The 236292-nt window shown below is 44.2% G+C and overlaps 1 protein-coding gene across 1 annotated transcript; it reads right to left on the bottom strand.

The window, feature by feature from the left end:
* Positions 1-21565: 21565 nt before the first annotated feature.
* On the bottom strand, positions 21566-229612 carry nup155 (nucleoporin 155). Its single transcript, XM_060834039.1, has 36 exons — positions 229563-229612; positions 228869-229011; positions 213616-213753; positions 212081-212177; positions 205257-205327; positions 204760-204852; positions 201458-201624; positions 182089-182194; positions 163901-163974; positions 161713-161804; positions 154202-154299; positions 151502-151654; positions 142022-142122; positions 132399-132569; positions 131073-131183; positions 126931-127025; positions 125521-125606; positions 113858-113920; positions 113217-113376; positions 98943-99009; positions 89872-89987; positions 89080-89177; positions 82255-82388; positions 62873-63064; positions 61792-61930; positions 61466-61601; positions 53739-53892; positions 46447-46551; positions 40432-40586; positions 34908-35037; positions 29274-29387; positions 23628-23748; positions 23432-23542; positions 23002-23138; positions 22264-22370; positions 21566-22149 (listed from the first exon to the last, which is right to left on the bottom strand). Exons 2-36 carry the CDS (start codon positions 229008-229010, stop codon positions 22011-22013), a joined length of 4173 nt encoding a protein of 1390 aa, XP_060690022.1. The 5' UTR covers position 229011; positions 229563-229612; the 3' UTR covers positions 21566-22010.
* Between the last annotated feature and the right edge of the window lie 6680 nt (positions 229613-236292).

Genomic DNA, 236292 nt, shown 5'->3' with positions numbered 1-236292 from the left:
CATGTCCACACCAATTAATAAACACCAAACTATATTAATCCCATTTACCTGAACTTCATCCATATCCTACTCATTTCATACAGTGCAGAAAAGGCCCTTCAAATCTGCACCAACAATAACTACCACTAAAAGTTTGTTCATCCTAATTTCCTTCACTTGGCCCACGTCCTTGAATGTTATGATATTTCAATTACTCATCCACATATTTTTAAAGACTGTAAAGTTGCCAGCCTCCACTAGCTTCCCAGGCAGTGCTTTCCCGCTATCCCCCACCAGCTGAGTGAAAATGTTTTCTCCCTAAATCCCCTCGCCTTTACCCTAAACTTCTGTCCTCTTGTGATTCACCCTTCAACTAAGTTGACCTACTGCTCTCTAGTCACCCTGTCCATACCTCTCATAATCTTTCACACCTCAGGCATGTCCCCTTTAGTCTTCTCTACTCTACAGAAAACAATCCAAGTTTATCTAGCCTCTCCTTTCAGCTCAGTTTTTCCATTCCATGCAATATCCTGGTCAACCTCCTTTGATCCTCCTCTATGCTATCACAGCCTTTCGGTAGTGAGGTGACCAGAACTGCACACAGCACTCCAGTTGTAGCCTGACCAATGCTCTGGACAACTCTAACATTATCTCCTTGCTCTATACTCTATGCCATGACTGATGAAAGCAAGTGACCCATATGCCACTGTAACACGTGTTCTGCTGACTTCAGGGGTCTGTGATAATTACCCAAGGTCCCTCTGTTCCTCTAACCTACCCAGTATCCTACCATTCATCTTGTTTCTTCTTCCAAAGTGCAGCATCTTGCACTTATCCGGATTAACTACTATCTGCCACTGGTCTGCCCAGCTGACAAACCCATCTACATCTTCCTGTAACCTACTACCATCTTCTTCGCTATTAACCACACTATTGGTGTTGTCTGCAAATTTGCTGAACATTACTCCCACTTTTTTTTCTATATCCTTCTGGTACACCACTGGATACAAGTCTCTGGTCACTCAAACAACCTTCGTGTCCTATTGCTAAGCCATTTCTGATGCATCTCACCTCAATTCCGTGTACTTTAACCTTAATCAGTCTCCAATGTGGGAACTTGTCAAAAGCTTTGATAAAATTCATACAAAATAGATCAACTAACTTCCCTCATCCACACAATTGGTTACATTTTCAAAAAAATTCTAACAAATTTGTTCGGCATGACCTCTCTCTAACAAAGTCATTGCTAATTATCCCTAATTAACACACTTTTCCAAGTGGGTATTAATTCACTCCTTCAGAATTTTCTCCACCAGTTTCTCAACCACTAACTCACTGATCTGTAATTTCCTGGTTCATCTCTACCACCCCTCTTAAAAAGTGAAACCACATTAGCCACTTTCCAGCCCTCTGATACTTCCCCCATGATTAGAGAATTAAAACTTTGTGTCAGCGTCCCTGCAATTTCCTGCCTCGCCTCCGACAGCAGCTTGGGATGCAATTCATCTGAGCTGGAGATCTGTCTGTTTTAAAGCCCCACACAGCCTCCAATACCTTCCCATTTCCAATCCCAAATCATGCAAGTTCCTCACAGTCCCCCTTTCCTGAATTAGAGACGTATCCATTCAACACCCTTCCAGTATCCTGAGGTTGTCCCATTGGCCCCTAATAAGCCCAATTCTTCCCCTCGATAACCTCTTCCCTTTAAAGATTCTCCCTAATCCTGTTCACAAGTCCTTTTTCATGCCAGCATTTTGCTCTTCTAATTGATTTCTTAAGTTCCCTCCTGAACTTTCTGTATTCTTCTCAAGCCGCAGCTGAATTGTTCTCTTTGGACTTGCTAAAATCTCTACTCCTCTTCTTTATCTAGTCCTGAATTGTCCTAGAGATCCAAGGTTCTCTAAATTTATTGCTTCTACATTTCCCTCTAAAGGCTACATGTTGGACCTGTGCTCTCCCCAGTTCCTTTTTGAGTGTCCCCCCCAACATTGCTCTGCTTTGGATGTTCATTCAAGAAGCTTACCCTTAGGTTAACTGTGACCAGATCATGCTTTATTTTAGTACTGTGTTATGGTTGCTAATGCTAAAATATTTCCCCATTGCAACAGTGAACACATGTCTGGCTTCTTTCTCCAGAACCAGAGATACTTCTGTGCTGTCCCTTGTTGGGCCTTCTACATATTGATACAAAATGTTCCTCTGGAGACATTTCAAGAAATCTGCCCCCCTAAACCCTTAACACTACGCCTACCCCAATTTATGTTGGGAAAGTTGAAATCCCCGAGTATAATTGCCTGATTATGATTCTCTCACACTCCTGTGAACTGTCTACATACTTGCTCCTCTATTTCCCACTGACTCTTTGGGGGTCTATAATATACTTCTAGTAAAGTTGCTGCCCCATTAATGTTCCTATGTTCTATCCACAAGGCCTTGTTTGAGGACCCTTCCAAGATATCATTAATTCATTAGTCTTACCTATTACACTCCTAGAATTAAAGACCATCCAGCCTTACCTTACTCTCTCAACACTCTACATAGCTGAACTCACTTCCTTTGCTGGAGCATGATGTGTCTGTTTTGTCAATATTCTGTGTCCCCTCCCTCTCCCATCAACATTATCAAGTCGACTTGTACAATGTTGCTCCCAAAGTGGTTCAGGTACAGACTGTCCTATTTTTTGCATGCCCTATCTTCCCCAAAAATGGTCCCAGAGATTCCAGGAATCTAAAACCGATTCTTGAGCTACGCATTCACTTGTCCTATTTTCTTATTTATAAACTTGCTAGCATATGACATTGGGAGTAATCCAGAGATTACTATCATTGAGGTCCTGCTTTTTAATCTACCAGCTGGCTCCCTGAATTCTTGATAATAGACCTAATTTCTCACTTTGCCCATATTATTGGTACCAACATTTACTATGACCTCTAACTCATCACCCTCCCATTTCAGGATCCCCTGCAACTGTTCAGTGACATCCCTGACCCTGGCACCAGGTAAGTAACACAACATTCTGGAGTCACATCCTCGGCCGTGTCTCCCCTTCTGCTCCCCTGACTGAAGTATCCTAGATTATTGTTGCTCTTCTTTTCTTTTCTAGCCCTGTAGTTAAGCTGCTTGTGGTGCCAGAAGTTTGGCTCTGACTGCATTCCTCTGAGGTACCAGCTTCCCAAATGGAATACTGGTTAATGAATAGGACCCCAGGGGACTCCTGTATACCTGCCTGTTCTTTCCGGACTGTCTGGTGGTCCCCCATTCCTTTCTTTCCTCTGGTTCCTTGATCTGCTGTATGACCACCTCTCTAAACATACTATCCCCATAACGCTCAGCTTTGTGGGTGTGCCAAAATTTCCAACTGCTGTTTAAGCTCCGAGTCCTGGAGAGTGGTGACACTATTCAACAATATTCACTGTATTTTGTAACAAAATATATGACAATAAATAAATTAATCAAATCAATCACAATCTGGTGGAGACAATTTTTCTCAAATCCCCTTTAAAGCACATTCTTCTCATTTTAATCTTATGCCTTCTGGTCTTAGACATGTCTGCCATGGGAAGAAGATTCTCATGGTCTATGCCTCTTATAATTTTGTGTAGTCCAATCATATTTCCTCTCACAGCTGTCCAGTCTGTCCTCATAACGAAGAATTTTCATCCCAGGCAGCATTCTGGTGAATCTCCTCTGTACCCTCTCCAGTGCCATTATGTCTGTCTGACAGTGTAGCCACCAGATCTGCAACTAACATTCCATCTATGCCCTAATCAATGTTTATAAAGTTACAAAACTTCCCTGATCCTCAATATTATGCCCCTGCTAATGAAGACAACTATTCCGTATGCCTCCTTCACCACCCTACCACACAGTTACACCTTGGGAGATTCCAGGAAAGGTGTTACAGAACTTGATAATAGGACAAACTTAAAGGCTTTGTATTGAATTGCACAAACCATTCAGAATTAGATGATTTGCACCATCCTTTCAGATAAGGTTAATCTTGTAGCCATTATAGACATATGGTAACATGAGATCAAAATGTGGAACTTAACATTCGGGGAAATTTCACTTTTCGGAGGGTTGGGATGGATGAAAAGGCATTGCGGTAGCATTATTGATAAGAAATTAAGTGAGGACAGTTGTGAGCGACAATCTACGCTCAGATGAAATAGAGTCCATTTGAGCTGAGGTGAAAAACTTTAAAGGAGAAATGACATTGGTAGCAGAGTACAGACCAACAGTCTGCGAAAGGCTATAAATTAACAAAATATAGGGTCATTTCAGAAGAATAGAGCAATAATTGTGGGTGACATGAATCTTCATGTTGATTGGGTTAATCAAATTTGAAAGGGGGTAGCTAGAACAGAAAATTGGTGGAGTGTGCTCAGGATAGTTTCCTAGAGAAACATAACATAGAGCCAAGCAGGGGGCAGGCGAAGTTGGACTTGGTAATGAGTAATGAATAAACTCAGAGTAAAAGATGCCTTAGGAAGTAGTGATCATAACGTAAGAGAATTTAATATTCAGTTTGAGAGTGAGGAACTTTGGTCAGCAACATCTGTGTTTAATTTAAATGGAGTTACAATGGAATGAAGATAGAGTGAGCTGAAGTGAACTGGGTGGACACGTGAGCAGGAATGACAGTAAGCAAGTGTGTAGATAATTCATGACTCTCAGGAAAAATCTATCGGAGTACGGAGGGAAGATTCTAAGGGAGGGATAAACCAACCATAGCTAACCAAGAAAATTATGGAGGGTATTAAGTTGAAAGAAAACACATATAAAGAAGTAAAAGTCACAATAACTCCAAAGACTGGGATACATTCAGAATCCGACAAAGGAGTGCTAAAAGGATAACAAAGTCAGAGAAAATAACCACAAGGGCAAAGTAGTAAGCAGTATAAACACAGGAAATAAGAGCTTCTTTAAATATAGAGAGGGCAAAGTGAATGTAGGCCCTTTTAATAAAAAATGAATCTGGGGAGATTGTTGGGGAAACAAAGAAATGGTAAAGGAGTTAAATAGATATTTTATATCTGTCTTTCTAGTGGAAGATATTTCAAAATCCCATAATGCGAAAGAATATGGGGAAGGAATTAAGTGCCATCATTAAAGAAGCACTAAAAGGCAAACTAATGGGGGCAAAGGGTGAATAGGTTCCCTGGATCTGATGGCTCACAACCTAGGATCCTAAGAGAAGTAATCTACAGCGATAGTGTATGAATTGATCAAAGTGGCAAATGTGTTGCTGGTCAAAGCACAGCAGGTTAGGCAGCATCTCAGGAATAGAGAATTCTCTATTCCTGAGATGCTGCCTAACCTGCTGTGCTTTGACCAGCAACACATTTGCAGCTGTGATCTCCAGCATCTGCAGACCTCATTTTTTACTCGAAGAATTGATCAAAGTGACCAATTTTACATAAGCTCTTGGTGCAGGTTCACAGTTCCTTGAAAGTAGAGTCCCAGGTAGACAGGACAGTGAAGAAGGCATTTGGTATGCTTGCCTGTATTGGTCAATGAATCGAGTACAGGAGTTAGGAGGTCAGGTTGCAGCTGTACAAAGACTTTGGTTAGACCACTGTTAGAATATTGTGTGCAATTCTGGTCTCCTTTCTAATAGGTAAGGTGACGCACTTTAGAAAAAAGTAACAAGAAAAGGAGTACTCAATGAATGATAGGACACCATCAGAGGAACAGAGAGATCTTGGGGAGCTTGTCCACGGATACCTGAAGATGACTGGACAGGTTAACAGGGTAGTTAAGAAGGCATATGGGATGTGTTATGATATTGAAGGTGTGCACTGTACCTTTGAGAGCTATTCTGAACTGAGAGATTATAAGCACCTGGCAGTCCCAGGTTGTACTGGAAAGTTGAAAATATGTAATATTTGGCTGTGAAATGGATATCTGAGTTTTGGTTGCTGTTTTGAGAACAATCTGAATTTAACCAGTTTAAATTATGCCCCAGGGATACTAAACCCCAAATGAGTTTGAATTTATTGATTTGTCAACATTGAACCAATGAGATAATCCGATGTTGGGGGTATAAAACACAGACTGTTTGAAAATTGATTAGAGAGAGCAACTGCCACAGAGACAGATAAGCCTGGGGATCTAACATCTTGTTCTCTAAGAAATGAGGAAACACTCTCTATCAAAGAAGCCTTCTCCTATGAAACGTATTTTGCTGTGAAAAGAAAGACGATGACCCAGGGAGATCTTCAGCCAGAAGACAGACAGACACAAAAGATAATAGCGGCTGTGTGGTTTTGAAATTCATGTGGTGTAATGTTAATGTGCCTTGTTGGAACAGCATGTTGTTATACAGTTGGAGGCAGATAATAAGCAGTTAGAGAAAAGGGGACTTAGAATTGTGAATAGTTGTTTAATGTTCATTTTTAGAGTTAAAAAATAAATTGATGTGATTTTCTTTAAACAGTGGAATTTGTGAGTTCTCTGTCACTCATACTTTAACAGATTACAAGGTGAGGTGAGCTTTTCTGGGTGTTCGGTTTAATTAACAGAGGGGTTCACCACCGTGTCATAACAATCTGGGGGCCTCAGGTCTGAGATTTGTGTCAGTAAGGAGGTTGTTGATAATGTTGTAAGCTTCCTCTAATTTGTTCCGTTTCACGATATCAAAGGTGTCATCCATATGGTGGACCCACAGTTTGGGTTGGATCATGGGGCGGGTTTTTTGTTCGAGTCTCTCTACTCACCTCACCTTCAATGCAAGACCAAAAAGCAAATCAATGGGACACCCAAAGGGATCACCAATATCAGGATTCTTAGCAGAAGCAGTAATGCAGAGCCCTTCCCACGATCCAACCCAAGCTATGCAGATGACAATTTGTCATCACAAAATGAAATTACAGGAAATCTGCAATATCTTTAACAACATCCTTGCTGACATAAATTTCACCAAAGAGAAAGAGAATAACAACAGATTCCCATTCCTAGATGTTATAGTAGAACGAACAGTTAATGGAGAACTGCAGACCGGGGTCTACAGGAAAGCAACACACACACAGCAGATACTCAACTACAGGAGCAATCATCCCAACACCCACGAACAGAGCTGCATCAGGACATTATTTAAATGGGCCCAACACACTGCAGTACCCAGGAACTACAAGCAGCAGAAGGAAAATACCTATACTGCATATTCAAGAACGAATTAGTCAGGAAAGTCAATTTAACAGGATGGAAATGAAGAGAGAATATAGTGATGTACACAAATATGTTAAACATTGCCACATTTAGATGAAAAAGATGTTGAAGCCTTCTTTATTTTATTTGAAAAATTGGCTAGGCAGATGGAGTGGTCAGAAAACTTTTAGTAATGCTTGTTCGGGCTAAGCTGGTAGGCAGAGCTAGTGAAGTATTTGCAGTGCTGTCAGATGAGGGGGGAGCAGAGATTATGCAGATGTCAAACAGGCTATTTTGAGTGTCTATGAATTGGTACCAGAAGTGTATAGACAACGGTTCAGAAACATAAAGAAGGAATCAGGTCAGACTCGCGTTGAGTTCAAAAGAATTAAACATATTAATTTTGATAGATTTGAGTGCCTTAAAAATAGATAACACCTGTGAGGCTCTGAGAGATTATTCTGCTGAAGGAGTTTAAAAACTCCCAGAGATGATAAGAATTCGTGTGGATGAACAGAAAGCTCAAAAATTGAGAATGCAGCAGAGATGGCAGATGAATATTTATTGGTGCGTAAGGTGAAATTTAATGACTGACAGGAATTTAATCTTGTGAGGGATAGAAATTGGGAGAAAGAGAGGTCCTACACTTCAAACAAAGTGTAGGGCGCACTGGTAATAATTTACCACAGGTGGAAAAAGCAGACCAAGAGGCTGAAAAAGAGGTAAAAGGCCCCCGGTGTTTTCATTGTGGTAATGTGGGGACATGAAGTGCTAGTCATTGAAGAAAGGCGATGTGGGAAAAGAAGTTAAGCCAGTGGGATTAATGGAAGTAGTCAAGGACTTAACCGAAGACTTAACAAACAATCCAGGTCTTTTTCAACATATAATTTCTGTTACGTCACACTGTAAACTTTTGCTATAAATTCTGTGCCTTACAATTGTGTACTCCACAACCACCTGATGAAGGAGCAGCACTCCGAAAGCTAGTGCTTCCAAAAAAAATCTGTTGGACTATAACCTAGTGTTGTATATTTTATAACTTTACACCCCAGTCCAACACTGGCGTCTCCAAATGCAGGAGACTGCACAGCATAGGCAGGGGCTGGATGTTAAATTAGTGCCCCCCCCTCTAATAAAGACTTAACCTCTCTGGATAAAGTTTACTCAGGAAGAACAGGGAGAGAAGGGAAAAAAGTTACAGTTTTGAGAGATACGGGAGCTATTCAGTCTCTAATAGTAAGAGATGAATGTATTTGCAATCTTTCTGACATGTTACCTGAGAGACTGGTAATTTGTGGAATAGATGGACAAAAATTTAGCGTTTCCCTGTGTAACATCAGGTTGGAGAGCTAAATCAAAACTGGTGAACCAACAGTGGGAGTGATTGACAGTTTTTGGATTAGTGGTGCTGGAAGAGCACAGCAGTTCAGGCAGCATCCGAGGAGCAGCAAAATCGACGTTTCGGGCAAAAGACCTTCATCAGGAATAAAGATGAAGGGCTTTTGCCCGAAACGTCGATTTTACTGCTCCTCGGATGCTGCCTGAACTGCTGTGCTCTTCCAGCACCACTAATCCAAAATCTGGTTTCCAGCATCTGCAGCCATTGTTTTTACCTGAGTGACTGACAGTGTCAGTTCCAGGAATACAGATTGTTTTTGGGAACGATTTAGCGAGATCCAAGGTGGAAGTGATACCCCATTGTTGTAGAGAAGCCAAAGGAAGACCAGGGAATTGAGGAGTTCAAAGAAAAATACCCTGGGAATTTTCCAGACAGTGTTGTAACAAGATCCCACTGTTGTATGACACAGCAAGAAGCAAAAACTAAACAGAAAGATGAAGGAATTGAGGTTTAGTTAGCTGACACCCTGTTTGATGTAATGGTTTAGGAAAACCCTGAACAAGTGGAGGGTCAAGGCTAATGGACTTATAACAGAAAGGTGAGACTATATACATAGTCAGAAAACGATTCAGAATGCATCCCTGAGGGACTCACAGATGGTGTGTTGCATCCCAAGTGTCAGGGTTTGTGATGTCTCTGATCTTGTTTCCGGGATCATTGAGGGGGAGGGGGAACAACCCCAAGTTGTGATCCACATAGTCACCAATGACATAGATAGGAAAAGAGATGGGGATTTAAGGCAGAAATTCAGGGAGCTAGGAAGGATGCTTAGAGCTAGAACAGTTGTTATCTCTGGTTTGTTGCCCGCGCCTCAGGCTAGTGAGGTGAGGGATAGGGAGAGAGGGGAGTTGAACACATGGCTCCAGGGATGGTGCAGGAGGAAGGGGTTTGGATTCCGGGATAATTGGGGCTCTTTGTGAGGTAGGTAGGATCTCTACAAACAGGACGGTTTTCACTTGAATCAGAGGGGTACCGGGGCGGGATTTGCTAATGCTCGTCAGGTGGGTTTAAACTAATTCAGTGGGGGGGAGATGGGAACCTAAATTGTGGATCAAGTATACAGGAGGTTGAGAGGAGTGAGGTCAGAACTAAGGTTTCAAGGTTGCAAGATGGCACCGGCAAGCAAGAAGTTGGTTTGAAGTGTGTCTACTTCAATGCCAGGAGCATCCAGAATAATGTAAGTGAACTTGCAGCATGGGTTGGTACCTGGGACTTCGATGTTGTGGCCATTTCGGAGGCATGGATAGAACAGGGACAGGAATGGCTGTTGCAGGTTCCAGGATTTAGATATTTCAGTAAGAGAAGATGATAAAAGAGGGGGATTTCACATCAGAGAGCGGCGGGAGCTGGGCAGAAATGAAGGCAGAGCGCAAAGCCGGTCGGGAAGGTAAGTGATTGTTATTTGAGTGGGTGTGTTCTAGACCCCAGGTCCTACAAAGTAGGGCCTCCCTCCCTCCCTCCTCCTCTAACCTAAATTAAAAGTCCACAGACTTGCCCCAAAAAGAGGGTCCAAGGAAGTTCCTGTGGATTGAAGATTGGGGCTTTAGCTCAGGAGTCTTTGACAAGGAGGTTGAGTGAAGTGATTACTCCACAGTTGACGAGGGTGAAGACATGACTGCCCAGCTGGTTCAGTGTGCTACGTGCTTGATGTGGGAGGTCAATGACTCTGGTGTGTCTGGCTCGTATAAGTGTGGAAAGCGTGTGCACGTTCAGCTACTGACAGAGCACATTGCAGCACTGATGAAAGAACTTGAGGACCTGAGGCTCATCCGAGAGAACGAGATCTTACTGCACACGACCTTCAGCGAGGTTATTACACTGACCATACCAGAAGGGAGCAGAAGAGAGCAGACGATGAGGAAGGCAGAGAGGAGACAGGTGCAAGAGACCCGGGAGAAGTACCTGTCAGGAACAAGTTGAATCTTTTGGAAACAGTAGAGACAGATGACACTGCCAGTCTGCGAGGCGGCCAGGTCTGTCAATCAAAAGTTGGCGTGGAGGCAGAGCGGAAGAGTCAGACATCGCACACAGCCGTGGTAATAGGGGTCTCCATAGTGAGAGGAACTGACCGGGGCTTTTGTGGCAGCAGACGGGACCTAAGGATGGTGTGTTGCCTTCCTGGTGCCAGGGTTAAAGACATCACACAAAGTGCAGGAAATCCTCAAGGACGCAGGTGAAGAGCCAGAGGTGGTGGTACATGTCGGCATAAATGATGTTGGGAAGAAGAGGAGGAACATACTACAGCGGGACTTCTGAGAACTAGGAAGAAGGCTGAAAAGTAGGACGTCCATGTTGGTTATCTCCGGTTTGCTTCCAGTTCCTAGGGCTGGTGAGGCCAGAAACAGGGAGATAATGGACTTGAACGTGTGGCTGGGAACTGGTGCAGGAAGCAAGGATTTAAATTCTTGGATCACAGGGATATGTTTTGTGGTAAGCATAAATTCTACAAGAGAGACGGTTTGCTCCTTAATAGGTTAGGGACCAGTATTCTGGCAGGCAGGTTTGCTACTGCAACACAGCTGCATTTAATCTAAGTAGCGGGGGGAGGGGACAAACTGGATGTTTAAGAAGGAAATTGGAGGGAAAGTTAGAACAAGGGAAGTCAAGAAAGACAACTGTATCAATGAGGCAGAAAACTCAGAAAGGGATCATGCCGTAAGGTTGAGGGAAATAGGAGTTGATGGGAAGGGTGAGGGCAGTAACAAATTAAAAGTACTATACATGAATGCACGAAGCATTAGAAATAAGATGGATGAGCTTGAGGCTCTTTTGGAAATTGGCAGATACGATATTGTGGGGATAACTGAGATGTGGCTTCAAGTGGACAGGGCCTGGGAAATGAATATTCAAGGCTACACGTGCTATCATAAGGACAGACTGACAGGCAGAGGGGGTGGAGTGGCCATGTTGGTAAGGGATGATATTCAGTCCCTTGCACGGGGGGACCTAGAATCAGGGGATGTAGAGTCAGTGTGGATAGAGCTGCAAAATACTAAGGGTAAAAAGACCCTCTTGAGAGGTTATCTACAGGCATCCAGACTACTGTTTGGGGGTCGGATGTAAGTTGAATCAGGAGCTGAAATTGGCCTGTCGCAAAGATGTTACTCCAGTTGTTATGGAGGATTTCAACATGCAGGTAGACTGGGAGAATCAGGATGGTATTGGACCTCAAGAAAGAGACTTTGTGGAGTGCCTCAGAGATGGATTCTTAGAGCAGCTGGTGCTGGAGCCGACCAGGGAGAAGGCAATTCTGGAACTGGTATTGTGCAACGAACCAGAATTGGTCAGGGACCTTGAAGTGAAGGAGCCATTGGGAAGTAGTGATCATAAAACAATAAACTTCAATCTGCAATTTGAGAGGGAGAGGGTCCAATCGGAAGTGACAATTTTTCAGTTGAATAAAGGGAACTATGGAGCTATGAGGGTGGAGCTGGCCAAAGTTCAATGGTGCAATACCTTAGCAGGGATGACCATGGTGGAATAATGGCGGATATCTCTGTGTATAATGCAGAAGTTGCAGGATCAGTTCATTCCTAAAAGGAAGAAAGATCCTAGGAGGAGGCATGGGTGGCTGTGGCTGACGAAGGAAATTAAGAAACATATAAAGCTAAAAGAGAAAAAGTATAACATAGCAAAGATAAGTAGGAAAACGGAGGACTGGGAAGCTTTTAAAGAACAACAGAGGATTACTAAGAAGGAAATACGCAGAGAAAAAATGAGGTCCAAATAATATAAAGGAGGAGTAAAAGTATTTTTTAGGTATGTGAAAGGCAAAAAAATGGTTAAGACTAAAATTACGGGGAACAAAGAAATGGCAGAAAAATTGAATTGGTACTTCAGGTCTGTGTTCACTGGGAAAGACACAAGCAATCTCCCTGAGGTAACAGTGGCTGAAGACCTGAACTTTTGGGAATTTATATTTGCCAGGAATTCGAGTTGGAGAGACTGTCAGGTCTGAAGGTTGATAAGTTCCCTTGGCCTGATGGTCTACATCCCAGGGTATTGAAGGAAGTTGCTCGAGAAATCGTGGATGCGTTGGTGATTATTTTCCAGAGTTCGATAGATTTGGGATCAGTTCCTGTGGATTGGAGGGTGGCTAATGTTGTACCACTTTTTAAGAAAGGAGCGAGAGAGAAAGCAGGAAATTATAGACCAGTTAGTCTGGCCTCAGTGGTGGGAAAGATGCTGGAGTCTATTATAAAGGATGAAATTACGACACATCTGGATAGTAGTAACAGGATAGGACAGAGTCAGCATGAATTTATGAAGGGGAAATCGTGCTTGACTAATCTTCTGGAATTTTTTGAGGATGTAACTCTGAAGATGGACGAGGGAGATCCAGTAGATGTAGTGTACCTGGACGTTCAGAAAGCTTTTGATAAAGTCCCACATAGGAGGTTAGTGAGCAAACTTAGGGTGCATGGTATTGGGGGCAAAGTATTAACTTGGATTGAAAGTTGGCTGGCTGATAGGAAACAAAGAGTACTGATAAACAGCTCCATTTCGGAATGGCAGGCAGTGACCAGTGGGGTACCGCAGGGATCATTACTGGGACCGCAGCTTTTTACAATATATCTTAATGATATAGAAGATGGTATTAGTAATAACATTAGCAAATTTGCTGATGATACAAAGCTGGGTGGCAGGGTGAAATGTGAGGAGGATGTTAGGAGATTACAGGGTGACCTGGATAGGTTAGGTGAGTGGTCAGATGCATGGCAGATGCAGTTTAATGTGGATAAATGTATGGTTATCCACTTCGGTGGCAAGAACAGGAAGGCAGATTACTACCTCAATGGAATCAATTTAGGTAAAGGGGCAGTACAGAGAGATCTGGGTGTTCTTGTACACAAGTTAATGAAGGCAAGCATGCAGGTACAGCAGGTAGTGAAGAAGGCTAATAGCATGCTGGCCTTCATAACAAGAAGGATTGAGTATGGAAGCAAAGAGGTTCCTCTGCAGCTGTACAGGGCCCTGGTAAGACCACACCTGGAGTACTGTGTGCAGTTCTGGTCTCCAAATTTGAGGAAAGACATTCTGGCTATTGAGGGAGTGCAGCGTAGGTTCATGAGGTCAATTCCTGGAATGGCGGGATTACCTTACACTGAAAGACTGGAGCGACTGGGCTTGTATACCCTTGAGTTTAGAAGACTGAGAGGGGATCTGATTGAGACATATAAGATTGTTAAAGGATTGACACTCTGGAGGCAGGAAACATGTTTCCCCTGATGGGTGAGTGCCGAACCAGAGGACACAGCTTAAAAGTATGGGGTAGTCCATTTAGGACAGAGATGAGGAGAAACATAGAACATAGAACATAGAAAAATACAGCGCAGTACAGGCCCTTCGGCCCTCGATGTTGTGCCGATCCAAGCCCACCTAGCCCACTTTCCTCCATATGCCTATCCAATGCCCGTTTAAATGCCCATAAAGAGGGAGAGTCCACCACTGTTACTGGCAGAGCATTCCATGAACTCACGACTCGCTGAGTAAAGAATCTACCGCTAACATCTGTCCTATACCTACCACCCCTTAATTTAAAGCTATGCCCCCTCGTAATATCTGACTCCATACGTGGAAAAAGGTTCTCATGGTCAACCCTACCTAAACCCCTAATCATCTTGTACACCTCTATCAAGTCACCCCTAAACCTTCTTTTCTCCAATGAAAACAACCCCAAGTGCCTCAGCCTTTCCTCATACGATCTTCCTACCATGCCAGGCAACATCCTGGTAAACCTCCTCTGCACCCGTTCCGGTGCCTCCACATCCTTCCTATAGTATGGTGACCAAAACTGCACACAATACTCCAGATGCGGCCGCACCAGAGTCTTATACAACTGCAACATGACCTCCGGACTCTGGAACTCAATTCCTCTACCAATAAAAGCCAGTACACCATATGCCTTCTTCACAGCACTATTTACCTGGGTGGCAACTTTCAGAGATCTGTGTACATGGACACCAAGATCCCTCTGCTCATCCACACTACCGAGTATCCGACCATTAGCCCAGTACTCCATCTTCTTGTTACTCTTATCAAACTGAATCACTTCACACTTAGTGACATTGAACTCCATTTGCCACCTTTCTGCCCAGCTCATCTATAACCTGCCACATCCTTCCTCACTGTCAACAACTCCACCGACTTTCGTATCATCCGCAAACTTGCTCACCCAACCTTCTAGCCCCTCCTCCAGGTCATTTATAAAAATGACAAACAGCAATGGTCCCAAAACAGATCCTTGCGGAACACCGCTGGTAACTGCACTCCAAGATGAACTTTTACCATCAACTACTACTCTGTCTTCTTCCAGCCAGCCAATTCCTAATCCAAACCTCCAACTCACCCTCAGTGCCATACCTCCATATGTTTTGCAGTAGCCTACCATGGGGAACCTTATCAAACGCCTTACTAAAATCCATATACACCACATCTACCGCTTTACCCTTGTCCACCTCCTTACCCTCGTCCACCTCCTTAGACACCTTCTCAAAGAATTCAATAAGGTTTGTGAGGCACAACCGGCCCTTCACAAAACCATGCTGACTATCCTTGATCACATTATTCCTATCCAGATGTTCATAAATCCTATCCCTTACAATTCTCTCTCAGACTTTGCCCACAACAGAGGTAAGACTCACCGGCCTATAATTACTAGGGTTATCCCTACTCCCCTTCTTGAACAAGGGAACCACATTTGCTATCCTCCAGTCTTCTGGCACTATTCCTGTAGACAACGAGGACATAAAAATCAAGGCCAATGGCTCTGCAATCTCCTCCCTTGCTTCCCAGAGAATCCTAGGATAAATGCCATTAGGCCCAGGGGACTTATCTATTTTCACCCTTTCCAGAATTTCCAACATCTCTTCCCTACATATCTCAAAGCCATCCATTCTAATTAATTGTGACTCAATATTCAGGGATGTAGAGGAAAGGATAGCAAAGGTGATTCTTGATAGGAGTGAGAGTAACAGGATAGTTGTGATGGGGCACTTTAACTTCCCAAATATTGACTGGGAATACTATAGTTTGAGTAATTTAGATGGGTCAGTTTTTATCCAATGTGTGCAGGAATGCTCCCTGACAGTAAGTAGATAGTCCAACAAGGGGCAAGGCCACTTGGATTTGGTAAAAGGTAATGAATCAGGCATGGTGTTAGATTTGGAGGTAGGTGAGCACTTTGGTGATAGGGACCATAATTTGATTATGTTTACTTTAGTGATGGAAAAGGCGAGAGTTAAAGCTGGGGGAAAGGAAATTATGATGCGATTAGGCAAGATTTAGGATGCATAGGATGGGGAAGGAAACTGCAGGGGTTGGGCACAATTGAAATCTGGAGCTTATTCAAGGAACAGCTACTGCAGGTCCATAATAAGTATATAACTGTCAGGCAGGGAGGAAGTGATCGAGTGAGGGACCGTGGTTTACTAAGGAAGTTGAATCTCGTCAAGAGGGAGAAGACTAGGATGATGATGTCAGCTTGTACAAGAGGGCATAACTACAAATTGAGGGGTGATAGATTTAAGACAGATGTCAGAGGCAGGTTCTTTACTCAGAGAGTGGTAAGGGCGTAGAATGCCCTACCTGCTAATGTAGTTAACTCAGCCACATTAGGGAGATTTAAACAATCCTTAGTTAAGCACATGGATGATTTTGGGATAGTGTAGGGGGACGAGAATTCACAAGTTCACAGATTGGCGCAATATCGAGGGCCGAAGGACCTGTTCTATGCTGTATTATTCCATGTTCTAAGGCAGCTTATGTTAGGATCAGACGTGAAGGCTCAGTTAGGGCACTTGAGAGTTACATGTTAGCCATGAAAGACTTAAAGAGAGAGGAGAACCTTATCAAATACCTTACTGAAATCCATATCAGTAAGGGGACATGAGAAGTCGCTGGCAGATAGGATCAAGGAAAACCCTAAGGCTTTCTACAGGTACATCAGGAATAAAAGAATGACTAGAGTAAGACTAGGACAGTAGTAGGAAGTTGTGTGTGGAATCAGACGACATAGGGGAAGAGCTAAATGAATATTTTTCATCAGTATTCACACTGGAAAGAGAGATGTCACGGAGTACACTGAGATACAAGCTACTATACTAGATGGGATTGAGGTTCATAAGGAGGAGGTGTTAACAATTCTGGAAAGTGTGAAAATAGATAAACCCCTAGGCTGGATGAAATTTATCCTCGGATTCTCTGGGAAGCCAGGGAGGAGATTGCAGAGCCTTTGGCTTTGATCTTTATGTTGTCATTGTCTACAGGACTAGTGCCAGAAGATTGAAGGATAGCAAATGCTGTTCCCTTGTTCAATAAGGAAAGTAGAGAAAACGCTGGTAATTATAGACCAGTGAACCTTACTTCAGTGTGGGTAAAGTGTTGGAAAAGGTTATAAGAGATAGGATTTATAATCAGCTAGAGGGGAATAAGTTGATTAGGGATAGTCAACATTGGTTTGTGAAGGGTAAGTCGAACCTCACAAACCTTATTGAGTTCTTTGAGAAGGTGACAAAACAGGTGGATGAGGGTAAAGCAGTTGGCGTGGTGTATATGGATTTCAGTAAGGCATTTGATATGGTTCTCCAAGGTAGGCTCTTGCATAAAATACAGAAGCAAGGGATTGAAGGTGATTTAGCGGTTTGGACCAGAAATTGGCCAGGTGAAAGAAGACAGAGGGTGGTGGTTGATGGGAAATGTTCATCCTGTAGTTCAGTTACTAACAGTGAACAGCAAGGATCTGTCTTGGGACCACTGCTGTATGTAATTTTTATGAATGATCTGGATGAGAGCGGAGAAGGATGGGTTAGTAAATTTGTGGATAATGCCAAAGGATGTTGTGGGTTACAGAGGGACATAGATGAGCTGCAGAGTCAGGCTGAGAGGTGGCGAAACTCTGGTGCGGCCGCACTTGGAGTATTGCATACAGTTCTGGTCACCGCATTATAGGAAGGATGTGGAAACTTTGGAAAGGATTCAGAGGAGATTTACTAGGATGTTGCCTGGTATGGAGAGAAAGTCTTACGAGGAAAGTCTGAGGGACTTGAGGCTCTTTTTGTTGGAGAGAAGGTTGAGAGGTGATGTAATTGAGAAATATAAGATAATCAAAGGGTTAGATAGGGTGGACAGTGAGAGCTTTTTTCCTTGGATAGTGAGAGCTTTTTTCCTTGGATAGTGATGGCTAGCACGAGGGGACATAGCTTTAAATTGAGGGGTGATATAGGACAGATGTCAGAGGTAGTTTCTTTACGCAGATAGTAGTAGGGCGTTGAACGCTCTGCCTGCAACAGTAGTAGAATTGCCAACTTTAAGGGCATTTAAATAGTCATTGGATAAACATCTGGATGAAAATGGAATAGTGTAGGATGGATAGGCTTCAGATTGGTTCCACAGGTCGGCGCAACATTGAGAAGTGAAGGGCCTTTACTGAGCTGTAACATTCTATGTTCAATGAAATAGAGACAGGGAACTGGAGAAGCAGGTGTTAGTCACTGCCCTGTCATGTGAGGAATCAAATCCAGATGTCATGGAGTTTGATGTGCCTCAAAATATGTTAAACAATGATGAAGTCCTTGAAGAGTGGGATAGGTTCGTGAGTTGTCTCAGAAGCAAAGAACAGAGTTAAAAGGTTTGTGGCAACCGTAGGAGGACATAAGCAGGAATAAGATGGGGAGGGCTAATACTATTGTGCATGAGGTGGAAGTAGGGAATGCTGCTCTAATAAAACATCACCCCTACAGGCTTAATCTTCTCAGAGCCACGCAGGTCCAGAAGGAAGTGGATGCGAGATTCAATGAAGACATCATCAAACCAAGTCAGATCACATTAGTTCCCAAGCTTAACAGGACTCAACGATTTTGTGTTGATTATCAGAAGGTCAACGCCATACAAGATCAGACTCATACCAATATTGGAGGACTGTATAGATAAAGTTGGACAAGCCACTTATCTCACCAAGTTGGACTTACTGCATGGTTATTGGCAGGTACCTTTACCAGAGAAAGCGAAAGTTTCTGCATTTGTAACCCCAAATGGAATAGGTCAATTCAAAGTGATGCCCTTTGGAATGTAGAATGCACCAGCCACATTCCAAAGATGCATGAACAGAGTTGTGACCGAATTAACAAACTGTGCAGTTTATCTGGATGATGTAGTGATCTTCAGCAAGTCATAGAAAGATCATATGATACAATTCAGCACTTTGAACGATTAAGAGAAGCAATACTGGTAACAAACTTAAAGAAAACAGAATTCTCAAAGTCAGAGGTGGTGTTCTTGGGACAGAACATTGAGCATGGAAGGTTGACGCCAAGGAATGTGAAGACAAAGGCCAATAAGGAATTTGCACGACCAACCTGAAAGAAAGAGGTGCTTCTATGTTTGGGACTAAGCGGATTCTACCAGACATTTGTTCCAAACTTCAGCAGTGTGGTGACATCGCTAACAGATTTACTAAATGAACAACATTAACTTTTAGTGGACAGAATAATGCGAGGAACCATTTGCAAACTTAGAAGCAGTATTAACCACCACACCAGGTTTAGCTGCACCTAATTTTGTGAAATCCTTCAAAGTTGCAAACGATGGAGTTGGTGCTGTACAGTTCCAGGAAGATGATGATGGATTTGAACAGCCAATTGGCTACTTTTCAAAGAAACTCAACACCTATCAGAGAAAATACTCTACCATCAAAAAAGAATTATTGATTTGGTACCGGCCTTACAATATTTTAATGTTTATATGACGAACAATGTTTTGGAGACAGTTGAGTACACTGAACATAATTCTCTTACATTTTTGGAAAGATTTAAAGACAAAAATATGAGACTATTCATTGAAATCTTATGTTACAGAATTTTAATTTACAAATCATACATGTTGCGGGTCGTAAAAATGTGACAGCAGATATATTATCATGTGTTTAAGGAAAAAGTGTAGATAAGATTTGACAGATTTCAATGTTATATGTGTGCAGAAACTAATATGAAAAGTATAATTTAGATTAATAATCTATTATTTCATCTTAATGGGATTAAGAATTAGAATTAAAAAAGCAATATTTTTATTAAGGATGGTTCTTTTCTTCTCAAGGAGGAAAATGGTATGAAGTTGAAGGAGTATACTGTACCTTTAAGAGAGAGCGAATGCTGTTCTGAATTGACAGCTTACATGCACCTGTACATATGACTAGATGGCAGTTCCAGAGTGTACAGGAAAATTGAAAATATGTAACTATTGGCTGTGAAATGGATATCAGAGTTTTGGTTGCTGCTTTAATTAAATTCAAATTGTTGTCAATAAGTTTAAATTATGCCCCAGGATACTAAAACCCAATCGAGTTTGAATTTATTGTTTGCCAACATCGAACCAATGAGGTCATCTGATGTTCAGGGGGATATAAAATGCGGACCATTTGAAAATTGGTCAGAGAGAGCAACAGCCATCAAGACAGATAAGCCTGGGGATCTAACATCTTGCTCTCCAAGAAATTAGGAAACACTCTCTATTAATGGTATCTTGCAGTAAGAAGAAAGACGAGGAGCCAGGGAATTCAGCAGCCTGAAGAGTGAAGTCACAGAAGACAAGAACGGCTGTGTGGTTTTGAAATTAAGGTGATGTAATTTTAGTAAGTGTCTTATTGTAACAGCATATTGTTATAGAGTTGGAGGCAGATAATAAGCAGTTCAGAGAAAGGGGGGCTTTGAGTTGTTAATAGTTGTTTAATGTTCACTTTTAGAGTTAAAAAGTAAATTGATGTGATTTTATTTAAGTAGTGGAATTTGTGAATTAGATTAGATTAGACTTACAGTGTGGAAACAGGCCCTTCGGCCCAACAAGTCCACACCGACCCGCAACCCACCCATACCCCTACATTTACCCCTTACCTAACACTACGGGCAATTTAGCATGGCCAATTCACCTGACCTGCACATCTTTGGACTGTGGGAGGAAACCGGAGCACCCGGAGGAAACCCACGCAGACACGGGGAGAACATGCAAACTCCACACAGTCTGTCGCCTGAGTCGGGAATTGAACCCAGGTCTCAGGCGCTGTGAGGCAGCAGTGCTAACCACTGTGCCACCGTGCCGCCCATCTCTGACACTAATATTTTAGCAGATTACAAGGCAAGTTTAGCTTTTCTGGATGTTTAGTTCAACTAACAGAGGGGTTAACCTTAACAGATGCTTATCTTTATCTGTTAAGGCACAGGTTAGAAGAGCAGAGAGATTATGTTGGTGCTCTCCAGCAATCTGGCTAGGCCACAGCTGGATAACTGTGCACGGTTATAGTCAGCACATTGTAGGGAGGATGTGACCGGACTGGTGCTTTGGGAGGTGAGGGGTTGGTGTAGAAGGCTGCCTGAGTTGGAGTATTTTAACTACAAGAAAGGCTGGATCAGCTCAGATTGTTTACTTTGAAGCAGAGAAGGTTGAAGGGTTGAGACCTGGGTGTGATAGTGTGAATAGAGAGCAACTGTTCCCCTCAGTTGAAGTGCCAAGATCAAGAGGACAAGTGCAATGTAGGAGGTTTAGAGGGGATTTGAGGAAATACTTTGCCAGCCAGACTGATACACACTGCCTGGGAGGATAGTTGAGGCGAGAAACCTCACCACCTTTAAAAAGTACTTGGATAAGCCCTTGAAATATCATAATATTCAAGGCTGTGGGCCTAGTGTGGGAATGCGTGACTAGTGTAGATTGTCGTGGATTTTTGGCAGTACAGACTGATGGGCATTTTTGTTCTATAAGATTATATGACAGGTTCACAGTATAGGTACAGCAAGAGGTTGATACAGAATAATACTCCCTCTAAACTGTATGTAGGACAGGACATTGATACAGCAGAACAGGATTGTGCTCCCATATTTCTGTAAAATGAAGTTTGTTTTACCTTGGTGGTAAACCTATTGGCAACAAAGTCCTATCCTGCAGCATGTAAGCGTGCAAGAGAGCAGTTGTCTAAATATGTGTCTGACTGAGAGAGATTGAATCAGTGCCCTTGATTAAAACCAAACAATGTCAAACCCACTCCTGAAATAATCCAATTATACCTTTATTCAGTTTCTCATCTGCAAAGTACTTTACATTAAAATAATGAAATAATTTGTGTATCAAATACATAAAAACAAGTGTATTGAAAAGGACATTCTCCCTGGTGCAGTATCTTAAATGCAACAAGGTTGGTTTTATGTAACAAGGTGAATTTCTTCTTTGCAAGGAATTCTCAATAATAGCCCTGAAACAGGAGGGCTCATTAAGTCCCTGTAATTAAGCTGTGTTATTCCAGATAAACTGCTCAATATCAGAGTCCAGCTGACTGTGATCAACATGTTCAGACTGAACACTTCAACTTCTAGAAGGGAAACAGAAATTAATTTGAAGGCAAAACACGTATTAGATGACAGTGAGGACCTAAGGAATAAGCACAGCAAACTGAAATATAATTGTATGGGGACATATGTATGTATGTGAAGGGAAAGGATCAATGGAGGCGGTCCAGTTTAGCCTGCAATGATTTGAAATTTCCAATTGTTGCCTGTAAGGTACTGGTTGGGCTCATAGACTGAAGTTCAACAAGGAACCGGCCGACTGCATCCAAGCAACTATTGGTGAATTGCCGTCTGTAACAAAAGAAGACTTTGTAAGATCCAGTTGTCATACTCAGAGTAAACTTCTCAACATTTATGTAACACTCTAAAATACTCTGCATTTCACAAGAGAGGAATAAAACTCACCTCTCATGGGCTGGAACTTTATTGGGTTCCTGCACATAGGCACTGAGAAGGACATGAATGCACTCGAGCAAATGAAGAGGCTTTTTGACCCGCTGCCAGTAAGGATCCTAAACAGACAGCATACGAGAAAGTCAGGAATAGCAACTGCAACCACAGCCTCTCAAAACCGTGACCTGCAGCACTGAAAATAGGCACATGCACATTGACAACTACAAATGTAAACACACAAGCTAACGTCATATGAAACACAACCACTCACTCGTAAATACTTCCAACAGGGGTTAACCAAAAATATCGACATACATTTGACTCCCAGGGACACTGCTGATATGGGGGTGGTGGCACGGTGGTCATGTCATAGAATTCGTAATGCAGAAGGCTAACATTCTAGTGACATAGATTCAAATTCCAGTGGTCTCACTGTCAACAAAACAGCTGATATTCTGTCGTTAACAATGACTGTCAACCCCCGTCACATTCTTATCTACAAACAATAAGGGACCCTTTGGTATGTCACTAGACATTGGCTTCCAGTCACACAAACAGCCCTCTACCACCACCCTCTGCCTTCTGTCATCCTGAGCTGACCTGGCCTACATGTGTCTTCAGGCTCACAGCAATGTTGGTTAACTCTTAACTGCCCTCTGGATGATTAAGATGGACAGTAGATGCTGTTTTAGTCAGCAAAGCCCACCTCCTAATGAATAAATAGAAAATTATTCTCCAATTCAGCCTTACCCGTGTTTTGAAGAGCTGATTATACACCTGAAGCAGTCTGGGTAAAGTTATTCCAATCTCTTGCATGGTGAAGGTGACAAAACCAGTGTCCCAGTTGAGCACGCAGGACTGCTGTTCCAGGTACTGAACCAAAAACTCTAGAAAAGGAATGAGAGCAACCATGCATAATCCACCAACTCCAGTTCACTCCAGACACTTTCTTCAATTCTCCAGCTCCAAAAGTAGCTTCCCATCCCTGCCATGGCTTGTTATAGGATTCCAGCTATTTAATACGTGTCCATGCATGAGATTGGAAGCGGAGAGAGTCAGGGTTGGAGAAGAGATGGGGTTAGGAGACTGTCCTTAGAGAAACAATATCTCTATCAGAGACAAAGGATCTCCATCTGTACTGTGACAAATATAGTGCCTCCATTTAATAACACATACATACCCAATGGAAAATAGCGAGGAGTCCCTGCATAAAGTTTCCCCAAAGACACAAGCTTCATACTCAGGGTTTGCATCCGATCCATGCAACTCATCAATCTGCTGTCAGCCAATTCTGAAACATCAGGAACAGAAAGAATCAGAGGAACAGAAAAGAAAGATGGAAAGGCTGGAGATTTGAGCTTTCCCACAACACTCACCTTTCTCAATTATTTCTTGCCAAAGGGTTTGCACAAGGATGGTGTCTGAGTGACCTGCACAATGGATGATAGCCAGCTTACACTCCGAGAGACGGAAATGGTCAGCAAACTCTCCATACAACTGAGAAAAGCAGAGGAGAGAATCAACACAATGTTATCATACAGGACTGAGGAAAGGTATTTGTCTGGCTGTGAAAGAACTTCCCTTTGTCCTATTCTTCATTCTGCCCTTTCATAGAGTAAAAAACACCTGGGGAGTCCAGGCTGGTGGATATGTATATGGACTGGCGATAGGTGGGCAAAGGTAAGAGGTGATTGTGATAGGCCGGTGTCAAGTGTGAAGTGAATGGTGGGACAGGTACATCAGGTCAACAGAGCACTGCTGAGTCAGAGAGGTTGGATCTGGGATGGGGTAGTGGGGAGAGAAGATTTGGAAACTGGTGAATTCAACGTTCGGGCCATGTGGTTGTTGACTCCCGGGGCGGAAAATGAGGGGGAAGGTAGCTGAGCATGAGATAGGAATATGAAAGTGGGGGAGAAGGTGAGAGATCAGAGGAGGGTGGAGAAGATAGGAAGCAAGGAAGATGGACAAGTAGGACAGCTCAAGAAGGCGGTGCTGAGTTACAATGTTGGATCTAGACAAGGTAGAGGGAGTTAAAATGTTCGGCCACAGGGCAGTGTGTTTGTTTAGTGCGTGTCCCCCAGAGATGTTCTCTGAAATGATCCTCAATTTGGCATCCTGTCTCCCCAATGTAGAGACCACATCGGGTGCAATGGGTACAATCTCAGATGGCGACAAAACAGATTTTAGACGGGAGATGGAAGACCTGGAAAAATGGTGCACTGAGAACAACCTAGCTCTCAATGCCGGCAAAACCAAGGAACTCAATATTGACTTTCGGTGGGATGTTACTCAGCCCCCTCCCCCCCACACACACACACATTAACAGCACAGAGGTGGAAGGAGTGGAAAGTGTCAAGCTCCTGGGAATGGTCATCCACAACAAGCTTTTTTGGACTCACGTGGACGCACTGGTTACAAAGGTCCAACGTCTCTTCTTCCTCAGGGAGCTGAGGAAATTTGCCATGACGGCGAATACCCTTGTCAACTTTTATAGGTGCACCATCGAGAGCATTCTGTCTGGATGTATCACTACCTGGTATGGCAACTGTACCATTCAGGATCAGAGACGGTTACAGAGAGTGGGGAACTCGGCTCGGACAATCGCAAAGGCCAAACTCCCATCTATGGAATCCATCTATCAGGCCCGCTGTCAAGGAAAGGCCGCCAGCATTCTCAAAGATCCATCCCACCCTGGCAATGTTTCTCTATAACCTCTATTATCGGGGAGAAGGTACAGAAACCTTAACAAATGCACAAGCCGGTTTCAAAACAGTTTCTACCCGACTGTTGTTAGAATACGGAGTGCACTCAACAAGCTCTAACATTCGCCTGTACCTGTGTTTTTGCTTTTGCTGCTGTTTACCTATTATTTACTATCTGTGCTACTTTGTTATCTGCCTGTACTGCTCGTAAGACAAAGCTTTTCACTCTGCCTCGGTACACGTGACAATAAATTCAATTCAAGTACAGGTAAATCTCTGTCGGATGTGGAGGATTCTTTGGGGCGTTGGACGGAGGTGAGGGGCTGGTGTGGGAGCAGGTTTTGCACTTGTGGCTGTGTTTTACAGGTGTTGCTCTTTTACCTGTTACCCACATCCCCAAGCATCAAGAAATTGACAGATTCAGGCACTTATTGTTCCTACTTAATTGCCCTCAAGGAGGACGTGATATATCCCTATCGTGAAGCAGTGCAATCCATCTGACCCAGATGCTCCAACAACACTCAGAAACAGAGCTGAGACAAATGGGTGACAGGGACTAGACAAATGGGGACAGAGTTTAGATTAGATTACTTATGGTGTGGAAACAGGCCCTTCGGCCCAACAAGTCCACACTGACCCGCCGAAGCGCAACCCACCCATACCCCTACATTTACCCCCTACCCAACACTATGGGCAATTTAGCATGGCCAATTCACCTGACCCGCACATCTTTGGACTGTGGGAGGAAACTGGAGCACCTGGAGGGTACTCACGCAGACACGGGGAGAACGTGCAAACTCGACACAGTCAGTGCCTGAGGCGGGAATTGAACCCAGGTCTCTGTTGCTGTGAGGCAGCAGTGCTAACCACTGTGCCACCGTGCCGCCCCGTTGAGAAAGGGTATCAGACAGAATGCTGTTAAGACATTTGATGACTGAGATTGTTTAAATAAACACAAGATTAACTTGCTTACCCAAGTCCTCCTGCGGTCTATGTAGTCAGAAATAACATGCTACCAGCTCACCATGACCTTCTCAAAGGGAACTAGGGATGGCCCATACATCAAAACCCACATTCCATGAATGAATAAAAAAAACTGTCCTTGACATCAATGTTGTTACTATCGTTGAATTCCCCATATCAACACCCTGTGGGTTTCCATAACTCAAAATCTTAAATGCCACAGCCTCAGAAATACTACGGCTACAACAGCAGGTTAGATGCTAAAAGGTAACACCTCCCAAATTCCCAAAGTTCAAAAGTATGATGGAATACTCCCCACATACCTAGATGGGCCTGGTTAGAACAATACTCAAAAAACTTAACCCTAACCAGGGAGCTGAGCTGATTGTTGTGAGGGTGATATCAGGGAGCCGAGCCGATTGTTGTGAGGGTGATACCAGGGAGCCGAGCCGATTGTTGTGAGGGTGTTACCAGGGAGCCGAGCCGATTGTTGTGAGGGTGTTACCAGGGAGCCGAGCCGATTGTTGTGAGGGTGTTACCAGGGAGCCGAGCCGATTGTTGTGAGCGTGATACCAGGGAGCTGAGCTGATTGTTGTGAGGGTGATACCAGGGAGCTGAGCTGATTGTTGTGAGGGTGATACCAGGGAGCCGAGCCGATTGTAGTGAGGGTGATACCAGGGAGCTGAGCTGATTGTTGTGAGCGTGATACCAGGGAGCTGAGCTGATTGTTGTGAGGGTGTTACCAGGGAGCTGAGCTGATTGTTGTGAGGGCGTTACCAGGGAGCCGAGCTGATTGTAGTGAGGGTGATACCAGGGAGCTGAGCCGATTGTTGTGAGGGTGTTACCAGGGAGCTGAGCCGATTGTTGTGAGGGTGATACCAGGGAGCTGAGCTGATTGTTGTGAGGGCGTTACCAGGGAGCCGAGCTGATTGTTGTGAGGGTGATACCAGGGAGCCGAGCCGATTGTTGTGAGCGTGATACCAGGGAGCTGAGCTGCTTGTTGTGAGGGTGTTACCAGGGAGCTGAGCTGATTGTTGTGAGGGTGTTACCAGGGAGCTGAGCTGATTGTTGTGAGGGCGTTACCAGTCAGTCACTTTCCCATCATGTTCACATTTACAAGATGCAGTGCAGAAGGCCCTTAGGCAGCACCTTCAAAACATATGATCATTTCTATTCAGAAGGACAAGAGCAGTAAATACATGACACCATGAGAGCAAGTTCCCTCTAAGCCAATCATCATCCTGATTTGGAAATTTAACCATTCCTGCACCGTCGATTAGTCAAAATCCTGGAACTGCCTCCCTTGTTTCACTGTGGGTCGACTGACAGCTCATGAATTGCAGTGATTCAAGGCAGCACTCACCATCACCTTCTCAAGGGCAACTAGGGACAGGCAATTACTGCTGGCCCAGCATTACCCAAAGCAATAGGTCCATGGCAGATGCCATCTGCCAAGAATATCTGGATAACGACACCTATGTCAGACTCTTATTTATTGACTTTAGCTCAACCTTCAACATGATGATTCCAACCAAACTCATCTCCATACTCCGAGAATCTGATCCCCCTCTGCAATTGGATTCTCAATATCTAGACACAGACTGCAATCAGTGAGAATAAGTGACAGCCAGCACATTCTCCACAATAACCCTCAACACCAGTGTCCCAGAAGGCTACCTACTCAGCCCCTTACTATACTCCTTATACATTCACAACTGTATTGCCAAATTCTGCTCCAACTCCATTTACATGTTTGCTGATGACATCACCTTAGTGGGTCAAGTCTCAAATAATGAGACAGAGAACAGGAGGAAGACAGCTCAGTGGCATGGTATAAGCAATCTTGCCCTCTATGTTTGCAAAATAAAGAAGCTGGTCATTGACTTCAGGAAGTGGATGGAGGACACACCCCTGACTGTATCAACGCTGAGGTGGAGGAGCTTGAGAGTTTCAAGTTCGTAGGAATAAATATCACCTACAACCTATCCTGGTCCATCCATGTCAATAGTACAGTCAAACAAGCACACCAACATCTTTATTTTGACAGAAGGCGAAGAAAATTTGGCATGTCCACAATAACGCTTACAAGTTTTATATGTGCACAATAGAGAGCATCTTAACCAGATGCACCACAGCTTGGTAGGCCACTGCTCTGGCCTGCAAGACATTAGAGTTGTGAACGCAGCCCAGTCCATCACAAAAACCAGCCTTCCTGCCACTGACTCCGCCCACACTTCCTGCTGCCTCAGGAAAGAAGCCATCATCATCAAAGACCACTCCTTCCCCAGTTATAGTGTTTTCTACTGGACAGAAGACACAAAGATTTGAAAAGACAGACTAACAGACTCAAGAACAGCATCTTTCCTGCTGTTAGAAAACTTATGAACAGATTCTCATGTACTAGAGTTGATCTTTCTCTGCCAGTTCTCTGTCACTGTAACATCATATTTTATACTCTGTTCTATTACCCTCATGTACTGATGTAAGGCATGATTTGTCGGGTTAGCATGCAAAACAATACTTGTCACTGTATCTTGTGACATGCACATCCCATGAATGAACAAAATCAGATTTAGGATATTCTTCTTTCTATGTCTCCATATGATAACAGGAAACATCCAGGATGAACTACCCTGTGATAAACACAAGCAAGACAATGTACACAGTTATGAGAAGAAGGCAGCTGTTCAGCCCCATGAGTGGTGACAGAATCAGTCCAACTCAGCATGGATTCACGATAGGGATATATCACCTCCTTCTTGACGGCAATTAAGTAGGAACAAAAAGTGCCTGAATCTGTCAATTTCTTGACGCTTTGGGTAACAGGTAAATGAGCAACACCTGTAAAACACAGCCACAAGTGCAAAACCTGCTCCCACAACACCCCCTCACCTCCGTCCAAGGCCCCAAAGTGGAACAAACTGTCAGACAAAGTGGTAGTTGTAGGTACAGTTACAACACTTAAAAGACATTTGGACAGGTAAAAAAAAAAGGGTTTACAGGTATTCGGGCCAAATGCAGGCAACTGGAACTAGTTTAGTTTGGAAACTTGGTCATCATGGATGAGTTTCCGTGTTGTATGACTCTACTCATAGGAACCAGTGACAAGGGATAGATCTCCTTCTGATACTCCCAGACAACAGTGACGGGGAATATATGTCTCTGCTGCACACAAAGGAAGCACTGGCGTTGCAGTTGTAAAACTCACTTGTCAGCCATGCAACAGTTTAAAGTTATATGAATTCCATTGAGAATTTGAAATAGATTCTGAATCTTGGACAAGGCAGTGCAACTGGTCTGTGATTTGGTGCTCCCTAGAGTAATCTTATCCTATCAGAGGTAGACTCATGCGCTTACCTTGGTGATATCCATGAGCTCCACATCAAGTTGCGAGATTGCTTCCTGCACAGAAGGATGTTGAGAATAATTGCGTGTTAAAGTGTCCTGAATCTGCAGCTGGATCCTGGCTACCTGTTGTGGGTGAAGGATAGAGGGATAGTTAGTCGGGAACATTTTTACAAAAGCAAAATTCTTCAGTATGCAATAAATCTGAATTAAGATCAGAAAATGCTGGAAATAGTCAGCAGATGAGGCAGCACTATGGAGAGAAAACTGTTACAACTTTAGGTTGATTACCTTTTGTCGAAACCATTATCAGTGTAGCGGGGGCAAACCTTCTGCTGACCTACAAAGCATAAGTCAGGCAAGTGATTGTTTACTCCCCACCTGCTTGGATGTGTGCAGCTCAAAAAACTTGATACCATTCAGAACAAAGACGTGTTTGAAGAGATCTGGAGGTACTGGTTTTTGGAATGCTAAAAGGGGAAGGAAAGTTTCATTGGCACCACATGTACAAACATCTACTCCCTCCCCCATTGATGTTCAATGGCAACAGTATTCTGTACAAGGTGCACTGCAGAAACTTGCAAAGGATCCTTAGACAGCACTTTACAAATCCACGACCACTTCCATGTAGGACAAGGGAAAAGAAACATGGGAATGTCAGCATCTACAAGTTCGCCTGCAAGCCACTCACCATCTCGACTAGGAAATATATAATGCTGTTCCTTCACTGTCACTGGGTCAAAATCCTGGAATTCTCTCCCTAACAGCATTGGAGGTCAACCCACAGCATATGGACTGCAGCAGTTTAAAGGTGGCTGCTCATAATCACCTCATCAAAGGTAACTACAGGAATAGTGCCAGAAGACTGGAGGATAGCAAATGTGATTCCCCTGTTCAAGAAGGGGAGTAGAGACAATCCAGGTAATTATAGACCAGTGAGCCTTACTTCAGTTGTTGGTAAAGTGTTGGAAAAGGTTATAAGAGATAGGATTTATAATCATCTAGAAAAGAATAATTTGATTAGGCAAAGTCAGCATGGTTTTGTGAAGGGTAGGTCGTGCCTCACAAACCTTACTGAGTTCTTTGAGAAGGTGACCAAACAGGTAGATGAGAGTAAACCGGTTGAAGTGGTGTATATGGATTTCAGCAAGGCGTTCGATAAGGTTCCCCACAGTGGGCTATTGTACAAAATGCGGAGGAATGGGATTGTGGGAGATATAGCAGTTTGGATCAGTAATTGGCTTGCTGAAAGAAGTCAGTGGGTGGTGGTTGATGGGAAATGTTCATCCTGGAGTCCAGTTACCAGTGGTGTACCGCAAGGGTCGGTGTTGGGTCCACTGCTGTTCGTCATTTTTATAAATGACCCTGGATGAGGGCCTAGAAGGGTGGGTTAGTAAATTTGCAGACGACACTAATGTCGGTGGAGTTGTGGATAGTGACGAAGGATGTTGTAGGTTACAGAGAGACATAGATAAGCTGCAGAGCTGGACTGAGAGGTGGCAAATGGAGTTTAATGCGGACAAGTGTGAGATGATTCACTTTGTTCAGAGTAGCTGGAATGCAAAGTACTAGGCTTATGGTAAGATTCTTGGTAGTGTAGATAAGCAGAGAGATCTTGGTGTCCAGGTACACAGATCCTTGAAAGTTGACACCAGGTTGACAGGGTTGTTAAGAAGGCATACAGTGTTTTGGCCTTTATTAATAGAGGGATCGGGTTCCAGAACCATGAGGTTGTGCTGCAGCTGTACAAAACTCTGGTGCGGCCGCACTTGGAGTATTGCGTACAGTTCTGGTCACCGCATTATAAGAAGGATGTGGAAGCTTTGGAAAAGGTGCAGAGGAGATTTACTAGGATGTTGCCTGGTATGGAGGGAAGGTCTTATGAGGAAAGACTGAGGGACTTGAGGCTGTTTTCATTGTATAGAAGAAGGTCGAGAGGTGAATTAATATAGACATATAAGATAATCAGAGGGTTAGATAGGGTGGACAGGGAGACCCTTTTTCCAAGTATGGTGATGGCGAGCATGAGGGGGCATAGCATTAAATTGAGGGGTGATAGATATAGGACAGATGTCAGGTAGTTTCTTTACTCAGAGGGTAATAGGGGTGGGGAACACACTGCCTGCTATGGTAGTAGACTCACCAACTTTAAGTATATTTAAGTCGTCATTGGACAAGCATATGGATGTACATGGAATAGTGTAGATTAGATGGGCTTCAGATCGGTTTGGCAGGTCGGCACAACATCGAGGGCCGAAGGGCCTGTACTGCGCTGTAATGTTCTATGTTACTATGGGCAGGCAATAAATGCTGGCTCAGCCATTTATACCCTTGTCCCACAAATAAATTTAAAAACAAACTTGAGATGGAACAGAGTTCAAGCAAGCAGAGTAGGAAAAACTGAAGAACAAAAGAGAAGAAATGGTATCATTTGGAAGGCAGACGTGTTTTAAACGACCCCCTTTTAATATTCTGAAAAACATCACCTCCAGATCTCTTCAAACACCTCAGCAACTCTCTTCTCTTCCTGTTGATCTCAAATATTACTTGCAGAGAAAAATGACTTCATCCTTAATGAAATAAAATGAAGAATTGTGTATGTTGGAGATCTGAAACAAAAATAGAAACTGCTGGTGAAACTCAGAACTCTGGTATCAGAACTCTAAAAATGAGTCAGTGGACTCAAAATGTTAACTCTGCTTTCTTCTAACAGCTACTGCCAGACCTGCTGAGTTTTTGCAGCAATTTCTGGTTTTGTTCCTCATCCTTACTGATGTGCCAGCTGTATCCTTAACAGTTTCGGAAACAAGTCTTGTCTTCACATTGAGAACGCCCTCTAATATGTTGTGTTGCACTAATTCAAACTGGGACAGAATTCGAACAGATGTCGCAACTCAAGAATGAGGTGCTGAGAGCCATCAACAGCAGAATATACTCCATAACAATCTGATCCTCACAGCCCAGCATATCCCTCGATCAGCCATTATCATCAAGTCAGGGGATCAACCCTGGTTCAATGGAGAGTGCAGGAGGGCATGCCAGGAGCAGCACCAGGCATACCTGAAAATGAGGTGGTATCCTGGTGAAGACGCCAAACATCATTAGTAGCAAGTGATAAACGTGTTAAGCAATCCCACAAACAATGGATCAGATCCAAACACTGCAGTCCATGCCACATCGAGTTACAAATGGTGGTCAATTAAACAACTCACTGGAGGAGGAGGGTCCAAAGACATTCCCATTAGAAGTGATGATACATTCCTGCACTTCAGTGCAAAAGATAAGGCCAAATCTTTCGCAGCAATCTTCAATCAAAACCAAGTGGATGGTTCACCTTGGCCTACTCCGTGGTCCCCACCATCCCAGATGCCAGTCTTCAGCCTGTTCAATTCACTCCACACATTACCAAGAAACGTTCAGAAGTACTGGACACTGCAAAGGCTACAGAACCCTGACAACATTCTGGTAATAGCGCTGAAGACTTATGCTCCAGAATTTGTTGCGCTCCTAGTCAAGCTGTTCCAGTGCACAGTCACAACACTGGCTACTACCAAATTGGAAAACTCCCCAGCCTGTGTCCTCTATACCAGAAACAGAACAAACCCAACCCAGATAATTACTGCCCCATCAGTCTAATACTGATCATCAGTAAACTGTTGGAGAGTGCCATCAGCAGTGCTATCAAGTAGCACTTGCTCAGAAATAACCTGCTCCCAGTTTGGGTTCCACCAAGGCTACTCACCTCCAGACCTCATTAGAGCCTTCATTCAAACATGGACAAATATTAGAGGTGAGATGAAAGCGACAGCCACTGACATGGAGGCCACATTCAACTCAATGTGGCGAAAAGCCTTAGGAAAACTGGGGCCAATGGGAATCAGGGAGCAAACCCTCCACTAGTTGGAGTCATATCTGTCACATAGGAAGAGAGATCTGGTTGTTGGATGTCAGTCATGTCTGCTCCAGGACATCGCACCAGATATTGCACATATATGAAACAGATGGAACTTCAACATGTGTTTTTTGGCTTAAAGGTAGGGATGGTAGGGTAGTGTTCCCAAGTTTACTTGATGCCACATTCAATCAAATGCAGTCTTCATGTCAATTGCTATTTGAACTGAGGCCACTATGCCAGAAGAACTCCAAATTCTTCAGGATAATATCCATGGCCTAAATATCTTCAGCTGCTTCAATGGCCTTCCCTCCATGATAAAGTCAGAAGTGGGGATGTTCACCAATGATTGCATGACGTTCAGCACCTTTTACAACTCCACAGATAGTGAAGTGGTCTACACACAAGTGCAACAAGATCTGGACAATATCCAGACACACTTGGCAAGTAATATTTGTGCCACATAAATGGCAGGTAATGACCATCTTCAATAAAATATGACATAGCAACATGATATCTAACAGTGTTACTATTACTGAATCCCCACTACCAATATCCTGGGTGTTACTATTGACCAGAAACTGAACTGGACTTGTCACATAAACACTGTGACCACATGGGCAGGTCAGATGCTAAGAATAGTGTAGCAAGTAACTCACCTTCTGACTCCCACCACATCTACAGGGAACATGGACTGTAACAGTTCAAGAAGGCCTCTCACAACCACCTTCTCAAGGGTAACTGGAGGCAGGCAATAAATGCTTGCCAGTCAGCAAAGTCTATATTCCACAACTGATTTAAAAGAAACCATCAATGCAAGTTTACTTGTTTGAATGTAGTGTGCTGAATTTACTGTTTACAATGCAGTTCTCTCTACCTGAGAGAGACTAAACACAAACTTGTTGACCATTTTGTAGAACCATTTTTGTTCAGTGTCAAGGTGGCTCTTACTTTCCAGTCACCTGTTGTTATTTCAATTCTCAACTCCCTGTGATCCGTTGTTAGCCTCCTGCAATCATAGTGGGCTCAAGAAACACTGCCTCAGATTGTGACCTGCAAGGTTCAGTAACAGAAAATATTGCAAACACTCAGCAGGACAAGCAGGATCTGTGGAGACAGAAACAAATCCGACCTTTTCAGATCAATTACTTTTCTTAAAACTTTTCAGATCAACAGTCAAATATTAACTCTGCTTTTCTCCACTGATGCTGACAGTCCTGCTGATTTTTCAAGTATGTTTTGTTTTTATTTCAGAGTCATCTGTATTTTGTCTTTGCTTTGGATTTAAATTTCAAATCCAAACATCTCCAGTTTTTTTTTGAGGGACAGTTGTTAATGATGCCACTCTCTTCCTCTAGGCCCATCTTTCATTTCTTCATTTCTCTCCATGACCTTCTCTTTTCCCTTGCACTAATGTTCTGTCATTTAATCACTCCTGCCTTTCACAGACCCTTCTCACATGTTTTATTTTGTTTCCAATTGCTCCCACTTTGCTTGTTTCTGAAATTGTCATGTGGCTAACTTTTTCCGGTTATGATCAAAGATCACAGCCTGAAATGTTAATTCTCTCTCTCTCCACTGATGCTGCCAGACCTGCTGGGTTTCATACAACAGCAAAACTTAGTTGTGAAGAGGTTTCAGGTGTCCTCAGGTCCTGAAGGACTCAAGCTAAACCTAATTTCTCCATTTGTTGGACACATTTCAGAAAGATTTCCCAGCAGCATACCCTTGTCTTCTTTTACTGAGTGACTTACCTCCATTTTCTCCTCGAGCTCGTGTAAAAACTCGCCATCAGCAGCCTGTGACGATGTTGCAGTGGAGCTTTTTGCACTGAGAATGGCCCGGGATATGTACTCAATCCTTTGCTGTAGTGAGATCTCGGTGCTGATTTAAGGGGGGAAAGAAATCATTACCATCGAAGTTCTGAATAACCCGTAAAGTACACACTACTGAACAAACTGGAAAGTCTTAGCATTGTGATTGGTCAATTCCCTGAAGAAACCTCAAGCAAAGCTGTTCTAATGGAGCTATAATACTGGCATCAATGTGTCAAATTGCACAACAATATCCTGCTCGAGTTAGGTGAGAAATCCTATCGTACCCTACCAGATGCCATCCATCAGTCAGTAATGGAAGTGAGACAAAAGACATAGGAGCAGAAATTAGGCCATTTAACTCAGCGAATCTGCTCCGCCATTCAATCATGGCTGATAAGTTTCTCAACCCCATTCTTCTGCTTTCTCCATCACCCTTGATCCCCTTGACAATCAAGAACTTATACATGTCAGTCTTAAATATACTAAATGACCTGGCCTCCACAGCCTTCTGCGGCAATGAATTCTATAGATTCACCACTCTCTGGCTGAAGAAGTTTCTCCATATCTACGCTCTAAAAGGTCTTCCCTTTACTCTAAGGCTGTGCCCTCTGGTCCTAATCTCTCCTACCAATGGAATCATCTTCCCAACATTCACTCTGTCTAGGCCATTCAGTATTCTACATGTTTCAATTAGATTCCCCCCTCATCTTTCTAAGCTCCATTGAGTATAGACCCAGCTTCCTCAAACATTCCTTAGATGTTAAGCTTTTCATTCCTAAGACCATTCTTACAAACCTCCTCTGAACAAATTTCAGGGTCAGTACATCCTTCCTGAGATATGGGGTCCAAAACTGTGCACAATACTCCAAATGTGGTCTGACCAGAACCTTATAGAGCCCCAGAAATACATCCCTGCTTTTAGATTCAAGTCCTCTCAAGATAAATGCCATCATTGCATTTGCCTTCCTAACTACTGACTCAAACTGCAAGGTTACCTTGAGAGAATCCTGGACTAGAATTCCCAAGTCTCTTTGCACTTCAGACTTCTGAATTTTCTCCTCATTTAGAAAATAGTCTATGCTCCTATTTTTCCTATCAAAGTGCATGACCTCACACTTTCCCATCTGCCACTTTACCCACTTTCTGAAACTGTCTAAATCCATCTGCAAAGGGACTGCAGATACTGGATTAGAATCAAGATTAGAGTGGTGCTGGAAAAGCACAGCAGGTCAGGCAGCATCAGAGGAGCAGGAAAATAGACGTTTTGTCTATGATGAAGGGCCTTTGCGTCGATTTTCCTGCTTCTCTGATGCTGTCTGACCTGCTGTGCTTTTCCAGCACCACTTTAATTTTGACTCAAATCCTTCTGCAGCCTCCCCAATACTATCTGCTCCTCCACCTATCTTTAGAACATAGAACATAGAAAAATACAGTGCAGTACAGGCCCTTCGGCCCTCGATGTTGCGCCGATCCAAGCCCACCTAACCTACACTAGCCCACTTTCCTCCATATGCCTATCCAATGCCCATAAAGAGGTAGAGTCCACAACTGTTACTGGCAGGGCATTCCATGAACTCACGACTCGCTGAGTAAAGAATCTACCCCTAACATCAGTCCTATACCTACCACCCCTTAATTTAAAGCCTGCAAATGTAGGCAGAATGCCCTCAGTTCCTTCACCTAGATCATGAATGTATAAAGTGGAAAGTGCAGTGCCAACACTGACCCTTGTGAAACACCACTTGTCACTAGCTGCCATCCTGAGAAGGACCCTTTCATTGCCACTCTGCTTTCTGAGAGACAGCCAAGCTTCTATCCATTTGTCAAATGAGGCACTTAGCAATTTTGTAGTCATTTTGGGGCGACAGTGGCATGGTAGTGAGATTGCTAGACAAGTAACCCAGAAATCCAGGCTAATTTTCAAATTCCTTCCCCCACCAAAGCGCAAATCTGGAATTGAAAGCCCTCGATCTCAGTAATAGTGAGTGTTCTAAAAACGCATCTGGCTCAGAAACATCCTTTAGGAAAGGAAATCTGTTGTCCTCACCTACACATGATTTTAAATGCATAGCAAGGTGGTTGACTCTGAACTGCACTCGTGAAATCATTTAATAATCCACTCATTTTAAGGGCAATCAGAAACTGGAAACAAATGTTGACCATATCGGCGATGCCCAAATCTAATGAGAGGTGGCGTCTTCCAGCGCCACTTACTGCCTGATTTGATTTGGTTCTGAAGAGTCATGGGTCTCGAATGCTAAGTTTATTTCTTTCTCCACAGATACTGCCAGGTCTGCTGAGTTTCTCCAGCATTTCAGCTTGCAGGAGATGTGATGTGGGTGACTGCTCTTCACATCAAAAGTAGCATTTGATCAGGTATTGCACCAAAGAGTTCTACCAAAATGGTAATGAATTGGAACCAGGGGAAAGCTCTTTGCTGTTTAGAATCATACCTGGCTCAAACAAAGATGGTTGCAGTTATTGGAAGTCATCTCAGCTCTCGGACACCTCTGCAGGAGATCCACAGGGTAATGTCCCATCCCCAACTATCTACAGCTGATCACCAATGACATTCCTCCATCATAGAATCAGAAATGGCGATGTTCGCTGATGATTGCACAATATTCAGTGCCATTCATGACTGCTCAGATTCTGAAGCAGACCATGTCTAAACACAGCAAGAACTGGACAACATATAGGCTTGGGCTGATAAGCAGTAAGTCGCATCTGAGCCATAAAAATGTCAGGCAAAGAGATGATCTAAGCATGAAGCTTTGACAGTTAATGGTGTTGCCATCACTGAATCCTTCCACTATCAACATTCTGGAGGTTACTGCTGACCAGAAACTGAACTGGACTAGCCATCTAACTGGAGCAGGAGCAGTTCAGAGGCAAGGAACCTGGCAACAAATAACTCATATCCTGCCTCCTCAGATTAAAGGCACAAGTCAGGAGTGTGTTGGAATACTCCGCACTTGCCTGGATGAGTGGAGCTTTAACAACACTTAAGGATATTAAGGATATTTAAGCGATTCTTGGATAAGCACATGGATGACAGTAAAATGAAGGGTAAGTAGGTTAGTTTGATAAAAGGTCAACACAATGTCGAGAGCCGAAGGGCCTGTACTGTTCTGTGTTCTGATACTTAGATCCTGTGCAAACAAACTGGCGAAGGTATTCACTGACATCTTCAACCTCTCCCTCCTACAAGCGAAATCACCACCTGCATCATCCCGGTATCAAAGAAAGCACATGCAATCTGCCTTAATGACTACTGCCCAGGGGCTCTGACCTCCATAATCATGAAGTGCTTTGAGAGGCTGGTCATGGCCCACATAAGCACTAGTTTCCCAGCCTGCCTTGAACTGACATAATAGGTCATTAGCCCAGCCCATCCACGTCAGGATCATAATCATTGACTACAGCTCTGCCTTCAATACCACAATCGCTTCCAGACCAATCACAAAACTGAGACCCAGGTCTCTGCTATGACCTCTGCAACTGGAACCTCAGCTTCCTGACCCACAAACCGCAACCAGTGAAGATAGGCAACTGTACCCCCTCCACAATAACTGGCAACACTGAAGCGCCCCAAGGATGCCTCTCAGCCCCTTTTGTACTCCCTGTACATCCACGACATGGTAACAGCGAACACTGCCCAGACAAGTCAACTTTCCATCCATTGACTCCATCTACACTTCTTGTTGCCACAGAAAGGCAGACAACACCATCAAAGATCCCTCCCACAGTTTAAAATCTCTTCTAACCTAAAGGACTGTGTTTAAAAGCAGGGAGCTTATGTTACAGCTGCACAGGGTGCTGGTGAGGCCACACCTGGAGAAAGTGAGGACTGCAGATGCTAGAGATCAGAGTCAAAGAGTGGAGCTGGAAAAGCACAGTGGGTCAGGCAACATCTGAGGAGCAGGAGAGTCGACGTTTCGAGCATAAACCGTTGATCAGGAACAAGGCTTTTGGGCTAGGGGTGCTGAGAGAAAAATGGGAGGAGGGTGGAGCTGGGGGGGGAAGGTAGCTGGAATGTGATAGGTAGATGAAGTAGGGGTGAAGGTGATAAGTCGGAGAAGAGGGTGGAACGGATAGATGGGAAGGCAGATGGACTGGTAGGACAGCTCAAGAGGACAATGCTGAGTTGGAAAGCTGGATCTGGGATAAGGTGGGGGGAGGGGAAATGAGGAAACTGGTGAAATGCACATTGATCTCGTGTGCCTGGAGAGTCGAATGCAGAAGATGAGGTGTTCTTCCTCCAGGCATCGGGTGGTCAGGGTTTGATGGTGAAGAGGACCCAGGACCTGCATGTTCTTGGTGGAATGGGAGGGGGAGTTAAGGTGTTCAGCCATGGGGTGGTGGGGTTTTACTACTACTCTACTACAAACCCACTGACTCTCAATGCTACCTGAATACACCTCATCCCACCTTAACTCCTGTAAAAACGCTATGTTATGATCTGCCTGTACTGCATATAAAATGAATCGTTTCACTGTAGTGAGGTATATGAGACAATAATATATTAAACCCTAATAACACTGTCGGTCTACCTACAGCACACAAACTGCTTTGGTTCAAGGTGGCAGTTCACCACCAACTACTCAAAGGCAACTAGGGATATGCTTGAAATTCTGGCCCAGCCAGTGAGTGAATAGAAAAGAATACCACCATCTTCTCAATCTGTTGCACCTCCAAAACTCCAAGTTATCTTGGCCCAAATGTTTCTTTCTCAAAGTTTCCCAATGCTGAATTTAAACTCACTGGCTTAAAATTTGCTGGGATGATCTTTACATGCTTTTGAACAAGGATGTAACATTTACAATTCTCCAATCTATTAACACTACAAATGGAAAACTTATAGTCAGTGCTTTCATAATTTCCATGATTAGTTGAAGCCAATATAAATTTATGAAGAGAAATCATGTTTGACAAACCCAGTAGATCTGTTTTGAGGATGATGTCAGCATTGTTGCTGAGGGGGAACCAGTCAATGTAATGTATTTGGATTTTAGAGTCTGTGTTACCATAATCTGAGGATTGGTTAAGAAGTGAAAAACAGGGAGCAGGAACAGTTCATCATTCTCAAGATGGCTGGCTGCAACCAGGGGGCATAACAAAAGGATCGGTGTTTGGACCTTAGCCATTCACATTCTATTTGAATAATGTGGATACAGAGACCAACTGAAATGTACCTAAGATTTTAGATCAAACAAAACTTAGCAGGAATGAGAATTTTGAGGATTTCAAACATGTAACAGGTCTTAACCACAGTGGTAGCACAGTATGCCATCTTGACAAAATGCCCAATCAGTCAAATACTTGTCAAAGGCTGTTACAATTACTTTGCCTCCTCCTATCACTCACCTTTAGGAGGCATCGACTCTGTAGACTTACAATCGGTGAACCTTACCCTGAACACACATGGTTCAATGGAGGATAAGTATCCTTTGCTCCCTACCTGTGCATGTCTGCAAGGCGAGCTAGAATTCTTGCAGCATTGCTGAAATTGCGGTTCTTCTCATAATATCTCCAAAGCAAGTCCATGTAACGAACTTTGTTCTGATCTTGCTTTGCCATTCGGACCAAATATGGCTCAAGAAATGGAGAATTAACCTGCAACAAAACACTGACTGTATTAAGTCCTCACTTATGTTGAGATTCAGTTCTTGAAAAACACAAATTTAGGTGAAGCAATTTTAAATGAATCATAGGTTGCCACAGAAATCACCTGCTAAAGTTGATTTTAACTTTATACACCCAGTCCAACACTGGTATCTCCAAATCAAAATTGGACCCGACAGTGTCAAGTTTTAATGTCATTTAGCAATAATCCAGTGAACCAGGAAAATGTTCAGAGAACAAGCTCAAATCCCATCATAGCAGCAGTGCAATACAAACTAAAGTAATAAATTTGTTATATAAATTCTTGAATGGTGATCACAAAATCTTTTGATTGGAGTAAAAATGCGTTGAATTCACAATTGTTCTTTAAGAAAGGAAATCTGCCTACATGTTACCCTGGGAACACAACAATGGGGTTGACTTTTAACTGCTCTCTGAAATGGCCCAATCACCCAGGACATTTGGGGATTGGCAACAAATACCCATATCTCATAAAAGAATAAAGAATGCTCCTCACACCCAGAAATTACTGGCAAAGATTAACCCCTCTCCCAAATTACAAACAGATTCCTAAACATACAACCCCAGATCTCAGACACAGAGTGAAGGTAACTGGAACAAGAAGCATGGTTACATGAACAAACTTTACTGTAAACACAGGAACTGACTATGATCTTGAAACTACTGGCATTGTTTGAGGATATAACTAGTACAGTTGATGAGGGGGAACCAGTAAATGTGGTTTACTTGGGCTTTAATAAGGCTTTTGATAAGATCCACAATAAGCGGTTAGTATGTAAAACTGAAGTGCATGAGACTGGGGATAATGTAACAACATGGATAGGGAAGACAGTCAAGATGACAGTGGTGTTGGAAAAGCACGGCAGGCCAGGCAGCATCCGAGGAGCAGGAAAATCAATGTTTCGGGCAAAAGTCCTTCATCAGAATGAGGCTGATGAAGGGCTTTTTACCTGAAACACCGATTTTTCCTGTTCCTCGGATGCTGCCTGGCCTGCTATACTTTTCCAGCACCATTCTCATCTTCAGCATCTGCAGTACCCACTTTTGCCCTGGATAGAGAACAGACAGGCAAACAAGCAGCAAAGAATGAGACTAAGTGGATCTTTTTCACAGTGGCAGACAGGGACTAGTGGGTACTGTAGGGATTGGTGCTAGGTCTCCAGGTATTCATGATATATATTAATGATTTAGGTGAGAGAATTAAGTGATTTTGCTAAATGTGCACATGGCACAAAACTGGGCAGGTGAGCCCATGTGTGTCGGGGTGGGAGGGAAGTGAGGTGTACTGTGAGGAGGATGCAGACATGTTTCAGAGTGATTTGAACAAACTCAGAGGGAAAATACATGGCAGATGAAATGTGACATCAGTGATTGGAAAATTACTGGCAAAGATTCTGAAGGAAGGATAGACAAAAACTCTTGGAAAAGCAGGGAGAGTCAGCATGGATTTGTGAGAGGGAGATCCATAACTTAAACGAATTTTTGGAAAAGGTGAGTAGTTAATGTGGTTTACATAGACTTCAATAAGGCCTTTAAATGTCCCACTCAGAAATCTGGTTCAAAAGGTAGGAGCTCATAGGATCCAAGGCAAGCTGGCAAACTAGATCTAAAACTAGCTTGCAAAAAGGAGACCAAGGGTGATGAGGTAAGGTTGTTTCTGTGATTGGAAGCCTGTGACATGCAGCATACCACAGGGATCAGTGCTGGGACCTTTTCTGTTTGTTATGCACATGAATAATGTAGAGGGTGTAATTAGGAAATTTGCAGATGACACAAAAAAGGAATGCTGCTAATCATGAGGAGGAAGGTCTTATGCTATAATTGGATATTGATCAGCTGATAAATTAGGCAGTTAGAATTTAATCCTGACAAATGCAAGATGAAGAGTTTTGGGAGGTCTTATAAGATAAGGATATAAACAATGAATGATAGGTGTCCACAGAATACTGAGGAACTAGTTCATAAACCTCAGGTGTCAGCACATTCCTGATGAAGAGCTTATGCCCGTAACGTCAACTCTGCTGCTCCTCGGATGCTGCCTGAGCTGCTGTGCTTTTCCAGCACCACACTCTTCGACTCTGATCTCCAGCATCTGCAGTCTTCACTTTCTCATGTCAGCACAGGTAGACAGGTTGGTGAAGAAGATATACGGGATGCTTGCTTTCACCAGCCAGGAGTTCTTATTACAACTTTAGGAAACATTGATTAGGCCACAGGTAGAATACTGCGTGCCGTTCTGCTGGCTACACTACCTTAAGGATGTGAGTGCACTGGGAAGGATGAAGAGATTCACCACGGTGATGCATGGAAGTAAAAGTCTCCGTTATGAGGAGAGGGTGGATAGGCTGGGCTTGGTTTCCTTGGACTAATGGAGGATCTGAATGAGATATACAAGATTATGAGACACAGACAGATTGTGAGAATCTTTTTCCCAATGCAGATGTGTCTAAGACCAGAGGGCATAAGCTTACGGTGAAGAGCAAGAAGGTTATAGATATAGGGAATGTGCTGCCTGAGAGGGTGATGGAGGCAGTATTCTCACATTTAACCAGCATCTGGGTGAGAACTTAAAATACTGGGGCATAGTAGGCTATGGACTAAGTGCAGACAAATGAGATTTGTGTAGCGTAGATATTGGGGAGACTATGGCTTAGTGGAAATATGATTGGACTTTTAATCCAGAGAGGTAAAAAAATGAGGTCTGCAGATGCTGGAGATCACAGCTGAAAATGTGTTGCTGGTTAAAGCACAGCAGGTTAGGCAGCATCCAAGGAATAGGAAATTCGACGGTTCGGGCATAAGCCCTTCATTCCTGATGAAGGGCTTATGCCCGAAACGTCGAATTTCCTATTCCTTGGATGCTGCCTAACCTGCTGTGCTTTAACCAGCAACACATTTTCAGCTTTAATCCAGAGACCCAGACAATGTTCTGGGGACCTGAGTTTCAATCCCACTATGGCAGATGGTGGAATTTGAATTCAAGAGATGACATGAATCTATTGGCAAATGCGGGAATAACCCACCTGTCTCACAAATGTCCTTTAGAGAAGGAAACTGCCATACCTACCTGGTCTGGCCTACGTGTGGCTCCAGACCCACAGCAATGAGGAAACTCAACTGCTCTCTGGGCGTTTAAGGATGAGCAATAAATACTGCCTAGCCAGCGAAAGCTTCATCCAATGAATGAATTTAGAAAATGGTGGGCCAAAGGGCCTGGTTCTATGCTGTATGATTGTCCAAACTATAATGTGAATATAAGATGAAGTAGAAGGATAAATATGAGGTTATCCATTTTCAACCAAAAACAGGAAGACAGATGAATATCTATCTAAATAGCTATACATTTAGAGAGACGAATATGCAATGAGACCTGGGTGTCTTTGTACACCAGTCACTGAAGGTAAGCATGTAGGTGATGTAGGCCTTCAAGAAGGTAAATAATATGCTGATCTCCATAGTGAGGGCATTTGAGTACAGGAGCAGGCATGTCTTACTGTAATTGTACAGGGCTTTGGTGAGATCAGACACAGAATACTGTATGTGCAGTTTTGATCTCATTACCTGAAGAAGAATGTTCTGGTGGTGCAGCAGAAGTTGTCCAGACTGATATATTGGATGGGTGGACTGATGTATGAGACAGTCAGTAAGGATTATATTCAAGTTCAGAAGAATAAGGAGGGATCTCATGGAAGCCTATAAAATTCTAACTGGACCAGACAGGGTAAACGCAGGAAGGACGTTCCAGGTGGCCGGGGAGTCCAGAACCAGGGGTCACTGTTTAATGATATGGAGTAGGTCATTTAGGGTTGCAATGCGGAGAAATTTCTTCACCCAGAGAGTGGTGAGCCTGCGGAATGCTTTGCACAGAAAGCGGTTGAGGTCAAAACACAGAACATTTTCAAGGCATTACATACAGTTCTTCAGGATAAAGGGATCAAAGGTCATTGAGAGAAAATGAGAACAGGGTCCTAGGTTGGATGATCTACCATGATCATATGAAATGGTTGAGCAGGCTTGAAGGGCTGAATGGCCTTTTCCTGCTCCTGTTTTCCAAAGTTCAATGAGTTAGACTATATCTTGCCTCCTTAAATGATAGTATTAAAAAAGACCAGAAGATACTGTTAGATAATGAAGGTAGAGTGGTAGATTTGATCTATATGGACTTTGGTAAGGCGTTCAAAAAGGTTCCCCATGGGAGACTGATTAGCAAGGTTAGAGCTCATGGAATACAGGGAGACCTAACCATTTGGATATAGAACTGGCTCAAAGGTAGAAGACAGAGGGTGGTGGTGGTGGTAGAGGGCTGTTTTTCAGACTGGAGGCCTGTGACCAGTGGAGTGCCACAAGGATCGGTGCTGTGTCCACTACATTTCATCATTTATATAAATGATTTCAATGTCAGCATTAGAGGTACAGTTAGTAAGTTTGCTGATGACACCAAAATTGGAGGTATAGTGGACAACGAACCAGGTTACCTCAGATTACAACAGGATCTTGACCAGATGGGCCAATGGGCTGAGAAGTGGCAGATGGAGTTTAATTCAGATAAATGCGAAGTGCTGCATTTTGGGAAAGCAAATCTTAGCAGGTATTATACACTTAATGACAAGGTCCTCAGGAGTGTTGCTGAACAAAGAGACCTTGGAGTACAGGTTCATAGCTCCTTGAAAGTGGAGTCGCAGGTAGATAGGATAGTGAAGAAGGCGTTTGGTATGCTTTCCTTTATTGGTCAGAGTACTGAGTACAGGAGTTGGGAGGTCATGTTGCGGTTGTACAGGACATTGATTAGGCCACTGTTGCAATACTGTGTGCAATTCTGGTCTCCTTCCTATTGGAAAGATGTTGTGAAACTTGAAAGGGTTCAGAAAAGATTTACAAGGATTTTGCCAGGGCTGGAGGATTTGAGCTATAGGGAGAGGTGAACAGGTTGGGCTGTTTTCCCTGGAGCACTGGTGGCTGAGGGGTGACCTTATAGAGGTTTACAAAATTATGAGGGGCATGGATAGGATAAATAAACAAGGTCTTTTCCCTGGGGTTGGGAAGCCCAGAATTAGAGGGCATAGGTCTAGGGTGAGAGGGGAAAGATATAAAAGAGACCTAAGGGGCAACCTTTTCACACAGAGGGTGGTATGTGTATGGAATGAGCTGCCCGAGGAAGTGGTGGAGGCTGGTACAATTGCAACATTTAAGAGGCATTTGGATGGGTATATGAATAGGAAGGGTTTGGAGGGATATGGGCTGGGTGCTGGCAGGTGGGACTAGATTGGGTTGGGATATCTGGTCAACACGGACGGGTTGGCCCAAGGGTCTGTTTCCATGCTGTACATCTCTATGACTATTTTGTGAAAAACTCCAAACGTAACACAAGATATTCTTATTTCTTCACACTGGAAATTGTTATGATATGAAATTTACTGTCTGAATGGGTGACGGGAGCAGAATCAACACTAATGGTGAAAAACAAGTTGAATAATTACTTGTTATTATTCCACAGAACACAGAGGAAGGCTCACCAGACCCAAAATGTTAACTCTGATTTCTCTTCATAGATGTTGTCAGACCTGCTGAGCTTTTCCAGCAATTTCTGTTCCTTGTTTCTGATGGTGACATAATGATGGCTCCATGGACAGTTCAGAATTTGATGGAGAGAAACAAGGTCAAGTGTAGCACAAAGAGCAGCCATGGTCAGTTAAGTTAGTTAGTATTTCTGACCAGGCATATAAGGAGCCGACATGGTCATGAACTTGGATCAAGTGATCATTTCGTTACACTTTGGATCTGGACTACAGTTACCAGCTCACTCGCACTTTGCCTCAGTTGCTTGACTTACCTCCAGCAGCTTGTCCATCAGGTCAGCCTGGATCAGCCAATTAAATAAAGCGATGTTGAACAGTTCGTCTGTTGACCTCTGAGCAAGCTTCAACATTTGCTCAAACTGTGACAAAGTGAGGAATCAAAACAATATCTTAATACCACACACAGATATCCATACACCCGTATACCAAAACACACTAAAACCAACTACCATCACTACTGAATACCAATTTGTGTACACATAACCTACAAATCAGACACCAAAGTGGAATGCACACAATACACCACATACACATGCGCTTTTAATTAGATATTCATATAAACAGACATTTCAGCTCAGAAGACTGCCTATGAAAGTGTGAGACAACTAAACAGAAAGGTGCTCAGATTAGGGATTTTACAAGCTGGGATAGATAATGTCTGCTGCAGCCACAAACTCAAAGCCCAAAGGATGTGCAACCTAATCAATATCAGGTTTGTGAGAGAAGAATTTTAAAAATGTAATAAATTATGTTGGGTGGTCCATGTTATAACAAACAACATGGGCAGGAACAGGGTGGAGGCCCTGCTGAGGAAATATCACCAGTTCGGAATTCAAGTAAAAAGCATGATCTGAGAATTACAGCCTGAACAATGTGTGAACTGTCACAGAGAAACAAATCACATTGAATCAACATGTGGCTAAAGGACTGGTAATAGAAAGAAGAGTTTAGCAACATAGGAACAGACCACTGAGACCCTCCAGTCTGTACCACTGCACAAGAGATCATGACTAATGTGCAATCTTATTCCAAATGTCTGTTTGGGTTCTGCTGTTTGACGTGCAACTCGTAAAGCAGACACGGTATGTAATGTACAGAACCATGTGATTGTACAACCAGTAAATCTGATTGAATACTTTACAGTCTGGCAAACATTAATGACAACTACATAACTCACTGGAGGAGTCTCTGTAAATAACCCCATCCTCAGTGATCAGTGCAAAAGATAAGGCTCAAGCATTTTCAGCCAGAAACATTGACTGCACCCCCACAGGCTTCCAGCATCTCAGATGCCAGCCACAGAATTTCAGAGGTATGAAGATGAAGGAGGAGGCCATGTGCCCCATTGTGTCTGTTCTGGCTCTTGAAATGAGCATCTTGACTTAATGACAATTCTCCCTTTACCTTCCACGTTGATTCTGTTCAAATAATCCTCTTGAATGTTTCAAATGAATCTGCCATCCTTCCAAGCAATACATTTCAAACTCTATTTATGGAGTAAAAATGTTCTTTCTCTTCACATTTCCTTCTTTTTCAAATCTGTGCCCTCTTCATCTTAATAATTTTTAAAATTATTCTCCCAATTTACTCCATCAGCCTGCACCATTTTGAAAAATCACAAACTCTCAAATCTATCCTCATAAGTGGAGTTTCTCATTCCAGGAATGATTCTTGAAAATCAGAACAGCAATATATTTCCAACTCAGGATGGTGAGTGGCTTGGAGTGATGCTTGCAGATGGTGGCAGCTCTATGTATCTGCTGCCCTTGTCCTTCTAAATGGAAGTGGCGCGGCTTTGGAAGGTGCTGAAGGAGCCTTGGAGAATTTCTGCAGTGCATCTTATAGAAAGTACACAGAACTACAATTGAGTGTTGGTGGTGGAGTGACTGAATGATTCTTGATCGGGTGCTTGTAATCAGGCTGTGTTGGACTGGATGGTGTCATGCTATACCCATCCATACAAGGGCAGACTATTCTATTATACCATTGACTTGAGCCTTGTAGATGATGGACAAGCTTTGGGAATCAAGAGGTGATGAACTCACTGCAGTATTCATAGTTTAAAGTCTGGTTGAAGATTTGTAGCTCGGGTGTCCGTTGTTGTGGTTCTGTTCGCCGAGCTGGAAGTTTTTGCTGCAAACGTTTCGTTCCCTGGCTAGGGAACATCATCAGTGCTATTGGAGCCTCCTGTGAAGCGCTGCTTTGATGTTTCTTCCGGTATTTATAGTGGTTTGTTCTTGCCGCTTCCGGGTGTCAGTTTCAGCTGTAGTAGTTTGTATGTGGGGTCCAGGTCGATGTGTCTGTTGATGGATCTTCTTGCCGTTTCCGGGTGTCAGTTTCAGCTGTAGTGGTTTGTATATGGGGTCCAGGTCTACGTGTCTGTTAATGGAGTTTGTGGATGAATGCCATGCCTCTAGGAATTCCCTGGCTGTTCTCTGTCTGGCTTGTCCTATGATGGTAGTGTTTTCCCAGTCAAATTCATGTTCCTGGTTGTCTGAGTGTATGGCTACTAGGGATAGCTGGTCGTGTCGTTTTGTGGCTAGCTGATGTTCACGGATGCGGATTGTTAGCTGTCTTCCTGTTTGTCCTATATAGTGTTTTGTGCAGTCCTTGCATGGTATTTTGTAAACTACGTTAGTTTGGCTCGTGCTGGCTATTGGGTCCTTTGTTCTAGTGAGTTGTCTGAGTGTGGAAGTTGGCTTGTGTGCTGTTATGAGTCCTAAGGGTCGCAGTAGTCTGGCTGTCAGTTCTGAGACGCTCCTGACATATGGTAGTGTGGCTAGTCCTTTTGGTTGTGGCATGTCCTCGTTCCGTGGTCTATCTCTTAGGCATCTGGTGATAAAGTTGCGTGGGTATCCGTTTTTGGCGAATACCTTGTATAGGTGTTCCTCTTCCTCGTTTCGCAGTTCTGGTGTACTGCAGTGTGTTGTGGCTCTTTTGAATAGTGTCCTGATGCAGCTTCGTTTGTGTGTGTTGGGGTGGTTACTTTCATAGTTTAGGACTTGGTCTGTGTGTGTTGGTTTCCTGTGTACCCTTGTGGTGAATTCTCCGTTGGGTGTTCTCTCTACTAACACGTCTAGGAATGGGAGTTGGCTATCCTTTTCCTCTTCTGAGGTTAGAAATAGGAAAGGTGAGGTCACCCTGTTAGGTGTTTTCTACAGGCCTCCTAATAGTCCTAGAGAAGTAGAGGATAATATTGCGAGGATGATTCAGGAAAAGAGTGAAGGTAGCAGGGTGGTTGTTATGGGGGACTTTAACTTCCCAGATATTGACTGGGAGAGCTATAGCTCGAGTTCATTAGATGGGTCGGTGTTTGTACAATGCGTGCAGGAGGGTTTCCTGACACAATATGTCGACAGGCCAACAAGAGGGGAGGCTATATTGGATTTGGTTCTAGGTAATGAACCAGGCCAGGTGTTAGACTTGGAGGTAGGTGAGCACTTTGGGGACAGTGACCACAACTCGGTGACTTTTACTTTAGTGATGGAGAGGGATAATCGTGTGTCGCAGGGCAAGAGCTATAGCTGGGGGCAGGGAAATTATGATGCAGTGAGGCATGACTTAGGATGTGTGGATTGGAAAAACAGGCTTCAAGAGAAGAACACTAATGAGATGTGGGGAGTGTTCAAGGAGCAGCTACTGCGTGTCCTCGATAGGTATGTACCAGTCAGGCATGGTGTAAAGGGCCTTGTGAGGCAGCCGTGGTTTAGTAAGGAATTGGAGTCCCTTGTGAAAGGGAAGAAGGCGGCATATGTAAAGATGAGGCGTGAAGGTTCAGTAGAGGCGATTGAGAGTTATAAGGTAGCCAGGAAGGAGCTAAAGAGGGAGCTAAGAGAAGAGAGAAGGGGACATGAAAAGTCTTTAGCTGGTAGGATTAGGGAAAACCCAAAGGCTTTCTATAGGTATGTCAAGAATAAAAGGATGACTAGGGTAGGTATCGGTCCAGTCAAGGATAGTAGTGGGAAGTTGTGCGTGGAGGCGGAGGAGATTGGAGAGACATTAAATCAGTACTTTTCATCAGTATTCACTCAGGAACAGGACACTGTTGCTGATGTGAATATGGAATCACAAATAATTAGAATGGATGCCCTGGAAATATGCAGGGAAGAGGTTTTGGGAATATTGGAAAGGATGAATATAGATAAGTCTCCTGGGCCTGATGGCATTTACCCCAGGATCCTATGGGAAGCTAGGGAGGAGATAGCAGAGCCATTGGCCTGGATTTTTATGTCGTCGTTGTCAACAGGAATAGTACCAGAGGACTGGAGGATAGCGAATGTGGTCCCATTGTTCAAGAAAAGGAGTAGGGATAGCCCTAGCAACTATAGGCCAGTGAGTCTGACTTCAGTGGTGGGCAAAGTCTTAGAGAGAATGGTAAGGGATAAGATTTATGAACATCTGGGTAGGAATAACGTGATCAGGGATAGCCAGCATGGTTTTGTGAAGGGCAGGTCGTGCCTCACAAACCTTATTGAGTTCTTTGAGAAGGTGACCAAGGAAGTGGATGAGGGTAAAGCAGTAGATGTTGTGTATATGGATTTTAGTAAGGCGTTCGATAAGGTTCCCCATGGTAGGCTAATGCTAAAACTTCGGAGGTATGGCATTGAGGATACATTAGAGGTTTGGATTAGGAATTGGCTGGCTGGAAGGAGACAGAGGGTAGTAGTTGATGGATTATGTTCATCTTGGAGCGCAGTTACTAGCGGTGTACCACAAGGATCTGTTTTGGGACCATTGCTTTTTGTTATCTTTATAAATGATCTAGAGGAAGGACTTGAAAGCTGGGTAAGCAAGTTTGCGGATGACACAAAAGTCGGTGGAGTTGTGGATAGTGAGGAAGGAAGTGGTAGGTTACAGCGGGATATAGATAAGTTGCAGAGCTGGGCGGAAATGTGGCAAATGGAATTCAATGTAGCTAAGTGCGAAGTCGTTCACTTTGGTAGGAATAACAAGATGATGGATTACTGGGCTAATGGTAGGCTACTTGGTAGTGTGGATGAGAAGAGGGATCTTGGTGTCTATGTACACAGATCTCTGAAAGTTGCCACCCAGGTAAATAGTGCTGTGAGGAAGGCATATGGTGTACTGGGCTTTATTGGCAGAGGAATTGAGTTCCGGAGTCCTGAGGTCATGTTGCAGTTGTATAAGACTCTGGTGCGGCCTCATCTGGAGTATTGTGTGCAGTTTTGGTCGCCATACTATAGGAAGGATGTGGAAGCTTTAGAACGAGTGCAGAGGAGGTTTACCAGGATGTTGCCTGGAATGGTAGGAAAATCTTATGAGGAAAGGCTGAGGCACTTGGGGCTGTTCTCATTGGAGAAGAGGTTTAGGGGAGATCTGATAGAAGTGTATAAGATGATTAGGGGTTTAGATAGGGTAGATACTAAGAACCTTTTACCGCTAATGGAGTCAGGTGTTACTAGGGGACATAGCTTTAAATTAAGGGGTGGTAGGTATAGGACCGATGTTAGGGGTAGATTCTTCACACAGCGGGTTGTGAGTTCATGGAATGCCCTGCCCGTATCAGTGGTGAACTCTCCTTCTTTATGGTCATTTAAGCGGGCATTGGATAGGCATTTGGAAGTTATTGGGCTAGTATAGGTTAGGTAGGATTCGGTCGGCGCAACATCGAGGGCCGAAGGGCCTGTACTGCGCTGTATCCTTCTATGTTCTATGTTCTTCTCTCGTGAATCGTATTCCTGTGAGTGTGGCGTTGATGATTCGGTGTGTTTTTTCTATTTTCCTAGACGTGTTAGTAGAGAGAACACCCAACGGAGAATTCACCACAAGGGTACACAGGAAAGCCAGACTACTGCAACCCTTAGGACTCATAACAGCACACAAGCCAACTTCCACACTCAGACAACAACTCACTAGAACAAAGGACCCAATAGCCAGCACGAGCCAAACTAACGTAGTTTACAAAATACCATGCAAGGACTGCACAAAACACTATATAGGACAAACAGGAAGACAGCTAACAATCCGCATCCATGAACATCAGCTAGCCACAAAACGACACGACCAGCTATCCCTAGTAGCCATACACTCAGACAACCAGGAACATGAATTTGACTGGGAAAACACTACCATCATAGGACAAGCCAGACAGAGAACAGCCAGGGAATTCCTAGAGGCATGGCATTCATCCACAAACTCCATTAACAGACACGTAGACCTGGACCCCATATACAAACCACTACAGCTGAAACTGACACCCGGAAACGGCAAGAAGATCCATCAACAGACACATCAACCTGGACCCCACATACAAACTACTACAGCTGAAACTGACACCCGGAAGCGGCAAGAACAAACCACTATAAATACCGGAAGAAACATCAAAGCAGCGCTTCACAGGAGGCTCCAATAGCACTGATGATGTTCCCTAGCCAGGGAACGAAACGTTTGCAGCAAAAACTTCCAGCTCGGCGAACAGAACCACAACAGTATTCATAGTCTCTGACCCCCTCTTGTAGCCACCATGTTTATATGGTGAGTCTAGCTGAGTGTTTGATCAATCGTAATTGCCACTATCTTAATAGTGGGGGATTCAGTGATGGGAACACCATCAAATGTCAAGGAACTGTGATAAGATTAGATTAGATTACTTACAGTGTGGAAACAGGCTCTTCGGCCCAACAAGTCCACACCGACCCACTGAAGCGCAATCCACCCAGACCCATTCCCCTACATTTACCCCTTCATGGCGAATTCACCTAGCCTGCACATTTTTGGATTGTGGGAGGAAACCGGAGCACCCGGAGGAAATCCACGCAGACACAGGGAGAATGTGCAAACTCCACACAGACAGTCACCTGAGGTGGGAATTGAACCCAGGTCTCTGGTGCTGTGAGGCAGCAGTGCTAACTACTATGCCACCGTGCCACCCATGGAAATGGTCATGGCCTGGCAATTGTGTGGTGTGAGCATTACTTGACACTTGTCAACACAAACCGAGATGTTATCCATATCTTGCTGCATTTGAACATAAACAGCTTCAGTATCTAAGAATTTTCAAATGGTGATGGACAATGTGCAATCATTGGTGAACATCCCCATTTATGATCTTATGACTGATGCAAGATCATTTAGACCAAAGACACTACCCTGAGGAACTCTGGCAGAGATGCCCTGAAGCTGAGATGACTGACGCCCAACAACTACAACCATCTTATTATACACCAGATATAACGCCAACCAGCAATTCATTTGCCACCTTAAAACAATTGATTCCAGTCTTGCTTGGGCACCTTAATACCATACTCAGTCATAAACACCCTTGATGTCAAGGGCTGCCATTCTCACCTCCGCTCTGGAAGTCAACTCTTTTGCCCATTTTTGAACCAAGTTTGTAAATGAGGACAAGAGCTAAGTGGCCTTAATGGAACCCAAACTATGCATCAGTGAACAAAACCATTTGTTTCTCAATTACATAGCTGATGCAATTATATGCATAACACATACATTGTACATATTCATACAGCTCATATAAATCCTAGTTCAATTGACAAGAGAAATGCACACACAATACCCAGATACTAACATGCTGTGTTGCCTCTTCATTACTCAACATGTTGGGGTCAGATGACAGGACTGGAGGACCTGGGAGCTTGGGGACACTGGGAGACTGTGGAGCAGCTTTACTCTGGTTCACCAGTTCTTGCAGTGTGTCCGAGATACATTTATAACAGTTCAGCCTGTAAAACACAACACAACTCAGGTTTAGCTATTAGGTAAAGAATGAATTCAGCAGGGTTTGAGTTTGGGGTCAAGCAGATCAGAGTAAGGTTTCCAAGAAAAGGAAAGAGACATCATATTTAGAGTGAAACATGGTTTGGGGATGAAGGGGTTGTTACATAGAAAATTATGGAAAAAGCAGAAAGGTAGGGAAGGACTCAGCAGAGGCTATTACAGTTTCCAGAACAAGTAATAGGATAGAGAGTCTAGAAACAGTCAAGAATCTAACTTTGGGCACAACAGATCAGGGGACAACTATGAGAAAGGAGCAGTCAACGCAGGACTGAGGCAGTTGTACTCAGATACACGCAGTGATGAAAGGAAGTAATTAAGCTTGAGGCACAGATTGAAAAGTAATGGGAATGATGTTGTGAGCATCATAGAGATATTGCTGTAAGGAGATCAAGGCTGCAAACTAAATATCCAAGGATACGAGTCTTATCAAAAGACAGGCAGGTGGTTGCCTTGTGAGTAAGAAATGAAATTAAATCGATAGCAAGCAGTGATATGGGGTCAGAAGGCGTAGAAAGTGTGCGCGCATAGATTTGAAAAACTGCAAAGGAACCTGATGGGTATTATGTACAGGCCTTCCGAGCAGTAGTCACAGTCATACAGCAAGGAAACAGACCCTTCGGTCTAATTAGTCCATACCGAACATGCTCCCGAACTAAACTAGTCCCATCTGCCTGCCTTTGGCCCACGTTCCTTCAAACCTTTCCATTTCATACACTTACCCAAGTGCCTTTTAAACATCGAGCTGTATGCGCATCCACCATTTTCTCTGGCAGTTCATTCCATACACTAAACACTCTAAAATGTTGGCCCTCAGGTCCTTCTCAACTCTTTCTCCTCTCAGCTTAAAAGTATGCCCATGAGCTTTGAACTCCCCTCCTAAGGGAAAAGACCTTCGTTGTTCATCCATCTGTACCTCTCATGATTTTTATAAATGTCTCTCAGATCATTCCACAACCTCATACATTCCAGTCATGGGGAGGCAATGGACTAGTGGTATTACCGCTGGACTGTAAACGCAAAGACCCAGGTAAAGTTCTGGGGACCCAGGTGGTGGAATTTGAATTCAATAAATATCTGGAATTAAGAGTCTAATTATGACCACAAATCCATTGTCGATTGTCAGGAAAAACCCATCTGATTCACAAACATCCTTCAGGGAAGGAAAGTGCCATCTTCTTCTGGTCTGTTCTGCATGTGACACCAGATCCACAGCAATGTGGTTGACTCTGAACTGCCCTCTGGATAATAAGGGATGGACAATAGATGCTTGGCTAGCCAGAGACGCCCTCATCCCATGAATGACAAAAGAAATAAAAAGTCCCACCCTATATTTATAAATCAAACCCTCCATTCTCAGCAACATGCTGGTAACTCTTTTATAAATCCTCTCCAATTTAATAATATTCTTCTGATAGCAGAGTGACCAGAATCGCACACAGTGCTGGGTAAGAGCCCTCATTAACATCCGTACATCCTCAATGTGACAACTCAACTCCTGTACTCAAAAGGTCTGAGCAATGAAGGGAAGTGTGTTAAGTGCCTTCTTAACCACTCTGTCTACCTCTGACAAACTTCAAAAGTTTTATGTAGCTGAACCCCTTTGTCTCTCTGTTCTACAACACTATCCAGGGCCCTACCATTCACTGTGTAACTCCTGCCCTTGTCTGTTTTACCAAAATGTATAACCTCGCATTTATCCAAATTAAATGCCATCTGCCACTTCTCAGCCCATTGACCCAATTGATCAAGATTACTTTGCAATCTTAGATAACCTTTTGCACTCTTCACCAGACTACCAATTTTGGTGTCATTCGCAAACTTACTAACGATGTCTCCTACATTCTCACCCAAATCATTTATTTAAATGACAAACAATGGTGGATGTGGGCAAGAAAATAAATCAGGAGATAGGAAAGTCATGTAAGGAAGGTACAGGTAGACAAGCCTTTATCTGAAATTCCAAACTCCAAAAAGCTCTGAAATTTGAACTGTTTTCTCATTGTTTGTTTGGCATACAAACAGTTAACCCAAGTCGACACCCACTCGATGCGTGTCACTCAGACGTGATGTACGTCTGAGTGCGTGTGGGGGCATGGCCCAGCACTGGTAGGCCTGGATTCTCTCTCCTGGCCTGTTTTAGTTTGTAAGTCTGTCCTCTGGTAAGATGTTTTAAAATTTCACTGTCAAACTGTCACTTATTCTGAAATTTGAAAAAATTCTGAATTCTAAAAAAAAGCTGGTCCCGATAATTTCGGATAAAGCATTGTCTACCTGTACTAATACGATAATCATGGGGGACTTCAATATGCAGGTGGACTGGGAAAATCTGACTGGCAGTGGATCCCAAGAGAAAGAATTTGTGGAATTTTATGAGATGGCTTTTTTGGAGCAAATTGTGGAACAGACAATTCTGGATTTAGTGACATTTAATGAGGGAGACTTGGTTAGTAAGCTTAAGGGAAAAGAATCCCAAGTGGGCAGTGACTGTAACATGACAGAACTCACCCTGCAGTTTGAGTGGGAGAAGCTGGAATCGGCTGTAACGGTATTGCAATGGAGTAAAAGGTAACTACAAAAACATGAGGGAGGAACTGGTCAGAGCTGGTTGTAACGGGAGCCTTGCAGGGAAGACAGTGGAGCAGCAATGGCAGGTGTTTCTGGGGGTAATTCGGGAAGCATAGCAGAAACTCATCCCAAGGAAGAAGAAACACATGGAGGGGAGGATGAGGCAACTACGACTGACAAGGGAAGTTAGCGACAGCATAAAAGCAAAAGAAAAAGCATAGGAAAGACTGGGAATCCTTTAAAAACTAGCAGAGGGTAATGAAACATACATTGGGGGCAGGAAGTGGAGCGGTTGACTGTGAGGAAGAAAAATGAAGTAGGAGGTTCAGTTAACTAGTAATATATAAAAAGACTGCAGATATACCAAGGGTAAGATAGAGGCAAGACTGCATATTAGACCAGCGAGAAATGAAACGAATGAAGTAGTAATGGTGGGAGAACTGAATTGTAGTTTGCATCAGTCTTCACAGTAAAAGACCCTGGCAGCATACCAGAACTTCGAGAACGTCAGGGGCAGAGGTTAGTGTGGTGGCCATCACTGAGGGAAGGTGTTGGAGCAGTTGAAAGGTTTGAAGACAGATTCATCACCTGGGTTGGACTGATTACACCCCAGAGTTCTGAAGGAAATAGCTAAGGAGATGGTAGGGGCATTGATGGTAATCTTTCAGGAATCACTGCAGGGAGGGTCCCAAAAGGACTGGAAAGTGACTAACATACCACTTCCATTTAAGAGGGGAGGAAGGCAGAAGACAGGAAATTATAGCTTGATCTTGGTCATTGGTAAGATTTTAAAGTTCATTAGTGTTTGGTAAAATAGGGCTGAGTGAGCATAGGAGAAAGTGAGGACTGCAGATTCTGGAGTGCCAGAGTTGAAAAATGTGGTGCTGGAAAAACACAGCAGGCCAGACAGCATCTGAGGAGCAGGAGAATCGACGTTTCGGACATAACCCTTCTTCAGGGCTTATGCCTGAAACGGCAATTCTCCTACTCCTCGGATGCTGCCTGGCCTGCTGTGTTTTTCCAGCACCATATTTTTCAACTGAGTGAGCATAGCTTCATCAAGGAGAAATCAAGCCTGAAAAATCAGTTAGAATTCTCTGAAGAGCTAACGAGCAACTTAGACAAAAGGAGTGCCAATGGAAGCCAGAATCATAGAGCTGGAAACAGACTCTTCAGTCCAACTCACCTGTGCCAAACAGACATCCCAATCTGACCTAGTCGCATTTGCCAGCATTTGGCTGAATTCCTCTAAACTTTTCTATTTATATACCCATCTAGATGCCTTTTGAATGTTATTGTACCAGCCTCCACCACTTCCTCTGGTACCTCATTCCATTCACGTACCACCCTCTGCATGAATATGTTGCCCCCTGAGATCCCTGTTATATCTTTCCCCTCTTATCCTAAACCTATGCCTTCTAGTTCTAGACTCCCCGATCCTGGGGAAAAAGACTTTGTCTATTCACCCTATCCATGCCCCTCATGATTTTATAAACTTCTATAAGGTCATCCCTCAGCCTCCAATGCTCAAGGGAAAATAGGCTTAGCCTATTCAGCCCCTTCCCATTGCAGGGAGACCAGAATTGTACACGGTATTCTAAAAGTGGTCGATTCAATGTCCTGTGTAGCCACAAAATGATCTCCCAACTCCTATACTCAATGCACTGACCAATAAAGGGAAGCATACCAAATGCCGTCTTCACTATCCTGTTTACCTGCAACTCTGCTTTCAAGAAACTATGAATCTGCATAACCCTCACCACCACCCTCTGTCTTCTACCTTCGAACCAGTTCTGTATCCAAATGGCTAGTTCTCCCTGCAGTCGATGTGATCTAACCTTGCTGATCAGTCTACCATGTGGAATCCTGTTGAATGCCTTTCCAGCAACACATTTTCAGCTCTGATCTCCAGCATCTGCAGTCCTCACTTTCTCCTTGAAGATTATATCAATCTCATCCGCCATTCTGTTTTCATCAGTCCTGTGTCACATCTTCAAAAAACTCAATTAAGGTAGTGAGACACAATTTCCCAAACACACAGCTATGTTGACTATCCCTGATCAGTCCTTGCCTTTTCAAATTCATATAAATCCTAACCATCAGGATTCATCCAATATCATGCTCACTGATGTCAGGCTCACCAGTCTACAGTTGCCTGGCTTGTTCTTAAATAATGGCACCGTGATCGCCAGGCTCCAGTCCTCCAGCACCTTACCTGAGGCTGTTGATGACACAAATATCTCAGCAAGGGCCCAGCAATCACTTCCCCTGCTTCCCACAAAGCTCTTGGGTACACCTGATCAGGTCTGAGGGATTTATTCACCTCTATTCATTTTAAGACGTCCAGTACCACCTCCTTTCTAATGATGAAAGTTTTTCAAGATGTTGCTATTTATTTCCATATCCTTCTCCAAAATAAACACTGATGCAAAATACTCATTTAGTATCGCCCTCATCTCTTGCAGTTCCACACAAAGGCAGCCCTTGCTGATCTTTAAGGGGCCTTATACCTTAGCAGGGATGACCGTGGTGGAACAATGGCGGATGTGTCTATGTATAATGCAGAAGTTGCAGGATCAGTTCATTCCTAAAAGGAAGAAAGATCCCAGGAGGAGGCATGGGCGGCCGTGGCTGACAAGGGAAGTTAAGAAACATATAAAGTTAAAAGAGAAAAAGTATAACATAGCAAAGATAAGTGGGAAAACAGAGGAATGGGAAGCTTTTAAAGAACAACAGAGGATTACTAAGCAGGAAATACGCAGAGGAAAAATGAGGTACGAAAGTAAACTGGCCAATAATATAGAGGAGGGTAGTAAAAGCTTTTTCAAGTATGTGCAAGGCAAAAATATGTTTAGAACTAAAATTGGGAGACAGGGGAATATATTACAGGGAACAAAGAAATGGCAGAAGAATTAAATGGGTACTTCAGATCTGTGTTCACTGGGGAAGACACAAGCAATCTCCCTGAGGTAACAGTGGCTGAAGGACCTGAACTGAAGGGAATCTGTATTTACCAAGATTTGGTTTTGGAGAGACTGTTGGGTCTGAAGGTTGATAAGTCCCCAGGGCCTGATGCTCTACATCCCAGGGTACTGAAGGAAGTGGCTCGGGAAATCGTGGATGCGTTGGTGATTATTTTCCAGAATTCAATAGATTCGGGATCGGTACCTGAGGATTGGAGAATGGCTAATGTTATACCACTTTTTAAGAAAGGTGGGAGAGAGAAAGCAGGAAATTATAGACCAGTTAGTCTGACCTCAGTGGTGGGAAAGTTGCTGGAGTCTATTATAAAGGATGAGATTACGACACATCTGGATAGTAGTAACAGGATAGGACAGAGTCAGCATGGATTTATGAAGGGGAAATCATGCTTGACTAATCTTCTGGAATTTTTTGAGGATGTAACTCTGAAGATGGACGAGGGAGATCCAGTAGATGTAGTGTACCTGGACGTTCAGAAAGCTTTTGATAAAGTTCCACATAGGAGGTTAGTGCGTAAACTTAGGGCGCATGGTATTGGGGGCAAAGTTCTAGATTGGATTGAAAATTGGTTGGCTGATAGCAAACAAAGCGTAGTGATAAATGGCTCCATTTCGGAATGGCAGGCAGTGACCAGTGGGGTACTGCAGGGATCCGTGCTGGGACCGCAGCTTTTTACAATATATGTTAATGATATAGAAGATGGTATCAGCAATAACATTAGCAAATTTGCTGATGATACAAAGCTGGGTGGCAGGGTGAAATGTGATGAGGATGTTAGGAGATTACAGGGTGACCTGGACAAGTTAGGTGAGTGGGCAGATGCATGGCAGATGCAATTTAACGTGGATAAATGTATGGTTATCCACTTTGGTGGCAAGAACAGGAAAGCAGATTACTACCTCAATGGAATTAATTTAGGTAAAGGGGCAGTACAGAGAGATCTGGGTGTTCTTGTATACCAGTCAATGAAAGCAAGCATGAGGTACAGCAGGTAGTGAAGAAGGCTAATAGCATGCTGGCCTTCATAACAAGAGGAATTGAATACAGAAGCAAAGAGGTGCTTCTGCAGCTGTACAAGGCCCTGGTGAGACCACACCTGGAGTACTGTGTGCAGTTCTGGTCGCCAAATTTGAGGAAAGACATTCTGGCTATTGAGGGAGTGCAGCGTAGGTTCACGAGGTCAATTCCTGGAATGGAGGGATTACCTCACACTGAAAGACTGAAGCGACTGGGCTTGTATACCCTTGAGTTTAGAAGACTGAGAGGGGTTATGATTGAGACGTATAAGATTATGAAAGGATTGGACACTCTGGCAGCCGGAAACATGTTTCCGCTGATGGGTGAGTGTCAAACCAGAGGACACAGCTTAAGAATACGGGGTAGACCATTTAGGACAGAGATGAGGAGAAACTTCTTCACCCAGAGAGTGGTGGCTGTGTGGAATGCTCTGCCCCAGAGGGAAGTGGAGGCCCAGTCTCTGGATTCATTTAAGAAAGAGTTGGATAGAGCTCTCAAAGATAATGGAATCAAGGGTTATGGAGATAAGGCAGGAAGCGGATACTGATTAGGAATGATCAGCCATGATCATATTGAATGGCGGTGCAGGCTCGAAGGGCTGAATGGCCTACTCCTGCACCTATTGTCTATTGCCTTCCTAGTTGCCCTCGATCTATTTGGATTTCCAGAGAGCCTTTGACCAGGTGCTGCACAGGAGGCTGCTAAAGACATCAAGAGTCCACGGTGCCAGAGGCAAGGTACTGGCGTGGGTAGAGGATTGCTGACTGGCAAAAAGCAGAGTAAGTCAAATGGGACAAGGGTTCCTGGGTCAGACAGGGCATGTATTCAGGGTCAGGTGTCGTCTCACTTCAGGAGAGCCAAGCAGAATTGAGGGGTGAAACTTCATGTTAAACAGGAACAACAAATCTGGATTGCAACCTGAAGCTGAAATATCCAGACGGAGCATGAGCTCACCTCTCCTGGAAGGCTTGCTGTCCCACTGGATCCTCCTCTGGCTCTCCATTCTTATAATAATGAAGACCCAGTCCCTGTGGATCCTTCTTATCAGCAGCAGAGAGGCTCAACTCAGCCACAGCCTCATAGCAACGCACTGGAAAAACAAAGGGAACAGGAGCATTATCAAATCTTGCCAGAATTACTACTGCAAACATTCACAACCAGATAACCTAGGAGAAAGTGAGGACTGCAGATGCTAGAGAATCAGAATTGATAAAGTGTGGAGCTGAAGAAAGCACAGCAGGTCACCTTGTCTGAACAGCCTTGTAAACCAATGCTCTCACCTTGTCTGAACTGTGCACAGACACTGGGAAGGTCAACTTGGTGCCCGATCTCCTGATACAGGCACAGTGACTCTCTTAATGCTTTCTCTTTCTCTGCTTTGTTCTGAACCTGTCGTGCACTCTGCAACAGCTCATTTGCCTGGAAAATAAGCCAATCAGAAATACATAAGTAATAATAATTATTCAGTAAAACAGAATAGTCAATAATGGCCAACATCATTCACAACGCCTCAGATGCCGAATAAGTCCATGTCCAAAAGATGCAAGTCCTGCTCAATAGCCTGGATTAGATTGAAAAGGATTAGAGTAATGGGCTATTTCCAAAAAGACAGACTCCCAATTTGCCTGGATGAGTGCAGCTCCAACAACACTTAAGAAGCTTGACGCCATCCAGGACGAAGCAGACCACTTGATTAGCACCATATCCATTCCCTCCATCATTGACACTCAGTAGCAGCAGTGCGCACAATCTATAAGATGCACTGCAGAAATTCACCAACACTCTTTTACATACCACCTTCCCATCCCTAAAACCACGGCCATCGTAAAAGCAATAGCACAAGATATGTGGGAACAAATCCACCTGCAAGTTTTTCTCCAGGCCACCCACCTCCCTGACATGGAAATATATAACCATTTCATCATTGTCACTGGGTCAAATACTGGAACTCCCTTTCGAAAAGCCCAAGGACTGAATTTCAAGAAGGCAGTTCACCACCAAGTTCCCCAGTGAAGTTAGAGCGAGGAGTAAATGCTGGCCCAGCCAACAACACGCACACCCCTGTGATTGGAAGAGGATAGTCAGCTAATGGCTAGGCTATATACAGGGAGTGGAAGGATTCACATCGTTGCTTCTTTAGCTCTGATTTTAATTACCTGTAAAATTCTGCCTTTAGTTTTAAGTTTCAATGAAGTTTTGTTGAGAGGGAGCACGGTCCTCAGGATGAGGGACATTGATCAGTTCAGGGATTACTTGTCAGATAGACTGCACTGCTATTCACTAAGACAGCAAAACAGACACCCTGTACCATAACTGACCCATGCCTTCCAGATTCTTAATCCATCCCCTAACTGACTGTACCTTGGAACAGACTGCATCGTCGTTGCTGTAGAGCAGGGGGCAAGTGTCCCTCAGGTGTTTACTGATGGCATCTACCGAGGCATTGTCCCCAATGTATCGGTTAATGAGTGAAGTAATGAGTGCCCCACATAACTCCTTCCCTCGGATAACCAAGTCCCGGAATGGAGTTGATTTCAACTGTTCCTGGAGCTCCTGCAAAAAAGGAAAACATGCTCAGCGTTGATGCTCAAATTTCACCATGGATTTTATCCCCAGAAGGTTTAAAACAATTTCTAGGTTTTGCACCAATCTATTCATATTTTTCAATGGGAACAAATGCATTGGTTTTGGGGTTAGGATTAGGATTGGCAGACAGAGTTATAAATCACATAATAAAGTGGGATCATAAGTATCATAAGAAAGCAGGAAACTATGGGCCTGTTAGCTCAATGTTTATCATCAAAACATACCAACACGAGTAACCAACACACAGTCTGTCAAGTCTGCTCTGCCATTCTATTACATCAGGGCTGATTCTTTATCTCAAAGCCACATTCCTGCATTCCTTCAATATGTTTAGTTCCCAGAAACCTGCCAACATCACACAATGTCTCTTGAACATTTATAATCAGCTTCCTCTGAGGTAGAGAATTCCAAATACTCCCATCCTCAGTCTTAAATGGCCTTCCGATATCCTGGTCCCTGGTTTCAGATTCACCAGCTGGGGAAAACCAATTTATCTACGCCCACTCTATCAACCCTTTCAGAGTTTGATAAGTTTCAAAGAGGCCATTCTTCAAAGCACTAGAGAGTACAAACCCAGTTTCCTCGATTTTTCCTCATAAGAAAATCCTGACATCTCTGGGATCAGTTTGGTGAACCTCAGTGTATTCCCTCAGGAAACTACCTCCAAGTTTGCAGATGAAGTAGTGCTGGGTGGGAAGGTGAGCTGTGACTGGGACAAGTTAAATAACTGGGCAAAACACAATGTATAAAGTTTAATGTAAATAAATGAGTTTATCCGGATTGGCAGCAAAAACAGGAAGGCAGATTATCTGAATAGTGAAAAAGTGAAGAGAGGAATATGCAACAAGACCTTAGTGTCTTCGTACAACAGTAACTGAAGGTAAGCATGCAGATGCAGCAGGCATTCAAGAAGGCAAATGGTATGTTGGCCTTCATGGTGAGAGGGTTAGAGTACAGGAGCAAAGATCTAAATAATATCTAACCTAAATAATAAGACCCGTTGCGGCAAGCAGGTGAGTGCTGTGTTTTGCTTGTTTGGTTTCTTTACATTTAGTTTTTTTTTAAAGAAAGCTAGCTTTTTAGAGGGATGGCAGTGCAGGCAGTGCAATGTTCCTCTTGCAACATGTATGAGGTGAGGGAAGCCATTAGCGTCCCTGCTGAGTACACTTGCAAGAAGTGCACCCATCTCCAGCTCCTCCAAGCCCGTGTTAGGGAACTGGAGCTGGATTTGGATGAACTGCGGATCATTCGGGAGGCAGAGAGGGTCATAGATCAGAGCTTTAGGGAAGTAGTTACTCCGAAAGTTCAAGATAGATGGGTGACAGTGAGGGGGAGTGGGAGGAGGAAGCCAGTGCAGGGACCCCATGCGGTCATTCCCCTCAAGAACAAGTATACCGTTTTGGATACTTGTGGGGGGGGATGACTTACCAGGGGCAAGCAACGAGGTTCAGGCCTCTGGCACGGAGCCTGGCCCCGTTGCTCAGAAGGGAAGGGTGGAGAAAGGTAGAGCGATAGTTCTTGGGGACTCGATAGTGAGGGGTACAGACAGACGGTTTTGTGGGGGCGACAGTGACTCACGTTTGGTATGTTGCCTCCCAGGTGCAAGGGTACGTGATGTCGCTGATCGTGTTTTCCGGGTCCTTAAGGGGGAGGGGGAGCAGCCCCAGATCGTGGTCCACGTTGGCACCAACGATATAGGTAGGAAGAGGGGTGAGGATGTCAGACAGGCTTTCAGGGAGCTAGGTTGGAAGCTCAGAGTTAGAACAAACAGAGTTGTAGTCTCTGGTTTGTTACCCGTGCCACGTGATAGAGAGTCGAGGAATAGGGAGAGAGAGCAGTTAAATGCGTGGCTACAGGGATGGTGCAGGAGGGAGGGATTCCGGTTTCTGGACAACTGGGGTTCTTTCTGGGGAAGGTGGGACCTCTATAAAAAGGATGGTCTACACCTGAACCTGAGGGGCACCAGTATCCTTGGGGGGAGGTTTGCTAGTGCTCTTTGGGAGGGTTTAAACTAACTCCGCCAGGGCATGGGAACCTGGACTGTAGCTTTAGGGTACAGGACCTTGAGTGTAGGGAGGTTATGAATAATGCAGCGATCTCGAAGGAGGGTGCCTGTAAACAGAAGGGTGGATTGAAATGTGTATACTTCAATGCCAGAAGTATAAGAAATAAGGTAGGTGAACTTGCAGCGTGGGTTGGTACCTGGGACTTCGATGTTGTGGCCATTACAGAGACGTGGGTAGAACAGGGACAAGAATGGCTGTTGCACGTTCCAGGGTTCAAATGTTTTAGTAGGATCAGACATGGGGGTAAAAAAGGGGGAGGTGTGGCATTACTTGTCAAAGATAGTATTACAGCAGTGGAATGGACGATGGAAGAGGACTTGCCATCGGAGGTAGTTTGGGCTGAGGTTAGAAATAGGAAAGGTGAGGTCACCCTGTTAGGTGTTTTCTACAGGCCTCCTAATAGTCCTAGAGAAGTAGAGGATAATATTGCGAGGATGATTCAGGAAAAGAGTGAAGGTAGCAGGGTGGTTGTTATGGGGGACTTTAACTTCCCAGATATTGACTGGGAGAGCTATAGCTCGAGTTCATTAGATGGGTCGGTGTTTATCCAATGTGTGCAGGAGGGTTTCCTGACACAATATGTAGACAGGCCAACAAGAGGTGAGGCTATACTGGATTTGGTTCTAGGTAATGAACCAGGCCAGGTGTTAGACTTGGAGGTAGGTGAGCACTTCGGGGACAGTGACCACAACTCGGTGACTTTTACTTTAGTGATGGAGAGGGATAAGTGTGCGCCGCAGGGGAAGAGTTATAGCTGGGGGCAGGGAAATTATGATGCGGTGAGGCATGACTTAGGATGTGTGGATTGGAAAAACAGGCTTCAAGAGAAGAACACTAATGAGATGTGGGGATTGTTCAAGGAGCAGCTACTACGTGTCCTCGATAAGTATGTACCAGTCAGGCATGGTGTAAAGGGCCTTGTGAGGCAGCCGTGGTTTAGTAAGGAATTGGAATCCCTTGTGAAAGGGAAGAAGGCGGCATATGTAAAGATGAGGCGTGAAGGTTCAGTTGGGGCGATAGAGAGTTATAAGGTAGCCAGGAAGGATCTAAAGAGAGAGCTAAGAGAAGCGAGAAGGGGACATGAAAAGTCTTTAGCTGGTAGGATTAGGGAAAAACCAAAGGCTTTCTATAGGTATGTCAGGAATAAAAGGATGACTAGGGTAGGTATCAGTCCAGTCAAGGATAGTAGTGGGAAGTTGTGTGTGGAGGCGGAGGAGATTGGAGAGACACTAAATCAATACTTTTCATCAGTATTCACTCAGGAACAGGACACTGTTGCTGATGTGAATATGGAGTCACAAATGATTAGAATGGATGGCCTGGAAATATGCAGGGAAGAGGTTCTGGGAATATTGGAAAGGATGAAAATAGATAAGTCTCCTGGGCCTGATGGCATTTACCCTAGGATCCTATGGGAAGCTAGGGAGGAGATAGCAGAGCCATTGGCCTGGATTTTTATGTCGTCATTGTCAACGGGAATAGTACCAGAGGACTGGAGGATAGCGAATGTGGTCCCCTTGTTCAAGAAAGGGAGTAGGGATAGCCCTAGTAACTATAGGCCAGTGAGTCTGACTTCAGTGGTGGGCAAAGTCTTAGAGAGAATGGTAAGGGATAAGATTTATGAACATCTGGATAGGAATAACGTGATCAAGGATAGCCAGCATGGTTTTGTGAAGGGCAGGTCGTGCCTCACAAACCTTATTGAGTTCTTTGAGAAGGTGACTAAGGAAGTGGACGAGGGTAAAGCAGTAGATGTTGTGTATATGGATTTTAGTAAGGCGTTCGATAAGGTTCCCCATGGTAGGCTAATGCTAAAACTACGGAGGTATGGCATTGAGGATACATTAGAGGTTTGGATTAGGAATTGGCTGGCTGGAAGGAGACAGAGGGTAGTAGTTGATGGACTATGTTCATCTTGGAGTGCAGTTACTAGCGGTGTACCACAAGGATCTGTTTTGGGACCATTGCTTTTTGTTATCTTTATAAATGATCTAGAGGAAGGGCTTGAAAGCTGGGTAAGCAAGTTTGCGGATGACACAAAAGTCGGTGGAGTTGTGGATAATGAGGAAGGAAGTGGTAGGTTACAGCGGGATATAGATAAGTTGCAGAGCTGGGCAGAAATGTGGCAAATGGAATTCAATGTAGCTAAGTGTGAAGTCATTCACTTTGGTAGGAGTAACAAGAAGATGGATTACTGGGCTAATGGTAGGCTACTTGGTAGTGTGGATGAGCAGAGGGATCTTGGTGTCCATGTACACAGATCTCTGAAAGTTGCCACCCAGGTAAATAGTGCTGTGAGGAAGGCATATGGTGTACTGGGCTTTATTGGTAGAGGAATTGAGTTCCGGAGTCCTGAGGTCATGTTGCAACTGTATAAGACTCTGGTGCGGCCTCATCTGGAGTATTGTGTGCAGTTTTGGTCGCCATACTATAGGAAGGATGTGGAGGCATTGGAACGAGTGCAGAGGAGGTTTACCAGGATGTTGCCTGGAATGGTAGGAAAATCTTATGAGGAAAGGCTGAGGCACTTGGGGCTGTTCTCATTGGAGAAGAGAAGGTTTAGGGGAGATTTGATAGAGGTGTATAAGATGATTAGGGGTTTAGATAGGGTCGACACTGAGAACCTTTTACCGCTAATGGAGTCAGGTGTTACTAGGGGACACAGCTTTAAATTAAGGGGTGGTAGGTATAGGACAGATGTTAGGGGTAGATTCTTTACACAGCGGGTTGTGAGTTCATGGAATGCCCTGCCAGTAGCAGTGGTGAACTCTCCTTCTTTATGGTCATTTAAGCGGGCATTGGATAGGCATTTGGAAGTTATTGGGCTAGTGTAGGTTAGGTAGGATTCGGTCGGCGCAACATCGAGGGCCGAAGGGCCTGTACTGCGCTGTATCTTTCTATGTTCTATGTTCTATCTCATGCTGCAATAGTACAGGGTTGTATCATGTCTATATCTAGAACAAAACTAAAACATAGAACATTGCAGCGCAGTACAGGCCCTTTGGCCCTTGATGTTGTGCTGACCTGTGGAACCAACCTGAAGCCCATTTAACCTATACTATTCCACTTTCATCGAGATGTTTATCCAATGACCATTTAAATGCCTTAAAAGATGGCGAGTCTACTACTGTTACAGGTTGGGCATTCCATACCCATAGTACTCTCTGAGTAAGGAACCTACCTCTGACATCTGTCCGATATCCATCACCCCTCGATTTAAAGCTATGTCCCTTTGTGCTAGCCATCACCATCCCAGGAATAAGGATTTCACTGTCCACGCTATCTAATCCTCTGATTGTCTTTTATGTCTCTATTAAGTCTCTATTAATAAAGAGACCTTGGAGTACGGGTTCATAGCTCCTTGAAAGTGGAGTCTCAGGTAGATAGGATAGTGAAGAAGGCGTTTGGTATGCTTTCCTTTATTGGTCAGAGTACTGAGTACAGGAGTTGGGAGGTCATGTTGCGGCTGTACAGGACATTGGCTAGGCCATTGTTGGAATACTGCGTGCAACTCTGGTCTCCTTTCTATCGGAAAGATATTGTGAAACTTGAAAGGGTTCAGAAAAGATTCACAAGGATGTTGTCAGGGTTGGAGGATCTGAGCTACAGGGAGAGGCTGAACAGGCTGGGGCTGTTTTCCCTGGAGCGTCGGAGGCTGAGGGGTGACTTTATAAAGGTTTACAATATTATGAGGGGCATGGATATGATAAATAGGCAAAGTCTTTTCCCTGGGGTCAGGAAGTCCAGAACGAGAGGGCATAGGTTTAGGGTGAGAGGGGAAAGATATATAAGAGACCTAAGGGGCAACTTTTTCACGCAGAGGGTGGTACGTATATGGAATGAGCTGCCAGAGGATGTGGTGGAGGCTGGTACAATTGCAACATTTAAGAGGCATTTGGGTGGGTATATGAATAGGAAGGGTTTGGAGGGATATGGGCCAGGTGCTAGCAGGTGGGACTAGATTGGGTTGGGATAACTGGTCGGCATGGACGGGTTGGACCGAAGGGTCTGTTTCCATGCTGTACATCTCTATGACTCTAAGTCATCTCTCAACCTTCTTCTCTTGAACGAACACAGTCTAAACTCCTTCAGCCTTTCCTCATACGACCTTCCCTCCATACCAGGCAACCTCTTGGTAAATCTCCTCTGCACCCTTTCCAAAGCTTCCACATCCTTCCTATAATGCAGTGACCAGAACTGTGTGCAATACTGCATGTGCGGCTGCACCAGAGTTTTGTACAGCTACAGCATGACCTCATGGCGCCAAAACTCAATCCCTCTACCAATAAAAGCTAACACACCTTATGCCTTCTTAAAAACTCAATCAGCCTGTGTGGCAACCTTCGGGACACCAACATCTCTCTGCTCATCCACACGACCAACAAACTTAATATTAGCCCAGTATACTTTATTCCTGCTACTCTTCTGAAAGTGAATCACCTCACATTTTTCCACTTTAAACTCCATTATACAGCTTATCTATGTCCCTCTGCAATCTGCAACATCCTTCAGTACTGTTCACAACTCCTGAGTATCATCTGCAAATTTACAAACCCATCCTTCTATGTCTTCAGCCAGGTCATTTATAAAACTGAAGAACAGTGGCCCCAAAACATATTCTTGTGATACTTCACAAGTGACTGAACTCCAAGATAAACATGTCCCATCAACCACCACCCTCTGGCTCCATTTAGCTAGCCAATTTCTGACCCAAACCGTTGAATTGCCCTCAATCCCATGCCTCTGTATTTTGTGCAATAGCCCACCGTGTGGAGCACTATCAAATGCTTTAGTGAAATCCATATTCACTACACCAACTGCTTTACCCTCACCAACCAGTTTGGACACCTTCTCAAAGAACTCAATAAGGTTGTGAGACATGACCTATCCTTCACAAAACCGTGTTGACTATCCTGAATCAAATTATTCCTTTCCAGATGATTATAAATCCTATCACTCATAACTCTTTCCAACACTACCCACAACTGAAGTAAGGCTCACTGGTCTATAATTACCAGGGTTGTCTCTACTCCCCTTTTTGAACAAGGGGACATTTGCTATCCTCCAGTCTTCTGGCAGCTATTCCTGTCGACAATGATGACATAAAGATCAAAGCCAAAGGCTCATCAATCTCCGCCCTGGCTTCCCAGAGAATCCTAGGGTAAATCCCATCCAGCCTAGGGGACTAATCTATTTTCCCACTTTCCAAAATTGCTCACACCTCTTCCTTGTGAACGTCAATCTCATCTCGTCTAGTAGCCTGTATCTCAGTATTCTCCTTGACAACATTGTTCTAATGAGAATACTGACAAAAATATTCATTTAGCCCCTCTCCCATCTCTTCAGGCTCCACATACAACTTCCCACTGCTGCCCTTGACTGGTTTTAATTATTCCTGATATACCTATTGACAGCTTGATCCTACCCACCAAAGACTTCTCATGTCCCCTCCTGGCTCCCTCTTTAGGCCATTCCTGGCTAACTTGTAACTTTCAAGCTCCCTAACTGAGCCTTCATGTCTCATCCTCACATAAGCTGACTCCTTCCCCTTGGCAAGAGATTAAACTTCTTTGGTAAACCATGGCTGCCTCGCTTGACCACTTCCTCCCTGCCTGACAGGTACATACTTATCAAGGGCACACAATAGCTGTTCCTTGAATAAGCCCCATATTTCAATTGTGCTCATACCCTGCAGTTTCCTTCCCCATTCTATACATCCTACGTCTTGCCTAAACACATAAACGCCCTTCCCCCAACCATAACTCTTGCCCTGCGGTATATACCTACACCTTTCCATCACTAAAGCAAACATAACCGAGTTGTGGATACGATCACCAAAGTGCTCACCTGCCTCCAAATTGAACACCCGGCCTGATTCATAACCCAGTACCAAATCCAATGTGGCCTTGCCCCTTGTTGGCCTGTCTACATACTGTATCAGGAAACCCTCCTGCACACACTGGACAAAAACTGACCCATATAAATTACTCGAACTACAGCATTTTCAGTCAACATTTGAAAAGTTAAAGTTCCCCATAAACTACCCTGTCACTCTCGCTCCTATCCAGAAACATCTTTGCAATCCCTTCCTCTACATCTTAGGAACTATTTGGAGGCCTATAGAAAACTCCCAACAGAGTGACCTCCCTTTTCCTATTTCTAACCTCAGCCCATATTATTTTAGTAGACGAGTCCTCATCTGCCACTGTAATACTGTCCTTGTTAAACAATGCCTCACCTCTCCCTCTTTTACCATCTTCTCTGTTCTTACTGAAACATCTAAACCCTGGAACCTGCAACAACCATTCCTGTCCCTGCTCTATCCATGTCTCCGAAATGGCCACAACATTGAAATCCCAGGTACCAACCTATGTTGCAAGCTCACCCACATTATTCCAGATGCTCCTGATGTTGAAGTAGACACACTTCAAACTACCTGCCTGCTTGCGACCTTGAAAGCTTATTTATAACCTCACTACTCTCAACCTCCCGGACACTGGAGCTACAATTCAGGCTCCCATCTCCCTGCTAAATTAGTTTAAATCTTCCTGAAGAGCATTAATAATTTTACCTCCCAGGATATTGGTACCTCTCTGGTTATGGTCTAGACCATCCTGTTTGTTGAGGTACCACTGACCCAAGAATGAGCCCCAAGTATCCAGGTATCTGAATCCCACCCCGCACCATCCCTGTCATCACATGTTCAACTGGAACGTGCGCGCAGTTTTGGTGCCCTTGTCTGAAGAAGATGGTCACGCTGTGAAGGATGATCAACAAAGGATTCTTGAAAAAATCCAACAGGACTTGACAGGGAGATGCAGCAAGGGTATTCTGATTGCGGGGGAGATGGAATCAGGGTCACAATCTAAGGATACAGGGTAAACCATTTAGGATTAAAGTAAGAAGAAATTTCTTCACCTTGAGTGTGATGAGTATGTGGAATTCACAACCAGAAAAAGCAGGCAAGGCCAAATCATTAATATTTATACATGGAACTGGATATAGCACTTGAAGCTAAAGGGATCAAAGGATATGAGGGAAATGTAGGTACAGTCTATTGACTTGAAATATCAGCTACAATTACAAGGAATGGTCTAGCAGGCTCAAAGGGTTGAATAGCCTCCTTCTGCTTCTTTTCCAATGTTTCCTATAGTCATCTACAAAGTTCTGACAGGGCTACATACAGTAAACCATAGGAAGGGTGTTCCTGACGACCTGGGAGTCTGGAACTAGGAGCTATCATCTTAAGGATATGAGATAGGCAATTTATGACTGAGATGAGGACATTTCTTTTCCACCCAGAAAGCAGTGAGCCTGTGGAATTCTTTGTCACAGAAAGCAAAGAGGCCAAAACATGAAATTTCTTTCAAGAAGTTAGATGTAGTTCTCAGGGCTAAAGTGCTAAAAAAGTATTTGGAGAAAGCGGGAACAGAGTACTGAGTTGGATGATCAGCCAGTGATGGAGCAGGTTCAAAGCGCCAAATGGTCAATCCTGATCTGACTGTCAATGTAACCTTAGAGAAAAAAAAAGTGCTTTTGACACGTGTCAGATAAAAAGCACAATGTAGAATAAACAAGAATGTCCAAGGTATGGAGACAGGAGAAAAGGGGAACAAAATAATCAAACAGGAACTCTGAGAAAAGATTAGCAGCTAACACAAAGGAAGTCTTCTGTTAACATAAAAAGATTGAGAGGTTAAAGGAGGAATAAGGCAGATTTGAGAATAGTAGCGTTGACATATGGAGCCTAGCTCAAATATTAAACAGACACCTTGCATGTGTCTTTACAGAAGAGGAATTTGGTGACAGAGAAAGGAACGTGGGTGTTGGAGGTTGGGGCGAGGTGTGAGGGAAATTAGAAAACCCAAAGTTAAAGGAGATAGTAAGAGTGCTGGTTAGGAATATGGTGGATGGTTACTAGACAATAAAGGTGAGGGACAGAATAGGTGAATGTTTTTATGCACCAAGGAATTATAAAAAAGTAGGGAATTTACCAGCAGAATAAATTTAAAAGCTTTGCATCTAAGTACACAAAGCATTCAAAACAAAATTGGTGAGTTAATGGCACAAATAGAACATAGAACATTACAGCGCAGTACAGGCCCTTCAGCCCTCGATGTTGCGACGACCAGTCATATCAATCTGAAGCCCATCCCACCGACACTATTCCATGTACGTCCATTTGCTTGTCCAATGACGACTTAAATGCACTTAAAGTTGGCGAATCTACGACCGTTGCAGGCAAAGCATTCCATACCCTTATTACTCTCTGAGTAAAGAAACTACCTCTGACATCTGTCCAATATCTATCACAAATAGAAACAAAGGGCACAATTTGGTAGCAATTCCAAAAAGGAAGAAAGGTCCTAGGAAGAGGCATGGGTGGCCATGGCTGACGAGGGAAATTAACAAACATATAAAGTTAAGAGAAAAAGTATAACATAGCAAAGATAAGTGAGAAAATGGAGGACTGGGAAGCTTTTAAAGAACAACAGAGGATTACTAAGAAGGAAATACGCAGAGAAAAAATGAGGTATGAAGGTAAACTGCCCAATAATGTAAAGGAGGATAGTAAGAGTATTTTTTAGGTATGTGAAAGGCAAAAAAATGGTTAAGACTAAAATTGGGCCCTTGAAGACAGAAACAGGGGAATATATTACGGGGAACAAAGGAATGGCAAAAGAATTGAATTGGTACTTCAGATCTGTGTTCACTGGGGAAGACACAAGCAATCTCCCTAAGGTAACAGTGACTGAAGGACCTGAACTGAAGGGAATTTATATTTGCCAGGAATTCGTGTTGGAGAGACTGTTAGGTCTGAAGGTTGATAAGTCCCCAGGGCCTGATGCTCTACATCCCAGGGTACTGAAGGAGGTGGCTCGAGAAATCGTGGATGCGCTGGTGATTATTTTCCAAAGTTCGATAGATTCAGGATCAGTTCCTGCGGATTGGAGGGTGGCTAATGTTATACCACTTTTTAAGAAAGGTGGGAGAGAGAAAGCAGGAAATTATAGACCAGTTAGTCTGACCTCAGTGGTGGGAAAGTTGCTGGACTCTATTATAAAGGATGAAATTACAACACATCTGGATAGTAGTAACAGGATAGATCAGAGTCAGCATGGATTTATGAAGGGGAAATCATGCTTGACTAATCTTCTGGAATTTTTTGAGGATGTAACTCTGAAGATGGACGAGGGAGATCCAGTAGATGTAGTGTACCTGGACGTTCAGAAAGCTTTTGATAAAGTCCCACATAGGAGGTTAGTGAGCAAAATTAGGGTGCATGATATTGGGGGCAAAGTACTAACTTGGATTGAAAGTTGGCTGGCTGATAGGAAACAAAGAGTAGTGATAAACAGCTCCATTTCGGAATGGCAGGCAGTGACCAGTGGGGTACCGCAGGGATCATTACTGGGACCGCAGCTTTTTACAATATATATTAATGATATAGAAGATGGTATTAGTAATAACTTTAGCAAATTTGCTGATGATACTAAGCTGGGTGGCAGGGTGAAATGTAAGGAGGATGTTAGGAGATTACAGGGTGACCTGGATAGGTTAGGTGAGTGGTCAGATGCATGGCAGATGCAGTTTAATGTGGATAAATGTATGGTTATCCACTTTGGTGGCAAGAATAGGAAGGCAGATTACTACCTAAATGGAATCAATTTAGGTAAAGGGGCAGTACAGAGAGATCTGGGTGTTCTTGTCACGCTCAGTGACTTCCGCCAACCCTACTGCCGTAGGGGGACTCCCGCCCACCTTCCGAGGACCCCTTCGCCCACCTCCAACACGCTGCATCCACCTGGACACCCCGCACTGGCCTATTACCTGCCCTCGACCTCTTCATTTCCAACTGCTGCCGGGACATTACCTGCTTCAACCTGTCCACCCCCTCCCCCACTCCAACCTCTCACCCTCACAATGCGCAGCCTTCTAATCCCTCTGCTCCAATCCCAACCTCACCATTAAGCCAGCGGATAAAGGGGGCGCAGTGGTAGTCTGGAGCACAGACCTCTACACCGCTGAAACCAAACGCCAACTCAAGGACACCTCTTCCGACTGTCCCCTCGACCATGATCCCACCCCCCATCACCAAACCATCATCTCCCAGACCATACAGAACCTCATCACCTCAGGAGATCTCCCACCCACAGCTTCCAACCTCATAGTCCGGGAACCCTGCACTGCCCGGTTCTACCTCCTTCCCAAGATCCACAAGCCTGACCACCTGGCCGACCCACTGTCTCAGCATGCTCCTGCCCTACTGAACTCATCTCTACCTACCTCGACACTATCCTATCCCCCCTAGTCCTGGAATCCCCACATACGTTCGAGACACCACCCACGCCCTCCACCTCCTTCAAGACTTCGGTTTCCCTGGCCGCCAACGCCTCATCTTCACCATGGATATCCAATCCCTCTACAGTTCCATCCGCCATGACCAGAGCCTCCAAGCCCTCCGTTTTTTCCTCTCCAGACGTCCCCAACAGTACCCTTCCACCGACACTCTCATTCGTTTGGCCGAACTGGTCCTCACCCTTAACAATTTCTCCTTTGAATCCTCCCACTTCCTCCAGACCAAAGGGGTAGCCATGGGCACACGTATGGGCCCCAGCTATGCCTGTCTCTTTGCTGGCTACGTAGAACATTTGATCTTCCGTAATTACACCGGCACCACTCCCCACCTCTTCTTCCATGACATTGATGACTGCATTAGCGCCACCTCGTGCTCCCGCGAGGAGGTTGAGCAATTCATCAACTTCACCAACACATTCTACCCTGACCTTAAATTTACCTGGATCATCTCTGACACCTCCCTTCCCTTCCTGGACCTCTCCATCTCCATTAATAACAACCGACTTGACACTGACATTGTTTACAAACCCACCGACTCCCACAGCTACCTGGATTACACCTCTTCCCACCCTATCTCTTGCAAAAATGCCATCCCACATTCCCCAGTCCTCCGCCTCTGCCGTATCTGCTCCCAGGAGGACCAGTTCCACCATAGAACACACCAGATGGCCTCCTTCTTTAGAGACCGCAATTTCCCTTCCCACGTGGTTAAAGATGCCCTCCAACGCATCTCGTCCACATCCCGCACCTCTGCCCTCAGACCACACCCCTCCAACTGTAACAAGGACAGAACGCCCCTGGTGCTCATCTTCCACCCAACAAACCTTCGCATAAACCAAATCATCTGCCGACATTTCCGCCACCTCCAAAAAGACCCCACCACCAGGGATATATTTCCCTCCCCACCCCTTTCTGCCTTCTGCAAAGACCTTTCCCTCCGTGACTACCAGGTCAGGTCCATGCCCCCCTACAACCTAGCATCCCATCCTGGCACTTTCCCCTGCCACCACAGGAACTGTAAAACACCTCCTCCCTCACCTCTATCCAAAGCCCTAAAGGAGCCTTCCACATGCATCAAAGTTTTACCTGCACATCCAGCAATATCATTTATTGTAGCCGTTGCTCAAGATGCGGTCTCCTCTACATTGGGGAGACTGGGCGCCTCCTAGCAGAGCACTTTAGGGAACATCTCTGAGATACCCGCACCAATCAACCACACCGCCCCGTGGCCCAACATTTCAACTCCCCCTCCCACTCTGCCGAGCACATGGAGGTCCTGGGCTTCCTTCACCGCCGCTCCCTCACCACCAGACGCCTGGAGGAAGAACGCCTCATCTTCTGCCTTGGAACACTTCAACCCCAGGGCATCAATGTGGACTTCAACAGCTTCCTCATTTCCCCTTCCCCCACCTCATCCTAGTTTCAAACTTCCAGCTCAGCACTGTTCCCATGACTTGTCCGGACTTGTCCGACGTGCCTAGCTTCTTTTCCACCTATCTACTCCACCGTCTCCTCACTGACCTATCACCTTCATCCCCTCCCCCACTCACCCATTGTACTCTATGCTACTCTCTCCGCACCCCCACCTTCCCCTAGCTTATCTCTCCACGCTTTCAGGCTCACTGCCTTCATTCCTGATGAAGGGCTTTTGTCCGAAACGTCGATTTCGCTGCTCCTTGGATGCTGCCTGAACTGCTGTGCTCTTCCAGCACCACTGATCCAGAATGTTCTTGTACAGCAGTCAATGAAGGTAAGCATGCAGGTACATCAGGTAGTGAAGAAGGCTAATAGTATGCTGGCCTTCATAATAAGAGGGATTGAGTATACAAGCAAAGAGGTGCTTCTGCAGCTGTACAGGGCCCTGGTGAGACCACACCTGGAGTACTGTGTGCAGTTCTGGTCTCCAAATTTGAGGAAAGACATTCTGGCTATTTCGGGAGTGCAGCGTAGGTTCACGAGGTCAATTCCTGGAATGGCGGGACTACTTTACGCTGAAAGACAGGAGCGACTGGACTTGTATACCCTTGAGTTTAGAAGACTGAGAGGGGATCTGATTGAGACGTATAAGATTATTAAAGGATTGGACACTCTGGAGGCAAGAAACATGTTTCCGCTGATGGGTGAGTGCCGAACCAGAGGACACAGCTTAAAAATACGGAGTAGACCATTTAGGACAGAGATGAGGAGAAACTTCTTCATCCAGAGAGTGGTGGCTGTGTGGAACGCTCTGCCCTAGAGGGCAGTGGAGGCCCAGTCTCTGGATTCATTTAAGAAAGAGTTGGATAGAGCTCTCAAGGATAGTGGAATCAAGGGTTATGGAGATAAGGCAGGAACAGGATACTGATTAGGAATGATCAGCCATGATCATATTGAATGGTGGTACAGGCTCGAAGGGCAGAATGGCCTACTCCTGCACCTATTGTCTATTGTCAATTACTGTGCCATGGTTACAAGGAGACCAGTTCTGGAAATTGAATATCCTAGAGTACTCAGCATTTTGGAAAGGTAAGGGAAACAATGTTGAATTTGTACAAGATCACTTAATAAGAAAGAAATGAATGTATTGGGGACAGTGCAGAAGAGATTTACAAGAATGGTTTCAGGGATGAGAAAATTAAGTAATGAGGATAGACTGAAGAAGTTGGGATCATACTCCAGTAAGAAAAGATTTGAAGAAGAGAAGAAATTGAGAGGAGATTTGATAGAGGCATCCAAAATCATGTGTGATCTGGATAGAGGAGGATGTAATAACAGAACATTTGCCAGTACATAACATAATCAGGCAGAGTCAGCAAAGCCTCATGGCTAAACTATTAGAATTCTTGAGGAGGTAAAAGCAGGATAACTAAAGGGGAACCAGAAGATCCAAGACATTTGAATTTCCAGAAGACATTTGGTGAGAAACCAATCACCAGATTACTTAAGAGATTCAAAGTTCAAGGTGCTGGAGATAGTTTATCCTTGGATAACATTTTCCAAACTCATGACCATACCACTTGCCCCACCATCTAGGGCAGCAGATACATGGGAACATCCTCATCTGCAAGTTCCCCTCCGCCACCTTGACTTGGAAATACACTGCTGTTCCTTCAATGGGTGCAAATCCTGGAATGCCTCCAGAATGACATTGTGGCTTTACCTCAGCCAATGGACTACAGCAAGAAGCTGTTCAGCACCACCTTTAGGGCAATTAGGGACAGGTAATAAATGCCCCCACATACCTGAATGAATAAAAATGATTCAACTTAATCAGCTCCACTCAAAACATGGCTTACTTATGCTTCTTAGAAGCAACAAATGTTCGTAAGCAGGGATCATTTTCTACAAACAAAAGAACATTTTCAATCTTCATACCTTTGTGGAGGTTGCTGGGAATTTGGGGAGTCTATTGTCCCCTGTTGCTTTGTCATCACAACGATCTGATAAATTAAAACTGATTTACAAATATTGGAAGCCTTTCCTCTTCTTGTATTAGATGTTGTTATCATTTGAAATTTGACATTTATGCATTTGCCCTGATCAGCGTAAGACAAAAAGTTTTGATAACATGTCATGTTTTTCAGGAACCTTCTAGACTAACTGTTCTCAAGTATGGTTGATCTGATTCTTCACTGTCAAAATCCTGAAATTAGCCTCGTCGTATGGCTAGACTATTAATCCTGAGACCCAGGTAATGTTCTGGGAACCCAGATTCAAATTCCATTATGGCAGCTGGTGAAGTTTGAATTCAGAACAAGAAAATCTGGAATTAAGAGTCTAATGATGACGATGAGACCATTGTTGATTACTGGAAAGAACATAAAATAAAAGCAAATTACTGCAGATGCTGGAATCTGAAACCAAAAGAGAAAATGCTGGAAAATCTCAGCAGGTCTGGCAGCATCTGTAAGGAGAGAAAAGAGCTGACGTTTTGGGTCTAACTGACCCTTTGTCAAAGCTGGAAAGAACATGTTCACTAATGCCCTTTCGGGAAGGAAACTACTATGTTGTGGTTCTGTTCACCGAGCTGGGAGTTTTTGTTGCAAACGTTTCGTCCCCTTTCTAGGTGACATCCTCAGTGCTTGGGAGCCTCCGGTGAAGCGCTTCTGTGCTGATTCCTCCGGCATTTATACTGGTTTGAATCTGCCTCTTCCAGTTGTCAGTTGCTGTCCGCTGCAGTGGTCGGTATATAGGGTCTAGTTCGATGTGTCTGTTGATAGAATTTGTGGATGAGTGCCATGCCTCTAGGAATTCCCTGGCTGTTCTCTGTTTGGCCTGCCCTATAATAGTGGTGTTGTCCCAATCGAATTCGTGTTGTTTGTCATTAGATTAGATTAGATTACTTACAGTGTGGAAACAGGCCCTTCGACCCAACAAGTCCACACCGACCCGCCGAAGCGCAACCCACCCAGACCCATTCCCCTACATTTACCCCTGCACCTAACACTACGGGCAATTTAGTGTGGCCAATTCACCTAACCTGCACATTTTTGGACTGTGGGAGGAAACCGGAGCACCCGGAGGAAACCCACGCAGACACGGGGAGAATGTGCAAACTCCACACAGTCAGTCGCCTGAGGCGGGAATTGAACCCAGGTCTCTGGTGCTGTGAGGCAGCAGTGCTAACCACTGTGCCACAGTGCCGCCCAAGTGTATGGCTACTTGGGATAGCTGGTCATGTCGTTTCGTGGCTAGTTGGTGTTCATGGATGCGGGTTGTTAGCTGTCTTCCTGTTTGTCCTATGTAGTGTTTGGTGCAGTCCTTGCATGGGATTTTGTACACTACATTGGTTTTGCTCCTGCTGGGTATCGGGTCCTTTGTCCTGGTGAGTTGTTGTCTGAGGGTGGCTGTTGGTTTGTCTGCTATGAGTCCGAGTGGTCGCAGCAGTCTGGCTGTCAGTTCAGAAATGCTCCTGATGTATGGGAGTGTGACTAGTCCTTTGGGTTGTGGCATGTCCTCATTTTGTTGTCTTTCCCTAAGGCATCTGTTGATGAAATTGCGCGGGTATCCGTTTTTGGTGAATACCTTGCAACCACCCCAACACACACAAACGAAGTTGCATCAGGACATTATTCAAAAGGGCCACAACACACTGCAGCACACCTGAACTACAAAAAGAGGAAGAAGAACACCTATACAAGGTATTCACCAAAAACGGATACCCGCGCAATTTCATCAACAGATGCCTTAGGCAAAGACAACGAAATGAGGACATGCCACAACCCAAAGGACTGGCCACACTCCCATACATCAGGAGCATTTCTGAACTGACAGCCAGACTGCTGCGACCACTAGGACTCATAGCAGCACACAAACCAACAGCCACTCTCAGACAACAACTCACCAGGACAAAGGACCCGATACCCAGCATGAGCAAAACCAATGTAGTGGACAAAATCCCATGCAAGGACTGCACAAAACACTACATAGGACAAACAGGAAGACAGCTAACAACCTGCATCCATGAACACCAACTAGCCACGAAACGACATGACCAGCTATCCCTTGTAGCCATACACTCAGATGACAAACAACACGAATTCGATTGGGACAACACCACTATTATAGGGCACGCCAAACAGAGAACAGCCAGGGAATTCCTAGGGGCATGGCACTCATCCACAAATTCTATCAACAGACACATCGAACTAGACCCTATATACCGACCACTGCAGCGGACAGCAACTGACAACCGGAAGCGGCAGATTCAAACCAGTATAAACGCCGGAGGAATCAGCACAGAAGCGTTTCACAGGAGGCTCCCAAGCACTGAAGATGTCACCTAGAAAGGGGACGAAACGTTTGCAACAAAAACTCCCAGCTCGGCGAACAGAACCACAACAACGAGCACCCGAGCTACAAATCTTCTCACAAACTAGGAAACTACTATCTTTACCGGTCAGAGACAGCGACAATGAATTTTTAAAAAATTGTGATCAAGAATGGCCATTTTAGAATGTTGATAGGGGGAGCTTTTGTTACGATATTGCTGTTGAACATTCAAATATATACAAAAATATCATTCTCAACAAGACGGAAGCTAACTGCTTGATATCTGTTTATTATGGTTGTTGGAATTAATTATCTAACTTAGGACAAAGCTGTAGGAATGGCTCTCGGCTGAGCCTTAACCAAACTATCTTCAATTGACATGCTCTCCAACATCATTGATACCTGAAATGTTCAGTAGCAGTCTGCAACATTGTACAAGACTCAAAATTTAGGCCTTCCCTAATAACTGGTAGGAAACATTTGCAAAACACAAGTGCAGTCAATGACCACCCCCAATAAAAAGAAAGCAAGTTATTTCTCAACAGTATTATCATCAGTAAATCGAACACCACCATCAGTGAATCGAACACCACCATCTTCATGGCAGCACTCCATGAACAGAACTTAACGAGACCAACACACACACACTCCTTGTAGAGAAGCAGATTAAAGTATCCTTTGACAATGCCTTTCAAACTAACAACCTCCACCATCTGAAAGAATAAAGGCAGCAAAATCATGGCAGGAGCATCACCTGTACTTTCTCCTGCAAGTCCCACAGCTTCCTCGCCTCAAACCGTACTGCTGTCTTTCCATTGTATTTGGGTCAAAATCCTGGAACTCCCTAACAGGAGCATGATATACCTTCATGGTATGGACCCTGGTGATTTCACAAAATAGCTTGCCACATTAAGCAATTAGGATGGGCAATACATTTTGGCCTTCTGTAACTCTCATACTCCATGAATGAATTAAAAATACCTTCTGTAAATCTGCAATGATTACGCCAAACTGGTGATCGCAGAGCATCTTCCAAAGAGTTAGAGTCTGACAGGTGTAATGGATCAGCTGCTGTATACCCTGCAGTGACAGCTTCTCATAAGCCTGTGCTTCGGCTGAGGAAAGAAGGAGCAGGTTAGTCCTGAGGTCAGGTTTGAAGACTGCGAAGTTTAGAAATTAATGATATCACACAATCACAGATGTACACGTAGAAACATTAGCAGGCTATTCAGCCCATTGAGCCTGCTCCACCATTCAATACCATCATGGGTGGTGGAATACTTCAGTACCTTTATTCACCTTATTCAACTGATAATCGGAAATCAATCCCTACCTAAAACATACACAAGAGACTGAGCTTCCACAGCTCTGTGGCAGAGAATTCCAAGTATTCACAACCTTCTGCATTAAAAAAAATTCTTACCCTCAACTTAAATGCTGCCCTTTTAGTTTTAAATTGTGTCCCCTGGTTTTAAACCTTCCAATCTGGAGAAGAATTATAATAGATTTAAAATTATTGTCAGAGAGGAGGTTCTGAATGGTCTGGCAGACTTATAAGTTGACAAATGGAGAAAAACATGAGAAAGGTGCAAAACAAAAGTCTTTGGGAACACTTGTGCATGGAATGCAGAAAGCTAGAAAACGATGCAGCAGGTAATCAGCAAAGCTAATAGAATATTGACTTTTACTTCAGGGCGATTGGATTATAAGAGTAAGGAAGTCACTCCAATTGTACAAGGTCCTGTTGAGATCACATCTGGTGCACTGAGAGTAGTTTTGGTTCACTGCTTTAGGAAATACATCATTTCAAAGGAACTACTACAGAAAAGGTTTACTAGGATTATCCCTCATTTGGGTGAATTGTCTTATGAGCAAAGGCTATGCAGGTTGGGAATCTAAGTTGAGAAGAATGACAGGTGGTCTGATTCTTAAAGGGTTTGACATGGTAAATGCTGAGAGAATGCTGGGGGAGGTGATGACCTAGTGATGTTATTGCTGAACTGTTAATCCAGAGACCCAGATCATGTTCTGTGGACCTGGGTTCAAATCCTGCCTGCTAAGATGGTGCAGTTTGAATTCAATACAATTCTAGAATTAAGAGGCTAATGATGACTACAAATCCATTGTCAATTGTCAGAATAACCCAACTGCTTCACAAATGTCTTTTAGAAAAGGAAATTGCCACCCTTATCTGATCTGGTCTACATGTGACTCCAGACCCACAGCAATGTGGTTGACTCTGAACTGCCCTCTGGGCAATTAGGTATGGGCATTAAATGCTGGCTGAGCCAGCAACACCCTCATCCTGAGAGCAAATTTTAAAAAAAGTCTCCCTCACTGCCTCGGAATAAAGGGATACAAATCTAAGGCAGAGATGAGAAAGAATGATCTCTCTGCGATTTGAGCCTTTGGAACTCCTTGCTATAGAGAGTTGTGGGGGCAGAGTCCTTGTGTACAATTAAGGTTGAGATAGATAGATTTTTGAACAGAAGGGGAATCAAGGGTTGTGGGTGTGAGGAATATCAAGTCAGCCATGATCTTATTGATTGACTGAGGAGGCTCAAGGGACCAAAAGGCCTACTTTTGTACCTTTACTGATGGAGTCATAAAGTTACACAACATAGAAACAGGACCTTCATTCCACCATATCTATGCCAACTAACGGGCATCATACTGATCCCATTTACCTGCATTTGGTCCGTCACCAACAACATCCTGGCATTTTAAATGCTCGTCCAAGTGCTTCTTAAATGTTGCGAAAGTACTTGCTTACACCACCATGTCAGGCAGTTCGTTCCATATTTCTTCCACCCTCTGGGTGGAAAAAACCTCTTCCTCAGACTTCCTCTAAATCACTTACTCCTCACCTTAAACTTAGGTCCTCTGGTCTTATAAATCTCCAGAGCTGGATGACATGCATCCCAAGCATTTGAGTGAGGCAAGACAGGAACTTTTAGGAGTACTGACAATATTTTTCAATTCCTGTCTGGCCACAGAAAAGGGGCCAAGGGAGTTGAGAACAACAATTATGGCATAATTACTCATCAAAAATACAAAGGATAAATCTGGAAACTAGAGACCAATCAATCCAACCTCAGTAGTGGGGAAACTATTGAAAGGAATTCTGAGGGATAGAAATAACCTGCACTTGAACAGACAGGGAGTAACAAACAACAGTCAGCACGGGAGGTCATGGATGACCTACTTGATTTAATTTTCCGAAGAGGTGACCAGGTGTGTGGATGAAGACAATGCATTCAACATTGTCCACTTGGAGTTCCACAGGCATTTCATAAGGTCCAACATGGGAGACTGATAGTGAAGTTTAAGACCCCATGAAATCCAAGGAAATCTGGCTACTTGGATCCAGAATTACCTGACCAGCAGGAAACAGAGAGAGATGGTCAAGTGATGTTGATGTGACTGGAAGCCTGTCTAAGTAGGGTTCTACAATGATCACTGTCAAAGTTCTTGCTGTTTCTGATCATATAAATGAGTAAGTTTGCAGATGATACAAAACTTGATAAGGTGATAAACAGGGGTTCGCCTTATATGACTGGAGTATATAGATGCTGGTCATATGGGCAATCTATGACAAATGGAATGTAATCTGGATAAGTGTTAGGTGACGTACTTAGGCAGGACAATCAGTCCAGGGAATACAAGTGGAATGGAAGGACCATGGGAAGCACTGAAGAACAGAGGGACCTTGGTGTATAAGTCCACTGGTCCTTTAAAGAAGCGGGACAGGGAGATGAAGTGATTAAGTCAAAGAGGATACTTGCCTTTATTAGCCGAGGCCTGGACTTTAAGAGCAGAGAGGGTGTGCTGGAACTCAGCCAATGTTCTAGGGACCTAGACACCACGGCAGATGGTGGAATTTGAATTCAATTAAAAAAAACTGGAATTAAAAGTCTTAAGGTGATGATGAAATCATTACTGATTGTCAGAAAAACCAATGTGATTCATTAATGCTCTGTAGGGAAGGAAAACTGCCATCCTCACCCAGTCTGGCCCACATGTGATTTCAGATCCATAACAATGTTGTTGACTCTTAAATCCCCACAAAATGGTCCAGCAAACCACTGAGTTGTAACAACTTCGACCAAATCTCGACAAAGAAATGAAAGCGGATGGACGAACTGGAATCAACCTCAGCATGGGAAAAGACAACAGCAAGAAACAGTCTTGTTGATCTTGCAAAGTCCTTCTTACTAACATCTGTGGATAGGTACATGCTGAGGATCAAGAGTTATCGATGGGGCAAGGGCAATTATAATGCAATTAGGAAAGACTTAGGATGCAGAGAATGGGGTAGCAAAATGCAACAGATGGGGACAATCAAAACGTGGAGCTGTTTTAAGGAACAGATATTGCATGTCTTTGATAGGTATGTCCCTGTCAGGCAGGTAGGAAGTGATAAGGTAAGGGAACCATGGTTTACAACAGAAACTTCATCTCTTGTTAAGTGGAAAACGGAGGCTTGTGTGGCGCCGAGATGAGATGGTTCAGATGAGGCGATGGAGAGTTACAGAATAGCTCGGAAGGATGTAAAGAGAGAGTTAAGAAGAGCAACGAGAGGACATGAGCAGTCTTTAGCAGGGAGAATAAAGGAGAACCCTAAAGCTTTCTATAGGTATGTGAGAATAAAAGAACAGTGAGGGTGGAAAAAGAGGAGGGGGTGTAGCATTGCTAATCAGAGAGTGCATCACAGCTACAGAAATGAAGGTTGTTGAGGAAGGTTTGTCTATTGAGTCAGTATGGGTGGAAGTTAGGAACAGCAAGGGAACAGCCACCTCATTGGGGGTCTTCTCCAGATCCCCTAATAGCAATAGAGAAATTGAAGAACTCATAGATGGACAGCTTTTGGAAAAATACAGATGGAGCAAGGTTACTGTTATGGATGACTTCAACTTTCCCCATATTGACTGGAACCTCCTTAGTGCAGATGGTTTGGATGGTGCCGTTTTTGTCAGGTGTGTTCAGGAGGCTTTCCTTACTCAGTATGTAGACATACGGATGAGGGGAGAGGCCATTTTGGATTTGGTGCTTGGCAATGAGCCAGGTCAAGTGTCAAATCTTGCAGTGGGAGAACACTTTGGGGACAGTGAACACAATTGCCTCACATTTACCATAACCTTGGAGATGGAAAGGAGCAGTTACCAAGGGAAGATATTTAATTGGGGAAAAGAAAATTATGATGCTATCAAACAGGAATTGGGAAGTACAGACTGAGAGCAATTGTTCCACAGACATGTGGAGACTGTTTAAGGAGCAGTTGTTGCGAGTGACGCACAAATTTGTTCCTCTGAGACAGGTAAGAAGGGGTAAGATTAAGGAGCTTTGGATGACAAGAACTTCTTGTCAAAAGGAAGAAGGCAACTTACGTAAGGTGAGTAAAGCACAGCTTTAGAGGATTACAGGCTTACGAGAAAGGAGCACAGAAATGGACTGGGGAGAACCAGGAGGGGGCACGACAAAGGCCTGACAGGAAGGATTAGGGAGAACCCAAAGGCATTTTACTCAAATGTGAGGAATAAGAAAATGATGAGGGAGAAGGTAGGGCTGGTCAGGGATAGCATAGGGGACTTGTGCATGGTGTCTGAGCAGATAGGGGAAGCCCTCAATTAGTGTTTTGCTTCGGTTTTCACTAAGGAAAGAGACCTTGTTGTGAATCAGATCTTTGAGGAGCTGGGAAACAGGTGTGAACAGATCAAGAGTAATGAAGTTGAAGTACTGGAAATTTTGGCAAACATTAAGATTGATAAGTTCCCAGGGCCAGACCAGATTTATCCTAGGCTGCTCCGGGAAATGAGAAAGGAGTTTGCTAAGCCCCTTGCGAAGATCTTTGCTTCCTCACTCTCCACGGGAGTCAGACCAGAGGACTGGAAGGAGGTGAATGCTGTTCCTGTTTTCAAGAAGGGGAATAGGGAAATCCCTGGCAATTACAGACCAGTCAGTCTTACATCTGTGGTCAGCAAGGTTTTAGAAAGAATTCTGAGGGATAGGGTTTATGAGTATTTGAAAAAGCATAGCGTGATAAAAGGCAGTCAGCATGGTTTTGTGAGGGACAGGTCGACGACAGTCGAGCAGTGAATGTGGTGTATATGGACTTCAGCAAGGCATTTGATAAGGTTCCCCATGGTAGGCTCATTCACAAAGTCAGGAGGTATGGGATACAGGGAGATTTATTTGGCTGTCGGATTCAGAATTGGTTGGCTGACTGAAGGCAGAGATTAGTTGTAGGTGGAAAGTATTCTGCCTGGAGGTCAGAGGTGAGTGGTGAGTGGTGTCCTGCAGGGCCTCTGCTCTTTGTAGTTTTTATAATTGACTTGGATGAGGTGGTGGAGGGGTGGTTTAGTAAATTTGCCAATGACACAAAGGTTGGAGGTGCCGTTGGTAGTATCGAGGACTATTGCAGGCCGCAGCACGACATAGATAGGATGCAGAGCTGGGCTAAAAAATGGCAGATGGAGTTCAACCTGGATAAATGCGAAGTGATGCAGTTTGGAAGTTGAACTGGAATGCTGAATATAGGATTAAAGACCGGATTCTTGGCAGAAACAGAGGGATCTTGGTGTTCAAGTGCATTGATCCCTCAAAGTTGCCACCCAAGTAGATACGGTTGTTAAGAAAATATATGGCGTTTTGGCTTTCATTAACAGGGGTATCGAGTTTAAGAGTCACGAGGTTTTGCCACAGCTCTACAAGATCCTGGTGAGACCACACTTGGAATATTGTGTCCAGTTCTGGTCACCCATTATAAAGAAGGTTTACCAGGATGCTGCCTGGCCTGGAGGGCTTGTCTTTCGAAGAAAGGTTGACTAAGCTTGGGCTTTTCTCTCTGGAGAGGAGGAAAAAAAGAGGTAACCTGATCGAGGTATACAAGATAATGAGAGGAATGGATAGAGTCAATCGGAATTGGGGCAAACTCTCCGCTGACTGGGATCAAAGATCTTGGTACATCGGAAGATGGTTGTGGTTGCCGGAGGTCAGTCATCTCAGCAGGAGTTCCTCAGGGTAGTGTCCTCATCCCAAACATCTCTAGCTGCTTCAATAATAACCTTCCCTTCATCATAAGGTCAGATATGAGGAAGTTTGGTGATCGCAGTCTTTCCAGATCTCAAATCCTCCACTCCCAACAACACCCTGGTAAACATTTTCTGTATGTTGGAGGAGAAAGTGAGGACTGCAGATGCTGGAGATCAGAGCTGAAAATGTGTTGCTGGAAAAGTGCAGCAGGTCAGGCAGCATCCAAGGAGCAGGAGAATCGACGTTTCGGGCATGAGTCCTTCTTCATTCCTGAAGAAAGCTTATGCCCGAAACGTCGATTCTCCTGTTCCTTGGATGCTGCCTGACCTACTGCGCATTTCCAGCAACACATTTTCAGCTCTGATCTCCAGCTTCAGCAGACCTCACTTTCTTCTTGAAGAGCTTCAGGGCAGAGGAAATGACCTGGGAGTTGCAGTGGGAGAGGGATTCCCTGAGATTCTTGTAGAGAGAGCAGGAAAACTTCTTACCTGTGACTCAAATTTCAAAGCATTATGTACTTAAAATCCTAAGTGTCTCTGTTCCATAACACTAAATAGGGCCCTATAATTAATTGCACAAGTCCTGTCATTAACTATTTCTGAAATAGATGTCATTTTTCAATCATGTTTTCTGCTAAATTCCTTTCTGTCCACACCAGCCAACTATGTCATCATTGCTTTTTCATTACCCTGAAGTTTAGCAGAATTGTTTCCAATGTTTCTATTCTGTAAACATTTGATGATTGCAGTTTAAGTGAATCTGTAAATTACTCACTGTGGTATTTCCTTTGTAACTCCTGTTGAACTTGCTGTGAACCTCCATCAGGACGTATGAAACCCAGCAGCCGCTGTGGTACATTGGAAGCACTAAAACTGCAAAAGTAAGTGTTAGCCAGTTCAGAAAACCAATGCTATCAGTATGGGGTAACATTCTGACTAGATAGCATGGGGTAACAATCACTGCTTAGATGCGCAGGGCAACATTCACCATAAGATGCAGGAGCAAAAATAAGTCATTCAGCCCATTGAGTCTGCTCTGCTATTCAATGAGATAATGGCTGACCTGATAATCCTCAACTTCATGTTGCTGCTACTTCCCCATGATCCTTGATTCCCTTAATGATTAACAATCTGTCCGTCTCAGCCTCAATAACCCTGTGAGATAAACATTGCCGCAGATTCAAGTCATCAACTTGATCCAATGGGACAACATTCACGGATTGCAGTGTGTGGAGAACACCCACTGACTGTGGAAAATGCTCACTGAGTGAGCTGTCTGACAAGGTAAAGATATCAAATTTCCAGTTCTAAAGAACATCAGTGAACCTGATGTGCCTCTACAACAATGGTCAATATAAGACTGACAACCCCATACTGACTGCAGCGTGCTGGACATCATGTACTGATTGTACAATGCAGAATGTTGCACATTGCCCGCACAGTGCAGGACTTCGCTGCTTGACTGCATAGTGTGGGACATTGAAAACTGAACACAGAATAGTGTCCCTCACTAACTGAGGGGTTTGGTGTTGGTATTACCTTCACTTCTGCTGCCCATAAATCTTACCTTGCATTTCCCAGAGTTCCAGATCCAAACTGGGAGTTTCTATCAAGGAATTCCCGCAATCCATTGAGTTCAAGCAGAATGCTCGCCAGACATTTTGCAGCAACACTGCTCTCAAACTGCAGGAAATCATGAACGAACCAGCATCAGCAAATTGCAAACTCAGGTCCATCAAAAACACTGTGGCAGTTCGCAACACCTAAGAAAGAAGCTCACGGCAGCCCTGGCCACAAGACAGAGCTTCACAGGCCGGCGGACAGAGGGTCACAGGCCGGCGGACAGAGGGTCACAGGCCGGCGGTCAGAGGGTCACAGGCCGGCGGTCAGAGGGTCACAGGCCGGCGGACAGAGGGTCACAGGCCGGCGGACAGAGGGTCACAGGCCGGCGGACAGAGGGTCACAGGCCGGCGGACAGAGGGTCACAGGCCGGCGGACAGAGGGTCAGAGGCGGCGGACAGAGGGTCACAGGCCGGCGGACAGAGGGTCACAGGCCGGCGGACAGAGGGTCACAGGCCGGCGGACAGAGGGTCACAGGCCGGCGGACAGAGGTTTGGTTGATGAACAAAGGATTTTTGTCTAGCACAGGTCAGCCGACTGGGGGTTTCAAAACGACTATCACCAAGGGAGCATCAGCCTTACTGGGTGCCAGGGATTTTGCTGGGGCCAAAGGTCAGCTGTAATCGGGGCTGGAGGAGCTGTACATAGGAACATATGAAACAGAGGCAGAAGCAGACCATTCAGCCCCCTAAGCCTGTTCTGTTCTTGCATAAAGTCATGGCCAATGTGTTGTTTTGATTTCGACATTTCCATCTATTGCAATAATCCTTGATTCCTTCATCATCTCACAAAAAATTTAATGGTCCTATCCCACCACCTGAGTGTACCAAAGTTGCGTAACCCTCTTCAGAAGGGTGGCCTTGGACTGGAGGATAGATGGGTTCGTCAGATGGGCAGTTATTTGGGTATCTAAGGCAACCTATGGGACTCTGCCTTTATCAGGTGAAGCATACATAGCAGTGAGATCATGTTGGAACTCAAGACTTTGATTAGGAGGACTGGTTAGGGCATTCTCAAAAGGATGTGATTGCATTGGAGGGGCTGCAAAGTAGGCTCACAAGGATGTTACCAGGGGAGAGCATTTAAACTGTGAAGAGGCACTGAATTGGCTGGGGTGGTTTTCTTTGGAGCAGAGAAGGTTGAGTGGGGACCTGACAGAACTAAGATAGATATAGATTATGAAGCGCATGGTCATTATGGATAGAAGGCAGCTGTTCCCTTTAGTTGAAGGGTCAGTAATAAGGTGGTGTAATTGAAAGGCAGCAGGTTTAGCTGTGACTTGCTTATATGACACAAAGTGAAGTCAAACAGAATTGTGGACAAGAGTGCATCCCAACATGACGAACTCAATGCATTCTACACTTGCTTTGAATAGAAAGTCAGTGAAACGGTGTCAACTATCCAAACAGCCTCGGATGCACCAGCACCAAGTCACCGCCGCAGACATTAGATTGGCCCTTCTGAGAATGGCCTAGATGGTGTCCCTGGCTATGCACTCAGATCCTGTGTGGACCAGCTGGCAGGACATCTTTAATATCTCTTCGCTATGACCTTAACTCCTTATCTGCTTCAAGAACACCACAATCATCCTAATGCCAAAGAAAACTCATGCAGCATGCCCCAACAACTACAGCCCAGTGATCTTCACCTTCAAAATTATAAAGTGCTTCGAGAGGCTAGTAATGGCTCACGTGAATTCCAGTCTATCAAACTATCTTTATCCTAGTAATTTGTCTACTAGTGCAACAGGTCCACAGTTGCTGCCATCTCACTGGTCCCACACTCATCCTTGGGACATCTTGATAACAAGGATACCTGTGTCAGGCTCCTACTTATTGACTACAGTTTCGCCTTTAACACCATAATTACAAGTAAATTAGTCTTTAAACTCAGAGACCAAGGTCTTGGCTCTTCCCTCCATAACTGAATTGTTGACTCCCTGATCCATTGACTGCAAATCAATAAAGATCGGTGACAACACTCCGCCACAGTAATCAAGACCAGTACCCCACAAGATTGTGCACTGAGACCACTACCATATTCCTTATAATCTCACAACCGTGGGGCCAAATTCCACCCCAACTCCATTTACAAGTTTGCTGATGGCGATACCACTCCAGGTCAGATCTCAAACAATGATGAGACAGAGTACAGGAAAGAGATCGAGTGCTTAGCAGCATGGCGTAAAGATAACAATTTCTCCATCAACATCAGCAAAATGAAGGAACTGCTCACTGACTTCAAGAAGTGGAGTGGAGGGCAGACCCCTGTCTGCATCAGTGGTACTGAAGTGGAGGTGGGTGACAGCATCAAGTTCCGGGTAATGATGATTACCAACAATCTGTCCAGGTGCACTATAATCTGCCTCTATAGCACACAAAACAACACTTCTCACTGTGTGACAACAATAAATCAATCAAGGAATCACCCAGAGGATGGAAGGGATCTAGATTGCACTGTCTGGGAAGGTAGTTGAGGTGGTAAATGTCACAATCTTTTACAAGTGCTTGGATGAGCACCTGAAGTGTCATAACATACAAGGCTATGAATCTAGTACAGCAAAGTTGGACAAGTGTACAATGCAGTTTTTTTAATTGTACAGGCTCAATGGGCTGAAGAGCCTCTTCTGTACGGTACAATTTTATGACTGTTAAGTCAGTTATTTTATAAAATAAACTGTGATTTCATGAGTTCGTGAAATGTGTGTTTAGGGTGAAAGCTGTGTGTCTGCAAAAATGCAGCATTTACTCTGAAAAGAATTTAAATTATAGCTCATGCTTTATTTCATTTAAATTATGCAATCTAAAAGCATTATGGTAAGAGAGGTAAGGCTTTAACATAACACCATACTCCAACATAAATTCAGGTGTTGTTAATACGTAACTGAATCCCCTAAATGGTAACTGAGAATGATACAGGAGCCCCTGAAAGTTTAAAAAGTGCCCTTAAAAAATATCTGAAGAGGAGTCCTCAAAAACAAAATTATCCCACACCAAAAACACTTGTTCAATGAAAGGACTTCTCCCAGTTCATCTTTTCTCTGGTTTGGTTTGTTATGGTGAAGCTACTGGACCCAAAGAAGCAGGTCCAAGCTGATCCTCCCTCTCTCTGACATCCTTTTTTTGGGGATTCATGCAAGTATTTGGAACAGCATAATTAAATTAGGATTATCCGATGGGTTTTCGGATAGGTTAAATTATCTTCTACATTCTGTTCTTTTTTGTTTATTTTCATTCAGTAAACTTGCAAATAAATTCTGTTTTATTTTAAAATAAGTGGTTGGGCCAGCCACGTCACTCCTGGAATATCCACGTTACACCTGCTTAAAACAACTAACAAATGTAGGGTCCAGGCGACTTTCTCGAAATGTTTTGAGGAGGTCTGGCCTGGTTCATAACACAAGGGAAGTCAGGGATAGCATAAAAGCAAAAGAGAAATTGTAACCAAAACACCATATCCATATATATATAAAAATATATAAATTTCAGTAAGCCGTTTGACAAGGTTCCCCTTGGGAGACTGATTAGCAAGGTTAGATCTCACGGAATACAGGGAGAACTAGACAGTTGGATACAGAACTGGCTCAAAAGTAGAAGACAGAGGTTGGTGGTGGAGGGTTGTTTTTCAGACTGGAGGCCTGTGACCAGTGGAGTGCCACAGGATCGGGGCTGGGTCCACTACTTTTCGTCATTTATATAAATGATTTGGATGTGAGCATAAGAGGTACAGTTAGTAAGTTTGTAGATGACACCAAAATTCGAGGCGTAGTGGACAGCGAAGAGGGTTACCTCAGATTACAACAGGATCTGGACCAGATGGGCCAATGAGCTGAGAAGTAGCAGATGGAGTTTAATTCAGATAAATGCGCGGTGCTGCATTTTGGGAAAGCAAATCTTAGCAGGACTTATACACTTAATGGTAAGGTCCTAGGGAGTGTTGCTGAACAAAGAGAGCTTGGAGTGCAGGTTCATAGCTCCTTGAAAGTGGAGTCGTGGGTAGATAGGATAGTGAAGAAGGCGTTTGGTATGCTTTCCTCTATTGGTCAGAGTATCGAGTACAGGCATTGGGAGATCATGTTGCGGTTGTACAGGACATTGGCTAGACCACTGTTGGAATATTGCGTGCAGTTCTGGTCTCCTTCCTATCAGAAAGATATTGTGAAACTTGAAAGGATTCAGAAAAGATTTACAAGGATATAGCCACGGTTGGAGGATTTGAGCTACAGGGAGAGGCTGAACAGGCTGGGGCTGTTTTCCCTGGAGCGTCAGAAGCTGAGGGGTGACCTTATAGAGGTTTAAAAAATTATGAGGGGCATGGATAGGATAAATAGGCGAAGTGTTTTCCCTGGGTTCGGAGAGTCCTGAACTAGAGGGCATAGGTTTAGGGTGAGAGGGGAAAGATATAAAAGAGACCTAAGAGGCAACTTTTTCATGCAGAGGGTGGTATGTGTATGGAATGAGCTGCCAGAGAATGTGGTGGAGGCTGGGTAAAATTGCAATATTTAAGAGGCATTTGGATGGGTATATGAATAGGAAGGGTTCGGAGGGATATGGGCTGGGTGCTGGCAGTTGGGACTCAATTGGGTTGGGATATCTGGTTGGCATGGATGGATTGGTCTGAAGAGTCTGTTTCCATGCTGTACATCTCTATGACTCTATTATTCTAAGATATATAATGGGCAAAAGGCAAAAATGGATATTGGGTTGCTGGAAAATGACACTGGAGAGATAGCAGTGGGAAACAAGGAAATAACTGAGGAACTGAGTAATTACTTCATGTCAGTCTTAATGATGGAAGGCATGAGTATTATCTCAAAAATTTAAGGCAGTAAGGGGGCAGAGCTAAGTATGGTGACCATCACCAAGGAGAAGGTGCGAGAAAAAACTGAATGGCCTGAAGGTGGATGAATTACCTGGAACAGCTAGACTATACCCCAGGGTTCTAAGGGACATTGCTGAAGTGATAGTGGAGTCCTTCGTGATGATCTTTCAGGATCAGTCTTCCAGGGGAACCTTGTCAAATGCCTTACTGAAGTCCATATAGATCACATCTACTGCTCTGCCCTCATCAATCCTCTTTGTTACTTCTTCAAAAGACTCAATCAATTTTGTGAGACAGGATTTCCCATGCACAAAGCCATGTTGACTATCCCTAATCAGTCCTTGCCTTTCCAAATACATGTACATCCTGTCCCTCAGGATTTCCTCCAACAACTTGTCCACCTCCGAGGTCAGGCTCACTGGTCTATAGTTCCCTGGCTTGTCTTTACCGCCTTCTTAAACAGTGGCACTACGTTTGCCAACCTCCAGTCTTCCAGCACCTCACCTGTAACTATCGATGATACAAATATCTCAACAAGAGGCCCAGCAATCACTTCTCTAGCTTCCCACAGAGTTCTCGGGTACACCTGATCAGGTCCTGGGGATTTATCCACTTTTAACCGTTTCAAGATATCCAGCACTTCCTCCTCTGTAATCTGGACATTTTGCAAGATGTCACCATCTATTTCCCTACAGTCTATATCTTCCATTTCCTTTTCCACAGTAAATACTGATGCAAAATATTCATTTAGTATCTCCCCCATTTTCTGTGGCTCCACACAAAGGCCGCCTTGCTGGTCTTTGAGGGGCCCTATTCTCTCCCTAGTTACCCTTTTGTCCTTAATATATTTGTAAAAATCCTTTGGATTCTCCTTAATTCTATTTGCCAAAGCTATCTCATGTCTCCGTTTTGCCCTCCTGATTTCCCTCTTTAGTATACTCCTACTTCCTTTATACTCTTCTAAGGATTCACTCGATCTATCCTGTCTGTACCTGACATATGCTTCCTTCTTTTTCTTAACCTAACCCTCAATTTCTTTAGTCATCCAGCATTCCCTATACCTACCAGCCTTCCCTTTCACCCTGACAGGAATATATTTTCTGTGGATTCTTGTTGTCTCATTTCTGAAGTCTTCCCATTTTCCAGCCGTCCCTTTACCTGTGAACATCTGCCTCCAATCAGCTTTCAAAAGTTCTTGCCTAATACCGTCAAAATCGACCTTTCTCCAAGTTTGAATTTCAACTTTTAGATCTGGTCTATCCTTTTCCATCACTATTTTAAAACGAATAGAATTATGGTTGCTGGCCCCAAAGTGCTCCCCCACTGACATCTCAGTCACCTGCCCCACGTTATTTCCCAAGAGTAGGTCAAGTTTTGCACCTTCTCTAGTAGATACATCCACATAATGAATCAGAAAATTGTCTTGTACACACCCTCCCCCCCTCCTCCCTCCCTCCCCCTCTCCCCCCTGTCTCAGATCGATCTCTTTCCTCATTATCTCCCTGAGGAGATCCCCCCCTCCCCACCCCTTCCCTCTCTCCCCCCCCATCCCTCCCTCCCTCCCCTCCCCTCCCCTCCCCTCTCCCCCCGACACAATTGATCTCTTGGAAACCGACATACCCCTTGTTGCATTAGAGCCAATCTCAATACCAGAAACTTGGCTGTTCGTGCTACGTTTCCCTGAGAATCCATCACTCCCCACATTTTCCAAAACAGCATACCTGTTTGAAATGGGTATATCCACAAAAGACTCCTGTCCTAGGTGCTGACCTCTCTCACCCTTCCTGGAGTTAACCCATCTATGTGACTGTATCTGAGACTTTCCCCCCTTGCTAGTAAGAGTAACAAGAAGATGGAGTACTGGGATAATGGTCGGATACTTGGCAATGTGGATGAGCAGAGGGATCTTGGTGTCCATGTACACAGATCTCTGAAAGTTGCCATCCAGGTAAATAGTACGGTGAAGAAGGCATATGGCGTACTGGCTTTTATTGGTAGAGGAATTGAGTTCCAGAGTCCTGAGGTCATGTTGCAGTTGTATAAGACTCTGGTGCGGCCTCTTCTGGAGTATTGTGTGCAGTTTTGGTTGCCATACTATAGGAAGGATGTGGAGGCACTGGACCGGGTGCAGAAGAGGTTTACCAGGATGTTGCCTGGTATGGTAGGAAGATCCTATGAGGAAATGCTGATGCACTTGGGGCTGTTTTCATTGGAGAAAAGAAGGTTTAGGGGTGACTTGATAGAGGTGTACAAGATGATTAAGGGTTTAGATAGGGTTGACCATGAGAACCTTTTACCACGTATGGAGTCAGATATTACGAGGGGGCATAGCTTTAAATTAAGGGGTGGTAGGTATAGGACAGACGTTAGGGGTAGATTCTTTACTCAGCGAGTCATGAGTTCATGGAATGCCCTGCCAGTAACAGTTGTGGACTCTCCTCTTTTTGGGCATTTAAATGGGCATTGGATAGACATATGGAGGAAAGTGGGCTAGTGTAGGTTAGGTGGGCTTGGATCGGCGCAACATCAAGGGCCGAAGGGCCTGTACTGTGCTGTATTTTTCTATGTTCTATAACTGTCATCCATCACGTACTGTTGCTGTTGCAAATTCCTCATCGCTTCTATCTGTCTCTCCAACCAATCCACTCGATCTGATAAGATTTGCATCCAACAGCATTTGTGACAGATATAATCTGCAGTAACCCTTAAACTCTCTTTAAACTCTCACATCTGACAAGATGTACGTATCACTGCAAAGGCCATTTTTGCTCCTTCGCAATCTACGGACCCAGAAAATAACACCGTCTTATTCCTTTACAAATACTGCCCTAGGTTAAATTAATAGCTATGGCTTATATTTTAAGTTTAATCAAGAGACTTATCTCCAAAAACATATAATTAAGAAAGAACCTACTGTACTCACTAATACAGCCTTTCTCTTGGACAGACTTAAAACAACAATTAACTTATCTGATTCTGTGCTGCGAACTTCGCCCAACAGTTCCTCCAAGATTAGCTGTGAAATTCACTGCTTGTTAATTTTCCAGATGCACTCCCATGTTCAGTGATACATGAATTCAAACAGCAAAGGCAGTAACTGTGCAGGTTCTCTCTCTCTCTCTCTCTCTCTCTCCTGCACTGTCCTCACTATGTGCTTCCTTTGTCTGCTCTTCTCCCTTTAACTGTTGTTTTGACTTTTTTTTTCAAAGTTCCAAAACAATGCAATAGCATATAAAACAGTTAATTGCTGCTCCTTGAATTCAAGGAAATCATCTCCAACACCTAAAATACCTCAAAAAAAAGGGAGCAGCTCTTACAGCCAGAAATTTTTCCCATCCTCCATCTTGGATTACCCAGAATCCAACATTAAAAACTCTTAGTCTTCCTTTATATCACTGGCTAGCTTACCCTCCTATTTAATCTCCTCCCTCCTTACTTATTTTTTAGTTGCCCTCTGTTGGTCTTTATAAGCTTCAAAAAAATCCTCTGGTTTCCCACTTTCCTTCACCAAATTATATGTTTTTTCTTTGCTTTTATGCTATTCCTGAATTCCATGGTCAGCCACGGTTGTCTCATTCTCCCTGCATCAGGCCTCGTTTTCCTCGAATGAATCTCTGCTTTGTCCCCTGAATTACTCCCAGAAACTCCTGCCATTGCTGTTTCACTGTCTTTCTTGCAAGGCTCCTCTCCCAGTCAAATCTACCCAGCTTCTCCGTCATGCCTCTGTAGTTGCCTTTATTCAGCTGTAATATCGTTAGCTCTGATTCTACCTTCTCCCTCTCAAATTTCACAGTAAGTTCAATCATATTATGATCACTGCCTCCCAAGGGTTTTTTCATCTTACGCTCGTTATCAATTCAGCCTCATTGCACAACAATAAATCCAGTATTGCCTGTTCCCTAATGGGCTCCACCACAAGCCTTTCCTACATATCTTTTGTATCTCTTGGTGTATCCTGACTACAGTTTGGAGACCTGAACTATGTTTTTTTAATCTTTGCCACTTATTTTGTGCCAACTGCAAACTTTGAAATATTACATTTGGACCCTATCAATATCAGTGTGCACTCGCTATTTCTACTTCTAAAAGTGTAAAGTGTTCAAGTGTGTCCACTCACGAAAATTTGCTGTAATGTTGTAGTCTATAACAATGCATGCAATAACCAGAACTGTCTATAATATTATACAACACACTCACCAGTACTGTCTGTTGCCTTAAATGAGGGACAGTCTCTTCCACTGCTATACTGCTGTCCCAGATATTCCTGCAAAACAAAATATACTCCTGCTTGACTTTTATCACAGCTCCCTATTTCAATACACCAGAAATTTAGCTGCTGTATAAAGAATCATCACATTCCTAATTTAAGACATAATTGAGATGCAAGATTATCCATTATGTAAATCATAGTAGTTGCCACACTCCCACCTTAATGCTCAGGAAATAGGTGTTTGCAGCCCAATAGTCTGAAGTTCAACAAAATGGTCACTGCATTGACCAGACTGGATTATTATTACCATAATAAAGTGGAAAAAGCTAATTCACAGAATCTGACAGCCCAGCAGTACTGCAGTGCAGAAAGAGACCACTCTACCCAGTGTAACTGCACTGGCTCTGCATGAGCATTTCATTTAAGACAATTCTCTAGACTTCTTCCCATAACCTTGCATTTTGCTTTTCAAATCCTACTCATTGACTACAGTTCAGCCTTCAACACTATTATCCCCTCGAGACTGATTATTAAACTTAGTGATCTCAGACTAAGCACCACTCTCTGCAACTGGACCCTCAGTTTCCTGACCCACAGGCCACAATCAGTGAAGACTGAGGACAATATTTCATCCTCACTAACACTCAACACTGGAGTCCCCCAGATGTGCGTACTCAGCCCCCTACTGTACTCACTGTATATCCATGTCTGCGTCGCCAAATACCAAACTAATGTCATTTACAAGTTTGCTGATGACACCACCAGAGTCAGTTGAATCTCAGATGGCGACGAAACAGACTATAGACGGGAGGTGGGAGACCTGGAAAAATGGTGCACTGAGAACAACCTAGCTCTCAATGCCAGCAAAACCAAGGAACTCATTATTAACTTTCGGTGGTATGTTACTCATGCCCCCCTAAACATTAACAGCACAGAGGTGGAATGAGTGGAAACTGTGAAGCTCCTGGGAGTGGTCATCCACAACAAGCTTTCTTGGACTCTTCAGGTGGACGCACTGGTTATAAAGGTCCAACAACATCTCATTTTCCTCAGGCAGCTGAGGAAATTTGGCATGACGATGAATACCCTTGCCAACTTTTATAGATGTGCCATCGAGAACATTTTGTCTGGATGTGTCACTACCTGGTATGGCAACTGTACCACTCAAGATCGGAGACGGTTACAGAGAGTGGTGAACTCGGACCAGACAATCACAAAGACCAACCTCCCATCTGAAGAATCCATCTACCAGGTTCGCTGTCAAAGAGAGGCCGCCAGCATTGATGAACAGAGAGACCTCAGTGCCTAGGTGCATAAATCCATCGAGGACAGGCATCTCAGTACCTCACTTCAACTCAAACCCATGGATAACCTCACGTTGCTGCACTTCTCTAGATTCCACCCTAAACACATTAAAACAGCCACTCCCAACGGACAAGCCCTACGCTCACACAAGATCTGTTCAGATGCGGAGTGTTAGCCTTCATCGGTAGGAGGATTGAGTTTCGGAGCCATGAGGTCATGCTTCAGCAGTTCGAGATACTGATAAGGCTGCACCTGGAGTATTGCTTGCACTTCTGGTCACCACATTTTAGGAAGGATGTGGTAGCTTTGGAAAGGGTTCAGAGAAGATTTATATGGATAATAATGGAATAGTTTAGTTTAGATGAGCATCAGATTAATTTCATAGATCAGCACAACATCGAGGGTCAAAGGGCCTGTACTGCGCTGTACCGTTTTATGTTCTATGTACTTGAACTATAGTATTCCCAGAAAATATTTGGAAAGTTGAAGTCTCCCATAGCAACTACCCTGTCACTCTTGCTCCTATTGAGGATCATCTTTGCTGTCGTATCCTCTACATCTCTGGAACTATTCGGAGACCTATACAATGCTCCCAACAGGTTGACCTCTCCTTTCCTTTTTCTAACCTCTGCCCATACTACCTCAGGAGACAAATTCTCAAGCGTCCTTTCTGCAACCGTAAAATAACCTAACCTACGTACCCCTCAATTCACTGCCACCCATTTGCATGTCAAGCAGTTGCTTAAACGTCCCTAATGACTTTGCTTCCACCACCACCGTTGGGAATGCATTCTGTGCATTCCCAACTCTCTGCATAAAGAACCTTCCTCTGACGTCCCCTCTATATTTCCTCCGAATATCTTAAAATTATGACCCCCTCGTACCAGTCAATCCTGCCGTGGGGGAGAAGTCTCTGGCTATTGACTCTATCCAAGCTTCGCACTACCATGTGCACTTCAATCAGGTCGCCTCTCTTCCTCCTTCTCTCCAGCGAGAAGAGTCCGAGCTTAGTCAGCCTCTCTTCATAAGACAAGCCCTCAAGTGCAGGCAGCATTCTGATAAACCTTCTTTGCACCCTCTCCAAAGCCTCTGTATCTTTCCTATAATAGGTAGGCAGAGTTGTGGATAGTGATGAAGAGTGCTGTGGGCTACAGAGAGACATAGATAACATGCAGAGCCGATCTGAAAAGTGACAAATGGGAGTTTAATGCGGAAAAGTGTGAGGCAGTTCACTTTAGAAATAGTAACAAGAATACAGAGTACTGGGCTAAGGGTAAAAATCTTGGCAGCGTTGATGAACAGAGAGATCTCAGGATCCAGGTGCATAAATCCCTGAAAGTTGCCACCCAGTTTGATAAGATTGTTAAGGCGGCATAAGGTGAGTTGGTGTTTATTGGGAGAGGGATTGACTTCAGAGCCACTAGGTCATGCTTCAGCTGTACAAAACTCTGGTGTGGCCACACCTGGGGTAATGCGTGCAGTTCTAGTCACCGCATTATAGAAAGGATGTGGAAGCTTTGGAAAGGGTGCAGAGGAGATTTTACTAGGATGTTACCTTGTATGGAGGGACGGTCTTACAAGGAAAGGCTGAGGAAACTGAGGCTGTTTTTGTTGGCGAGAAGAAGGTTGAGAGGTGACTTAGTCAAGATGTATAAGATAATCAGAGAGTTAGATAGAATGGGCAGTGAGAACCTTTTTCTTTGGGTGATGATGGCTAACATGAGGGGACAAAACTTTAAAGTGAGGGAGTAATTGATTTCAGATAGATATCAGGGGCATCTTCTTTACTTAGAGAGAAATAGGGGTGTGGAATGGCCTGCCTGCAACAGTAGTAGATTGGCTGACGTTAGGGGCATTTAAATGGGCACTGGACATACATATGGATAATAATGGAATGGTGTAGTCAGATGGGCATCAGATTAATTTCGCAGATCGGTGCAACATCGAGGGCCGAGGGGCTGTACTGCGCTGTAATGTTCGATGTTCTAAAAAGACAATGTTGTCAAGAAGAATACTGAGATACAGGCTACTAGACTGGATGGGATGGAGATTCACAGGGAGAAGGTGTTAGCAATTCTGAGAAGTGTAAAAGTAGATAAGTCCCCTGGGCTGGATGGGATTTATTCTTGCATTCCGTGGGAAACCAGTGAAGAGACTACAGAGCCTTTGGCTTTGATCGTTTTGTCGTCATTGTCTACTGTTTTGGATACTGTTGGGGGTGGGGCGGTGGGATGACTTACCAGGGGAAAGCAGTGGGGCATCTGCTGCTCAGAAGGGAAGGGGGAAGAGGAGCAGAGCAGTAGTCATTGGGGACTCGATAGTTAGGGGGACAGATAGGAGGTTCTGTAGGGACAAGAGAGACTCACAGTTGGTATGTTGCCTCCCGAGTGCCAGGGTCTGTGATGTCTCTGATCATGTTTTGGGATCCTTAGGGGGGAGGGGGAGCGGCTCCACGTCGTGGTCCACATTGGCACCAATGACATAGGTTGGAAAAGAGATGTGGACTTGGGGCAGAAATTCAGGGAGCTAGGATGGAAGCTTAGAGCTACGACAAACAGAGTTGTGTTCTCTGGTTTGTTGTCCATGCCACGTGCTAGTGAGGTGAGGAATATGGAGAGAGAGGAGTTGAACACGTGGCTACAGGGATGGTGCAGGAGGGAGGGTTTCGGGTTTTTGGATAATTGGAGCTCTTTCTGGGGTAGGTGGGACCTCTCCAAGCAGGGTGGTCTTCATCTAAACTAGAGGGGTACCAATATCCTGGGTGGGAAATTCACTAAAACTATTAAGGTTGAATTAAACTAATATAGCAGGGCGGTGGGAACCAAATTGTAGAACAGGTACAGAAGAGAATGAGAGTAGGGAGCTCCAAAATCAAGTATCTGACGCTGGCAAGCGAGAACCTGTTTTGAAGTGTGTGTACTTCAACGCGAGGAGCATCCAAAATAAAGTGGGTGAACTGGCAGCGTGAGTTGGTACCTGGGATTTCGATGTTGTGGCCAATATGGAGACATGGATAGAGCAGGGACAGGAATGGCTGTTGCAGGTTCCGGGATTCAGATGTTTCAGTAAGATCAGAGAAGATGGTAAAAGAGGGGGAGGTGTGGCATTGTTGATCAGGGACAATATTACAGCTGTAGAAAGGATGTTGGGGGACTCATTAACTGAAGTAGTATGGGTTGAGGTTAGAAACAGGAAAGGAGAAGTCACCATGCTGGGAGTTTTCTATAGGCCTCCGAATAGTCCCAGAGATGTAGAGGAAAGGATAACAAAGATGATTCTCGTTAGGAGTGAGTGAGGCAGGGTAGTTATCATGGGGGACTTCAACTATCCAAATATTGACTGGGAACACTACAGTACGAATACTATAGATGGGTCAGTTTTTGTCCAGTGTGTGCAGGAGGGCTTCCTGACACAGTATGTAGACAGACCTACAAGGGGCGAAGCCACTTTAGATTTAGTACTGGGTAACGAGCCTGGCCAGGTGTTAGATTTGGAAGTAGGTGAGCACTTTGGAGACAGCGATCACAATTCTGTCAGGTTTACTTTAGTGATGGAAAGGGATAGGTGTACTCCACCGAGCAAGAGTTACAGCTGGGGGAAGGGAAATTACGATGCAATTAGGAAAGATTTAGGAAGCGCAGAATGGGGAAGGAAACTGCAGGGGATGAACACAATAAAAATGTGGAGCTTATTCAAGGAAAAGCTCTTGTGTGTCCTAGATAAGTATGTACCTGTCAGGCAGGGAGGAAGATATAGAATGCGTGAGCTGTGGTTTACGAAGGAAGTGAATCTCTGGTCAAGAAGAAGAAGGCTTATGTTAGGACAAAATGTGAAAACTCAGTTAAGGCGCTTGAGAGTTACAAAGAAGTCAGGAAAGACCTAAAAAGAGACCTCAGAAGAGCCAGGAGAGGACATGAGAAGTTGTTGGCGGATAGGATCAGGGTTAACCCTAAGGCTTTCCATAGGTATGTCAGGAATAAAAGAATGACGAGAGTTAAATTAGGGCCAATCAAGGATAATAGTGGGAAGTTGTGTGTGGAGTCAGAGGAGATAGGGGAAACACTAAATAAATATTTTTTGACAGGGTTCACTATAGAAAATGAAAATGTTGGCGAGGAAGATACAGAGATACTTGCATCTAGACTAGAAGAGATTGAGGTTCACAAGGAAGAGGTTTTAGAAATACTGCAGAGTATGAAAATAGACAAGTCCCCTGGGCCGGATGGGATCTATCCCAGGATCCTCTGGGAAGCAAGGGAAGAGATTGCCGAACCTTTGGCATTGATCTTCAAATCATCATTGTCTACAGGAATAGTGCCTGAGGACTGGAGGATAGCAAATGTGGTTCCCTTGTTCAAAAAGGGTAGTAGAGACAATCCTAGTAATTACAGACCAGAGAGTTTCACTTCAGCTGTTGGTAAAGTGTTGGAAAAGGTTATTAGAGATAGGATTTATAACCATCTAGAAAAGAATAATCTGATCAGGGACAGTCAGCACGGTTTTGTGAAGGGTAGGTCATGCCTAACGAATCTTATTGAGTTTTTTGACAAAGTGACCAAACAGGTAGATGAGAGGAAACCGGTTGATGTGGTGCGTATGGATTTCAGCAAGGCGTTCGATAAGGTTCCCCACAGTAGGCTATTGTACAAAATGCGGAGGAATGGGATTGTGGGAGACATAGCAGTTTGGATCAGTAATTAGCTTGCTGAAAGAAAACAGAGGGTTGTAGTTGATGGAACATGTTCATCTTGGTGTCCAGTTACTAACGGCGTACCGCAAGGGTTGGTGTTGGGTCCACTGCTGTTCGTCATTTTTGTAAATGACCTGGACGAGGGCTTAGAAGGGTGGGTTCGTAAATTTGCGGACGACACTAAGGTCGGTGGAGTTGTGGATAGTGACGAAGGATGTAGTAGGTTGCAGAGAGACATAGATAGGATACACAGCTGGGCTGAGAGGTGGCAAATGGAGTTTAATGTGGACAAGTGTGAGGTGACACACTTTGGACGGAGTAATCGGAATGCAAAGTACTGGGCTAATGGTAAGATTCTTGTGAGTGCAGATGAGCAGAGAGATCTCGGTGTCCATGTACACAGATCCCTGAAAGTTGCCACCCAGATTGACAGGGTTGTTAAGTAGGCATACAGTGTTTTGGCCTTTATTAAGAGAACGATTGAGTTCTGGAACCAGGAGGTTATTCTGCAGCTGTACAAAGCTCTGGTACGGCCACACTTGGAGTATTGTGTACAGTTCTGGTCACCGCATTATAAGAAGGATGTGGAAGCTTTGGAAAGGGTGCAGAGATGATTTACTAGGATGTTGCCTGGTATGGAAGGAACGTCTTACGAGGAAAGGCTGAGGGCTTTGAGGCTGTTCTCGTTAGAGAGAAGAAGGTTGAGAGGTGACTTAATAGAGAAATATAACATAATCAGAGGGTTAGATAGGGTGGACGGGGAGAGCCTTTTTCCAAATATGGGAACGGCAAATACGAGGGGACACAACTTTAAAGTGAGGGGAGATAGGTATAAGACCGATGTCAGAGGTAGTTTCTTTACTCAGAGAGTAGTAAGGGTATGGAATGCTTTGCCTGCAATGGCAGTAGATTTGCCAAGTTTAAGTGCATTTAGGTCGTCATTGGACAAGCAAATGGACGTACATGGATAGTGTAGGTGGGATGGGCTTCAGATTAGTATGGCAGGGTGGTGCAACATCGAGGGCCGAAGGGCCTGTACTGCGCTGTAATGTTCTATGTTCTACGTCTACAGGAATAGTACCAGAAAACTGGAGGATAGCAAATGTTGTCCCCTTGTTCAAGATGGAGTAGAGACAAGGAGAATAATTAGACCAGTAAACCTTACTTTGGTCATGGGTAAGGTGTTGGAAAGGTTAAAAGATAGGATTTATAGTTGTCTAGAAGGGGATAAGTTGATTAGGGACAGTCAACATGGTTTTGTGAAGGTTAGGTCATTCCTCACAAACCTTCCTGAGTTCTTTGAGAAAATGACCAATTAGGTTGATGAGGGCAAAGCCGTTGATGTGGTGTATATGGATTTCAATAAGAGTTTGATAATGCCCCACACAGTAAGCTATTGCAAAAAATACGGAGGCATAGGATTGTGTGATTTAGCGGTTTGGATCAGAGATGTGTTAGCTGAAAGAAGACAGAGGGTGGTGGTTGATGAGAAATATTCATCCTGTAGTTCAGTTACTAGTCATGTACCACAACGATCTGTTTTGGGTCCACTGCTGTTTGTCATTTGTATAAATGACCTGCATGAGGATAAGCTGCAGATGACACTAAAGTTCTTAGAGTTGTGGATAGTGCCAAAAGGATGTTGTAGGTTACAGAGAGACATAGATAAGCTACAGAGCTGGGCTGAGATGTGGCAAATGGAGTTTAATGCAGAAAAGTATGAGGTGATTCACTTTGGAAGGAGTAACAGGAATGCTGAGTATTGGGCTAATGGTAAGATACTTGGTGGTGTAGATGAGCAGAGATATCTCAGTGTCCAGGTTCATAGATCCTTCAAAGTCGTCACCTAGGCTGATAGGGTCATTAATAAGGCAATGGTGTGTTAGCTTTTATTGGGAGAGGGATTGAGTTTTGTGGTCAGTTCTGGTTACCACATTATAGGAAGGATGTGGAAGCTTTGGAAAGGGTTCAGGGAAGATTTACTAGGATGTTGCCTGTATGGAGGGAAGGTCTTATAAGGAAAAGCTGAGAGACTTGAGGCTGTTTTCAATAGAGAGAAGAAGGTTGCGAGGTGACTTAATTGAGACATATAAGATAATCAGAGGGTTAGATAGTTCAGATAGTGAGAGCCTTTTTCTTCCCATGGCGATGGCTAGCACAAGGGGAGTAGGGACGTGGAGCGCACTGCTTGCAACTGTAGTAGACTCGCCAACTTTAAGGGCATTTAAATGGCCATTGGATAGGACTAGAATAAAATAGTGCAGGTTAGATGGGCTTCAGATTGGTTTCACAGGTCAGCACTATATTGTGGGTGGAAGGATCTGCACTGCGCTGCAATGTTCTATGTTCTAATTTTACAGCGGAAGAAATAGCAACATAGCAGAATGCAAGAGAGTCAGGGACAGAAGTGAGGGTAATGACCATCACTGAGGTGGTGGTACAGGGGAAGCTGAAAGGTCTGAAGGTGGATTCATCACCTGGGCTGGATTGACTATACCCTACAGTGCTTCAGAAGATTGCTGAGGAGATGACAGAGACATTGGTGGTGATCTTTCAGGAATCACTGTGGAGTCAAGGAGGATCTCAAAGGATCTTAAAGTGACTGATGAAACACCCCTATTAAAGAAGGGAAAGAGGCATAAGGCAGGGAAGACTGGTTAGCCTGACCTTGGCATTGGTAATATTTTAGAATTTATTCAGGAGGGGATAGTAGAGTACTGAGAAGTGCATGACAAATTACGGCAGAGACAGCACAGCTTCATCAAAGGGAGGTCATGACTGTAAAATCGGTTACAATTCTTTGAATAGGTAATGAGCAAGTTAGATAAAGGAGAGCAAATGGATATACCTCTTCACATTTCCAGAAACCTTTCACAGACCTTTTACACAGAAAACTGGTAAATATGAAAAGGGCCCGTGGTGTCAGGTGCAAGGTATTGGCATTATAGAGGATTGGTTGACATGGCAGAAGATGGAGAATAGGGACAATAGAGTCTTTTTCAGGATGGTAGGCAGTGACAACGGAATTCTGCAGGGGTCAGTGTTGGGGATCATGTCGTATGTTTATATTTTACATGAACAATCTGCATGAAGGAACGGAGGACATTGTTGCTAATCACACAAAGATATGTTGAAGGACAGGTAGCATTGAGGAAGTGGGGAGACTGCAGAAGGACTTGAACAGGCTCGGCAGAGGCAGATTGAATACTATGTGCGTCAGCATTTCCTTCCTAATCTGGCCTAGCCAGTGAAGTTCACATCCCACAGACAAATAATTTTTAATAATTCAATGTTTGGTCAAGATTTTCCCCATTTGAAACCTGTCCTGGTTGTTCATTGTCATGGAGCATTCCTGATGAAGGGCTTTTGCCTGAAACATTGATTCTCCTGCTCCTCGGATGCTGCCTGACCTACCATGCTTTTCCAGCACCACTCTAATCTTGATATCAATTGATTTGTCAGCTTGGCAGAGCGGTGGCAACTGGAATTCAACCTGAAAAAGTGGGAGGTAATGCACTTGGGAAGGATTAACAGGGCAGGGTTTGTACCTGGAATGGTAGGAACCTGGAAAGCACCGAAGATCAGGGGAACCTTGCAGTTTGCAGATCTCTGAAGAGAGCAGCACATAAGGTGTTTTCAAAGGCACATAGAAAACAGTTGTTTTTATTAGCCAGGGCATGGTGTAAAAAAGCACGGAGGTTATGTTGAATTATATAACATGCTGGTTAGGTCACGCTGAGTGCTGCATACAGTTCTGGTTGCACTAGAGAGGGTACAGATGTGATTCACTAGGATGACACCTGGGCTGGAATGATTACATAGGAGAGAGAGAGAGAAGATCAACTGGGGTTGTTTTCCTTGTAGAGTGAAGGTTGAGAGGCGTGTAAGCATATGAGGAGCCAAGATATGGTGGACAGGAGGGCACTTTTGCCATTAATAGAAAGGTATCATAACCATGGGCTATAGATTTTACGAACTGCCAGAGGAAGTGATAAAGGCAAGTACAATTACAATACTTAAAAAGATATTTGGACAGGTACATTCATAGGAATGGATATGGGCCAAATGCAGGCAAATGGGATGAGTTCAGTTCAGAAAACGTGGTCAGTATGGATGAGTTAGGCTGAAGGGTTAGTTTCCCAGCTGTATGACTCCATTTAAGTTAAGACATAGAATCGAAGAAGAGAGTGGAGGAGAATTTTCCTCATTTGGAGAATGTAGGGAGTCTGGAATTTTCTGCTTAAAAAGATTGGTTAACTCAAAAGTTCTTGCACATTAAACCAATATTTAGACATTCACTTGCATTGCCACAGACTCCATGGCTCTGGGCCAGAAGCTGGAAGACAGGGTTAATGTTGTCAAATTTTTATTGATTGTATGGATACATTCGTCCAAGACATCACTTTTAGTGCTGTAACCATCTACGAGTCCCTGCTGGCTGAATCTATACCTAGCTGTAGTTGTTGGACGTCTCTATCCTTAGCGCGTTACTCCTTCGAAGAAGTCAAATAAATGCATTGACCATGATTCCCTTTTAACAAGGTGACATTTCCTGATTACCTAGAGTTCTGTGAAGTGTACAGCTTTAATGATCAATGCTCTCACCTTTCTCACAACAGACTTGAAGCAAACTAACGTGCCTGTACAGTAGTTTCCTGTATGCTGCCTCCCTCTTCTTGAAAAAATGGGTTATAGTTGTCACTTTGCAATGTACAGAACCTTTCAAGAATCAAGGAAATTTTGGAAAATTACCACGAATGCACCTACGGCCTCAGCAGCAACATGTCATAAGGCCCTGGAATAAAGTCCTGCTGGCCCCAGAGATTTGGCAAGCTACAGCTGCATCAGGTTGTTTCTCTGGTGATTGTAATATCATTAGGTTCCCCTCTTTCTCTGAACTTCTAATTTTATAGCTGGTACTAGAATGTATTTTGGATTCATGCAAAGAAAGAAGCAAAATATTTGTCCATGTCCGACCCAATTCCTTACTATCTTCTGTTAATTCTACGTTCTCAGTTCGCAGAGGACAAACACTCATTTCCTTTTAGTTTTTTAAATACCTGTACAAATTCTTGCTGTTTTTACACTGCTACTGTGCATTTTCTTGGATTCTAATTTCTTCCTGATGAACATTTTACTAATTCGCTGCCTTATATTCTGACCAGCCACTTATCACATATCTACAACAGTTATATGCTTTTTCCTTCAGTTTAATGCTTTCCCACTTCCTATATTAAGTCATAGGTGGTCGGGTGATTCATCCATTATAACTTTTCATTATCTGAGCTGAAAATGTGTTGCTGGAAAAGCGCAGCAGGTCAGGCAGCACCCAAAGAGCAGGAGAATCGACGTTTCGGGCATAAGCCCTTCTTCAGGAATTTATAATTTTTCATTATCACAACAATGTACTTATCTGAAGTTGTTGTGGTTCTGTTCACCGAGCTGGGAATTTGTGTTGCAGACGTTTCGTCCCCTGTCTAGGTGACATCCTCAGCGCTTGGGAGCCTCCTGTGAAGCCTCTGATGATGTCCAAGAATTCCTGTGTTGACTGTATAGTGTCTGGATCCGCTGATCAGGTGTTTCAGTTTCTGCTGTAGTTCTTTAGCCAGTTTGTGCGATGGTGTCTCTGGTAGTGATACTATGGGTCTGAGTGGGATGTTTGGTTTGTGCACTTTAGGTAGTCCATAGAATTTGGGGGTGTTGTTGCTTTCCGGTTTCATTCTTTGTAGGTCAAACCTGGTTATCTGTCCGTTTTTTTGTAGGTTCCTCAGTGTGTTGTTTATCCTATTGGTGAGCTGTGGGGTGGGGTCAAACTCCCTCTTTTGGTAGGTGTTGGTATCTGCAAGTAGTTGTTGTGCTTTTTGGATGTAGTCTGCTTTGTCCAGGATGACCGTCAATCTGCCTTTGTCTGCTGGTAGTATGATTATGTTGTTATCGTTTCTTAGTGTTTTTAGTGCTTCCCTCTCCTTGATGTTGAGGTTATGTGTTTGTCTTTTCCTTGTTATCAGGGGTACGATACTTTGTCTCACTGTTTGTTGTGTCTCTTTTGTCAGTCCATTGTTCCTGAGTGTGCATTCTAGTGCTGCTAGGAAGTCTGCTGTCTTGGCGTCCCTGTGGTTGTAGTTGAGTCCCTTGGCCAGTATTGTTCTTTCCTTGTCTGTGGAAGAGGTTTCTAACCCAGGTGTGTGTTGTGGTGTTCTCTCTGTTGTGTGTTAGCTTGGCCATTTTTTCTTTTAGTGCCGTTTTTTTGCAGTGTGTGGTCCTGTTCTGTCCTATGGTGACGGCCTGTTCTATGGTCCGGGTCCATTCCTGATTGGTGGTTTTTGAAATTAACGATTTTTGGCGCGCAATTTCTTGTCTGTATTTGTGAAGTCTGTTGTGAGCGTCTGTAATCATTACCTGGATCATCCTGAATCCGTTCTGTCTGGCTGTGTCCCTGGCTTGTGGGTTGTTGACTGGTGGTCTGTATCTGACACATGGTGGAAGGATTCGATTCTTTCAGCATTCATGCAGGAACCGGAGCTGTTCGTATGTGGCACTTAGGCGGTTGGCACAGGATTCCCATTTCCTGGTTTGTCTTAGCGTCCCTCGCCCGTAAGTGTTCAAAGTTTGGGAGAAGATTTGTAGCTCGGGTGCTCGTTGTTGTGGTTCTGTTCGCCGAGCTGAGAATTTGTGTTGCAGACGTTTCGTCCCCTGTCCAAGTGACATCATGTCTGCAACACAAATTCCCAGCTCGGCGAACAGAACCACAACAACGAGCACCCGAGCTACAAACCTTCTCCCAAATTTTGAACTTATCTGAAGTATTCTGAAATATTTCATAAAATATCTGCCACAGTGTCTCCACTGCTCGATCTCCAGTTCACTTCAGCTAGCTGAGCTTTCACACCCACATAATTGCCTTTATTCACATTTAAATACAAGTCTGCGACCTACTTTGCTCTTCAAATTGGATGTAAACTTCAATCACACTGTGTTGCTGTTACCTTGGAGTACCTTCACTCGGAGGTCAACAATTAATTGTGTCACATTGTGCATTTGATTTTCCAAGTTTATGTGGGAGATTAAAGTCACCCATGTCATCTTCTGACTCTTAATTCCAAGCACCCAGTATTTGTTCTTGTATATGTGATTCTATGTTGTGATTACTGCTTGGGGGCTTGTAGAATGCTCCCACCACAGTTCTTTTCCATCCCATGTCTCATCTCTACTCAATCCAACTTAACTTTGAGTCAGGTGATCAGGATGTCATCTCTAACTATTGCACAAATGCCATCCTTGATTAACAATGCTCCCTCTGCACCTTTATTGAGCTGCTAATTCTACTTCAAGGTCAGCCACCTCTCTACTCCAGACCCAGTCCTGAATGGCGTTACATCCACAAGCATCCACTTCCTCCATCCATCATCAATACTCAGCAGGTGCAACATGTGCCATCTGCAAAATGCACTGCAGACATTCACCAAAAATCCTTAGACAGCACCTTCCAAACTCTCTCACTTCCATCTAGAAAGACAACAGCAACAGATACATGGGAACATCTGCACATCAAGAATGTTAAAGGAAACTTGAAGGGCTCAATGGTCTCCTCATTGTACTCTTCAAAATACCAAATCCTTTCATATATGAATTGTCATACTATTATGTTATTTAGCTTTATTTCGTTAATTTATATATTTTTAACTCTTCTGGAATTCCTAGTTTTACCTTTTACAAATACATTTGAACCTTGCTGGGACCAGTTTGAGTAGAAACCCAGAACCCAGGCTCCTGTTCTGAGGACATGGGCTTGAATCTCACCGTGGCAGACAATGAAATCTGAATGCAATTGCAAAAAGCTAGTCTAATGGCGAACATGTGACCAATGTCCAATATTGTAAAGACCCATCTAGTTCATTATTATTCTGTGTTAATACCATCCTTATCAGTTTCACGTTCAAGTGACTCCAGACCCACAGCAATTGCCCTCTGGGCTCCTAATCTCCATGTCCCGTTAACTACCTCACTTACAGACACACCTTCCCGTCCTGATCAAACCCTCTTCAAAATGGCATGACTTTTAGCACAAAGAGTCCAAGTAACTTACTCCTTTCCCTGATGCATCCAGCATCTGGAGCTCAATCTCCAGCTCAAATTCTGAGAAGAAGTGCAAAGCTGAGCCAAAACAGCAAGTTACAACCACATAACAGGGCATAGAGTTTCTGCACTGAACAGTCATGGTGTGTTAAACGGAATCATGCATTGAGTTTCAAGCTTGGAAACTTACCCCAGGATCCTGGTAAAATAGATGCAGATGCCGTTATGCTTTCCAGAAAAGACCACCTCTGGTCCAGACATTGTCGTGACTGGAGGCAGAGGGGCCCCGCCATACACTCCAGGACTTCCAGGGGAGAACAGAGGCGTTGACATGCCAACAGGCTTCAAACCTGAAGGGTGGGTTGGGGAAGAGAATTGAGTCAAGGGACAGAAAGGAAAGAGAAATAAAAGGGGGGAGAAGGGCAGAAGAGATTGTACAGAGAGAAGGAAAAGGGAGAGAGAGAGGAGCGTAATAGAGAGAAAGAGAAAGCAAGAGAGAGAAGAGAGCAAGAGGAGAGAGAAAATTGAGAGGAGGGAAGGGGAGCAGAAGCGAGAGAGAGAAAGAATCAGGAGGGATAATAGAGAGAAAGACGAAGTGTGGATGGGGATGCAATCAGGGGGATTGGGAGAGAGAGAGTGAGAGAGAGAGAGAGAGAGAGAAAAAAGTCAAATACAAACCCACAATACAGTTCGCCAGAAATTGGGTAACACATGGTAGGTGGGGGAGCAGAAAGCAACTTGTACATGTGACATCAGGAAAGTGGGGGACATGATATGTAACCTGCCACATGGCAAGAATAGTGTAAAATCAGCATCTTTAACTAGCAATACCTGAGACTGGAATAGCCGACATACTGGGACTGGAGAAGGGGCTACCATAAGGCATCAAGGGCACTGCAGCAAAGAGAGAACAGGTCACAAATGTTAGTTAGTGTCCAAGAAATGAACATTTGCTCTCATAATATACAACTATAACTCCTGTATCTTGCAGACTGAATAAACACAATCAGCAAGAACCCAATTCCCCAGTTAAAGAGACACTAGGAGCCAGTGCTTAACTTATCTTTTCATTAGTGCATTAAAGTGAGACACTACATTTCACGGCACGGTGGCACAGTGGTTAGCACTGCTGTCTCACAGTGCCTGAGACCCGGGTTCAATTCCCGACTCAGGCGACTGACTGTGTGGAGTTTGCACATTCTCCCCATGTCTGCGTGGGTTTCCTCCGGGTGCTCCGGTTTCCTCCCACAGTCCAAAGATGTGCGGGTCAGGTGAATTGGCCATGCTAAATTGCCCGTAGTGTTAGGTAAGGGGTAAATATAGGGGTATGGGTGGGTTGCGCTTCGGCGGGTCGGTGTGGACTTGTTGGGCCGAAGGGCCTGTTTCCACACTGTAAGTAATCTAATCTAATCTAATTTCAGTTCCCAAAAACACTGCCCAATCTCTTTGTCTATTTCATCCCTGATTCTTCCTGTTATCCATTTTAACAGCAAGAAAAGAGCAGCATAATTTCTCGTTTAAATCTTAATAGCTGTAAAGCTTTTAAATGTTGCTATTTAAATTACCTTGGTATACTCCCTGAAAGAAAACTGCAAGCTCGAGGTTGAATACTAATCAATCAAGAATTGAAGGGTTGTCAGCTTTTATTGCAAAGCAATTTTGTTACAAGTATAAGGCAGTCTTGCTCTGTGGCTTTCAAGATTATTGGTCTATTCCCAGGTTTGGTTCCAGCCTCGGGCGACTGTGCGGAGTTTGCATATTCTCCCAGTGTCTGCTTGGGTTTCCTCCGAGTGCTCCAGCTTCCTCCCACAGTCACAAAGATGTGCAGGTCAGGTGAATTGGCCATGCTAAATTGCCCACAGTGCTGGGTGCATTAGTCAGAGGGAAATGGGTCTGGGTGGAGGGTCGGTGTAGACTGGTTAGGCTGAAGGGCCTGTTTCCACACTGTAGGAAATCTAATCTAATCTGAAACAACCCATTACTGCAGTTGTGGGGTTCAGCAGAAACACACAGGGCAGGAAAGAATAAAAGGGCAGAATTGATTGATTCTGCTCAAATGACATTTCCCTCATTCAATGTTTCCAGTGGCAACAACAGTGATAAAAAGAGAACTGAAGAGAGCAGGTAGGCTTGACCATCTCAACATAGTTAAAGCCCTCGAGAGCAAAACAGGAGGCAACCGCAGAGCGTTTACATTTGATCTAAACCACTTAACTAAACAGACAATTCTCAAGTACCTGTCTGAATGGTCCGTTTCAAGTACTTTACAGATAAAACAAACAAACCGTCTAAACCACAGAAAGGAGAGTTATTTCAATGAACTGATAACTGCACCCTGCAAATAGTAGGAACATTAGTAATCCATAAACCGTATCCTGTAAATGTTAAACCTATGCATTTTGAGGAAAGCAAATCTTAGCAGGACTTATACACTTAATAGTAAGGTCCTAGGGAGTGTTGCTGAACAAAGAGACCTTGGAATGCAGGTTCATAGCTCCTTGAAAGTGGAATCGCAGGTAGATAGGATAGTGAAGAAGGCGTTTGGCATGCTTTCCTTTATTGGTCAGAGTATTGAGTACAGGAGTTGGGAGGTCATGTTGCGGTTGTACAGGACATTGGTTAGGCCACTGTTGGAATATTGCATGCAATTCTGGTCTCCTTCCTATCAGAAAGATGTTGTGAAACTTGAAAGGGTTTAGAAAAGATTTACAAGGATGTTGCCAGGATTGGAGGATCTGAGCTACAGGGAGAGGCTGAACAGGCTGGGGCTGTTTCCCCTGAAGCGTCGGAGGCTGAGGGGTGACCTTATAGAGGTTTACAAAATTATGAGGGGCATGGATAGGATAAATAGGCAAAGTATTTTCCCTGGGTTCGGGGAGTCCAGAACTAGAGGGCATAGGTTTAGGGTGAGAGGGGAAAGATATAAAAGAGACCTAAGCGGCAACTTGTTCACACAGAAGGAGGTACATGTATGGAATGAGCTGCCAGAGAATGTGTTGGAGGCTGGTATAATTGCAACACTTAAGAGGCATTTGGATGGGTATATGAATAGGAAGGGTTTGGAGGGATATGGGCCGAGTGCTGGCAGGTGGGACTAGATTGGGTTGGGATATCTGGTCGTCACGGACAGTTTGGACTGAATGGTCTGTCTCCATGCTGTACATCTCTATGACTCTATTAATGTATTCATACTTGTATCCTGAAAATGTTGTTATCCTATTAATGAATGGTCTGTTGTGTATGTTATGGTATGAGAAATCCATTTCCTCTCAATGTTGCAGCTTCAGCTCAAATAGCAAGTTCTCTGAATAAAGACAACTGAATGTTATTCGATCACCTGTCTCACCCTGGCTCGCAGTCTAAAAAATAACCTGCACTGCTATTATACAAAGGCCTAATCCTGCTCCTATACCTTATGGCCATATCCAGCCCCTTCACAAACTTCCACGTGCCAATGAGCTGAACCTTCATTCTTTTAAGGTCTCAAGAATATTGATCTCTATATGTACTCAACCTCTCACTTTAGGACAGCCTTATCAATCCAGGGACCATTCAAGTGAACTAGAATGGCCCATCAATGAGACCACAGACTGCAGTCTTCTCCATATTTAAGGACAATGGGAATTCAGTAGAATGGTCCCTGGATTGATATAGCATTCTTAAAATGAGGAGATGAGTATGTATAAAGGTCTATATTTGAGACCTTAAAGGACTTTGAAGATACTGAAGGGGCTGGATATGACCACAAGATATAGGAGCAGAATTAGGCTTTTCAGGACATCAAGTCTGCTCTGCCATTCTATCTCAGCTAATATGTCCGATAACCCCATTCTCCTGCCTTATCCCTGTAACCTTTGATCCTCCTACTACTCAAAAACCTATCTAACTCTGCCTTAAATACACTCAGTGACTTGGCTTCCACAGCCTTCTTGTGCAACGAGTTCCACAGCATCACCATCTTCTGACTGGAGAAATGCTTCTCATCTCAGTTGTGAAGTGTTGCCCTTTACTCTAGCTGTCCTACTCTTTCTAGTCTTTCCTACTCGTGGAAAGATTTTCCCCACACCCAGTCTCTTTAGGCCTCTGAATAATCTCTAAGTTTCAGTAAGGTCTCCTTTCATCCTTCTAAACTTCATTAAGTACAGATCCAGAGCACTCAAACCCATCCTCCAAGTGCCACCAATCATCTCAGCCTATGTTCCTTAGGGAAATGTGAGGGGCCAAACTATCTTCAGCTGCTTCTTCAGTCACCTTCCCTCTATCATAAGGCCAGAAATGGGGAAACTCACTGACAATTGCACCATGTCAGCACCTCCTCAGATACTGAAGCATTCATGTCCAAATGTAGTAAGATCTCCAGGACCGCAATTTTCCTTCCCACGTGGTTAAAGATGCCCTCCAGTGCATCTTGTCCACATCCCGCACCTCTGCCCTCAGACCCCACCCCTCCAATTGTAACAAGGACAGAACGCCCCTGGTGCTCACCTTCCACCCTACAAACCTTCGCATAAACCAAATCATCCGCCGACATTTCCGCCACCTCCAAACGGACATTACCGCCAGGGATATATTTCCCTCCCCACCCCTTTCCGCCTTCCGCAAAGACCGTTCCCTTCGTGACTACCTGGTCAGGTCCATGCCCCCCTACAACCCACCCTCCCGTCCTGGCACCTTCCCCTGCCACCGCAGGAATTGCAAAACCTGCGCCCTCACCTCCTCCCTCACATCCATCCAAGGCCCTAAAGGAGCTTTCCACATCCATCAAACTTTTACCTGTACATCCACCAATATCATTTATTGTATCCGTTGTTCCCGATATGGTCTCCTCTATATTGGGGAGACTGGACGCCTCCTAGCAGAGCGTTTTAGGGAACATCTCCGGGACACCCGCACCAATCAACCACATCGCCCCGTGGCCCAACATTTCAACACCCCCTCCCACTCTGCCGAGGACATGGAGGTCCTGGGCCTCCTTCACCGCTGCTCCCTCACCACCCGACGCCTGGAGGAAGAACGCCTCATCTTCCACCTCGGAACACTTCAACCCCAGGGCATCAATGTGGACTTCAACAGTTTCCTCATTTCCCCTTTCCCCACTTCACCCTAGTTCCAAACTTCCAGCTCAGCACTGTCCTCATGACTTCTACCTTCTTTTCCATCTATCCATTCCACCCTCCTCCCTGACCTATCACCTTCATCCACCACCCTCCACCCCCCCCCACGCACTTATTGTACTCTATGCGACTTTCTCCCCACCCCCACCCTCCTCTCATTTATCTCTCCAACCTTCAGGCACTCTGCCTGTATTCCTGATGAAGGGCTTTTGCCCAAAACTTCGATTTTACTGCTCCTCGATGCTGCCTTAATTGCTGCGCTTTTCCAGCACCACTAATCCAAGATCTCCATGACAGCCAGGCTTGGCTGACAACTGGAACATAACATTCATATTACACGAAGTGTCAGGCAAAGATTGAGTCCAACAACAGAGAATCTCACCGTTCTTCTTTGACATTCAATGGTGTTAGTATCACAATCTCCCAGCGATCAACATCCTGGGGTTACCAATTGACCAGAAAGTGAACGAGACTAGTCATATAACTACAGTGGCTATGAGAACAGATCAAAGTCTAGGAAAACTGCAGCAAGTAACTCACCTCCTGACTCCCAAGAGCCTGTTCACCATCTACAGAGCACAAGTCAGGAGTGTAATGGAATACTCACCACTTTCCTGTTAACCACTCTTGTCAAAAGGTTTCTTAAAATGTCACTTTGAAAATGCACTGCATTTAACCTCTTAGTACCTAGAAAGTACCTTAATCTAACCTTATTCAGTGCAAATGGATCATCTCATACTTGCTTAATGAAATCCATTTGCCACAATTTTGTCTATTCGTTTAGTCGATTAATGTCGCTTTATAATCTTATGCTATCATCTACACCGTTTACAGTGCTGCCTAAGTTTGTGTCATCAGCAAATGCTGTTAGATGACTTTCCATGCCATTACAGTTGATTCTGCTAATAACATGAGTTTCTTCAGCACAAACTGGCTATAACATGATTGAAAAATTTAGACCAATATTAGTAGAACATGAACATTCTTTTCCTGTATTGGCTATAACACAATTCCTGCCCCATTAGATTAAATGGTGCTGCTATTAGACACTTTTCTTGTAACACAGGATTGCACAGGAATGGAACTATCGTGTTAGAACAGAACCGACTATATTCAAGTCATAAGTAAATAACGTGGAAAATCTAGAAACTAACAACATCAGTGTTTTTTTTTAATTTATATCGTTATATCACATTTGGTTTGCAGCTGTGAATTGAGAACTCAAGATGACCTTTGGACTGACTGTGAGCAACAGCGTTTTTAAAAAAAAAGGATTGATAAACAAACTAAGTGCTTGTTTCTGAGGCTAGGCCTTGCAGTTAATTGCAGACTGATGTTATTCAAAGTACTCGACAGACATGTCAATTCCGGGGAGACACTATGATCAGATAGCAGATGTTTTAATGTTAACAAGGGACTCTCAGTCTTATATGGCACCCCTTGATTCTGAGACTATGCCCTCCAGTCCTAGATTCTCCCACGAAGGGAAACATCCTCTCGGTACTGACTTGTCCAGCTCTCTATGAATCCAATACGCTTCCATAAGATCACACATCATCCTTCTAAAATTCAGTAAGTAGTATCCCAATCTGTTTGATCTTTGCTCAGAAGACTATCCTTCCATATGAGGGATAATCCAAATGAACCTTCACTGATCTGCTTCCAATGAAACAGCCTCTTGCCTGAAATAAGCGGACCCTGGACATGGTCTCAGCAGCACCTTTAAATTGCAGAAAAACATCCCGACTCTTATCCTTTGACCCCATCAAATAAGGGGCAACATTCCAATAGCCTTCCTGATTAGCTGCAGTATTTATGTGCTAGCTGTACTTGTGGATAAGTACCCCAAGTCCCTTCGAGTTTTCTGCATTTAAACAATATTCTGTTCTTTTGCTCTTCTTTCTAAAGTGGTCAACTATGCATTTTCCCACTTTATACTCGATTGTTTTGCCCATCTACATAACCAATCAATATATATCTGTAAACCGTTTATATCCCTCTCGCAATTTGCCTTGCCACCAATTTCATCAAAGGCAAAGGACAGTGAGAGAGTTTCAAGTCAGGATGGTGACTGACTTCAAGGAGAACGCCCAGGTGTTTGCCATGTATCTGCTGCTCTTGTCCTGAGAAAAGGAGTGGAGATGGTCTAGTCTGTGAGGAGCAGTTTGAAGGTGGGGTCGCAGCAGCAGCACGGAGTGAGTATAAAACTCACTGAGCTTGGGGAGTGCGGCCTAATCATACATTGCCACTGCAAAAATTATTAAAGTAACATCACAGGGAAACTGTGACCTAATTGGCTGGTATGAGATCTGTAGCAAGTTTGAAAAAGAGAACAGCAGAGAAGTATTAGAAATTAATTAACTCAAATTTATATAAATAGATAAAGTAACTCAGTAGAGATGCTTGGGCAGGGGAAGTGCTGTAGCTATATGATGTGGGAGCTGGTTGATCCCATTATGAATTGCAGTAACCTGCACCAGGTGTTGATTGCTGGAGGAACTCCGGCTCAGAATTGATGAGCTGGAATCTGACATTCAAACACTGCGGCGCTTTGTTTCAGGAGACGGTCACATCTGGTGGATTAAGTAATTAAAATTCAGTCAGTGATCAGGATAGCAGGGTGTGATTGCAAGTGAGGCAGATAAGGCGATCCTGAGTTCAGGAATGAAGGAGCCTCAGCTTGTGACCTTATCCAACAGCTACGAGGTACTTGCTCCCTATGTAGATGAGGAAAAGGACTGCAGGGAGGATGAGCCAGCTGACCACAGCACCTTGGTGCAGAAGGCCATTCAAGAGAGGGGAGCAAGACGACAGGTGGTAGTTGTAAGGGATTCTATCATTAGGGGGATAAATAGTATCGTTTGCAAACCGGATCGAGAGTCCCGCATGATTGTTGCCTGCCCGGTGCCAGGGTGCAGGACATCTCTGATGGCTTGAATGAATATTGGAGCAGGAGGGGGAGGATCCAGTTGTTGTGGTTCATGATGGGGCGAACAACAGGCTAGAACTGAAAAAGTGTTGCTGGTTAAAGCACAGCAGGTCAGGCAGCATCCAAGGAACAGGAAATTCGATGTTTCGGGCCAGAGCCTTCCTGATCCTGATGCACCTGCTGTGCTTTAACCAGCAACACATTTTCAGCTCTGATCTCCAGCATCTGCAGACCTCACTTTTTACTCAAACAACAGGCTAGGAAGGAAGTCCTGCTTGTGGATTATCAAACACTAGGATATAAATCAAGGAACAGGTCCTCAAGGGTTATAATCTCCAGATTACAGCCCGAGCCACATGTAAATTGACCTAGGGATAAGAAAATTAGGGAAGTAAACATGTGGCTAAGGGAGTGGTGTGGGAAAGAGGGGCTCCGTTCATGGAGCATTGATATCAGTTTTGGAACAGAAGGGATCTGTGCCAATGGGATGGTCTCCACCTGAACTGATCTGGAACCAGAGTTCTAGCAAAAAGGATAATAGGGTGGTCACTACAAGTTTAAAGTAGTAACTCAGGGAGGGTGGGGTGGGGAAGAGAAGGAAAAGGGAAGGGGAAAATGACAGGAAATATGATGATTAACAAAAAGGTAAGTAGTAGGTTAGCATGTGTGCCGGAGGGTTTAATTACAAGGCAGACTATGAAAGAAGTAAAAGGGAAGGATAATTCAGGAGATATTATTCGAGATGTTGGAAATCATGAGGGTATGAAAACTAGCATTACGACACTTTCCCTGAATGCTCGCAGCATTCGTAACAAGATTGATGAGTTAATGGCACAAATCTTTGTGAATGAATATGATTTAATATCCATTACGGAGACATGGTTACAAGATGGTCATGACTGGGAGGTAAATATCCAGGAGTACCAGACTATTCAGAAGGACAGACAGGAAGGTAAGGGAAGTGGTGACACTCTGATATTCAAGGACGACATCAGGGCAGTGCTGAGAGATGATATAGGTTTTATGGAGAATAAGGTTGAATCCATTTAAGTGGAAATTAAAAATTCTAAGAAGAAAAAGTCACTAGCAGGTATAGTCTATAGACGCCCGAATAATAACATCACACTGGGACAGGCAATAAACAAAGAATTAACTAATGTCTGTAAAGATGGCACGGCAATTATCATAGGGGATTTTAATCTACATGTTGATTGGTCGAACCAGGTTAGGGTAGCCTTGAGGAGGAGTTTGTTGAGTGTATTCGTGACAGTTTTCTTGCACAGAATGAAATGGGACCGACAAGGGAGCAAAGTATCCTAGATCTGGTTCTGTGTAATGAGACAGGAATAATCAATGACTTCATGGTTAGGGATCCTCTTGGAAGGAGCAATGACTACATGGTTGAATTTGGAATACAGATGGGGAGTGTGAAGATAAAATTCAAGATAAAGTCCAAAAAAAGATTAAGTCCTGTGCTAAAACAAAGGAGACGACAAGAGGTGGAGAGAGGAGTTGACTCAAGTAGACTGGAAACAAAAACTTTTTGGTCTATTGACAAGCAGTGCAGGACTATTAAAGCAATTTTTTTAAAGTACTCAGCAAGAGTATATTCCAGCAAAAAGGAAGGACAATAAGAAAAGGGGTAATCTGCCATGGGTAAAAATCAACAAGAAGAAAGTGAGGACTGCAGATGGTGGAGATCAGAGTTGGAAGTGTGGTGCTGGAAAAGCACAGCCGGTCAAGCAGCATCCGAGGAGCAGGAGAATTGACGTTTCAGGCATAAGCTCTTCATCAGGAATGAGGCTTGTGGGCTGGGGGGGGGGTTGAGAGATAAATGGGAGGGGGGTGGGGCTGGGGGAAAGGTAGTTGGAAATGAGATAGGTAGAAAAGGTGGGGGTGAAAGCGATAGGTCAGAGAGGAGGGTAGGGCAGATAGGTGGGAAGGAAGATGGACAGGTAGGACAGGTCAAGGGGGCAAAGGATCCTTCAACATCTGACGGAAATTTACCTGCACTCCCACACACGGCATCTACAGTATCTCCTCTACATCGGGGAGACAAGACGTCAACTTGCGGATCGTTTCAGAGAACAACTCTGGGACACTCCCACACTGACCAACCCCTCTGCCCTGTGGTTGAACACTTCAACTCCCCCTCCCCCAAGGACATGCAGGTCCTGGACCTCCTCCATTGCCAAACCCTAGCCATCCAATGCCTGGAGGAAGAACACCTCACCTTCTGCCTTGGGACCCTCCAACCACACGGGATCAAGGTGGATTTCACCAGTTTCCCGACATCCCTTTCCCCCACCTTATCCCAGTCCCAACCATCCAATATGGTACCACCCCCTCGACATGTCCACCTTCCTACCCACCTATCGATTCCATCCTCCTCTCTGACCTGTCACTTTCACCCCCACTTTCATCTCCCAATCACATTCTCAGCTACCTTCCCCCCAGCCTCAACACTCTCCCAATTCATCTCTTAGCTCCCCTGGCCAACTAGCCTCATTCCTCATGAAGGGCTTATGTCCGAAACTTTGACACTCCTATTCCACAGATGCTGCCTGATCGGCTGTGCTTATTCTACCGTGGGTATCCAAGGAAATAAGGGAGGCTATCAAACTGAAAGAGAAGAATACAATGTGGCCAAGATCAGCAGGAAATTAGAAGCTTTAAAGGTCAACAGAAACTCACAAAAAAAGCTATAAAAGAAAAGAAAGATAGAACATGAGAAGAAACTAGCACAGAATATAAAGACAGCAAAAATTTCTAGAAATATACAAAGTGAAAAAGTGTGGCTCAAGTAAACATTGGTTCTTTCGAGGATGACAAGGGGCATTTGGTCATGGGATATGATGAAATGGCCGAGGCATTGATTAGGTATTTTGTGTCAGTCTTCAGAGTGGAGGACACGAATAACATGCCAGTAACTGACAAAGCGATGAAGGTAGGTGAGGACCTGGAAACAGTCATTATCATTGAAGAGGTAGTGTTAGACAAGATAATGGAACTGAGGATAGACAAGTCTCCTGGCCCTGATGGAATGCATCCCAGGGTACTAAAAGAGATGGCGAGAGAAACAGCAAGTGCACTTATAGTAATTTTTCAAAATTCAATAGCCTCTGGGGCGGTTCCAGTAAATTGGAAAACAGCAAACTTGACACCTATGTTTAAAAAGGGCAGTTGACAAAAAATGGGGAATTATTGACTGGCTAGCTTAACTTCTGTAGTGGGGAAGATTGCTTGAGTCTATGATCAAGGAAGAAATAGCAAGGCATCTAGATAGAAAGTGTCCCATTGGGCAGAAGCAGCATGGATTCATGAAGGACAGGCCATGCTTAACTAATCTTATTGAATTCTATGAAGACAGTATGAGCAGGTGGACAATGAGGACCCAGCAAATGTGTATCTAGATTTCCAAAAGGCCTTCAACAAGGTGCTGCACAAAAGGCTGCTACATAAGATAAAGATGCATAGCATTACGGGTGAAGAATGAGCATGGATACAGGATTGGTTGACTAACAGGAAGCAAAGATGGAGATAAATGAGTGCTCGTCTGGTTGACAATTATTTACAATTTACGTAGATGATTTGGAGTTGAGGACCACGTGTAGTGTATCAAAGTTTGCAGATGACACTAAGATGAGTAGTAGAGCAAAGTGTGCAGGGAACTGTGAAACTTTGCAGAGGAACATAGATACTTTGAGTGGGCAGATGAAATACAATGTTGATAAATGTGAAGTCATCCATTTTGGCAGCAGTATCAGTAAAAAGTATTGTTATTTGAATGGTAAAAAGTTGCAGCACGCTGCTGTGCAGAGGAACCTGTGTGTCCTTGTGCATGAATCACAGAAAGTTGGTCTGCAGGTACAACAGGTAATTAGGAAAGCAAATGAAATTTTGTCCTTCATTGCTGAAAGGATTGAGTTTAAAAGCAGGAAGGTTATGTTCCAGCTGTACAAGGTGCTGGTGAGGCCACGCCTGGAATACTGTGTGCAGTTTTGGTTTCCTCACTTGAGAAAAGATGGACTGGCACTAGAGGAGGTGCAGAAAGGTTCACTAGGTTGATTCCGGAATTGAGGGAGTTGACTTATGAGGAGAGACTGAGTAGATTGGGATCACATTCGCTGGAATTTGGAAGAATGAGAGGGGAGCTTATAGAAACATATACAAGTATGAAGGAAATAGATAAGATAGAGAGGATATTTCCACTGGCAGGTGAAACTAGGACAAGAGGGCATAGCCTCAAAATTAGGGGGAGCAGATTTACGACTGAATTGAGAAGGAACTTCTTCACCCAGAGGGTCGTGAATGTGTGGAAGTCTCTGCCCAGTGAAGTAGTTGATGCTACTTCGGTAAATGTTTTTAATGCTAAGAGAGTTTTTTTTTTACAGAAAGACTTTTGCAGTTGTCCAAAAATCCTTTATGCGAAGACAAGAAAGGACACTAACCTGGGTGTGGAGTGCTGAAGGTGGGCCCCACGTTCACTGGCTGCTGAATGGCTGCAGGAAACCGCATTTGTGCTTCTCCACCATACCTGAAAGAAAGGCACCATGAATTAAACTGTGCACAGGGCTGAACAAACCCTCGCCCAGAACTCATCTCTGTGCCAAAGCCTTTCATCACCTCAAGTGGCACACATTTTCATTTGTGTGCACACAGTGGCAGTCAGTACTCCGTCACAGAAAGCATCATGTCCATGTCTAAATGGCCATTCACCAACCACTAGAAGTTGTTAACTTACCACAATGCTAATGGAACTCCATTTAACCCACAGACACTGATCACATTTTCAACACCTACAATCGTTCAGCTGATTCACAGCATGAACAACTCATCAACCCTCTGTCTTGAGGAGCTCAAAATTTCCATTGCTCAAATATCCAAATGCAAATTTATTGGTGTCTGTAGCAGCCCCAAACCATGATGTGATCTGGACAGAGTACCAGGGACAGATGCAACATGGGACGGGAAGCCAGGACAGGGACGAACACAGCCCTGGGACGGGAAACCAGGACAGGGATGGACACAGCCTTGGGACAGGAACGGACACAACCCTGGGACAGAAGCCAGGACCTGGACAGACACAGCCCTGGGACAGGAAGCCAGGACAGGAACAGACACACACCTGGGACTGGGATGGACACAGCCCTGGGACAGGACACTGGGACAGGGACGGACATGGCCTGGGATTGGAATGGACACAGCCTGGGACAGAAGGCTGGGGGATGGGTGTGCCTGGGACAGCCAACTAGGTGTGGACATGGCTCAGAAATGCAAATTGGATAGTGAAACTACCTAACACAACAGACTGGGGACAGATATGGCCTGGTAAAAGCAAAACATTACAGATGCCTGAAATCTGAAATATAAATGGAAAATGCTGGAGAAACACTGCATATCTGGGAGCATCTGTGCTGAAAGAAACAATATTAACATTTCGAGATTGATTCAACTTTTTTTAAACGGACACCAGTCTGTAGTTCTCAAGAAAGAACCATATTCAACTTGAAATGTTAACTAGTAGAAAGTGAGGACTGCAGAGATCAGAGTTTTTGACTTTGAAATGTTAACTGTCTGTTTTTACAGTTCCTGCCAGATCTGATGGGTTTCGAATGAGCTTTATTTTATTGTGAATATTGCCCAGCACTAAACTAAACTCTGATACAGAATCTGGTCTCTAGATAGCAGTTCCCAGTCATGATCAATGTGAAAATTTGTTCAGGTTTATCTCATCAGGAACATGTAACCCTGACAGGGGAAAAGGATGGAGAAAAGCAGAAATAGTGTTGAAAGGAAGAATAACAAAGTGAAAAAATGAAAAGGAAGACTATTTACATAACAGGTTCTTCGTTATGTACCTGAAAAAAGCACGAGTTGCCCAGGCTGAGACTTCCCGATCATTTGCTGCTGTTGAACAGGCAAGAATGAGACATGAAGCACATGCCTGTTCCTCCTGGGTAGAAAAGGCATAATTAATCATTAAGTGAGCAGTTATCAAAAAGCTGAAATTTGAGGAAATGCAAACAAACTGTCTTCAGTTTGACCAGTAAATCAAGTCTAGCTGAAATGGTTGAAAGCATCCCAGAGTTCTTGCTGAAAAACAACAGTTCAAGGACAGTACATCACGAAAGAGAAGCTGCTGGCCATGTCATTCTGGAATATTTTTACAAACGGATAGAGTTGTTCTTTCTGAACAAGCACTTCAGTGAAAGTTCACTCCACTGATCCTTGAGGTGAAGGATTCATTTTTTGAAGAAAGGTTGACCAGGTTAGGCCTATATCCAATATAGTTGACAAGAACGAGAGGACCAATTGTAGCACAATATCGTGAGAGAAAGTGGCAGGATGGACACTGGGTAGATTTTTCTTCTTGAGGGGGAAATTCAAACCAAAGAAGATGGTTGAAAATCTTACCCCTTTGTGTCGTTTGTGTCTAATTCTCTTTCGTAGAAAGTAGTAAAGGGTGATCTTATTCAAGGTTGTGTTAGGCAGACTTTTGAAAGACAAGGAGTTTAAAGGTGATAGTGTACGGAAACAAAATGGAACTGAGACCACAAGCACATTAGCCATCGTTCTACTGAATGTGGAAGTAGATTGGGGGGCCAAACAGCCCACTAATGTTCCTGTGTTCCTCTGGTCACCAGAGAAAAAATACTTGGTTAAAAAAAAATCAATCAAATCAGTTAGAGTATTGAATAATATGATGTTGGAGGGAATAGACTAGCATGGACACAGGATTGGCATTTTTTTTATTCACTCATGGGATGTGGGCATCGCTGCCCAGGTCAACATGTATTGCCCATACCATATTACCCAGAGAACATTTAAGAGAACCATGTTGCTGTAGGCCAGCCCAGTTAAAGACAGCAATTTTCTTCTCTAAAGGACAAGATTGGACCAGATGGGTTTTGTCCAATATGTAACAATGGTCATCATTAGACTCTTACTTCTAGACTTTTTAAATTGAATCCAAACTCCACCATCTACCACCATCCACGGAACATGACCTGGGTCTCTGATTAATTGTCTACCACGTCTTCAGCAAACCAACTAATAGAACACAGACAGTTGGGAGAAAGTGGGGTTTTCAGGATGGCAATGTGTCATCAGTGAATGCATTTCTAATTTCCTATTTGATACAATCCCCAACCACAACTACTGTTTGTGGTCTGTACACAACTCCCACTATATATATTTTTTTTAACCTTTGGTGTTCAGCTCGACACACACAGATTCCACATCATCCGGGCTAATGCCCTTCTTTACTGTTGTGCTAATCGCCTCCTCAAACAGCAACGCTACACAACCTCCCTTTCTTTTCTATCTTTCCAGAAAATTGAATACCCTGGACATTGAGTTCCTACCTTTGGTCACCCTGGTCTCTATAATCCCATCTCCATTATATCCAATAATAATGGTCTGTGCAGTTCATTCATCCACCTTAGTGCAAATGCTCTTTGCATGGAGAGACAAAGTCTTATGGCTCTTTTTTGTTTTTTGATAGCCCTTTTGGAGTTATGTTGTACGTGGCCCTTTCTGATTTGTGTCTTTGGTTTCTCTGCCTTTCACTTTCATGCATGTTGTCTTTTGTTTCTGTCTCCACTTTACTTCCCTCCAGCCTCCTGCATTGGTTCCCATTCCCCTGTTATATCAGTTTAAACTCTCCCCAACAGCACGAGCAAACACTCCCCCCAGGACATTCGTTTGAGTCTTGCCCAGATGCATGCTGTCTGGTTTGTAATAGTCCCATCTCTCACAGAACCAGTACCAGTGTCACAGGAATTTGAATCCCTGTGTCTTGCACCATCCCTCAAGCCACATATTCATCTTAGCTATCCTACTATTCCTACTCTGACTGACATGCAGTGTTGGTTGCAGTCCCGAGATTACTACATTTAAGGACCTACTTTTTAGTTTAACTCCCAATTACCTAAATTCAGCTTCTTGGGCTTCATCCCATTTTTTTAAACCAATATTGTTGGTGCCTATATGCACCATTCTCCAGAATGCCCCGCAGCTGCTCTGAGACTTTCCTGACCCTTGCACCAGAGAGGCAATATACCATCTTGGACTCTCGTTTACAGCTGCAGAAATGCCTATCTATGTCCCATGCAATTGAATTCCCCTATGCTCTAACTCAGCCACTCTTTTTCCTGCGCTGTTGTGCAGCAAAGCCAGGCACAGTGCCATGCAACAAGCTGCTGCCGCCTTCCCCAGGTGAGCCATCTCCCCAAACAGTATCCAAAACAGCCCATCTGTTTCAGAGGGAGATGACCACAAGGAACCCCTGAACTGCCTATCCATTCCTCCTCTGTCTGGTGGTCACCATTTCCTATCTTCCTCAGTAATATTTATCTGTGGTGTGACCAATTTGCTGAACGTGCTATCCACGATTCCCTAAATCTCACAGATGCTCTAAAGTGAATCCAGCCGCAGCTCCAGAGCCATCAAGCAGTCAAACAGGAGCTGCAGCTGAACACACTTCCTGCACGTGAAGGAGTCAGAGACATCAGAAGGGTCCCTGAATTCCCACACTGCAGAGAAGGAACATGACTCAGGTTTGGAATCTCCTATGACTTCACCTTCAAGATAACGTAACAACAAGGATGTTTTTAATGTGCAGGGATTCCAGCACTGGGAGTCACAGTCTCAGGATATGGGTTAAACCACCAAGGACTAGATAAGGAGAAATTTCTTCACTTAGACAGTGGGTAAGTCTGTGGAATTCTCAGCTACAAAAACCTTTTCAGGCCAAAACACAATATTTTCAAGGAGTAAGGTATAATTCTAAGGGCTAAAGAGATCGAAGGATATAGGAAAATAATGGGAACAGGGTACTGAATTAGACCAGCTATGATGATTTCGAAGAGCAAAGCAGGTGCCTACTCTGTTCCTAAGCCAGCTGGTGGATTATAAATTGAATGAATCAATGTTTGAAAGCATGGCTTTTTATGGTGATTACAAGTCATCAATTGTCACAGATACCCAAAACACACTCAAACTTCCTTTTGGGAAAGGAATTTGCCCTTCTTATCCAGTCTGGTCAGCACATGACTCAGCAAGGTAGATGACTATTAACTGTCCTGAGATGGTCCATCAAGCCATTCAGTTGCACCAAACCACTGCAATGATCGAACAAAGGAATGAAACCAGGCGGACCACTAGGCAGTGATTTTGGCACTGGAAACAACAATGGCAAAGAAAGCCCTGGTGACCCTGCAAAATCCTCCTTCCTAACATCTTGGGGCTAATGCAGATTGGGAGAACTGCCTTACAGGCCTGTGAAGTAATATCCTGAAATAGTTATAGACTTACATAACATGGATGGAGGCTCTTTGGCCCATTGTGCTTGCGTCATTCATCAAGTACCTATCAACTCTCATCCATTTTCCAGCACTTGGCCTGTAGCCTTGTATATGATCACACTTCAAGTGACCATCAAAATACCTAACTGCTGTTTTGGCTCCTGCCGTTACAACCCTGCACTGTTAACCATTTTATCTGCCTGTTCCGGCAGATAATTATGAGTGCTTCAAGAAAAGTAGATGAGTTACCTTGGTGACAACTTGTCACAGTCCATCAGTCACAAAGCAACCTGAGCTTAAAGTTTTGCATAACTTTACTGCTTTTGTACACAAAGCCTTTTTGAATGACATCCTGTATCCAGTTTGGCCTCTCCATACACATTGGCACTGTCAAAAGACCAATGCACATGAACCACACCTACTGTGCCTCTATCCTTGTATACCCCTTAAAATTGATGCATTTAGTTAATACTGGTCCTCCTTTTCAATTTGCCATAACGCATCCCCTCATATTTCTCTGGATTACTTTCTATTTGTCAGTATTTATCAAAAGAGTCTTATAAGCACAGTAGCATCCACACTTGATACCTAACTGCTGATGCACACAGTACCATCCATACTTGACATGCAGTGTCTGACACACACAGCAATGTTCACACAATACTATATGCCTTGCGAATACAGCAATGCATTACCCGATGGAGTTTGAAGAATCGCTCAATATCCTCGCCCTCTCCACCTGCGTTGCTTACAAGGAGATGACGCAGTTGGTCCACAGGACGTAGTTTCTGGAAAAAATGGCTGCCCTGCAATGAAAGAGAACTTAGAGGAGGAGTCAAGAATGAGGAGGTATTGAAAATAGAAATAGAAGGAGATGACAGAAGGGTCATGAATCAAAGTGGGGCAGGAAGACACAGTGCTTGGATTGCTGAGGCAGGGCAGATGGTTAGATGAACGCAGAATAGGTGGGAGCACATGGGATGGATGTGGAGCATGAGACAGACAAGAGGAGGACAACCAACAGACTGGCTCTCTGGGAATGGTGGAATTACAGACAACATGGATCTTGTCATGAATGTTCTGATATGGCAATGTGTATGGCTGGTGAGGGTGAATCACGATCCAGCAAGGCACCAAGTCAAGAAGTGTGTGTCCTGGCAATCTCAGCTGAGGAGGGAGATTTGGTGGCACTTCTACAGCTAGAGCTTTGTCAAGGACCCATGCATAGTTGGTCCCCAGGATGTCTCAGAACAGTTTGCCTGAGGAACTGCACAGACAGATCATTCAGCTCCCAAAGACTTGGCTTTTGAGAGGCTGATGAGAGTTTCAGTCCTGAGATAAGACTTCCCAAACACACAATCACTTCCCTCGAGAAGAACAAGGACAGCAGATATGTAGGAACAACGCCACCACCTGTGCCAAGTTCCCCTCCAAACCACTCACCATCCTGACCTGGAAATGCAACACCATTTCTTTCATGAACTTGAGTCAAAATATGAGAACTTCTGCTCTAAGAGCGTTGTGGACCTACAGCTTGTGCACTATTCAAGAAGGCAGTTCACCACTACCTTCTCAAATGAGAGAGAGCATGAGAGTGAGAGCGTGCATGTGTGACACTCACACACACAGAGTGAGAGAAAAAAAAGCAACAGAATCACATTTTTTCAATTTCTTCATGCAGGACAGCATCGTTGGCTACACCAACATTTAGTGCCCATCCTAATTATCCAGAGAGTAATTAAGCATCAACTGCATGCTGTGGGGTCATATGGAGGCCAGACATGGTAAGGATCACCGACTTCCTTCCCTCAAAGGCATTCAGGACCCAGATTGTTTTTTAAATACATTCAATATAGACTTAGAGACACAAAGAGAAACCAAGAGACAGAGGCGGGGGAGAAAAAAAAGAGAAGAGAGAAAGGGAAGGAGACACAGGGCATTAGAGACAGAAAGAGAGTCAATGATAGAGAGATATACAGACTAATCACTGAATTAATTCCCACCACCTTCATAACACTTACCTGTGCTGTGAGCAGGATAAATCTTTTGGGAGGTGCCAAATGCTGGACTATTACAACTGGTGGGTCGGTGAGGGGGACACGATCTTTGTTGAGTGGAGTAACGATCTTTTGAAGCTGGGAGTGGTCAATGGAAGACAGAGCCCATGAGTGACCATCAATGTTTGCTGTCATCTGGAAGACAAATTGCATCAACTTAGCATGAGGAACATGTAAGATCAGAAAGATGAACCCCACCTTAACCCCAGCCAAAGTTCAGGCCCCAACCCTCACTTCAGGTCCGGAATCATCTCTGGGCCCTTCCCCAGTTCCATCTCTGTCCCCAGGTCTGGAACCAGCCCCGTTCGCAGGTTTGGCCCTGGCTCCATCCCCACCTCAAGGCCTGGACTCAGACCAGCTGCGGATCCGGGTTTGTACTCTGCTAAACTATACGAAACCTGGAAGCATTTCAAAATGCAGAAAGGGTAAAAGGGAACTTGAAATGGATGACGATGAAGAGTCAATGAAATGGACAGAAACGTGCCGCATGAAATTCAAGGTAGAGAATTACAAAATCATAACGTAGCGATCCTTTGGCCCATTAAGCCTCCATGATAAATACAGCAGCATCCATATTTATTACCTAGCTTCTGATGCACACATTCCAGCACCTGCACAGAGTGCAACGGGATTAGTCTTTGTAGGAAAACAAAGAGAAAACAATAGAAAACAAAAAGATACAATTCTAAAGGAGGTACATGAGAACGAAGCCCTAGGTGTATCTGTTGTTGTGGTTCTGCTCGCCGAGCTGGAAGTTTTTGCTGCAAACGTTTCGTTCCCTGGCTAGGCAACATCATCAGTGCTGTTGGAGCCTCGTGTGAAGCGCTGCTTTGATGTTTCTTCCGGTATTTATATTGGTTTGTTCTTGCCGCTTCCGGGTGTCAGTTTCAGCTGCAGTGATTTGTATGTGGGGTCCAGGTCGATGTGTCTGTTGATGGATGTTCTTGCCGTTTCCGGGTGTCAGTTTCAGCTGTAGTGGTTTGTATATGGTGTCCAGGTCAATGTGTCTGTTGATGGAGTTTGGGGATGAATGCCATGCTTCTAGGAATTCTCTGGCTGTTCTCTGTCTGGCTTGTCCTATGATAGTGGTGTTTTCCCAGTCAAATTCATGTTCCTGGTTGTCTGAGTGTATGGCTACTAGAGATAGCTGGTCGTGTCGTTTTGTGGCTAGCTGATGTTCATGGATGCAGATTGTTAGCTGTCTTCCTGTTTGTCCTATATAGTGTTTTGTGCAGTCCTTGCATGGTATTTTGTAAACTACGTTAGTTTGGCTCATGCTGGGTATTGGGTCCTTTGTTCTAGTGAGTTGTTGTCTGAGCGTGGATGTTGGCTTGTGTGCTGTTATGAGTCCTAAGGGTCGCAGTAGTCTGGCTGTCAGTTCTGAGACGCTCCTGACGTACGGTAGAGTGGCTAGTCCTTTTGGTTGTGGCATGTCCTCGTTCCTCGGTCTATCTCTTAGGATCTGGTGATAAAGTTGCGTGGGTATCCGTTTTTGGCGAGTACCTTGTATAGATGTTCCTCTTCCTCTTTTCGCAGTTCTGGTGTACTGCAGTGTGTTGTGGCCCTTTTGAATAGTGTCCTGATGCAGCTTCGTTTGTGTGTGTTGGGGTGGTTACTTTCATAGTTTAAGACTTGGTCTGTGTGTGTTGGTTTCCTGTGTACCCTTGTGGTGAATTCTCCGTTCGGTGTTCTCTCTACTAACACGTCTAGGAATGGGAGTTGGCTATCCTTTTCCTCTTCTCTCGTGAATCGGATTCCTGTGAGTGTGGCGTTGATGATTCGGTGTGTTTTTTCTATATCTGTGTTTTTGATGATTACAAAGGTGTCATCAACATATCTGATCCAGAGTTTGGGCTGGATTTGTGGTATGGCTGTATGTTCTAACCTTTGCATAACTGCCTCTGCTATGAGTCCCGAGATTGGTGATCCCATGGGTGTTCCGTTGATTTGTTCGTATATCTGATTGTTGAATGTAAAGTGTGTGGTGAGGCACAGGTCCAGTAGTTTAAGTATGCCGTCCTTGTTGATAGGTTCGGCCTCCTGTGTTCTGTTATGTATGTCCAGTAGGTTGGCTATTGTTTCTCTGGCTAGGGTTTTGTCAATTGAAGTGAACAGTGCCGTCACGTCGAATGATACCATGGTTTCTTCTTTGTCTATGTGTGTCTTCCTGATGACGTCCAAGAATTCCTGTGTTGATTGTATGGAGTGTTTGGATCCGCTGACTAGGTGTTTCAGTTTTTGTTGTAGTTCTTTGGCCAGTTTGTATGCTGGTGTCCCTGGTAGTGATACTATGGGTCTGAGTGGGATGTCTGGTTTGTGTACTTTGGATAGTTTGGGTACCTTGTTGAACCTATCAATTACCTGTCATTACCCTGTACACCACTATCAAGTCACCTCTCTTCCTTCGTCTCTCCAGTGTGAAAAGATCAAGCTCACTCAATCTCTCTTTATAAGACAAGCCCTCCAATCCAGGCAGCATCCTGGTAAATCTCCTCTGCACTCTCTCTAAAGCATCTATACATCCTTCCTCTGATGAGGCGACCAGAACACAATATTCCGAGTGTGGTTTAACCAGGGTTTTATAGAGCTGCAGCAAAACCTCGCAGCTCTTAAATTCAATCTCCCTGTTACTGAAAGACAAAACACCATACGCCTTCTTAACAACCCGATCAACTTGAGTGGAAAATGTGAGGGATCTATGTACGTGGACCCCAAGATCTCGCTGTTCCTCCACACTGCCAAGAATCTTGTCTTTAATCCTGTATTCAGCATTCAAATTTGACCTTGCAAAATGAATTACTTCGCACTTATGTCCAGGTTGAACTCCATCTGCCACTTCTCAGCCCAGCTCTGCATTCTGTCATTGTCTTGTTGTAGCCTGCAACAGACCTCAACACTATCGACAACTCTACCAACCTTCATGTCATCAGCAAACAATAGATAATAGGTGCAGGAGTAGGCCATTCTGCCCTTCGAGCCTGCACCACCATTCATTATGATCATGGCTGATCATCCTCAATCAGTATCCTGTTCCTGCCTTATCTCCATAACCCTTGATTCCACTATCCTTGACAGCTCTATCCAACTCTTTCTTAAACGTATCCAGAGACTGGGCCTCCACTGCCTCCTGGGACAGAGCATTCCACACACCCACCACTCTCTGGGTGAAGAAGTTTCTCCTCATCTCTGTCCTAAATGGCCTACCCCTTATTTTTAAGCTGTGTCCTCTGGTTCGGGACTCACCCATCAGCGGAAACATGTTTCCTGCTGCAAGAGTGTCCAATCCTTTGATAATCTTATACGTCTCAATCAAATCCCCTCTCAGTCTTCTAAACTCAAGGGAATACAAGCCCAGTCGCTCCAATCTTTCAACATAAGATAGTCCTGCCATTCCAGGAATTGACCTCGTGAACCTACGCTGCACTCCCTCAATAGCCAGAATGTCTTTCCTCAAATTTGGAGACCAGAACTGCACACAGTACTCCTGGTGTGGTCTCACCAGGGCCCTGTACAGCTGCAGAAGAACCTCTTTGCTTCCATACTCAATCCCTCTTGTTATGAAGGCCAGCATGCTATTAGCTTTCTTCACTACCTACTGTACCTGCATGCTTGCCTTCATTGACTGATGTACAAGAACACCCAGATCTCTTTGTACTGCCCCTTTACCTAACTTGACTCCATTTAGGTAGTAATCTGCCTTCCTGTTCTTGCCACCAAAGTGGATAACCATACATTTATCCATATTAAACTGCAAACTTACGAACCCAGCCTTCTACTTTCATCCAAGCTACATTATAGGATGAATGGGAAGGCATTGAGGAGTGCACAAAGTTACAAAAACACATTGAGCTACTGAGGAACTTCAGTTATGTAGATAGATTAGAGAAAACAGGACACTTTTCTTTGGAAAAGAGAATGCTGGGAGGAAGGTGTGACCGAGGTGTTCAAACTCATTCGTGGTCTGTGCCATGTAGATTAAGAAAGACTGTCCCCAAACCTAACAAGATTGAGCACACAAGGTCAAAGATTTAAACTAAAAACAAAGCCCTGGAAAAAACCTAGCAGGACTGGTAGTATCTGAGGAGACACAAACACTTCAGACAAGAGGTGGAAATATGTAAAGAAGGGGGAGTGAGGTGTGAGAGGAAAAGGGAACATTGGACAATGATTAGACAAGGATGATTAGAGATCAAAGGTGTCACAAAGAACGCAGTAGAGTAATGGTGTGAATAAGGGACAACACATTTGGTGAGATTGAGTATTAAGAACAAAATAAAGAGCATCATTGATCGGAAGCAAAAACATGAAAAGCACATACATAATACAGAGTCATAGAGATGTACAGCGTGCAAACAGACCCTTCAGTCCAACCCGTCCATGCCAACCAGATATCCCAACCCAATCTAGGCCCACCTGCCAGCACCCGGCCCATATCCCTCCAAACCCTTCCAAATGCCTCTTAAATGTTGCAATTGTACCAGCCTCCACCACATCCCCTGGCAGCTCATTCCATATACATACCATGTGAAAAAGTTGCCCCTTAGGTCCCTTTTATATCTTTCCCCTCTCACCCTAAACCTATGCCCTCTAGTTCTGGATTCCCTGAATCCAGGGAAAAGACTTTGTCTATTATCTTATCCATGCCCCTCATGATTTTGTAAACCTCTATAAGGTCACCCCTAAACTTCCGACACTCCAGGGAAAACAGCCCTAGCCTGTTCAGCCTCCCCCATAGCTCAAATCCTCAAACCCTGCAACATCCTAGTAAATCTTTTCTGAAGCTTTTCAGGTTTTACAACATCTTTCCGACAGGAAAGAGACCAAAATTGCATGCAATATTCCAACAATTTTCTAACCAATGTCCTGTACAGCCGCAACATGACCTCCCAACTCCTGTACTCAATACTCTGACTGATAAAGGAAAGCATACCAAACACCTTCTTCACTATCCTATCTACCTGCGATTCCACTTTCAAGGAGCTATGAACCTGCACTCCAAGGTCTCTTTGTTCAGCAACATTCCCTAAGACCTTACCATTAAGTGTATAAGTCCTGCTAAGATTTGCTTTCCCAAAATGCAGCACCTCACATTTATCTGAATTAAACTCCACCTGCCACTTCTCAGCCCAATGGCCCAGCTGATCAAGATCCTGTTGTAATCGGAGGTAACCTTTCTCGCTATCCATTACACCTCCAATTTTGGTGTCATCTGCAAACTTACTAACTGTACCTCTTATGCTTGCATCCAAATCATTTATGTAAATGACCAAAAGTAGAGGACCCAGCACCGATCCTTGTGGCACTCCACTGGTCACAGGCCTCCAGTCTGAAAAACAACCCTCCACCACCACTATCTTTGAGCCGGTTCTGTATCCAAATGGCTAGTTCTCCCTTTATTCCATGAGATCTAACCTTGCTAATCAGTCTCCCATGGGGAACCTTGTCGAATGCCTTACTGAAGTTCATATAGATCACATCTACCGCTCTGCCCTCATCAATCCTCTTTGTTACTTCTTCAAAAAACTCAATCAAGTTTGTGAGACATGATTTCCCATGCACAAAGCCATGCTGACTATCCCTAATCAGTCCTTGCCTTTCCAAATTCATGAACATCCTGTCCCCAGAGGTTCCCTCCAACAACTTGCCCACCACTGACGTCAGGTTCACTGGCCTATAGTTCCCTGGCTTGTCCTTACCACCCTTCTTAAATAGTGCCACCACATTTGCCAACCTCCAGTCTTCCAGCACCTCACCTGTGACTATCGATGATACAAATATCTCAGCAAGAAGCCCAGCAATCACTTCTGGGCTTCCCAGCAAACCTGATCAGATCCTGAAGATTTATCCACCTTTACCCGTTCCGAGACATCCAGCACTTCCTCCTCTGCAATATGGACATTTTGCAAGGTGTCACCATCAATTCCCTACATTCTATACCTTCCATATCATTTTCCACAGTAAATACTGATGCAAAATACTCGCTTAGTATTCCCATTTTCTGTGGCTCCACACAAAGGCCGCCTTGCTGATCTTTGAGGGGCCCTATTCTCTCCCTAGTTACCCTTTTGTCCTTAATATATTTGTAAAAACCCTTTGGATTCTCCTTAATTCTGTTTGCCAAAGCTATCTCATGTCCCCTTTTGTCCTCCTAATTTCCCTCTTAAGTATATTCCTACTTCCTTTATACTCTTCTAAGGATTCACTCGATCTATCCTGTCTATACCTTACATATGCTTCCTTCTTTTTCTTAACCAAACCCTCAATTTCTTTAATCATCCAGCATTCCGTATACCTACCAGCATTTCCTTTCACCCTAACAGGAATATACTTTCTCTGGATTCTCGTTATCTCATTTCTGAAGACTTTTCCATTTTCCAGCCGTCCCTTTATCTACAAACATCTGCCTCCAATCAGCTTTCAAAAGTTCTTGCCTAATACCATCAAAACTGGCCTTTCTCCAATTTAGAACTTCAACTTTTAGATCTGGTCTATCCTTTTCCATCACTATTTTAAATCTAATAGAATTATGGTCACTGGCCCCAAAGTGTTCCCCCATTGACACCTCAGTGACCTGCCCTGCCTTATTTCCCAAGAGTAGGTCAAGTTTTGCACCATCTCTAGTCGGTACATCCACATACTGAATCAGAAAATTGTCTTGGGCACACTTAACAAATTCCTCTCTGTCGAAAGCTTTAACACTATGGCAGTCTCAGTTTATGTTTGGAAAGTTAAAATCCCCTGAAAAAAAACAAAAATGGAGGCCATCGTTCATGACATTGCTAAACTCAGTGCTGAATCCAGCAAGTTTAAACCAAATTGTAAAATGCTAAAACAAAGGCCTAATTAGAAAGTGAGGTGCTGTTCCTGCAGCCTGGAACAAACCGTGCAGCAGGCAGGGACAGAAATACAAGTCAATGTGCAAGGTAGTGGATTGAAATGGCAAGGTGAGCAGAAGGCTGGGACTGTACTTGCAGGCCGAGCACACGTGTTCTCCAATAGCTGTGGAGTTGCCTGAATTTGGAAGAGACCACATTGTGGGCAGTGAATACAACAAACTATTTAAGTCAACTGCTGACTCATCCGGTGAAGCCTTGGACAGTGAGGAGAGGAGTTGTAAAAGCCTAAGTGTTACATCTCCTTGTGATTGTGTTAGAAGGGAGCATGGGAAGGGGAAATGAGAAGTTGAGTGTGACAGACGAGTGGACCAGGCTATCACAGGTATGGTCCCCATGGAATACTTGCAATCACTTCCACTAAAATTACTGTGGAGCCCAATTGCAGCAACAGTTGGAGAGGTGAGCAGTGGCGTGAACCTGGGGGTGAATCACAGCAGCAGGAGCTTTGGGTTAAAAAACTTAAGCAAGGCCCAGATCGAGCAAGAGTAGAGCAGTAGCACGAAAGGAGCGAAGCAAACCCGAATGTGGAGCTCCAGAGCTGACGTCAGAAAAAGGGATGTGGAGCAAGGGAATAATCTGTTTGGGAATATTTTTGAGAGACTGAGTAATGCGAGGAGAGGGACAGTGTCTTTGATTTTTGTTGCTTGTAGTTTGGTAGGAATAGAGAGACAGCGAGAAACAAATAAAACTGCTTTGGCTAGTAGTGGCGAAGGTTGAGTAACTGGTGCCGCATCTACTTTCCATAATTGATAAGGAGGACTTGGCCCTGTGAAATGGTCGTCCTACAGTATGTGGGAATTCAGGTACACTTCCAGTATCCATGGTGACCATGTGTGCAAAAGGTGTGTTCAACTGCAGCTTCTGATTGACTGCATAGTGCGGCAGGAGCAGTGGACAGACTCACTATGGAGCATCCAAGATGGAGCGGACACTGTGGATAACATGTTTAATGTAGGATTAAAATAAACTAGGTAAAAACAATGACTGCAGATGCTGGAAACCAGATTCTGGTTTAGTGGTGCTGGAAAAGCACAGCAGTTCAGACAGCATCCGAGGAGCAATAAAATCGACATTTCAGGCAAAAAGGCTCATCGGATGCTGACTGAACTGCTGTGCTTTTCCAGCACCACTAATCCAGAACATGTTTAATGAGTTGGTCACACCATAAGTAAGAGCTATACAGGCAGAAAAAAAATTGGGTGATCACCAGGAAGAGAGGTATGCGTGAGTAGGAGTGCAGGAGTCCACTGTGGTTATCACCCTTTCAAACAAATATACCACTGTGGATACTGATGTGCACATGTGTGCGGTCTCTCTGGGGAAAGCAGCAACAGGCAAGTTTGTGGCACCAAGGTTGCTTTGCTGTGAAGCAGGGGAGGAAAAAGTTAGAGCTTTAGTGATGGGGACTCAACTGGATGGTGAACTGACAGGCAGTTCTATGGCAACAAAGGAGACTCTCAAATGCTTCCCTGATTCCAGAGTTGGGATGCCTCAATGCAGCCGCTGAGCATTCTGAATGAGGGTGAATAGCCAATACTCATGGTACATATTAGTACCAACAAAATGGATCAAATAAGGACTCGTGGTCCTGCAGCAAGAATTTAGTGAGTTGTGGCAGATTTAAAAAAAAGACTACTAAATCTGCCATTTCTAGATTATTCATCAAGAGACATGTGTTAATCAGAAAGGTCTGATGAACATGTGGCTAAAGACAAGAATCAGCACAGATCGAATGAATCTTCATCATTCACTCCTAATGAAAGGCTTATGCCTAATACATAGATTTTCCTTATCCTCGGACGCTGCCTGACCTGCTGTAATTTTCCAGTGCCACACTCTCGACTCAGATCTCCAGCATCTACAGTCCTCACCTTCTCCTAGTTGATTTCAACCCAACTGCGAAGCATCTTACAAAGATGCTTGCTTTGAAGTAGTTCTCTTCCTCTCTCAACAAAGATCTGTGAATCTTTCTCTCTCACGAGGTCATCTCCTTTGCCCTGAAGCTCTTCAGCCACATCCTGAAGTCGATTTGCTACCATAGCCACATCTCCTTCCTCAATGCCTGCTTACAGAACCGGCCTATCCCACATAACATTATGAACCACTGTCAGGTCTTGGATAGAATACTGTGTACAGTTCTGGCCATAACACGATTGGAAAGAGGGTACAGAGTAGATTGGCCAGAAAGTTGACAGGGATGGAAAGTCTCAATTAGGAGGAGAAAGAGGACGGGCCTGGGTTTGTTTTTCTTGGACCAGAGGCAGCTGATGGGGAATCTGAGGTATATAAAATATGAGGCATAAACTGGTAGATCATGATAATCTCTTTCCCATAGCAGTAGTGACTAAGACCATAAGTTTAAGATGAAGAGTAAGTGATTTCGAAGAGATTTGCAAAAAGAAATTCCACCCAAAGGGTGATAGATTTATAAAACATTCTGTCTAGGAGGGTGGTGGAGAAAGGTACTCTTGCAACATTTAAGAAGCACTGGATGACGCCAGGTCACAGTAAGCTATGGAACAAGTGCAGGTAATGTGATTAGTGTAACTTGCAGTTTGTGGGTCAACGTAGAGAAGTGAGCCGAAAAGCCCATTTCCAGGCTGTATGCCTCTGTGATTCTGTAACCCTTACAAACAGAGTCAGTTTCAACAGCAGCCCAGTCATAACCCTCACCAACAGAGTCAGTCTCACCTGTACTTCCATAAGGGGTCTCTGGAATGGAAAGGAGTCATGATTAATACACCAGAGGACATCATTGTCATCATTCTCAGAGGCAGCCAGCAGCAGAATACCTGTGACAACAGATATTGGATCATATTAGTTTTTCTGACTTACAATAGCATACAGCATGCCTACTCTCAGGTACAAACTGAATGATACATGCAGTTTCATCAGGCAGGCACTGCCCGACTGGGATGGAAAATAATTGCACCAGCTCAGCATGAGGCAATTACAGACCATCCCATTGCATCATCTAAAAAAATGCTCTCACTGGGACATTCCTGTGTGGGGGTAAATTTCTTCGAGTAAAAAATGAGGTCTGCAGATGCTGGAGATCACAGCTGAAAATGCGTTGCTGGCCAAAGCACAGCAGGCCAGGCAGCATCTCAGGAATAGAGAATTCGACGTTTCGAGCATAAGCCCTTCCTGATAAGCATCATTCCTGATGAAGGGCTTATGCTCGAAACGTCGAATTCTCTATTCCTGAGATGCTGCCTGGCCTGCTGTGCTTTGACCAGCAACACATTTTCAGCTGGGGGTAAATTTCTTCCTGGAATATTCCTGGAGCCTGTGAATGTCGTTCAGTTCAATTCAAAAATGTCTTTCATTAAGCAACAAACAAAGGTAATATGCAGTTTCAGGACTCGAGGAGTTAGTGGTATTACGCTTGCATGGATTGAAGCTGGTTTTAGAACATAGAACAGAGAAAAATACAGCGCAGTACAGGCCCTTTGGCCCTCGATGTTGCGCCAATCCAAGCCCACCTACTCCAAACTAGCCCACTATCCTTCATATGCCTAGCCAATGCCCGTTTAAATGCCCATAAAGAGGGAGAGTCCACCACTGTTACTGGCAAGGCATTCCATGAACTCACGACTCGCTGAGTAAAGAATCTACCCCTAACATCTGTCCTATACCAACCACCCCTTAATTTAAAGCAATGCCCCCTAGTGATAGCTGACTCCATACGTGGAAAAAGGTTTTCATGGTCAACCCTATCTAAACCCCTAATCATCTTGTACACCTCTATCAAGTCACCCCTAAACCTCCTTTTCTCCAATGAAAACAGCCCCAAGTACCTCAGCCTTTCCTCATACGATCTTCCTACCATACCAGGCAACATCCTGGTAAACCTCCTCTGCATCCGTTCCAGTGCCTCCACATCCTTCCTATAGTATGGCGACCAAAACTGCACACAATACTCCAGATGCGGCCGCACCAGAGTCTTATACAACTGCAACATGACCTCAGGACTCCGGAACTCAATTCCTCTACCAATGAAAGCCAGTACGCCATATGCCTTCTTCACAGCACTATTTACCTGGGTGGCAACTTTCAGAGATCTGGGTACATGGACACCAAGATCCCTCTGCTCATCCACACTACCAAGTATCTCACCATTAGCCCAGTACTCCATCTTCTTGTTACTCTTACCAAAGTGAATCACTTCACACTTAGCTACATTGAACTCCATTTGCCACCTTTCTGCCCAGCTCTGCAGCTTATCTATATCCCGCTGTAACCTGCCACATCCTTCCTCACTGTCAGCAACTCCACCGACTTTCGTATCATCCGCAAACTTGCTCACCCAACCTTCTAGCCCCTCCTCCAGGTCATTTATAAAAATGACAAACAGCAATGGTCCCAAAACAGATCCTTGCGGAACACCGCTAGTAACTGCACTCCAAGATGAATCATTACCATCAACTACTACCCTCTGTCTCCTTCCAGCCAGCCAATTCCTAATCCAAACTTCTAACGCACCCTCAAATGCATCCATGAGAAGTTTCTAAGCCAGTATATAGAAGGCCTTACAAGTCAGGGGGTGGTCCTGCACTTAATTTTAGGTATTGAAGCTGGTAAAGTATGGTAGTACTTTGGAGACAGCGACCAACTCTGTTAGATTCAAGATTGTTATGAAAAGGGCAAGGATAGGCCTGAAATCAAAGTTCTAAACTGGGATATGGCTGATTTTAACAGAATCAGGTATAATTTGGCCACAGTGGACGAGGAACATATATTTTCAAGTAAAGCCATCTCAGAACAGTGGGATGCATTCAGAAGGAAATATGGCGAGTAGAACCAACATGATCCAATAAACTAAAAGGGGAAGACACTGGAGGAGACACGAGCAATCTCCCAGATGTAACAGTGGCCGAAGGACCTGAAATGAAGGGAATTTATATTAGGCAGGAAATGGTGTTGGAGTGACTGTGAGAGCTGAAGGCTGATAAGTCCCCAGGAGGCTCTAGAAATCGTGGATGCACTGGTGATCATTTTCTAATGTTCTATAGATTCAGGATCAGTTCCTGCGGATTGGAGGGTGCTAATGTTGTCCCACTTTTTAAGAAAGGAGGGAGAGAGAAAGCAGGGAAGTATAGACCAGTTAGTCTGACCTCAGTGGTGGGAAAGATGCTGGAGTCAATTATAAGGGACGAAATTACTGTTAGCAGTAACAGGATAGGTCAGAGTCAGCATGGATTTATGAAGGGGAAGTCATGCTTGACTAATCTTCTGGATTTTTTTGAGAATGTAACTCTGAAGATGGACAAGGGAGATCCAGTGGATGTAGTATACCTGGACTTTCAGAAAGCCTTTGATAAAGTCCCACATAGGAGGTTAGTGAGCACAATTAGGGCGCATGGTATTGAAGGCAAAGTACTGACTTGGATTGAAAATTGATTGGCTGATAGGAAACAAAGAGTAGTGAGTAGTGCCTTTCGGAATGGCAGCCAGTGGTGTGCCGCAGGGATCAGTGCTGGGACCGCAGCTTTTTACAATGTACGTTAATGATATAGATGAAGGTATTAAAAGTAATATTAGCAAATTTGCTGATGACACCAAGCTGGGTGGCAGAGTGAAATGTGAGGAGGATGTTAGGAGAATACAGGGTGACCTGGACAGGTTAGTTGAGCGGACAGATGCATGGCAGATGCAGTTTAATGTGGAAAAATGTGTGGTTATCCACTTTGGTTGCAAGAACAGGAAGGCAGATTACCTACCTAAATAGAGTCAAGCTAGGTAAAGGGGCAGTACAACGAGACCTAGGTATTCTTGTACATCAGTCAATGAAAGCAAGCATGCAGGTACAGCAGGCAGTAAAGAAAGCTAATAGCATGCTGGCCTTCATAACAAGAGGAATTGAGTATAGAAGCAAAGAGGCCCTTCTGAGCTGTACAGGGCCCTGGTAAGACTACACCAGGAGTATTGTGTGCAGTTCTGGTCTCCAAATTTGAGGAAAGACATTCTGGCTATTGAGGGGGTGCAGTGTAGGTTCACGAGGTCAATTCCCAGAATGGTGGGACTATCTTACGCTGAAAGATTGGAGCGACTGGGCTTGTATACGCTTGTGTTTAGAAGACTGAGAGGGGATTTGATTGAGATGTATAAGATTATTAAAGGATTGAACACTCTGGAGGCAGGAAACATGTTTCTGCTGATGCCGAACCAGAGGACACAGTTTAAAAATAAGGGTTAGGCCACCTAGAACAGAGTTGAGGAGAAACTTTTTCACCCAGAGAGTGGTGGCTGTGTGAAATGCTCTGCCCCAGAGGGCAGTGGAGGCCCAGTCTCTGAATACTTTCAAGAAAGAGTTGGATAGAGCTCTTAAAGATAGTGGAATCAAGGGTTATGGGGATAAGGCAGGAACAGGATACTGATTGAGGATGATCAGCCATGATCATAATGAATGGTGATGCAGGCTCGAAGAGCAGAATGGCCTACTCCAGCGCCTATTGTCTATTGTCAAAGAAGAGTGGAACCATCAAATTCAGTGAACTCTGGATAAAGAGGGATACTCAGCATCGGATTAAGAGAAAATGGAGCATAATGTCTGATAGCGAGCGCTCAAAACAGCAGAAGCCCTAGACAAGTGTTCAATGTGCAAAAATGAACTTAATAAGATTAGGACAGTGAAAAAAAATGACACTGGCAGGTAAAATGAAGGAAAATCCTAAATTGTTTTACAGGTATATTAAGGGTAAAGGATAATGAGGGGAGAAAGAGAGCCCAGTAGGAACCACAGAAAGCACTTTGTAGAGCCAGAGTGTCTACATAGGTTTCAAAATGCATATTCTAGGTTGATGTTCACTGATAGAACATAGAACATTACAGCGCAGTACAGGCCCTTCAGCCCTCGATGTTGCGCTGACATGTCATACCATTTGTGGGTGGCACAGTGGTTAGCACTGCTGCCTCACAGCGCCAGAGACCTGGGTTCAATTCCCGCCTTAAGCGACTCTCTGTGTGGAGTTTGCATATTCTACCTGTGTCTGTGTGGGTTTCCTCCCACAGTCCAAAAATGTGCAGGTTAGGTGAATTGGCCAAGCTAAATTGCCCATAGTGTTAGATGAAGGGGTAAATGTAGGGGTATGGGTCTGGGTGGGTTACACTTCGGCGGGTCGGTGTGGACTTGTTGGGCCGAAGAGCCTGTTTCCACACTGCAAGTAATCTAGTCTAATCAATCTGAAGCCCAAGTAATCTACACTATTCCATGTACATCCATATGGGAGGACAAAATGAGTAAACAAATCAGGGATAAGTTCTGTGACCAGAGACAGAAAGGAGCTTGAGTGGTCTTACAGCCTTAAAAGTTGATAAATATGCAGGGCCAGGTGAAGCGTATCCCCGATTGTTCAGTGAGCCAAGGGAGGAATTAGCAGCGGCCCTTGCAAAAACATTGAATTCCTCTCTGGTCACAGGAGACATCCCAGAGGACAGGAGGACTGCCAATGCAGTTCCCATTATTGAAGAAGGGAGCAAGGGATAAACCAGGAAACTATAGGCCAGTCAGTCTAACCTGAGTGGTGAGGAAATCACTGGAAGCAACTCTGATGGACAGAATTAGGTATCGGGAATGCTGGATGACTAAAGAAATTGAGGGTTTGGTTAAGAAAAAGAGGAAGCATATGTCAGGTATAGACAGGATAGATCAAGTGAATGCTTACAATAGTATAAAGGAAGTAGGAGTATACTTAAGAGGGAATTAGGAGTGCTAAAAGGGAACATGAGATAGCTTCAGCAAATAGAATTAAGGAGAATCCAAAGGGTTTTTACAAATATATTAAGGACAAAAAGGTAACTCAGGAGAGAATAGGGCCCCTCAAAGATCAGCAAGGCAGCCTTTGTGTGGAACCACAGAAAATGGGGGAGATACGAAATGAGTATTTTGCAAAGTATTGTGGAAAAGGATATGGAAGATATAGACGGTAGGGAAATAGATGGTGACATCTTGCAAAATGTTCATGTTACAGAGGAGGAAGTACTGGATGTCTTGGAACGGGTAAAGGTGGATAAATCCCCAGAACCTGATCAGGTGTATCCGAGAACTCTGTGGGAAGCTAGAGAAGTGATTGCTAGGCCTCTTGCTGAGATATTTGTATCATCAACAGCCGCAGGTGAGGTGCCGGAAGACTGGAGGTTGGCAAACGTGGTGACACTGTTTAAGAAGGGCGGTAAGGACAAGCCAGGGAACTATAGACCGGTGAGCCTGACCTCGCTGGTGGGCAAGTTGTTGGAGGGAATCCTGAGGGACAGGATGCACATATATTTGGAAAGGAAAGGACTGATTAGGGATGGTCAACATGGCTTTGTGCGTGGGAAATCATGTCTCACAAACTGACTGAGTTGTTTGAAGAAATAACAAAGAGGATTAATGAGGGCAGAGCAGTAGATGTGATCTATATAGACTTCAGTAAGGCGTTCGACAAGATTCCCCACGGGAGACTGATTAGCAAGGTTAGATCTCATGGAATACATGGAGAACTAGCCATTTGGATACAGAACTGGCTCAAAGATAGAAGACAGAGGTTGGTGGTGGAGGGTTGTTTTTCAGACTGGAGGCCTGTGACCAGTGGTGTGCCACAAGGATCGGTGCTGGGTCCTCTACTTTTTGTCATTCACATAATTGATTTGGATGCGAGGATAAGAGGTACAGTTAGTAAGTTTGCAGATGACACCAAAATTGTAAGCGTAGTGGGCAGTGAAGAGGATTACCTCCGATTACAACAGGATCTTGACCAGATGGGCCAATGAGCTGAGGAGTGGCAGATGGAGTTTAATTCAGATAAATGCGAAGTGCCACATTTTGGGGAAGCAAATCTTAGCAGGACTTACACATTTAATGGTAAGATCCTAGGGAGTGTTTCTGAACAAAGAGACCTTGGAGTGCCGGTTCATAGCTCCTTGAAAGTGGAGTCGCAGGTAGATAGGATAGCGAAGGAGACATTTGGTATGCTTTCCTTTATCAGTCAGAGTATTGAGTACAGGAGTTGGGAGGTCATGTTGCGGCTGTACATGATATTGGTTAGGCCACTTTTGGAATATTGTGTGCAATTCTGGTCTCCTTCCTATTGAAAAGATGTTGTGGAACTTGAAATGGTTCAGAAAAGATTCACAAGGATGTGGCCAGGATTGGAGGATATGAGCTACAGGGAGAGGCTGAATAGGCTCAGGCTGTTTTCACTGGAGCGTTGGAGACCGAGGGGTGACCTTGTCCACATTTATAAAATCACGTGGAGCATGGATAGGACAAATGGACAAAGTCTCTTCCCGGTGGTGGGGAGTCCAGAACTAGAGGGCATAGGTTTAGGGTGAGAGGGGAAAAGATATAAAAGGGATCTAAGGGACAACATCTTCACGCAGAGGATGATCCATGTATAGAATGAGCTGCCAGAGGAAGTGATGGAGGCATTTAAAAGGCATCTGGATGGGTATATGAATACGAAGTGCTGACAAAGTGCCAAGTGGTGGCAAATGAGACTAGATTAGGTTAGGATGTCTGGTCGGCATGGACAAGGTGGTCGGAAATCTCTGTTTCAGTGCTGTACAGTTCCATGACTCAAAGTAGAGGATGTCCCAAAGAGGTCAGTGTTGGGACTTTTGTAGTTTGTGATGTGTACAAATGATTTAGGCTTAAATATAAGAGTGTTGATCAGCAAGCTTGTGGATTAAACAAAATTGGTAGGATGGCAAATAATGAGGGGGAGTGCCTGAGATTACAGGAGGACGACAGGATTAGATGGGCTGGAGAGACAGGCTGATCTGTGCCAAATGGAATTTAATCCAAACATATGAGGTGATGCATCTGGGTCAGAGAAACAAGGAGATAGTGAGGACTGAAGATGCTGGAAAAGTCAGACTTGATAAACTGTCAGGCTAAAAAACAGCACACTAAGTCAGGCAGCATTTGAGAAGCAACAGAGTAGATGTTTCAGGCTTAACCCTTTATCAAGGCTGTGGAGGGGGCTGGGAAATCGGTGGGAGGAGTGGAGGGTGAGGCTAACAAAGGAAGTTGGAATGGCAATAGTTGGGTGAAGTTAATAAGTTATTGTGATAGGTTGGTGGGAACTACGGAGCGGATAGGTTGCAGGGAAGAGGGACAGGCAGGGAATGTCAAGAGACCAGAGCCGAGTCAGACAGGTTGGATCTGAGATGGGGTGGGGAGGGGCGATTTGGAAACCGGTGAATTCAACGTTGAGGCAGTGGAGTTGTCGGCTCCCGAGGCAGAAGATGAGGTGCCCCTCTTCCAGTTTGCAGCTGGCCATGTTTCTGCTGTGGAGGAGGCCCAGAATGGATGTCACTGGGGGGAGAGGGGGAGGGGGGATAGGCTGGGGTTTGAAATGGTTGGCCACTGGAAGGCAGGGTTGGTTGGTGTGTATGGACAAGAGACATTCCCTGAACCATTCTGCAATCTTTCACTCGGTCCCTCCAATGTAGAGGAGACCACATTGAGAGCAACGGATTGGAATGCATAATAAATGGTAGGACCCTGGAAACCAATGCTGGTCCCACACTGAAGGAAGGATGTGACTGAAATGGAGAGGTTGCAAAGGCGAGTTACCTGGATGGTGCCTGGTACGGAGTATTTCAGCCACGAGGAGAGGCTAGATAGGCTTAGATATTTCTCTTTGGAGCAGAGAAGTTTAGGAGAATCTTACACACTTCAATCTTTGATGCCTGAGGGGCATGGATTAGAATTAGGCTTAGAGTTAATTTCTGTCTCCCTTAAACAAAAGGTCATTAGGAAGAGGGCATAATTTTCAGAGGCCGGTGATTCAGAGGAAATTTGAGGAAAACTCATTTCATCCAATGGGTGACGGATGTCTGGAATGCACTTCCTGGAAAGGTAATCGATGCAGGAAACCTCACAACCTTTAAAGAGGACTTGGATGAGTGCCTGAAGTGTTCAAATCTATGGGATGAATGTGACAAAGAAGGACAAGTCCCATCACCAAACGATCATCTCCCAGACCATGTACACAACTTCATCACCTCAGGGGATCTCCCACCCACTGCTTCCAACCTCATAGTTCGGGAACCCCACACCACACGGTTTTCCCTCCTACCCAAGATTCACAAGCCTGACTGCCCCTGCCGACCTAATATCTCGGCCTGCTCCTGCCCCACCCCCTCCTGCCTGTCCTATCTCCTAAGGTCCAGGAACTTTGCACATATGTTCGGGACATCATCCATGCCCTCCAAATCCTCCAAGACTTTTGCTTCCCTGGCCCCCAATGCCTTATCTTTACCATGGACATCCAGTCCCTATATACTTCTATCACTATGAAGAGGGCCTCCAAGACTTTCAATTCTTCCTCTCCCAACTTCCCCAGCAGTACCCTTCCACCAACAATCTCATTTGTTTTGCTGAACTGGTACTCACGCTCAATAATTTCTCCTTTGAATCCTCACACTTCCTCCAGACCAAAGGAGTAGCCATGGGCATCTGCCTCAGCTATGCCTGTTTTTTTTGGTCGGTCACCCCTCCCCCATTTATCTCTCCACCCCCTTGGCTCACAAACCTTATTCCTGATGAAGGGCTTTTGCCTGAAACGTCGGTTCTTCTGCTCCTCAGATGCTGCCTGACCTGCTGTGCTTTTCCAGCACCACACTCACGACTCATGTCTGGGTACGTCTGGTGGAACAGACTCAAAGGAGTGAAAGGGCTCTTCTGTACTGTGATTCTTTGACCACTGGTTAGACCAGCATTTACTACCGATCTCTAATTGCCCAGAAGGTAGTTAAGAGTCATTACATTGGAAGTCACATGAGAAGCAGGAGGGAAAGGGGAGCTGAGGCAGAAGATCAGCCATGATCACAATCAATGGCAGAGCAGATTCCAGATACCTGTTTATGCTCTTAATTGAGATCCATGCCACTGCACCAACTCAATGACCTTCAACTATCATCATACAGTGATCCAAAAGCAATGACAATGTCAGAATGTGCAGTCTGTTTGCAGGATTGATAAAGATAACCTACTCACAGCAACTGACATCAGGTATCAGTTCAGAATCCCAACATACTAACACAATATCCATTTCAGACTGACCCTTCAGACTATGACGACCCTTTGGCAAGGCGCAAGTATCACTTTGGTTTTGGAAAATATTCTATACAGCAGATAATTAACAGAGGACACTGCTGTAGTTTCACCTGTGACAGACGTACCTTTGGTGTAAAGAGCTTTGTGAACTTTGGAGGGCCTCTGAGGGGTAGCTGAGGCAGAAAATCCTGGAGGCAGACGGACATGTACAAGCACCAGCACACTGGGCCGTACACCTGGGTGCTTGAAGGGCATAGTGCTGAAATACAGTCGAACACCTGGACCCAAGAAAAGACAACAGTCAGTGCAGTTAGACAACAGATTACTATGGAGAGAGCAGTCAGTGCAACTAAACAATGGAATATTGCTGGACAGCAAGCATTGTCACAGTACTACTGACCAGCTTCCCTTGGTTGGGGAGTTTCGAAGCAGGGGGGACATTTTAAAATATGGGGGATATCACTTAAGTCCAAGATGAAGACAATTTATTTTTACTCATGATGGCTGTAAACCTTAGGAATTCTGTAGCACAGAGAACTATGGAAGCTCAGTCTTTGACTATGCTTAATGTAGAGACTGAGATTTCTGAGCACCAATGTGCAGAGGGTTGTGGGAATGGGGTGAGTAAAGGCATTTGAAAGTTCAATGAGCCATGATAATCGTGAATGGCCTACTCCTGTTTCTATTTTGCTATGTTCATATGTCAGTGCAGTTAGATGTGAACAAACAGACAGTAATCTGCATGGCTTGATGATAGACTCATCTAAAGGCAGTAGCGGACCAAATGTAGAGACAGCAGCCTGTGAATTAGACTATGGATCCAATGCAGAGATATCACGACAAGAAAGGAGGTCATACATTTTGTGTAAAACTAAAACAGAACGCTTACAAAGTGGCCAGAAACAGTTATTATACAATAAACATCATGGCTGTACCACAAAAAAAATTATGAATTCCTATATTGGCTCCACTTTCCCACAATGGGCTCACAGTTTGAATGTTATGACAAAAAATCTGAAGAATGGGAAATATCAAAACAACAGCAAAGGAGGACCAAGAAACTGGTCAGGAAGAAATTATTTCTCATCTCAGTCCTAAATGGCCTACACTGATCCTTAAAGGACTACTCCTATTTCTGGACTCCCTGGTCATTGAGAACATTCTTCCTGCATTGACCCTGTTTGGTTCTGTTTGAAGTTTATTGCTTCCTATGAAGAACCCCCCAACCCATTCTTCTGAACTCCAGTGAAAAGAAGCCAAACTGATCAAATCTTTCGCCTGTCATCCCAGCCTGATAAACTTTTGTTGCATTCCCTCCATACCTTGGTTTAACTTTGAGTCTGATTGTCCTGGATTACAATCAGCAGCGATCATTACAATACTAAGGTGAGATCAGCAATTCTCTCTTGTTCTGTCATCCCCCATAAGCTTAAGGAAGACAAGAAAATTATGCCAGCGCCTTGACTATATTCCTTCAAGTCACTCAGCGTTCTCGCCCAGATGCATCTCATCTGGAAAAGATCAGCAAGTCCGGTAGCATCTATGGAGAGTAATCAGAGTTAATACTTTGGCTCAGAAGACCCTTCCTCAGAACAGCTCTGCCCAAGAGTCACTTGATCTGAAACATTAATGCTGATTTCTCTCCACAGATGCTGCCAGATCTGCAGAGCTTTTCCAACAACTTCGGTTTTTGTTTCTGATTTACAGCATCTGGAGTTCTTTAGTTTGCATCTCATCTGGTTTTGGTGACTTTACAGAAAGTACAGACAAACTTATCTAATACATTCCCCTTTATCAATTTTTAGCCCATTCTGTATTGCAACACTCTCTCCTTTTAACTCTTCCACAATGACTTAAACAATATCTCCATCCTTGCTCAAGAAAAATGCAAAGCACTTATTTGATACCTCAATAATTTCTGCTCCCTCCATGAGGGAAATTCATTTTTTCTTCTCAGTTCAATCCACTCTGTCTTCGCCACATTTTCACTTCTCAGATAGTGTTCTCACCTCTCTTTATAGGATTGTCTACAAATTTATTCATGATTTCAATCACCTCTATCAAATATTTTTAAACTTACTCAGGAGAACAATTATTGTTTATTCAGTATATCTACATAACTAAAGAATTTATTGGTTGGACTATTCAGTCAACTATTTTGCATGCTCTCCAAGGTGTTCACACCATTTGGTTGCAGAATGAAACACAGCACAGTCCCTCCTGATCAGTTTTGGTGATTTCAAACATAACTACATTCACTGTGAAAACATCACACAATCTCTTTAAATAATGGCAATCTGGCATCAAAAACTCAGTACTACCTCATTATTGTATCTCAGAGGCATCATAATTTACTCAATTCCTGAACATGAGCACTACACTCCATGAATTAACCAATGCTGCACTGAACACCAGTAATAACACTAGTACACAGGGCAGCACAATGACTCTGGTTAACACTGCTGCTTCACAGTTCCAGAGACCCAAGTTCAATTCCACCCTTGGGTGACTGTCTGTGAGAGTTGTTTGCACATTCCCAGTGTCTGCTTGGGTTTCCGCTGGGTGCTCCGGTTTCCTCTCACAGTTCAAAAATGTGCAGATTAGATGGATTAGCTGTGAAAAATTGCCCACATAGGTGTCTAGAATTGAGCAAGCTAGGTGGATTAGCCATGGGAAATGCAAGGTTACAGGAGTAGGGATAGTAGGGGTGGGATTGGATGGGATGCTGTTTGGATGGTCAGTACGGACTCAATGGCCCACTTGCACACTGTAGGAATTCTATGATTCTACAACGTTCCACAAATTAACCAACTCTATCTTCTCACCTGCATGTGTCACAGCAAGCAGGTGGCAATCCACGGACTCTGAGCTCTCAATAACTGCTATGTGAACAATCGGTTTGAACACAGCTCGATCTATGGTTCTGAGAAAAACAAAAGGACCATTGAGAAGAAATAGCAACACTACACCGCAGTATTTCTAAAGCAAGAATATCCCAGAGACCAATGGGATACTCACACCATAAATCCCAGACAGTTAGAATATGCATCCATCATAAATATCCCAGAAATTACATATAGACATGCATAAATATCCCAGAAAGTATAAATGCACACACACAGGGATATTTCAAAACGTATTAGGCATAATACGCGAATGCCTCAGAAAGTGTGACGGTAGTTCTGCAAGTACAGGTCATTCTGCTATAAAGCCCACTTCATGAACGTAAAATCGCTGTCATGCAACTGACAAATTGGGGACACTGTTTCCATAGTGTATCTATTAAAACGAGCATTGGCTGTGGCTCGATTACATTGCCAACACTTTAAGCCCTGCTTCTAAACTATGATTTTTCTATAATGTGGGGTTGCACAAGAACGCAGCCATTGTGTTATAGAAGGGTTATAAAGAGTAGAACCCAGAAACACAACCTCAGAGTGAAGGGACAGCCTGTTGGAACTGAGAGTAGGAGGAATGTTTTCAGCCAAAGGATGGTGAATCTGTGGAACTCACTGCCACAGAAAGCTGTGAACACCACATGATTGAGTGTATTGAAGACAGAGATAGATAGGTGTGTGAGAGACAGAGAGAGACAGAGGAATATCCCAGATAGTACATGCACACACACAGGCATATCCCAACAAGGATTTGCACACACAGGAATACTCAACAGCGTGCACATACATACCAACTCAAATAAACTAGAGATGGGAGATAAAACAACAAGTGCAGGTCATTCAGCCTATCAGACTTTGTCATTTAATATGATCAAAGTTCATCATCCACTTCAATGCCTTTTTATCAAATAACAAGGTCATAAAAGCAGGAAAAGGAGGATAACATGGTGAGATCAGCTCACTCATAAGAGATTAAATGACTAGCAAGACTAAGAAGCTCAGGAGAACAGAGGAACTTTGTTGTGCTTGACCACAGGCCCTTGGAGGCAACAGGCCAGGTTAATTGAAAAGTTAAGACACTTAGAAGATATTTTCCTTTATCAGAGAGAAAGTGAGGACAGCAGATGCTGGAGATCAGAGTTGTGATAGGTCAGAGGGGAGTGGATAGGCAGGAAGGAAGATGGACAGGTAGGACAGTTCAAGAGGGTGGTGACAAGTTGGAAGTCTGGATCTGCAATGAGGTGGGGGCTGGGGAGATGAGGAAATTGGTAAAGTCAACACTGATGCCGTGAGGTTGGAGGGTACCAAGATGAGGCATTCTTCCTCCAGTCGATAAAGGCAATGTAAGCCTCATCAGTCAAAGCATACATTGTAAGGGCTGGAAGGTTATGCTGAAGCTGTATTGGATTTAGATTAGGCTACAGCTGGACTACTATGTGCAGTTCTGGTCATTACACTGTAGGAAGGGTGTGATTATACTGGGCAGTGTGCAGAAAAGGTTCACTGGGATGCTGCTTTGGATGGAGCAGTTTAGCTATGGTCAGAGTCATGTTGCTTTCTTCAGAGCAGAAAAGGCTGATTGAACACAGAACAGCACAGCACAGGTCCTTCAGCCCTCAATGGTGTGCTGACCTTTTATCCTACTCAAAGGTCAAACTAACCTACATACCCTTCATTGTATTATCATCGATATACCTATCCAAGAGTCGCTTAAATCTCCCTCACGTATCTGACTCTACTAAAACCAAAGGCAGTGCATTCCACGCACTGTGCAAAGAACTGACATCTCTCCTAAACCTTCCTCCAAACACCTTAAAATTATGCCCCTTCGTGATAATCATTTCTGCCCTGGGAAAAAGTCTCTGGCTATCCACTCTATGCCTCTCATCATCATGTACACCTTTATCAAGTCGTCTCTCATGCTTTTTCACTGCAATGAGAAAAGCCCTTCAAAGTTTGAGAGAAGATTTGTAGCTTGGGTGCTCGTTGTTGTGTATCTGTTCGCCAAGCCAGGAATTTGTGTTGCAGATGTTTCACCCCCTGTCTAGGTGACATCCTCAATGCTTGGGAGTCTCCTGTGAAGCGCTTCTGTGATCTTTCCTCTGGCATTTGTAGTGGTTTGAATCTGCCACTTCCGGTTGTCAGTTCCAGCTGTCCTTTGCAGTGGTCGGTATATTGGGTCCAGGTCGATGTGCTTATTGATTGAATCTGTGGATGAGTGCCATGCCTCTAGGAATTCCCTGGCTGTTCTCTGTTTGGCTTGTCCTATAATAGTAGTGTTCTTCCAGTCGCAGTTGTCCCAGAAAAGCCCTTGCTCCCTTAACTTTTCTTCATAAGACATACTTTCCAGTCCAGGCAGCATCCTGGTAAATCTCCTCTGCACCCTCTCTAAACCTTCCATATCCTTCCTATAATGAGGTGACCAGAACTGAACACAATATTCCAAGTGTGGTCTAATCAGGGCTCTACAGAGCTGCAGCGTAGCCTCACGGGTTCTTAAACTCGATCTCCCTGCAAGTGAAAGCCAACACATCATACAACTTCCTAACAAACCTATCAACTTGGGTGGCAACTTTGAGAGATCCATGGACATGGACCCCAAGATCCCTCTGGAAAGGGAGGCGTACATAAGGTCTAGGCAGCTAAAAACAGAATGGGCCCTGGAGGAATTCGGAAGAGTCGGACCAGTCTTAAACGAGGAATCAATTGGGCTAAAAGGGGTCATGAAATAGCTTTAGCGAGCAGAATTAAGGAAAATCCCAAATCATTTTATTCTTATATAAGAAGCAAGAGGGAACTAGACAAAGGATTGGTTCACTAAAGAATAAGGAAGGAAGGAAGGCTGTGTGTCAAACCTGAGAGAATGGGTGAGATTCTGAATGATTACTTAGCATCAGTGTTCACTGAGGAGAGGAACATGATGAATGTTGAGATTAGAGATAGAAGTTTGATTAGTCTGGATCACATTGACATAAGTAGGGAAGATATGTTGGGTAGGCTAGAGGTTATTAAGGTGGACAAAGCCCCAGGAACAGATGGGATCTATCCTAGGTTGCTGAGGGAGGAGAGAGAGGAAATAGCTGGGGCTCTGACAGATATCTTTGTGGCATCCTTAAACACAGGTGAGGTGGCGGAGGACTGGAAGGTTGCTCATGTTGTCCCCCTGTACAAGAAGGGTAGTAGGGATATTCTGGGTAACTACAGATCAGTGAGCCTGACGTCAGTGGTGGGAAAGTTGCTGGAGAAGGTACTGAGGGATAAGGTCTATCTATATTTGGAAAAGAATGGGCTGATCAGTGATAGGCACCATGGTTTTGTGTGGGAGAGATCGTGTCTTACCAACTTAATAGAGTTCTTTGAGGAAGTGACCAAGTTGATTGATGAAGGAAGGGCTGCTGATGTCATATGCATGGACTTTAGTAAGGCGTTTGATAAGGTTCTCCATGGTAAAGTAATGGAGAAAGTGAAGTCACATAGTGTGCAGGGTGTTCTAGTTCGGTGGATAAAGAACTGGTTGAGCAATAGGAAACAGAGAGTAGTAGTTGAAGGGAATATCTCGAAATGGAGAAAGGTGACCAGTGGTGTTCCACAGGGGTCAGTGCTGGGGCCACTGCTGTTTGTGATATACATAAATGATCGAGAAGATTGGTGGAGTAGCAGAAAGCATAAGGGACTGTCAAAGAATACAGGAGGATATAGATAGACTGGAGAGTTGGGCGGAAAAGTGGCAGACGGTTTTCAATCCAAATAAATGTGAGATGATTAGGAAAGTCTAATTCTAGAGCGAATTATACAATGAACGGAAGAGCCTTGGGAAAAGTCGATGGACAGAGAGATCTGGAAGTGCAGGTCCATTGTACCCTGAAGGTTGCTGCATAGGTGGATAGTCAGGTCAAGAAGGCATATGGTATGCTTGCCTTCATTGGACGGGATATTGAGTATAAGGACTGGCAAGTCATGTTAAAATTGTACAAGACATTGGTCCGGCTGCATTTAGAATACTGTGTATAGTTCTGGTAGCCACATTACCGAAAAGATATGGACACTTTGGAGAGGGTGCTGAGAAGGTTTATGAGGATGTTGCCTGGTATGGAAGGTGCTAGCTATGAAGAGAGGTTGAGTAGGTTAGAATCGTTTTCATTAGAAAAAAGGAGATTGAGGGGGGAAATTGAGGTTTACAAAATCATGCAAGGTATAGGACAGGGTAGATAGAAACCAGCTTGTTCCCAGGGTGAAGGATTCCATCACGAGAGGTCAAGCTTTCAAGGGTGAGAGGTGAAAAGTTTAAGGGGAATATACACGGCAAGAGGGTGGTGGTCGTCTGGAACTCGTTGCCAGCAGATGTGGTAGAGGCAGGCATGATAGATTCATTTCAGATGCATCTGGACAGACGCATGAGTAGGTGGACAGCAGAGGGATACAGATGCTTAGGAATTGGGCAACAGGTTTAGACAGTACAGGTGGGCGGCACGGTGGCACAGTGGTTAGCACTGCTGCCTCACAGCGCCTGAGACCCGGGTTCAATTCTCGACTCAGGCGACTGACTGTGTGGAGTTTGCACGTTCTCCCCGTGTCTGCGTGGGTTTCCTCCGGGTGCTCCGGTTTCCTCCCACAGTCCAAAAATGTGCGGGTCAGGTGAATTGGCCATGCTAAATTGCCCGTAGCGTTAGGTAAGGGGTAATTGTAGGGGTAGGGGTATGAGTGGGTTGCGCTTCGGCGGGTCGGTGTGGACTTGTTGGCCTGTTTCCACACTGTAAGTAATTTAATCTAATCTACATTTGGATCAGCTCAGGTTTGGAAGGTCAAAGGGCCTGTCCTGGGCTGTAAATTTTCTTTGTTCTCCATACTGCCAAGAAACCTGCCTTTAACCCTGTATTCTGCATTCAAATTCGACTTTCCTAAACGAATCACTTCACACTTTTCCAGGTTGAATTCCATCTGCCACTTCTCAGCCCAGCTCTACATCCTGTCAATGTCCCATTGCAACCTACAACTCCACCAGTCGACCAACCTTCACGTCATCGGCAAACTTACTAACCCACCCGTCTACTTCCTCACCCAAGTCATTTACAAAAGTCACAAACAGCAGAGGTCCCAGAACAGATCCCTCCAGAACACGACTGGTCACCGAGCTCCAGGCTGGACACTTTCCATCTACTACCACCCTCTGTCTTCTATAGGCCAGGCAATTCTGTATCCAGACACACAGGTTTCCCTGTATCCCATGCCTCCTTACTTTCTGAATGAGCCTACCTTGGGGAATCTTATCAAACACCTTGCTAAAATCAATATCGACCACATCCACTGCTCTACCTTCATCAATGAGTTTTGTCACATCCTCAAAGAATTCAATAACACTTCTGAGGCATGACCTGCCCCTCACAAAACCTTGCTGACGATCTCTAATCAAACTATGGCTTTCCAAGTAATTGTAAACCCTATGTCTCAGAATCCTCTCCAATGATTTGTCCACCATAGATGTAAGACTGACTGGTCTGTAATTTTCAGGATTATTCCTAGTTGCTTTCTGAAAAAGGGAATAACAGGTGCCACCCTCTAATCATCTCGCATTATTCCAGTGGGCAATGAGGACACAAAGATCATTGCTAACGATGCAGCAATTGCTTCCTGTAGTAACCTTGGCTATAGCCCGTCTGGCCCAGGGGACTTACTATCTTTACAGTTTTCAAAATTTGCAACACATCCTCCTTTTTAATGTCAACCTGTTCTAGCATATCAACCTGTTTCACGCTGTCCTCACAAACATCAAGGTCCCTCTTACTAGTGAATACTGAAACAAACTATTAAGCACCTTCCCTACCTCCTCAGACTCCAGGCACAAGTTCCCTCCACTATACCTGATCAGCTTACTCTCATTCTGGCCATCCTCTTGCTCTTCCTAAGTGTAGAATGCCTTAGGGTTTTCCTTAATTCCACCTGCTAAAGCTTGTTCATGCCCCCTTCTAACTCTCCTGAGCGCATTCTTCAGTTCCTTCCTGGTTATCTTGTAACTCTTTAGAGCCCTGACTGATCCTTGCCTCCACAAGCTTCCTTCTTGCGCTTGACTAGATGTTCCACATCCTTTGCCATCTAAGGTTCCTTCATCCTCCTATCCCATCCTGGCATCAGTGGGACAAACCTATCCAGCATTATCAGCAAGTATTCCCTAAACTACTTCCAAATTTCTGTTGTGCATTTCCCTGAGCACATCTGTTCCCAATTTAGGTGCCCAGTTCCGGCCTAAAAGCATTGTAATTCCCCTTCCCCCACTTTAAATACTTCAGCAAATTGCCTGCTCCTATCCCTCTCCATCACTATAGTAAAGGTCAGGGAGTTATGATCATGATCATCCAAATGCTCTCCCAACAAGAGACTGGACACCGGGTCTGTTCGTTGCCAAGCACCAAATCCAGTATGGTCTCCCCTCTACTTGGTCTATCTATATACTGAGTCAGAAATTCTTCCTGGACACACCTGACAAAAACTGCTCCATCCAAAGGTGGACACAGTTAAAAATCTCACATCAGCTTATAGTCCAACAGATTTACTTCGAAGTACAAGCTTTGGGAGCACTGCTCCTTCATCAGGTGGATCATAGGACACAGAATTTATAGTAAAAGATCAAAGTGTCAGACAACTGATGCCATGTACCAAACAAACCTAGATGCCGTTAGGTCTTCAAACACTTAGAATGGGAATGCAGGTTTTGATTGATTAATATGTAAATCCCAGAACTTCTTTCAAGTCACAGTCCCGAGTTAACTAATGTTTCATCAGTAAAAACAAAAAGGGTGACATCTCAGCTCAGACAATGCATTAAAGGTGTGAGGTTAGAGTCTGTCTGTACCCCAAAGTTGAGTCGGACTGGTTTGATTTCCAAAGTAGGAATTTATAAAATGTCACATTTTATGAGGGAACAAGGTTTGTGTGTGCTCGAGGGGGAGTAAGAGCATATGTGCATACATACACTTGCTAGAGTGTGTGCACAAGTGTGACGGAATATATGTCTGTGCGAGGGTATGTAGGAGTGTGATCATGTGTAAAGAGAGTGTGTGCATGTGTGTTTGTGTGTGAGAGTGTTTACAGTGTTGTGGGGTCATCTGTAGTGTGGCATGAACCCAAGATCCCAGTTGAGGTCATCCTCATGGGTACCAAACTTGGCTCTCTCCCAGAGCACAGCATTCTCTCAGCACTGTGTGGCACTTCGCATTCCCTCAATACTTCCTGTTTTACATGTTCAAGTGTTACAATGGCAATTGAAACCAAAGGATTTTGACCACTCTACCATGGCTTATAGATAATGTTGCACATTGCACATGGAGTGCTTGTGACGCCCACCACCTGTCAAAAGTTTTATTAAAAAGAACACTCAGTGCAGACAATGCATCACACAAAACAGACATTTGCTCAGAGTTGACACCATCAGAATTTTCACTCACCGGGCTATGTTACCTGCTGCAGCGACTATGGAATTCTGGGATAAGGAAGCCACTCTGCCCATTCCCTGGCCATCAGTACCCAAGTCATACACCTGAAAATCAGAGAGAACCTATCACCACCACCAACTGGTAAAATAGAAGGCACATAGTCAAACAGGTGACCTGCATTAGAAACAAACAGATCCCTTTTAACAGCAGTTTCCACAGATGACAAAGGAGATTTATAAAAATTAGACAGAAAGAGGGGTTATGACAAGTGTGAGGCAGAATAAGTAATTGAGAATCAACAGAAGTATCTCTGGTTTTTTTTTGGGGGGGTGGGTGATAAAGCAAATCAAAAAAGCAAAAAAGAACTATGAGAAAAGTCTAACAGCTGACAGAAAAGGGGAATACCAAAAGTTTTAACAGGCATCTAAACAAAGAGAAAGCTACAAGAGGGGTTAGGCAGATTGGACACCAAAAAAGGGATTTCTACATGGAGGCAGCAGGTATAACTGAAGTGTGAAATGCATATTTTGCACCCGTATTTATAGAAGAGGACCTCAGCCATGGTACACAAGGGAAACTCTCACTCAAAGGGTTCAAAATCAATAAAGTAGTCATCTTGGATAGACTGTTGGTACTTAAACTTGACAAGGCATACAGATCAGCTGACATCGTCCAAGGTTTTTGAACAAAGTGAGGGTAGAAATTGCAGGGTCATTGGCCACAATCTTGCAGCCTTCCATGGACTCGGGGGGATGCCATAACTGGTAAACTGACAACATTACAGCCTTATTCAAAAAGATTCTAAGACCATTCCTGGCAATTCCAGACCAGTTACTTACCTTTATTGGCAAGGAAGCTTTCAGAAACAACTATTTTGGACAGAATTAGTATTCACATTGAAAAAGGAAGATGGATTAGGAAGATTCAGCATGAATTTCTAAACTGAAAGCTTTGTTGAACTAAATTCTTGGAGTGTTTGTGATGAGATAACAAAGAAGCTTGATGAAAAGATCTGGATCTTGGTGTGCGGGGGACAATTTTCAATTTTTCAAATGACACTAAACATGAAAGAGTTGTAGATTGTGAGGAGAGTGCGGAACTCCCAAAGGATATTGACATGTTCATGGAACAGGTTGATAGATGTCCGATGAGGCTCTGTGCAGACAAGTGTGAAATGATGCAATATGGTAGGAAGAAGATTGAACGACAATGTAAAATAGTGGGTATATTAATAAAAGGTTGCAGGATTTCAGGAACCAGAGTGTACAGATTATTGAAGGTGGCAGCACAGATGGAGAGCATAGTAAATAAAACATATAGTGTTCTTAGCTTTATGAATGGGGCACATAAGAGCAAGGAGATAATGTTGAACTTGTACAAGATACTTGTTAGGCTTCTGCTGTAGTATTGTGCAATTGTGGGCGCCACATTACAGAAAGGATGCAAATGTATTGGAAAGGGTACAGAAACAATATGCAAGAATGGTTCCAGGAATAGTTCAGTGAATAGCATCGACTGAAGAGTTAGGAATGTTCTCCGTGGAGAGAAGGCAATTGTGGGGAAATGTGATTGATGTTTTCAACATCATGAGGGAGCTGGATGAGTAGATAGGGAGAAGGTGTTCCTCCTGAGAAAAGGAAGATGTACAAACGAAGCAAAGGTGATGCAAGAAAAGAACTTTTTCACACAGGGAATAGTTAAGACATTGATGAAGGCAGGTTCCATTGAGGCATCCAAGAAGGCATTGGATAATTATTTAGATAGTGATGGAGCACATGGCTATTGGAGACTAGCACTAAGTAATAATGCTGGTTTGAAGAGACAGTATAGACACTGAGTGGAAAGGTGCTTGTTGCATCAGAACAATTCTATGATTATGTGATACAACAGAAACAATGCAGAATGGCAGAGATAATCACATGAAGGAGAATTATCAAAACATCTGGAAGTATTTCAGTGCTGACCAATTGGGAGGCTGACCAATTGGCAGCCATGTGTGGATCGAGAAGGACAGCCTGAAGAGTAATCAGGCTTTTTCGACCATGATGAGACGGCAAACAGGTGTCAGTGTTACACAGCAACTGGATGTTAGCTGCACTGCGATGAAGCAAAGGATGTCAAGATTATGCAGTGAATGGGTGCAGTGTCATTGTAACGCAGCAATTGGTTGTCAGTGTAATAATAACACAAAAAGACCTACCTGTAGCACACCCTTTTCTGAGCGTGTGTACAAGATGCTCCTCGAGTTGTCAATGGCAATCTGAACAATTGGATCTGGGTGAAAAATATGGAAACCATTAGCAAATGACATGGAAAGACAAATCAAAGGGCCAAGCAAACCACTCAGTTTAGCTAATCCACTATTGACAAATCAAAAAATAAATCAGCTGATTCCTCTAGAATCACACTCTGCACGTCAAGTGTCAATGTCACTTCCATAAGACCACAAGACATAGGAGTGGAAGTAAGGCCATTCGGCCCATCGAGTCCACTCTGCCATTCAATCATGGCTGATGGGCATTTCAACTCCACATTCAACTTCCAATGTCATCATCATCTTACTAAAATCTGGCAGTTTGTGCCAAAATCAGGAGAACTGGTCCACAGACCAGTGAAGCAGCCACTGCACAGGGAGGCAACAGCCTAGTGGTATCATCACTAGGCTATTCATCCAGGGACCCAGGTAATGTTCTGAGGCCCTGCATTTGAATCTCGCCAGGGCAGACTGAAATCTGGAATTGAGGGTCCAATGATGTTGATTGCTACAAGGAACTTCCTAGATCAGTAAAATCCTTTAGAGAAGGGAGTCTGCTGTCCTTAATTAAATAAAACAAAGATACTGGAGATCTGAAACAAACAAAAACAGAAAATGCTAGAAAAACTCAGACAAAGCAGATTTGATGTTTTAAGACCAGTGACTCTTCTTCAGAATTGACAGCAACTAGGAAACAGCTGATGATGGGGTGGGAAGTGTGTGGGCCAGTGTGTGTGTTATGGGGTGGAGACAGAGTCCAGAAATGAAGAGAAAAAGGTTTGGCAGTCAAAGGGATTGTTGATAGTAAGGCAGAGAAGAAAAGAAGCTAGGCAGGTGATAATAGGGACAATGAGTGGATGAAAATGGACTGCCTACACTGAAAGCAACTCTATTTCACTACAAGACCTGTGGTAAGAGGTTGGTCAAAGATGTGGAGGAGATGTTACAGCTCTAAATTGATTAAACTCCTGAAGGTTCCAAAATTCCCGAAGCAGAATATGAGGTGTTGTTCTTCCAGCTTGCGTTAAGACTCTCTTAAGCACTGTAGTTGGACTCAGACAGAAATGCTGGGCAGTGGAGCACAGTGTTATGTCGAAGTTGCAGGCAACTGGAAGTCGAGAGTCACTCTTGCAGAAGTAAGTGTTTCATGTCTTCAATGTACAGGAGGTCCCATTGAGAGCATAACTTCACTCACCCTTCCCTTCCTACTTTGACTTAGTTATTTTACAATGTGTCACCTGCTGCTTAATAAATTTACAAAATACTTCCTAATAGCAGATTCTGACCAGCCAATGAGTTTTGTTGGGAGTCTCTTTTTTCCCCAAACAACGGCAGGTGTCCCTTGAGGCAAAGTACCAGCATGGACAGGGTTGGAAGACTGACCTTCTGAACTTTTACCTTCTTGCTTTTTCTAATTCATTCCCATGGCCCACAATGCTGGACTACCTATTTCTTTACTTGTCTCACTTTTTTTTTGTTTCCAAAGAATTTGATCTTAAGTGTTTGTAACTCGGTACCTTTGTACCTAAGGCAAAAGTGAGGACTGCAGATGTTGGAAAGCAGAGAGGTGCTGGAAAAACTGTGCAGGTCAGGTGAATTGGCCATGGTAAGCTGCCCAGAGTGTTCAGTGCATTACTCAGAGGGAAATAGGTCTGGGGTGGGTTACTCTTCGGAGGGTCGGTGTGGACTGGTTGGGCAGAAGGGCCTGGTACATACTGTAGGGAATCGAATCTAAAACAAAAGCACAGCAGGTCGGGCAGCATCCGAGAAGCAGGAAAATCAATGTTTCGGGCAAAAGCCCGTCATCAGGAATGAAGGCAGGGAGCCTTCAGGGTGGAGAGATAAATGGGGGGAGTGGGACTGGGAAGAAGGTAGCAAAGAGTACAATGTACCTCGCACAGAGTACCTTTGTAACTAAGATGGCACTGTAATGCGGTGACAATAGGTGCAGGAGTAGGCCATTCTGCCCTTCGAGCCTGCACCACCATTCAATATGATCATGGCTGATCATCCTTAATCAGTATCCTGTTCCTGCCTTATCTCCATAACCCTTGATTCCACTATCCTTGACAGCTCTATCCAACTCTTTCTTAAACTAATCCAGAAACTGGGCCCTCCACTGCCTTCTGGGGCAGAACATTCCACACATCCACCACTCTCTGGGTGAAGAAGTTTCTCCTCATCTCTGTCCTAAATGGCCTACCCCTTATTTTTAAGCTGTGTCCTCTGGTTCGGGACTCATCCATCAGCAGAAACATGTTTCCTGCTGCAAGAGTGTCCAATCCTTTAATAATCTTATACATCTCAATCAGATCCCCTCTCAGTCTTCTAAACTCAAGGGTATACAAGCCCAGTCACTCCAGTCTTTCAACATAAGATAGTCCTGCCATTCCAGGAATTGACCTTGTGAACCTACGCTGCACTCCCTCAATAGCCAGAATGTCTTTCCTCAAATTTGGAGACCAGAACTGCGCACAATATTCCAGGTGTGGTCTCACCAGGGCCCTGTACAGCTGCAGAAGAACCTCTTTGCTTCCATACTCAATCCCTCTTATTATGAAGGCCAGCATGCTATTAGCTTTCTCCACTACTTGCTGTACCTGAATGCTTGCCTTCATTGACTGGCGTACAAGAACACCAGATCTTTTTGTACTGCCCCTTTACCTAACTTGACTCCATTTAGGTAGTAATCTGCCTTCCTGTTCTTGCCACCAAAGTGGATAACCATACATTTATCCACATTAAACTGCATCTGCCATGCATCTGTCCACTCACCTAACTTGTCAAGGTCACCCTGTAATCTCCTAACATCCTCCTCACATTTCATCCTGCCACCCAGCTTAGCATCATCAGCAAATTTGCGAATATTACTATTAATACCATCTTCTATATCATCAATATATATTGTATATAGCTGAGGTCCCAGCACTGATCCCTGCGGTACCCCACTGGTCACCATTCTGAAAGAGAGCCGTTTATCACTACTCTTTGTTTCCTGTCAGCCAACCAATTTTCAATCCAAGTCAGTACTTTGTCCCCAATACCATGTGCCCTAATTTTGCTCACTAACCTCCTATGTGGGACTTTATCAAAGGCTTTCTGAAAGTCAAGGAACACTACATAAACGACTATGAACTCGTTTAAGTATGTGACAGTAAAGCTAACTCAATTCCATTCAAGAACTGACTGCAAGACAGTCCTCCCTCCACCATACTGTCGCACACAATTACAATGCTAAATGGGACAGACCTTGAACAGATCTCGCAACTCAAGGGACAATGGATCATGGACAGCAGCACAATCATAGTTCAACACAATCTGCAAGTTCATGGCCCAAAATAACACAGACTCTACCATTATCATCGAACCAAGACATCAACTCTGGTTCAATGACTAGTGCAACATGCATACTTAAAAATGAGGTGTCAACATGATGAAATGACAAAACAGGACAACTTGCACACCAAACTGCAGACAGTAAATCACAAAAAATGCTAAGCAATTCCATAACCAGAGTTTTCAAGCTCTGCATCTCTGCCACATCTAGTTGCGGAATGATGGTAGACAATTAAACAACTCACTAGATGAGGAGGCTCCACAATTACCCTCATTGGTAATCATGGGGGAGTCCAGCACATCAGTCCAAAATGTAAAACTGAAGCACTTGTATCAACCTTCAAATGGGTTATCCATCTCAGCCTCCTTCAGAAGTACCCACCATCACAGATACCAGTTTTCAGCCAATTCAATTCATTCCAAGTGATATCATGGCACTTGTGGAGACACTGGATACTACAACTGGATAATATTCCTGATGAAGGGCTCTGGCCCGAAACGTCGAATTTCCTGTTCCTTGGATGCTGCCTAACCTGCTGTGCTTTAACCAGCAACACATTTTCAACTACAACTGGATACAACATTCCAGTAATTGTACGGAAGACTTGTGCTTTAGAAGTTGCCAAACCTCTAGTCAAGATCTTCCACTATAGCTACAAAACTAACATGTATCCAGCAATGTACATATGCCCAGTTATGCCCTGAACACAGAAAAGAGGAAAACTCTAACCCAGTCAATTACCACTCCATCAGTCTACTCTTGATCATTGTTAAAGTGACGGAAGGAGTCATCAACAGTGCTATCAAGCAGCAGCCGCTCAGCAAAAACCTGGTCTGATGCCCAGTTGGGGTTCCTCCAGGGCCACTCAGTTTCTGACCTCATTCCAGACTTGGTTGAAACACTGACAGAAGAGCTGAATTCCACAGGAGAGGTGAGAGTGACAGCCCTTGACATCCAAGCCAAATTTAACTGACGTCAAAGAGGCTGCACAGAATTGGGAATCAGGGGAAAACTCTCCACTGATTGAAGTCATAATTGGTAGTTTGGAAGATGGTTGTGGCTGTTGGAGGTCAGCCATCTCAGGTCCAGGACATCTCTGCAGAGTTCCTCGGGTTAATGTCCTGCACCCAACTTCAGCTGCTTCAATGACCCAAGTTCAGAAGTGGGGAGGTTGGCTAATGTACAATGTTCAGCACTGTTTGCAACTCCTCAGATACTAAAGCAGTCTATGTCCAACTGGCACGAGAGGCTGAAAAGTGCCAAGTAACATTCGTGCCTTCCAAGTACCAGGAAATGGCCTTCTCCAACAACAGAGAATCCAACCATCATCCCTTGACATTCAATGGCATTATCATCATTGAATGCTTCACTATCAATGTCCTCTGCATTACTATTGACCAGAAACTGAATTAGACTACACAAGAGCAAGTCAGGGGTGAGGAATCCAACAGCAAGCACCGCCTTTATTGAATCCTCAAAGCCTATTAGGCACAGGTCATTCACAAATAATATGGATAAGTCAGATGAATGGCAGATAAAGTTTAACTTGGATATCTATTTTAGTTGGAAGAATAAAAAGACAAACTATCTGAATAACAACAGAAGCTTCTGTTTTTGCTATCTGCAGAGAAAAAGCCTAGTAAGGACAAATGTAGGTCCCTTACAGAATCAGTTGAATTCATAATACTTTGGATCTGTCTTCACTAAGGGGGACACAAATGACCTTCTGGAACTGCTCGGGGACAGATGGTCAAGCTTGAAGAAGGAACTGAAGGAAGTCCTTATTATTCAGAAATAAAGTGACGTTACATCTCTACAAATCCATTGGTCAGCGCACATTTGGAATATTATGCTCAGCTCTGGGCATTTTATTCAAGGAAGGATGAAGCAGCCCTGGAGAGAGTTCAAAGAAGATTTGTTAGAATGATGGCAGAAATGAAGGATTTTAGATACAATGAAAAATGAGAGAAATTGGTCTTACTCTCTTTACAGCAGAGAAGACTAAGAGGTGACCTTAATGAGATGTTCAAAGTTATGAACACGTTTGACTGGGGAAAGGAGAACAACCGGTTTCCACCAATTGGCATCTCAGTAATTAAGCGGCAATTTCAAGACTGCCAGCAAGACAGCAAGGAATGAGATGAAGAAAACCTTATTTTCACAGAGTTGTTAGGATTTGGAATGTGCTGCCTGGAAGAGTGGTAGAGGCTGATTCCATAGGATTTCAAAGGAAAACTGAATATGTATTTGAAAGTGATGAATTTAGAGTGCTACAGAGATTGTGCAAGAGAATGGGACAAACTGGAGAACTCTTTCAGGAACTGACACAGACAAAGTGGATTGAATGGCCTCTTTCTGTACAGTAAATTCTATGATTCATGTAATGTAGTTGCTGTTTACATTCTACTTACTTCATTATGGGATGCTGGCTCCAGTGGTTGAGCCAGTGTTTTTCACTGTTACTTGAGTGATACTGGGTCAAAATTCCTCCCAAATGATATTGGGAGGGATAAATAAAATGCAGCAATTGAGAATCACAAAGGGCAGCTAGGGATGGGAAATGAACACTGTTCCAGCCAGCAAAGCCTCATCCTCAGAATGAAGAAAATGATAAGAAAACTAATGGCTGTTTCTCAGGTTGGAGTAAAGTTTAGAAGGATAGAAGGATAGTAGAATAAGGGGTGATTGTTCAAAAACCTTTAAGATTCTGACAGGACATGACAGGATAAATGCAGGAAGGATGTTTCTAATAACTGAGGAGTCCAGAAGTAGGGGTCACAGTCTAAGGATACAGGGATGAGGAGAAATTTCTTCACCCAGAGAGTTCTGAGTCTGGGAAATTCTCTACCACAGAAAGTAGTTGGGATGTAAATTCACAATTCTTTCAAAGAGGAATTATAGTCCTTTTGGCTAAAGGGATCCAAGGGTATGGGGACAAAGCAGGGACCAGGTACTTGATCAAACAATCGTGATCATTATTAACTGCTACTTTCTTGGAAAATTTATACGCTCCTTGCTGAGTTCCAATACAAACTCTAACATTCCTTCTTAACTTGGTCAGGCCATCTTTCCAATTCTATTTTTGTGCTCAACATGAATGAGCAATTAGTACAGTTCTTCTATATGCTTTTAAATGTTTGCCATTGCCTGTTCACCATCATCTTCAAGTAATGCTCTTCAATCCATCACAGCCAGCTCACATCACACACCATCACAGTTTCCTTTATTTAGATTCAGGACCCTCTTCTCAGAATCAACCAAATTAACTCAATTTTCATGGAAAATTCTATATTCTGCTCACTTTTCCCCCCCAAAGGGTCTTGGACAGCTAACTTGTCAATTATTCTTTTCTCATTTCACAGCACCTAGGGTGGCATGTTTTCTGGTGGGTTCTTCAAAGTATTGGTTCAGAAAACCATCCTGTCCATATTTTAGGAATTTCTCCTCAATGGCACTGGTATGGATTTGGTTTGTCCAAACAATATGTAGATCATTTTCCAGACTGGAGACAGGTAACTAGTGATGTTCCACAGAGACCAGTCTTAGGTCCCCTGTTGTTTGCAGTATATATAATTGATCTGGAGGAAAATATGAGTTGTTGTGGTTCTGATTATTATGTTTGCAGAAGACACGAACATTGGTGGAATTGTTGCCCGTGCTGACAATTGAAAGGATACAACAGAATATAGATAGATTAGCGACTTGGGCACAGAAGTAGCGGATGGAGTTTAATCCAGACAAATGCAATGTGAGGCATTTGAACATCATTTGTGAATTATATTGTAAATGGCAGAACCCTTAGGAACGTTAATATACAGACAGATCTGGGCATGCAGCTACACAGGTTCCCTAGAAGTGGCCACACAGGTGACCAAGGTGATCAAGAAGGTATATGGCACGCTTGCCTTCATTGGCAGGAGCATGGAGTACAAGAGTTCATAGAATCATAGAATCCCAACAGTGAGGAAACAGGTCCTTTGGCCCAACAAGTCCACACCAACCCGCCGAAGAGCAACTCCGCCCAGACCCATTCCACTGCCCTATTATTCAACATTTCCCCTGCCTAATGCACCTAACCTACATATCCCTGAAGAGGATGGGGCTTGGCCAATTGTCTAACCTGCACATCTTGGAATTGTTGGAGGAAACTCGAGCATCCTGAGGAAACGCACGCAGACACAAGGAGAATGTTCAAGCTCCGCACAAACAGTTGCCAGAGGCTGGAATTGAATGTAGGTCCCTGATGCTGTGTGACAGCAGTGCTAATCACTGAGCCAGCATGCCGTCCATGTTGTAATCTATATAAAACCTTTTGTTCGGCTACATTTACAATACTGCGCACAGTTTTAGTCATCACACTTCCAGAAGTATATGGAAGCTTTGGAGAGAATGCGGAGAAGGTTCACCAGGATGTTGCCTGGTCTTGAGGGCACCGGCTTTGAGGAAAGGTTAAAAAGACTAGGATTGATTTCACTGGGAAGAGAGGAGTGAGACAAGACCTGATAGAGGTCTACAAAGTTATGAGAGGCCGAGATAGGATGAATAGTCAGAGGATTTATCCCAAGGTTGAAGTTTCAATTACAAGGGGGCACAAATGCAAGGTGAGAGGGACAAAGTTTAAGGATGACAAGCAAGGGAAGCTTTTCACACACAGTGTGGTAGGAGTCTGGAAGGCACTGCCAGAAGAGGTGGTGGAGTTAAGCACATTGGCAACATTTCAGAGGTATCTGGATGGTTTCGCTCTTTTATTCAAGTCAACCACAATTACTGTGTCTTTCTTGTGCCACTATATTTCTATTTAACGCCTTCTCCGATATTATGACAACAGTTTGACAATCTATATGCAACATTTATTATCACTTTCTGCTCCAAGGTTTCTAAGTTCCAACAACACAGATGTTACTTCATTGGAGCTGATACTCTTCCTCACTATTCTGTGAAGTTCCTTCTTTCGCCAACAATGTTGTCCCACCTTTCTGTCCATCTTTGCTAACAACTAAATACATTTGGATAATCAGTTCCAATCCCTGGCCAACCAACAGCCTTGTCTCCGTTTTCCCAACCATACCGGATCTGTTTCTATCGATTTGTGGAAGTACTTCAGTTTTTTTATCATGAAATTCTTTTTCAATTAATTCAGAGATTGTGGGCATTGCTGGCTAATCCAGTATTTGTTGCTCAGAGGGCAGTTAAGAGTCAAACACATTTCTGTGGGTCACAGGTAAACCAGACCAGATGAGGCCAGAAATGTTTTTCCTTAAAGGACATTAAGTGAAACAGATGGGTTTTTCTGAATGCTTCATGCACTAAGGCCTTCAACATTGTTAAATTCACTTGTATTATTTTGTACAGTGGCCATGATGTACACTTTAGTATGCAAGCAACAACTACAGAATTTGCAGATGATGCAAAACTCGCAAACACCGTGAGCTGTGAGGAGGACAGTGTAGAACTTCAAAACGACAGAGACAAGTTGACAAAGGGATCAGAAAGGTGGCAGATGAACTTCAACGGGGAGAAGTTGAAATCATGTATTTTATAACAAAGAACATAGATAGATGTATTAAAAAATGGGATACAAAGCTCAAAGGGCTGCTAGAGCACAGGACCTGTGTATATTTATGTATAGGTCACTGACCAAGGCAAGTGCAGAGAGCAATTAATACAGCATGAAGTGTGCTGAGCTTTATTCTGAAGTAAAAAAGCAAAGGAGGTTATGCTGAACTATGCAGGACACTTGTTAGACCTCAGCTGGAGCACGATGTATCCCAGTAAAGTAAGTGTGTTAACACACTGGAGTGAATGCAATACAGAGTCAGGTGAGATATTCAAAAGGACATCAGCTGAATATTTAAATTGAAGCAATGGACAAGGGTAGGGGAAAAAGTCAAGAGAGTGACATTAAATCATAAAGCAACTTGGGTGACCACCAGACAGAGCATGAGGGCTAAGCAGGCAATGCAGGAATCTCCTGTGATACACTGTTGTTGACACTGTTGAGGGAAATGGATAACAGCAGCAGCCAAATTATTGGCACCATGGTTGGTTTTGCTGCAAAGGGAGGGAAAGATAGGCATAGAAATGCTATAGTCATAGAGATTCAATCACAAGGGGAAACGATAGGCATACCGGTGGCTGCAAACGAGAGTCCAGGATGGTGTGTTGCCTCTCCTCTCCTGTTTCTAACTTCAGCCCATACCACCTCAGTAGACGAGTCCTTGTTAAAAGTTCTTTCAGCCACCGTTATACTATCCTTGACTAACAAGGCCACACTTCCCCCTCTTTTACTGCTTTGCCTGTTCTTAATGAAAGATTTAAACCCTGGAACCTGCAACATCCATTCCTCACCCTTATTTCGGAAACTTCTGGCATTGAAGTAGACACATTTCAAACCAGTTTGTTGTCTGCCAGCACATTTCTGTGACTGTGAAATCCTGTCCATGCCCACAGAAAATGAGGAAGAAAGTTAAAATGTAGAACCTCAAAAGGTAGTTATCACAGGATTACTACAGTGCCACGAGCTCATCAGGGTAGAAACAGCAGGATATATCGGATGAACATGTGGCTGAAAAGATGGTGCGAGGGGAAGGGCATTCACATCTGTGGGGCATTCAGATCTGTACTGGGAGAGGTGAGACATATACAAACTGGACAGGTGACACCCGAGCACGAGCGGGACTGATGTCCTTTGGGGGATATTTGGTACAGTGGTTGAGGAGGGTTCAAACTAGTGCGGCAGGGGGAGGGTAGGCTAGCAGATGCAGAAATTGAGGGAGAGGTAGAAACCAGTGCACACATTACTAAAAACAAGAGCATGCAGGGAAACGCTGCTGCAAACAGCGAAGGAAGCAGTTAGAAATACATGTGCTTCAATGCAAGAAGTATAGTAGGCAAGTTAGATTAGCTTAGCATTGGTTAGTATTTGGAACAAGACAGTACTGTGATTAGAGATTTGGCTGAAAGAGGGACAAGACTGGCAGCTGAATGTGTCAGGTTTTAGATGTTTCAGGTGTGATAGAAAGTGAGGTAAAAGAGGTGGGGGAGTTGCATTACTGGTAAAGGACTATCTCACAGCTGTATTGAGCAAGGATACATTAGAGGACTCATGCAACGAGGCAGAATGGGGAAAACTTGGGAATGGGAAAAGGTGAAATTACAATACTTGGGTATACCACAGGCCTCCCAACAGCCAGCAGGAAATACAGGAGAGAATCTGCAGATAGATTTTGGAAAGATGCAAAATCAGCTGGGTTGTTGTGGTGGGTAATTTTTAACTCCCCCGATATTGACTCAGATTCACTATGTGCTCGGGCTTGGAATTTGTAAAGACCAATTCAGGAGGGACTCTGGACACAATACCTAAACAGTCCAACGAGGGAAGGAGTTATACTGGACCTGGTTTTGGGAAATAGGCCCTGCAAGGTGAGTGAAGTTTCAGGGGAGGAGCATTTCGGGGGTAGTGAGCATAATAACATGAGTTTTAAGATACTCATAGATAAGGATAAAAGCAATTCTCAGGTGAATATGTTAAACTGGGGGAAGGCAAACTGAAACAATATTGGGTAGGAAGGGGAAAATTTTGATTGGAAACTGTTGTTTGAGGGTAAATCCATATCAGACATTGGGGAGTACTTAAATCAGCAGTTGATAAAGGGTGCCTGTGAGAATGAAGGATACGTATAGCAGATTAACTGAACCTCAGATGATCAGTAATGCCAAGAACTTGATCAGAGAGAACAAAGAAGCATATGTAAGGTCAAAGAGGATGGGAACTGGTGAAGCTCTTAAAGTAGAGAAGGAAAGTAGGAACAAACTTAATTAGAAGGGCTATAAGGTATCAGGAAAATTGTCAGTAAACGGGATTAAAGAGAATCCCAAGGCATTTTAAACAGATATAAAAAGCAAGATGGTAGCCAGGGAAAGGGCTGGCCCATTCAAGGACAAAGGAGATCATCTATGTGTGGAGCCAGAAGAGTTAGGTGAGGTCCTAAATGAATAAGGACAGCAAAGATGATTCTCGATAGGAGTGAGAGTGGCAGGGTGGTTGTCACGGGGGACTTCAACTATCCAAATATTGACTGGGAACACTACAGTAGGAATACTATAGATGGGTCAGTTTTTGTCCAGTATGTGCAGGAGGGCTTCCTGACACAGTATGTAGACAGACCTACAAGGGGCGAAGCCACTTTAGATTTAGTACTGGGTAACGAGCCTGGCCAGGTGTTAGATTTGGAAATAGGTGAGCACTTTGGAGACAGCGATCACAATTCTGTCAGATTTACTTTAGTGATGGAAAGGGATAGGTGTACTCCACCGAGCAAGAGTTACAGCTGGGGGAAGGGAAATTATGATGCAATTAGGAAAGATTTAGGAAGCGTAGATTGGGGAAGGAAACCGCAGGGGATGAACACAATAAAAATGTGGAGCTTATTCAAGGAAAAGCTCCTGTGTGTCCTAGATAAGTATGTACCTGTCAGGCAGGGAGGAAGATATAGAATGCGTGAGCTGTGGTTTACTAAGGAAGTGGAATTCCTGATCAAGAGGAAGAAGGCGGCTTATGTTAGGACAAAATGTGAAAACTCAGTTAGGGCACTTGAGGGTTACAAGGAAGTCAGGAAAGACCTAAAAAGAGACCTCAGAAAAGCCAGGAGGAGACATGAGAAGTTGTTGGTGGATAGGACCAGGGTTAACCCTAAGGCTTTCCATAGGTATGTCAGGAATAAATGAATGACGAGAGTTAAATTAGGGCCAATCAAGGATAATAGTGGGAAGTTGTGTGTGGAGGCAGAGGAGATAGGGGAAACACTAAATAAATATTTTTTGACAGGGTTCACTATAGAAAATGAAAATGTTGGCGAGGAAGATACAGAGATACTTGCATCTAGACTAGAAGAGATTGAGGTTCACAAGGAAGAGGTTTTAGAAATACTGCAGAGTATGAAAACAGACAAGTCCCCTGGGCCGGATGGGATCTATCCCAGGATCCTCTGGGAAGCAAGGGAAGAGATTGCCGAACCTTTGGCATTGATCTTCAAATCATCATTGTCTACAGGAATAGTGCCTGAGGACTGGAGGATAGCAAATGTGGTTCCCTTGTTCAAAAAGGGTAGTAGAGACAACCCTGGTAATTACAGACCAGTGAGTCTCACTTCAGTTGTTGGTAAAGTGTTGGAAAAGGTTATAAGAGATAGGATTTATAACCATCTAGAAAAGAATAATCTGGTCAGGGAGTCAGCACGGTTTTGTGCCTAAGGGTAGATCATGCTTAAGAACCTTATTGACTTTTTTGACAAAGTGACCAATCAGGTAGATGAGAGGAAACCGGTTGATGTAGAGTATATGGATTTTAGCAAGGCGTTCGATAAAGTTCCCCACAGTAGGCTATTATACAAAATGCGGAGGAATGGGATTGTGGGAGACACAGCAGTTTGGATCAGTAATTAGCTTGCTGAAAGAAAACAGAGGGTTGTAGTTAATGGAACATGTTCATCTTGGTATCCAGTTACTAGCGGCATACTGCAAGGGTTGGTGTTGGGTCCACTGCGGTTTGTCATTTTTATAAATGACCTGGATGAGGGCTTAGAAGGGTAGGTTAGTAAATTTGCAGACGACACTAAGGTCGGTGGAGTTGTGGATAGTGATGAAGGATGTAGTCAGTTGCAGAGAGACATAGATAGGATACACAGCTGGGCTGAGAGGTGGCAAATGGAGTTTAATGTGGACAAGTGTGAGGTGACCCACTTTGGACAGAGTAATCGGAATGCAAAGTACTGGGCTAATGGTAAGATTCTTGAAAGTGCGGATGAGCAGAAAGATCTCTGTGTCCATGTATACATATCCCTGAAAGTTGCTACCCAGACTGACAGGGTTGTTAAGAAGGCATACAGTGTTTTGGCCTTTATTAATAGAGGGATTGAGTTCTGGACCCAGGAGGTTATGCTGCAGTTGTACAAAGCTCTGGTATGGCCACACTTGGGGTATTGTGTACAGTTCTGGTCACCGTATTATAAGGAGGATGTAGAAGCTTTGGAAAAGGTGCAGAGGAGATTTACTAGGATGTTGCCTGGTATGGACGGAATGTCTTACGAGGAAAGGCTGAGGGCCTTGAAGCTGTTCTCATTAGAGAGAAGAAGGTTAGAGGTGTCTTAATAGAGACATACAAGATAATCAGAGGGTTAGATAGGGTGGACAGGGAGAGCCTTTTCCAGGTATGGGGACGGCAAACACAAGGGGACACAACTTTAAAGTGAGGGGAGATAGGTATAAGACAGATGTCAGAGGTAGTTTCTTTACTCAGAGAGTAGTAAGGGTATGGAATGCTTTGCCTGCAACGGTAGTAGATTTGCCAAGTTTAAGTGCATTTAAGTCATCATTGGACAGGAAATGGACGTACATGGAATAGTGTAGGTGGGATGGGCTTCAGATTAGTATGACAGGGTGGCGCAGCATCGAGGGCCGAAGGGCCTGTACTGCGCTGTAATGTTCTATGTTAATACTTTGTGTCGGTATTCACCAAGAGAAGGAATTGGTGGAGTATGGTCTCAGGGAAGACAGCGTTGAGTTTCTAAGACAAGTTGCTATTGAAAAAGAAGAGGTGTTGTCTGTCTTAAAATGTATTAAGATAGTTAAGTCCCTTGGTCCTGTTGGGATCTATCCCAACATATTGAGGAAGGCATAAGAACACATTACTGGAGCATTTACAGACACCTTTGCATCCATGATGGCCACAGGTAAGGTCCCAAAGGACAGGAGAATTCTCAATGTTGGCCCATTGTTTAAAAAGGCTAGCAGGGATAATCTGAGAAACTACCGACCTGTGAGACGCTCAGTGGTGGTGAAATTATTAGAAAAGATTCTCAGGGACAAGGTCTGTACACATTTAGAAGCGAATGGACTTATTAGCGATAGACAACATGGTTTGTGCAGGGAATGTCGTGCCACACTCACTTGATCAAGTTTTGTGGAGATGATGAAGACGATTGAAGAGGTAAAAGTGGCTGATGTTGTCTACATGGACTTCAGTAAAGCCTTCGACATATCTCTCATGGCAGATTAGTACAAAAGATGAAGTCACCCGGTATTGAGGTGAGCTGGTAAGATGGATACAGAACTGACTTAGTGATAGGAGACAGAGAGTAACAGTGCAAGGATGCTTTTTGGAATGGAGGGTTTATAGAGTCATAGGGATGCACAGCACAGAAACAGACTCTTTGGTTCAACTTGTCCAAGCCAACCAGATATCCTGAGGTAATCTAGACCCATTTGCCAGCACCTGGCCCATACCCCTCTAAACCTGACCTATTTCATATACCTGATTCCTGATGAAGGGCTTATGCTCGAAACGTCGAATTCTCTATTCCTGAGATGCTGCCTGGCCTGCTGTGCTTTGACCAGCAACACATTTGCAGCTGTGATCTCCAGCATCTGCAGACCTCACTTTTTTACTCTATTTCATATACCCATCCAGATGTCTTTTAAATGCTGTAATTGTACCAGTTGCCACCACATCCTATGGTAGTTCATTCCATCTGCACATCACCCTCTGCTAGAAAAAGTTGCCCCTTTTTATATCTGTTCCTTCTCACCCTAAACCTACGTCCTTTAGTTCTGGACTCCACCGGGGAAAAGAACTTGCCTATTTATCCTATCCATGTCCCTCACGATTTCATAAACCTCTATAAGGTCACCCCTCAGCCTCCAATGCTCCAGGGAAAACAGTCCCACCCTTTTCAGCCTCTCCCTGTAGCTTAAATCCTCCAACCCTGGCAACATCGTTGTAAATCTTCTCTGAAACCTTTCAACTTTCACAACATCCTTTTGATAGGAAGGAGACCAGAATTGCATGTAATATTCCAACAGTGGCCTAACCAATGTCCTAAACTACCACAATACGACCTCCCCCAACTCCTATACTCAATGCTCTGACCAATAAAGGAAAGCATACCAAACAACTTCTTCACTATCCTTTCTACCTGCAATTTATCATTGAAGGAGTTATGAATCTGCACTCCAAGGTCTCTTAATTCAGCAACACTACTCAGGAGCTTACCATTAAGTGGAAACGTCCTGCTAAGATTTGGTTTTCCAAAATGCTGCAACTCACACTTAGCAAGATTAAACTCCACTCCCTGGCCCGTCTGATCAAGATCCCGTAAAACTCGGAGGTAACCTTCTTTGCTGTCCACTATATCTCCAATTTTGGTGTCATCTGCAAAGTTACTAACTATACCTCTCAGCACAACAAAATCATTTATATAAATGACCAGCAGTTGTGGACCCAGTACTGATACTTGTGGCACACCACTGGTCACAGGCCTTCAGTCTAAAAAGCAACCCTCCACCACCATCCTCTGTATCCAAATGGCTAGTTCTCCCTGTATTCCATGAGATCTAACCTTGCTAACCAGTCTCCCATGAGGAACCTTGTCGAATACATTAATAAAGTTCATATAGATCACACCTACAGCTCTGCCCTCATCAATCCTATTTGTTATTTGCTCAAAAAACTCAATCAAGTTTGTGAGACATGATTTCCTACGCACAAAGCCATGTTGACTATCCCTGATCAGTCCTTGCCTTTCCAAGTACACGTAAATCCTGTCCCTCAGATTCCTCCAACAACTTGCCCACCACTGACGTCAGGCTCATCGGTCTATAATTCCCTGGCTTGTCCTTATCAACTTTCTTAAATAGGGGCACCATGCTAGCCAACCTCCAGTCTTCCAACACCTCACCTGTGACTATCGATGATACAAATATCTCAGCAAACGGGCCAGCAATCACTTCCCTAGCTTCCCACAGAAGCTCATCATTCATCCACCTTTATGCGTTTCAAGACATCCAGCAATTCCTCCTCTATAATATGGACATTTTTCAAAATAAGACCATAAGACATAGGAGTGGAAGTAAGGCCATTCGGCCCATCCAGTCCACTCCGCCATTCAATCATGGCTGATGGGCATTTCAACTCCACTTACCCGCATTCTCCCTGTAGCCCTTAATTCCTCGTGACATCAAGATGTCACCATCTATTTCCCCATATTCCATATCTTTCATGTTCTTCTCCATAGTAAACACTGATGCAAAATATTTGTTTAGTATCTCCTCTATCTCCTGTAAGATCACACATTGGCTGCCTTGCTGATCTCTGAGGGGTCCTCTTCTCTCCCCAGTTACCCTTTTGTCATTAATGCCTTTTTAAAAACCCTTCGGAAGTTTGCCTTAACCCTATTTGCCAAAGCTCTCTCATGTCCCCTTTCTGCCCTCCTGATTTTCCTCTTAGGTGTACCCATCATGCATTTGTTCTGTAAGGATTCATCGGTCTCTCCTGCCTACACCAGACATGTGCTTCCTTCTTTTCCTTGACCAAAACCTCAATTTCTCTCATCATTAGACATTCCCACATGTGCCAGCCTTTCCTTTCACCCGAACAGGAATGTACTGTCTCTGCATTCTCGTTATCTCATATTTCAAGTCTTCCCATTTTTCAGCCATCCCTTCACCTGCGAATTTTTGCCCCCAGTTTTTGTAACTTCTTGCACAATACTGTCAAAATTAGCCTAATACCATGAATTCCACCGGGCTCAGCACTGGGACCTCTGCCATTTGTGGTCTACATAAATGATGAAGAAAACGTGGCTGGTCTAACTGGTAAGTTTGTAGAAGAAACACAGTCTGGTGGAGTTGTTGTTAGTGTGGAGAACTGTTAGAAGATATAGATCATTTGGAGGCATGGGTAGAAAAAAATAGTGGATAGAGTTTAATCCAGACAAATGTGAGGTGATGAACTTAGGAAGGTCAAGTACAGGTGGAAATTATACAGCAAATGCCAGAACCTTTAGGAGCATTGATATGAAGAAGGATCTTGGTCTGCAGATCCACAAATCTCTAAAGGTGGCAACACAAGTAGATAGATAAGGGAGTAAAAAGGCTTCTGGCATGCTTGCCTTCATTGGAAGGGGCACTGATTATAAGGATAGATCAGTTATGCTGCAGCTTTACAGAATTCTAGTTAGGCCACATTTTGAACATTACGTACAGTTCTGGTCAAATTACTAGAAGGATGTGGATGCTTTGGAAAGGGTACAGGAAAGGTTGACTAGGAGGAGTTTAGCCAAGAAAGGTTGGATAGACTGGGTTTGTTTTCACTAGAATGCAGGAGGTGAGGGGTGACCTAATAGAAGTTCATAAGATTGTGAATAGCATGGAGAGAATGGAAAGTATGAGGCTTTTTCCCAGGGTGAAGGCGTCAATTACTAGGGGACAAAGGTACCTGGACAAATGTATGAATAGGAAGGGAATAGAGGTATTCACATCCTGTAAATAAAGACAGTTTTAGTATGCAAAGGCAAAATGTGGTAGCACAGGCTTGGAGTGCCAAAAAGCCTGTTCCCATGCTGTATTGTTCTTTGTAAAGGTTAGGGTTAGAAAGCTAGTGCAGTCATAAAGGGCAAACAGTCATCTTCTGATCCATAACATTTCCACGATTCTGAGATCACAGGGCAACAAGTGAAAGAGATGGCTCCTCATATTTTGGTATCCAGCCTTTCCAATATGAGATATATCACCTACACAATACAATTCCTTGTGGATTGTTACTGCTCCACCACACGATGCTTACTTGATCCAGTTCAACAGGGACAGTCTCTATCTGATTTGCAAGCCAAAGTCAGGTTATGATTGGCTTCCACTATGTGACTTGGAGGCATTGAAGTCAACAGACAAGCCCTGTACAGAGACATAACTAAGTATTCGGTATTGCCCTCTAGCCCATAGTGAGTTTTTGCATTTTACTTACCATCTTCAGAGAAGGTGAACTGCAGAAATGAGGGAACAAGGAAGGAAAGAGAACTCTTTGAGTGATTTATCTTCCTACATCGCTGGCTAAACCAGCCAGCCTCAGCCTGCAAAATCAAGGATATCAGATTGTTAAACAAAAACTAAACTCAAACTTTTCCATCACAACCACTGTCACCATCTCTTTTTTTCATTTACAAGATGTAGGCACTGCTGGCTGGGCCGGCATTTATGACCCTTTCCTATTTGCTGTTAGCAACGTGGTTGTGAGCGGCTTTCTTGAACTGTTGCACACCAACAACACTGTGGGATCAGAGGATTTTGAGCCACCCACAGTGAAGGATCAGTGATTAACTTCCAAGTATCACGGTAAAAAAGTTGAACCCCTCTGCTAATTCAAAGTAACATCACAGAAAAGTTCGCCTCGCCTCGTAATCTTCTAAGAGTGTGTGAGTGAAAGAAAACCCCTGATTTCCACTGTTCAAAAAAAATACACCATTTATTTTCCTAACTCTAACATTGAGCACTAAACAGAAGCTATTAACAAATCCGAGCCCCATTTTTGTTAACTAATCACTACCTGACCCCAATTCTTTGGGAATGCTGCTCCAATTACACAATTATTAAACATTAAATCAACTTAATCCCTCAAAGTCCATACAGTCTCTTATATTATCTTCATTCTGTCCTTTCAATTCTGCTGTCTTCTCCCTGGGTCATTGTCTTAGCTTTTTCTGCGAATGCCTTTGTATACAATTTCTTGATACCTTTAATAGATTATGCTTTCTGAGAGATTTAGTTTGAGAGCAAGATGTTTATTTCTTCGGGTGGCAGTTGGCTCTGACTAATCTTCCTTTTTACAACCCAACATTGTACCCTCGCATTGGTCCAATGCTGTCAATACAATAAAATCCAAATTCTATTGGTTTTTTGGTATTCTGGGCATATAATTCAATTGGTTAAATTCAAATCCAATTGCCTTAACATCAAAACACAATCCCAAGCTAATGGTTACATTCTCAGCACTCTCTGCACATGTCAATTAGCCTCAGTCACGTGTGCTGCCACAATCTTTCAACTTCATAACACAAGTCAGATGGTGAGTGTTTTGGAGAGGAACTAGCAGGTTATGATGAGCCCTGTATGTGCTGTCCTTACTATGCCAATGTAGGACTTCACGTCAAAGGTTTGAGAACTGCTAATGTGAAGCCTTGACGAGTTGCAGCAATGTACCTTTTAGACAACACACAGAGTGATGTGCTGACTACCATCACAATCACAATGATTTAAGGCAGTGGATAAGGTGTGAATCATGCTTCATGGGTATCATCGAAGCTGCACACTCCCAGGCAAGTGAGGAGTATTCTACCAAACCTCTTACTTGTGCTTTGTAGATGACAGACCAGCTTTGGAGAATCAGGAGGGAAGTGCCACACAGCAGGATTACTCGCCTCTGACCTGTTGTCAGAAACTTATGAATTCAGAGGAGGAGAAGAAAACTAAACCCCTCATGTGTCCCACAAAGGATGAAACTGAGAGAATACTAAAAGGCCTGATAGCTCCTCAAAGGTAAATTACTCCCCAAATGCCTGTAAATTGGGAGAGGGGAGTGTGCAGCAGGACGCGGGTGCCCTTATGTACCAGTCACTGAAGAAAGGTATGCAGGTGCAGTAGGCAGTCAAGAAGGCAAATGAGATGTTAACATAGAACATTACAGTGCAGTACAGGTCCTTCGGTCTTCAATGTTGCGCCATGTGAAACCAATCTGAAGCCCATTTAATCCGCACTATTCCATTCTCATCCATATGTTTATCCAATGACCACTTAAATGCCTTTAAAGTTGGGAAGTCTACTACTGTAGCAGGCAGTGTTTTCCATGCCCTTACAACTCTGAGTAAAGAACGTACTTCGGACATCTGTCCTATATCTATCACCTCTCAAATTAAAGCGAAGTCCCTTTGTGTTAGCCAGCATCACCCGAGGAAAAAGGCTCACAGTGTCCACCCTATCTAACCCTCTGATTATCTTATGTGTCTCTGTTAAGTCACCTCTTAACTTTGTTCTCTCCAATGAAAACAGCCTGAGGCCCCTCAGCCTTTCCTCATAAGACCTTCCTCGACCTTCCCTCCATACCAGGCAACATCCTGATAAATCTGTACCCTTTCCAATGCATCAACATTCTTCCATGCAGTGACCAGAACTGTACGTTGTACTCCAAATGCGGCTGCACCAGAGTTCTGAAGAGCTGCAACATGACCTCGCGGCTCTGAAACTCAATCTCTCTACCAATAAAACCTAACACACCGTAGGCCTTCTAAACAACCCGATCAACCTGGGTGGCAACTTTGAGGGATCGATGCACATGGACACCAACTCAATAGCCTAATTCTGCATTCTCCCCATAACCTTTGTTCCCATTTGCCCCAAATGCTCTATCTAGCCACCTCTTGAATATATTCAATGTTTTGGCATCAACTACCTCCTGTAGCAATGAATTCCACAGGCTCACTGTTCTTTGGTCCACAAGAATCAGGGATCACACTCTGAGGATTCGGGGTGGATCATTTAGGACAGACACGAGGAGACATTTCTTCACCCAAAGAGCAGTGAGCCTGTGGAATTCATTGCTGCAGGAAGTAGCTAATGCCAAAACATTGAATATATTCAGGGTGCAGCTAGATAGAGCAGTTGGGGCAAATAGGACCAAAGCTTATGGCGAGATTGCAGAATTAGGCTATTGAGTTGGTCAATCAGCCAGGATCGTGATGAATGGCAGAGCTACATTTTGCCTTTCCATACTATAACTGCCTTCACTTACAGGATGTTTATCTCTCTACACCCTTCCTAGTCATGTATTCGTCCAACAGCATCTTGAATGTTGTGACTGTGTCTCACTTCATCTGGTAGCACGTTCCAGGTACACACCACGCTTTGTGTGAAAGACTTGTCTTGCACATCTCTTTTAAACTAACCCCCCCCACGCACCTTGAACCTTTGTCCCTTAGAAACTGACCCTTCCACTCTGGGAAAAAGCCTCATGCTTGTCACTATATCCATGCCATTCACAATCTTATCCACTTCCATTAGGTCACCCCTCAGTCGCCTACATATCAGTGAAAACAAACCCAGTCTATCCAACCTTACTCAAGAGCTAAAATCCCCCAAACCAGGCAACATCCTGGCAAACCTTTTCTGTACCCTCACAAAAGCATCTGTATCATTCTTGGAATGTGGTGACCAGAACTGAATGCATATTTCAAGTGTGGCCTAACTAAAGTTCTATAAAGCTGCAGCATAACTTGTCTATCCTTATACTTAATGCTCCTTCCAATGAAGGCAAGCATGTCATCAGCCTTTTTTATTACCTTATCTACTGGTGATGCCACCTTCACTGATCTGTTGACATGAAGAGGGATCTGTGGACCTACACACCCAGATCCCTCTTCATATCAATACTCCGAAAAGGTTCTGCCATTCACTGTGTAATTTCCATCTGTACTTGACGTTCCAAAATGCATCACCTCACATTGATCCAGATTAAACTCCATCTGCCATTTTTCTGCCTATGCTCTGTATCTGTAACTGATCCGTATTCCACTGTGTCCTTTGACGATCCTCTATGCTATCCGCAACTCCACCAATCTTTGTATCTTATGCAAATTTACTAATTAGACCAGTTATGTTTTACATAGAACAATACAGCGCAGAACAGGCCCTTTGGCCTTTGATGTTTCGTTGACCTGTGAACTAATCTAAGCCCATCCCCCAACACCATCCCATCATCATCCATGGGCTTATCCAAGGACTGTTTAAATCTCCCTAATGTGGCTGAGTTAACTACATTGGCAGGTAGGGCATTCCACGCCCTTACCACTCTCTGAGTAAAGAATTTGCCTCTGACAGCTGTCTTAAATCTATCACCCCACAATTTGTAGTTATGCCCCCTCGTACAAGCACGTCATCATCCCAAGAAAATGACTCACACTGTCCACCCTATCTAATCCTGTGATCATCTTGTACGTCTTTATTAAATCCCCTCTTAGCCTTCTTCTTTCCAATGAGAACAGACCCAAGTCCCTCAGCTTTTCCTCATAAGGTTTTCACTTCAGACCAGGCAACATCCTAGTAAATCTCCTCTGCAGCTTTTCCAATCCTTCCACATCCTTCCTGTAATGGGGCGACCAGAACTGTACACAATACTCCAAGTGAGGCTGCACTAGTGCTTCATACAGTTGCAGCATGACATCACGGCTCTGGAACTCAATCCCTCTACCAATGAAACCTAACACACTGTGTGGCTTCTTAACAGCATTATCCACCTGGGTGGCAACTTTCAGGGGTCTATGTGCATGGACGCCAAGATCCTTCTGAACATCCACACTACCAAGAATCTTTCCATTGACCCAGTACTCTGCCTTCCTCTTATTCTTCTCAAAGTGAATCACCTCACATTCAGTTGCATTGAACTCCATTTGCCACCTCCCAGCCCAGTTCTGCAGTTTATCCAAGTCTCCCTACTACCTGCAACATTCTTCCACACTGTCCACCACTCCACCGACCTTAGTGTCATCTGCAAACTTACTAACCCATCCACTTGTGACTGTGTCCAAGCCGTTTCTGAAACATCCAAGTCATTTTCCTCTAAATCATTTGTGTCGACCATGAACAGCAGAGGTCCAACCACTGATCCCTGTGGAACACCACCAGTCACAATCCTCCATTCCAAAATGCATCTTTCCAGCACTATCCTCTGTCTCCCACGACGTAGCCAGTCATAGAGGTCGCCAGCATGGAAACAGGTCCTTCCAGCCAACTTGCCCATGAGACCCCATTTTATCACAATTAATCTAGCCCCATTTGCCTGCGTTTGCTCCACATCCTTCCGTACCTATCTCACCCATGTCGCTGTCCAAATGTTTCTTAAATCAAAAAACTGTACTCTCTCCAACACTACCTCGAGTAACCCATTTCAGACAGTCACCACCCTCTGTTTGAAAACAAAACTGCCCCCTGGACTCTTCTGTGTATCTCTCCCTCTCACCTTAAACCCATGCCCTATAGATTTAGATGCCCCTATCATGGGGAAAAGCTGTTTGCTATCTACATTATCTAGGCCACTCCTGCTGTTACACACCTCTGTGAGGTCACACCTCAGTCAAAGTCTGATTGGTGGTGGGCCTTCTGCTGGAGTTGCAGAGAATGCTCTGTTGAATGCGGATGCTATTGGGATGAAAAGTGAGGACGAAGGGAACCAATCACGCTGTTGTGAGTGACAGGAAGGGACAAAGGCAGAAACACGGGCAATAGGTCGGATGTGGTCGACAGCCCTGTCAGCCACAGTTTGCTCCGGGACAACCCCCGTCCATTTCCCTCACTCCCCCATCTGTATTTCGCAGCGATCGCTCCCTCTGTGACACCCTACTCCTTTTCACAACCACCACCACCAACCCCCTCTCCATGGCACCTTCCCATGTAACCACAGAAGATGCATCACCTGCTGCTTCACCTTTTCCCCGCTCATCATCCAAGGGTCTAAACAGGCCTTTCCAGATGATGCAGCCTTTCACCTGTACCGCCTCCAATCCTGTCTTCTATATGTGCTGCACCCAACGTGGCCTCCTCTACATTGCAGAAACCAAACACAGACTGGGTGACCTCTTTGCATAACACCTCCAGTCTGTGTGCAAGCAGGACCCTGACCTTCCTGCAGCCAGTCATTTTAACACAGCGTCCTGTTCGCATGCCACACTTGTCCTTGGCAAGCTGCAGTGTTCCAGTGAACAGCACAAACTGGAAGAACAACATCTCATCTTCAGACTAAGCACTTTACAGCCTTCTGGGACTTAATACTGAGTTCAACGCCTTCACATTGTGAACCATTTCTGATTAAGACCTAGACTCAAAACGTTAGCTTACTCTTTCTCCCTGGATGCTGCCTGAACCACTGCGATCTCCAGCATCTGCAGTAGTTTGCTCCCACTACTGGTCCCTGTAGAATACCACTGGTCACAGATCTCCAATCAGAAAAACATCCTTCCACTGTTACTGTCTTCTCTGAATGATCCGTCTTACCAGCTCACTGCAAGTTAGCCGGTCAAATTTCTTGCTAAAGTAGACAAAGTAGAGGCAGCACGGTGGCTCAGTGGTTAGCGCCGCTGCCTCACAGCACCAGGGTTCCAGGTTTGATTCCAGCCTTGGGCAACTGTCTGTGTGGAGTTTGCACGTTCTCCCCGTGTCTGCGTAGGTTTCCTCCAGGTGATCCGGTTTCATCCCACAGTCCAAAGATGTGCAGGTCAGGTGAATTGGCCATGCTAAATTATCCAAAGCTTTAAGTGCATTACTCAGAGGGAATAGGGTCTGGGTGGGGGGTCGGTGTGACTGGTTGGGCCAAATGGCCCGTTTTCACACTGTGGGGAATCTAATCTAACATCCATTACTCTGTTCTCAATCATCTTTCTCAGCACCTCAATCAACTAGGTGAGACATGATCTTCCCTGCTTTTAAACTCCATCCCTTTAGCAATGAAGGACCATATTCCATTTGCCTTCTTTATTTCCTACTGCATCTGCAAACCAACTTTTTGCGATGGATGCACAAAGACATTTCAGGTCCCTCTGCACAGCTCTATTTAAATATTAATCTATTTTGTGGTTATCCCTACCAAAATGGGTGAAATCACATTTACCAACATTGTACTCCATCTGTCAGACCTTTGCCCACTCACTTATCGATCTCCCTCTGAAGGCCTTCAATGGCTTCTGCACACTTGGCTCTACCACTCATGTTCGTATCATCTGCAAACTTTGATGCACTATACTTCGTCCCCAACTTGGGAGGTCATGTTGCGGCTGTATAGAATGTTGGTTAGGCCACTTTTGGAATATTGCGTGCAATTTTGGTCTCCTTCCTATCGGAAAGATGTTGTGAAACTTGAAAGGGTTCAGAAAAGATTTACAAGGATGTTGCCAGGGTTGGAGGATTTGAGCTTTAGGGAGAGGCTGAATAGGCTGGGGCTGTTTTCCCTGGAGCGTCGGAGACTGAGGGGTGACCTTAAAGAAGTTAAAAAACAATTAGGGGCATGGATAGGGTAAATAGACAAGGTCTTTTCCCCAGGGTGGGTAATGCAGACCCGGAGGAATAGGTTTAGAGTGAGAGGGGAAAGATTTAAAAAGGACCTAAGAGGCAATTTTTCACACTAAGGGTTGTGTGTGTGTATGCAATGAGCTGCCAGAGGAATTACAGCATTTAAAAAACATCTGGATGGGTATATGAATAGGAAGGGTTTAGAGGGACATGGGTCAAGTGCTGGTAAATGGGACTAGATTGGGTTGGGATTTCTGGTTGGTTGGACCGAAAGGTCTGCTTCTGCATTGTACATCTCTATGACTCTTATGTAAATTGTAAACAATTGCAGTCCCAAGATTGATCCATGAGGCACACCACTCGTCACTGATTGCTAAACAAAAAAACACCCATTTATCCCCACCCTTTGTTTTCTGTTAGCAAGCCAATCCCCTATCCATGCTAATACGTTGCCCATAACACGATGCACCTTTATCTTATGCAGCAACTTGTTGAATGCCTTCTGCAAATCCAGATACACCATACCAAACAGCTCCCCATTGCCCACTGAGCTCGTAATGTTTGCAAAGAATTCTTGTAAATTAATTAAATGTGACCTGCCTTTCATGAAACCATACTGCCTCTGCCCAATGGGACAATTTCTATCCATATGCCTCGCTATTTCTTCCTTGAAGACAGATTCAAGCATTTCCCCCACTACAGAGGTTCAGCTAACAGGCTTACAGTTACCCATCTTTTGTCTGTCTCCTTTTTAAACATTGACATCACATTTGCTGTTTTCCGATCTGCTGGAATTGCCCAGGAATCCAGAGGTTTTGGTAAATTACCACAAGTGCACTTGCTATTTCTCCTGCTATCTCTTTTAGTACCCTACTCTATTTCATCAGGGCTAGGAAACCTGCCTATCTTTGGCCCCACTGGCTTGTCCTATAAGACCGCTTTCATGGTAATGACTGCTTCTAGATCTTCACGCATTATAGCTTCCCTTTCGATTACTGCAGCATTATTTGTGTCCCCTTCACTGTGAAGACCAACACAAAATACCTATTCACTACATGGGCTATTTCCTCATTTCCCACTCTTAAATGCCCCTTCACATCCTCTGAAGGATCTATTACCTGAGCTACTCTTTTTCATTTTATATATTTGGAAAAACTTTTGTTTTAATAGTCTGAGCTAGTTTACTTTCATAATCTATCTTACCTTTATTGCTTTTATCATGGCTTTCTGTTGACCTTTAAAGCTTTCCCAATCCTCTAATTTCCCACTAGTCTTCGCCACTTTGTATGCATTTGCTTTCAATTTGATAATTTATTTCCTTTCTTTCCTTATTCATCCGTGGCTCATGATCCCTTTTCCTGCTGTCCTTCCTTCTCATTGGTATATAGTTCTGTTCAGCACTGTGAAAAATGATTTTGAAAGTCCTCCACTATTGTTAATTTGGTTCCAATCTACATTAGCCAACTCCTCCCTCATCCTGTTGTATTCTCCTTTGTTTTAAGCAGAGGACCGTGGTATTGGATTTTAACTTCTCACTTTCTAACTGTATTCTAAATTCAATCATTCTGTGACCACTCCTTCTGAGGACCCCTAACTATGAGATCATTAATTATTCCTGTTACATTACACAGAACCAGATCGAGAATAGCTTGCTTCCTCATCGGTTCCATGACATACTGTTGGAGGAAACTATCTTGGCTACAATTCTATGAACTCAAGGTCACCTTGGCAGACTTGGTTTGACCAATCAATGTGTGATTAAACTCACCCAACATAACTGCTGTACCATTTTTACATCCATCAGTTATTTATTTGTTTGCACACCCCACAGTGATGTTATTATTTGGTAACCTGTAGACTACACTTGTCAGTAACTTTTTACCCTTACTATCACTAATTTTCACTCACACTGATTCAATCTTTTTCTTCAGGGAACATTGATCATCTCTCACTAATACCCTGATGTCTCCCTTAAATATCAGAGCTCCCTTTCCTTCCTATCTGTCCTTCTAAATAGTCTAGAGCGTGCTGCTGGAAAAGCACAGCCGGTCAGGCAGCATCCGAGGAGCAGGAGAATTGATGTTTTGGCCATAAGCCCTTCATCAGGAATGAGGCTGGTGGGCCAGGGGTGCTGAGAGATAAATGGGAGGGGGGGGTGGGGCTAGGAGGAAGGTAGCTGAGAATGCAATAGGTCGATGAAGATAAGGGAGGAGGTGATAGGTCAGAGTGGGGAGTGGACTGGATGGATGGGAATGGTGGTGGACAGGTCAGGAGGGCAGTGCCGAGTTGGACATTTGAGGAAACTGTTGAAATCTGCTCCACCCTTCTCTCAGACTTACCACCTTCTCCCCGACCTACCACCTTCTCCGTGACCTTCATTGACCTTTTGCATTTTTAGCTACCTTTCCCCGTCTCGGCCCACAAGCCTCATTCCCGATGAAGGGCTTATGCCTGAAACGTCGATCCTCCTGTTCCTCAGATGTTGTCTGACCAACTCTGATCTCCAGAATCTGCAGTCCCCACTTTCTACTGTCCTACTAAATAGTCTGATACCTCTGGGTATTTAACACCCAGTGGTGGCCACCCTGCAACCATGTGTCTGTAATGGCCATTAAATAATACCCATGCACAGTGATTTGCACCATCAATTCATTTACCTTGTTTCAAATGCTACACGCATTCAGATGAAGTGCCCTTCTTTTGGATTCCTAACCCCTCCAGCAGAAGAACATTGTTTAAAAACAGTCTTTTTCTGTCACTACCTGATTTCCACTCATTTTAATGCAACGCTGCTCAGCTGCTTCTTCCTTGTTCTTTACTATCTTGATTTGCTTTTCCCTGAAGCCCTCATCCACTGCAGCTAACTCAGCCTCCCTTTAGGTTCCCATCCCCCCGCCAAACTAGTTTAAAGTTTCAAATCTACTTGTCCTGATTCCATGCCTCTGCCCTCTATCTCTTCTTGCTATCGATTTCATTTAATTTCTTATTAGTAAGGCAGCGGTGAGTAGTGTATACAAGATGCAACACAGAAATTCACTGAAGGTCCTTAGATGGTATCTTCCAAACCCACGACCATTTCCATCCAGGAGGATGAGGGCAGCAGATAGAGGGGAATACCACCAACTGCAAGTTCCCGTCTAAGCCACTTACCATCCTAACTTGCAAATGCACCTTCGTCCCTTCACTGTGACTGGGTCAAAGTCCTGGAATTGCCTTCCTCAGGGCATTGTGGATCAACCCACAGCATGTGACCTGCAGCAACGCAAGAAGGAACCACACCACCTTCTCAAGGGCAATTAAGCAAGGTCATTAAATGCTCGCCAGCCAGCAACATCCACACCCCATGAATTTTTTAAAAGTTAAAGCTGCTTCTCTTAGCAGAATTTCTTCTGATCCATATTACTGGTACTGATATGGACGAGAACAACTGAATCTTTTGCCTCCCATCTGCAACCCAGATGAGATATCCTGAAGTGGGGCACCAGACAGGCAACACAGCCTTCAGGACTCTTGATTCTGGTCTCAGAGAACAGTTTTCATTCCCCTCAGTACACTGTTCCAGTTACAACTACATTTCTCTCTCCCTGTACGTTTCTATGGTCAGTTTGCTCATCTACCCGACATCTCCCAGTCATACCCACACAGGCAGCAAGAATCCCAAACTGCTCAATACTGCTTCCAGGACCCTTCTACCTGCCTCACTGGCAGTCACATCCTCCTGCCCCAGAATACTAACCAAATTCAAATTAGTTAATCTAAGGGGTGACACCACCTCATGAAACACACCAGCCAGGTAACTCTCCTCCTGTATGTGTCAAATGTTCAAAGCTCTGAGCAAGAATTCCTCAAACAACTAACACTTATGATAGACGTGATGACTACGAAGCACAATGGAGTCAACCAGCTCCCACACCATGCAGGTACAACACATCACCAGACCCTCCATCTGTGATATTAAAGAGTTAACTTGCTCTGCTGACTTGCAGGAAATTGGATGTCCTGAGGCTAGGGTGGAATGCTTCTGACTTATACATATGTTATAAGAAAATTACATTATCATCTCCTGTTATTCACAGCTATTTACATGGCCATTCCCTTGCCATGTGTTGAGAGTGTGGTGCTGGAAAAGAACAGCATGTGGCAGTATCAGAGAAGCAGGAGAATCAACATTTCGTGCAGGAGCCCTTCGTCAGACATGTTTCCTAATGAAGGGCTCCGGCCCAAAACATCGATTTCCCTTCTCCTTGGATGCTGCCTGACCTGCTGTGCTTTTCCAGCACCATACTCTCGACTCTGATCTCCATTATCTGCAGACCTCACCCATTCCCTTGCCATTCACAGTCATCTGCATTATCATCCCCTATTCAGAAATCAATAAGAATATTAGAGTTGGAATTTGACTACTCCCCTATAGTTACAAAAACAAAATTCACATCAGATGTGGCCATTAAAGAATGATTTGCATGACATTGTTTGTAGAGGTGAGGTGGTCACTGCACTGAGCATTGAGTGGCATGTGACTGTGGGGGAGTGGCTAGGGGCTGTCTTGTGGACATTACTGACTTTTGTAAAGATTTTGTGTAAAGAAAGAACTGTTTCCTTGTTCAGAGAGACCTTTCGATATACTTCACAAGCATGGCGAAGAGTGTTAAGAGTTTCTCCACAGCTTGTATTGTGCTGTGCTTAATAAATTTTGCTTGTTCACACAAGTTGGCGTGTTGCAATTATATCAAGTGTGTAAGGTTCTCGGAAAAAAAAACTTAACACATTCTTATTTTATTCAGAGTCCATAATTTGTTATTAAAATTTTGCTACAGGTCTTTTTGTTTGTAATCTGTAAATATTAATCTTATTTAACCAATCTAAAAGTAACCTATTATTTATCATTTTATGAGCAGTTATTACTAATGAACTCACAGCTATTCTGCAACGTCCCTTTGTTTTCTGTTAGACCCCCAAAGCAAAAAGCGTCTCTTCCCCTTACACCAAGTTCCCACAATGCCTTTCAAATCTCCAAACTATATTCTCATTTGGACTGTGCCTCATTCAGAATTAGAGCTCTCCTCCTTGGCTGTGCAAAGCTTACTGATTATGTGCTTTCCACAGACCATCTCTTAAACAGACCTGAGATGAGTTGAGATGACTCACAGCAGTTAAGCCTCAAGAGCAATCAAAATCTATTGAGGATCTCTTCAGACTCCAGGTGATTGACCAATAATTGCCCATCGGTCAGGTGTGTCAGCTATCTTACAAACCTTTTAACTTGACTCCTACTGATTATCAAACTTTTAAAAGGTAGTTCCGTACATTATAAGAAGTTGAGCCATGCATATGAATGTGAGTACATAGTACTTATTACATCTTGCCAAACAAGCATAATATCCACTTATGCCTACTCTTTTTATTCTGTTCACGAGCCAAAATTCTACCTATGTCAATATGTTACCCCTCGAGTTTGTAGTTTCTGCATCAACTTCTGATGTGGTACATTACCTTAAAGACATCCAAAGTACAGTGCATTGAGTGGGTTATCCACAGCACATATTACTTGGTCGAAGAACTTCTCAGCATGATTTCCCTTTTACTAATAACATTACCTGCCTGATTACCTTGCATTTATCTCAGTGCCCTGCTTTAATCTCTTTGATAATAGGTTTGAACAGTTTCCCCATGACAGACGGTAAACTAACTGGCCTCTAGTCTCCTGATTTGTGTCTACACCCTTTTGTAAACCAAGTATGCTGCCCATGCTTACCCTAGTTACCCTTAGAACATAGAACAATACAGCGCAGAACAGGCTCTTTGACCCTCGATGTTGCACCAACTTGTGAACTAATCTAAGCCCATCCCACTACATTATCCCATCATCATTCATGTGCTTATCCAAGGACTGTTTAAATGCCCCTAATGTGGCTGAGTTAACCACATTGGTAGACAGGGAATTCCATGCCCTTACCACTCTCTGCATAAAGAACCTGCCTCTGATATCTGTCTTAAATCCATCACCCCTCAAATTGTAGCTATGACCCCTCGCACACGCTGACGCCATCATCCAAAGAAAAAGACTCTCACTGTCCACCCTATCCAATCCTCTGATCATCTTGTATGTCTTTATCAAATTCCCTCTTAGCCTTCTTCTCTCCGACGAGAACAGACTCAAGTCTCTCAGGCTTTCCTCATCAGACCTTCCCTCCAGACCAAGTAACATCCTGGTAAATCCTCTGCACCTTTTCCAATGCTTCCACATCCTCCCTGTAAAGAGGTGACCAAAACTGTATACAATATTCCAAATGAGGCTGCACAAGTGTTTTGCATAGTTGCAGCACGGCATCATGGCTCCAGAGCTCAATTCCTCTACCAATAAAACCTAACACACCATATGCCTTCTTAACAGCACTATCAAACTGGGTGGCACCTCTCAGGGACCTATGTACATGAACACCAAGATCCCTCTGCACATCCACACTATCAAGAATCTTTTCATTGATCCAATATTCTGCCTCCTTGTTATTCTTTCCAAAGTGAATCACCTCACATTTGTCTGCATTGAATGCCACTTGCCATCTCTCAGCCCAATTCTGCTTACCCTTGGACTGAGCAGGTTGCTTGGTCATTTCAAAGGTAACATGGAACATAAAACAATATAGTACAGGAACAGGCCTTTCGGCCCATAGTGCTGTGCCAAACATGACGCCAAATTAAGCTAATTCCTTCTGCTTTATCTTGTTCCATACTTCCATTCTTTGGATATGCCTTTGCTTATCTAAACACCCCTATCTTATCCGCATCCATCACCACCCCTAGCATCAGGTTCCAGACTCCAACATTCTGTCTAAAAGAATTTGTCCCATCATCTCCTTTGAACTTGCTCCCTCTCAGCTTAAATGCATGTCCTCTAGTTTTAGACATTTCAATTCTGGGAAAAAGATTCTGACCATCAACGTTATCTGCACATTTCATCACTTTATAGATTTCTATCAAGTATCCCTTAGCCTCGGGTGCTCCACAGAAAACAACCTGAGCTTTTCTAGATTCTCGTTATGGCTCATATCCTCTAATCCAGGCAGCATCCTGATAAACCTCTTCTGAACCCTCTCCGAAGTAGGCACATCCTTTCTGTCGTGTGGCAAACAGAATTCAGTGCAATAGTCTTAAGGGCAGCCAACCACAGTCTAATAAATGCTGCAGAATGGCATACTGACTTTTGTACTCAATTTCCCCAATCAATAAAGGCAAACAAGGCATATGCTTCTTTACCATCTAACACCTGCATGGCCACTTTCAGGGAGATATGGACTTGAACCCTAAAATCTTCCTGTACATCAATGCTGTTCAGAGTCCTGCCATTAACTTATGCTTGCCCTTAACATTGAACTCCCAAAGTGCAGTACCTTACAGTTGCCTGGATTAAACTCCACCTGCCATTTCTCGGACCATATTTGTAATTGATCTATATCCTGCTATATCCTTTGACAACTTTCTACATTATCCACAACTCCACCAATCTTTGTTTTGTCTGCAAACTTATTTACCTACCCATCTCCATTGATCTAAGTTATTTACATATATCACAAACAGCAGAGGTCCCAGTATGAATCCCTGCAGAACATCACTAATCACAGACCTCTAGCCAGAAAAACACCCTTCTACCATTACCCTCTGATTTCTATTGGCAAGCCAGTTCTGAATCCATACAGTCACGTCACCATTGATCCCATGCATCTTAATCTTCTGGATGAGCTTATCTAGAGGGACCTTGTTGAAAGCCAAACTATAATCCATCTGGACAACACCCACTGGCTCTACCCACATAAATCACCTTCATCCTCTCCTCAAAAATTTCAATCAAGTTAATAAGACATGACCTGCCCAGCATAAAGTCACGCTGACTGTCCCGAATTGGGCCATACTTTCCCAAATGCACATAAATCCTATCTCCATGAATTCTCTCCAATAGCTTTCCAATCACCAGCAGGTTACAACTCTACCACCTTGCTGAGAACCTGGAATGACATGTAGGCCGACCACCCAAGACAGCAGATCTCTTTCCCTAAAGAACGTTAGTGAAGCAGGTGGGTTTCTTCAACAATCAATGATAGTAACGTGCCATAAAACTGAGCCTAGCTTTATACTCCAGAATTTTTTTTGAATTCAAAAACATGAAGATCTTAATTAAGTGAATTGAAATCCCACTAGCTGACATCATGGGATTCAAACATGTTTTTGTCATATTAGCCTGTGCCTCTTGACTACTTGACCAGTGACATTCCCATGATGCCACTGCCTCCCTCTATCATCAGTCCAGATTCTGTTCAGTTATTGGTCAATGGTAACCCCCAGGTTTGTGATAGTGGGAAACTCAGAGATAATTATGTCATTAATATCAAAGGAAGATAGTTAGATAACTTCTTGAAATTGGTCCGGACCTGCCATGATTGAGACAAAGTTTTATTTGTTTTTCAATCCTTGATGAGTTTGACTGTACTCCACATTCCAATCTCCGCCCAATTATCTTTGATTGCCAAACAATAATTTATCCACTCCCCATGTTAAAAATATCCAAGTCTCACCTTCAGAACCTTGAGGTAGAGCTCCAATATCACATGACCTTTGGAGAAACAATTTCCTGGTCTTTGTCTTAAAAGTACATCCTTCAATTTTAAAGCAATGCCCTTATTTCTGAACTCACCCACAAGTCAAAACATCCCTTCCCTGACCACCTTGACAAGGCCATTCAAGATTTTCTCAACTTTAATCAAATCGTCCCCTATTCTTCTTAACTCTAGCGAATAGGCCTGACTTTGTCCAATGTTTCCTCATCAGAAAACCCACTCATTCTATGTGTTAACCTAGTAAAACCCATCTGCACAGCCTCAATTCTTTATTTAAATAAAGAAACTAAATCCAGATTCAAGATATCATCTCACCAATGCTCTATATAACTGCAGGATAAAATCCTTACTTTTATGTAAAACTTCTACCATAGTAAAGGCTAGTATCCCATTCACCTTCTTGATTACATGAAGAAACTAACGTTTTGTGACTCAAATGAAAACATCCAGATCCCAGTACACCTCATAAACATTAAAGAGTTATTTTTATTCTTCCCACTCAAGTGAACAAGTTCGTATTTTACTTCATCAGTCAGATTTTTGCCCATTCACTGAACTTGTTTATATCGGTCTTTGGCTGTGTTATGTCAACTTCACAACACAGTTTCCAACTTATCTTTGCGTCATATATCAATTAAACCACTCTACCATCAAACTCCTCGACCAAGTTATGGCTATAAATTGTAAAATGTTAAAAGCCCAGCTCCAACCATTTGCTGAATGCTGCCAATCTGAAATAACTTCATTTATGTATACTCGCTTTTCTGTCAGTCATCCTTACTTTTAGCAACAGAAATGGAATACAGAAGTACGCTCATTTGCGACACTTGTTTAGGGCATCAGTGAGATTATATCTGGCTTTGTGCACAGTTTTTGGTATATTTTTAAGAACAGACAATAGTAGATCAGAACAGGACTGTAGGATACTGCAGGTTATCTTCGGAGGAAAGGTTGTACAGGCTGAGCCTGCATCTACTGGAGTTTAGAAAAACGAGAACTGTTCTTATCGAGACATACAAGATCCTGAGGGAACCCGACAGAGTGGATTCTAAAAGAATGTTTCCTTTCATTGGATGGCTAATGTTTCCTTTCATTGGATGGCCAATGTTTCCTTTCATTGGATGGCCAAGGACAAAGGGGCAAACTAAAGGATAAGAGGTCTCCCTTATAAGATAGAATTGAATGCTCTTCTCCAAACTTTAGTTATCTGTGGAAGTCTCTTCCTCAGAAAACAGTGGAAGTTGAGTCACTGAATATGTTCAAGGCTGAAGTTGATAAAAATTTCGATTGGCAAGGGAGTCTGAATTGGGCCTGTTGGGCCAATGGAGTTGAAACCATAACCAAATCAGCCAAGATTGCAATGAATGGTGGAGTGGGCACCAACAGTGGAATTGCTTACTCCTGCTCCCATGTATCAACAGTATTGTAGCACACAAGGACTTATCAGCCTTACATTCTTCTACTTTTCTCACTTTTGTCGCATTTTCCCTGGGGCTGGCAATTGTTTCAGACTTTTTAAATGTATCGGATTCTTGTGGCTTTGACAGGGTAAAGCTGAGAGGATATCACCGTTATGGGAGAGTCTAGAATCAGAACGCACAGTCTCAGGAAAAAAGGGCACCAATATAAGACTAAGATGAGGAGGAAACTCTCTCCGAGGGTCGAGTCTTTACAGTTCCTTTCCAGAGACCTGTGGGGACAAAGCCCTTGAGAACATTTCAGGCTGTAATAGGTAGATTCTTGACCAGTAGGGGAATCAAGGATGACAGGGAAAGGGTTGTAAAATGGAGGAGAAGGCTCAAGGGGTCAAATGGCCCAATCCTGTAACTATTTCTTCTGGTTTAAGTTTCTCTTCCCTTTTACTTCATAACGTTTAAGTATTCTTGGTGCATTACTGGTTCTTTCAACATGAAGACACAAAGTCTGTTCACTCCTTGGTTTCATGATTAATTCCCCAGCCTTAATCTCTGTGAGACCAATACACACTTTAGTCCTGCAGCACAGTGAGGCCCTTCAGCCCAAACTGGTCCATGCCAACCAAAATCTCTATCCACGCTAACGGCATTTCACTGCACTTGACCAGTGTCATTCTCAACCTTTCCTATCCACATAATTGTCCAAATGCCTTTTTAATGCTGTTAATGTACTTGCCTCAACCACGTCTGCTGGCAGCTCATTTCATATGCGTACCACCCTCTGTGTAAGAGTTGCCCCTCAGGTTCCCTTTTACTCTTTCCCCTCCAACCTTTAACTGATGCCCACTAGTCCTCGATTCCCCACCCTGGGAAAAGCAGAGTGCATTCACCCTAGCTGGGCCTCTCATGATTTTTAGATGCTTCTAAGATTCCACCCTCCCCACTCCTATGCTTGAAAGAAAAAAAAAGTCCTCACTTGTCCAACCTCTCCCTATAACTGAAACCACTGAGTCCTGGCAATATCCTTGCAAATTTCTTCTGCACTCTTTCTAGTTTAATAATATCCTTCCTACAGCAAGGTGACCAAAACTGAACACAATACTCCAAGTGCGGCCTCACCAACGTCCTGTATAACTGCAACAAAACTTCCCAACCTCTATAGTCAATGCCCTGACTGATGGCCAGTGTGCCAAAAGCCTTCATCACTGCCCTGTCTAGGAGAAAGTGAAGACTGCAGATGCTGGGGTACCAGAGTTGAAAAATGTGGTGCTGGAAAAACAAAGCAGGCCAGACAGCATCCGAGAAGTAGGAGAATCGACGTTTTGGGAATAAGCCCTTCTTCAGGAATGAGGCTGGTGTGCCAAGCGGGCTGAGATAAAGGGTAGTGGGGAGGGAATTTGGGGGAGGGGCATTGGGAATACGATAGTTGGACGGAGGTGAGGGTGAGAGTGAGAGGCCAGAGAGGGGGTGGGGGCAGAGAGATCGTGAAGAAGATTGCAGGTCAAGAGGGCAGTGCTGAATCCGAGGATTGGGACTGAGATAAGGTGGGGGAGGAGAAATGAGGAAACTGGAGAAATCAACATTCAGCCCGTAGATTTCTCCAGCTTCCTCATTTCCCCTCCCCCCACCTTATCTCAGTCCCAACCCCTGGATTCAGCACCGCCCTCTTCACCTGCAATCTTCTTCCCGACCTCTCCGCCCCTACCCCTTCCTTGGCCTATTACCCTCACCCTCACCTCCTTCCACCTACCGGATTCCCAGCGTCCCTTCCCTGCATTCCCAGCGCCCCTCCCCCAAATTCCCTGCCCCCTACCCATTATCTCAGCCCGCTTGGCACACCAGCCTCATTCCTGAAGAAGGGCTTATGCCCGAAACGTCGATTCTCCTGCTCCTCGGATGCTGCCTGGCCTGCTGTGTTTTTCCAGCACCACATTTTTCATCACTGTCCTGTCTACCTAGGACTCCACTTTCAGAGAACTGTGAACCTGAAATCCAAGGTCCCTCTGTTCCATGACACTCCTTAAGGCCCTACCATTCATCGTGAAACTCCTATCTTGATTTGACTCTCCAAAATGCAAGACATCATCCTTAGCTGTATTAAACTCCACTTGCCATTTCTCAGTGCACTTATCCATCTGATGAAAATTCTTTTGCAATTTCTGATAACCTTCCTCACTATCCATGATAGCACCTATTTTTGTGTCATTTGCAATTATAAACTACAATGTAGCAATGGCTGAGAGCACAAGAAAAAAATTACCTGATAGGCAACCTCATACAGACAACCATCTTTTCCAGCCAGGAATATACGGCCAGTATCTGTGGCAGTGATTGCCAGCAGATAGGTATTGTCTGTGGGAATGGAGTATAGAGGATCTGGCAGGAGTTGCATCCCTCCACATATGTTGTCACTTAGGATTCCCAGCCCTAAAGAAAATAAACAAGCGAATAATTGCAGATATAATAAAATATCATTTTAGCTTTGCTTTCCACAAAGCCACACTAATAGCCACATTATAGAAGGGTTGTGATAGCAGTGAAGAGGGTGCCAAAGAGATTTACCAGGATATTGCCTCAACAGTTTTAGTTACAGACAGAGATTGGACAAACAGTTCTGACGAAGATTCACTGGATCCTAAACATTGACTTTGCTTTCATTCCACAGATGCTACCAGATTTGCTGAGTCATAGAGGCCTGACAATGCAGAAAGAGGCCCATCGAGTCTGCACCAATTTTCTAAACAGCATCCCACCCGTACCTAGCCCATGATCTTATTCCTGCAACTCCACATTTCCCTTGGCCAATACTGTACACCAAACTATCACATCTTTGGACTGTGGCAAATAAATCAGAGTGCCCAGAGCAAACCCATGCAGATACGGAGAGAACACGCTGGAATCCCGAGGCTGGAATCGAACCTGGGACACTGGTACTTTGAGGCAGGAGTGATAACCACTGAGTCACCATGATGTCCCTCATAGTGACAGAGTTTCTCCAGCAATTTCTGCTTTCATTTTAGACATACTGGGATTGCCTTCCTAAAACAGAAAAGATTGAGAGGAGACCCGATTGAAATGTATAACATTATAAGGCATAAATAGGGTAAACAGGAAAAAACTGTATCCTTTGGGGGGGGGGGGATCAATGACCAGCGGCATATATTTAAGGTAAGGGACAGAAGGCTTAGAAGAGACATGCCGAAAAACGTTTTCACCCAGGAAATATTTACATGTGCACTTGTGGTGCCAAGGCTATGGCTCAAGTGCTGGAAAATGTGATTAGAATTGCTGGATGGTTTTTTTTTGGACTGGTGCACAACAGGCCAAAGGATCATTTTCTGTGCTGTAGCTCTCCCTGACTCTATGACCCAAGGCAAACAGTAATTACTGGTGCACGACATGTCCAGAGAGCTCTGTATCTCGAGTTCTTAAACAGAACCCAACAGCCCACAGTGATTCCCTTCCAATAATCTAAAGTTTAGAACAGAAGAGTGGCCATTTAGTCCTCTCGAGAGTGTTTTCCTATTCAAAAAGATCATGGTTGATCTGTAGCTAACTCCACACATCAACCCGGCCTTCAATATTTTTGGAAAATAGAAACCCATGAATATCGGTCTTCAAGTTTAACAACTAATCATTCTGCTGTAAGGTACAATTAAAATATATGGTAATATTATACATTTCAGATGTTTGGATTTTGAGGAAGTGGCACATGGATTTTCTGAAGAGGTTTAATGATTAACTTGGAAGTATCTCTACAGCCATGGTGATTTACTTTAACGGTTTTGGAGACACACAATAATTAGAGTAATTGGCTTTTATTTATATTGTCTATGATTATATGAATTAAATAGTGCAGTACATTAGACTTTTAATTTAAAGCTTATGAAATTGTTTCTTTTTGAGTTTGGAGAAACACCCATTTCTGGGTAAAAATTCTTTAGTTTCAGTTTTGGGCAATTTGCAAAAGTCTTGGCTGAACCAGGATGTGTAAAACAGTTGCTCCTGAGAAAGGGGAGGTGGTTTAGGACTACCAAGGGAGCAGTTATTTCATTAGCGGGTGTTGTTTTAAAGTTCCTGACTGGATATGCATAGTATCTGAATGTCCAATAAACATATCTGTAATTCTAACAGCATCGATTGCCGTTCACAGCGAAGTGCCATACTTCAACCACTACAACTATGTGTAAAATGTTTCCAAACTTTACTTTGGGAGGATCTGCTTATAATTTTTAAACATCACTCCATAAACGACATCACCAACCCAAGGAAACCTAAACACATCAATAAAAAGCAGGCCATACCACCAGTGCTCACTGATGATGTTACCTAGTATGGTGACAAAACATCTGAAAACAAACCTTCCAGCTCAGCAAGCAAACTTACATTCAGAACCTCAACCTGAGCTACAAATCTCAAAACTCACTAACTGGTTTTTCAGGATCCTGCTCCTCTAATGCTGCCTGATCTGCTGTGCTTTACCAGCACCATACTCTCGACCAATGGATTCATGGTCATCATTTGACTCTTAATTCCAGATTTCCACTCTCTGCAGTGGTGGGATTTGAACTCAGAAATCCAGAGCATCACCTGGGTCTCCGAATTAACAGTCAAACGTTAATACCATTACGCCACCGGCTCTCTCAAGCTTAACAAGAGGTTTAACAAGAGGTTTTTTAATAGCTGACTCAGAGGATTACGGAAGTTACAGGAGACCATTCAGCCCATCTCCTGATTGTGGGCGGCACGGTGGCACAGTGGTTAGCACTGCTGCCTCACAGCGCTAGAGACCCGGGTTCAATTCCCGACTCAGGCGACTGACTGTGTGGAGTTTGCACGTTCTCCCCGTGTCTGCGTGGGTTTCCTCCGGGTGCTCCGGTTTCCTCCCACAGTCCAAAGATGTGCGGGTCAGGTGAATTGGCCATGCTAAATTGCCCGTAGTGTTAGGTAAGGGGTAAATGTAGGGGTATGGGTGGGTTGCGCTTCGGCGGGTCGGTGTGGACTTGTTGGGCCGAAGGGCCTGTTTCCACACTGTAAGTAATCTAATCCTTTGCAGCTCTCTTCAAAAGGAGTGCAGTTGCTTTCATTCTTCAGCCTTTTCCACTGAGCTCTGCAAGTAGTCTTCCCCTTCAGATAATGATCCTATTTCAATTTACAAACTGCATTTGAACCTATCTGTCCAGCAGTACATTCTAGGCCCTAACCATGGACTATGGAAAAGTTTTTTTTCTCCTGTTGCTGTTCCTCCAACCACCAATGATCTTAAATTGTTTTTGTCTGCTTCTAGATCCTTCCAAAAATAGCAGTTTCTTCCCAAGAATTCTGCCTGGATCCCTCATGATTTTGAATCAAATCTCCTTCTCTACGGAGGTCTGTCCCTGCTTCCCCAATCAGTCCACAGAACTGAAATTGTTCACCTTAAAACCATTCTGGTGAATATCCTCTGCATTTTTTTAATACCTTCATATGCTTCCTTAAATGCAGTGTTCAGAACTGAATGAAGTTAAAGATTAGAATACAAAAGCCAGTGCTCCATTGAAAGATTTGAAATGATTTGTGCACCTGTCTGAGAATTGGTGAAGCTGACGCCAAGAATCACAATGTCAACAGGAGTGGTCAGTACAAGTAGCTGGCGGATGTGAGGCTGGAATATGCCTAGAAACACAAATTAGAATTCTCATTACAATGCTGAATAGAGGCAATGGACCTAATGTCAGGATCTCCAGCATCCAAAAGAGATTATTTCAAGTATATTCACAGCAAAACATCAAACTGGATCCACTTTTGTCATAGATTTCATCACAAGTAGCAGTGTTCAGTCCATTGCTCTGTCCTGAGCAGCGCTCTCCAGTCATATCCATAAATAGGAACACATACTTAACATCACCATAGAGGGAGGGTAATAAACTCTCAACCTCATGCTTCTGTGACAGAGTTACACAGGATTAACTCAGACTCCAGGTAAACAACTGTTCTGGTTGTGGATTACAAACATGACAAGCAGTTTTCTGATATCTGGCTGTGCTCCTCAGAATGTGGGATCAGAACAGGTGACTTACCTCTTTTGGGTTTTACTAGTCCCACCGAAAGAATCGTTTCACTCAGTCCATCAAAATAAGCTAAATCACCCCTGAAAATAAAGCAATAAATGAACTTGAAGATAAAGACAATATTGATAGACAAAGCCACACAACACCATTATTTCATGCAGATGCTTTTGCTGCACGTAGACCTCTGCCTCGTACAGTTGCCATGTCCCAGCACGACCACAAAGCTGTCAGGCTATCTAAACCAAATGGGCTGTAGTGTCAGAAAACAGTTCACTTGAGGAAGTAGCCTGAGAAGTAATGGATGTGTTGCTGGTCTTCTTTCAAGATTCTACAGACTCTGCAGTTCCCATGGTTTGGAAAGTAACCAATGTAAATTGCACTACTTTAAAATAATTTTAGAGTGGAAAAATGAACGCTAAATTAGGCAGTCTGACATTGGTAACGGGCAAAATTCTGGAGTCTATCAAAAAGATTCAATAGCAGAGCATTTAGAAAACAGTGACTAGATTGGACAAAAACAGCATGAATTTACTTCAGGAAATTATGTTTGCAAAATCAACTGGAATTTTGTGAGGCTATAATTCATGGAGTTGATTTGGATGGGGAAAGGAGCAGATGTGGTTTATTTATTTAGACATTCAATAAAGTCCCACATAAATAAGCATGTACAATGGTAGCTCATGAGATTGGAGGCCAAGGGTGAAATAGACTGTGAATTAACTGGGAGATAGGAAACAGCATAGGAATGAACATGTTACTTGTTAAGTGGCAGACAGTGACCAATGGGTAATGCATTGCTTGGACCCTGACTGTCCACAAGATGAGGAAATGAAATGTAATATCTTCACATCTGAAGATGACACAAAGCTGGGTGGGAGGATGAACTATGAAGAGGATGCAGAGGTGCTTTCAGATTTGGATACAAAAGAACAAAAGGGAAGTACAGCACAGGAACAGGCCCTGTAGCCCAGAAGCCTCTACCGGTCATTATGCCCTAACTAAACAACAAACTTTCTGCCCTTATTCGGTCCATAATCCCTCTATTCCTATTCATGTAACTATCTTAAATGTCGCCAGTGTGCTTGCTTCCACCACCTCTTCTGGCAATACGTTCCAGGCTTCTTCCACTCTATGTGAAAACCTTCTGACGCACATCTCCCTCAAACTTTTCCCCTCTCACCTTGAATCTGTGCCCCATTGTAATTGAAACTTCAAACCTGGGAAAAAGCTGCTGAGTATCTAGCCTAGCTAGGCCTCTGATAATTTTACAGACCTCTGGTTGCAAGTTTGCTCGCTGAGCTAGTGGATTTGTTCTCAGGCATTTTGTCACAATGCTAGGTAACGTCATCAGTGAACCTCTGGTGAAGTGTTGGTGTTCTGTCTCACTTTCTATTTACGTGTCTCCGTTTATTGTGGTAAGTGATATCATTTCCAGTTTTGCTTCTGAGACATTGATAAATGGGGTCCAAATCGATGTGTTTATTGATGGAGTTCCGGTTTGAATGCGAGGCCTTTAGGAATTCCCGCCATGTCTTTGTTTAGCCTGTCCCAGTCAAACTGGTGTCCCTGTTCATCTGTATGTATGGATATCAGTGATAGTTGGTCATGTCTTTTGGCGGCTAGTTTCCTGCCAGTCTGTGCAATGTAATGTTTGCTGCAGTCCTTGCTGGGTATTTTGTGTATGACATTCATTCTGCTGGTATGGGTTTGCTTTGCAGTTCCTTTGCTAGCCTTATGGTTGGTGTACCAGAAAGTGAGACTATGGGTCTGTCTGTGTGTGTGTGTGTGTTTGGGGGGGGGGGGGGGGGGGGGGGGAGGAGGGCCTTGATTATGTACCTTTGGTAATCCATAGAAACAGGGTGTGCTGGATCCTTCAGGTTTCATTCTTTGGAGGTTTGTCTTGTTCATTTCACCTGTCTTGTGTAGTTGCCTCAGGGCTGCTGTAATGTGGTTTACTAACTGTGGAATCAGGTCCAATGCCACCTATTGGTAGGTGTCAGCAATGGTTGTACAAGGTAACTCCCATATCTGTGGGTCCGGTTACTGGAGTTTTAGTTACCCGCTGTTACTGCAACCTGTACATATAAAAGGGAATGTTCGCGGGACCAGGAGGCTGCCGAGGAGACAGCCGAGGAGGCACGTTTCCCATTTAAATGAATGGGTTGACACTCGTCAGCAGTAGGTTCTGTAATGTATCCCCCAAGGCTACGTGGGGGGGTTACTGTAGTATGTTTGCTTTTTCAATGTACTGTGTTCTATTCAGGGCAGCAGTCATACGTCCTTTGTCTGCCAGTAGGTTTACAATATTTCTGTCTTTTCTGAGTCCTTCCAGGGCTTTCCTTTCCAGTGTGTTGAGGGTGTTGCATTCTTTCTTACTGTTTAGTATTGGTGCTCCTGACTGTCTGATGGCCTGCTGGGTTTCTTCCCTAAGTCCATTGTCTTTCAGGATGGATGTCTGTGCTGCTAGGAAATCCTTTTAATTCACATCCCTGTGGTTGAAGTTCATCCCTCATACTCGGATGGCTGTTTCAATGTCTGAGAGTGGTTGGTCAAACAGGTTCTTTATCCAAGTCTCAGAGTTACACATGTCATTGCTGTGAGAGAGCTTGGATAGTTTTTCTTGTTGGGCTAGTCTTTTCTTCATCTTGGTCACACACACTGACCAGATACTCAACTACTAGAGCAACCATCCCAACATCCACAAATGGAGCTGCATCAGGACATAATTTAAATGAGGCCACAACACAATGCAGCACCCAGGAACTAAGAAGCCAAGGGAAGCACCTACAGAGTGTATTCAGGAACAACAGTTACCCAAGAAGTGCAGTCTGTCGATTTCTGCAAGGGACACCTAAAGAGGAAGACACAACATGTCCAGAGATTCTAGCCACCCGACCATACATTAAAGACATCTTCGATGAAGACCGGATTACTCCAGCCCCGAAGCATCATGGTGGCCCAACTTACCACCACACTGAAACAGCTCCTGATGAATTTAAAGGACCCCTTAGCCAGAGCCAGCAGAACAAAATACCCTGCAAGGAGTGCAACAAAGTGGGCAGGAAACTTGCCACCAGGGTATATCAGCACCATCTAGCCACCAAAAGACATGACTAAATATCACTGACATCCATACACATTAACAAAGAGGGACATCAGTTTGACTGGGACAATACTTCCATCCTGGGACAGGCTAAACAAAGACACACGCGGGAATTCCTAGCGGTCTGGCATCCAAACCAGAACTCCATTAACAAACATATTGATTTGGACTCCATTTACCAACCTCTCAGAAACAGAACCGGTCACCCACCACAACAAATCAAGATACAGAAACAACAAGCTGGACAGAACACCAGCACTTCACTGGAGGCTCACTGATGTTACCTAGCATGGTGACGAAACGTCTGATAACAAACCCAGCAGCTCAGCGAGCAAACTTACAACCCGATCTACAGCCTAAGCTACAAATCTTCTCCAAAATCTTTATAATCTCTATCAGGTTTCCTCTCAGCTGCCGTCTTCCTAGTGAAAACAAACCTAGCCTTTTTAATCTTTCCTCACAGCCAATGCCCTCAAGACTAGGCAACATCCTGATGAAGCTTCTCTGCACTCTCTCCAAAGCTTCCACATCCTTCTCATGGTGTGGCAACCAAAACTACACACAATGCTCCAAATGCAGCCTAACAGCGGTTTTATATAACTGCAACATGGGCTTGCCTAGTCATGTACTGCATGCCCCAGCCGAAAAAGGCAACCATGCCAAATGTCTTCTAAATCACCTTGGCCACCTGTGTGGTTACTTTTAGACACACCTAGATCCATCTGTATGCTAATGTTTCAAAGGTTCAGCCATTACAGTATAATTCTCACCTAATTTTGATCCTCCAAAACACATCACCTCAAATTTATCTGGATTAAACTCCATTTCTGTATCCAAGTTGCCAATCTATCTATATTCTGTTGTATCCTCTCACAATCGTCAGCACTCCACCAATCTTCATGTCACTTGCAAACTTACTCATCAGACCACATTTTCCTCCAGAACATCATTTATATATACTACAAATAGAGAACCTAAGGCTAAACCCTGTGGAACACCACTGCAGGTAGTTCTTCTGTAATATGTGTCTTGTCAGCAAAAATTGGCTACAAGGTTGATGAACTGTGGATGTTGTTTGCATAAGCTTTCTGCTGAATGGGTATATCTGTGTTCCACAGCACAATCTTCTATAGCTGTTTCCCATAGCTCAATTTTGCAGAGGAACACCACTGTCTCATGGCAGTAGAACGACCTGTAGTTACTGGTCTCCATTCTGAAAAACACCCTTCCACCACTACCCTTTGTCTTCTCTGACTAAGCCAGTACTGTATCATCCAGCTAGCTCACCCCAAATCCCATGTGATTTTAGTTTTCGTACTATCTGCTATGTGGGACTTCATCAAATGCCTTACTAAATTCCATATAAACTACATTACAACCCTTCCCTCATCAATTATCTTTGTCAGCTCTTCAAAAACTTCAGTCAGGTTGGTGACATGTGACATTCCCCATAGAAAATTACACTGCCTGTCACTAACTAGTCAATTTTCTTCCAAGTGTGCACATATCTTCTCCAAGAGCTTCCCCACCACAGGTGTCAGGCTCACTGGCCTATAATTTCCTGTTTCTTTTCTTAAACTCAGAGACTGTACCATATCTGCCATACATGTGCCCAATGTGGATGAATGCAAGGTCAGAACAAAGAACAGTACAGCACGAATAGGTTATTCTGCCCAAGTCGGTGCCGACACACGACACCTTTCTAAACTAAAAAGTTTTTGCCTCTACGCAATCCGTACCCCTCTATTCCCTGCCTTTTCATGATTTGGAGATTTCCAAACAAACCTGTCGGACTGTAACCTAGTGTTGTGTGGTTTTCAACTCTGCCTATTCACGTATCTCTCAAAATACCTCTTAAGTGTTGCTTTGTGTCTGCCTCTCCCACCTAATCCGGCTGTACATTCCAGGCATTTAGTATCCTCTGCAAATAAAAACTTGCCTCTCATATGTTCTTGAATCTTTCCTTTTTTATCTTAAACCTCTGTCCCCTAGTAATTGATATTTCTACCCTGTGAAAAAAACTCAAATTATCTATTTTAACTATTTCTCCCATAATTTTGCAAACTTCTATCCAGTCACCCCTTTCATAAACATTCAAGTGAAAACAAACCAAGTTTGTCCAATCTCTCCTAATTGCCTGTATTTGGAAGGTATTAGCAACATTGTGGTAAGCCATTGCTGCCCCCTCTCCAAAGCATTCACATGCTTCTAGTAACATGACGACCAGAACTGTAGAAGAAAGTGAGGACTGCAGATGCTGGAGATCAGAGCCGAAAATGTGTTGCTGGAAAAGCACAGCAGGTCAGGCAGCATCCAAGGAGCAGGAGAGTCGACGTTTCGGGCATGAGCCCTTCTTCAGGAATCTTCCTGAAGAACGGCTCATGCCCGAAATGTCGACTCTCCTGCTCCTTGGATGCTGCCTGACCTGCTGCGCTTTTCCAGCAACACATTTTCGGACCAGTACTGTACACAATATTCCAACTGTGTCTAAACTAATGTTCTATAGAGCTGCGATATAACTTGCCAATTCTTCTTCTCAATGCGTCTATCAATAAAAGCAAGCATGCGTTATGCCTTCTTGACCATCTCATCCAGTTATGTTGCCACTTTTGGGAACTGTGAACCTGTACACGTAGATCCTTCAGTATGTTCAGGTTTCTAAACGTTTTACCACTTACTGTATACTTGCCTCCTGCATCAGACCTTCCAAAATATATTGCCCTGTATTTACCTTGATTAAATTCCACCTGCCATTTCTCCACCACTGTTTTAAACCTGTCTTTCTCCAGCTGTATCCTCTGACAATCAGTCACTATCTGCAACTTCCTCCAACTTCATGTCATCTACAAATTTACAAGCCACATACATTCTCATTCAAACCATTTACATGTATTACAAACAACAGGGGTCTCAACATTGATCCCTGCAGAATATCAGTGGTAACAGATCTCGTCAGAAAAACACTCTTCCAACCCCACTGTGTTCTATGACTAAGCCAGTTCTGTATCCATCTTACCAGCTTCACTGCAGATTTCGTGTTACTTCACCTTTTGTATTGGCTTGTGAAAGACCTTTCTAAAATCCACGTGGACAACATTCACCATTCTGCACTCAATCATTTTTGTCACTTATTCAAACAACTCAATCAAGTTTGAGTCACAATCTCCGCAATACAAAGCCAAGCTACCATGTCACTACTCAGTCCATGTTTTTCCAAATCTGCAAAAACCCTGTCTCTAAGAATCTTCTCCAATAACCTCACTACCAGTGACCCAAGGCACAACAAGGCCTCAGCAATTTCCTCTCTCAGTATTCTGAGATAAATCCCTTTAGGATGTGGGGACTTGTCTACCTTGATGTTTTCAAACCACCCAACACCAGGACCATCTTCTTTGGGAGCAATAACAGGAAGGAGTATTATCTTGTGGCAATAGATTGGAAAGGGGGACATGCAACAAGACTTTGGATTCCTCACACACCTGTCACTAACAATAAGCATGCAGGTGCAACAGGTGGTGAGAAAGCAAAGTGACGTGCTGGCCTTCATAGCATGGCAGTTCGATTACAGCACCAGGGCTATCTTCCTGAAATTGTACTGCTTATTGTAGATTATTCCAACTCCAATACAAACATTATATCATCTCCAAGGCTTTCATTCCTTTGTGATTTGTGACTTGAGCTACCCAACAAAGCCCACAGATAGGCCATTCCGGCTGAGGGCTCTACTTACCCATCCTCATAATTCCACATGAAGATGTCACTATCAATAGTGAGCCAGGCCTTGCCAATTTCAGGGAAAACCCCCATCATACAATTGCATTGCATATCTGCAACAGATGTAAGGAACTGACTAAATCACCAAGATACAGAAGACAAAAACAAGAGTGCCCAAGAGTGACACTGAACCCAAGAATGACCGAGGGTGACACGTGACAAAGAGTGCATGCACTAGAATGAAAGATCGCGGGGGCAAGACAGAAGGGGGTTTAGGTGGGCAGAAAGAGCAGATGGTGGGGGAGAAAAAGACAGCACGAGCGCAGGAGAGAGCAAGCGCCTGTAGGGGGAAAGAGAGGGAGGGCACATGCAGGAGAGGAAGTCAGATAGGTCTACAGCACAGAAACAGGGCATTCGACCCAGATTGTGCATGTTAAACAGGTTTCCTGAACAGAACTGTTCCCAAATGCCTGAGTTTGACCCATTTCACCCAAATGTATCTGTCCAAATCTCTTTAAAAAGTGTTACACTCAGACCATAAGTACACCTTGCTGTGAAAACATTGCCTTTCATATCCCTTTTAAATCTTTCTCCTCTCACCTTCTATCTATGTCCTCTAGTTTTGGAAATACCCTAGCCAAAAAACCTTGTCTATTCACCTTATCTAAGCCCTTGATGATTTTATAAATCTCTATAAGGTCACCGCTCAGCCTCCTATGTTCCAAGGAGAAAATCCAGGCCTATCCAGTTTCTCCTTATAACTCAAAGCTTCCAGTCTCAGTAACATTCTTGCACCTTTTCCATTTTAATAACATAGAGCAAGGTGACCTAAACTGCAAGCCATGCTCCAAATGTGGCCTTACCAAAATGTTGTACAGCTGTAATATGGCAATCTAACTCTTGTACTCAGTGCTCTGACCAATGAGGACAAGTGCGCCAAACGCCTTCTTCACCATCTTATCTGTCTGTGACACCACTTTCAAGGCACTACGTACTTGTACCCTGAAGCCTCTCTCTTTGGCAACACTGCTCAACCATTAATTGTGTGTCTGCCCTGCACTGTCTTACCAAATTACAATGACTAACATTAAACTCCATCTGCCATTCCTCTGCCCACTAGTCCAGTTGATCAAGATCAAGTTGTACTCATAGACTTCTTTATTGGCCACTACAACACCAACTTTAGTATCAATCGCAAATTTGCTAACCATGCCTCCCATAGTCTCATCCAAATCATTTATATTAATGACAATGCAAGTACAAGAGAAAGAGCGTGCGCAGAATAGAGGGAGCATGTGACACCTGGTGAGGTAAAGAACGAGTGCAAGGTCAAGCATTGAAAGATGAACCAGAAGGACAAGCTGCTACCACAGATGATTGACAGCCAGTGCAGCTTACACACACCCACACCCACACCCACACACACACACACACACACACACACACACACACCCAGCAATTATTAATCTTTGCACATTAGTACTACACACCAGCAGCAGTGCAAATGCCACATTGTGCTTCACTCCCTGACCTACAAACACAAAAAGATACGTCCAAACTGTTCCACCAATTCTGGGGGCAGGGGGACTCTCCGAATAGGGCTGATTTCTGGGAGGCTGGGGAGCGACAGCAGTCCAGGTCCTTGGAGAGGATAATCCATGTCAGCCATCCCAGACACAGATGGATTGTCTGTAATTGAAGAGAAAATGGTGAGAAAAACATCAAACACTTCAGCCGATATCATTCCCCACAACAATTAATCCCAATTGTCAGAGTGCTCAGTGTTTTTTTCTGAATATCATAAAATTTTTGTTCGTCCGGGCCAAAGGCATATATACAGCATGACTTCAGCCATGGTCTCACTGAATAATGAACAGGCTTGAGGGGCTGAATGGTCTGCTTTGTTCCTGTGTTCCCTGGGGAAGGTTCACTAGGGAAGTGGGAGAGGCAAACAAGGAGGCACAGGGGCTGGCCATTCAGGAGCACTGGTTGATTAGAGAGGAGAGGGGCCTATTCAGAGATGAGAAAGGCCTGGTCATAGTCAACTCATCCATGCCAACCAGATATCCCACCTAATCTGGTCCCATTTGCCAGCACATGGCCCATACCCCTCCAAACCCTTCCTATTCATATACCCATCCAGAGGGTGGTGGTGGAAGGTTACTTTTCAGACTGGAGGCCTGTGAACAGTGGGGTGCCACAAGGATCGATGCTGGGTTCACTACGTTTTGTCATTTATATAAATAATGACGATGTGAATATAGGAGGTATAGTTAGTAAGTTTGCAGATGACATGAAAATTGAAGGTGCAGTGGACAGCGAAGAAGGTTCTGTGAGTACAACAGGATCTTGATCAGATGGACAAATGTGCTGAGGATTGGTAGAAGGACTTTAATTCAGATAAATGCGGTGCTGCAATTTGGAAAAGCAAATCAGAGCAGGACTTATACACTTAATGGTAAGGTCCTGGGGAGTGTTGCTGAACAAAGAGACCTTGGAGTACAGGTTCATAGCTCCTTGAAAGTGGAGTCGCAGGTAGATAGGATAGTGAAGAAGGCATTTGGTATGCTTTCCTTTATTGGTCAGAGTATTGAGTACAGGAGTTGGGAGGTCATGTAGCGGCTGTACAGGATATTGGTTAGGCCACTGTTGGTATATTGCATGCAATTCTGGTCTCCTTCCTATCAGAAAGATGTTGTGAAACTTGAAAGGGTTCAGAAAAGGAGATTATGATGCTATCTGACAGGAGTTGGGAAGTACAGGATGGATGTGTTGTCCCAGTCGAAGTGGTGTCTTTCCTCATCTGTATATAAGGATACTAGTGAGAGGGAGTCATATCTTTTTGAGGCTCATTGGTGTTCATGTATCCTGGTGGCTAGTTTTCTGCCTGTTTATCCAATGTAGTGTTTGTTACAGTCCTTGCATGGTATTTTGCTAATGACATTAGTTTTGCTTGTTGTCTGTATAGGGTCTTTCAAGTTCATTAGCTGCTGTTTTAGTGTTGTGGGATACAGGTAAAACAGTGTTACTTCTGCAACCGTAATTGCTTATTAACATCAGTATATAATTGTTTCAGCAAAGAGCTGAGTTAGCTAAAATGTAAATACACGAATGAAACATGCCTGCAAACAATGGAAGATGTTACAGACAAATAGATAAGGTGAAAAAGAACATCAAGATATGCCAAGCTCAGCAAATTTCCCTCATGTCAGCACTGAAGCAAGCCAAGTCACTTATAGAGGGGAGGGTCACCCGGCTTGGAGTAGAGGGAGAAGTAAACAAGGGCGGAGCACAGCTGGGCAGGGGCAGAACACACTAAGGACTATTGATAGGTTTGAAGGCCAATGAGGTAAACGGGGAAGTACCGAGAATTAAACTGTATAAATTGTAGAATAATTTGTGGATCGGGGTGCCTACTTGATAGACGCCCCTTCTTGCAAGAACATTTCAATAAAATTCACTGCTTCAGAATTTGACTCGGACTGAAATTTCTTATATTGTGAGCTTTGTTTCTCACAGTGTGTTGGTGGGTTTGTGGGCTACCATGATACAAAAAGACTTCCATCCTAGGACAAGCCAAACAGAGACACGCACTAAAATTCCCGGAAGCATGACATTCCAACCGGAACTCTATCAACAAACAGAGTTTGACCCCATCTACCAGCCTCTGAGAAAAAGAACAGGAAGTGACTTCATCACCGGAAATGACATCACCAACCCAAAGAAATCCAAACATTTAAAAGATAGCTGGAACTATCAGCAGTGTTTCACCTGAGGCCCACAGAGAAAGTTACCTAGTAGAGTGAAGAAACATCTGGAAATGAACCTTCCAGCTCAGCGAGAAAACCTACATCCAGAACCTCAACCTGAGCTACAAGTCTTCTAAAAATTCACATTTTACTCATACATGATGGATAGGAGAATGATGAGGGAGAAAGTAGGGCCGATCAGGGATAGCATAGGGGACTTGTGCATGGAGTCTGAGCGGATAGGGGAAGCCCTAAATTAGTGTTTTTGCTTCAGTTTTCACTAAGAAAAGGGACCTTGTTGTGAATCAGAACTTTGAGGAGCTGGGAAACAGACTTGACCAGATCAAGATTGATGAAGTTGACGTGCTAGAAATTTTGGCAATCAATAAGACTGATAAGTCCCCAGGGTCAGACCAGATATATCCTATGCTACTCCAGGAAGCGAGAAAGGAGGTTGCTAAGCCGCTGGCAAAGGTCTTTGCTTCCTCACTCTCCATGGGGGTTGTACCGGATAATTAGAGAGAGGCGAATGTTGTTCCTCTTTTCAAGAAAGGGAATAGGGAAATCCCTGGCAATTACAGACCAGTCAGTCTCACGTCTGTGGTCAGCAAGGTTTTGGAGTAAACTCTGAGGGATAGGATTTATGACTATTTGGAAAAGCATAGTGTGATTAAAGGCAGTCAGCATGGCTTTGTGAGGGGCAGGTCATGCCTCACTAATCTTATTGAGCTCTTTGAGGAGGTGACGAGACACGTCGACGAAGGTTGAGCAGTGGATGTGGTGTATATGGACTTCAGCAAGGCATTTGGTAAGGTTCCCCATGGAAGGCTCATTCATAAAGTCAGGAGGTATGGGATACAGGGAGATGTGGCTATCTGGATTCAGAATTGGCTGGCTTACAGAAGGCAGAGTGGTTGTAGATGGGAAGTATTCTGCCTAGAGGTCAGTGGTGAGTGGGGTCCTGCAGGGCTACGTTCTTGGGCCTCTGCTCTTTGTAGTTTTTATAAATGACTTGGACGAGGAGGTTGAGGGGTGGGTTAGTAAATTTGCCAATGACACAAAGGTTAGAGGTTCCGTTGATAGTATCAAGGGCTACTGCAGGCTGCAGTGCGACATAGACAGGATGCAGAGCTGGGCTGAGAAATGGCAGATGGAGTTCAGCCTGGATAAATGTAAAGTGATGCATTTTGGAAGGTTGAACTCGTATGCTGAATATAGGGTTAAAGACAAGATTCTTGGCAGTGTGGAGGAACAGAGGGATCTTGCTGTCCAACTGTATAGATCCCTCAAAGTTGCCACCCAAGTGGATAGGTTTGATAAGAAAGCATATGGTGTTTTGGCTTTTATTAACAGGAGGATTGAGTTTAAGAGAGGCGAGGTTTTGCTGCAGCTCTACAAGTCCTTGGTGAGACCACACTCAGGATATTGTGTCCAGTTCTGGTCACCCTACTATAGGAAAGATACAGAGGCTTTGGAGAGGGTGCAAATAAGGTTTACCGGGATACTGCCTGGACTGGAGAGATTGTCTTACAAAGAAAGATTGAATAAGCTCAGACTTTTCTCTCTGGAGAGAAGGAGGAAGAGACGTGACCTGATCAAGGTACACAAGGTAATGAGAGGCTTGGATAGAGTCAACAACCAGGACTTTTCACCAGGGCAGGATTGACTGGCACGAGGGGTCATCGTTTTAAAATATTAGGAAGAAAGTATGGAGGAGACATCAATGGAAGGTTCTTTATGCAGAGATTTGTGAATGCATTGCCAGCGATGGTGGTGAAAGCAGAGTCATTAGGGACATTTAGGCGAATGTTAGACATGCGCATGGATAGCAGTGAGTTGAGGAGTGCGTAGGTTAAGTTATTATATTTTACATTAGGATTAATCCTCAGCTCAACATTGTGGGCCAAAGGGCCTGTTCTGTGCAGTAATTTTTTTTGTTCTAAAAGATTTACAAGGATGTTGCCAGGGTTGGAGGATTTGAGTTATAAGAAGAGGCTGAATAGCCTGCGCCAGTTTTCCCTGGAGTGTCGATGGCCGATGGATGACATATAGAAGTTTATGAAATCATGAGGGACACTGATAGGGTAAATAGACAAGGTCCTTTCCCTGGGGTGGGGAGTCCAGAACTAGAGGGCATAGGTTTAGGGTGACAGGGGAAAGATAGGAGAGACCGAAGGGGCAACTTTTTTATACGGAGGGTCGTACGTGTAATGCCAGAGGAAGTGATGGAGACTACGACAGCATTTAAAGGGCATCTTGATGGATAGTTGAATGGGAAGAGTTTGGATGGATATGAATTGGGTGCTGGCAGGTGGGACTAGATTGGGTTGGTATATCTGGTCAGCATGGACCGAAGGGTCTGTTCAGTGCTGTACATCTCTATGACTCTATGAATGATGACCATAAATCCATTGTGGAAAAACCCAAAAATCCATCTGGTTCACTAATCTTCTTTCGGAAGGAAACAGCCAATCCATAGTCTGGACTATGTAACTCCAGATCCCCAGTGGCTGACTCAAACTGCCTTTTGAGCAATTAAGGGATGGCCGAGCCAGTACGCCTTCACCTTCATCAATGATTTTTACAGAGCGGCGAGGAGAGAAGCGAAGGCTGCCAGGAAGGGTAAGTTTTCCCCGTTTTCTTGTCCGGGAGCAGCGGGAGACACAGCGAAGGTGGAGACCAGGAGAGCACCAGGAAGGTAAGGACTTATTATATATTTGGGCAGCGGCTAAAGCAGAGGCACTACACATCTAGTATCTCCATCCCGCCCCCCTCCTCTAACCGGAAGAAAAAGAATCTTTTATTCTTTCTTTTTCATATATTAAAGTGCATTGTTTGGTTTTAGTTAGTTGATATAAAGCTAAGCCGACAATGGCAGGGGATCTCAGACCCGTGGCATGAGCATCTTACACTTGCAAGAAGTATGCCCAGCTGCAGCTGTTGTTTGACCACAAGACAGCTCTGGAGCTGTGGATGGACTCACTGTGGAGCATCCGTGGCGCTGAGGAGGTCATGGATACCACGTTTAGTGAACTGGTCACACCGCAGGTTAGAATTGCTGAGGGAGACGGTGAATGGGTGACCAAAAGGCAGAAAAAGAATATGAAGGCAGTGCAGGTGTCCCCTACGGTCATCTCCCTCCAAAACAGGTATACTGTTTTGGATACTGTCAGGGAGATGGCTCACCAGGGGAGGGCAGCAGTTGCCAAGGTCATGGCACCGTGGCAGGCACTGCTGTTCAGAAGGGAGGGAAAAAGGGCCATAGTCATGGGGATTCTATTGTAAGGGGAGTAGATAGGCAGTTGTATGGCCAAAAATGGGACTCCTGAGTGGTATGTTGCCTCCCAGGGGCTCAGGTCAGGAACATCACCAATCAGCTGCAGAGCATTCTAAAAGGATGTTGCAGTTGTGTAAGACTCTGGTGCGGCCTTATCTGGAGTATTGTGTGCAGTTTTGGTCGCCATACTATAGGAAGGATGTGGAGGCACTGGAACGGGTGCAGAGGAGGTTTACCAGGATGTTGCCTGGTATGGTAGGAAGATCGTATGAGGAAAGGCTGTTCTCATTGGAGAAAAGAAGGTTTAGGGGAGATTTGATAGAGGTGTACAAGATGATTAGGGGTTTAGATAGGGTTGACAGTGAGAACCTTTTTCCGCGTATGGAGTCAGCTGTTACTAGGGGACACAGCTTTAAATTAAGGGGGGGTTCGTATAGGACAGATGTTAGGGGTAGATTCTTTACTCAGCAAGTTGAGAGTTCATGGAATGCCCTGCCAGTAGCAGTGGTGAACTCTCCCTCTTTATGGTCATTTAAGCGGGCATTGGATAAGCATATGGAGGTTATTGGGCTAGTGTAGGTTAGGTAGGATTCGGTCGGCGCAACATCAAGGGCCGAAGGGCCTGTACTGCGCTGTATTTTTCTATGTTCTATGTTCTAAGGGGAGGGTGAACAGCCAGTTGTTTGGTGCATATAGGCACCAACGATCTAAGTAAAAAAATGAGATGAGGTCCTGAAAGAAGAATTCAGGGAGCTAGGAGAGACGTTAAAGTGGAGGACCTCAAAGGTAGTGATCTCGGGATTACTACCAGTACCACATGCTAGCCAGCGTAGAAATAACAAAAAGGCAGGATGAACATGTGACTTGAGAGATGGTGTAGGAGGGAGGGGTTCAGATTTGTTGGACATTGGGACCAGCTCTGGGGAAGGTGGGACTATTACAAAATGGACGGCCTACATCTGAACCAGAGCTAAAAATGTGTTGCTGGAAAAGCGCAGCAGGTCAGGCAGCATCCAAGGAGCAGGAGAATTGACGTTTTGGGCATGAGCCCTTCTTCAGGCATCACATTTTCAGCTCTGATCTCCAGCATCTGCAGTCCTCACTTTCTCCTACATCTGAACCAGACTGGAACCAATGTCCTTGGAGGAGTTTTTGCTATTGCTGTTGGCTAATGTGGCAGAGGTTTGGGAACCAGAAAAGAAGACAAGGAGACAGCGAGGTGGAAACTAGAGACTCTAAGAATCATGAAATTAGCATTAAAAAGGGGAAGAGTAGGCAGAGAGAGGATGAATACAAAAGAACTGTTGGCTTGAAGTGCATTGACTTTAGTGCAAGGGGTATAGTGGGTAAGGCAGATGAACTTCGGGCTCGGATTGATGCCTGGGAGTATGATGTTATTGCGATCACAGAGACTTGGTTGAAGGAAGGGCATGATTGGCAACTAAATGTTCCAGGATATAGATGTTTCAATTCAGGACAGGGAAGGGAAGTAAAAGCAGGAAGGTTGCATTGCTGGTCAGGGATGATATCATGGCTGTGCTAAAGGAGGACACTATAAAGGGCTTGGGTAGTGAGGCATTATGGGTGGAGCTGAGAAATAAGAAGGGTGCAGTTACATTGTTGGGGCTGTATTACAGGCCTCCCAACAGTGAGCGTGAGGTAGAAAAACAAATAGGTAAACAGATTATGGAAACTTGTGGAGGCAACAGGGTAGTGGTGATGGGAGATTTTAATTTTCCCAACATTGACTGGGACACACGTAGCATCAGAGGTCTGGATAGGGCAGAATTTCTAAGAAGCATCCAGGAGAGTTTTCTGGAGCAGCATATCAATAGCCCGATGAGGGAAGGGGCCATTTTGGACCTGGTGTTGGGGAATGAGCCAGGCCAGGTGGTAGAAGTTGTGGTGGGGATTTTTTTGGGAACAGTGACCACAATTCTGTAAGTTTTAGAATACTCGTAGACAAAGATGAGAGTGGAGCTGAAAATGTGTTGCTGGAAAAGCGCAGCAGGTCAGGCAGCATCCAAGGAGCAGGAGAATTGACGTTTCGGGCATGAGCCCTTCTTCAGGAACGTCGACTCTCCTGCTCCTTGGATGCTGCCTGACCTGCTGCGTTTTTCCAGCAACACATTTTCAGTTCCGATCTCCAGCATCTGCAATCCTCACTTTCTCCTCAAAGATGAGAGTGGTCCTAAGGGAGGAGTACTAAACTGGGCCAAAGCCAATTACATCAAAATGAGGCAGGAACTGGGAAATGTGGATTGGACACAGCTATTTGAAGGGAAGTCCACATTTGATATGTGGGATATTTTCAAAGATAGGTTGAAGATAGTGCAGGATCGGCATGTCCCATTGAAGGCAAAGGATAGGAAAGGCAAGATTCATTAACCGTGGATGACAGGAGAAATCGTACGACAAGCCAAGAGAAAAAGGGAAGCGTACATAAGGTCTAGGCAGCTAAAAACAGAATGGGCCCTGGAGGAATTCGGAAGAGTCGGACCAGTCTTAAACAAGGAATCAAGTGGGCTAAAAGGGGTCATGAAATAGCTTTAGCGAGCAGAGTTAAGGAGAATCCCAAAGCATTTTATTCTTATATAAGAAGCAAGGGGGTAACTAGAGAAAAGTTTGGTCCATTAAAAGATAAGGAGGAAGGCTGTGTGTCGAACTGGAGAAAATGGGTGAGATTCTGAATGATTCCTTTGCATCAGTGTTTGAGGAGAGGGACATGATGAATGTTGAGATTAGAGATAGAAGTTTGATTAGTCTGGATCACATTGACATAAGTAGGGAAGATATGCTGGGTATGCTAGAGGTTATTAAAGTGGACAAATCCCCAGGACCAGATGGGATCTATCCCAAGTTGCTGAGGGAGACGGGAGAGGAAATAGCTGGGCCCTGACAGATATCTTTGTAGCATCCTTAAACAAAGGTGAAGTGCCGGAGGACTGGAGGGTTGCTCATGTTGTCTCCCTGTACAAGGGCAGTAGGGATATTCTGGGTAACTACAGACCAGTAAGTCTGACATTGGTGGTAAGAAAGTTGCTGGAGAAGGTACAGAGGGATAGGATCTATTTATACTTAGAAAATAATGGGCTTATCAGTGATAGGCACCATGGTTTTGTGCGGGGGGCGGGGTACAGATCGTGTCTTACCAACTTAATAGAGTTACTTGATGATGTGACCAAGTTGATAGATGAAGGAAGGGCTGTTGATGTCATAGACATGGACTTTAGTAAGGTGTTTGATAAGGTTCCCCATGGTAAAGTAATGGAGAAAGTGAAGTCACATGGTATGCAGGGTGTTCTAGCTAGGTGGATAAAGAACTGGTTGAGGAACAAGAAACAGAGAGTAGTAGTTGAAGGGAGTATCTCGAAATGGAGAAAAGTGACCAGTGGTGTTCCTCAGGGATCAGTGCTGGGCCCACTGCCGTTTGTAATATACATAAATAATCTGGGAGAGGGCACTGTTGGTCTGATCAGTAAATTTGCAGATGACACGAAGATTGGTGGAGTAGCAGAAAGCTTAAGGGACTGTCAAAAAATACAGGAGAATATAGATAGAGAGTTGGGTGGAAAAGTGGCAGATGGAGTTCAATCCAGACAAATGTGAGGTGATGCATTTTGGGAAGTATAATCCTAGAGCGAATTATACAATGAATGGAAGAGCCTTAGAAAAAGTTGATGATCAGAAAGATCTGGGAGTCCAGGTCCATTGTACCCAGAAGGTGGCTGCACAGGTGGATAGAGTGGTCAAGAAGGCAGATAGAACATAGAATAGTACAGCACAGAACAGGCCATTCAGCCCACGATGTTGTGCCGACCACTGATCCTCATGTATGCACCCTCAAATGTCTGTGACCATATGCATGTCCAGCAGTCTCTTAAATGTCCCCCATGACCCTGCCTCCACAACTGCTGCTGGCAACGCATTCCATGCTCTCACAAGTCTCTGCATAAAGAACCCACCTCTGACATCCCCTCTATACTTTCCGCCAAACAGCTTAAAACTATGACCCCTTGTGTTAACAATTTCTGCCCTGGGAAAAAGTCTGACTGTCAACTCTACCTATGCCTCTCATTATCTTGTACACCTCAATTAGGTCCCCTCTCTTCCTCCTTTTCTCCAATGAAAAAAGCCCGAACTCAGTCAACCTCTCTTTGTAAGATAAGCCCTGGATTCCAGGCAGCATCCTGGTAAACCTCCTCTGAACCTTCTCCAAAGCATCCACATCTTTCTTATAGTAGGGCAACCAGAACTGGATGCAGTATTCCAAGTGTGGTCTAACCGAAGTTTTATAGAGCTGCAACAAGATCTCATGACTCTTAAACTCAATACCCCCGTTAATGAAAGCCGAAACACCATATGCTTTCTTAACAACCCTGTCCACTTGGGTGGCCATTTTAAGGGATGCACACCAAGATCCCACTGTTCCTCCACACTGCCAAGAATCCTGTCTTTAATCCTATACTCAACTTTCAAATTCGACCTTCCAAAATGCATCACCTCGCATTTATCCAGGTTGAATTCCATCTGCCACCTCTCAGCCCATCTCTGCATCATGTCAATGTCACACTGCAGCCTACAACAGCCCTCTATACTGTCAACGACACCTCCAACCTTTGTGTCATCTGCAAACTTGCTAACCCATCCTTCAATCCCCTCATCCAAGTCATTAATAAAAATTACAAACAGTAATGGCCCAAGGACAGAGCCCTGTAGAACACCACTCACCACAGACTTCCAGGCAGAATGTTCTCCTTCCACTGTCGACCAGCCAATTCTGTATCCAGACAACTAAATTTCCCTGTATCCCATTCCTCCTGACCTTCTGAACGAGCCTACCATGGGGAACCTTATCAAATGCCTTGCTGAAGTCCATATACACCACATCCACCGCTCGACCCTCATCAACTTGTCTAGTAACATCCTCAAAGAACTCAATAAGATTTGTGAGGCATGACCTGCCCCTCACAAAGCCATGCTGACTGCATTTAATCTAGTCATGCTCTTCCAGATCGTCATAAATCCTATCCCTCAGAATCCTTTCTAACACCTTGCAGACGACAGACATGAGACTGACTGGTCTGTAATTGCTGGGGATTTCCCTATATCCTTTCTTGAAGAGATGAATTGCATTTGCCTCTCTCCAGTCCTCAGGTATGACCCCAGTGGAGAGTGAGGATGCAAAGATCTTCGCGAGTGGCGAAGCAATAACATTTCTCATTTCCCAAAGCAGCTGAGGACAAATCTGGTCTGGCCCTGGCGACTTTTCAGCACATCAGTTTCCTCAATCTCTATCCGTTCCAGCATGCTTACCTGCTCCTCAATGGTTTCATTCACTACAAGGTCCTTTTCTTTAGTAAAGACAGAAGCAAAAAACTCATTTAGGGCTTCCCCCTACCTTCTCAGACTCTATACATAAGTTCCCTATGCTATCCCTACTCTTTCTTTGATCATTCTCTTATTCCTCACATATGTGTAAAATGCCTTTGGATTCTCCCTAATCCTTCCTGCCAAGCCTTTTTCGTGCCCTCGCCTACCTGTAATCCTCTAGAGCTGAGGAAACCCCCTGCTTCCTCCACCTTACATAAGCTGCCTTCATTCTTTTGACAAGAAGCTCCTCCGCTCTAGTCATCCAAGGTTCCTTTATCTTACTGTTGAAAATGCGTTGCTGGTTAAAGCACAGCAGGTCTTAACCTGCCTGCCACCCTCTCCTCATTCCTGATGAAGGGCTTATGCCCGAAACGTCGAATTTCCTATTCCTTGGATGCTGCCTGACCTGCTGTGCTTTAACCAGCAACGCATTTTCAACTGTGATCTCCAGCATCTGCAGATCTCATTTTTTATCCTTTATCTTACCCCTTCTTGCCTGTCTCAGAGGAACACATTTATGCATCACTTGCAACAACTGTTCCTTAAACATTCTCCACATGTCTATGGTGCCCTTTGCATGGAGCAAGTGCTCCCAGTCAATGCTTCCCAACTCTCGTCTGATAGCATCATAGTTTCCTTTTCCCCAATTAAATATCCTCCCATTGTGCCTGCTTCTCTCCTTCTCCATAGCTTTGTAGAATGTAAGTCAGTTGTGGTCAATATCACTAAAATGCTCTCCCACCCAAGATCTGACACCTGCCCTGGCTCATTGCCGAGCACCAAGTCTAGAATGGCCTCTCCCCTCTTCGGCCTGTCAATGTACTGAGTTAGGAAACCCTTCTGAACACACCTTGCAAAAACAGCTCCTTCCAAACCATCTGCTCGAAGGAGGTTCCAATCAATATTGGGAAAGTTAAAGTCAACCATTACAACAACCCTACTACATTCACACTTCTCCAAAATCTGCTGACCTATGCTTTCTTCCATCTCCCTGCTGCTATTGGGGGGCCTGTAGTAAACCCCTAATGAGGTTACTGCTCCCTTACTGTTCCTAATTTCCACCCATACTGACTCAGTAGGCAGACCCTCCTCGACAATGGTAACTTCTGTAGCTGTGATACCCTCTCTGATTAGTAGGGTAGACCCCCTCATCTTTTTCCCCCCTCCCTATTCTTTTTAAATGTTCTAAACCCTGGAACATCCAGCAACCATTCCTGCCCCTGAGAAACCCACATCTCTGTTATGGCCACAACATCATAGCACCAGGCACTGATCCATGCTCTAAGCTCATCACTTTTATTCCTGATACTCCTTGCATTATAGCAAATACACTTTAACCGATCCATTGGTTCTTTCCCAGAAAATTCCCTCCCACTGGCTGTGCTACCTCTTGCTATTGCCTCATCTGCATCAACTCTCAGGTTCCCCCCCCGCCATACTAGTTTAAACCCTCCTGAACCACTCGAGCAAACCGTCCACCCAGGACATTGGTCCCCTTCCAGTTCAGGTGCAACCCGTCCTTCATGTACACGTCCCACCTTCCCCAGAAGGCACCCCAATTATCTACATATCTGAAGCCCTCCCTCCCACACCAGCTGCGCATCCACGTGTTAAGCTGTGCCCGCTCCCTGTTCCTCACCTCACTATCTCGTGGCACCAGTTGTAAACCTGAGAACACTACTCTGTTTGTCCTGCTCTGCAGCTTCCACCCTAACTCCCTGAAATCACTTTTTATATCCTCAATCCTTTTCCTGGTTAGATCATTGGTGCCAATATATAACACGATTTCTGGCTGTTCTCCCTCCCCTTTCAGAATCTTATACACTCGATCAGAGACGTCCCAGACCCTGGCACCAGGGATGCAACATACTTTTCAGGAATCCCGATCCTGACCACAAAATCTCCTGTCAATTCTCCTAACAATTGAGTCTCCTACCACTAGCGCTTTTCTATTCTGTCCCCTTCCTTTCTGGACCACAGTGTCAGGCTCAGTGCCAGAGAACTGGCCACTATGGCTTTCCTCTGGTTGGTCATCCCCCCAGCAGTATCCAAAACGGTATACTTATTGCTGAGGGGAATGTCCACAAGGGATCTCTACACTGTCTGTCCGTCCCCTTTCCTCCCCCTGACTGTAACCCATCTATCCTTACCCTGAGCCTCAGGAGTGACCAACTGCCGGTAACTTCTCTCAATTACCCCCTTGCCTTCATTGGATGGGTTATTGAGTGAAAGAGCTGGCAGGTCATGTTAAAATTGTACAAGACATTGGTTCGGCCGCATTTAGAATACTGTGTACAGTTCTGGTTGCCACATTACCAAAAGGATGTGGACGCTTTGGAGAGGGTGCAGAGAAGGTTTATGGGGATGTTGCCTGGTATGGAAGGTGCTAGTTATGAAGAGAGGTTTAATAGGTTTGGTTTGTTTTCACTAGAAAAAAGGAGATTGAGGGGGTACCTGATTGAGGTCTACAAAATCATGAAGGGTATAGACAGGGTGGATAGAGACAAGCTTTTTCCCAGGGTGAAGGATTCAATAAGGTGAGGTCACGCTTTCAAGGTGAGAGGTGGGAAGTTTAAGGGGGATACACTCGGCAAGTACTTTACACAGAGGATGTGGGTGTCTGGAACGCGTTGCCAGCAGAGGTGGTAGAGGCAGGCATGGTAGATACATTTAAGATGCGTCTGGATAGATGCAGGAGTAGGTGGGGAGCAGAGGGATATAGGTGCTTAGGAATTGAGTGACAGGTTTAGACAGTACATTGGATCAGCTCAGGCTTGGAGGGCCGAAGAGCCTGTTGTTGTGGTTCTGCTCGCCGAGCTGGAAGTTTTTGCTGCAAACGTTTCGTTCCCTGGCCGAAGATCCTGTTCCTGGGCTGTAAATTTTGTTTCTTTGGATTGGGCATGCAGCATCGGGAGCTGTGCAGGCTAGATGGATTAGCCATGTCAAATTGGGGCTGCTTGGATAGTGGTGGGTCTGGGTGGGATGCTCTTTGGAGGATCGAAGCAGACTCAATGGGCTGAATGGCCTTAATCTGCACATTCTTGAAAAAGAACTTATGCCCGAAACATCGATTCTCCTGCTGCTCGGATGCTGCCTGGCCTGCTGTGTTTTTCCAGCACCACATTTTTCAACTCTGGTACCCCAGCATCTGCAGTCCTCACTTTCTCCTATTTAATCTGCACATGACAAGACTCTATGTCTCTGATGACAGTGAAGTCCGCAATATGCCAAACATTTAGGACTTAGGTAAGGTAAAACTTCATCACCCAGAAGGTAGTGAAAGTAGCCAAGGTTTCATCTGCACCTTCCAATGCACTAACGCGTTATTCTGGGAGCTGCAGCTTGTTGGGGTTAATTCATAACTGGGGTGCCTAGGTGGGGGCGAGGGAATGTACTATTATTGCTACAACAGGCATTTCCAGATTCAGTCCCTAAACAGTAAATCACAGCCATGCGGGAGGAAGCGAACAACTGCAAGGCTACCTGACTGAAGCCACATTCCCCATTGATTAGATCATGTCAAAACTAACAAAAGAACCGGTAACTGTTGGATAGTGTAAATTGGAACACATTATCGATGGAGTAACTGTTAATGCCCCCCCTGACGTAAATCCCCATCGAAACTGGTGATAAATTATAATGCCTGTTAAACCCCCTATGGAGAACTATTGATTCAGTAAAGGAAAACGCCTAGCCAGGTAGACACATAGCAATTAGATTGATCGACCAAACAATGGACTACTGATTACAGAGCCAGAACTGCCGGACCCAGGATGGCTGAACTATTGTTCAGCACAGCAGGGGTTAGACAGGCACCTCAGTGCGGCCAATGGAGACACAGATCCCCTCGCACACAACAGAACGGACCAATGAGAGGAACGATCGAGGGAGAACGGACCGGGGACTCGAAGAACCGGGAAATATTATTTCGCCGGGTCCGAAGAGAAAGTGGGAACGCACCTTCTCCAGCAAGCCTGAAAGCTTGCTGCTTCACGGACGTCTCTCTCTCTCTTTTCAAATAAAGCAGCTTTGTGCTTTTGAATCTGGCCTGGTGTCTCACTCTTTTCGGTACGAACACGGAGACAGGAGCCCCGTCTCAACAAGCTGCAGTCGGATTGAGGATATCCATGCAGAAGTAAAGAATATAAGAGAGAATGTAGCTGTTGAGATTTGGTTAAGATCACAGACTGATTTTTAATCAGCAATGGAACAAATGGTTTTGTGGAAAAGGCAGCAAAGTGTAGTTGAACATTATTAGATCAGCCATGAACTCTGAGAATGGTGCTGCAGGTTTGATGGGTTGAATGACTGAATTCTGCTGCTGCATATAATGGGCTTACAGCTGACTCCAGTAACAAGCGACACCATCACCCTGACCCTGGGGCTAGATAAATGCACAACTCACTGAAACTGGGGACATTGAGCAGCTCGGCCAGATCCGGGTAGAGACGATCATCCAACAGGTGTTTGTCGATCAGTCTGCCCGCATTCTCCAGTGAATCGATGGTCGTTGTCCCAGGGCTGTTGGGGCAGATCACAGGCGGCATCCTGCAGCAGACAGACCCAGAAACTAACATCATCATCACCACCACCACCACCACCACCACCACCACCGTCACCACCACCACCACCATGCTGCAAATGTGTTGCTGGTTAAAGCACAGCAGGCCAGGCAGCATCTCAGGAATAGGGAATTTGATGTTTCGAGCATAAGCCCGGTATTCCTGATGAAGGGCTTATGCTCGAAACGTCGAATTCCCTATTCCTGAGATGCTGCTTGGCCTGCTGTGCTTTAACCAGCAACACATTTGCAGCTGTGATCTCCAGCATCTGCAGACCTCATTTTTTACCACCATCACCATCAGACACGGAGGAAGCAGCAGCGTTTAGTCAGAGAATAGAGAGAGCAATGAAGTGAATACAGGGAACAGGGAGAGGAGGGGGATTATCCGGGGGAAGGGGGGATTATCCGGGGGAAGGGGGTATTATCCGGGGGTGGGGGGGTGAAGGGGGTAATTCCCCGGGGGTGGGGGGGTGAAGGGGGTAATTCCCCGGGGGTGGGGGGAGGGGGTATTATCGGGGGGGGGGTATTTTCTCACTTGCTCGGGTTCCCGCTCCGGCTCTTCACCGCGCGCCGAGCTCCACAGGTCAAGGTTCAGCGCTAAAAAGTGCACCCCAGGAGACAAGAGGGACCTCGGCAAACCACCGCCCCCTCCAGCCTTGGAGGAGGAACTGCAGCCACCAACTGGAACAGCACTTTGCTCAATCCTTCTGACAATGACTGTGGGAGAAGTCAGAAAGTAAAGAGTGACTTAGAGACAGAATACCAGCTTCCGTTGTGCTACTTCAGTGGCAATGAGAGAAAACCGTATGCTTCTGAAGAAAATTAGGGCGGCACGGTGGCACAGTGGTTAGCACTGCTGCCTCACAGCGCCTGAGACCCGGGTTCAATTCCCGACTCAGGCGACTGACTGTGTGGAGTTTGCACGTTCTCCCCGTGTCTGCGTGGGTTTCCTCCGGGTGCTCCGGTTTCCTCCCACAGTCCAAAGATGTGCAGGTCAGGTGAATTGGCCAAGCTAAATTGCCCGTAGTGTTAGGTAAGGGGTAATGTAGGGGTATGGGTGGGTTTCGCTTCGGCGGGTCGGTGTGGACTTGTTGGGCCGAAGGGCCTGTTTCCACACTGTAAGTCTAATCTAATCTAAAATTTGTTCCTGGCAGTCGTCTTTGAGTTGGGCGAAGTATTTCTGGCATGTTGCCTTTATTCCGGAAGATTAGAGTCATGGAGTCATAGAGATGTACAGCATGGAAACAGACCCTTCGGTCCTACCCGTCCATGCTGACCAGATATCCCAACCCAATCTAGTCCCACCCCCCAGCACCTGGCCCATATCCCTCCAATCTCTTCCTATTCATATACCCATCCAAATACCTCTTAAATGTTGCAATTGTACCAGCCTCCACCACATCCTCTGGCAGCTCATTCCATACACAGACCACCCTCTGTGTGAAAAAGTGGCCCCTTAGGTCTCTTTTGTATCTTTCCCTTCTCACCCTCAACCTATGCCCTCTAGTTCTGGACTCCCTGACCCCACAGAAAAGACTTTGCCTATTTACCCTATCCATGTCCCTCATAATTTTGGAAACCTTTATTAGGTCACCCCCTCAGCCTTCGATGCTCCAGGGAAAACAGCCCCAGACTGTTCAGCCTCTCCCTGTAGCTCAGATCGTCCAAACCTGGCAACATCCTTGTAAATCTTTTCTGAACCCTTTCAAGCTTCACAATACCTTTCCGATAGGAAGGAGATCAGAATTGCCCGCAATATTCCAACAGTGGCATAACCAATGTCCTGTACAGCCGCAGCATGACCTCCCAACTCCTGTACTCAATACTCTGACCAATAAAGGAAAGCATACCAAACGACTTCTTCACTATCATATCTCCCTGCAACTCCACTTTCAAGGAGGTATGAACCTGCACTCCAAGGTCTTTGTTCATCAACACTCCCTAGGACCTTACCATTAAGTGTATAAGTCTTGCTAAGATTTGCTTTCCCAAAATGCAGCACCTCTGAATTAAACTCATCTGCCTCTGCCCAGATCCTGTTGTAATCTAAGGTAACCCTCTTCGCTGTCCATTACACCTCCAATTTTGGTGTCATCTGCAAGCTTACTAATTGTATCTCTTATGCTTGCATCCAAGTCATTTATGTAAATGACAAACAGTAGAGGACCCAGCACCAATCCTTGTGCACTCCACTGGTCACAGACCTCCATCTGAAAAATAACCCTCCACCACCACCCTCTGTCTTCTACCTTTCAGCCAGTTCTGTATCCAAATGGCTAGTTCTCCCTGTATTCCATGAGATCTAACCTTGCTAATCAGTCTCCCATGGGGAACCTTGTCGGACACCTTACTGAAGTCCATATAGATCACATCTACTGCTCTGCCCTCATTAATCCTCTGTGTTCTTTCTTCAAAAACCTCAGTCAAGTTTGTGAGACATGATTTACCACACACAAAGCCATGTTGACTATCCCTAATCAGTCCTTGCCTTTCCAAATACATGTACATCCTGTCCCTCAGGATTCCCTCCAACAACCTGCCCACCACCGAGGTCAGGCTCACCGGTCTATAGTTCCCTGGCTTGTCTTAACCGCCCTTCTTAAACAGTGGCTCCACGTTTGCCAAGCTCCAGGCCCAGCAATCACTTCTCTAGCTTCCCACAGAGTTCTTGGGTACACCTGATCAGATCCTGGGGATTTATCTATTCACTTTTAACCGTTTCAAGACATCCAGCACTTCCTCCTCTGTAATTTGGACATTTTGCAAGATGTCACCATCTATTTCCCTACAGTCTATATCTTCCATATCCTTTTCCACAGTAAATACTGATGCAAAATATTCATTTAGTATCTCCCCCATTTTCTGTGGTTCCACAGAAAGGCCACCTTGCTGATCTTTGAGGGGCCCTATTCTCTCCCTTTTGTCCTTAATATATTTGTAAAAACCCTTTGGATTCTCCTTAATTCTATTTGCTAAAGCTATCTCATGTCCCTGTTTTGACCTCCTGATTTCTGTCTTTAGTATACTCCTACTGCCTTTATACTCTTCTAAGGATTCACTTGATCTATCCTGTCTATACCTGACATATGCTTCCTTCTTTTTCTGAACCAAACCCTCAATTTCTTTAGTCATCCAGCGTTCCCTACACCTACCAGCTTTCCCTTGATTCCTGAAGAAGGGCTTATGCCTGAAACATCGATTCTCCTGCTCCTTTGATGCTGCCTGACCTGCTGCACTTTTCCAGCAACACATTTTTCTGCTTCCCTTTCACCCTGACAGGAATATACTTTCTCTGGATTCTTGTTATCTCATTTCTAAAGGCTTCCCATTTTCCAGCCATCCCCTTACCTGCGAACATCTGCCTCCAATAAGCTTTCGAAAGTTCTTGCCTAATACCATCAAAATTGGTCTTTCTCCAATTTAGGACTTCAACTTTTAGAACTGGTCTATCCTTTTCCATCACTATTTTGAAGCTAATAGAATTATGGTCGCTGGTCCCAAAGTGCTCCCCCACTAACACCTCAGTCACCTGCCCTGCCTTATTTCCCAAGAGTAGGTCAAGTTTTGCACCTTCTCTAGTAGATACATCCACATACTGAATCAGAAAATTGTCTTAGAACATAGAACATAGAAAAATACAGCACAGTACAGGCCCTTCGGCCCTCGATGTTGCGCCGACCCAAGCCCACCTAACCTACATTAGCCCACTTTCCTCCATATGCTTATCCAATGCCCGTTTAAATGCCCATAAAGAGGGAGAGTCCACCACTGCTACTGGCAGGGCATTCCATGAACTCACGACTCGCTGAGTAAAGAATCTACCCCTAACATCTGTCTTATACCTACCACCCCTTAATTTAAAGCTATGCCCCCTTGTAATAGCTGACTCCAAACATGGAAAAAGGTTCTCATGGTCAACCCTATCTAAACCCCTAATCATCTTGTACACCTCTATCAAGTCACCCCTAAACCTTCTTTTCTCCAATGAAAACAGCCCCAAGTACCTCAGCCTTTCCTCATACGGTCTTCCTACCATACCAGGCAACATCCTGGTAAACCTCCTCTGCACCCGTTCCAGTGCCTCCACATCCTTCCTATAGTATGGCGACCAAAACTGCACACAATACTCCAGATGCAGCCGCACCAGAGTCTTATACAACTGCAACATGACCTCAGGACTCCGGAACTCAATTCCTCTACCAATAAAAGCCAGTACACCATATGCCTTCTTCACAGCACTATTTACCTGGGTGGCAACTTTCAGAGATCTGTGTACATGGACACCAACATCCCTCTGCTCATGCACACTGCCAAGTATCCGACCATTAGCCAAGTACTCCATCTTCTTGTTACTCTTACCAAAGTGAATCACTTCACACTTAGTTACATTGAACTCCATTTGCCACCTTTCTGCCCAGCTTATCTTTGTGGGCAGCACGGTGGCACAGTGGTTAGCACTGCTGCCTCACAGCGCCTGAGACCCGGGTTCGATTCCCGACTTAGGCGACTGACTGTGTGGAGTTTGCACGTTCTCCCCGTGTCTGCGTGGGTTTACTCCGGGTGCTCCGGTTTCCTCCCACAGTCCAAAGATGTGCGGATCAGGTGAATTGGCCATGCTACTATTGCCCGTAGTGTTAGGTTAGGGGTATGGGTGGGTTGCGCTTCGGCGGGTCGGTGTGGACTTGTTGGGCCGAAGGGCCTGTTTCCACACTGTAAGTCTAGTCTAGTATATCCCGCTGTAAATTGCCATATCCTTCCTCACTGTCAACAACTCCAATGACTTTCTTATCATCCGCAAACTTGCTCACCCAACCTTCTAGCCCCTCCTCCAGGTCATTTATAAAAATGACAACCAGCAATGGTCCCAAAACAGATCCTTGCGGAACACCGCTGGTAACTGCACTCCAAGATGAACCTTTACCATCAACTACTACCCTCTGTCTCCTTCCAGCCAGCCAATTCCTAATCCAAACCTCCAACTCACCCTCAATGCCATACCTCCGTATTGTTTGCAGTAGCCTACCATGGGGAACCTTATCAAATGCCTTACTAAAATCCATATACACCACATCAACCGCTTTACCCTCGTCCACCTCCTTAGTCACCTTCTCAAAGAATTCAATAAGGTTTGTGAAGCACGATCTGCCCCTCACAAAACCATGCTGACTATGCTTGATCACATTATTCCTATCCAGATGGTCATAAATCCTATCCCTTACAATTCTCTCTAAGACTTTGCCCACAACAGAAGTGAGACTCACCAGCCTATAGTTACTAGGGTTATCCCTACTCCCCTTCTTGAACAAGGGAACCACATTTGCTATCCTCCAGTCTTCTGGCACTATTCCTGTAGACAACGAGGACATAAAAATCAAGGCCAATGGCTCTGCAATCTCCTCCCTTGCTTCCCAGAGAATCCTAGGATAAATGCCATCAGGCCCAGGGGACGTATCTATTTTTACCCTTTCCAGAATTTCCAACACCTCTTCCCTACATATCTCAAAGCCATCCATTCTAATTAATTGTGACTCAATAATCACATCGGCAACAATGTCCTGTTCCTGAGTGAATACTGATGAAAAGTATTCATTCAGTGTCTCCCCAATCTCTTCAGCCTCCACACGCAACTTCCCACTACTATCCTTGACTGGACCTATTCCTCCCTAGTCATTCTTTTATTCCTGACGTACTTATAGAAAGCCTTTGGGTTTTCCCTAATCCTACCAACCAAGGACTTTTCATGTCCCCTCCTTGATGCTCTTAGCTCTCTCTTTAGATTCTTCCTGGCTACCTTATAACTCTCAATCGCCCCAATTGAACCTTCACGCCTCATCTTTACATAGGCCGCCTTCTTCCCTTTAACAAGGGATTTCAATTCCTTATTAAACCACGGCTCCCTCACACGACCCTTTCCTCCCTGCCTGACAGGTACATACTTATCAAGGACACTCAATAGTTGCTCCTTGAACAAGCTCCACATATCGATTGCGCCCTTCCTTTGAAGCCTACTTTTCCAAGCCACATATCCTAAGTCATGCCTCACCGCATCATAATTTCCCTGCCCCAGCTATAACTCTTGCCCTGCAGTGCACACTTATCCCTCTCCATCACTAGAGTAAAAGTCACCGAATTGTGGTCACTGTCCCCAAAGTGCTCACCTACCTCCAATTCTAACACCTGGCCTGGTTCGTTACCCAGAACTAAATCCAGTATGGCCTCACCTCTTGTTGGCCTGTCTACATAGTGTGTCAGGAAACCCTCCTGCACACATTGGACAAACTCCGACCCATTTAATGTACTCAAGCTATAGCTTTCCCAGTCTTGTACACACTTAAGATATTCCTCTCCACCTAAACCTTTAACATGATGGTAGTCCCAGTCGATGTTTGGAAAGTTAAAATCTCCTACCATAACTATCCTATTATTCTTACAGATAGCTGAGATCTCCTTACAAGTTTGTTTCTCAATTTCCCTCTGACTATTGTGGGGTCTATAATACAATCCCAAAAAGGTGATCATCCCTTTCTTATTTCTCAGTTCCACCCAAATAACTTCCCTGGATGTATTTCCGGGAATATCCTCCCTCAGCACAGCTGTAATGCTATCCCTTACCAAAAATGCCACTCCCCCTCCTCTCTTGCCTCCCTTTTCTGTATCCTGGAACATTAAGCTGCCAGTCCTGCCCATCCCTGAGCCACGTATCTGTAATTGCTATGATATCCCAATCCCATGTCCCTAACCATGCCCTGAGTTCATCTGCCTTCCCAGTTAGGCCCCTTGCATTGACATAAATGCAGTTTAATTTATTATTCCTACCTTGTCCCTGCCTGCCCTGACTGTTTGACTCACTTCTGTTTTCAGCTGCATCCATTTCAAATCGATCTCTTTCCTCACTATCTCCATGGGTCCCATCCCCCACCTTACTAGTTTAAATCCTCCCAAGCAGTTCTAGCAAATTTCCCTGCCAGAATATTAGTCCCCTTCCATTTTAGTGCAATCCGTCCTTCTTGTACAGGTCACTTCTACCCCAAAAGAGATTCCAATGATCCAAAATTGTGAATCCTTCTCCCATACACCAGCTCCTCAGCCATGCATTCATCTGCTCTATCTTCCTATTCCTGCCTTCACTGGCTCATAGCACTGGGAGTAATCCAGATATTACTACCCTTGAGGACCTCCTTTTTAAATTTCTGCCTAACTCTCTGTAATCTCCCTTCAGAGTCTCCATCTTTTGCCTTCCAACGTCGTTGGTTCCAATGTGGACA

Source organism: Hemiscyllium ocellatum, chromosome 2 (assembly GCF_020745735.1).
Source record: "Hemiscyllium ocellatum isolate sHemOce1 chromosome 2, sHemOce1.pat.X.cur, whole genome shotgun sequence".
Classification (NCBI taxonomy): Eukaryota; Metazoa; Chordata; class Chondrichthyes; order Orectolobiformes; family Hemiscylliidae; genus Hemiscyllium; species Hemiscyllium ocellatum.
This window is presented reverse-complemented; position numbering and strand designations above follow the sequence as displayed.

Excerpts from the sequence above, each read along its gene's own strand:
- nup155 (XM_060834039.1), bottom strand. The coding sequence starts at position 229,010 with ATGCCGCCTGTGATCTGCCCCAACAGCCCTGGGACAACGACCATCGAT. Across the intron at positions 163,975-182,088 it reads GTTCACCTTCTCTGAAGATG|ATCCAATTGTTCAGATTGCC; the intron begins GTAAGTAAAATG and ends TTTTTCACCCAG. Across the intron at positions 40,587-46,446 it reads TGATGGACAAGCTGCTGGAG|GTTAATTCTCCATTTCTTGA; the intron begins GTAAGTCAAGCA and ends GTTTTGTTGCAG.